The 262926-nt window shown below is 41.1% G+C and overlaps 2 protein-coding genes across 5 annotated transcripts; one reads left to right on the forward strand and one right to left on the reverse strand.

Annotated features, from left to right (window-relative positions):
- Positions 1–14566: 14566 nt before the first annotated feature.
- CFAP47 (cilia and flagella associated protein 47) lies at positions 14567–200416 on the reverse strand. 2 transcript variants are annotated; one of them, XM_081197772.1, is made up of 64 exons: positions 199913–200416; positions 199232–199383; positions 196842–196957; positions 194791–194929; positions 194230–194458; positions 190399–190559; positions 189436–189572; positions 187420–187655; positions 185854–186046; positions 184455–184665; positions 182954–183106; positions 181102–181282; positions 180321–180417; positions 179722–179938; positions 178159–178403; positions 176604–176734; positions 175885–176007; positions 175386–175517; positions 174268–174345; positions 172896–173040; positions 168633–168721; positions 167511–167676; positions 163134–163234; positions 162002–162161; positions 159934–160129; positions 156647–156859; positions 154224–154324; positions 152787–152912; positions 151785–151995; positions 149994–150200; positions 147840–147933; positions 147206–147313; positions 146401–146596; positions 141270–141367; positions 139662–139778; positions 137631–137765; positions 136620–136732; positions 134429–134579; positions 132164–132252; positions 131021–131107; positions 125433–125515; positions 122092–122294; positions 120197–120305; positions 118279–118505; positions 117395–117572; positions 109355–109548; positions 108052–108195; positions 105757–105930; positions 99467–99578; positions 97711–97824; positions 92701–92798; positions 82200–82378; positions 81083–81190; positions 77832–77943; positions 70951–71055; positions 68174–68330; positions 61095–61187; positions 52972–53131; positions 51156–51253; positions 46071–46223; positions 32974–33145; positions 31181–31342; positions 15612–15780; positions 14567–14898 (listed from the first exon to the last, which is right to left on the reverse strand). In XM_081197772.1, the coding sequence occupies exons 1-64, from the start codon at positions 200135–200137 to the stop codon at positions 14689–14691; spliced, it is 9573 nt and encodes a 3190-aa protein (XP_081053898.1). In that variant the 5' UTR covers positions 200138–200416; the 3' UTR covers positions 14567–14688. The 2 variants fall into 2 exon arrangements, with proteins under 2 accessions (XP_081053898.1, XP_081053899.1); XM_081197773.1 differs by lacking the exons at positions 194791–194929; positions 196842–196957; positions 199232–199383; positions 199913–200416 and adding an exon at positions 196423–196463.
- A 23026-nt stretch (positions 200417–223442) lies between these two features.
- On the forward strand, positions 223443–238492 carry PRRG1 (proline rich and Gla domain 1). Of its 3 annotated transcripts, XM_081197597.1 has the most exons (5): positions 223463–223608; positions 224424–224494; positions 231515–231552; positions 232393–232553; positions 234042–238492. In XM_081197597.1, the coding sequence occupies exons 3-5, from the start codon at positions 231534–231536 to the stop codon at positions 234540–234542; spliced, it is 681 nt and encodes a 226-aa protein (XP_081053723.1). In that variant the 5' UTR covers positions 223463–223608; positions 224424–224494; positions 231515–231533; the 3' UTR covers positions 234543–238492. The 3 variants fall into 3 exon arrangements, with proteins under 3 accessions (XP_081053722.1, XP_081053723.1, XP_081053724.1); XM_081197596.1 differs by lacking the exon at positions 224424–224494 and having other exon boundaries at positions 223443–223604; XM_081197598.1 differs by lacking the exons at positions 223463–223608; positions 224424–224494 and adding an exon at positions 223767–223790.
- The last annotated feature ends 24434 nt before the right edge of the window (positions 238493–262926 follow it).

Raw genomic sequence — 262926 nt, forward strand, 5'->3', positions numbered from 1 at the left:
TGGCTGGGGAGACCCAGTAGGGGGGAGATAATGGATGCCAGCAGAAGACTCCAATGCTAATTTCTGGTAGCGATTCTGCAGGTAGGTGTGGAACCACCACAACACTGTGCCCCCAACCCATAACTTATAAAGTCACTCCAGGAGTGTACTGCTTCCTGAACAGAGGTTGGGTATTGTATGTCTGAATACTCTCCAGTGTCAAAACCTTGGAAAATGGATATTGAAAATGAATTTAAGTGTTTTATTCTATATTTTTGAAAACGGCTGGGAGGGTTGTTTGTTTTTTAGCAATCAAGTGGTATATAAATGTCGTTAAATAAGTAAGTGGAATTAATAAACTGTATTACCTCCAGAAGAGTGGTAGGTGTCTACTTAGGCTACAGTGCTAAGTGCAGTTAACCCTCTTGAATACAGTGGTACCTCTACTTACAGACGCAATCCATTCTGGGTTGCTGTTTGCACCCCAAAAAGTCCATAAGTGGAGTGCTGCTTCTGCGCATGCGCGTGACGTGATAGAGCACTCCTACAAATGCGCGAAGCGGCGAACCCGGAACTAAACAGTTCCGGGTTTGCCACATTCATAACCAGCAAACGCAACTCGAGGTATGACTGTATAGCAGGACTTTCTTCTGAGTAAAATACACATAGCATTGCAATATTAAGCTTTCAATACAGTCCTACGTACCTGAGAATGTCCTAAGCATGCGTAGGATTGAGTCATAAGAAGGCTTGAAAGATGGACTTTTGACCCTTCTTGACAGCCCTAGAAGCAAGAATAATTTGGACAGGCAACAATCATATCCATCACCTGGATGTGGGAGAGGATATTCTAGAAGCCAGTGACACCTAGCAATGATTTTTAGCAAGTGCACTGCTTGAAACAAAGAGTTTCTACTGAAATCACAAAATACATTTTTCCCGGCCCAAGAGGATGCTGTTAATTCTGTTTTTTATTGTAAACCACCATGACCAATAGTTGTAACCTTGCTGATTCCTCCAGGGCCTAATTGTTGCTTGTTGCTGTCAACCTACTGCTGAGGGGGGGAAATGTTTCCCCTACTTCCCCACGCATTTCTAAATCTGCAAACAATAAACAGCTCTAAGGAGGCAAGCTGATGTTTTTCACTGCCAAGCCACAGTGATGGTGCCATTTTTGCCAAGTTGCTTTTTAAAAGGAGAGGGTGCTTAGAAGCGGCAGCTTCCTTGTTCTGCTTCACCATTAATTGCCATCTAATGGAAGTGGGGGGAGGGAACCTACAGTTTCAAGTACCTTTTTGCACGGAGCCTCCCAGCTCCTAGCCCTCAACAGCCTCACCAGTTTAATATACCTTGCCTTGGTTATTATTTTTAAGTGTGGACAAGCCCTGAAACTTCCCTGCTAGGGGAAAAAATGACAATCAAATCCAGCACTAAACTGCCATTCAAGCCCATCCTGGCAAGCTGCCCGGAAGGATACAATGGTATCAAAAGCCACTTAAAGTCACAGAAACCACATGGTTAAACCCTTTAAGTTTTTTAATATATGTTTTGTTGCAGATCATCAAAGAACAGTAAAACAGGAAAAAAACTCACCACTCCATCTTCCCCAGGAGGTGAGAATACAGTTTACTGTAGGTCTGCAAACTCTTAGAACAACACAGTTCCACTCATGTGTCCAAATGAATAAACAAAGTATAGTTTACAGTTACATTATAAAATTTTGTAGTGAGAGGAAGGTTCTTCTGCATCTTCTTTTGCTGTATACATAATAAAGGCATACCAATTTGTCACAGCCTGGCTGAAAATAGAATCAGAATCAAGAATTTTAATATTTGCAGCTCACATTCTCAAATTTATGTTAAAGCATTTAATATTGCCACATACTACTAAAGCAGAATAGCAGATTTATGTCTTACTGCTTTGCTCCATTGGTAGCTTTGAATTTTAATGAAAGTGCAGCTGTCTTCTTGCCAAATTTGGTCTTTTGCTTCTCACCGAGAAAATGGGTTTTCTGTCATTCTGACTGACTTTGACTGGTTTTCCTTGTGCTCCTCCACATTCTGTACCCAACTTTACCACAACAGTTTAAAAAGCAGAACGAAGACCAGAACTGCTGCTACCTTCCCCTGGGTTTCATGTGCTACACTGATGTGGCTCACCATAAATAGGGGAAGGCCGAGAGAACATACTGGGCTGATAAACTATAAACTCTCCAAGTCAGGGAGTGGGCTGCGTGAACTTTGGAGGGGAAAGTAGACACAAAGGAAGTCAAACCATTGGGATAGGTGTGTGTACAAACATGTGCACACCTTTTCTTTCTTTTTGCCTAAAGTTCTAAATGGCCTAAGGCTGTTCCTGCCTCCTTTATTTGGGAACGTCATTCAGATTCCAGTTATAGTATTCTGCAAGTAACCAGGACTCCATGTATCAGCATTGGTGATCACACACTTGCGGTGGTAGGCAATTTTGACCGCCTGGGTTCTGCCATATCTAGCAACCTCTCCATCGATGCTGAACCAGACAAGCAAGCATATAAGAATGTGGTGCTACTGTCCAGTACCAAGATGAAGGTCTTCCAGGTTTGCATGTTGAGCACACTGCTTTATGGAAGTGAGTCGTGGACAACTTACAGCCGCCATGAGCAATGCCTGAGCACCTTCCACATGCGCTGCATCAGGAAGATTTTGGGTACCACGTGGAAGGACAGAATTTCAAGCAAAGATGTGCTTTTCCAAGTCCATATTCCGAGCATGTTTGCACTCCCATCTCAGTGACATCTACGCTGCCCTGTTCATGTCCACTGAATGGAAGATGGCAGGATCCCCAAGGAAGTGCTCCACTGAGAGGTGGCTTCAGGCTCAAGGCCCATTGGCAGACCAACTTTGTTTCAAGGGTGTCTCCAAACATGACATGAAGTCTAAGAACATCAAACCCTGCTGTGTGAGAATCCCTTGCAGATTACTGTGGGGCCTGGACACAGGCAGTCAGTCCGTGTATCCACAGCAGTGCCAAGAGGAGGAATGACTGCTGAGAGGAGAAACACCATGGTATATCTGCAGCAGCACAATTGGAGGCCTTCATCTGCCCCAGCTGCAACAAACCATGTTTTGGTCTCTATAGCCACAGTAGGCTCTGTAACTCTGCAACTCCTCCATCGCCTCCCAAGACAGACTGATGCCAACAAACAAAAACTCTCACTTTCCCAACATCCCTTCCACTTCTTGGTATTTACTGTTTCAGATCCTTTTGCACTTAAACCACCAGCATTACTGAATATGTAAGCTACTACTTCAAGATAAGCATTGTTTATTTTGAGTTCTTTGTTTAACAAGCTGGTTAACTTTTCCACTGTGATTTCATCCTCTCCTTTCAGTTCCTCTGCAATTTCTGTCTTATCCTGTGCTATCAGAGACAGAGATCTCTTTGTATTGCTGACATCCCAGCAGATGTCTGCGTCTGACCTTAGTGTTCTTAGTACCTGCCAGCATTTCCTTCTCGCTTGATTAATCCCCCATAACCTTGACAATTATCTAAGCCAGTTGCTGCACCAAATAGAAAAAGACAGTGGACACAATCCACCTGCACTCTTTCCATTCGGTGCCTGGAGGCAGAGGATTCTAGGACTTGTGCACAAAGAACTGCCATCCATATCCTTTAATTTTAAGTTGTGGAACTCCTCCCCTGCAAAAGAAATCTGCAACTGTTAAGTCAATTCAATTCAGTCTCCTTTATTGACATAGAAACTATTAAGACTACTGTCAGGGGTTCAGGAGCAGAGGCAAGGGCAAGGGAGGAAACAGAGAGCGAGGGGGAGGAGGCAGAAGAAAAGATGAGTGATGACGACGACCCGAGATCTCCGAGTCTTTCCAGTGAATCAGAAGATTCACAGAAAGGAGCACCAGTGGCCAGGGCAAGGGGGGAGCCTAGGGGGACACCCCAGGAAGATAGAGCCAGAGGGGACTCAGAGGAGAGCAGTTGGAAATCGGGACCAGCGTCACCGCCAGAGAGCAGGGAAGAGGAAGGGCGCCAGGGATCTAGCGCTGGCAGCTCACAACAGGGGGGAGGGCACGAGTCAGGAGTGGCCACACCTCCATCGGGGAGCGAAGAAACGGTCAGACGGAAAGTGGAAGGTTGGGCGCGCGCACCAAGTTCAAATGCACAGGAAAGTGACGCAGTAGGCAGCCCGGAAAGGGAGCCAGGTCCTAAAGCCCGGCGCAAGGAGACAGGAGGTTCCGGGGGGTCGGCGTCAGAAGAATCCCGGAAGGAAGAGACCCCGGGGGGCAGAGGGACCCAGAGGAGAACAGTCAGGCGGAAAAGGTGGAGCAGGGCTAGGATATTAAGTTGGTGCACAAGGGGCGGAGACTCAGACGGAGCTTCGCCGATCTAACCACTAGACGTAGAGTTGCACGCAGCAGCTTGAGAATGGAAACTGTAACTCAATAAAGACTTTTACTTAATGATCGCTGGCTAGCGTGATCCTCTGTGAGCTAGGATCTGGAAGCAGCTCTGACAGTAAGCTCCGTCCCAGAATTGTGGGCATCTACGGCCTCAAGGAGAGGAGAGAAAGCGGGTGCCTACTAGCGAGCTCACGAACGGCAGACAACATGACGGCTGAGCAGCAGATAGCGGAACTCAGAGAAGCAGTGTCACAACTGAATGCCGAGGCTCTCGCATCCAGGAAGAGAGAGGAGGAGGCAGCTGCCGCCTACAGGGATCTCCAGGTCAGGTTGGACATGCTTACGAAGCAAGGGCAACTGACCCCCAAACAGGAGGGAATTGGGTTGGGGAGACGAACAGGCGGTCTGGTCTCTCACTTCGATGGGAACCTGCAACAGTACCCCAACTTTAGAGCAGATGTAATGTGTGCACTGCAACTGCTGAACAAAGACTTTAGAGATGAACAAGAGAAAGTGGGATTCATCATGTCCCATTTGCATGGAGATGCTAAAGCATGGCTGCGCAATTTGTGGAGGGATAAGGATCCGGCGCTCCAAAATGCGGATGCCTTTATTAAAGCGATGGATGGGTGCTTTTTATCAAGCATTGACGTGGATCTTGCTCGGCAGCAGATACATGGACTGAAGCAAGGGAGAGCTAGCGTAAGGCAGTACCATGCCCGCTTTTTCGCTTTGGTCAGTGCCCTGGAATGGGACAGAGATTCGGCTCCGGTAAGAGACCTGTTTTGGGAGGGATTGCACGGCTCGGTTAAAGATGACATTGCGAGGGGGGAGAGACCCCGGACCACGCAGGAGATCGTTCAGAGGGCGCTGGCGGTGGGGGTGCGGCTGGAAGAACGTCCGTGGAGCAGGGACGAAGGGCGTGGAGGGCGCGAACCAGCCAGGGGCTCCTCCTTCCTTCCCAGAGAAGCAGCGTGTGCGCAATCCACGCCTCCGCCTGGAGGAGGGACCGAACCTATGGAGGTTGGAAGTGCAAGGGCTCAGTCAGCAGCCAGAGCCCTAGCACCGGCAGCAGTGAAAGCGAAGCCTCCTAGAGGGAACAGGAAGTGTTACATCTGCGATGATCCACAGCATATGGCGAAAGAGTGTCCCCGGAGGCTCCACCAGCACACTGCAGCCTCAGCAATGGTAACTGCAGCAACGCAGCAGGGAAACGACGGAGTCTGGCTGGTGGAAGAGGCACTGGGGCCCAGCCAGACGTGTCAGTGAAGAAGTCCCCAGAGATTTTACAGCCCATGGACCCCCTCCCGCCCAAACCAGTAGTGAGGCTCACCGCATCGCTCCAGCTGCCCAATGGAATCACCATGGACGTGCCAATCACCATTGACTCAGGAAGCAATGCGGACTTTATAGGGCAGGACTTTGTCGACCGGCACGCTATACAGTTGCTGCCTGCCACGCTGCCCCTGCAGGTTGTCACGGTGGATGGCAGGGAGCTGCTAGGGGGGCAAGTGGTGAAGCAGACGCCACCAATGGTGATGCGACTTGGGAATCACAGGGAAATCATCAGCTTCAACGTCACTCAACTATCGGACACACCCATTGTATTGGGCATGAGTTGGCTGGACAAGCACAGCCCAACGCTGGCTTGGTACCAGAGGCAGCTGACCTTCGGCTCTTCCTTTTGTGCTGAACACTGCATCGTGCCCCGGCAGGAAGGAGAGGAAGAGGAGTCACAGCTGCAGCTAGGCACGCTGCAAGCGGTTCCCCACAAGTACGCAGAATTTTTGGAGGTTTTCTGTGAGAAGGAGGCAGACAGGCTACCCCCCCACAGACCATATGACTGCAAAATTGACCTGCTGCCGGGGGCGGCGCTGCCCAAAGGGAAGCTGTATTCCATGTCTGAGGACGAACTGCAGGAACTCAAAGAGTTCATAGATCATAATTTGGAGCGCGGTTTCATCCGAGAGTCCAAGGCAGCGGGGGGCAGTCCTGTATTCTTTGTTAAGAAGCGGGACACGCCCCAAAAAAGGCTTGTGGTGGACTATCGCATCTTAAACAGTGTGACCAAGCCATCGGACTTCCCCATGCCTCGAATCGACGACCTCCTCGCACAGGTACGGAAGGGCAGCGTGTTCACCAAGTTGGACCTGCGAGGGGCGTACAACCTCATTCGCATGCGGGAAGGAGATGAGTGGAAGACAGCCATGTTCACGCCCCTGGGCACCTACGAATATAGAGTTATGCCTTTTGGATTGCAAAATGGCTCCCACGTTTTTCAAGCGTTCATGCATCACGTGTTGGCCGGGCTCCTCTACAAGACGTGCGTCTGTTTCTTGGATGACATCCTGATCTTTTCGGAATCGCAGCAGGAACATGACAGACACGTCAAGGAAGTGCTGAGCAGACTACAGCAGCATAGGCTTTACGCCAAGCTGGAGAAGTGCCAATTCGACGTGACGGAGGTGGATTTCCTGGGCTACAAGTTGTCTGACAAGGGGCTCACCATGGACAGCGCCAAGGTTCGAGCAGTGTTGGATTGGAAAAGCCCATGCAACCGGAAGGAGGTCCAACGGTTTGTCGGCTTCGCGAACTTCTATCGCAAGTTTATCAAAGGCTTTGCCATGCAGACAGCGGCCATCACGGACACGCTCAGCTCCAAGAAAAAGAAGTTCATCTGGACAGAGCAGGCGGAGCAGTCCTTTCAGGCACTCAAGCGTCTCTTCGCGTCGGAAGAGCAGCTGCTTCATGTCAACCCCAGCAGGCCGATGAGGGTGGAGACAGACGCTTCGGACAGAGCCGTGGGAGCAGTCCTGCTGCAGAAAGACCCGCAGGGGGTTTGGAGGCCGGGAGCGTTTTACTCCAGGAAGCTCAGCAAGTCCGAACAGAACTACACCATCTGGGACAGGGAGTTGCTGGCCATTCATGCAGCGTTCAAAGCGTGGAGGCACTTCCTGATCGGCGCCAAGCACACGGTGCAGGTCTGCACGGACCACAAGAATCTGGAGCACTGGCGCACGGCACAGTTCCTGAACCAGAGGCAGATACGTTGGGCTGAGTTCTTTGCGAACTTCGACTTCCGAATAGAGTATGTCCCGGGGGACACCAACATCATGGCGGATGCTCTCTCCCGTAAGCCACAGTATCTGGAGGAGGTAACGCCAGCGGCCGCCATGCACATCTTCGCACCAACAGTGTGGGCGTGCGCTGCGGCAACAGTTGACCTGGAGGCGGTGCGACGAGCGTTGCAGGATGACTCCTTCGCGCAAGCAAAGATGGCAGAGGTGCACAGGGGCACGGCAGCGACCGACGAGTTCCAGCTGCGAGATGGATTGCTCATCCGTAAAGGGGCCATCTACGTGCCGGGAGACGAACTTCGCGCCAAGGCACGACACGCCAGTGCACGACGCGCCCACTGCCGGGCACTTTGGCAAGGAAAAGACGGTGGAATTAGTCGCCAGAGACTTCTGGTGGCCCGGAATGAGAGGGGAAGTCGCGGACTACGTAGCGAGGTGTGACACCTGCCAGAGGGCCAAACCAGTGCACAGACCGCCGGCCGGACTCTTGGAACCGCTGCAAACTCCGGTCGAACCATGGGAGAGAGTGGCCCTGGACTTTGTCACGGATCTGCCCAGCTCGAGGGGCAAGACGGCCGTGCTGGTGGTGGTGGACTTGTTCTCCAAGATGGCACATTTCATTCCGTGTGCTAAGGTGGCCACGGCGGAACAAACCGCCAAACTGTTCATAGACCACGTGTTCAAGGTTCACGGTCTGCCGCGGTCTATTCTGTCCGACCGAGGGCGACAGTTCATCTCGAATTTCTGGCAGAAGCTGATGGGCTTCCTGAACGTCAAGATCAACCTGGCGTCGGCTAGACACCCGCAGACCAACCGGCAAGCGGAGCGGGTCAATGCCATCATGCAGCAGTACCTGAGATGTTATGCGAATCAACAGCCTGCGACGTGGGTGGATTACCTGCCTCTCGCCGAGTTCGCCTACAACAACACGAAGCACGTGTCCACGGGGGTCACGCCGTTCTTCGCCAACAACGGGAGGCACCCCAGAACCTTCCCGGGACTGGAAAGAATGGGGGAGGGGGAGCCGCAGACAGCAGATGCGTTCGCGTCGGAGTTGCAGGAGGTCCACGATCAGCTGCGGCGGCACCTGGAGCTGGCCAAACACGCATACAAGGTACAAGCGGACAAACACAGAAGGGTTGGCGAAGAGATCCATGTGGGAGACTGGGTCTGGTTAGCAGCCCACGCAGTGCCGGCCAGGTCGTTGGCGAAGAAGAAACTAGGGCATAAGCAACTGGGGCCCTACCAAGTCGAAGAGCAGGTCAACCCGGTGGCTTTCAGGCTGGCGCTTCCGGAGGGTTCCAGGATGCATCCGGTGTTCCACAGATCGGTGCTCACTCCCTACAAGGCACCGCGCAGGTTTCAGGAACCAGGAACGGCACCGAGTCCACTCAGAGAAAGAACCGGGCACGCGGGAGTGGCACAGGAGGAGCGCATCAACGAAGTCACGGAGATTTTGGACTCCAGATGGGGGGAAGAGGGGGTAGAATACCTTCTCGCCAAGGAGGGCACTCCGGCCAGTGCGAACAGCTGGGTGCCGGGCTACGCTTTGGACGAACCTCTGCTCAAAGAAGAGTTTCATGCCCTCTTCCCACATAGGCCAATGCCAGAAGACTTTTTCGACGACTGGCTTTTCACGCCCACGCTTTCTGCCAGCACGTTCCGGGGGTTCGACTCGGAGGAGGAACCGATACGAGACGCCCGTTCCCCGGAGGGGTCACCCTCGGGATCTGCCTCAGAACCCTCGTATTGGTGGGACGATAGACCAGAGGAGCAGTGGCGCAGAAAGTGGCTGGAGGGTCCAGGACGAGCAACGCCGCCAGAAGGAAGCGAGGGAGAGACGGACATGGACGTTTTCGGGGACGACCCAGGTTTCGAGCACGGCGGCACAGAGATGGAAGCGGAGGTGACCGTCGTCGACGAGAGCAGGGAGGAAGAACCGGAAGACTTCAGATGGAGGCCCGCCACGGGAAGCGAACTGTATCCGACATTCGTCCCCCTGACACAGCAGCACCCAGCTCCCGCACCGGAAGGAGGGGAGGGGGGAAGAGGGGGCTTCGAGGGGGGATGGATGTCAGGGGTTCAGGAGCAGAGGCAAGGGCAAGGGAGGAAACAGAGAGCGAGGGGGAGGAGGCAGAAGAAAAGATGAGTGATGACGACGACCCGAGATCTCCGAGTCTTTCCAGTGAATCAGAAGATTCACAGAAAGGAGCACCAGTGGCCAGGGCAAGGGGGGAGCCTAGGGGGACACCCCAGGAAGATAGAGCCAGAGGGGACTCAGAGGAGAGCAGTTGGAAATCGGGACCAGCGTCACCGCCAGAGAGCAGGGAAGAGGAAGGGCGCCAGGGATCTAGCGCTGGCAGCTCACAACAGGGGGGAGGGCACGAGTCAGGAGTGGCCACACCTCCATCGGGGAGCGAAGAAACGGTCAGACGGAAAGTGGAAGGTTGGGCGCGCGCGCCAAGTTCAAATGCACAGGAAAGTGACGCAGTAGGCAGCCCGGAAAGGGAGCCAGGTCCTAAAGCCCGGCGCAAGGAGACAGGAGGTTCCGGGGGGTCGGCGTCAGAAGAATCCCAGAAGGAAGAGACCCCGGGGGGCAGAGGGACCCAGAGGAGAACAGTCAGGCGGAAAAGGTGGAGCAGGGCTAGGATATTAAGTTGGTGCACAAGGGGCGGAGACTCAGACGGAGCTTCGCCGATCTAACCACTAGACGTAGAGTTGCACGCAGCAGCTTGAGAATGGAAACTGTAACTCAATAAAGACTTTTACTTAATGATCGCTGGCTAGCGTGATCCTCTGTGAGCTAGGATCTGGAAGCAGCTCTGACAACTACAAAGAGGTGAGAAGCTATTTCAGGCTGCCTTGCCATTAGATCTTGCCAAACTTCAGATGAGAAGTGAGATCGGTCCTTTTCATGCACAAACTCACCATCAGTATACTTGGAATAAGATTTAGGGCAGGGATGGGAAACTTACGCCCTTTCAGATGTTGCTGGACTCCCATTCCCAACATCCCTTATCATTGACTGATGAGAGTTCAGCAACGTCTGGAGGACCACAACTTTCCCATCCTGTTTTAGAACAATAAAGGTTGTGTGAAAACCATACATTTAAAGCATACAACTTGCCCATAGAATCCTGGAAACTCTAGTTTACCCCCTCAGAGAACTACAGTTCCCAGCACTCTTAGAAGACTGCAATTCCCAGGATTCTTTGGGGAAAGTTGTAAGCTTTAAATGTTGGGTGTCCAAACAGCCTAAAATTGATCAGAGGAGGAAGGCACATGTGATCTTGAGTGTTGCCAAGTGGGACAAATTTGCCTTTGCTCTGCACTTCAGAACTACCTTTGTGGCAGGTCTGGATGTCCTTTACAACATGGGTATAGTATTTCAGGCAGAATTTAATACCTAATATCTGATTTGACTTCTAAGATTGATGGCCAATTAATTGTATTGAATACCTGAATTTAGTTGCTAGTCTGCTCCATACTACTTTGTGTTTCATATATTTTACTGTTTTATCATTTGTATTTGATATGTGATATATTTCATATTTCTTGCTCATACTGAAGTAGATATCCAAGATATCCATTATTTATTTGCAGTATCTTGAGCAAACTTACTTTTGGCTTGCTTGTCTAGAATGATTTGTTAAGATACTATACCTTATTTTGTTGTCTTGGAACATACCATTCTTAGTGCTCTTCCATATTTCAGCTAATATTACAACGCTTGACATTTGTAAAGAAAAAAACTCATAAAAAACAGAAGCGTCCATTTTTCAATTCCAAATGCATGTCACCAAGAGGAGGAAATGCAGCATGTTTGAATGACGTTAGAATGCACAACATAGCTGGGTCATTGTTCATTTTTGTGTTTCCTTAATATTTGATATTTTGATTGCCCTATCTTCTTCCTTTACCTTATCGTCATTTCTTTTCTTCATGGGTTGCTGTTTTTTTAATGTTAGATTGCTGGGAGTCCAATAAGCTGCCACTTCTCTCCTGATATCTTGAGAACATGTTCAGAAGAATCGAAGTTAGCAATGTCTACTATAGAACACTAGAAATATCTGCAAAAAAACTGGACTATTAATATTCATTCATATGGAGATGTGCTACCATTGCAGGCTTCTGGTGAGCATGCGGTTACAGTTCCTTTCACTCCAAGAAGCCTCCATTGGCTGCCACGTTCTTTGATTCATCATCATCGTACAGGCAAGTCATACATCCTGCAGCCCATTGCTTGCAAGTGATGCAATCCTCTTCCCATCAGTGGGTCTTCAAATTATTGTAAGGAAAGGAGGAAAAATTGTTTCAACTGCAGTCAACTCACAGTAGGTCATTGGTGGCAGAACGTGATTCTCCCATCATCCATTAGCACCTACATTGCTATTGCTAGAATGTATGACTATGCAACTGCCACAGGAACATTTTTAATGCAACTTGTGATAAGTTATTAGTGTGTTTGTACTGTGATGCAATTGGTTGTATGCTGCCCTGAAATTCTAAATAGGTTATAGGGCAGTATATGTTTTAAATGAGATACAGTGGTGCCTCGCAAGACGAAATTAATCCGTTCCGCGAGTCTCTTCGTCTTGCGGTTTTTTTGTCTTGCGAAGCACGGCTATTAGCGGCTTAGCGGCTATTAATGGCTTAGCGGCTATTAACGGCTTAGCGGCTTTAAGAAAAAGGAAACAAACTCGCAAGAACTCACAAGACGTTTCGTCTTGCGAAGCAAGCCCATAGGGAAATTCATCTTGCGGAACGACTCAAAAAACGGAAAACTCTTTCGTCTAGCGAGTTTTTCGTCTTGCGAGGCATTCGTCTTGCGGGGCACCACTGTACAAGAAGAAAGATTTGTTGTGTAATTTTGACCTCTCAACTTTAAAACCTTTTTAAAGATGCAAACTCCTCTATATGATTGCTTTTCATAGGACCATTATATATTTTCTCTGTGTTTGTTTTTAGTTTGCAGAAGGCTCTGAGTCTGCATATATAGGAGTAGAGAAAATGTTTTTGAGGCCCTCACCTCCTTTTAGATATCATCTCCATTTCACATTATATTATTAATGTGTCACAGTCCTTCTGTTAAACTGTCCTGTTGCAAACCGGGTGCTGATAGTGGCATTATGAGTCCAGAGTGAAGTAAACTATGGAAGAATATGTTTAATGTCAGCGCAGGCAACAGAGCCAAGAGATGAATTGAATTTCTTTCTGATGAATCTTATGGATCAGCAGATTTATTCAGAGTTATTTAAAAAGCAGTTAACATTCCATTAGCAACAAACTGTGATCTGTGTCAGCAATAAGACACTGTTCAGTCATTTATTTTAGAGCAAGAAGTCACTGCAGGGAGAAATACCATTATTAAATATCTAGCAGGCAGATAAACACCCTGGAAGTGCCTTGATATTTATCTTTTTTATTATAAATATTAGATTTACCTGTTAAGAGTCCTATTGAAATATTTTGATTTTAACTATTTTTCTTGCTCATTTCAGACCAAGGAAGCCAGCAAATGCCATTCTTATTTTTTACCCTTCAGATTTGCAATTAAAATATACTGCTTAAACTGTGGGTAAAATAGCATTTTCAGAGTTCTTTTAATGTGGTTTTATGGTTCTAGTCAAGCTAACCCAGCACCACCTTTCTTCCCATCTATACTGGATGATCCAAAAGACCACACTTAGAATAACCCCTTCTTCCCCAAAATAGAAGTTAAGGGAAGAGATCTGGGTAGTTATGCCCATGGTAGGGTCTTCAGTGTTAATTATGGCAGGGTGAGTCTTGGGATAGCCACATAATTGCACCAGTGGAGTAGGTGCAAGTGTGATAGTTATAGAGGGTTGTGTAGCAACAGTGGAAGCAGAAAGTGCTAGGGCACAGATGAAAACTCCTGGGGAGGTCTGTGTGAAACAAATCCATCCTTGGCAGAGCATCAGTAAAATTTATAGGGATGTGCTAGAATATCTGGGTGGTGAAAGAGGAAGGGTGTGGTCTAAATTAAATGGTTCAATCTCCTTGTACAATCCAGGTTTCTCCATTGAGAACTTGTTCTTTTAGGGCCAATCATGAAATACAGCCACAATGTTGTGAGGATTTTGGCACAATACTCCCCCCCCCCCGACACATGCACACTCTGAAGCCTTCCCTCACGCTACCAATTCTTCCTGGAATGACAGGGTTTAGCACTGCTGTTGTCCTGCTTCCTGCGGAGGACATATGCAAAGAATGAGTGCATCTAAGTCCTAGACAAAACCCCAATGTCAACATATCCTAAAGCTTCAGATCACAGCATTGCTGATCTAGGCTATTAGGATTGCTAGGTAGTGACATAATCCATACATCACTGCACCCACATAATGCCCATTCATTTTATCTCACTGTAAGAAAGTGCCACTTGTTGAATGCTCTAATGTATGTTGCAGGCTGACCCAGATCCCTGCGGTCTTCACGACCGAATGAAATTAAGTGTGTCTTACAGCATCTTCCCCCACTTCTCTGCCAAGGATAGCTCAGCCAGAATTCCACAGTTCTTGTGCTACTGGTATAATTTCACTGTACTCTTGCCAACGAAGCTGACACAGCAGAGACAGTAAATCAGTAGCTCCTATCAGTTCCACACCATCAATATTATAAATGCATCCTGCGGGGCAGGCATTACCAAGCGCCCTTGCTGTTTGCAATGCTCGAAACAACTTTTAAAATTTGTAGTTCTTAGTTTACAGAAAGTCAAAAAGGATACAAGTAGGAAGCAACAAAAAGTATTTTTAAAAACCACCTGTATTGAACTAGTATTAATAAAATTGTATTAGTATTCAATGCGGCACATGCATTGGTTAATTAAATGACTTTGATTCTGGGAAGCCCCTAACCAAGTGCTTAATTAACTTCAGTAATACCAATAGTAGATTGCAATAGTACCCTATACTTGGGGGGCCTTGGTTTTTCTATTATGGCTATCCTAAAAATGACGCAGTGGTATTCCAATGTTAGGACATTGCAGATCCTGCAGTATTTTTATGCTAATATGCTATTACCACTTGATCAGGGAAACTCAGCAAAAATTCCCAACACATTCTCCCAAGTAGGTAAAACAAACACTACACTGAGTTGCTCACTAGAATTGTTACAAAATTTATTGTTTTACAATTCACTATGTATAAAGTATTTAGTCTGAGTAAATACAACTCTTCTAAAAAATAAAAAAATATATAAAATGAGGGCATTATGCTTTATTTTGCTCTTAAAACGAGAGGTGCTCCTTTAATGGTGGAGGACACGCCGGTGGATAACAGCTTCATATTTTCCCGTACAAAGTTGCGTTGTTGCACCGTAGCTGATCTGACATAGGTATTCCTGCAGTCAACTTTTGCTGATGAACTTGGTGGTACAGTTTGTGGGGGCAGGCCGTTGATCTCATACATCCATTGCATTGCTGTGGTCTGAAAGCACCAAAGAGAAATTTCACTAGAAATGAGTTCATAGTCTATTACTGTGAAGCAGACAACAGCTATCTGCCACAATGTGTGTAATTTAGGTCATTTATTGTTCCCAGCATAGGGGGTGCCTCAAAAAGCCACATTACCGGAACTGCACCATGGTGCAAAAAAACATTACCATGCAATAATAAAGCAAGGCAGAACATTTCGTTTTATGAACTAAGAGCAGACTGTTAGAAATATGTATACTGTCTAGCGCCCTAGGTAATCAAAACTCTTGTTAATGCTCAACAGTTTGAGATGCAGCTTCTGAGGGAATTAGTTCACAGCAGGAAGTAAGCAGAAATAATAAATGGGCTGCTGGCTTTATTTGTACCCCAGGGATTAATGGGGTGCTTGAAATAAACAGCATCAACTTCTAGCATCTTTGTTTGGGTCAAGTGAGTCATCTCACACTATGGGTAGGAAAGGCAACTCAGAATTCCGCACTGTAAATTCTGTACATGGACGGAGTGTGATATGGATACTACAGCAACCAAGAACAAAAGTCATTTTCAGGTACCTTCTTTATAGCAGAGCTGACCTATTTCACTAGAAGGAGATATCTAGCCGCAGAAAGGATATTTTATAAGCATTTATTTTAGAGAAAAAATCCTTAAGTCCATGAGCTTACTACAGTAAAGTCCCCTATCAGGAATCCCATTGTCAGGGCTCACCTGTATTACTAATGTTGCTGTGTGTTTCTTGCTGTACATATTAGGCTTGAATCCAACAGTGATCCAGGTTCCTGTTGAGTCAAGTGGAAGAAGTTCCCCAGCTTGAGGCGATACAGTAAATTCTGGATCGCTGCCTGTTAGGAAGTATGCCGTGTAAGGCTCTGGGTACCTAAGTGAAGAGCATTCAAAATATATCATACAACATTTATTACCATGCAACGGTAGTCCTAAATAATTGGTATTCTGCTACAGGAGATCAGCAATGAAACATTAATGGTGCCTTATAGCTGTGCTTCCTGCTGTTCAACTTCTTACATATACTGCTTTTCTTAGCCTGCCTATTGGAGAGACTTTCTGAAATGCTTGCAGTAATACTTGCGCATATATATATAAAAAACTAACATGGTTTTTTAATGTAAGTTTATCCTCCTTACTGCAGGCATTCATCTAACTAGTGGTTTCCTCCTTACTTGGACAGAAGGAGGCAAATGTGTTCCATTCAATCTACCACACTTCTTTCAAGGAATCTGAGAATCTTCCAAAGTAAGGAGAAGCTGCAAGAAAGCTGCACACACACACACTTTCCGTAGTAACAGCAGCTTCCAGAATCTAAAACACAATAGGTTAGGAAAATCATTGACCTAATAAGTCCTAACTTAAAAAACAAACAAGCCCTACTGGAAAGGTTATTTGGCCAGCATATAAGAGGCCAGTCAGTAAGAGTTCAGAACCTTGCATTCCAGGAAATGTTGCTGACATCCTTCCTGTAGGATAGGGCAGAGTTGTGCCTGGGAATCAGCTGGAGAAATGAGAAAATGCAATTCTCCATTCACCACCTCTCTCTGCAGGTTCCAGGGCAGTAACGGATCAAACCAAAACATCAAAAAGGAAATGAAGGCCAACGTCACCCAGATTAGTGTTGTAGCACATCATGAGCCTAAGGGTACTTCTAGTGATAGTAATAAAATAGTAATAAAATACTGGATTGCTCAGTAACCAGAGAAAAATTTGCCCAACTTGCCTTTAGGGAATAAATAAAAACACTGACCCTAAAAGAGTGGGTAGACACGCTAGAACAGGCTCCCTCAACCTCAACCCTCCAGATGTTTTGAGACTACAATTCCCATCATCCCTGACCACTGGTCCTGCTAGCTAGGGATCATGGGAGTTGTAGGCCAAAAACCTCTGGAGGGCTGAGGTTGAGGAAGCCGGTGCTAGAACATGTTGTTGCTGCTTTCAGTTCCTGTTACTGCAGACCAGACTTACTATATAAAAAACATCCCCACATGGATTAGGGAATGGTCTATTACTACCCTGCAAATAGTTTTTGCTTCCAGAATTTGTAAATCCAGCACAAGCCCACTATTTCATGGCACTGATAGTACACAGCTAAAGACAGCCCTCATCCTAAAGACCCATATGTATTCTTAATTGAGCCAGTGCTTATTTTGTAACAGTTTTTGATTATTACAACTAAAGTAATCTTGGTTCTTGAAGCAATTTATGATTGCAAAGTAATTCTCTGCAAAATAATAATAATAATCCTTAAATATTATTTTTAGGCCCTCTACATTAATCATACATCCGTGGATGTGTTCTCACGTTTATTAGATTATACCCAATCATATTAATAAGTTTCTAAAGAACATGTCGCAAAGGTAAACTGGGTCACTTGGTATTTCAAAGCGAATATTGCACTGATTACCGTATTTTCCTTCTGTACACAGCGATTTTTTATATAAACAATGCAATCTCTAACTCAAAATGTGGTTCCCAACAAAAGCAAGGTTTCTTCAGGTGTTCTGTGTTTAATTAACACATAAGGGGGACCACAGGAGGGGGGGGAGCATCCTAACTCTGCTTTCTCATTCCCACCCCCCTCCATAAATCGGAGGGATAACTTCAACAGGGAGTCTTCTTTACTAGTGGAGGCTCCCTGTGTGATTTAAAATCCTGGAAAATCAAGATGTGGGAATCTTTCTATGAGCTGAAAAGGCTCCCTGCTGCAGAAGTTATCCATGCAACTCATGGCGGGCAAGGGGGGAGGAGTGAGTGTGCTTGTCTTCCCCCTCCCCCTTGCATGTTGATTAAACATAGAAGTAGGACGGCTGAACAGGACAATTTGATCCAGGTCCACAGAAATAAAAAAATAAGTACATTATATGGGCAAAGCCATTTAATTTGTCAGATAAATAATAAATTACTTTTTCAATTCCACTATTCCCTTCTTTTTATGTATATAAAAAGCTTTTTGAGGAGCAAAAATTATTAAAGGTTAAGAATGGACTTTTTGAAAAAAGCAATTTGGTATTGTTTGAAATGCACATTTCAAGGTAGTCTTATTATCATGAGATAATTTACAGTGGTAAAGTTTAATATGACAAGCGCAAGATAGTTGATAGACACTTTTCAAGAAAATGATGACATAACTACAGGAGTATAAAGGGCCCATCATTTATCATCATTGATTGCATTATGTACCTGTCCAAGAGAAACTTTGCTTTAATCAATCACTCTGGGGCATGAAGTTTAGACAATGAAAGATATTTCAGCTCTATGGATGACCCACTGCACTTTTGGAGAGAAAGCTCAAAACCCCTTAATGAAATAAAGGTTGGTTACACTGTTAGGTAACCCAGCCAGGGGCCAATATTACCTTGGTGCCTCCATAGCGCCATTTTCCAATAAGAGATTTTAAGTATTTTTCAGTATCAAGGAAATCTTGCTACGCATATGAGTAACATTTTGCTCACAGCAGGTTTATATTACCCACTGCACTTATATACCCCACACACCATACTCTACTAGGGACTTGATTCTTTTCTTACTTTGCCTACTTCTTCATAAAATCTGGCAGAGACCTGATATGTATGTATGTATGTATGTATGTATGTATGTATGTATACCCACTGAACAGCTGCTAAGGATTGGGGTGTCTATTTCTGTCAATGTTCTCATTAGGCAGTGAAAACATATACAGTGGTACCTCAGGTTACAGACGCTTCAGGTTAAGGACGCTTCAGGTTACAGACTCCGCTAACCCAGAATAGTACCTTGGGTTGAGAACTTTGCCCCAGGATAAGAACAGTAATCACATTCTGGCAGTGCAGTGGCAGTGGGAGCCTATTAGCAAAAGGTTAGGTTAAGAACAGTTTCGGGTTAAGAACGGACCTCCAGAATGAATTAAGAACTTAACCTGAGGTACCACTGTATGTGTCTTTTTGTATACAGTGGTACCTTGGGTTCCAGACCCTTCAGGTTACAGACTCTGCTAACCCAGAAATATTACCTCGGGTTAAGAACTCTGCTTCAGGATGAGAACAGAAATCGTGCTCCGGTGGCGTGGCAGCAGCAGGAGGCCCCATTAGCTAAAGTAGTATTTCAGGTTAAGAACAGTTTCAGGTTAAGAACAGACCTCCGGAACGAATTAAGTACTTAACCCGAGGTACCACTATATAGTTTTCAACATGATACAAGCTTACTATATTTATCATTAGTATGATCCCATGATTCATTTCTTTCTGACTTTTGAAATAAATGGCCAACCAGCAATCATGGCACACCTAGTTATGGTTGGGGTAGGAAATAAGTGCTTCTTTTCCCAGTGAGACTTGCCACACTTCAATTACATTGTCTTGTGCTTATAGTACAGCACCATGGCGCTTCAACTATTACTTTCTGGTGAGTGGGTATAAATATTACAATCATCAGACCTAGTGCTAATTTTCTGGGGGGGGGGGAGGTGCAGAAACTCACCATGAACACCTCCCTCATTCTCTTAGAATGGCAATGGTGCCTACCTGAGAGGTGCCAGAAGTGAGTTCTGGTGAGTTCTGGCTGAAAAAAAGCCCTAATCACATCTAAGAAAAACAGGGAAACCTGAGCTTCCCTGAGACTTTCAGGATTTAGAAAGTATAGGGAACTCCACATTCTGGCAATTCTTCGTCTGATAGCAAGCCTAAGGAAGTAAGCTTCTCCTAGCAGCACTATAGAAATACTTGTTCAGCAAAACCAGGAGGGATGACAACCAGAGTAATGAATAATATGACGTATTAGTTTCCTGGGACAAATGCAGTATGTGTCCTATTTGATAAATGACATTTTACCACAGTCACCCTTATCTGCCCCATGCATGCTGTCATGTTTGTTTGTTTGTTTGTTTTGTTTATTAAATACAGTATATCCCACCTTTTCCCCAGAAGACCCTAGGGCAGCATATGATGTCTAGTAAAGCCACGGGTGCAAAGGAAAAGGTAAGGGGTTTGATGCACACTCTTGACTGTTCCTTGGCAAGTGGGGCTTGCATTCCACGCCTTTTAAATTGGGCAGAAACTGGAAGACCTGCTGGGATTGTTTTCACTCAGTCTAAGCTCTTGAGTGCAGTTGATCCCTACCAAGAGTGGGCCTTGCAGTTGGTGCTGAATTTAAGCCCCACTTTTGGCAATAATCTTTGCAGCCATAACTTGAATACAAGTGGGGCTGAGAGAAAAAAATCAGTAGCATGCTTTGAGTGCACTACTGATTCTTCCTCTGAAGTCTCAATCACCTGACATCTAATAATAATAATAATAATTTATTATTTCTACCCCACTGATCTGGCTGGGTTTCCCATGATGTTCTATGATGGATGGCTGCACACATCTGCCAAAAGTGGGATGCAGAGGGTAGACCAGATATGGGCAGATCCAGTTCTTTATCCCTGTCCTATATAAAAGCATTCAAAGTAGTGCCACTATCTTGAAAGTAATGTACCCCACAATTTAGATCTGTGATGTGTAAAATATGTGTATTTGGCCTGCAGATTAAAAACACCTCCAAGGATATTTCAACGTTTAGTGAAAGATAAAACATTTAAAAACATACTAACAGAACTATATTAAACATTTTTTACTCAAAGTATGATTTGCTGAGTTCAGTTACAATATGCTTAGGACTGTGCATGCTGCTATTGATGTTCTGGCATCAATATTTTTTTCTACATTCTTTTCCTAACGAATAGAAGTCTAACAGTACGATTCATTTTCATAGCACTCTCCTACTGTAGTCCGGCAAGTGAGGCCTTCTAGCTCATAAGGCCCACACCTGAATGAGAGTCATTTTCAAAGAAAGGCATGCCAGGTTGCTGTTATTTTAAACAGTGGCTTCAAATATTCATCCAATCCTTCATTACTAAGCTAGAAACCTTATGACCTTCCTGTACTTTAAAGTTCTAGATATGAGGTCAACAGGGCCAGAATACTTTCCCTATGTAACAAATGCAGGTTTTTCCTATTCCTCAGAAGATGATGAAGAAACATATGAAGAAGGGCGCTCATCAAGGGAATTGTCAGCATAACAAACTACATTCTTTGCTGGAGAATAGAAAGAATGGGGAAAACAGGGGCGGAGAAGAATATTTTCCAAGTGTAATAAAGGCTGTTCTATGGTTTCTCTGACATGAATAGGCTGCATCAAGCTTGCATCATGGATCCTCTTTCTATATAACTATAATGATTCAGACTTTATTATACCTTTTCCTGGAACATTAGATCTCTTCACTGCTATCAAACACCTACCAGCAGATTACAGCATTGCCAATGCAATTACTTCAACTTTTGTGCGCAGAAACAGCCTGTTCTATTGAACCTGATAGCTTCACCATTGTGACAGAAAGCACTGCCATATTTTGAAGGGTCCTCTCCGCTGACAGCCATGAGCGATAGCTATAGCAACTGTCCATCTCAGGTACACAGATGCAAGAAGTGGGCTCTTTGCAGAAAATCAATAATGGCCAAGGACATCCTTTGAAAGTGGGGAAGTTAAGATTTCAACTCACACTCTCGCCTCTCATCCAAACACTTAGCTGAACAGGCAATAAAAGCTAGATTTAGAAATCATGAAAACTTCCTTGTTCCCACTATTTAGAGATAGGCAAGCTTCCCAAAGCTTTCCTTAGATTACTTCAGAAATTACCTGAGTTCTTAAAAAAGAAAAAGAAAAACAGAATTTAGGCTCAATCCAAGGGCTGATAAGAAATACTGTCCTTTTCCCCACCTCCATTCCCTTCTGTGGAGGTGTATTTGGCCTGCAGATCATGGTGTAATTTGGCCCTTTCCCCATGTTTTCATTCCCATAGTGTTTTTTCTTCATTCACAGAGGCAGGCCCACTGAGAGATGGGTATAGGTGGTACCGGGCCCAATGTCAGAATGGGTCTACCATATGGAGCAGCAACTGTGTTACTTGCAAGCAGATCCACAAGGAAGACCATTTGCAGTGCTTCAGCCGCTGGAAAGCACATGAGCAGAAGAAAGTAGCAAGAGAGGGTGGAGCAAGGAGGCAGAGGAGCACCAAAACTGGCCACTTTCACCTCCCGGTAAGAGCTGCTCAAGCAGGAGCCAGCCAGCAGAGGGAAGCAAGAAGGCCTGCCCTGTGGCAGCAGGAAGCAGCAATTACATCGTGCTTGCAGGCATCTGTGGCTATACTTTCCATACACTGTATGTGTATGGAAGGACTCCCCAGGGCTACTGTCTGAGGGTGTGGTTGTGGCACACACTGGCACTGCCGCCTCCTCCTCCTCACCATTTCTCTGCTTTTAAGGTGTTTGCTGCCACTGGGAGCAAGCAGGAAAAGCAAAAGCAGCATTGACTCACCAGGAAAACAGTTTGAGGAGGGCAGGGCTACCATGAGATATTTTCCTCTTGTGTGTTCTCTTTTGTTTGTTTCAATCAGGGTTGGCAAATTGTTTATTGTTCTAAAATGCCTGGGCTGTGTGATCTTGCAGTTATAGCATGGAGCAGTGTGCGTGCACTTTCCAGATGTTTTACTGGCTTATTTATTGTTATTCATGCTTTCATACTGTATTTTATGCTGCTTCTATGTTGTATTACAATTAAGAGTTTTAAATTTGTTGTTAGCCTCCCGGAACCCAGTTTTCTGAACTGGGAAGGGCGGTGTATAAATAAAAATTTATTTATTTATTTATTTTTTATTATTATTATTTCTCAACGTGGTGAGCAAATGTTATACTGTAGCTTCCTTTTCCTCTACTAAGAAAGGCTCAAAGCTGTGTACGTGGCCTTCCCCTTCACCCCTTTTTATCTTCACAACAATACTGTGAGGTAGATGATTCAGCTGCCAAAGTTGTGAAAGTGCACACGTTTTTTATTTTTTTTAATGTCATTCTTGACCTGAGTTGGCAAGCTTTTTTTTCTGTTTTTCTCGTTTTGCTTTAAAGTATCAGCACTGTGGAATGTAGCAGTTAAAGGAATGTGGGGGGCTGTTTTCTTTGTTCATGTTTACTCCTCCTAAGAGCTCAAGGCTTTGTGCATTGTCCCTCCCCCCTCCTTTTTATCTTCAGAACAACCCTGAGACATAGAATTAGACTCAGATAATATATGTATGTAAGCAGCAGTGCTTGCCAATAGATTGCAAGGGGTAAGAATGCAGGAAGACCCAAATCCATTTACAATGTTCTGGACCCAGGAAAGCACGTTGACAATCCTGGCCATAGAAACGAATGGAACCATCAAATCTTATGGGCAGAGAAGGAAAACTACTCCATTAGTTCCTATTAGAGTAGGAAAAAAGATACGTGGGGCAAAACATGATGCAAGAGGGAGGAGATATTGCTACAGTTCCAAACCCATCCCAGATTTTGCTCCGTGCACTTCTTAAAATCAAGCCCTGTGCAATGTTAATGGAGTGGCATAGCTCCACTATATTACATAGACCTAATTTTAAGAAGCTGGTTTTGGGTTTCAAAGCTCTCATGATCCCTGGCTGACAAGGATCCCTTCCAGTCGGGATTCAGGCCTCATCATGGGACTGAAACTGCCTTGGTCGCACTGGTTGATGATCTCCGGCGGGCTAGGGACAAAGGTGAGAGCTGTTTCCTAGTTCTGCTGGATCTCTCAGCGGCGTTTGATACCATCGACCATAGCATCCTTCTGGACCGTCTTGAGGGGCTGGGAGCTGGGGGCACTGTTATACAGTGGTTCCGCTCCTTCCTCCTGGGCCGTGTTCAGAAAGTGGTGGTGGGGGATGAGTGTTCAGACCCTTGGGCCCTCACTTGTGGGGTGCCTCAGGGTTCTGTCCTCTCCCCCATGCTTTTTAACATCTATATGAAGCCGCTGGGAGAGATCATCAGGAGGTTTGGGCTGGGTGTTCATCAGTATGCGGATGACACCCAGCTCTACCTCTCTTTTAAATCAGAACCAGTGAAGGCGGTGAAGGTCCTGTGTGAGTGTCTGGAGGCGGTTGGAGGATGGATGGCGGCTAACAGATTGAGGTTGAATCCTGACAAGACAGAAGTACTGTTTTTGGGGGACAGGAGGCGGGCAGGTGTGGAGGATTCCCTGGTCCTGAATGGGGTAACTGTGCCCCTGAAGGACCAGGTGCGCAGCCTGGGAGTCATTTTGGACTCACAGCTGTCCATGGAGGCACAGGTCAAATCTGTGTCCAGGGCAGCTGTTTACCAGCTCCATCTGGTACGTAGGCTGAGACCCTATCTGCCTGCGGACTGTCTCGCCAGAGTGGTGCATGCTCTGGTTATCTCCCGCTTGGACTACTGCAATGCGCTCTACGTGGGGCTACCTTTGAAGGTGACGCGGAAACTACAACTAATCCAGAATGCGGCAGCTAGACTGGTGACTGGGAGCGGCCGCCGAGACCATATAACACCGGTCTTGAAAGACCTGCATTGGCTCCCAGTACGTTTCCGAGCACAATTCAAAGTGTTGGTGCTGACCTTTAAAGCCCTAAACGGCCTCGGTCCAGTATACCTGAAGGAGCGTCTCCACCCCCATCAGTCTGCCCGGACGCTGAGGTCCAGCGCTGAGGGCCTTCTGGCGGTTCCCTCACTGCGAGAAGCAAAGCTACAGGGAACCAGGCAGAGGGCCTTCTCGGTAGTGGCGCCCGCCCTGTGGAACGCCCTTCCAGCAGATGTCAAAGCGATAAACAACTACCTGACATTCAGGAGACATCTTAAGGCAGCCCTGTTCAGGGAAGTTTTTAACGTGTGACATTTTACTGTATTTTTGGTTTTTATGGAAGCCGCCCAGAGTGGCTGGGGAGGCCCAGCCAGATGGGCGGGGTATAAATAATAAATTATTATTATTATTATAAGGACTTTGCCGAGTCAGTGGAAAGAATTGGACAGCCAAGGCATTGCTTTGTTTGGGCTTCAAATCCTAGTCGGAGAAGAATCTGGGAGTTTTAAAACATCACCATGTTTTTGAGGCAGGATTTTATAGGCTTTTGAAATTCTCCCTCTCCAGAATCCGTATAAATGTATTATGCTGCAAACTTAGTTATCTTCTGTTTATTGAATTAAATCCCACTCTTCCATTGGAAGACAATGTGGTCTCTCATGTATATACTGTTATGAGTCTGGGGCGTTAAGATGGTGTCAGACCCCTCTAATACCTGGATCGAGCAAGTGTTAATATCCAATCAAGCCAAACTAGCTTCCTGTGAAGTGACAGCCTGGGTGATGAGTCATTAAGGGGAATTAAGGGGCAACTGACAGATAGGGAGTTGAACTGGGGCGGTTATGTGAATGAGAAGCTGGAGGCAAAAGTAGCAGGTTTGAAAAGGCAGGGAGTGCGCCTGACTGATTTCTGCAGGGATCCAAGGCTTTGGCTGTGGGAGAAGCAAGACCCTCTTGGGGTGCTGATGCTGTGAACCCCTCCATCACAGGCTCAGGTTGTAGATAAATAAACCATATGTCAGAATGACACCAAAGTCTGCACTGTGCCTCATTTATAAAAGGGAACATGAACCCTCAATGAGTACCTGGAACCCTGGAATCTCGTGCTACTCAGAGGTGGAGGTGGCCTGCAACAATACTACCTTTCCCAGCTTTGCCTTGTACTTTTACATATAACATAATCCTGTGCATTTACCACTAATTATTAACATTCTAAGATCATAGAATCATAGAATCATAGAATCATAGAGTTGGAAGAGACCACAAGGGCCATTGAGTCCAACCCCCTGCCAAGCAGGAAACATCATCAGAGCACTCCTGACATATGGTTGTCAAGCCTCTGCTTAAAGACCTCCAAAGAAGGAGACTCCACCACACTCCCTGGCAGCAAATTCCACTGTCGAACAGCTCTTACTGTGAGGAAGTTCTTCCTAATGTTTAGGTGGAATCTTCTTTCTTGTAGTTTGGATCCATTGCTCCGTGTCCGCTTCTCTGGAGCAGCAGAAAACAACCTTTCTCCCTCCTCTATGTGACATCCTTTTATATATTTGAACATGGCTATCATATCACCCCTTAACCTCCTCTTCTCCAGGCTAAACATGCCCAGCTCCCTTAGCCGTTCCTCATAAGGCATCGTTTCCAGGCCTTTGACCATTTTGGTTGCCCTCCTCTGGACACGTTCCAGTTTGTCAGTGTCCTTCTTGAATTGTGGTGCCCAGAACTGGACACAGTACTCTAGGTGAGGTCTGACCAGAGCAGAATACAGTGGCACTATTACTTCCCTTGATCTAGATGCTATAGTCCTGTTGATGCAGCCCAGAATTGCACTGGCTTTTTTAGCTGCCGCGTCACACTGTTGGCTCATGTCAAGTTTGTGGTCAACCAAGACTCCTAGATCCTTTTCACATGTACTGCTCTCAAGGCAGGTGTCCCCCATCTTGTATTTGTGCCTCTCATTTTTTTTGCCCAAGTGCAATACTTTACATTTCTCCCTGTTAAAATTCATCTTGTTTGTTTTTGCCCAGTTCTCTAATCTGTCAAGGTCGTTTTGAAGTGTGATCCTGTCCTCTGGGGTGTTAGCCACCCCTCCCAGTTTGGTGTCATCTGCAAATTTGATCAGGATGCCCTTGAGTCCATCATCCAAGTCGTTGATAAAGATGTTGAATAAGACCGGGCCCAAGACAGAACCCTGTGGCACCCCACTAGTCACTCTTCTCCAGGATGAAGAGGAACCATTGATGAGCACCCTTTGGGTTCGGTCAGTCAGCCAGTTACAAATCCACTGAGTGGTAGCATAGTCAAGACCGCATTTTACCAGCTTCTTTACAAGAATATCATGGGGCACCTTGTCAAATGCCTTGCTGAAATCAAGGTAGGCTACATCCACTGCGTTCCCTTCATCTACCAGGCTTGTAATTCTGTCAAAAAACGAGATCAGGTTAGTCTGACATGACTTATTTTTCAGAAATCCATGCTGACTATTGGTGATCACAGCATTCCTTTCTAGGTGCTCACAGACTGTTTGCTTAATGATCTGCTCCAGAATCTTCCCTGGTATTGATGTCAGACTGACTGGGCGATAATTATTTGGGTCCTCTCTTTTCCCCTTTTTGAAAATAGGGACAACATATGCCCTCCTCCAGTCTGCCGGGACTTCGCCTGTTCTCCAGGAATTCTCAAAGATGACTGCCAGTGGTTCTGAGATCACATCTGCCAGTTCTTTTAATACTCTTGGATGCAGTTCATCTGGCCCTGGAGACTTGAATACATCTAAACTAGCCAAGTATTATTGTACTATCTCCTTAGTTATTCTGGGCTGTGTTTCCTTTGCTGAATCATTTGCTCCAAATTCTTCAGGTCGGGCATTGTTTTCTTTATCGGAGAAGACTGAGGCAAAGAAGGCATTGAGGAGTTCAACCCTTTCTGTGTCCCCTGTTTGCATTTCACCATCTTCTCCTCTAAGTGACCCCAATGTTTCTTTGTTCTTCCTTTTGCTACGAACATACCCATAAAAGCCTTTTTTGTTGCTTTTAACCTCTCTAGCCAGCCTGAGTTCATTCTGTGCTTTAGCTTTTCTGACTTTGTGTCTACACGTGCTGGCTATTTGTTTGAATTCCTCTTTGGTGGTTTCCCCCCTTTTCCATTTTTTGTACACATCCTTTTTTAATCTTAACTCAGTTAAAAGTTCTTTAGATAGCCACCCTGGCTTCTTTAAGCACCTTCCATGTTTCCGTCTCATTGGTATTGCCTGACGTTGTGCTTTTAGTATCTCCCTCTTAACAAACTCCCAGCCATCATGAACTCCCTTTCCTTTTAGTATTACTGTCCATGGGATCTCACCCAGCACTTCCCTAAGTTTTATGAAGTCGGCTTTCTTAAAGTCAAGAAATTGAGTCCTAGTATGCTTGGCTGCTCCTTTCCACTGTATAGTAAACTTCAGAAGAGCATGATCACTCGCGCCTAATGATACTTCCACTTCTACCCCACTAACCAGGTCATCAACATTGGTTAGGACCAGATCTAAAATGGCTGTTCCTCTTGTTGCTTCTCCCACTTTCTGGACAATGAAGTTGTCTGCAAGGCCAGTGAGGAATCTGTTTGACCTTATGCTCTTGGCTGAGTTTGACGTCCAACAAATATCCGGGTAATTGAAGTCCCCCATCCTAAAATGGCTGATATATGAAATTAGGTAACACCAATGGAAGGATTAAATGTTTGAATGTCTAAAATGATATTATACTTGTTATTAAAGTAAATGGATAATAAGTAATTTAAACTTAAAATGCAATGATTTGAAAGTATAAAAGAAACACATGAAACAAGGTTACAATTTGCTGATAATTTTATTGTTGGGAATGCATTGTGCGGGAGATGTGGGGAGGTCCGATAGATGACTGAAGTGGGCTTTGAAACGATTCATTTTTTTTCTTTTTTTTTCTTGCTGTTCTTGTTTCTTTGTATATCTGACTGGTTTCTTTATCTGGAAAAAATGCAATAAAAATTTTATTAAAAAATAAAATAAAATGGCTGTTCCTCTTGTTGCTTCTCCCACTTTCTGGACAATGAAGTTGTCTGCAAGGCCAGTGAGGAATCTGTTTGACCTTATGCTCTTGGCTGAGTTTGACGTCCAACAAATATCCGGGTAATTGAAGTCCCCCATTACTACTATCTCCCTTCCTTTTGCATGCTTGGCCATCTGTTCCAGGAAGGCATCATCTATGTCCTCCGTTTGGCTTGGGGATCTATAGTAAACTCCCACAATGAGATCTCTGTTATTCTTCTCTCCCTTAATTTTGACCCAAATGCTCTCACTTTGGCTTTGAGGTTCTAAATCTTGGATCTCTTCACAGGTGTACACATCCCTGACATATAACGCCACTCCTCCTCCTTTCTTGTCTGGTCTGTTTCTCCGAAATAGATTGTATCCCCCCATTATTACATTCCAATCGTGGGACTTATCCCACCAGGTTTCAGTGATGCCTATTATGTCATATTTAGTTTGCTGTACCAAGAGCTCAAGCTCATCTTGTTTATTTCCCATGCTTTGCGCATTAGTGTACAGACATTGAAGTCCATTAATCATTCCCCCGTGTCTCTTATTTAAGGATTTTTTCCTCCCACCACTAGGTCTGCGTGCTGTTTGCTCCATTTGGTCTATGACATTTGGATGATCATCTTCATCAATTGATAGACTCCTACCTTCCGGAGCACTGTCTCCCTCCCCCACATTAGTCAGTTTAAAGCCCTCCTGATGAGGTTTCTGAGATTTTTGGCAAAAACATTTCTCCCAACCGTTGTGAGGTGCAGCCCATCGCTTGCCAGAAGTCCATCTTCAAGAAACTGCAGTCCGTGATCTAAGAATCCAAACCGTTCCTGTTTACACCATTTGCGAAGCCAGCTGTTCACTTCCACTATTTTTTCCTCTCTCCCTGGGCCACGTCGTTCAACTGGGAGGACAGATGAGATGACAATTTGTGCATTTAGTTGCTTCAATTTCCTGCCGAGAGCCTCGTAGTCTCTTTTGATCTTCTGGAGGCTATTGCTTGCAGCGTCATTGGTTCCCACATGAACCAAGAGGAAGGGGTATTCGTCAGTGGGTTTTATGATTCCTTGCAGTCGTTCAGTTACATCTTGGATCTTAGCCCCGGGGAGACAGCACACTTCCCGAGACATCTTGTCAGGCCCACAGATCACTGCTTCTGTTCCCCTCAGTAGGGAATCCCCTATCACCACTACACGCCTCCTCTTAGGTTTGGTCGGGGTTCTTCCGTGAGCTGTCCGTTCCAAGGTCGCCTGCACATTCCCTGAGGACTGACTTTGCTGCTCGTCTTCATATACCTGATCAACTGTAATGAGGGAGAGATCCTCAAATGGAGTCTGCTCTTCGTCTTCCATGCTAGGGGAGAGGACCTCAAAGCGATTGTGTATTTCTAAACAATCAGAGCGAACCCTGGGCCTCCTACTTCTTTGAGTCACGTTTCTCCATATATCTGGCTCCTGTGTTGGTGAACTAGCCTCCTTCTCAGGGGAGTCCCCTGTCTCCTCCTTCGTGGAGACGGTGTGCTCTGTTGCTTCCAAGAAGAGCTCCAGCTCTCTAATTCTTTGAAGCGTAGCTACACGTTCCTCCAGTTGCTGGACTTTGTCTTTTAAGAGGGCAATCAACATGCAATTGCTGCAGGTAAAGCTGCCTGCAACCTTTGGCAAGATGGCAAACATTGCGCAGGAACTGCAGGCGACTGCAGCTGTTCCCTCCTCCTCCATCCTGAGAACGTGTCGTTGGGGGTGGCTAGAGCGGTCCTCCATCATAAAAAGCGTGAAGACAGGACAAATAACTCCTCCCACAAGAAAAAAACCTAGGTCTCCCCCAACAAACTTTTGAGACTAGCCTCTAAATCTAAAAGATGGATCAAACCTTTTTTGCTCCTTCTTCAACTGCTGCCCTGCTAGGTCTGATAAGCTCCTCCCACAGCTAATCCCCTGCCTCAACAGAAACCCTGCCCCCTCTGACCTTTGCACAGGGAGAACAGCCACAAAGAAACACACAAGAAAACCTTTTTTGCTCCTTCTTCAACTGCTGCCCTGCTAGGTCTGATACCATTGGAAATGCTGTAAGAACAGTCTGCTATCGAGTCCTTGCTTAATGACTAGATTTCATCTTTGTTTCCATTATTTCCTAGTTAATACAACATACACACGTTGATACAAAATGAGCCCGGGGAGAGAGGCCTTAATTTACTCTCAGTAATTTGCCCTGATTCACTTCCTGGTAGATGATATCATTATCTTACTATGTAACATTTTCAATTAACCAGAATTTTTGTTTGGTACGTTTTGTTTAGTAATTGTTTTTTTGATTCATACATTCATTCATTCATTTTTGTTAGGGCAGGGCAGAGCTAGGGCAGTGCCTGAAACTTGCTGCAAGAAACAAATGCAAACCCCAAAATGCTCTAGGTACAAGGAACACCATCATTGTAGACAGAACATCTTTGGACAATATATTTTTTATGCCACATGATTACACAGGAATAATAATAGCCTGATGATGATGATGATAGTTATATCCCCATCCAGGAAAGTTATTCACCTGAAACAATTTCTATTGGTGTGTTTGTGTATGGGATTCCTCAGTTATTTTTATGGTCCCACAGCCTCAATAAACGTTAACCTGTTTAGGCACCACATTCTTAGTATAGCATTATTTCCAAATATACCCTGATCTACTTGCTCATTGGGATTTATTAATTTTTTTGTGGGGGGGAGGAATCTGGTATCAGTCTTATTGACTAGTTGCATATTGTCCTTAAATAAGCTGAATCCTATTGGACGCTACATTTCATCCTTGAAAAAGACCTTTAGGTTTTCCCCCTTAGATATTCTTACCTTGTTTGGCTTGTAAGCTTAAATTTAACTACCGATTCCTTGTTTAAGCCAGCTGCCTCAATATTGATGACATCATCCACTTCTGGTTCAGTGGCAACAAACAGTATTGGAAACTTCCAAATGCCTCCTGTGACACACTGTACCACCAACGTTGCCGGATGCCTTCAAAATTAAGTTTAAAATATTCATTATAATAGAAGGCATAATGCAACGTAAGTGAAATAAATCAATGTCCAAGGTGCACTTATATTCTTGCAGACCTGTAATGCATTACACAGCTGGTCATAAATTGGATTGCAGATATTATTTTTATGCAGGATAGTATATCCATTCTTACTTTGGAAAGGGCTGTCAGCTAAATATCACATTATTTCCCCCATCTGTTTCTGTAAAGAATGAAGAACCAAACTAATTGGCGCAGTCTAATTCACCTTACGCTTACATTTCAGTAGCAGTCTTGATTTCTGCAAGGTGACACCTTGATTTATCATGTTGCTGAAAAGGAGAACTGTTTACAGTATGGCAACAGTATGACAGCTCAGTAATTGAGATGTAATTTAAGTTCTAGTTTCCAAAGAAATGTAAAATTCTGTCATTAAAGTCAATGACAACTCCCACAGACTTCACTGGAGATGGAATATTATTCCTAAAGAAGCTGCAGCTTAAAAAGAATTATTATTCTCTCCACCCACCCCTGAACTGCTGTAACTATTTAACGTGTTCTTCCGATATAGTTAATCTTGACAACAATAAAATATGCTGTGGGACAAAGGATGAGTGACAATGAGCTGTCCAACACCATCCAATAAATTCCACAGAGAAGTAGAATCTGATTCCATATATCTCAATCAAACATTCTCCAAAAGCCCCTAGATTTATTTTCTGCACTATTCTTCACTCTCCCATCATGATGAAGGATGAGACACCATTTGGTCTTTCACATAATGAGAAGTGGTGCATTTTCAGAACAATTCAACTCTTCTTAGATTGACACTCATTGCCCAGCTAGAGCCAATGATATAAAAATGGCCAGAATTGGTCATTTTCAAAAGAAAAGCAGGAAGGAAATTTGGAAGGAACAGAATGTATTTACTCCTTGCTGTTGATACAGTGCTCTGTATGAACCCCAGGGCATATGACACTTATGCAAGCAAGCGTCTGTGGTCACTTTAAGAGATGGCACAGTTCCAACATGTTTTTGCATCACATGAATGCGGACGTTTTTATGAATCTCCATGTAGAAATTCAGATTCCTGCATCAGAATGAATTGTTGAACTAGAAACACAGCTTCAGAAATCAGGATAGCAACTGTTGTTTTTTATAAGGTTCTATGACATCACTCCACAGAAAAAAACCTGATTGTAAATTGTACATCATATTTCAGTATGCATGTTGGTCTCCAAGGTGCTACTTGACAATTTTAAATTTTATTTATTTATTTCGAGAATGTGGGGGTTTGGCTAGCATATTCTGTCTCTCCATGTGACCACAGTTGCATGAAAGGAAGCACCTGAAAAGATCTATTGAATGCACAGGAATAGTGGTAGCCAGTATTTACAGGCCCCTTGGGTGTCTGTGATGCATAAGAGAATTATCACCATCCCCTAGGCACACAGGAAAAAGCATTTCTAGTCCTATGTAATTAACAGACATACATACCATATTTGGCTATAGATATGAATCAAACATCCAGACCTAAATAAGCCTGAAGAAACAACAACAGAAAGGGGTTTCAAGGGAAAGAAAGGAGGCCTTGTATCAGACCTAGAGAAATCACAATTGGGCACTGTACCTCATTGGTTTGCTAGGTGCAAATATGATATTGAAGATCAAGGTCACAATTCCAGTTTTCAGATCCCGAAATTTCTTCAGCAAGTTTATAGCTACTGCAGACTTCAGCTGAGATGCCACTCTATCAGATTCAAACTCAATATCATACACAAATTCTTCTTGGGTAGAGATTCCTAAAAAGAGAGAGAGAAAATAAGAACATAGCATTGTACATGTAGTATAAATAAAATTGGGTTTCAAAGAGGAGAGGCTTGCTGTTTTGGAAAAGGTTTGATACCAAAAATGAATGCTTTTTACAGTCCGTCTGTCCCCCAGCCACAATATCATCCTTTGCCCTCTTAGAAAGTAAACTGTGCATAGGCGCCGACTCCATGGGGCTTGAGGGGGCCCGAGCCCCCTCAAAAATTCGTTTGGGGGGGCTCCGCCCCCCAATAATCTCCGGCGCCCCTCCAGCAGAGCGCCATCGCCGCCCCTCCCCCAGCCCAAAATGCACAGGATCGGGCTGCATGCCTCCTGCCCTCCCTCCCGAGCAAAAGCTCCCCCCAATTTCCGCTCCGGAGCTGATTAATAGGCGCTATTCGCTCACGAGGAGGCGGCGCCACTTTATTTGCATATTCATGAGCTTATTTATTATTCATGAGCTTTCCCGGGCCCCCCCAATATTTTTTATAAGTCCGCGTCCGTGAAACTGTGTGTATATATATTGTCTGCAAATTGCTTCCTCCGCAGTCTGGCCGCTGGATACATTATATACAAGGTGATAAAATAGCAACTATTAATCATGTACTAATACCATAATGTAAACAATATACATCCTCATTAACGGTCAGGGCACAGCACAGCACCTAGCTTCTTGTCTGTGATGTATTGAAAGGCAGACACCAGTACTGTGAAAACATAGTTGGCCATATTAGAACCTTTCAGCTCTATGTGCTATCTAATTTAATGGGCTATGGTCAATTACAGATGACTGTAAACCCGAGTTTCTGAATAATAAGCAATTTAAGAAGTTACCTATGTATACCTGAGGATACAGGAGGGAATGGATAAAAGCACCTCGAGTGCAGCAATGTGCTCTGAGGCACCACAACTTTATATGCTGATGTGAGTTCAAAAGTTACCTAGGCCTTGTCCAGTTTGAATAGCTAGTGCCAGAGAAATGGTGCGGTGCAGTGATTTTAATCAATTTCTCACCGCTGCAGGTGTCTATCTCCTGAAAAGCTGGAGGGACTCTATGGAACAGCAAGGGAAGTGATGTGTGAGTCTGCAAGGGGAATGAGGAACTGGCAAAACTGCTGCCCAGTCCTCTTCCTCTTGTGAGGCGTTCCCACTGGATCATGGTTCTCTGCATGAATGAAAGGAGTTTTTCCACTTGTGGAAGAGCATGTCTGGATCCAAACAGCAAGTGCTTCACTATTGTACTATGGTTAACATGGCACTAAAGTACAATGAATTATACAGTGCACATGCTGAAAATGACAACTCAGGAAAAAAGACATAATTCTGTGGGTAGGCATATAGGATCTGCTGATTTGATCATGGTCTCCTCCTCTTGGGGATATATGCATGCTATGACATTAAGGTATGAAAACCATTTCTTGCCTTTGTTAAATTGATCCACTGCTAATTGTGATACTAAAGTGGGACATTCACAGTAGGACACAACTGGAGGCTCATAATTATTCCTCAGCAGAAAATGTCACCACACAGAGGCTCTAACATAAAAATGAACTTGGTGGGGGAGAGGAGGGATGACATCATTTGAAACCTACCACAGAGACAAAATTGCTACTGCTGAACAGATGTTTCCTTCAGCAATCAAATCACTGGATACTGCATAGTGAATGTTTATTGTATTGTTCACACCGTTCAGATATGAAGAAGATGGAGCTGCAGTTGGTAATTGTGTTGTACATTCTGTCAATGCATTTCTAAAAGGACTGTATTAGCTTTGCTTCCTCCATATGTATGTGGCACCTGCCGTCATTCACTAATAATACATATTTATTTATTTTTGCTGAGGGCTTTCTGTTTTATGAACTCTGCTGTGTCTCTGTTAAGCACTCTGAAAGTATTTTACAGCACCTGAGGAAAAATGTGTTTTGTAAGTACCAGTTGAAGGTATATAAAACTATTTCTCTTTGCCAGTCCCATTGCTGGTTGTGAATCTCCACTGCAAATCTAATTTAGGGCTGCTCAAAACAGAATAATGTAATTAGTTTTTCAGTGAGAGCTGCAAACTCTAAAGACGACCACATCATCATGCCATAAAAACCCCTCTGTGAATATGTTAATATTTTAGTTTTAGTATCTAGACAGCTCCCAGACACACATGCTGCCTAAATACAGTGACAACTGCTAGAAGCAGAAAAGAAAAAAGACTATGCATCATCATCACAAAACTGTCTAAAGTTGTGCGATTAAAATCAAACGGCGAAATTTCCAGATGCTCCTAAAAAGCTCACAGACTTGATGAAAATGATAACGCAACTTAGAAAATATTGGAGTCTTAAAAACACAATGTTACAAAATAGAAGATGAAGCAAGAATGAAGCTTCTAGTGTTTCTACCTACACACATTGAACAATAGGCAGTATTCAGCACACTCATTCAATAGGGCAAGGGTTTACAACTGCACAATGGAACTCCCACCTCCCCACTCCTGCCTTTGTGATCTGTTCTGGAAAGTTCAAGGAATATGGCGGCGGAGGAGAGAGGGGAAAGAAAGTTCCATTGCACAAGTATATGTAAGCTGATCCTGGAATTTTTACGGCTGAAAGGTGGGATTTAAATACTCTAAATAAATAAAGTGGTACCACCCAAAGGCGGGTTTACTGCCTCTACCAGCAGATGCTAACTCTGAGTCAATGACAGCTTACTCTGACTGCTTTTTTAGAGAAGGTATAATTTCACAATATTATTGTTCAAAAAGTTATATTAATAGGAATTATTGATGCAACATCATGTGTGAAAGTGATATGCTATAGGACATGGTAAATCCTGTACTTTTGTTAAAAGTATTTTAAAAAAGCAGTGTAAGATCTGTTAATTTAGGAAAAAATTCAGAGAATCACATAAAGTGAGGTAAAGTAAAATCACAATAATAGAAGAATGAGAGAGGCAAGTCTCCTTCAGTGCACATAACCAGCCATGAGGTGTAGAGATCATTTTTCTATGTAATGAGCTGGATATTCATCAAGGGTTTCATACTTAGGGCTTCTCTTTGGCTGTCTTTGGAGAAATGATGGGAATAATTTATGGCTGTACTTTTGTCATATCTGCCTCACCAAGACAGATTCTAATTGTTTGCAAGGGCAACTTAAGTCTTTGTTGTCATGCTGCTGCTTCTTTCAGACAATGGATCATTCTTATGTGAATCATATTCTCATGAGGAGGAATGCACATCTGTCTCCTAAGCAGCACTGATAAGGGCAGAGCTCTAGCTAGAGGAGTGAATCTTTCCATCAAAGGAGGGAGTCCTTCCATCATGGGATGCTAGCCTTTGGGTACAAAATAATGTTTTTAGGCTACTTCAAATGTGAATGTAGGGGTGATTCATGGAAATCCTACAGTTTTGGAAAAGATAATGTGGCGATCAATCCCAAAAGGGCTTAGGAGAAATGAAGTTGAAATTCCAACTGAGCACTTGTACAGAAATAAAAACTATTGGATAAAATGTCTACAATTTGCTCATGATTTGCCTGACTCAATTATTATATGACTATAGTGTTTTAGACTGATTGCAGAGAGGGTTGAACAGCTAACAAAAATGTTACTTCTCTTTGGATGCAGCAGGATTTGGAAGAAGGAAGTGCTGCCAATATCTCTATTGAAGTTTCCAGGGTTTGTTTCAATAGGAGGCGTCAAGAGACGGACAAACCTGAAAAAAGTTCAATTTGCAACTAATTCAGTATAATCCATTGAATTAATTTAGCCTGAAAGGTAATCCTGAGCACTGGTGTGCATCAGGGCAGAGACGCCACTTACTGTACTGAAGAATTCATGCTAAAAATGATAGCTGAAAAGACCCAGTTCCCAAAACGAATGCCACAGACATTAGAAAGACTTTTTTATACTCCTGAACAAACATTACGTATCCATGGCAAGCTGGGTATCATTGGCTATGCAGTTCCATTGAAGCCAAACTGCCTAGATGTGCCTTGCATCTGCTAAAGCATCAAAGGCACCATCTGTAGATACCTCAAAAAAAACTGTGCTATGAAGCACTCCTAAAATCTAGCATTTGCTATAGTAGCGTTCCCTGTGAAAGGATGCTCTGTTTTGGCCTGGAGATGCCTGGAGAGAAAGCCTCTATTACAGCATGTTTCAAACAAGCTGACTTGCAACACTTCCTGGTATATCCATTCATTACTGTCTCTTTGACTGTAAAACCCGGCCTCCCTCTCTTCTCATTTGTAAATTTAAAGTAAACAAAAGAGCATCAGGTTCCTTCTGTCAAGCCAATATGATTAGCTAAAATGTCCCTGCCCACCTCCCCAACAACAGCTAACAAAGAAGTTTAAATCACGGAGGCTCCAGGGAGAAAAGCACAAAAGGCACGTCAATCCCTTTACCCCTACTTGCAGGGGAAGCAGAATGAAGATGCAATTTTGGAAGTCAATTCTCAGACATCTAGGATAAGTGCTTCCTGACTGGCACTGTTTAATTTCCCCCCAACCTGGTAACTGCCAGGAGCACAGGATTGCTAGTCTTTGTTTATATCTATTAAAGCTCAACCTGAGTATAAACAGTGATGTTTTCACCACAGCAGCTAGGAATCTCTCCAACAGAAAGAGTTCTCATCTCTCTGCATAGTGAAAAGGAACCCTCAACTCCAACACATCAAGCCACTTTCTTGCATATATAAGGACAGTTATTAACCCCCCATGCTTGCAAACCCAGACAGCTGGCCAAGCTCTGACTCTCTCCTCTTCCTCTATCTTTTGCATTTAAGCCTGACCAAGTGCCTTTTTCTTGAGGAGACCTGTTCCCTTTATGCTCATTTGCTACTTAAGCCCATCCTCTGCTATTGCCCCAAAAGCCTTCCATGCTGCTTCCTTCAGATTCTTGCCTTGAAACTTCCCCAACCCCACTGCAATTCTGCGTAAAGTTCTTAATGAATGTGCTAATGCCTTTTTTGACTCAATAAAATTAACCTTTTATCTTTCTTTCTTGCCCTTCTTAACCTTTGGGGTGCCAAATTCTGGAGTGCACCCAAGGTCTCAATGACAAAAGACACCCACCCACCCCCCAAAAAATGGGATGTCAGGGTTGCATGTGAGAAATGCAGGCTTCTGTGCAAACTGCACGTTTCATAACAACGGTCAAACCCAGATAATGCAAGAAAAGCGGAAATGTAAGATTAATGTAGGGTGAAGAAAGAACATAATGTTTATCCTAAATAAATCAATCAATAAATAAATACAAACACCAAAAGCATTAATTACCCTAGCCTTAAAAACGTACCAAAGATACAATACGACTATCTCGATCAACAAATACTTTTGTAGGATTTAGGACTACCAGTGTAACATCTGTTTGGTATAAGCTACCTTGCATGTCTATAGGCAGTAGAGGGCAGGGTTGCGACTAATAGATAGGGGGAAAGACACTTCCCACTAAACCCCAAGCTCTGCCTCCCCTCTGTCTTTTGCATGAGGCAACCAGGAAACTAGTTTCCACCATGAAGTATGTAAATATGAAGCAACTGTAAGTAAAAAAAAACTTTTTCCCCCTTTAGCAAGGCAACCTTTTTGTGTTTTATCTCCTCTTTTAAGCAATGCTAGTGATGTGTGAATGAGACAGAACAGGTGGCAGCGGCACTGTGCAGCTCCAGGTAATTCCAGCTTCCAAGCACTTTTAACTCTGCAATAAACCACTTTTATTTTTCCAAACCCCAAAACATCATCACTGTGATCCCTGGTGTGAATTCATACCAAGATAATATGCAAATGCAGGCAGCATGATGAAAGTATAAGGTTAAAACAGCCTGAGCTTCCCCTGCCACAGAAATGGTCTATGGTGTGTAAAATGAACTATTATGGTATGCCACTCATAAATGATTAAAAATATTCTAGTATTTTAAAACAAAAGAGAAAAAATGTTTTACATAAATAGATATGATTTGTAAGCAAGGATGTTTAAAAATGGTCAATTCACACCGTCAAGTCACATAAATAGGAATTAAACATTCCTGTCATTGCATACATTTTATAAACTTTAAAAATGCATAGTCCTCAGGAATACCGATGGGGGATGGGGCAAGGGCATACAAATTGCCATTTTTAACCTCATGGGCCAAGTAACCCTCTCCTCGTTGGGCAGTGGGAGCCTTTTTTTGTGGAACTTGCTTCAGCTGCACCATATGGCCCCTGGTAAATCCAGCAATGGAAAATTTCTGTGGGGTCCCCATTCCCTTGATGCCCTAAGCACATGCTTATTTTGCTTAATGGTTAATCCAGCCCTGAGTGTTGGGGACCAAGGAGCCAACTCCTGACATGTTCTAGAAATACTTTATACCTAGAAATACCTATTGCTAGCTGAACATCACTGGTGGGCCATTTATGTCAATGAAACATTCTACAGGCCTACTGGGCTGGAGAGAATGTGGCGTCCTGCTCATGGGCTTATGACACTTACAACATTTATGTCACTTCCTAAGGCCCCTCTGTTGGTTTTTAACTAATTGCAGAAATACAGCCTCAGTGGTTTTAGAAAGGTGGACAAAGTCTTGTCTTTTTCAAATTGATTCCAAATGATTCTAAAGTCTGTCAGCAATGTAAAAAGGATCTATAACTCTAGATCTGACAATTTAATATTACAGAATGAATAATTTACTGTCTTTTAAAAAAATTTCTTGCATAATTAATTTTAAATGTTCATTTTTAATATGCACATGATTTTACTTCAGATTCTCATACTTCTTCTATTTAACTCTCTCAGTTTAGGTAAGCCACATATTTTAAGCACTCAACTCTCACCTTTTTTTCAAAATGGAGTTTTGAGATACAGAAAGATCAATAGTTTTTATTCGGATATACACTTTATCTGCCAAATTGGAAGTCTGATGAAACACAGGAATGAATAAAGTTTCTTTGTTCTCCAGCTAATATTGAATATTGCTACAAGTCTGAGCAACAGGGTAGACTGAGCTACACTTTTAAATAGAAAAATTGTGTCCTCCCTAAAAGAGGACACGTGTTGCGGTGAGACCTGGAGACCAATCCCCTGTGTTGTGGGTGGGTAAGATTGGTCAGCCACAACACCTGATTGGTAGGTCCCTCGATGTTGGGTTCAATCTGGCCAATGGGGCGCAGTCCAAACAGATCAAGGAACCTATATATACCCATGCACGTGACCCAGAGCTTCCACTTTCGGCGCGTGCATTCGGAACACCCACCCACCTTTCCCTATTTTTAAGGCTTGTGCACTTGACCTTTCTATGCCATCCTGTGTCGTCCGCTGTTGGGACAGGGGCACGGCAGGAATTTTCCCCACTTGGCTGATTGGCTGTTGCCATTTGGGTTTTGCCTGCCGTGTAGCGAATTGTCACTACTTGTAAGGTTGCGGATAGGCTCTGATTCAGGTGATAGGGATGAGGGAACGCATTAAAGGAATCCAGGGACTCAAATGGTTTGGTCAACCCCAGTGAGGGGGTTGTGCCAGTGCCTGAGTCCAGGGGGACATCTGGGTGGCAGACATAGTCTGTTCCCGACTTTTTGCCCATCCAGGTGTTCACCCTTGGTTGACCTGTGCTAGAACCCTGGGTCAGCGCTACCTGCATGGCAGGGAGCTAGTCGAACCAGAGCCTATGCAACCACTCACTTTCTGCAATCAATAAAGTTGTGGCCTAAATTCTGCCAAAAAACAAACTAAAATTTGAGCCAAGTGTGAATTTATTTGGGGGGAGGTCTCTGGGTCTGAACACGCAACTGATTTCAAATGCATTGCACTCCAGCATTTGAAGAGAAACCATTTTTCCTTTTTTTAAAAAAAAAAAGCGCAAAACCTTCTGCCAAAATGGATGTCAATGTCAAATGTTGTGCTAGTTCCTCTTTCTCTGAATGTCTTCTTGATTTGTGCCTTGTCAATATGCTAGGAGATGAGAATTTGACAGGCCCAACTAATAACCAATGATGAGTTGCAAAGGTGGAGGCTGGCAAAGGGACTAAATAAATCTTCACTCAGCTGTTGTTTTTGGAGACAAACGTTATACTACTGGGAGGAACATGCTTATTCTCACTTGCTTTAAATAAAGTTATGGGAGTAACTGTTTTTGCCAAATTGATATTCCACTGTTTGTTTTTCAAAAATAGCTTAAATATGAATATACTGCAGTATAGCAATTTCATTCCATGCCTGTGGTGTTTCTATAAAACTCTTAGCCAGCTGCTTATCTTAAAATTTAATTATTAGCCCCATCTGCAAAGCTTCAAATCATCTTCCTGTCACGGGGTATCAAAACTGCAGATACGCTGCAGCTTTCATTTATAGAAATGTAATTTTTATGTATATTTCCTAAAATGTTCTAGGTTTATTTTGTATTTTTTGTCATTTGCATTCATAAGGGAATCTCAGACCAATACAAAAATTCTAAAGAGCTTTATTAAGAAAAAAGGAACCTCACCTTAACTAACTTCAAATCCATTTTAAAGTTTATTTACAGCCTTGCCTTTTTTATGTTATTAATTAATTAAAATATACCGCCCACTCATAAAATACCAAGGTGATGCACAACAACATATATGCATACAATTAAACACACAGTACCATAGAATGTGTGGCTCATCGGGGGGGGGGGGGGCATTTAAACAACTGAATAACCTTTTGGTTCATAAGAAATTACACAGAAAGGGATAACAGATTATTGCAAACGAAAGTGAAGAGGGGCCAAGATGCTACAAGGAAGAAACAAGAAGTATACTTCACAGACATGGCTGCATGGTACCATAGCAAAAGGTGAGATGGACTCATCTACCTACGTTAACATGCAAACATACCACACTCCACAACCATACACTAAATATGCCACAACACAGATGCCACCCAGCCACACCCACCACACAATGCAGGTAGCAATTGGTTTGTGTTTTTGTTTTGTATGAGTGAAGGTCCAGGGTGGTGATGGGGAGTTTGCCGACAGAGGGGAAATAAGTGGATTGAGAGATAAACTGGAATTTATTTGGGGAAATTGGGAGGTGTTGCCTATAACAATTTCTATTTTCCAAATTTACCTCGGGCCCCAAAGCTTGGTTTCTGCCAGGCCCTAGGGATAAGGAGAGAGAAATTAGGGGGCTGGGAATGGCTGAATAAACCAGATTTCCTCAATAGCAAGTGAACAGGCTAAATACCATTGAGATTAGCTTTGTGAGTTAATATTTGTAAAGCAGGTGTTAAATTACCCAGCCCATTCAAGTCAATGGGCTCATCATATTACATAAGTCAAGCAGAGCAGTTCTCATGTCAGCATTCTGACAGTTGGTGAGGGAGCAGTCTTAATCAGAAATAAGCATTTCTGAACACAGAGACACATATATATCTATGTATCTAAAGACTTGCATGTGCTTTGTTTCTCAGAATAATTCCGTAAGATGGAAATACTGCAGAGCTATTATAGCAGCACTGTGCCAGACTACCAACTAATGTCATGGGAAACTGTCTAAATGTGAAGGCAGGGGGAATCTCGCTTTATAGCCAACAAAGGATGTTCATGTGTGATGATTCAAGTGGAGGCAGAGAAAAATATTGGGGGGGGGGGGAGAGAGAGAGAGATTGCAAAGAGGAAATAAGACTCTCATGCTAGTTCAAGCTCCAAAAAGCCAGAAAATTGGAAGTTATGGCTGATGACTTAACAGAAGTGCCCCATGATCAGAAATGATGCTGTACTTACTTACAAATAGTCCTTGATGTACCCAAAGGTAAAGGTTTGTACAAAAATTTAATAGTTTTTTTTTAAATAATAAAAGAACCAGATGAGGGAGGAAAGGGGTCCCTGGCACCAGCAAAGATGGCTCATGTTGCCCAGGTCCTGTATTGGCAGCATGCCCCAGTCACCTTTGCGCCATTTGCATCACGTGTAGCAAGTGAATGCCAAAAGAGAGCATCTGTTATCTTAGCACTGTGACCTAATTAACACCTGTAGTGGAGCAGCAAAGCACAATGCCTGTTCACCCCCAAATGAACATCAAGCAATGGGAAAGTCTTGCTTTATTGCACTGAACCGCCTCAGTGGAATGCACCCTGGCCACTAAGTCAATGATAAGGGAGCTGAAACTGCCTATAGAAGTTATGATGTCTCCTGTGTTTTCAAACCGTATTCTTCTTTTCTCTTTTTAGAACAATGTTCCTGTTATTTCCATAATCACCAACATCTTTCTTTCAAGAAATGAGAGAAAGCAGAAGAGAAAACCACCTTATTCCAACAGGCTTTGGGGAACTGGCTGCTTTTAATGAAATGGCTGGTGCCGTGTTGATTTTATTGTAATTATTTCTATGTTTTTAACAGATCTTTATATATATCATATAGTTTTAATTCTATTGATGTTTAATAGTTTTTTTTCATGATTCCTCTATGTTTTCAGCAGTTCCTATTTTACCTGCCTTGAGTACCCTGTCAGGGGAAAAGGCAGGGTATAAATAAATATATTATAAGAATAATAATTCTTTCTAAGCTTTTTTGAGACTCAAATGAAGTGAAACGTGGGGTGTAATTTTAACTAAACAACTTGAATAAATAGATGTTTGGCTGCCCTAGTGAAGACTGGCAAGGTGTCCCTGCGTCACCACTTCTCTTTTCATTTGCCATCTGCAGAAACAAGGCAGGGATTACAAATGCTCTCCGTCTTGGAGATTTCCAGCTGCTCTCAGTGTAGCGGGTGGTGGATTCAGTCCTAAAGCTTCCTTCCATTCTCCCATTCTTCTCCACAAAAGCTTGACATCCCTTTTTGTTAACGCCTTCCTTCCAACCTGCACTAACAAAAGTTCTTCCCACTGAGGTCACAAGGCTTTTCTCAGTTCAAAAACTTTACTGGTGAGCAGACAAAACAGCAGATGCTGGAATAAACTTGGGTCCTTAAGATATAAAACAGAGTCCAGAGTCAATGGTGACTGGGGGACACTTTTATCTCAACCTGCCCAGTTGCATCTCTTGATCTGCTGGTATAGCTTGCTAAGAGCAAAGGTGTGCATTGAAAATATATCACTCATTAGAATGTCCATTGCAGGAAGAGTTTGCCAACATTAAGCTTGTTTGCGCTGTAAGTCTTTTGTGGCGTTGTATTGTAAAGTTTGCAGAACCCTCAAATATTCTTGATTTCTGAACATTAGAATAGCTGGTGCTGTAATTCACTCCTTAACAAAACCGTTAAATGATCATTCCTACCTAAGCCTTTAATTTTGAGATATTGCTTTCATTGAATCTGGCCTTTTAAGGCATAGGCATGCCTTTTCCCAATGAATTTTAATATAACTGTCAGTAGAATTTCAAATCACAATGACAGGCCATAGGAAGGCCTGGAAAAGTTTCATAACTTAAGAATTTATTCACATCTAAATAATTCAAATCCTGAACTACAGTTGTGACTATTTAAATGTGAAATTCCTATAATTATCATCATAGATCTTTGGGTATAAAAACTGCTTGCCACACTCTGACTGATGCAGAATTTTTCAGTTTGTGTGTGTCAGAGAGAGAGAGAGAGAGAGAGAGAGAAAACTTGCCAAGCTGCTATCCTAGAGCTTTTAATGTGCATGTATGTTTTCAGTGGTTGCTTGAAGAATACTAAAAGCACCATTAAATCTGACTTACTGAAAGGCATCACATTCTACCACATTCATTTAGGAATAATGACATTATAATGCTATTGAGAGAAGTCAGAAAAAAATAATTGATCCTGCTATTTTTTTCTGTCAAAGTATTTTTTACCTCATTACTTGCCTTAAAAGTTATATTATTCCAAACCAGTGTCTTGCAATACGTAAGAGAATCTACTGTTAATCATGAAATATTGTTATCTTCATGTAGGACACACACATCAACACTTGAAACATTTCAAACTGTGGTCAATGTGTTGCGGCAAGCACATTTCACTAAATTCCATTTAAACACTACGGTATTTAGGAAACTAAATGAAACAGCGTTTAACTCACCTATAGGGCACATTTCTAAACACCAAGCATGTGCTACCTTGTTATTATGAAAGAACGGTAACCACAGTCTTTGATATGAAACCAACAGCATCATATTAACTCACATGACAATATTGACAATTCTAAATACAAAGGATTACATAACTCAAATGGAGAGCATATTGTACTTGACTAGACACTGTACTGTGAAAAACACATTTGTCACAAAGACACCCTGAGGTCTCAAGGGCCCTCCTCAGGAGAGCTAGGTTTGTATCCCCTCCTTCTGACATGTCAAAGGTGGTCATGCATAGTCTGGGTTAATAAAAAGGTTAAACTGTTGAGTTTCTCTTTGAATAAAGTTTAGTGGATGACTTTTATTTCAGGTTCAAACTCTATGCATAATTTAAATCCTCCCTTCATCAGATTGGCTAACAATTGTGGCATTTATGTATGGGTAACTCACATGTTATGTGAGGCTTCAGTTCTTGGGGGACCATGCATAAACACAAAAATGCAAAAAGCTAAGAACCCCTGTTACTGCCCCTACCCCCCACAAGGTAGAAGGCTGGTTGCCTAGCTTTGAGAAGGAGGTACATGGGCTCTGGGCAGGGTCCCAGAACCCTCCTGCCTCCTTCCCAAAGTTGGATAAGCCCGCGATCGCAGCTGTGTGTAGGTGGGGTAATAAATTAATGAACAGTGGGTTTCCTCCATTCTCCATTTATTCCCACCTGTGCAAAGCTGTGATTGCATAAGTAAAATAAGTGTTAGATGTGAGTTACCTGTCTTCATTTTGCCTTTCTATGTCTTACACTGATTGAATCATTTTTGTCCCACGAGGTACATTCTTTTCTGCCAGTGTATTTTAGCCCAGAAATTCTACAAATGATTTTAAGTTTATCTTGATTTGAGACAGCTGTAGGAGTGCTAATTCATTTGGGATAAATAATTTCTGTGCTCTATTTCTCTTACCTTCATCATTAATAGTGATGGACTTGCTTTTGGAAGGAGCTATAATTATACTGTCTGAGACTATAGGTGTACCAGATGTTGCAGGTGTTACACCAGTTAACAGCACTTCTACTCTTTCATCCAGTCTACTGCGGGCTCTGCAGCATACAACAGCTAGGAAAAATATTTTGTATAATTAGTTCTCTGAAATAAAAGGAGCTCATATTGAGAGCACATTACACCTGACTACATTATGCAGAAGACACATGTCCCAAAGATCATGAGAGGTTTCAGTTACAATCATAAGATGTTTGGTGAGTGAGCATGAGAGATGGGGTCTTTTTAATGGCATCTGCACAACTTTGCAGCACCCTTCCAGCTGAGATATGTTCCCCACTTTAACAACTACCTGTCAGAAGTTAGAGATTTCTGTTTCAATAGGCTTATAACATTTGATTATCTAATTCTCGCTGCTGCTGTATCAGTTTTAGACGAAAAAAGTCTTTGTTTTTTAACTGCTATTATATATTTTTTTTAAATGAGTTTTCAGCTATGACAGTATTTTGTTAGTTTATGATCAAGTTGGTGAGTCAAATCATGATAGTGGGGCTGGGAAAAAATCGCATCTGGCAACCAATGCGCCCCTTTGGTTTCAGATAGTGCATGGGTAGATGAGTCTAAAAAACATGGGGCAAAATTTTCACTATAGCTAACTGCTATAGTGGCTCATTTACCAGTAATGTATTTAGCATTAACTCTAGAAGTGTATGGGGACGTGGGTGGCGCTGTGGGTTAAACCACAGAGCCTAGGACTTGCCGATCAGAAGGTCGGCGGTTCGAATCCCTGTGATGGGGTGAGCTCCCGTTGCTCGGTCCCTGCTCCTGCCAACCTAGCAGTTCTAAAGCACGTCAAAGTGCAAGTAGATAAATAGGTACCGCTACGGTGGGAAGATAAACGGCGTTTCCGTGCGCTGCTCTGGTTCGCCAGAAGCGGCTTAGTCATGCTGGCCACATGACCCAGAAGCTGTACGCCGGCTCCCTCGGCCAATAAAGCGAGATGAGCATGCAACCCCAGAGTCGGTCATGACTGAACCTAATGGTCAGGGGTCCCTTTACCATTTACCTTACCTAGAAGTGTATACAGTGGTATGCTGGGTTACAAACTTTATTCATTCCAGAGGTCCTTTCTTAACCCGAAACCATTGTTAACCTGAGGTGTGCTTTTGCTAATGGGGCTTCCCGCTGCCGTCAGCACGCAATTTCTGTTCTCATCCTGGGGCAAAGTTTGCAATCCAAGGTACTACTTCTGGGTTAGCAGTTTGTAACCCAAAGTGTTTGTAACCCGAAGCGTTTGTAACCCAAGGTACCACTGTACTCAATTCTGACCAAACTAAACCTCTTAGACCAAAATATACCCCACTATGAATGCATATGTAGAAGAGGATGCAAATAAAAATTATTTGTTGTTGTTGTTGTTGTTGTTGTTGTTGTTGTTGTTGTTGTTGTTGTTATCACCACCATCGGAACTACTACTATAAAGTCTTGTCCATTTTGAAATAACCTAAGTACAGCAATTTTAAAGAAAACACCAGGCTCTACCTGGTATATCTTCAGCTGCATACAATAAGAAAGCTTTGACCACTTTAAAACCATTAACTGTCTCATTGTAATTATTGATTTCCTTTCCCACCCCACTTCTGAAACCTGGGCACAAAACTGACTGCACATGAAGTCAATGGTGAGTGAACAATAAATACTGCATGTGTTTTGTGAAGCTTTCAGCTTAAAATATTAAAATATGGTGGCTTGTGATTATAAAATGCAGCATGTCTTATAAGCAATTCATGATTGCTAAACAACAGCTTAAGGGCACATCCCACATTCTTAGTTCAGCTCTTTAGCATTGAGCTAGCAATCCCTGACTAGAGCTGGCACTGCAAATGTGGTCATGCTGAGTGCAGTCACAATCCAAAGGACAGTTCATTTGTTTAAATTGGCTTAAAAAGTGTACTGTTGAATTAAGGCCTTCATGAAAAACACAAATCCCTCCACTGCTTCTTTATTGTAGTGCAAAGCAAGGGTCCTCAATCTTTTTGGACCTAGGGGTACATTTCAAAATTTAAGGAATTTTTGCGGGTATCACAAAAATAGATATTTCACAAAAGATAAACTGGTGATGCTCAGACAAGCCCCCCACCCCCAGCCACCCATAGGCAAAACACCTACAATCACAAAAACAGACAAAAATAAGCAGGCAGCCATTGCCACCCTGCAAACAGGCAGCCTTCTTCAGGCAAAAAAAAGCAATTTAAATGTAATTTAAAATAGAGAAGGGCAGAAGGCCTTGGTGGTTGACTGTTATGTTGGGGACCCCAGGTGCAAAGTGTGAAGAGCAGACATTGGACTACTGAATATCTGGACCAAAACACATGCTTATTCTGGGGTAACATGGTATGTACATTCATTGTCTATCTTTACTTTCTCAAAACATCCATGTGAATGGATTTTCTTCCATGCACTATACAACTAACTTAAAGAATACCAATATACACATTTGTCATTATAGTACTTTATGAGGGTGCCATGCTGTGCAAAGAAAGAACGAAAGAAAAGATTTGGTGGTAATATTCAGCATTCCATCCTTAATTAATTAAACTGCAAATTAATGAGATGAAATCTGTAATTAAGATTATACTGGCATTTTTCTTCAAGTTAAAGGTCTTTAACAAATTAGAACAATGGCAGTACAAATAATATCTATCCCATTAAGTTCAATAATTTCATTCCTCAATAAGTCTCTCAATTACCTTCAAACACCAAGACAGACTATTGTTTTCATTCCTTTACAAAAGCTTTTGTATATAATTGACTCACACATTTTGAAGTGCCCTTATCAGCCCACGTGGTGTCTTTTTATAAAGGCTATTAGCTTCATCATTAAACTGATTTCCAATGTTCTTAATAGGTACCCAAGGAACAAATTAATTCTGTAATTGTGCTTTAGCTAAGAAATTAATGTATATACTTTTGGCATACTATCCCCAATTTGAAATAAACTAGGAATCCAACTGATACGGTTAACGTTTTGTTACACAGAAACTTATTTTCCCAGAACTGCTTTTAAGAATATATTTGTTGTTGCAATATTCCACATAGCGCTCTATGATAATACATATACCTGAATTCAGTGCATTTTGCCTATGTATAACTGGTTGTACCTACTTAAATGGTAGACCCATTGAAATTAATGTACCCAAATTAGTTATGCTCAGCAACGTCAAAAGGGTTTAATCTGACTAGGATTAACGCAGAATACCACCCTTTCTAGAAGTTCTGGGGAAGGCTAGAGTACTTTTTTATGCAGAACATTCTAGGTTGAATCCCTGATGCCCAACAGAGGGCTGGAAAAGATTCCGATCTAGAATCCTGAAGAGCCGCATAATTTAGACAATATTAAACTAGCTGGAGAAACAGTGTGATTGCATAAAGCAACTTCCTGTATTCCCAACATCTGCTGTCACCTAAGTAGCAAACTGGTTTTCACTGGTCTCACATAAGAACAGCCCTGCTGGATCAGACCCGAGGCCCACCTGGCCAGGCATTCTGCTCCCACAAGCAGGACATGATTATAATAGCATTCTCCACTCATGTTCCCTACTAAACAATATTCAGAGAGGAACTGCTATCTGTTAGCCTTACTGAATGATAACGCTGTAGTACACAGCTAGCTGGAGCCACAAAAGATTTAGTCTCTCATTCTGAACAAGAGGAACCCATTGCTACATAGAGAGATCAGTACTGCTGAATTACAGCTCATGCATTGCTTTATGTGGGTCTGCCTTTGGAAATGGTTCAGAAACTGCAGCTAGTGCAGAATGTTGGAATCAGACTGCTGACAGGGAATAAGCAATCTGACTGTATAACATCAGTCTTGGCAGGACTCATTGGCTGCTTAGACATTTCCAATCCAAATTTAAAGTGCTGGTTTTAACCTATAAAGCTCCATATGGCTTGGAAGCCTAATATCTGACCCAACACCTGTCCCGACATAAGCCTACTGAGACTCATTAGTCCTTAGGAGGATAGTGACAAGGGAAAGGGCCTTTTCTGTTATGACCTCTCATTTATGGACTGCTCTCCCCAATGAGGTCCACCTGGTGCTGACTTAACATCTTTTTGCCAACAGGTTAAGACCTTCCTCTTTTTTCAAGCATTTGATAGGGCAAGCTGAGTGGGCTGTTAACTGGAGCTACTGTTGGCTTCCCTGCTGGTTCTGTTTGGATCTGCTATGTAATTTTTTCCTGCTGCTTTTTGAAGTATTTGTTGCTTTGGTGTTCTATAATTATTTATTACTGAGGGCTGTTTATGTTTCAACATTTTTTTGTATTTATTCTATGCTTCCTAGAGACTGCTGTGTATTAAGCAACTAACAACTGAAATAATAATATGAATAAAAGTAAAAGATGTATATGGAAAAATACTTTGTAAAGGTAAAGCAATTTCTCCCATATAAATTGGGCTTATATAGCCATATAAATATAAAACATATCCATATAGATTGATCGAAGTGGGGTAAGTAACCCCCAAGGAAAGGGACTTTTTGGTAGTGGCACCTTGTAATGAAACAGTCTTCCCAAAGAGGTCTCTCCAGTGCTATCTTAGTGGTCCTTTTTGGTGACAGAACCATTTTGCTCATCCAAGACTTTGAAATATGTCTTGGCCCTCTCCATTTTAAAATCTGTGTTTCATATTGTATTTTAATTGCTTCATTTGTCTTCTGAGCTTAGCAGACAATTTATGTTACAGCCATGCTAGAAACATTCAGGTAATAAACAGAAATAAAAAGTCCTCCTAACACGTTTCAATTGGGATGCAAGTTACAAATAAGCCTTTTGACATCCAGCTTCTTGAGTGTAGGCTACAGCAACATTCAAAAGAATTTAGAGGTCAGAAAGAGACATTTAGGAAGAGCCGGTTTGTTTATTTATTTAGTCACCTAAATGTTAGGGACCATGGCTCCAACTATTTCCAGACTGAATTATAGCTTGGGGGGGGTACTATTTTCATTTATATAAGAAAAGTTTGCAGTTATTGGCTCATATGTACCTGGTGCAGATTTATAGGGTGGTGATTCAGGAATTCCATGAATTGGATAGATCCAACAAATTCCCCGGATGACTTCATCCTTCATTATTACAGTGTTGCTGAGAAACAGAAGTAATATATACATATGAATATGATTACTCTAGAACATTGATACACGTGATATTGACAATACAATGAACCAAGATTTCCAGCAATGCTTTGTGACCATTTTGAAATTTGTTCAATGGGACCAGCTTCCAGAAGGTGCTGTCTTTTTTGGAACAGTGGTACACTCAAGTAAAAGGCTTTTGGTTGTTTTTAAATCCACTTCTTAGGACGATCATAAATAGACTTCTTATTAACACTTGTCATTAAAACAAAACAAAGATAATTAAATGAATCATGTCGGAAGTTAATCTGCGCAGTAAAATTTGTTTTCAGTTGGAGTTGGACACAAATATATTCTAAGATAGTGGCTATTGCGTTTTGCTACCATCCTATCCCCAACTATTTACTATTCTTTTCTATAGAGAACTATATTCAAAGGAGATAACAAACTGGAAGCATAACACATCAAAATAATTACTACAATCAAATAATTTAAAATACAGATTACAAAATTCATTGCTCAAAGCATATCAGTTAAACAGTTTGGTACAACCACCACCATCAATCAAGGGCAACAGGCTGAGTACATATGTGGCTCTGAGTATCCTGTCCATACCCCCTGGGTGAACAAGTGGAGAGGTATCCATATCAGCCTGACCAGACAGAGCCATAGCTACATCACAGACCATTACTATTGTAACTGCAACTTCCAAATCAGAATTGTATGCAGTGGCCTTAATCCTTAAAGTGTTTAGCAAATCAGTGGCAGCAGACTACTGAAGGTTCCACTAACTTCCTTGGTAGGAGTCTCTCACCATTCAGAAGATCTATGCTGGATGACCCTGCACAGATTCAGTCATACTGAAGAAAGAAAGCTTTCATCACTGCCAAAGAGCAGATACTAACATGAGGTCTAACATGCATTCAGTTGTATTCAACTCTAATTCCCCATCATTTGTGCTGTAGCTGCCATCACAATAGTGCCATTGTCCTCAAAAGCTCAGAAAACGGTGGAGTCTATATGCTGCTTTCTAGAAAAAGAACACCTAGAACCAGGTGTCAGGTTCCAGAGCCACCACTTCAGTTTCAGATATCCAGGGGGCATCATTGCTATGATTTGTATTTTGAATAATGGGGGGGGGGAGTTCTTAAAAAACAAAAACTCTGAGAAGATTTTCTGGGATAGCCAGCTAAGATTTGTTCTGCAAGATGGCTGTTTCAGAGGACTGAGTTTCTAAGGCTGGCAGAGAGGATACTTGGAACATAACCCAAGTGCATTGCTCTCCACCACTTTTCTCCAGGGGCAAGGTACTATCATATCAACTAGCATCTTCACACCTCTAAAATTCAATAATATCCATCTAATAAGCCCTAGATAGCTCAGTTGACTAGAGTGTGGCGCTGATAACTCAAAGGTTGCAGGTTCGATCCCCGTATGGGACAGCTGCATAGCCCTGCATTGCAGGGGGGTTCGGCTAGATGATCCTCAGGGTCCCTTCCAACTCTACAATTCTGTGATTCGATGTATAGTAATACTTGAAAGGTTTGCAAAGTGTGAAAAATCATTCTAGACTTAGTAAATTCTAACCATTTCTAACCATTGCAACATTTATAGCAATATATAAATACTACAATAAACAGTCTTCTAAAGTGATAGAGCTCACAATTATTTTTCACTTCAAATAATAGCAGATATCAATTTTATCTCCTCTGTGACTAAAATGTTTACCTTGTTAGTGCTCTGCTTAATTCGAAGGTGTCATCGTAAGACCATTTATCAGCATCCAACTTTTCAACTTTAATAACCAGCACAACTTCATACAGTTTCATTGATTGAGGTGCAAAGAATACTGGAATATCCAACTTGTTTTTTGGAGCCAAAACGATTCCTAAAAATACAATAAGTAATTTAAACACATATTGTGAAAGGAGTGGTTTGTCAACTACTCACCATCATGCCAGAAATTTATCTCCTATATATTCAGAGTCAGTTTCATGGAAATAACACTTTGGTATAGTATTTCTCAAACTGTGGGCCATAATGTGGGCTGACCTCCCCTTCTTGGCTGACATTTTGCAACTGCTGAGTTCAGTAAAATTTTCAACATTTTCAAGAAGACTCTGTGGACATAAAGTTTGAGAATCCATGCTTCTGGTATATAAAGAAGCACATTTAAATCAGTTAATAAGTGACACAGTTTTCCACTGGAAAATTCCATGTGTGTGTGTTTGTCTCAAAAGAAACGGCAAATTGTCTTTTAATTGGAGTTTTGTGGTATGGTGGTTTTTACAATTTACACAGCAGTGCTTGGCTTCTAAAAATCGAAACAGTGGTGCTATGTAGAGTTGTGCCAGTCTTATCTAAATATTTTAACTCTGTTACAAATTATATTTGTTACCTTATAAATATGCAAAATAGATGGAAACAGAAATTCAAGCGTTTGATTAGAAGAGTAAAAGCATCTTGTGTTTCAGGTACAGTGTGTCAAAGGAAAGTTTTCCTTACATAGTTTATTGGTGGTTCCTCCATGGGAAGCCAGCAGGGTTTTCACTCCAAAACTAAAGAGATGCATATACCATTCCCCACTTGTCTTGCAGGTACTGATTTCCCCAATACACTCTAAAAGGTAAAGTACATTTAGTGCCTACGGAAGTTGTCTGCCTACCACTTAGCATGTACAGTGGTACCTCGGGTTAAGTACTTAATTCGTTCCGGAGGTCTGTTCTTAACCTGAAACTGTTCTTAACCTGAAGCACCACTTTAGCTAATGGGGCCTCCTGCTGCTGCCGCACCACCGGAGCACAATTTCTGTTCTCATCCTGAAGCAAAGTTCTTAACCTGAAGCACTATTTCTGGGTTAGTGGAGTCTGTAACCTGAAGCGTATGTAACCTGAAGCGTATGTAACCCGAGGTACCACTGTAATTTATCAAAACCTGGAACGATCTAGGTTTGGGTGCAGGAGTAGTCATTGGAGAAATCATGTCTGAGATTCCTGCTTGGCAGGGGGTTGGACTCGATGGCCCTTGTGGTCTCTTCCAACTCTATGATTCTATGATTCTATGATTCCATCAAAATACAAAAACACACTTCGGAAAAAGCAGCTACCAGAAGCACCACTTCATGATGTTTCAACAACAGCTTGTTTTATCTGATATTGACACCAACAGTTTAAAAGCCTGTCAATGGGCTGAACCCTAAGAACAGTAAGCAGAGGGAAGCTTGGCAGATTTTATTATGTCCTCCTCCCACAGTATCCTCTTGCTTAGCCCCAGAAAAACCTGTGTGGGTGGTTGGTAGAGCCCTCCTGAACAGTGTGGGTAGGGGGAATCTCCTAAAATAGGGCAGGGCACCTTTCACATTCCAAGTAAATACGGGTAACTCGCAACGCATGCTTGAGAGTGTTTGGGTGAAGAAGAGGCAGTTAGAGAGGGTGATCTAAAGAGGCCAGAGAGACATGCAGAGAGGTTTGGAGGGCCAACGAAAGAGATTGGAGTGTGGAAGAGGTGGTTGGGAGAGCTTCGGATTGCAGAATGGGCCTCAAACACAAGGTGGTGTTGGCAGCATCAGCTGTTGAGAAACCAAGGAATGCAATTCTGCTTATACGCGCAAGAGCCAGGAACCCACCTAAGTTGCGAGTTACCTGTGCTAAAAGTCTACTTTGTTTAAAAGCATTTCTTTTTAATGTTATAATAATCTGGCCACTGGCTCTGATTCATACAGAACCATAACAAAATTCAGGGACAACTGAATCCATTGGGGTTTTCAACTTGACCTGTATTGCACCAGGTCATGATAAAAAAATCCCTGAATCAGCTAGCTGCTAGCATGCAAAGGACATCACAGGTGCATGCCAGGGGCTCAGTGGGCCAAATCAAAAGTACAGCTGCCATTCAGAATAGCCTAGCCACAATGATCCACACACTGGCAACCTCAGCCACAGTAATGCACTCTATGTGGTGCTATCTCTATGCTTTGTTATTGTATTCATCTTCAAAATACATGGAAATAAATGAATATTCACATAAGCAATCCACTTGCATGAACAACTTAACATACAAAGATTTTTGTGTTATCACGGCTCCTCAATTTAACAGAAATCCCTTCTGCCAATGTTACATTGCTGATGTGAACATACTAAAAATGTACTCAAGAGGGGGGGAAAGCTGCCTTGTTTCAGTTTGACATGGGAAGCCCACCCTGTCTTGGTTCAGTGCAGGGGCTTGGTTTTTCTTTAGGAGATACACACAAATCCTTAAAAACTGCAATTAGTTATTTGGAGTTTTAAAATATGCCCCTCTGTCTTCTCTTGGTAGTTTTAGAAAAGTAATTACAGCCACCAACAAACTGCCAGCTAACACATGAGTTCCTGTCATTGCATGCATTGAAAATAATTTAGTAGCAGGAAGTTCCCCTGGGGGCAACAAGACTTGATGCTATGACTATGCTCTCAAAGGGAATTGTACAGAAAAAAGCATGGCTGACCTCATGATATGCCATCAAGTACAATCATTCCCAACAGCCATTGCTACAATCAAGCAATATGCATCACGGCATGAGCTAGCTGCATGTATAGGCAGGTGGGAAAAGTGCCTATTTTGGGATGCAAATGGAGCTTGATGGAAAGGGCATCTTTGGAATTTGATGTGAATGGAGAGAGGCAGCCTTTATAAGTGAATCTACGTGACCTGATGGAAACCAGCAATTTGCAGATTCCACAGCAGACAACAGTTCTCACATTGGTCAGGATGGGGAGGATCAGGTGAGCTCACATTACGCCCACCCCACCCCACCCCGATCTTAAAGTGCTTAATATCGTTAGGCAACTAATACAAGGAATATTTTTAAATTACTTTTTGAAAACAAAAACACAAGAAACAAGAAACAGTACCAAAACAAGTGGGACTATGAAAAGAGTGACTGTGGAAACCCACCCAGATGGGTGGGGTACAAATTATTATTATTATTATTATTATTATTATTATTATTATTATTATTATTATCATTATCCTCCCCTGTCCCAAGCCCATCTCACATTTTTTTTTAAAAAAAGATGGTGTTAAATGTGAAATTAAAGCAGTAAAAATGTCTTTGCTGCTGATCATTTTCACCACAATATCAAACACTGTTGTTCTTCTTCAAACAAACAAAAGACCTGCAAGCGGTTGGATGTGAAAATATCTAGAAGCAGATCACCACCTGGTGTGCATGAATGGCTTGCAGGAGGCCACCAAGATGCTGTTTGTCTACTGCTATAGAGAAAACCTGAAGCAAAAAGCCTCTCTGCTAGAAATTTTTAGATAGTGTTTGTAACTGGGGAGTTGCATCCATACCACTTGAAAAGGCAGCCAAGAAGAAACAGTGCCGTATGTATCCTACCTCCCCCTTGGAAAACTTGCCTGCCTTGTGCTGTGCTGGGAGCATAAAGAGGCAGGAGCAGTTCAAGCATTAAAAGGATGCCACTGACTCCGTCATGTTCTGACCCTCAATGACCTCACAGGCAAGTCCACAAGAGGGACTATGAAAAGACTTTTAAAGAAAACACAATGAACATTTCATCTATTTGATAATACGACTGTCATAACTCAGGCAAGAATATTTACCAGAGACAGAGTATTTACAAGCTCTGGTTGCCGTTTCATGAGGCTTATCTTTCATAAAGATCTTGGCACTTCCAACAGAAGCTCTATACACTTTCACTGATTGAAAGCTTGAATTTAAAAGCTGTTCTTCTGGTATTAAAGAAAAGCAAGTTAACCAGTTGCTGTTTAGATGAGAACAAATGGATTGAGCGCTGATATCAGTAATGAAATATGCAGTGACAATGCAATTTACTTTGTTTTGAAATGAAGCCTGCTTAAAGATTGGCCATTAATAACTGCTGCTAAAAAACCCCGAAAGAAAACAAACAACCAGTCACATATTCTGGCAATTAATATTAACTTATCATAAAAAGTGCACCTACAACAAACACTATAATATACAAGATTAATGCCATGATTCTCTGCACATTTAGCAAAGTTCTGCTGGAATCAAGTGGGCTTACATCCAGGAAAATATGTCTATGAATGAGGTGTTTAAAGAACACATTGCCAAACAGTATAGGAATAAACATAAAGAATGTTACAACTTTAATACAATTTGTTAGCCACACATATTTTGAAAGTATGTAGCATAAAGGTTTCTGCTAGAGAAAGATACAAACACCCTCTAAATTTACAGTAGTACCTCGGGTTACAGGCGCTTCAGGTTACAGACGCTTCAGGTCACAGACTCCACTAACCCAGAAATAGTACCTTGGGTTAAGAACTTTGCTTCAGAATGAGAACAGAAATCGCGTGGCGGCAGCAGGAGGCCCCATTAGCTAAAGTGGTGCTTCAGGTTAAGAACAGACCTCCAGAATGAATTAAGTTCTTAACCCGAGGTACCACTGTATTATGTTTGCGTCTTTGCACCCAATTATTCTAAATCTTTAGAGTTCCATTTATGTCATTAAGGTATTGCAGGTCAATATATAAGTAAAAGGATTAACTGTTATATCAATTCCAGTAGACCAATATTTTGTCTATGTTCATATTACAGAGTAAAATGTTCATAAAATTGCAGGATGTAAATAATTAGTTCGAATTCAAATATTTGAATTTTATAAGAAATGTCTTATCTTGATAACTGGCAAGAGAGGAAGTTCCAAGAGTGATTAGATCAGGAAAAAATATTGCTGACTTCTTGAAAGGAGAAAAATATATAATTATCTGTATTTGCTTTTAAATGTTGTGTCTCTTTGTACTGAATTTTATTGGTCTGTGACGTTAATAAACTATTTGCTTGCTTGCTAATAAGAGTGACAGGTCCCAACTAGAGGTTATGATAAACATGTTTCTACTTATGAAGATGGCAGCCGTGTGTCTAATTCCCTCCTCCTACACTGTAACACCTAGTACGGGTTACTCACTTCCTGACTTTACAATCTTCTCAATTTCCTGAACACATCAATAGTTGCAGTCAGGCTTGCTTGATAAGTCCCTATGAACTCAATGGAGGTTACTTCTATTTAAAATGTAAACAGGATGATGCAGGGAATGAAAATATTGACCTTTTACTATAGTACACAGGTACGTATGAAGGAATGGACATTCAGAAAAAGCAGCAACACATTGTGTGAGTCAATAAATCTAATTCTTATAGACTGAAGAGTGAATCCTAATAGTAGTAGTAGTAGTACCCCACCCATCTAACAGCATTTAATTGTAAACCTAAAGTTTGGTCCTCATTTTTCTAATTTGTTTTCTATACGATATTTAAAAACTGACAGCTTCTGTAATCCAGAAGCAGAGCGGTACAAAGACTGTGTTTTTATTAGCATCTGTGCATTTGAAACATGGCAGGGTCCCTGTTAAAGGTAAAGGGACTCCTGACCATTAGGTCCAGTCGTGATCGACTCTGGAGTTGTGGCGCTCATTTCGCTTTATTGGCCGAGGGAGCCGGCATACAGCTTCCAGGTCATGTGGCCAGCATGACTAAGCTGCTTCTGGCGAACCAGAGCAGCGCACGGAAACGCCGTTTACCTTCCCGCCAGCGCGGTACCTATTTATCTACTTGCACTTTGACACGCTTTCGAACTGCTAGGTTGGTAGGAGCAGGGACCGAGCAACGGGAGCTCACCCCGTCGTGGAGATTCGAACCGCCGACCTTCTGATCAGCAAGTCCTAGGCTTTGTGGTTTAACCCACAGCGCCACCCGCGTCCCTGTTACTACCATATAAAATAACATTTCTAATAATCAACTTCCTTTCAAAGTTCTAAAAATTACATTGCTTTCAAAAAGAAATAACACTAAACCAGTAGCAAATCAGAGTATCAATCTATTTTAATTTTTAATTTTTTTAAATTTACATTCTGTCCTTTGTAGACACCAGGGCATGTTTATTCCAAAATCAATTAGAATAAAACTCCATCTGTTTCGTTATCAAAGTATATTAAAAGCATGTAATATTTTATTATATTTTCAACCTTAAGTCACATACTGTACTCATTTTGTAGCAGTAAAAGGTAAAGGTAAAGGTAAAGGACTCCTGTATGGTTAAGTCCAGTCAAAGGTGACTATGGGGTTGCGGCGCTCATCTCACTTTCAGGCTGAGGGAGACAGTGTTTGTCCACAGACGGCTTTCCGGGTCATGTGGCCAGCATGACTAAACCACTTCTGGTGCAATGGAACACCGTGATGGAAACCAGAGCACACAGAAATGCTGTTTACCTTCCTGCCACAGCAGTCCCTATTTATTTACTTGCGCTGGTGCATTTTCGAACTGCTAGGTTGGCAGAAGCTAGGACAGAGCAATGGGAGCTCACCCCATTGCGGGGATTCAAACCGCCAGCCTTCCAATCAGCAAGCCCAAGAGACACAGGGTAGAAATAATATGTTCTAAACTGAATAGCTAAATACAAACTGAAGTATAGTAGTAATAAGAATATTCCTTTTATATTAACTCAGACAGGTTTAACAGCACAAGTTTTATCTAATCCAAATACCACTATTCAGAACAGTAAATTGGGAAATCTAAATTCCCTTTAATCATGGCAAGGGATAGGTTTGTATATGTGATCTGAATGATTTATTATCTCTTCTATAATAATGTTTAGAAAAGTTTGTTAATCCTAGTGAATATGTGATGGAGTATCAAAAAGAAGAGAATGACAGTGTTGAAATAGGGTATATATATTCATTTTAATTAAATTAATCTTTCGCTACAGTGAACAATTTAAATAACTCCATTTGTCGAGAACTAGAGTTATGATATTACTAGATTATAAGAGTTATGGAGAAGGTAACCAATATATTCAAAGCAGTGGGACCCAGAAAACAGAACAGTGAGCTAACATTGGCTCTTTCTATAATCTGGAGTTATGGGACAGCTGGAAGATATATTCAACAAGTACTACACCTATGCCAGCAATGTTTGTACTATCAGGATGGGATTTCCTGGACAAGATGGCATTTTTTTTTCCTCTGGACCTTCCTACTCCAGAGAAAAGGAAGGCACTAAGATCATGGGAACCTTTGGCACCAACCTTTGGCAATAAACAACCTAATTCTCTGTTTAGTGGCTTTTGATAGGTAAGGTGAGCCAGCAGCAGACTGCCTACCAGTACATTCTTCTCCAGCAAAACTCAAATGACTACTGCATCTATCAAACCCATAACCTGCTCATCTGCACTAGTCTCAGCTACCAGAAGATTGCTAAATGTTTTAGCTACTACAGGTGGAAGGGCTGGGAAAGTGGATGGAATAGTTTTTTTCCACATTCACTGTCCGTCATCCAGTGGGTGCCAGTGGCTGCAACCAAGCTATGCAGATGTCACTTAGTGGGGTGGCAAGTGGGGAGAGTCATCTACTGGAGCCATATATATACACTGCATATGTACATGTTAGATATGTTTACTGAACCACATCAATGAAGACTTAATTGGGAAGCTGGGAGGAATATTTCCTTCTTAACATTTTCTGCGTGGGCCACACTTCCTCTAACTCAGGCATAGGCAAACTCGGCCCTCCAGATGTTTTGGGACTACAACTACCATCATCCCTGACCACTGGTCCTGTTAGCTAGGGGTGATGGGAGTTGTAGTCCCAAAACATCTGGAGGGCCGAGTTTGCCTATGCCTGCTAACTTGAGGACAGCTCCCAACCCATGTTCAACAAATACGAGTCCCACCGCTACAATATATAATAGAGCAAAACAGTTGTGCTTTTATTGTTTCGTTAAATGGGAATTAAGCTACATAAATGAAAATATATTTTCAATCGTTATGCAGATCACTTTGGAAAAACATACATAAACCATACAATCGTGTACCTTGTTTTTGCTTGAGGGAAAGCCAGAAAATGCTGTCCTTATTGGAATGGTGGGATACAGATGCATGGGGATTATGCATGACATGCTCCTGATCTAATAAAAAGAAGGGAAAGAAAAAGAAAATTCTGTTATGCTTCAATGTCACATTCAAGGAAAGGAATTCACTGGAGGTTGAAATGTGATCAAAGGCTGTTCTAATGTAAGAACTGATGAATGCTCTTCAAAGTATACTTTGAAATAGGAGATGACAGTTTTTTAAGGTCTCTCTGCATTTTAATCGTTCTCCTATGCATGCCAAAAATGACTATAGCTGCTCATGGAATCCTATTAAAATTATTTGGAATAATATACCCCCTAAAACCAAAGTTTTGGAAAAGGGATGTGAAAAATGTTTGTTCTATAAAAATATATAGCAAAGAAGGACTCTCCTTCCTCAGAGGTTTTTAAGCAGAAAGTTGAGATTTGTGTTTGCACAGAGTTGGATGAGATGACGCTCAGAGTCTCTTCCAACTTTCCAATTCTATGAAATTATATTCCAAACTGAAATTTTAACTAAATTCATAAAGGCCTATTTGCAGCACCTCAGCATGTTACTTCTTGCTGTATTCTGCATAGAAGTTTCTGAAGACAAGTGATTTAATCTATCCCAGACAGATCAAATTTAATTATGACTGTACTACATGGCGAGATGACCAACAAAATAAAAAATTAAGCTCAATCTCACACAATACATAGCTATGGAAAAATATGATACCAGAAAGAAACAATTGGTGTTGCAGCAGTGAGAAAATCGTCAGTATTAATTTGATCTGATAATCAGCAAACATAAAGTTATACAAACTCTGATGAATTACTACTGGGCAATCCAAACTCCAATCTGCCAGCCTGGCGGCAGTTAGGATACAGTGCAACCAGGGAGCCCTCCAGCCAAAATGCAAAACCAACTCACTGCTGGCTGAATGCCATTTGCCCAGTTGCAGGCATCCTAGCAAGAGGAAGCTGCCCAGAGTGGCTGGGTAGTGTATAAATAAAATTATTATTATTATTATTAAGTCAGACTCACCATTGATTAACAGTGTAATGGCCCCCCAAAAAGGCCAAATCTTGAGAGTAGGATTGAGAGAAACACAATCCTCAGTACCTGCCATGCTACTATGGAATATTACAGATTATGGGGAAGAGAAACATTTCACCCTACTGTAGACACTGCAGCTGTTAGATAAGTGGGTTGGGACTTCTTCTCTTTAAAATTCAAGGTAGAGAAGAACTGAGATGCCATAATACTTGCCTTTGAGCTGAAAGCAGTCACTCATTGCTGAAATTTATATTCCAAGCCAAGGAATAATGAATTTATATTCCAAGCCAAGCAACATCACTAATTTTAATATCACCTATTTTCATACAGAATATATAGGAATCATAGAAACATAGAATTGGAAGGGACACTGAGGATCATCTAGTCCAAGCATGGGCAAACTCGGCCCTCCAGATGTTTTGGGACTACAACTCCCATCATCCTTGACCACTGGTCCTGTTAGCTAGAGGTGATGGGAGTTGTAGTCCCAAAACATCTGGAGGGCCGAGTTTGCCTATGCCTGATCTAGTCCAACCCCCTACAATGCAGGAGGAATATGCAGCTGTCCCATATGGAGATCGAACCTGCAACCTTGGTGTTATTAGCTAATAAAACCATGCTAATAAATATGGGGTTTTCATTAGAATGCCCGTGGCGTGGAGGGAAATATATGGTAACAGGCCAAGCTGACTAGCTTTTGAGGGAGTGAACGGCAAATAACAGGAGAACTATGTCTACCTTATATTTAACAGTCTGTATGGTAGCCATAGGTGACCAGGAATTCCATGCAGGTGAGTGAATGGGATGGTGGAGAAGGGATGGCTCATTGTGTTCTTTTTCCAGCAGCCTGCTCAGGGATGGCCCACATATAAGGCCAGGTGAGGCGGCTGCCTCAGACAGCAGGATCCACAGGGGCAGCAGATTCCAACGTAGATCTTCACTCACCCCTTATTCCCTGGCAAGGAGGGAGGCACCCTTTGCTGGTTCACCTCAGGTGCCAAAATGTATTGGGCGGTCCTGAGCCTGCTTGGTTTCTGTGCTAACCACAAGGGGGAGCTATATTTCCTCCATGGTTACCATGGAAATGCACTGGGCTAGAATGAAAGGATGGCTCCGTCCCTCTCCCCACTCCCGAGCCCCACCAGTCTGCTTGATCAAAAGCAACTTAATAATGAGCTGGAAGCCTGCACTTTCAGGTTTCTCATTCCCAGTGGCCAGAATGGTAACACAGCCTACTAGCCTCTTAATAGATTAGTTAAAAATTCAGGGTAGCAACTTTGGAGGCTTATTTACAAGGCTGAATTATGCAAAGACCCAACTCATCCTTCCCTCCTAACATCCCATAGTTAGAAAGATTTATAACTTGTACACAAATTTGCTTTGCATGATTTAACGCGACAATTTAACTGTCATACCATCCATTAATTCATCTCAACCTTCTTCTTCCGAAAACTTACAATACTGGTCTTTACTACAACTCTTATCTCAAACTTGGGAATGTGAAGGTGATCACAGCAGCAACAGATAGGTACCTAATTAGTTGAGTTGACATTTACAGTGATTGCCAAAAAGACTATAATGGAAAACCAATTTCAGCAACATTGTACCGGGTACGGTGAATGACACATGTGAAAAAAATTACAGTGAGAGTGGAAAAATAGGCTGTCAAGAATCAAATGATGTTACATCTGCACTGTCAAACTGTCTAGCAGATTGTTATACAGAGCAAAACTGGTAAGAGTTGAATATATGCTTTCTCCAACTCTACTGGAAATGAGACTCTAAATGACCTAACGCACGTTACAATATTAGTCCACGTGCACTTGGCTGACACTGTACAAAGACAAAGAAGCAGTCTTGCTCTCTTAGATTACAAAAGCAGTGTATTGCTCTTAAACAAACAGTGTGTTTCAGAATGTGTTGTCCCAGATAATTGATTAGTGAGATTATAAGAAATTACTTCTTCTGGGTATTTGTTCATGTATTTGACAGTTTGCTAGTGCCTGAAAATATTTATGCTCTGCCAAACTTAGTTTTTGCAATATAATTTTGATAAATTGTATTTGTACAATTATTGAATACTTTGGGTGGGGTTCACCTAAGAAGCCTTATCAGCAAAAGTCCTGTAGAAGGTCTCCCACTACTACAACAAGATTTTTCCCCTCCACTCGCTGCCAAAACTGGCTCAAGGGGGTGGTAAAAAACAATAACCACAAGACAGCACACAGGGGAAGGAGAGGGATCATTCTGTCTGACAAACTGAAAATATTCTACAGATAACACTGAATTCCAACCTATATCTTGCCTACCTGCAGAATCCTATGTACGTTTTACTCTGAACTAAATACGGTTGTGTTCACTCACAGGTAAGTGTACAAAAAATTGCTGCCTAAAACAAGGACCGTGCTATTTTATAAGAGTGTGCTGGTATATACTGAGTAAATAAATATAATGCAATGGTTAAAAACAGACCTATAGTTATGCTCAAAATAAATGTTTTAGTTAACGTTTTCAAATTTTGTGATGTTTATTTGCTCTTAATTATGTATATTAAATTAAATGGTCTTTGAAGGTTCTAATACCAGCTACCCAGAGGGAAAAACTGCAACAAAAAGAAGTTTAGACTAGACTGCTACAAATCCAGCATTTAGTTCTGCTGAATACTTCACAGAAATTAAAAGAGTTCCCAGAGAAGCATAAGAGCAGTCAGAAAATATTTCCACACCAATTTAAGCAAAACAGCTATTTCACCAAGAAAATGGGTTGACCAAGCTACACTGTATACAATTATGTTTTGTAAATAGTTTTAGCTTTAGAAATGCAAAGGATGAGGCAGCTGCTATACTGTGGCAGTGAACAACCCCAAATATTGCTACAGAGATCTGTTTTAAGCTTAAAATGCTTACACAAGTAGATAAAGTCAGATCCCAAAGATGGAGCAATTACTCTCCTAAACTGATTAGTAATTGCAGAGACATTAATCTTTTAGTTCAGCACTTATTAGCATAAATGCCAGTTGCACTTTTAATGTATTTTCCCCCTGTGAGGAGATACCAATATGTAAATCCCGATTTATGCAGATAAACATGTTTAAATATTACTGTATGAATGAATTTACAAGTCCAGAATTTTATTTGCCCAGAACAATGATAGAGCTATTCGGTAAGTGTTGCAGAGGAAAAATCTAGGTCTTGGTGCCTTTAGCAATTGGAGGTCAGATGTTGATGTGGATTGATATGTTGGGGAATTCCAACAACCAAACCATGCAGTCTTGTGAACCTAATGTAGATAGTACAAAAATATAAACAACAATGAATAGTCTATTTGCAAAATAATGTTCACTGAACCCTGAAGCCAAAGATTCAAGTAGTTACTTGTGAATCATTATGTAAACCTAAATGCATTTAGCTTCTTGATCTATTTAGGAGAAAGGCCATGCATAGTTTAGTGGTTAGAGCATTTGCTTTCGGAAGGTACCAGATTCAATCCCTGCCATAAACAAGCAGGGCTGAGAGAAACCCTGTCTGAAAACCTGGAGAACTGCTGGCAGTCAGTGTAGACAATACTGAGCAAGATGGACCAATGGTCCTTCTCTGTATAAGATACGTCCTAGTTCCTATTTGCTTCCTCTTCTTACTGTGCCTTTCTCCCCCAAGTTTGCTTGGTGTCTGCCACAATAGTATTCATCTGTGCACAAGATTTCTGCAGGGATTATATTGAAGGTCGCTTCTTATATCATTTCTGTGGAAACTGTTTTAAGAAAGCACATTACAAATAGCAGCCCAATACAATGATACTTCTAAATATGCCATTTGGCACAGTGTTTAGACTCAGTTTGCTTCTTATAATAGTTCTGTTGCTGTGCAAATCAGAAGAGATACTGACTTGAATGATAAATCAGGACAAAACATGCTGTTTTCTAAATGGTGCAGAATGAAATGGTGTAATAGTAACACATCTCTTCTTTCCAAAAATGTGGTCATCAATATGTGTGCAGCATAAAACTGTTGATAGCCATTTCCTAACTATGTGCATTACACTTCTCCGGGTCAGATTTTAAAAATATCCGGGGTCAACTAAAAGGCTGATTCAAGTCCCAAATGCATGGGGTTCATGCAATTTCTCACGGCAGAGCAATCCTAGTGTTCCAATGGGGAACATCAACCATTAGTGCTTGCTTTTCAGTGCAGAATTGTGTTAATCCCATGTACAGACAGGTGTACAGTTCCTTTGTATAAGTGATATTCAGAAGGAAGGAATTTCTTGAAGGAGGAGGCAGCCTGGCAGTTTGTTTTAATGCTCTTTTTTCATCTTGCTCCCCAGAGTACACAGAAGGAAAGCCCCAAACGTATTCCAGGCTTTACCCAGGCACACTAAATAGAGTCTTAAACACACACACACACAAGTACAATATAGAAAGGGTCATGTAAGCTTGGAGCCAATTTAAAGCAGGTGGAAGAAGCAGAGATTAAATATTTCAGATTTACTGAATAATTTTTAGGAGTGTCTTTGTTCACTTCAGTTGCATTTCAGAGCCATATGAAAGGTGTATTTTTAAAGCTACTTGGCACCATTCCTGTAGCTCAAGAAGTGTCTTCCTCACTGTCCCATCGGAGAAAGCAGACTTGTACCAAGTCAGATCACTGGCCCATCTGACAGTGACTCTCCAGGGTTATAGACAAGGTTCTTTCTCAATCCCACTTGCAGAATTCAGGGATTGAATATGGGTCCTTCTGCATGAAAAGCAGTTGCTCTACCACTCAACAACAGATAATAGATTAGAACGACAGAATTTTATCCAAAAATTCACTAACGCCATACAGGCAGCAACCAATTGGTGCACAGGTTATGTTCTGGATCTCTGTGCACATCGGGAGGGCCTGTATAAGTTCATCCTACCTTGTTCCACCCCATCCCCTCCCCTCCCTGCCCCTTTTGTGACATGGTCACTTCCAGGTTTGGCGTGATGAGAGCAGTCGTAGACATACACATCAGTTGCACCTAAAACGGTCACTGCCTGTATGATAAGGAATAATCCCTAGACCAGTGTTTCCCAATCTTGGGTCTCCAGCTGTTTTTGGACTACAATTCCCATCATCCCTGACCGCTGGTCTTGCTAGCTAGGGATGATGGAAGTTGTAGTCCAAAAACAGCTGGAGAACCAAGGTTGGAAAACACTGCCCTAGACTCATTAAATTTAACTTCAGAGCATTAAGTCCCACGCATTGTTTGAGGTGAGGGAAGTACTGTCTAACCTCACCCTGTTTTTAGACTTGCCTAGGGCTTTCTTTGTCTTCTTTGGGGGGCTAGGTGAAAACCTGTTTATTTGTCTAGGGTCTTGTTCTTTAAAAAACCTGTCTATGGATGCTTTGCAGTGTAATTTTATTTGTTCTGAAGCTGTGCTTTATTGCTGCCATGGTGCCAGGTATATGTAGAAACAGCTGAACATACAATAGTAGTTTCAAGCATTTGATCCAGTAGAGACCAACATGCTGTCAGACAAAAAGAAAGGCAAAAGTGGTCCATCGCCAAAAGCAATCCAAGTTATAGATGGAAGACTAACTTGAAACCGGTTTAGGGAGCCCTGGTCTACTACCCGACCTGCTCTGACCTGTTAGCAAAAGATGCACCCTTGCTGGTAAACTGCTTCCTTGTAGTTTCCTACTTTGGCTAGAGCTGGGGGGTGGTGAACACGGTAAACCCTTCTTGATGTCGTTCAGGTTGCCAACTAAAAAGCAGATTTGAGATCCAGCAATGATACCCCCCCCCCGAGAACTTAGTTCACCAACTGTAAATACAGATAAATCCTTCTGTGCCCAAGAAGAAAACACACTTCTTTGTCTGTGGGCTGGCAAAGATTTCCACTCAAACTTAAAGTATGTGCTGAATGCTCAACCCCCTATTGTTTGAGCAAAGCAACATGTCTGGATACTGAATTCAACTGAACAATAAGGACTTAAGCATTCAACATATATTGCATAATGATAAAAGGAATCTACTGTACCTGTCAAAAAGACATCCAACACTATGTCTTCAAATGTAGGATTCCTGAAGCTTATGATGATAGAAGAATGGTGACCAAGGCAAGAACTCACACAAGATGGCTCCAATGGCTGAGGAATCAGACCAACCCCAGACAATAAAAATACCCATTCCTCAAGCTGTGGTAAGAATAACAATGTTCACATTTTAATCAGAAACCACTTCTTTGTTGTTGTTGTTTTCATTTTCCTGTAAATGTTAAGCTTCAGGTAAAAATATGGTGGCCCCAGTCAAGGGGTTTTTATATACATAAGCAACTCCAATGCAAACTCAGAGCTCAATGCAAGGAAGACCATTCACTTGCAGCACTAGATAGATAGCAAGCCAATTCTAGCACAATTTATTTGGCTTCCTTCTTTAAAAAAGTTTCATACATTCCACCTGTTACCCTTAATTGGTAATAAGCTAATTAAGCATTAGAGGAAAGCTGTTTCAGCCACTTCACTGCTTGCATTTTTTGAAGTGAATTTGAGATGATGCATTATTCTTAGCAGCATATTAAATAGAAGAAGCTGAAAAGAATGTAATCAAAGAATACTTGACACTCTAATAATAGATCCTGCTCCTCTCTAACACTGCTCAGTATTATTAGTCTCACTCCATTACATACAGATATTGCTGGTTTACTGGGAAAACTAGGTGCTATAAGTATATTAGTATCTTGACTAACTGTTCTACTCATCCTGGCATTTCAGTTGTGCTGTTCCAACAAAGTTAATTTCAGTGATCAAAAACAAGAACAAAGTGATTGCAGTCAGAGTTCAAATTCGTATTGCAGAGTGTTCGCACAGCTGCAAACCAGAAACAAACGAAGCAGATAATAACCCATAGTGGTTTCTCTCAATTCAGCAATGAGGCACAATCAGAAACAGTTAAGCCTTGTCCTATAAGTCCTGTCATTAGCTGATTTTATATTAGTCAGTTACTCAGCTATGAGACAGCTTAAAGTGTCAGTTCAGAAGCATTTAATCAGTGAAATCAAGGGAAGAAAATCAATGCCAATTTTTAAGGTTAAAGTTTTGCCAGGCTTCCTATATATACAGTGAAAAGGACCCCTGAAAGCCTTTCTCAAATAAGCTTGGCACTGGAATGGTAGAAACGTAATGCTGATGTATATTCAATCTGCTACCATCATGCAATAGTTAATACCTTTCTCTTATGAAGTTCAGTCGATAATTCAAAAGTTTCAGCTGATTTAAGGATGAAAAGAGCAAAGTGAGTCACAAAGGTTAGAGCAAAACACTGAAAAGGTTGAGAGGGCTGGACACAGCAAGTGAAAGGATGAGATATTGATTAAAGGTTTGGCTGAGATAAAACTTGAAGATTTGCCACTATTTGACAGGAGAGGCATGTTGACAAAAATTGAGTGTCAGTCCTCAATTTGAACCTGAAAGGTTTCAGTGACTTATTTGCTTATTTTATGGCTTTGGTATTTGATAAATAACAAGACTTTTTAATTTATTGATCAAAGTTCTGTGAGCTATCATGGTTTCAGACAGAATAATAGCACTTCATCTTCTTGAACTGTCCTTGTATATACACCATATATACCAGAACTGCTAGCACTTAGTTTATCTTGCTGTTTTTCTTCCAAATCCATGTTAAAGGAGAGAAAAGAATCCAAACAGTATACATTGTCAAGCAAACTAAACTTACCTGCTTTGATTTTCAGATGAATGTGGTTTTTAAAGTGAAATCAGTGGAATTAAAATATAGCAATAGTGCAATCCTATAGCTGTCTACTGTGAAGTAAGTCCCATTGTGTTTTGCAAGACTTGTTTGCAGGTAAATGTGTCTTTCCAAGGCTAAAGTATAAGGACTCTGATGTGAATCCAGCAATTTGGCTTAATTTGGTTATGGATTAGTCTGTAAATCACTTAAAACTTTCAGAAAAAATATTGGTTTTGCTACATTATAAGGAGTCATACATTTTAGCTAGCTGAAGTGCTAATCACATTAGATTAGAGAATCAAATAACCCAACAAGGGAATAATATGCATTTCAGAAACCAAACATTTTACTCAAGCACAAATAATATGCAAACATTACAGCATGTGTCATAATATTAGCTCATTTATTTTGTCTCTGACTGCAGCTTTCAGCAAGGTAGAATTGGTGAAGGAGATGAATCTTGTTAACTTACGGTAGTTATTTCCCTTTCAAAATTCAACACAGTAAAGAGGCAGGAAATGCTAATATTTTGAAGAAACCTTTAAGTAAAATTAGAGCTAGTGTTTTCAAGCACTTCTTTGTAATAAATAGGACATTAGCATATGAGACTTGTATTTTTAAAAGTCATTAATAGGTTTTTCAAAAGAACAGTGGCATTTGTAATTGTATACATTTTAGATTACGGTACTTTCCTGAATGTTAACCAAGCCATAACTGTTAGTAACCTCAGTCAAATCTCAAGTACCTAATTGAAAATCAAGAATATGTCCATTTTCAAATGGACTACCCATGAAGGATCCAATATCAACATTCCAATAACCTCTGAGCAGGATTTTAAAATCACAAGGCCCTGAGCTATATCAGGCCCAGTAGCACTTTTCTTCAGCCTCTGCAACCCCGTGTTGTTTCTGATCTATAGGCTAGTCATTCAGGAAGAATGGCAGGATAGAAGCTTTGGCAAGTGAAATACTGTACACTAGCCTAACTTTTCCTGCCGCTGGACCATATCTTAATATTTTACAATGCTAGATAATATTTAATTCATCAAATCTAATTGAGCATCCATACCTGTGGGCACATGAAAGTGATTTTTGCTGTGTGGTTGGCCCTTCCTAGGGCAGAAGGAAAAAACTGAACTGGTACTTCAGTGGTGGAATGAGGAGCTACAACCAACTGCACAAACATTGTGGGGGAGAGAGAAGAGAGAGGGGGGAGGAAATGAAAAATAAAAATCAATTTTATTTTGGAGCCAGTTCTTTTATTGTGCCTTGTATCAACACTGTTGATGTTTACGTAATTAATGTGTTCCACTGTATGCCTTCTTCACTCTCAGCATGCAGGATCTGCTAAGACTGATAAAGTGTGCTGCAGTAAACAGTGCTTAGCGGCAGTTGCAGCACATGTATTCCCCAGAAACGAAAAAGATTGTGTTACTAGCCACAAAGAAAGAAGTGGAGGCTATTTTTAAAGTATGGATGAAAGAAAGAGCGCTTCAGTTTTTCAGGTCTTATACTGCCACTATATCTTCTTTTTTCACATTACAGAGATGCTTAGAAGTCTCATATTGCTGCACAATTAAAAAGCCAGATACCATTTTTAAAGGGCAATGTGCAGTATATATTTACAGTATGTGCTGTTGTCTCTGTTTTCCATCTACAGTTATGCACTTTTATATGGGCTCAAAGAAACTACCATGCTGTGATGTGCTTACTCCAAATTAAAAGAGTTGGATTCACAATTCCATAGGGATAGGCAAAGTGGCCAACTATTTGGTGATAAGATAAAATTGTTTGACACTTCTAAGCAAGGAACTAACATCTAAATCCAAGAATAAAATTACTTGGTACACGTGCAGCCTAGTGCCAGACATTCAGCAGCATATCTGCCTGAAACATACATATTTTTGCTGCAACTTCTAATTGGTTTTTCTAGTACACCATCCAAACAACCTTCAACTTTGCTAATATAAAGGCTGCCATGTTTTCCTTTTTGTCTGATTTCTCCTTAACCAGGAGAAATCACTTACGGCCCGAGTCAGATCTAAATATTGCATAGAAATATTTCACTTACAGCACGAGTCAGATCTAAATAGCAGTTAGGGTTACAAGATAAACATGGTCGATGTTGTGTTGTTTTTTGTTTTTGCATTTTAATATGAAAATATCCAATTAATGTTTCCCAAACCATTTTTTACATGGGATATAAAGCAAATGCATGATCTCATTTTTATGTTAATAATAAATATAATATTCATGCATGTTAAGAATATTAAGATCCCAATGACTGATATCAATAATATAAGCATCCACACGAGTATTGCTAAACTAATCATACAGTTTAAATGTGAAACTTGTCTGTGTGGCACAACACAATGTGTAACACGCAACACCTTTGTTGTATTCACAGTGCTCACTTACAAAATCATACAAATGCAACTGAGCATAATAAGATGAGACTGCACTGCGGTACTGTCAAAGCGCAGAAGGGAATATCTGTATGCTTGGTTCAGGGTTCAAGTTCACAAGCCGTTATTCAGAACTGTGCATGCATTGAACATGAAATATAAATTTTGCTGAGAATCACATAAAACATATGCAAGACAGTTAGACCCTGGGCCCCCTCCGGGTAAGCTGAGATGAAAGCTTTTATAGAAATCAGTCCTTATCCCAAAAGCTGGTCCACTTTATTGTTATTCTAGAAGCTTCTTTGCTATTAAGCTGATTACAAGGAAATTTGCTCTATTGGTCAGGACTTGGTGATATCTATCTGGCATCCCTCAGGCTGCTGCTAAAGGCATGGCTTCCTACACTGACTCCCTCCCCAAAAGCTTGTTTCCTGTGATGAGTTTCTTTTTTATTTATTTATTTATTTATTTAGTTTATTTAGGCAACTTATATCAAACCCTTCACTCAAGGGTTTCCAGGAGGGCTTCAGTCCAAAGAGAGAAAATACAAAACCACACAAAATGCATATACAATTAAATCACAGTTAGTGTTCCTTGATTATACTTGGGCATCACCCAGCAAAACTAGATTTTTGTAATGAAGATATATGACTATTAGAAGCTCTGCCTCAGTCTAGCTCCAGAAATACCATGCTACAGTTAACTATACACAGGCAACTATGTTTAGCATTCTGTGGAGCAGAAAATTCATCTTTAAAAAGTTGTTCTTCTATGCAATATTAAGAACTTTTAAAGAAAATAATCAAGTGTTAAGCTCAAAAGGTGAGAGATCAGTACTTGATAAAAAAAATATTTTCTAAAAGAATTCATATACTATAGCACAAATACACACAAAAATCTCCAAGAGATGCTAAAGGTATGGGTCTCCCACAATTTCAATTAGAATCTGAGATCCTGTGCACTTTGAAGGTTCTCTTGAAGCAAAAAGGTGGCAGCTGGCTGATTACTAAAAATGCTCAAAGCCACCATATTTTAAGGAAGAGGCAGAAGTGGAAGTGTTTGAAATTCACATGCCCAGTGCTGAAGACTAATGCATTTGGGATTGAACACTTTCATGAAGTAAATTTAGGTAATTTATTTTTAATGTGCCTTTACAGATAATGTGCCATGAATAGTGGTGGCATTTAAGCATCTGGTAATGAATTAGAAAAGCTGAAAGCAGGAAGGGTATATTAAACTGCCTGGACAGTTTGTATGCAGGCTACAGGAGTCAAAATTCATTATCATTAAGTTTAATCAATTTCTCTGCTAATGATCTGACTGTAATATGTATGAACCCGTTAGAGCTCTTCCAAAAATCTATCAGCAGCAAGCTAATAATATAATGAATCAAGATCATAGTGCTATGCATGCAAATACTGATTTGTGAAATTGTAAGTAACAGAACACTTCCAGCTTTTACTTATTTTATAATGAAGTGTTTAATATATTTTACATTAAACAAACTGAATGAGAAAATGTCCGCTCCAGCATATTTATTCAGTTTGATGAAACAGAACAGTAAAATATTCAATACATAGAAAGGTCATTTTATTGAATTCAGAAAAATCTGAATTTTGACTTAATATTACGCTACATTACAACAAAACAGAAATTTGTTATCATAAGCCAAGAAAAAGCAAACAGCTTAATGGACAAGATTAATTTGTTTTGCTTTAGAACATGAATGTCTATCTTAAATGCCACAAAGGCATTTTATAGGTTTATCTGATAGGTACATGTTTCGCTTGTTCTACCTTTCAGAAACTTGTAACAATTTACAAAGGACCTTGCATTTTAAGAACCAGCACAACATGAATACATAAACAACACATAGAAAAGATGCTTCTCAGTGACTCAGCTTCAATAAAACATTAATGGAAAGGGCACAACATTCTAAAATCACAGTACTGTTTCTATCTTTGGAGGCAGAAAATGTTGCTGACAATAGATTTTGTTCTGTCTGACAATGAACAGAACTACTAATGTCCAAATAAAAAATAACTGTCTGACAGTTAATGAGACTCTCAGGTCCATGGTTCAAATTTCCCAGTCTGGAGCCTGATGTGTGTAGAATCTACAGGACAGACTATTTCTAGAAGGGACTCAGCTGCCCATCTCAACATCCTATGGCTTGGAAATACCAAGGTTGTGGATTCAATCCCTGTACAGGCCAGCTGCATATTCCTGCATTGCAGGGAGTTGGAATAGATTATCTCTGGGGTCCCTTCCAACTCTACAGTTCTATGATTCTGTGACCTAACAGTCTAGATCACATAGTTTAAAAGTTCCTGAACACCTGAACCTGCCTTATACTGAATCTGACAAGCTGCTCCATCTAATCCAGCATTGTCTACCATGTCTGGCAGCAACATATCAAGTCGAGAAGGTTTCTGAAGCACTCTGACCAAAGAACTTTTGCTAACCAAGGTATTTTCTACAGGCAAATCATGTCTTTTATCACTGAGCCAAGATTTTCATCCAGTTGGGAAAGGAAATGCATCCCAGAAGCAGCATTTCTACCACAAGGAAACAAGCTATAGGGAGTAGCACAGAGTGGATGAGATTACTTATATTGCCACACTACAGCTTCTTGCAAATCTCCTCTTTGCCATCTAGAGCCTCCATCTGCCATGCGGACCATAGAAGGAGACAAATGTTACCTTGAAATTCAAAGGTGTCCCAAAACTTTGAGTGGAATTAGACATTGCAAAAGGCAATGAGCTGCTACTAAAAGGACATCCCGTAACCAGTTACCCATCTATCTCCAAATGTCTAGTGAAATTTATTGTTTCACTATAAGACCTCCAGGTGTAGGGCGGTATATAATTTCAATTAAATAAATAAATAAATTTGTGTGATAACAATAGAGAGATTTGTGGCACTTAAAGCTAGGCAATTTATTGTGGTATAAATTTGTTGAGTAGAACTGACTGCAGTAAATGTAAAATCAGCTGCCTCTGATGGAATGGGCTCTAGTCCAAGTTATGCCACAATCAGTTTTGTTAGTCTTCATAGTACCACTAGGCTCTATGTTGATTCTAATGCAGAAAAATGAACACAGCAAGCCTGCTGTGGATGGCAATGGCTGCCACCATCAGGAATGGGGCAACTCAAAGAATGTCTTCAGGGTGGAATCTACACACATGTTAAAAATATTGTGGGAATTTTTTTTTTAATCGTTTTAAAAAATGCATTGCATTGGCTATAGCTCACAGCCACCATCTAGTGTCACAATTGTATATTGCACTTTACAACACATTCAAAATGTTTTATTTGCAGCCGTATAAGCGAGTCCCAGGTCACATAGTAAGTTTCGCCAGATATTTTCAGCAGACGTAGATGCTGAGATACAATTGGCAGCCATTTTGCATAATATCCGGTTGCTCTTAAGGCAATAGATTGGATCCAGAGTGTCCCTTCCACAAACAGAAGGACTTACAAAGAAAACAGACCCAGTGGAGGAGGAAGGTGACTGCCACTGAGATGTCCTTCCTCCTGCAGCCGCCTGTGCCACCTCTCACACTATTCTGCTGATTTTCCCACCCCAAGATTGCACAGCTTTTCATGGGACAAAGGGAGCTGCAAGGGTTAGAATTGGCAAAAAAGTGCCTCCCCTGCTTCCTCCAACCACAGTATCTTGCTGTTGCACATCCTGAGAGTGGAGGTAAAGCATTTCTGCTCATGGGAATTCTGGATCCAAACCTATGCTTTGAACATCCTCTGTTCCCCTTTTGCCTCTCTAACAGTTTTATTGTCACCTTTGAAAAATGAAAAGAAACAGACTCCCATTTTCTCCTTTAAGCACTTAACATTTCCCAATCATATGATATCAAACTGAGAAAATAAGACCAAGTATCAATTTATTGTATTCAGTATATCCAATCTAAAGTATATTAAACACCTCATTATAAAATAAGCAAAAGCTGGCTGCTCTCTGTTACTAATCATTTCACAAACCAGCATTTGTGCAAGTAGCCAAACTCTATAATCTTGATTCATTATATTATTTACTGTAGAAAGATTCTGCAAGAGCTCTAACAGGTTCATCCATATTATGGTCAGATCATTAACCCAGAGATGGATTGGAGTTAATGATAATGAATTTTGACTTCTATAGATCACAAACTGTTGAGGACGTTTAGCAATTGTTTCCCTCCATTCAGCTTATCCAATTCATTATCAGATGTTTATATGTCATCATTATTCATAAGGATGTTGTAAAAACAAACAGGCAAAAATAATCTATATTTAGTATGAAAGGTTTTGAACTCACTTGTTTCTAAAAGCTGTTGGATTCTTATCTTTTAAGTAGGTTGGGTCCTATTGCTATGGCAACAAGAGTCCCAAAATAGTGTTCAATTCATGACAGAAAAATGGATAAGATCTTCAGTGACAAAATCTATTCAGCTGTCATAATTGGTGTTTTCATTCTCCAGGAATGCTACTATGCTCTTCCTAGTAGTGGCCATCTTTCAATGGAGTTACCTTTAAATATAACCCTGAACACTTTTAAAAAGGAATATTCTTAACTTTCCAAAAGTAAAAACAATTCTGTGTTTCTACCCATTATGAAGTTTGGCTTAATCTTTCCTTAAATGGCTGGCAATCCCTTGTCTCCAAGATTAAAGCTTCTTCATTTCTAGCATCTTTGGGGTTCATCCTTCCTGTACTCTGATACTTTATTATTAAGATAGTTGTACAGTCCTGCTCTTTGAGATTCATGTTACATCCTCTCTTTTCACATCTCTCTCGGGGATCTTAGTTCCCAATATCTATGCTCCACTAAGGTATATTTGTTTCTTTCCAGCGTCTATGTTGTTCTTGGGCCTCTGTCTTGACTTTTAAAAATAACTAGCTACTGCATGCTTTCTCAACATCAGATTATTAAGTTCTGTCTAGAGACTACTCCTTGTTGCTCAAAAAGCTTCAGAATACAATCTGAATATACAAATCAAACCAAATCTTTATTACGGTCATAGACCAGCATAGGGGGGTGGGGTACAGTCATTTAAAATCTGAAAAACGATTTGAAAAACTAAAAAGAATTAAAAGTCTATAAAAATATAAAGGGAGCAAGGAAAGTCTAAAAGAAGGGTTAGGAACATTAGACGGGAGTGGCAGAGCATAAGAGGTTAGCATACATAAGACTATAGCTATCAGTCTACAGAGCATTCTGATATGAGTGCTCATTAAATCTAGTTTGTGACACAGGTCATCGTCCAATGAATTTTGAGCACTGCTGTGCAGAATCTGCCAACACTGTATGTTGTAGCAGGGTTGGTATCTGAAAGTAGCAAGAAGGTGCACCCTTACACAGTAATGGCTAGATGAAGCTAGTATGGATGTCTCTGTAATACAGGCACATGCTCTGTTGTTTCTATTTGTCCAGAGTTTTCTTGCCTTTAACATATAAAGCCACCACACCACATGTTTTCCATAATTGTTACATTCCTGCATGGTACTCTCTCATATGATTATAAAATAATTTTGTTCTTCAACTTACAGGGATTTCAGGGTCTGTCTCCATAATAAAATGGGCTGTATTGCTATTCATATAGTTCAGCTCCAGAATTTCATATGTAGGATTAACCAGATGGATATATTGACGGACCCATCTGCAACAAGCATAAAAAGTCATGTTATTACATCATTATTAAGTACTGGGATTGATTCAGGTTCTACTGAATATTCTGATAAGATTATTCTTGTGTATTTAGAAAGTAAAGTAATGATCAATACAGAACAAAACTTTTTACTATTACTAGCAGCTGCCCTCTTGGATCTTAAGCAAATATTTCCTATACCTGCTATCTAAAATCTTTTAATTGTCAGCCTAGGTCAACAGGGGCCTTAACCAAACTAAACATTCACTCTACTATTGAATCTCCTCTTCTCGAGCTATAGCTGTACCAATATTTAAATACCTGTAATAGGCACTGAATGGAATTCATAAATCAATTTTAACATTTTGAACAATGTGAAGTATCACATTATCAGTGATCACTGTTCCTCTATTATTAAATTGACACCTAACAGATTTATAATCAATGTAGCTCTCTTTTCAAGACTAATAGTAATATATTGTGGCCTGACACATAGATTATACCTTTGATCCAGTTTTCACCATAGGGTGAGTTAAGAGTATTTCATTTACTGGTGTGACGGCCTGTTCTAGATGGGGTGGCATTCTCCCAAAAGAAGTAGGCACATGGCTTGGGGGTATTCCTTAACCCACTGTCATTAGAGGCCAATGAAACCTCAATGACAAGGAGTGCCTTTTTCCAGCTATGGCAATTCTTGGACCAATATAGTGTGGTATCAGTAACTTTTGTTCTGGTGACCTTGCATTTGAATTACTGCAGTGTATTAATGTAGGGCTACCTTTGAAAATGGTCTGGCAGTTGCAGTTAGTGCAGAATGCAGCTACCAGGGTATCAACGGGGTCAGCAAGATGTTAGAATGCAACATTGCTCCTTAAATCACAGAACTAGCTGTCAGTAAGCTACTGGGCCCAATTCAAGATGTTGGTAATGGTCTAAAAAAAAAAGGTAAAGGACCCCTAACAGTTAAGTCCAGTCGCAGCTGACTCTGGGGTTACAGCGCTCATCTCGCTTTACAGGCTGAAGAAGCTGGCGTTTGTCCGCAGTCAGTTTTCCGGGTCATGTGCTTCTGGTGCAATGGAACACCGAAACCAGAGCAGCACATGGAAACACCATTTACCTTCCCACCGTAGCAGTACCTATTTATCTACTTGCACTTTTTGGTGTGCTTTTGAACTGCTAGGTTGGCAGGAGCTGGGACCGAGCAACGGGAGCTCACCCCATCGCAGCGATTCGAACCATCGACCTTCTGATCGGGAAGCCAAGAGGCTCAGTGGTTTACAACTGCCCTAAATGGCTCAGTGGTTTACAAAACCCTAACTGGCTCAGGGCCCAAGTAGCTAAAGAAGTGCCTCCTCTAAGCCAACCGACTCAATGTATGGATTGGGTTATTATAGACTGCTACTTTGTGAATATTTTAGTTTTGTATTTATTTTTTCATCACGAATATAATTTTGTGCTTTATCTTTGGTTGTACATTGCCCTGGACTCTGTTCAAGGAAGGGAGATAAATACAATAAATATAAATAAATAAAGCTATGTATCAATTATAGAACTGTTAGATCAGAAATATAACAAGAAAAGATCACAAATAGCCATATAACAGAGTCCATAAAAGCTACAGCGTCTACCCTCAGTAAAACTGTACAAAAATTAATGATACCCAAACTATAAATGATGATACCTGTATTTCCCTTCAATGAAAAAGCGCAAGGGAAACTTGTAATTAACTGACTCCTCCAATAGCATTTGATTTAATGCCATAAACCTGCAATTCCTCTTGATCATCGTGTAACCTTGAGGACTCAAACAAGATGACCGCTCTATGCCTTCCACTTAAAAGACGATTCATCCACCCCTTTTCACTCCCAGCTTTTTCTCCACATGTGTTAACTACCAATTGCTCTTTGGGCAGCCTTTGTATTTATGACTGAGGCAGAATTATCAACCTTTAAGCTTACATATAAATTAGATACTCTGCTCTATGTTGTGATTGTGGTCTTTTTTTAAAAAACAAAAACTTTAAAACCTTTAGTAATTTATGAAACCAAAACCATATTTTTAAAATCAGCATATGCACTACCCAACAATATGTACTTCTTCCTCAATGCTCTTGCAATTCTTGAAAATGCACGTACAAAAGATGTAGAGGTTTTGTTTTTTTAAAAAAAACTGTTTTCCAAGGTAAAGGTCACCTGGTATTACGACATTGGTTTTATCTGGATTGTGCTATAATTTCAGAATGATTTCAATTAATAAAAATGTCACTATAAATCATAGGACAAGAGCAAAGAAAAAAGCCAATGCTGGATGGGACAAGCTAAAGGTCTATGATGGAAAACTGTGATTGCAAGCACGTTGCTGTACCTGATTGCATCCTCACAGCTCCCACTAAGACCCCATTCTGAGAAACAATATGATTGAATTATACCTGAGAGATAGAGAAAGGGTGCAGTGACCTTACTGCAGACTCCTTATCTCCACCGATTTTTCATAATAGTAAAGATTTAGTCGGAAATTTTTTTACAGGCCATGTGTTTTCTGCTGCTCTCTCCCCCTGCTGTGATTGAAGCATTCATAAGAAGTTGCAGCTCGCAACATGATGGCAATCTTCATCATGTGAGCAGGACCTCTCAGAGCAAAAGTTATTGAAGCACAAAGTACTATTTGTCCTTATGGAGGAATAACAGAAAATACCTGAGACCTATTCTCCCAACCTGTGTAACTTCAGTGATTTTCTTTTATATGGTATATTTGCAGAACCTGGCTACGAGGCAATATTCAAAGGGTCTTTGTCAAGTAAATGGAGAGATAGAGTAGTAGCAACTCTGAACTAGGATGTCCAAAGCATCCTTCACATTTAAAGTCTGTACAGAGTTTTAACAGAGTCAAATGATTAAGGGAATCAGTCCAGTTCCATTACAATGCTTTATACTGATCTACACATTGCTCCTCAGGCATCAACCAAGCTAAGCTGATGATCTTTCTGGCTGCAATCATTCAACTCCCTTGCAGTCACCTCCAAAACAATCTCTTCTAAAACACCAAGGTAGTCAGATGAGGAAGATAATAACATATTATATAATAAGATATTGCACTACTATTTCATATTTCAGCATATTTGAACTAAAGTAAGGAACAATCCTACACTTACTTTCCAAGTTCACATTCTGCTATAGGCAATTTTGTGGACCGAGGTCTCTGTGCCTTCAGTTTCAGTGCATACCAAAACTCTCCATGCTTCTCTGACTGGAATACAACACTGAAATGAGAGATATAAGTAGTTGTGACTAAAATGACTTTGCTGTGCACAACAGTTCTAAAGGTTGTGGTGTTCTGTGAGGGCTGGGGCCATTTGTAAAGGTGGTGGAAAAGCCCATCACAGAAGTGTTATTCTTATTACCTCCCTCAACTAAAGATCACAGCAAAAAGAATTGGGGATCAGTAATAGTAGTAGTAGTAGTAGAAAGCAAACATTGAAACAGCTGCCCCTTTATTGGCCAGTGGATGAGGCCAGGGTGGATGTTATTCTGCCATGATGTTCTGGGAGAGCAGCCTCCCAGTGGCCTTTGAGTAGAGTATGCATTCCTTCAACTTTGAAGATGGAGCCAAATGCCCATTGTGGCAGGGTGGGGTGGGAGAAAGAAAGCTCCTTGCAGCTGACTGATAGATGGAGCCAATCTGGTCTTCCCCTTGCCATGATGCTCTATTAGACATGACTTCATATTAGAAGTTTAGTTAAGCATCCGATAAATAAGTGACTTAAGAGTTTGGCAGAGTTCAGTAGTCTGGTTCAGCTGAAGACTATGAAAACATGCTATAAGGCAGGAACCAAGATCAAAAGGTCAACAATCTTATTGTTTCTAATTATTATACCGCAGCCTCACTGAGGTTTCCGTCGTGATTAGACGTCTTTAATTTAAATGCCCTTCATATTCATTAAGCTGTAAATTATTTTTAGTTCACAGGAATCTCGAAACAAAAGTCTTGGATCACATCATTTATAGTAAATAACATATGGAAAATAATTTAACTATCAATCTGAAGTTAACATTAATATTGAAAAGGCAGCATGAGAAAGCAGCTCCAACTGCAGAAAATGACTAAATCCATTTATAAGTCAGTTCTGCTCAGCGAAGTGCAAGCTTTATTAAAATGATGTTTCATGGAAAAAAGTAGAATAAAGGCAATTAAATAATATTGCTAAAGTGACAAGAAGGACGATAGATCTAGTGAAACTCTGTTTTAGCAGCCACAACTGTAGATCTTACCTTCCATCCAACGCTCCAGTAACAGCTGGAGAGTACTTTACTTCATAGTGAAATGTTTCTTTTGGCTGGAGAACAAGGCTTCTTTCACCACTAAGGGTAACAGGATCTATTAGTTCCACTTCTAATTCCAGAATATCAGCTGTGGGATTGGTTACAGGAATTCCAATGCAAACAGTATCCTAGAAAAGAAAAAAAGACCATGTGCCCTTAGCCTTTACCAAACATGTCAAGAAAAGAATGCTTATTTGAAACAGTTGGCTTTACATCCACTTTGCCAGATCTATTTGCTGAATGCATCACCACAGTGGTGCAAGCGTATCCTCAGAGGCCACAAGAGAATGAAAGAAATTGCCACAAAATGGTACAAGCATACAGCAAGAGGTGTTCAAGCCTGAGGCCATCTACCTGTCAGGAATATTTGTGGGTACTGAAGAAATAACAACCCATGCTAAAAAAGCAACTCCTGCCTTTTGTGCTCATGAGATATTCCATGGGGACCTCACATAAACAGGCATTATTTCAACCAGGAGAGATGCCAAATAAGTGCTTCTATAGTTGCTTCATCACAACAAGTGCTAGGAAGCTCAGTACCATTCCAAACTCAGAAAATCAGAGGATGGAGGAAATCACTTCATCCCAATATTAAACCCAGTTACAGAATTCCCTTTTGACTCATTGCTAGGCCAAACATCAAGTGAAAATATGCAAAATTTCACAAGCCTTGATACAATTCAGATGTTTGATATGATTTTACAAGATGAAAAAAGGTTTGTAATAGGTGGAAAGTAGCCTCAAGTTCAGTTCTAGGGTTGATTAATGCATGCATTTTAATCAGTTGATGTCTTATACCAAGATAGATGGGTATATAAAATCACCTCAATACAGAACAGCTCCAGTCTTCCTGAGCTTTATAAGAAAATCTGGGCAGGGCAGGAGGTTGGGGCGGGGGGCTCAGGGTTTTTCAGAGACCTCTCAGAAAGACCAGGCTCAGTCCAAATGCTGGTGCCTGCTTTTCCCAGCAATGCCTGCCATCGGCTTCCCTCCTTCGGCTTCTGGGATTTCTGGAATCTTTAATTCCTCCTAGTTTAATGGGCTGGGCACAGAGGAATTAAAACTACAAATCCCAACACCCTTGGTGGTGATGAAGGAGTCTGAGATTATCGGAAAGTTCCGTTGCATCATGAGAACACAGGGAAGTTTAGAAGGGTTCTAAACATTTAAAGAGGGACACGGGTGGCGCTGTGGTCTAAACCACTGAGCCTAGGGCTTGCCGATTGGAAGGCTGGGAGTTCGAATCCCCACGATTGGGTGAGCTCCTGTTGCTCGGTCCCTGCTCCTGCCAACCTAGCAGTTCAAAAGCAAGTCAAAGTGCAAGTAGATAAATAGGTACCACTCCGGCGGGAAGGTAAACTGCGTTTCCATGCACTGCTCTGGTTTTGCCAGAAGTGGCCTGCGGACAAACGTCAGCTCCCTCGGCCAGTAAAGTGAGATGAGCGCCGCAACCCCAGATTCGTTCGCAACTGGACTTAACTGTCAGGGGTCCTTTACCTTTACCTTTTAATGTTTCAAGGGTTATTTATATAACAGGATTACTCCTGACCTTTGAGGTGGCTCATATGTAAAACTGACAGTATGGGATGGCCATAGAAAGGGAGGGGGAGTTTCCATTCTCACTTTTCTGTATTAGTAGGTGGGAGGAGGACTGCAGATAGCACTGTGCAAAGGCAAGTCTGATCAGCTGTTCACTCTGTTGATATCAACAGCCATTCCTCATGGAAGCTGCCCTAACACTGCTTTAGTCATTCCAGCTTCTGAATATATATATTGTATTTACTTTTGTATTTACTTTTACTGATATAATAGCATGTTAATATTTGTAGACTGCTTTGGAAGCCTATATAATGAAAAGCAGAACAGAAGTGCAAATAATAAATTAATAAATTACACACATAATTTATTATATATTGTGGAAAGGATACACACCCACACCCACACACTTTAGAATTTATATCCTGCTTTTTCCTTAAGCTCAAAGCAGCTAACAAATCATATAACAATAACAGCAACAGTATAAACTGGCCACAGATCCTTGCCACTGCATAACAAGATACAGTTACCACTAACTCCTCTCTGACAATCAAAACTAGGAAGCAAATAGGTTTTATCTCACACAGTATAGCAAAATAACCTTCAGTTTTTGTTATCAGCCCTCATTACTTAGCAAAAGAAATAAATAAATGATCACAACCCCATAATATTTGTTTTAGAAATATGCTGCAAAGGGAAGATCCAGTCCTTTCATTGAGATGCCCCTATAAACAAATAAAACGCTACACCAACAGTGCTAAAGATATTTCTGTGGAAAATATGGATCATTCTATTTATGCATAGTATAATAAAACAGGATGGGGTGGGGTATGTGTGTAAATAAATGAGAAAGATAACAATAATAAAGCTTAGGCAGGAAATTTACTGCCTTACAAGGAGTGTGGTATATCTTTGCCTGCTGCCCTTCATAAGACCCCTTGCATTTACAGAAAACGGCAATTTAGACTAAATATGCATTTAAAGCATTTAATGTTTTACAGATGGCAGAGTTATATCCACCTAAATCATTCGATAGCCTTGCATCAATAATACACATTTTAAGGTTGCAATGAAATACTTTAAGGCTCAGATGAATCATTTTACTGCTGTAAACAAATTTTCCCATTAACTTTTTACCACTAAGGGCTCCATAGCAAAACCTTGTAAAAGGAGCTTAAGCTGAGAGTTAAGAAACAATTCATTATTTTTAAAGAAATCCTGTTTGATGAACCTGGCAAGAGTCTAAACGCTTGCTAACATCTATGAGCAAAGCAATGCTACTCTCCAGATCCATTAACAGGAGGAAGATAAGATGGAGCAGAGGTGCCTTTTCCCTTACAGAAGAGGACCTGCCCTACCCACAGATAGTCCCACAGGTGCTGAGCTGGTGCTGGTGGTTATTTCACAGGTAGGAGCCAGTGTTATGTCCCTAAAATGAGCATTCTGATGGGGAGAATAGAGACAGCATTGGATTCACTGAACTCGAAGGCCCTTTCAGTTGCTGAGGAGAAGCCAAGAGTTCTATGCCTACCTGGATCTGGCGCACGCAATCTCACCACATTGGCCACACTGTAGCCAATGAAATGAAACCCATGAAAAACAAGGTTTTCAGTTGCACTTATTCAACGAAACGGTGTAATAATCATAAACGAAGCAGAGCAGACAAATTTCAACTGTGCTACAAGGATTGTTGAGTGAAGCTTGAAAATATCATACTTGTCAGGGGTTTTAGCTAATGTGCCTGAAAGCTCTTGATGAGTACTAGGTGCTGGAGAAGAGTGGAAATATTGGGGAAAGGTTGTTACCTTTGTATCCTACTTGTGGGTTTCCAAACAGGATGCACACTTGATGGGTCTCTGGCTAGATCCAGAGGAGCTCTTAGATAGGGTTGCCATATTTCAAACAGTGAAAATCCAGACAGAACAGTTGAGCTTTTTTTAGTTTTGCTCAAAAATTCACAAAATGCTTGGCAAATTCTCAAAAAAATAAGTTTTTGAGCTATTTTTAAGGGAAGCTGCCAAAAATGACGCTGCTGACATGGGTTGCCATATGTTAGGATTTTCCCAGCCATTTTTGCGATTTCCACCTGACTCCAGTATTCTGGACATGTCTGGGAAATTCTGGACATTTTTTCACACTGCTCTATACCCTTTGGGGTTTTAAGCTGCATGCTTATAGCTTTAATATTTTCCAGCTATCAATAAATAAACCAAGTGATAAGATAATTGGCTCAGGAACATGTGTGTCAGGAAAGCAGCAAAGCTGTCTCACATTTTCTTCCACTTTTGAAGTAATTATAGAATTTCGGAATGCTCCAGTTTTCTGCATATATTAATTAAAGAACTGCTTCACAAAGAAAGTGTGGTCTACACAAATTGTTAATATCTCTGCATCTGCCAACATTCAGCTCCTTCGTAAGTGGTCCTCATTTAGCATGTTTAATTGAACTCCTATTAAATTTTATATGGAATATTTTCCCAGCATTTGGAAAGCAGAGACCTTTTCCTATGCATTCATGCCCCTTAGGGTTTAATTGCAAAGATTCCATGTGAAGTTGTTACAGTGTTAATATTGTAGTTTAAATTCCACTGGTTGTTATCTAAACTACAGAAGTTTGTGTGAGGAAGCATTAGAAAGCACTCAACATATTACTCTTTGCCACTGAAAACATAATACACTGCAAACTTATTCACAAGTGTGTTTTTAAATAACAGATGGAGTGAAATATAGAGTTTTTAGAAATATCATTGAATTGAATTGCTAAACATATCTTCAAATGCGTACGTTGCAAAGGACTCTTGAACTGTCTCTTTACCCCCTGGTCATTGTCCTAAAAGAAAGCCTGTAAAATGGGGTACAACAAAATTATATTTGAAATAACTTAGGAATCTAGGTTATATATATATATATATATCTAATAAAATAAATACATATTTTGATTTGAGGCCTTGTTGCAATAAGGTATCATTCAATTACCAAGAAGTAGTGAAGGCCATAGAATTACAGGGGTGACAAGGAGCGAAAGTTCATCTAAGCCAGATCAACTCTCTGCCTCAGAGTTTTTCCTTCCTTAGTCAGCAGTTTCAATGCATGGCTTTCCATGGCACCTGCACAATGCTGCAACAACATTTTACATTGCTATAGTAATTAACTTTGTACTAATGTAAAGAAATGTGGTAAAATTCAAGCAACTTTTTGAAAAATAGTATGTCAAAATCTGCTTCCAACAACAGGAAATTTGCTGAATAACCAAACTGTTGATGTTTGCCTCATATTAAGAACTCCTGCTGAGCAAACACAATGATGAGGATTTTTTTCCCTTCAAAAAACAAACTGTTATTTCCCTAGCATTATCTCCCACCCAGCCCTAGTTGTTTTAAACCTTATGATGCATTTAATTTAGCTCTCAGAATAAATGCATAAGCCCAGAGCAGTTCCAGACACTGAAAGAGAGTTACTGCACATTTATGTCAGTGAAACAAAACTTGTCTCCATCTTATTCAGCAAATTAGTTGTTGAATTTCAGATAGCATTTCAACACACACCAGGCTTTATGGAATTGTCTCTACTACTGCTTTAAATCAACTTTCAACTGCATTAATTTATGCAGTATTCAATGGGATGATTTTATGTTTAAAGCTTACAAAAAGGACTGAGCTAATGACAAATTAATAAAAAATGTTCTGCTATTTGACATGTTAGGCAACTCATTTTCATGAACATTAACACACGTCTAACCATTCAATGAATAGCCCTCTGCTGACCATTTTTCAGTCTTCCCAAGTTTATTTGAAGACAGTAGATATTTTATGATCTACACTAGCCACCTAGTGATGCACCAGAGAATTGATTAATGTAGTATTTTGCAGTGACTGTGTACATATCAAATATTTTCACACTAGACATAGTTGTTCTATGATCTGCACAAATTTATTTTCTATACAGAGCTTTTAGTTAGAATGATTAACAGCAGCCTTCTCAAAGTTGAGATATTTGCTCATCAGCCACCCTACCATTGTTGTTTCACAGAACACTCCCAGGTGTTGTGAAGTGCACAATTTCTACAAATGAAAATCCACCTTTGAGATGTGGCTCTCAACTCCAAGAAATGTTATTATTATAAATATGCCAACTCAATTTGAAGTTTATGAGAAAATGTCCTCTCATTTAAAATGACAAAAATAAACATTTATTACTTTCTCTACATCCATAACGATATGCTCTGTAACTATACTGAGTAGGTGTACATTTATAAAGTTATCAGTAGGACTGTGACTTAGTTTAATGTGAAACCAATTTATTAAGTAACAATTAGCCCAACCCAGCAAGAAAAAAATCCTTAAGCATATGGTTTAACATGTCCATCCCTTAGAAAGGTTCAGTGCTGCATGTACTGTGGTACCTTGGGTTAAGTACCGTATTTTTCGCCCTATAGGACGCACTTTTTCCCCTCCAAAAATGAAGGGGAAATGTGTGTGCATCCTATGGGGCGAATACAGGCTTTCGCTGAAGCCTGGAGAGCGAGAGGCTCTCGCTCTCCAGGCTTCAGGAAGCTCTGCGCAACCCTCTGCGAAGCCGCGCCGGCCTCCGGAAGGTCGCGCAGAGCTGCCTGCCCTCCTGGGCTCCGCGTAGCTCTGCGCGACCCTCGGGAGCCCGACGCCAAGCCGCGCCGGGCTCCCGAGGGTTGCGCAGAGCTGCTTGCATTCCGAAGCCTGGGGCGCACTGAAGAGCGCGCCCGGGCTTCGCACAGCTGTCCGCAAGTCTGGGGAGACCGGCGTGGCTCCCTAGGCTTGCGGATAGCAGGCTGTTCTGGGGGCTGGGGTCGGGGGAAGCTCGGGCTTCCCCCACGCCAGCCCCGTGCCTGGGGGGGGAAATAATTTTTCCCCTTTATTTCCCCCCCCCAAAAAAAACTAGGTGCATCCTATAGGGCGGTGCGTCCTATGAGGCGAAAAATACGGCACTTAATTTGTTCTGGAGGTCCGTTCTTAACCTGAAACTGTTCTTAACCTGAAGCACCACTTTAGCTAATGGGGCCTCCAGCTGCCACAGTGCCACCGCCACATGATTTCTGTTCTCATCCTGAAGCAAAGTTCTTAACCCGAGGTAGTATTTCTGGGTTAGTGGAGTCTGTAACCTGAAGCGTATGTAACCCGAGGTACCACTGTACATCCCCTTGTAAGGCTCAGCGGGGGGGGGGGGGGAGAGACACCAGACCTAGAGGGAGGAGTAGAGAAAACTAATAATATTATTAATACCGCACCAAAAGAATTCAACACAATAAAATCGCAGATAGCCTAGAGCAGTAGAGCAGAGGATAAAACTTTGAACCAGCAGACTAAAAGAAAGAAACAACTGGAAATGAATAAAAAGCATTAAAAACAAACAAAGAGTGGAGGGGGGAGGGGGGATTCTCCTTAAGAACCTTGTATAGTCTAAAGGAAAAAGAAGAGAAAGCAAATGAAATGATGGACAAATAAATCAAGTGTCTGTTGTTTGCTGAAAACAGAAATAAATGAAGAAATAGATAAATATATCACACCAAAAGCTTTACCAATGAACCAAGGGAAAGGGAAATGGTCCTGTACTGAACTCTCCTCAAAGTTTGCAAACTAATACAAAATGGGGAAAAAAGAAGAGGGGGGAAAGCACAAATTGATACAAGTGCTGTTTTTTAATTGTTAAGAAACAGGAAATGATTGGGAAGGATGCAGATAGTTCACTGCTCTTATAAATGCCTTTATTTCCAAGGCAGAATTTGCAGATGGATAACCACGTGAAAAATATGGGCTGACCCTCAGGCAGCAGGCCCACCCATCTTCCCCAGGACGACAGGAGCTGAGGTGATAGTGAGCCAGGCAGGAACTTCAGAACTATTACTTAAGTCCCCGGCTAGTGGCATGCAAAGCAGAGCTTTCCTAGAGCAGAGCTTTCCAAACTCTTCCATGTTGGTGACACACTTTTTAGACATGGGTCATTTCATGACACAGTAATTCAGTTTTACTAGCAAACTGGAGGTTAAACTAACCCCTTTCCAGCCCCAGGAGGAACATGAAGAATGTTTTCACAACACACCTACACACTGCAGTCAACATGTTGCATGCTGCAACACACAGTTTGGAAAGCTCTGCCCCAGAGGCTGTAGGGGGAAGGAGAGAAGTCAAGATAAGCCACTGTTCCTGCCTCTTCCACCAGAGGGAGCTTCCAATGGATCAGAGTCACTTTAATAAACAGCAGGAACTCTTAAATTCTCAAAACGTACACCAGATCCAATCTAGTATATACTGAATTATTTTGGAGGCAAGAAGGATTTAATAAAGCAAGTAGACTTTGAGACCCTCAGGGCTGTTGGCTACCCTGCCAAGGCTGCTAAACTACAAAATGATTTATATAACCATTTAAATTTCATGTTGTTTTTACAACCTATGGTCACACAATAAAATTCTGCTACAGAGCAGAGTATATGGAGCTAAATCATCATTCAAGGGGGGCTAAGGTGAGAAAATGAGAAAGATGAATCCAGGATCTAGTGTCTAGGATCCAGAATGGTCCAAACAGGAAATGAATTCAGGGGGAAATAGAGTGAGGGGAGAGTTCAAAATTGAAATAGTGCATTCTGAACCTCACAAGGAAATAAAGAGAAAAGAAAGAGCAGAAGTGGGGGTGAGACCATATAAATAATACATCTAAACTGTTCAGGCCCAAGAAGGCTGGTTCAGAGAAAGTGGCCAAGAGCAGCCTAAAAAACAGAAAATGGGAACTACCCAAAGCAAGAAATTAATCCCCTTAAAAAGATGGCAAAAAGGTAAGCAGGCCTTCAGAAGCCTCAGAACATACAAAAATCTATTAGCTAAACTTGAAACTAAGCAAAAATAATATTAAGCAAAGAAGTGAGTGACCTCTAGCACTGACTACAGGCTCCTTTGAAACCCGCATTAATTATCTCTACTTTTCTGCATTCTACTTTTCCTCATTACAATTCAATTATGTATTGGTAAATGATAGTCATGGAGCAAACACCTGCAAAAGCAGTTTTCCATTGTTTTAGAGGATGACACGATCCCAACTCTTACTGGGGCACAGGGAGACTCATGAAGATCATCCAGTGCTGCTAGCCACATCCAATAACAGATCTTGTACTTTATCCACACTGGGGTCTTAGCTCAACTACAGCATGGTCATGATTCTGCTTCTCAAACTCCAGACAGATATTTCTTCCCTCAAGACAGACATTCAAGCCTACTTCAGGCATGAGGAGAATTTCTTGTCCAAACTTTCCTTACATTCCTTCTGGGGTAATCATATTTACAAGCACATAGATTTGCTTCCCAAAATTTAGCTCAGTAACAGAGATGGTTTTGTTGGATTTCGATTGTTGTTTTGTGCATGCCATTCCCATGCTTATTTACTAGAGTGGTCTTTTTTGTAACTGGAATTAACCAACCCATTGTCTCAGTACACACATCAGAAAGCAGAAGCAAACATGGTGTTGAGAAAATATATTGGCGTGGCTATCCCTATACAATATTTTACCATGCAAAATGCAGCCCTCCCCACAATGTGAGCTTGTACGCAGAGAAATTAAATGGAAATTGGCCCTTACTGAAATTTGCACTCCTCATTTTCAAAAGTTAAGCACATCTGAACATCCTCTCAACAAACACATTTTGTTTGCTTTTTCACGCACAGCATGATCACTTATTATTAATATTTTAACAGCACATTTCAAGAACGACATACATTCTTAGAGAATGTTTTCAAAATTGCACATAGGAAGTAGGTATTTTTGTTTTGTTTTTTCCATTTCTGAATAGCTGTACTATTTTCTCTTACTGTCAAAGAGAGTGCAATGGTTTGCATATTAAAACAAACACCTTTCTGTTTCAGCTGCAGATGTGGGCTGCTGGGCAGCTTATATAAACAGATACTAAATTTCCATAATGCATTAATGAATTAAACCTGCCGAAATAAAGCCATAATTGGAAAATACCTGTAAAACAGCAAACTGTCAAACTATCTGTCAGCTATTTTTATGCTGTCTGATAAAAATCTGGCTCCTGTTGAAGGCACAGACACACCAACACAGATCTTTAAAAGCATGCCATCACTGGAGTTCTGCAGAACACCATGATCTCATTTAGCAGGATTATTGGGTTTATGACCTGTGGTTTCCCAATTCTGAACACTGTACGCTCCACTGTGAGTTTTGATTTCAGATAAACACCAAGTCACATTTAATATTATTCTCATTAACACTTGTTCTCCTCTACTCTTTTCATACAGAAACTACCTCCTTAATTTTGAGCATTTTTCCTGGGTCTGATATCTTTTAGGAAGGCATTCACTCTATGTTGACTTCAGCTCCTAAACCTCCATCTATCTGTATGGTGATAATTTTCTCCCTCGTTTCTAAAAGTGGAGCAAATCAATCTGTACTGAAAATCAGGACTAGGTCATGTACTCTGCAAGAAGAGCTTTTAAAAGGGGAGCAACACAGAAAGAGAAACAATGGTGTTGTTCAAAATGTATATACATTATGTAAAGTTTTTTGTTCTTACAAAGTAATACTCATACCTTAAACCAGTGTACTCTGGAGAAGAAAGCACAATTTTGTATAAAAACACCCCAAGCATAAGCTCTGACAAGCTTCAGATTACACCAAACTGACCTCAGCTATAGTCTCCAATGCATGGCTTCTACAATACATTTTACAACCACCTCCTTCAGTGTGGCGAGCATCAACTCCTCCTACAAGAAGGCATTAACTATCCCCTGGACCCACCCAGTCAGTCCCTTCTTGCAAGATCTTTAACAGCCAGGGAAGACAAGAGCCGAGAGAGCATGTAAATTATCACATGAACCTATTCAAATACACAGCTAAGAAATCTCTTTGGGCCATAAGTGAAAGTAATCTTACCAGAACAGCGCATTCAACATGTATAGTTTTTTCTGGTGCAGCTGGTATACAATTTATTTCCAGGGAAAACCAGACTTTGCTGTACGGTGGACTTTGTCCTAAACAGGTCAAGAAATAAGGAGGGCAGGGGGAAAACACAATGAATCTTGGGTATTAACTGAAGACTTAATGCAGACATGAAATCATTTCCTGTATGGAAAGCACTTGTGCCCCTTAATATCTAAATTCTATAGCCTTGGATCCTAATTGCAACTTAGGGGCATGCAAAGCCTTGCACTAGCTCTGTACAATTGTTGTATTTTTAAAAATGAAACCCACACTCACCCTGAAATATTAAGTTTGCAAGGTGACAGAGAGGGTCAAGAGACTACAGTTCAAGACAAACAAATCTGAGGTACCCCTGGTCTCACTGAAGTAATTTCCTGATTATTTGGATACTGGCTAATATAGCCTGACATGTAAAATATTTGAACCAAAACAATTTAATGATGGAAATGTTCAAGAACCTAATGTCATTTATTTACATAGCCATGTATTTGAGATACATTTTTCACTTACATTTAGAGTACAATACAACAAGCCAAGAGTTTTGTCCACCTCCTTTAAACAAAGTCATTTGCCATGGAGCATCCATTAATACTTCTCTCACCATCTAAAATCACTATCTAGAGAGAGTTGCTCAAGGTACAGGACCATGTGTCTACGGGTTTGCTGTTGCCAGGAGCAGAGCAGCTGAGGGTCAGAGAAAGCCCCAAGACAACCTTTTATTAACCACTTCCACTTCCCCAGCAACAGGGAGAAGAGCAACATCAGGTAAGACCAGTGGCTGACACTGCCCATGGCTCAGGCTCCACCTGTCTCATGGAAGTTCTAGGATGGATGAGGTACTTGCTGGGGTTACAGAAAGTGAGTTAAAAGCCCAGCAGGCGAGGCCAATTAAGACTCCTTGTCCCCACTACTCTACCAGAAACAGAGAGAAGTTACAACCTTCTTCCCTCTGGGTCAGGCATGGTATAAGACTACGTATGGGAACTGGACCCATTTCTTGCCACATTTATAACTCTAGTAATTCTCCCCATCACCCCATTAACTGGATATTAGTCATCTAAAATTCTGTTCGTGACATGCAGTTGCAGTCCTTGGGAAACAAACCTTAAAAGGCTGAATTTTTCAGAAGCTTTTAACAAAATCTTCTAAACATGTACTCCTTAGAAAATTGAGATCGTTGTGTTGTTGTGGGTTTTCTTTCTTTTTAATCTGCCTTAAAGCATCATGCCATCACTTTAAGTTTGGAGGTTCCAGTTCCCTAACTTCTATAAATTATTTTGCATCAGATAATTTTACATAGTTTCAGTATTGTTGCTTAAGTATGTTGAGAAGTCAGGTTTGAAGTCACACAAATTTTTAGGCAACAACCTCTGCAAATTATGCTATTCATATATCAATGTTTCTATTCATATATCAATGTTTCTATAGGGACGCAGGTGGCGCTGTGGGTTAAACCACAGAGCCTAGGACTTGCCGATCAGAAGGTCGTCAGTTCGAATCCCCGTGACGGGTGAGCTCCCGTTGCTCGGTCCCTGCTCCTGCCAACCTAGCAGTTCAAAAGCACATCAAAGTGCAAGTAGATAAATGGGTACCGCTCGGGCGGGAGGGTAAACGACATTTCCGTGCGCTGCTCTGGTTCACCAGAAGCGGCTTTGTCATGCTGGCCACATGACCGGAAGCTGTACACCGCCGCAAGTTGGTCACCCCAGAGTTGGTCACGACTGGACCTAATGGTCAGGGGTCCCTTTACCTTTATATCAATGTTTCTTGATTGAAAACGCAATAATCCCCTTATGTTTGTGGCTTGGAGCTACACCAAAAGTAACATTCTCTTGTTTAATCCAAAAGAAAAACATTTTTAATGGTAATTATATCTAACATATTTATTTTAGAATGTGACACTGACACACACACATACAAACTTTGTATGACATTTATATTTAACTGGAAAAGGAGAGGTGCCTTACAGGATCAGACCACAGTCTGCCTATCTACTGTTTTGTTTCCCACAGTAGTCAGCCAAACTCTACATGTTTATCAAGTAGACTGGTGAGAATGCAACAACAAAACATCTTCCACAGCAGGGAGCAAAACAGCTTTTGAATATAAATGGAATAAGCTTCTGTTTCTCACCCAGTGTGATCTATCATCCTAGATTCTACCATTTCACACCCACCTACGTGAAAATACATTGGCAATAGGAATTAGTAATTTTTTCGGGTCAGTATGTGTGTCATATAAGTTACAGGAAATGTATTGTTGGCTGAAGTACTGAAAATGAGCCAGAGGAAAGCTGTACAAACTATAGAAGAATGCAAGCTAAGTTGGAGAAAATATGTATTTGATGAAAAATAAATCATGCCTTCTTTAACAGAGAGTTGGTTAAATGGGTGAAGGAAACTAAGTGGAAATAACACCACTTGATTTTAGGTAAGAGGTCTTTTTAAAAAAATCATAGGCCAATTAAAAAATAAATTGGAAAAATGTGGACTTGCAAGTGTGCACCTTATGTGATTTTCCTCTGGTTTGGCAAGTTGTATCCAAAAATAGCAATTAATGGATTTTTAATAATAGGTGAGAAAGTTATGTTTTATTTATGATTTAGCAAAGGGTTTAGGGCACTGGTTGTGGTAAATACATAAAATGCCTTTATTGATTATTCATCTGTTTATTGGCCTGTCTATAGTCTTAGGACTTGTGTCAATCAACCTCAAAATACTAGTCTGTTTGGATGTTTAGCTTGTTTTAGACTGAACACATCATTATATAAAAGAAGCTAATTCTGCCTGCCTAATATAAGATTCAACTGGGTTGTTGTTGTTTTTTAACAATTTCAGTGTGATTATCTCAGGGAGATAATGCAATGCCACTCCAGTTTAAAATCTGAATCACCTACATGAAATAACCCCTTAAAACAAGTATTAATTTAAGTCCATTAATATTAACAATAAGACAGCCCTAATTACATAAGCATCCCTGCAATTATAGAGAACAAAAAGCTGCAATTAGGCAAATCATACTCACCCACATACTACATGTACATTTGATATTAATGGATTTTCATTAGACTATTCTTTTCGAAAATACAATCTCAAACATTTCCCAGAAACTGCTAATAATGAAATAAGGCTCTGAGGGAATATATCACATGACACTAAATAGAAGTAAATATAATGTCCAACAAATTGACCAACATAATTATTTTAAAATTTGATAGACCACAATAAAGCAGCAGGTAGTAAAGAAATTTAAAATGTACAAATTTCAACTTAGTCTTCAAAAGAAAACCTGAATTAAATATTCCAGTGAATAAAACCTAGGACTAGATAAGTCTATGATCCAAGTTTCTTTTTTGGTCCTTAAACTAGAAACATGTACAAGGAGATTCCAAGTTCCAAATGATCTAATTTGTTAAAAGTTATCAGCCATTCTTGATTATTTTCTTTACAAAAGGTTTGTTTTAAGAAAATATATCATGTCGCCTTCATTATATTATCTTCAGAAAAAATTACATGTTGTTATGTGGTATCATAGCAACTCAGAAGGACTACAAATATTTGTCAGTCGTGATTGCTAAAAATATTCTCTAAGAAATAATATTCCTATGTGGAATGCCTGATGCCTGGCATGCAACATCAGTAAATGTGGACTGTGGTCAGAAAGTTGAAAAAGTTTGACATTTTCCATTAGCCATTATATCATTTTTTTTTTCCTTTGCAAACCATAGGATCCTCGTTTATCACAGCAGTACATAATGCATTTTTGCCTTTGTCTTATGAAATCTTTCACCAATTTGTTGGGGTTGTGTGTTTTTTTGTAAAGGTTCTGGTATAGGCCTCTAGTTTAAATAAGATCCTTCTCTTTTCCCCAGTCACTCATGCTCAGTTTGCATTAACTACTATGCCAGTTTCACCTCAATGCTATTGCATAATTTTTATCCCCAATTATGTATTTCAACCTTATGCTCTTTCTTTCACCCCTTCTCTCCATGCACTGTATAACAGTCTGCACTTCGAGTTTTTCATTTTCTCAGGGTCACTAGAAATATAGGATTATAGGCCAAGAAATAGGAATCATACTTTTCTCTCTACTGCAAAAGTAAAAGGAACAAAACACAGTTGTAGTAAATATGTGACTAGTTGCATCAGTAACATATTCAAAACTAAGATGCACTGTAAACTCAAATAACAACATGTGCTGCAATAACATATAGTAAAGAGCTTTGCTTAAAATATTTTGTAAAAATATGAGAACAAATTACTGATGACAAATATACAGTGTGAAAAACTACATGGTAAATGTTATGAAATATGCATTGAAAACAAACTATCACTCTGTGTTGCAAAAAGAATTTGGATTTAGAACAAACATTTGAATGATTCAATGAAGTTTGCACCAACACAATATGAACTGAAGACTCATACATATGGTTGCTAAAACAACTAAGGGTCATGTAGCACCTTAAAGAGCAACATATTTATTGTGTCATAAGTTGTCATGAGCCACACCCCACTTTATCAGATGCATGATTGTGACTTGCAAAAAAATGACACAAAGCAATTTATTTTCAACTGAACAGTCACAAACATTACCAGGTTTCCGCTCGTAGCATAGTAATGATTTATAGTTCCAAACTGGTTGTGAGGACAATTTAAACTGCTCCCTGAATGAAGTATAATTTCAATGGAAAGGTTTCTATACTACTCTGATATATTATTTGGTCTAAAAAGCCTCAAGTTTGATTACTGGCAATAGTGTTTTAAATACAAACAAGCAGTTTGTATTTAACCTAAATAAGTATGTTTCTCAAAACAACAAAAGACTAGTCAGCTTACATCCAGGCAATATGCATTATTTAAAAAGGCACATGGTTTAGTGTATAAAATATGCATTTCACTGAAAAATGAATGATAGAACATCCATACAGACTGATAATGAAATTACCCATAATAAAAAACCTACCAGTGTTTGCTGCATTGGCTTTTTTCGGTAGTGCTCCTGATAATTTCTGAGGGATCTGTACACCATCTGTCTTCTGTTGCTGTTCTCCATCTTCAGCAGCAAATACAATTACACCTGAAACAAATAGTTACCAGATGTTCTATTAATCAAGGCATTCATTTCATAAGATGGCCTGAAACCCTCATGCCAGTGTACACGCAACCCTGCTTATCAGACAAAATCCATGTTTTTAGCTTAAATGAATTTTTGTATTAGATATTTCATTTTGGAGAAATACCTGGAATTGGGGCCTTCAAATACGGAGCATGGCTTAATAAGCTTTCAGTAAATGACATCCCTTTTCCAGTTCAAATTTTAAGGCCTGACCCCCAAAGCAAACATAATGTTGTAAACCTGTTAGACATAGTTAGATATTGGGGGGCTGTGCTCCTTTCAGCACCACGCCAGTGTGAATTCTGCCCCACCTTTCTATTATCAATTGTGGTTAAGCAAAGTTAATACCTTCTATTTTTCCCTATTGTAAAATTTAGGAATTTTATGGAAATCAATCTCATTTACCCTTTGCAACAGAAAAGTCCCTAGTGAATATGTCAACTTTTGGAAATCTCATTCTGAAATCTAAAGAAGATGAAGTGAGCACCTAGGCTCCAGTTTGAAGGTGGGAGACTCTTACAGGTAAGCTATATAGTCTAATTTTTACATGAAAGCAGGACTGCAATGAAAAATCAATTACAAAAGAATTTGGAATTTTAAAAGGGGATTTTAAAGCAAACAAATAAAACTGAATATTGTATTGCTTCCCTTTTCAGCAGTAAAGTAAAAACTCAAAAAAGAGGGGGATATAACTTAATGTCATGTAAAACAGAGTAAAAGACACAACACAATATGCAAAAGAAACCATATTCATATTTCTTTGCCCAGCCACATTTAGCCAGAATATTAAAAATCTTCGTATTGCCTAATTATTAGATTGGATCCAGATGTCTATGCTCAGCACAGACAACTGAAATCAGTATAAAGTTGTCAGGTAGAAAAATGGGGGTAAACCTCTGTTTGAAACTCCTGCTAATGGAAGGAGACAGTTCTGGACTAGATAAGAGATGAGCAGAAGGCAGATCAGGATCTACTGGTAGACCTCTTGATACCTTGCAGTAGGTTGACAAGGATTTCTGACTCCCAAGTTTCATAACAGAATGAACAAATTAAGACTTCCTCACTAAATTAGACTGCTCAAGTAAGGAAATCTTGGGGCTACCAGGAATAGGATTTTTGTGTGGAAGGACGGTGAGCTTAGCTCAGTTATGATACTCAAAACAAATCCCTGTGCTCAGCTGCTGAAGGAGCAGCCCGTTAATAGGTTATTGTGTTGTTTAATCAGTGAAATGCCTCTTTGGCTACGATAACTGGATCCAAAATAGCAGAGAAAGCCTTGACTCTGAGCATGCTCTCTGCCGTCTTTGGCTTGTAGTCAAAGACAAATTGGCATAAATGGCAAAATCCTAGACTAGTTCAACATTCCTTCAGGAAAGCGAAAATTCAAATTGCCTTTGAATTAGGATAAATCTAGGATGAGCGTAGATTTTGAATTGCAGTGTTATTAAAAGTGGCTTTTTGAGGAGGGAGAAAAACTTTTCTAATTGATACTTTGAAAAAACAGAGGTCAGCGATGCATAATTTCATTAGCAGTTAGCTGTGTCTTGTGGAATCATGCAGTAATTATCTCATACTTACAATGTAGCACTAGGTTAAAACCTACCTTGAAATTTTCCGCGTTTCCATGGGAATACAGTCAGAGTATATGCAGCTGTGTCACCAGGCTCTACGGTGAGAACTGGGTCACCACTGACAATTGGAAGATCTGAAGATACCTAGTATGACAAAAAAGCAGCAGCAAAACCAACAATGGCAAAGGCAGCACGGTCAAGATAATGTCGAAAACGTAGCTCTTAGCAGTGAGTTCAAGTACAAATATTACTACATTTCTCTTAATCTTTCCTACAGTGCTTAATTGACTATAGAATGAAGGGAACACTTTCTGCTGTGCTCTTTCAAATGTATCAGAGTTAAAATTTGGTACTATTAATCAAGTGAAGGTACATTAACTCCTTGAAAGATTCCTTCTGACCAGCTACTGAAAATCAGGACCTTTGTTTTGTGCTACGTTCACTGAAGACTTAAGCAGGGGTGAATATGTGTAAAATGGCAGGCTATCTCCTAGCTGTTCTGGCCAGGGAGGGAGGTGGGGATGAGCAAAAAATTCATTTCACCCCAGCATTCTTTGAGTGTGGGGATGGAGGGAATCCTGTCCATTGAAACAAATGTTACAGGCAATTACCCACACCAGCTCCTGGTTGGCATAGGTAACAAGCCCAATCCTCGGGCCTCTCACAGCAATAAAGATACTTTGGATCCAGCAGATCCAAAGCTGTTTCTGCCCCATCATCATCTTGTCTCTAGAATACCCCTTCTGAGGCCTACCACTGGCAATGGAGTTACATCTATGGAGCTTTATGCCTTGACAACAGATGCCACCGTCAGCACAGAGGCATCTCTGCCCCATCCTAACCCCCTGTGGATATGGGGAAGGGGAGTAATGGTTACCTCTTCATCTAAGGAGCTATGTTAACAAGGCAGTACTGCCTAAGAAGGAAACATGAGATGAAATGCAGGGGAAATGTGCTGGAGTGAGATTGAGTAAAGTAAAGTAAAGTAAAGTAACGTAACGTAACGTAACGTAACGTAACGTAACGTAACGTAACGTAACGTAAAGTAAAAATAAACCAATCAGATACTACCTGGGAATAGGAACAATGCTCAACCATTAATCTCAGATTTCATTAAGGCTCTAGTGTGGTTAAATATCAGCAATACATTTAACTACATTTAAAGCCTTAAGGGGATTGAATATTTGTGCATATCTCCTCTGCTTTTCACACAGCTACTGACAGGAAGAGAAACCAGAGCCTGCTTCTTTTAGCAGACAGCAATAAGGAAAGCAGCCAAATTCTCCCAGGCTCAGCTGAAAGCAGCTGTTGACAACAGGGGGCCTTCACCTCACCACTGGCATCAGCTGTGCACAGACAAGGAAAAATTAAATATAAAAATAGTTTCAGGGATTTTTTTAAAGTATATATATATATTGCTTCACAATATTTTCTAGAATTTTTAAACCAACTAAAACATTGTGTATACTGATTAAATTTCTTTCAGGGTGTGTATAATATCACCAGCTCTGAACAGATTAGAGGAAAAAAGAGAGATTTAACAATTGACTATTGCTAAATGAGCAATCTAAAACAGGGAGGAGAAAATTGGGCTAGTCCTGGCCTGTGGAGTCTTTCAATCCAGCCAACAGCCTCCACCTCTGCCCTACCAATAATCACCTCTGCACTCCACAAGGCTGGTTCAAATTCCCTCCTCTCCAGCAGGGAATAGAGATGGAAGAGAAATTTTATTTGGTTCACATGTATAGGGGAAACTACATACTTTGTGCTTCCTGAAGCAACAGAAGAACTGAAGCAGAACCATCCTTCGAAATTCACACTTGTCTGAATTTTGCAGTGTTTCTCTAACCAAGTAATATGCACAAAAATGCATGTACTAGGATGTGCATAAAAGTGTGTATCTTAATGAAAATAACATGTAAAAATGCATTACAGTGGAATTGCATTTTATGCAGGAGTTAGCAAGGGAAGCAAAAAAACTCTTAATCAAGAAAATCTGAATAAGTGATCTATATATATATATTCTACATAAATAAGTAATAACGGAATAAGGATTCTATTTCACAACCTGTTTTTAATGGCTCTGGAATCACACACAAACTTAATTTCAGAGGGCACACATTCTGTCTAGCAAAAGTGCTGAGGCAGGCTCTTAAAGACTCCTTCACATACATACAAAGTTGTGTGGAAGCCATTTAACCCTGGCACTATACCACAAGGGTCTAATATTATAATTTGTACAAGAGCCAGTGTGGTGTCTTCTCAGCCTAACCTCTCTCAGGGTTACTGTGAGGATACATTGGAAGGGTGGTGGAATCATTACACCACGCTGAGCTTCTTGAATGAAAGGTGGGATATAAATGTATTTTTTAAAATAATAATAATAATAATAATAATAATAAATAATTTTTATCCTTCTCCAAGCACTTAGAGCAGCTTGTGTCAAAGAAAGCACAATATAATTATCACAAAACTGCACATTAAGACAACGCAACAAAAGAAAACAACAAAAAGAGCAAACAACATCAGTAGAAAATGCTTGGTGAATATGTGAATGCATAGCACAGATACTGTTCATATTAACCTGCTGGAGATCTGGGAATGAGAGTGCATGAAATATATTTTAAGGGGGTGAGGCACATATTTTAACCTTGCACGAGGATGCTTTGATCTCTGGTGAGTTCTTCAGAGTTCTGTAGAGAAGATTGGGGACCTTAGTTGAGGACTATGCCAGCATCTCAAATGTCAACAGGCCAAAAGGCATGGTTTCCAGGCAGGATGAAATGTATATATCAGTTGTTTTTATTAATTTACCACAGAAATAAAAGAGTGATGAGAACAGGAAGAAGTAGGGAAACAGATGTGCCAGATCTTTAAAAGTTCGCTTTATGGTGAAGTACAGGTAAGAAAATGAAAGAATAACAACAGAATGATAATGGTATATGGAAAAAGCAAGGGTGCGAGGTAGGGACAATTTTCTTTCATTCCATTCCAGTAGTTTTTGCTTTATTTGTTAAATAATTTCAAAGGGGGCAGATTATAATAAATAAATATATTATTATTATTATTATTATTATTATTATTATTATTATTATTATTATTGGCCAGCCAAACAAGAGCAGAACCAAACAAGTGCCACCGCCCCCCCCATGCCAACTCAGAGAACCTATCCAGAAGGCTGCCATGATCAATGAGATCAAAAGGCACTGAGAGGATCCAGGAGAATCAAGAGGGCTTCTCTCTTGGTCACTGAAGAGGGTGACCGAAGCAATTTCAGTCCCAAAGCAAAGTTAAAACCTAACCAGAACAGATCTAGAAAATCAGTATCCAAGAATGTCTGGAGCTGAATAACCACCATTCTCTTGAGCACCTTGCCCAAGAAGGGAAAGCTAGTTGCCAGCCTATTGTTATTAACATCTTCTGAGTCAAGGTTACATTTCTGCAGGAGCAGTCAATTTGTCACTTCTTTTAAATAATCTGCAACCACTTCCTCTTTCAAGTGGGCATTTACAACCTTCTGGACCCAGCTGGATATTTCTTCCCTGCTAGATTTAATAAGCCATGAAGATCAAGGGTTCAACATACAAGTGGTTAGTCCTCCAGGCTAAACTGTTGTCACAACAGAATCTCACTGAAGCTTTCCATTGTTGCTGGCTATCCACTAATTAATTATTTTCACTGCAAGTGTGTACATATATGTGAGTTGCAAACCTGTGAACCAGAGGTCCAATCATTTTTTACCTTCATTTATCAAATGTTTTTCATAACTATTTTTCATTACAATGAAGACTTCAAATCTTCAATCATCTCTATTTTCCCTGAATATCATACTTTATATCACAAACTATGTAAAGGTTTAAAAGTATATAATTCACAGAATTTAATTTTATAAACTACTGCTGGAAATAGCCACCCTGCAAAGAGTTCGTTGTACCATATGAGAATTACATCATCTTATTCCATACAGATCAGGTGCACTGTACTTTGTTTGTAACCTGAGGAACATATGCATGGCATAATTAACTTTTTAATGAAATGGCAGTAGTATTAAATTAATGGCTTCAAATATCTCATAAAAAAGAGCACGAATGCCAATATAAAATCCAAAATATTAAGACGGCTATAAATTGTTACAGCTTGCTAGCTATACAAAGTGTGCATCTAACATGCTATTACCACAAAGTTTTAAAATGTCAAAATAAAAGGGGGAATTTTCATTGTGTGCTCTATTTGCATTTCTAGCATGCCAAATTTGATGAATCTGGATAAGGAGCACATGTTATATTTCAACAGATGTCATCACATATTATATACCTAATAAAAATATAAAAATGAAACTTCTGTGTTGAGGAACATTTTGAAAAGAAGAAAACAGGAGTGAAGGGGAAATTATTTAAAGTATTTTGTTGGAAGAGGCACTCTTGGATTAAACTGATTTTCTAGATCCATTTGAATCAGGGTTTAGGCCTGGTTTTGGTCGCCCTGTATGATGACCTGTGTTGGGAGAGAGAGAGGGAAATGTGTCCCTGTTAATTCTCCTTGACCTCACTGCAGTTTTCAATACCATCAACCATGGTATCCTTCTGGAGTGGCTGCCCCAATTTAGGGCTGAGTGGCACCACATTGTGGGAGGAAGACCTTTCATTGCCTACAGACAGCCACCCAATCTTAAACAACTCCTAACCCACAATAATACTACAACCAGACTTAACACAGACACTGGCACCAGAGCCTGCAATAAACCCAGATGCCAACTTTGCTGCCACATACACCCGGACAACACCATTACTGGCCCCAACAACATCACACATACCATCTCGGGGCTATTTAATTGCTCATCGTCTAACATTGTGTATGCCATCAAATGCCAACAGTGTCCTTCAGCTCTCTATATTGGACAAACAGGCCAAACCTTACGCCAAAGAATAAACGGACATAAATCTGACATCAAGAATCACAGAACAGAGAAACCAGTAGGAGAACACTTCAATCTCCCAGGACATTCTATACAAGATCTCAAAGTAGCTGTTTTACTACAAAGGAATTTCAGAAATAGACTGGAAAGAGAAGCTGCTGAATTACAACTCATTACCAAACTTAAAACCATGAAAAGACCTGGGCTGAACAAAGACATTGGATTCTTATCTCACTATACATGACTAAACCATTTCTCACCTTCCCACCCCTTGCCTTTTCCTGTAAGACCTATTACAGTCGTTAAGAGTCGTCAAGAGGCTCTCTCAGCTATCTGCCTATCTCCCATTCCCACCACCCTTCTGAGTAACACCCCTCCCCACCTTCTCACTATATAGAAGGATCTGGCAACTTCTGTTTCAGTGTATCTGAAGAAGTGTGCATGCACACGAAAGCTCATACCAAGAACTAACTTAGTTGGTCTTTAAGGTGCTACTGGAAGGAATTTTTTTATTTTGACTATGGCAGACCAACACGGCTACCTATGTACACATTGTGATGGTTCTTGTCCTAATTGGATAGTCATTTCCAAAGGGTGATGCTTGGGGAGTGCTCTTTAGCCCCATGGAGGCTTCAATGCAGGGTTCCCCGGGGTATGATTTCATCCCCCATACTGTTTAGCATGGTTCACAGAACAAAATCAGAATAGAAAACCACAAAATATATAACATACCTGGATCCCGGGATCATCTTCCGAGGCCTTTCTATGTGTGCCTCCTCCTTGAGAAGTGTGGAGGGTGGCAACACAAGAACAGGCCTTCTCTGCAGTGGCTCCCTATCTGTGGAATGTTCTCCCCAGGGAAGCTTGCCTGGCACCTTCATTATACACCTTTAGGAGCCAGGCAAAAGCGTTCCTTTTCAACCAGGCCTTTGGCTGATTTGATTGACATCCTATGCCCTTTTAAAATGTGGATGAACCGCCTTGAGACCTCTGGGTATACAGTGGTATATTAATTAATTAATTAATTAATTAATTAATTAATTAATTAAACAAACAAACAAATAACCTGCTACTATGGAGAATGGAGGACCAGACCATGTGGCAAAAGAGCAGGATCTGAACTCCAAAAAAAAAAAAAAAAACCCACTGGGCAGTGGGAAGCCATCAAGAACAATTAAAACATCACTCATTTTTAGTAATTTTGCAGTGGCAAATCTTTCCAATATGAATATGACATTTTCAAATGAAGGGAGGACAAGGTGACTCTAGTATCATCTGCCACTCAGATAGCCTTCATAATGATGAGTGGGATAACAAATGCTCCAGTAAATCATAACAATACATGCATTAGGCAGAGAACTGCTGTTACTTTCACTCAAACCTGTATTCAAACCTGCACAATTTTACCTTGTAGTGCAATTCCTCATTGGTAAAATTGGGTACCATTATGAGCTTCTGAGTAATCTTTCTAACTCGGCACTCTATCGCAAGATAATCCAGCGCCAAAGGTTTTGTTGCAATCCCCTTCAGGACAAAGACATGATCTGTGCCATCTGCTTCATTTTGCAAAATGAGTTTCCCCTATGATAGTGAAAGAAATGAACATTCAGCAGGGTGCAAATATTTCTGCAAAACTTCAGTGTCCACTCAAAATGAGACCTGAATGTCCTAGTGGGATGAAGAATTACACAGAGCTGCCTTGAAGACTATTCAGAAACTTCAATGAGGGCAGGATACAGTTGCATGGATGTTTGATGCAAGTTGTAAAGTCAGACCATGTGATACCAATGTTGCACCATTTCAATTTGCTACAAGTGCCATTTCAGGCCCAATTCAAAATGCTAGTGCTGACCATTAAAACTCTTAACACCTTGGGTACAAGTTATCTAAAGGACCAGTCTGTTCAATACATCCAGCTTTGGGGGCCCTGCTCGTGTGCCTACCGGTAAAATCAGTTCCTTTGTTAAGCACAGGGGTTACTTGGTGGTGGCCCCATCATTTAATTATTACTGAATGACTTATGCTTAGTTCCTTCAGTGCAGGAATTCAAGTGAGCCTTAAACATCTATTTCAAACTATATATTTCCTTAATCTCTTTCCTCAATGTGTTTTCAGCTATATGATTTGGAGCAATTTTGTTTTATATATGGGGGAGGGTATTACGTCACACTTACAAAATTTAGGTGCTTCTTCATGATGATTTATACCACATGATGTGTCTACCTTTTTGTGTATCATCTCTACTGCGTACACTACTTTCTCAGGCCATAGCCCTAGTGGTCTAGAAATTCATTAAATAAGCAAATGAACATATCATGTACAACCCCCAGAGTGACTTGCAGAAAGAACAACATTAAAATGTAAAAAGTAAGCATACAAATACAGAAGCAGTAGGGCATCTGAGCCAAATGTACACTCTTCACAATCTATATATCCATTTGGCAATTACCGCCACTGCACAAGACAAACCATACACTATCATACAATGTAATAACCTGGCTGCTTATTCTAAATAAATCAGCCACACGGAGGCCAAATTATTTCTTAACAAAACACTTCATTGGTCTGGCATAAATTAGAAAAGTTATGAATAGCTAGGCAGCTATCATCTACAAGTATCAGAGAGATGCATTGTGGGTGTCAAGTTGCCCGGCCAGATGCAATCTGTGGCCCTGTAAAAGTGGTGAAATAACCTTGACAAGATACGGGTGTTGGGTGAGATCAGGCCAAATCTTTACTGATTACAGCAGGAAGTGGGGTTGGCATGGCAGGAGGGCAAGAGTCAGTTCCTCATTCCACTCAGACCCTTCTGATGGAATGCCATTCTGTCAGGATTCGGAAATACTCAAACACCCTCCATGGCTATGTACATTATGTGTCAAACCCTGTCACGGCAAGTCAAGCATCCAGGGTTTCACTGGATGACTAGGCTGAATCCAGCCAGTCAGAGGCTCTAACCTGAGCTTAGGCTGTGCCTTAGCCAATCCTTCCCTCAAAACCCTTATGAAGGCCTCTTTTACTATGCCGATCCTGCCCAATGCCATTTTTGCTCCCAAGTAGTAACAAATGTTCTCCTATGACTAACACAACACCTTAGTTCAATGAGGGAAAGCTGGGGAAGAAACACATCCAAGGGCCAACTGAGGTTGGGAAGAAAACATTACTTTCTAGCCCCATCAGTCAGTGACCCAAGCAGTCTAGTGAGGTACTAACACGGACAGGTGGGTGAGTGGGAAGCTCATGGGGCAAAATGGCCCCAACTCTTGTGTGTGTGGCCTTTTAAAGGCCTCCACTCCTCCTTCCTTCAAGATATTATGAGAGAACAATGGGGAGACATGACTCCACCATACCCATTGACTTCTAGGCCACACACTGCCAGGCACAGTCACTCCATGCACAGATCATGCTCAGGACGCTTACAGTAGCAATAATAATCACACATAGATATAACTATAGAGGGCATTATTTAAAGTCTTCAGCTCTTTACATGCTTAGTTCATTTTTGCTTATGGGTACATTCTCACATTACCTTGGAATGTTTTGAAGTCACCACATTTACAATGTCATTTCTATGCTGTTAGTATTATGTTTATAGATACCCTTGCATTATAAGAACTTATAAATTCCACAGCTATACCAGTTCTCATTAAATGTAGAAAAGCTAATCAAACAAGAAGGAAAAAATGTGTTTTGTTCTCCTACCGTAATTACACATTCGGAAGTTGGCTTAAACATGAGGGTGTATGGAATTGTTTCACCTGGGGCAACGTATATAAGCGGGGGACCATAAAAACAGCATCCTTTTAAATGAGCTTTAAGTTTCCAATCTTGTTGACTCATGTTAGTCTGAAACAGAAGGGAATCCAAATGAAATATCTAAAGGTACAATGAATATCAGTGATTAAGGATGAAGGGGTGAAGCAGAAGTCCTTGTGGGAAATATAGGTTTTGAATAAAGGCGCATGATCTATACAGTTATCTAGTACTGTCTCCTAAGAAATGTTAACTGGTGGGAGTTCTCAGAAGAAAGCTTTCTCCTCCTTCTCCCCAGTGTATCCACCAGTGTCTTCTTCAAGCCTCTTGAGAGTGGGAGTTATAGGAACCCTCTTAAACAATGTGGGATATTGGAAGCTGCTGGAGGAAGGATAAATTTATTTATCTATTTTATTAAATTTATATACCACCCTTCACTGAAGATCTTAGGGTGGCTCTCAACATAAAGTTAAAGGTAAAGGGACCCCTGACCATTAGGTCCAGTCGTGACCGACTCTGGGATTGCGGCACTCATCTCGCTTTACTGGCCGAGGGGGCTGGCGTACAGCTTCCGGGTCATGTGGCCAGCATGACTAAGCCGCTTATGGCAAACCAGAGCAGCCCACGGAAACACCATTTACCTTCCCGCCGGAGCGGTACCTATTTATCTATTTTGACTTTGACATGCTTTCGAACTGCTAGTATGGCAGGAGCAGGGACCAAGCAACGGGAGCTCACCCCATCGCAGGGATTCAAACCGCCGACCTTCTGATCAGCAAGTCCTAGGCTCTGTGGTTTAACCCACAGCGCCACCCACATCCCTTTTGGTTCTCAACATAAATGACCCCAAATCAATCAGAGGTTTGCCCAGTTTGGAGGCATTCTCTATCAGCAGCTCAACTCTCCCCATTTCTCAGGAGGACTCATCCCAACTTTCCAGAGAGGCTTGAAGAGTGCACAGGTGGCAGGGAAGGGGAGAGAAAGGGATGGAAAACTTCCCTTCTATAACTTCCTTGAGCTAACTTATTTTAAGATAAGCCTATGTCTTTTTATACCATTTTTAGTAGAATAATACATTTGTGGCCAAGAGTTATAGAAGGTAATCTCTGTAAAGATTAACTTAATGCAGGAAGAACTCTCATCCCTGCTTTCCACCTCTATATACACATATTTATGTGTTTGCTCAGTCAGCAGTTTTAACCCAGTAGCGACTAGCCTTATTTAAATCTTGGATGAAGCTAAATGGACATACTATTGGAATGTCTTGAGTCACTGCTTGATATGCTGGAGTGACAAACTCTAGCTCAGCCTCGGCAGTATTTGTATTCACCACACATTCTATATGAAAGAGTCGGACATCATACTTCGACTGAAGAAGAATCTTACAAGGATATCGGCCAGGATACTTAGGCAAAAAAGTTATAGGAAGCTCAACTTCTGCAACTTCTGTGGGGAGAAAATAAACATTGTTAGTTTAAATATTGTAGAAAGCTCAACTGCAGCATCTTCTGCCAGGAGGGAAGAGGGATAAGTAGTTTTAATATAAGTACGATAGATAGATAGATAGATAGATAGATAGATAGATAGATGATAGATAGACAGATAGACAGACAGACAGACAGACAAATGATAGAGAGAGAGAGAGAGAGAGAGAGAGAGAGAGAGAGAGAGAGATAGATGATAGATAGATAGATAGATAGATAGATAGATAGATAGATAGATAGATAGATGGATGTACTGGTGATGCCTAAAGCCTAAAATTGTCAATGTAATTTTATTAATCTGATTAGACACTTGCATCTATATGGAAAATGGACCAGAATTTGAGGGCAACCTGAGTTTGTTAATTTCACAACTATCACATAAAAAGCACCTCAACTGCAATTAGGAATTAGAAGAAAAATTAATTGGCTTCTGCTAATAGCCTCCCTGTCCCTGCTCTTTATATTTATGTAGCTATCAACCTACCAACTATAGATTGGGGTTTATACCATGGGCTTTATTCTTTCTATTTAGAAATAATCATCAGAACACAGTTAAGACCATTAAAATGTGATCCTAACATACATAATGCAAGACAATGTACAGTGGTGCCCCGCAAGACAAATGCCTCGCAAGACGGAAAACTCGCTAGACGAAAGAGTTTTCCATTTTGGAGGTGCTTCGCAAAACGAATTTCCTATGGGCTTGCTTCGCAAGACGACAATGTCTTGCGAGTTCCTGCTGGTATTTTTTCCTCCCCCCCCTTTTTCTAAGCCGCTAAGCCGCTTATCAGCTGATCCGATCAGCAGATAAGCCGCTAAAAGCCGCTAATAGCGCTAATCCGCTAATCTGTCAATGGGCTTGCCTCGCAAGACGAAAAAACCGCTAGACGAAGAGAATCACAGAACGGATTCTTTTCGTCTTGCGAGGCACCACTGTACTATCACTGAACAGCGACAAAAGAAAAATTCAAGTACTAATTTAAGAGCCTCACGTACCAAAAATACTGGCTTAACACACCACCTGCAACGGTATCTTTAAATTTGCTGCAAATGAGTTGTCAGGACAGGGAGGCAGCACCTTTGAATACTGTGTGTGTGTGTGTGTGTGTGTGTGTGTGTGTGTGTGTGTGTGTATCCTTTTAGAGAACAAAAATCATTTTAGAGAATAATTCTTACATGGAAACTTTGAGAGAAAATTGGAAAAGGTGTAAGGATTTGTAGCTGTGCATATCTGGTTGCCGTAAAGGTAAAGGGACCCCTGACCATTAGGTCCAGTAGCAGACGACTCTGGGATTGCGTGCTCATCTCGCTTTATTGGCCAAGGGAGCTGGCGTACAGCTTCCGGGTCATGTGGCCAGCATGACTAAGCCGCTTCTGGCGAACCAGAGCAGCGCACAGAAACGCCGTTTACCTTCCCGCCGGAGCGGTACCTATTTATCTACTTACACTTTGACGTGCTTTCGAACTGCTATGTTGGCAGGAGCAGGGGACGAGCAACGGGAGCTCACCCCATCGCAGGAATTCAAACCGCCAACCTTCTGATTGGCAAGCCCTAGGCTCAGTGGTTTAACCTACAGCACCACCCACATCCGGTTGTCATAGTATACTTCAAAAAGCTTCTGGCAAAGCAGCTCACCAAAGACTCCTGAGGAAGCTTAGTAGTCAAGGAATAAGAGGAGAGGTCTGCTTGTGGACCATGAATTCATTAAGCTGCAGGAAGCAAAAAGGAGTAGCCAATTCACCTTTCAGGCTTTAGGATTTACTCTGAGAATAAACCCACTCAGGTGCTATACAAGTTCCTTTTTATTTTCTCCCATGAAGCAAGAAGTGGTTTTGTGCCCTGCAAAAGGGGGGGGGGACACCTCCTCTGCATCACAGCCCCGGTATGATTTGGCTTCCTCTGCAGCTGTTTTTTTTTTTAAAAAAGTGGGAGATCCATATCATCATTATCAATCTCATCTAAATATCCTCAGCTCCTGAAGCTATGGCAGAGCCACTTCCAGCTGGACCTCTCCACCCCAGCTCCAGTTACTACAAGCTGCCCTGTGGGGAAAAGCTCAGGAGAGCAAGGGAAGCAAGCAAAAGAGACCGCCAACCCAACTCTTGCTGGATTAACCTCTTCCCACCACAACCATCTACCACCAACTGCCCTGTAAGAAGGATTCCAGGAGAGGTAAGCGGGCAGGCAAAGAAGTCATCAAGAGCCTTCTCTTGTCTGTCCCAGCTGGACTCTGCTCTCCCCACACAAGGCCATTCCAACACTGTCAAGTGGGAAGGAACCTGATGGCTTTATATTGTTTATTGCTTTTTTAAAAAAGTTGATGCTGTCAGTTGCCTTGGAAGGATTTGTATCCTGAATAGCAGGCTATAAATAACTGTAATGCACAAATAGTATATTCATTGGTAATTTTATTTTCCTGTTATAAAATGGTGTTCAGTAGCAATTCAAACCTTTACCAACTGGAAACTAATTGATGCTACCATTGCCATGTCAATACTTTCCTTGAACTCTTTGTTACTGCTTAAAAAAAAACCTCAAGTTCACAACAGGAATAGCACAGCATTGTATTATGTGCCTCCAACATTAGCAGACTATCAAACAGATTATAGCACCTCAGCTTCAAACTTCTCTGAAATAAATTAGCTTGTTCTCTCATAAAGACAAGATTAATGACCTGCTAATTTATGAATTATTACCTCTTTTCTGTTTTGTCACCAAGTTATTATCCCCATCGGCTATCTTCCACAAAAACGTCCCACGTTTGTCAGTTATACTAGTAATAAAACTTGCTCACTTATTCCTGGCTCATAAATATTTTTCCCCCAAATTAGATTGTAACTATCTCGTATCATTCACGCAGTACATGGGAGCACAGAAAATATCCACATTAGATGATTTTTCAATTTTTTGGTATATAGTTTAAGTATATTCAGTACCACAAGACAAAACTCACAATTCTTTTACACAAAAATATTAGCAATACATTTTAGATAACATGCCTTTATTATCAGTATAGGTCTAATTTTCCTATGTGCTATTCTTTCTCCTGGGATTTGCATTTTGCAGAAATTACTGCACACCAGAAAACATCTTGGGCCAAGCTAAAGGCTGCTTTTCATGGTATGCTTGTATTCTGGTTTTGATACCCAAGTACAATTAAACACATATTTCCTATCAGTTTGTTAAGCATGACTTCCTGCATAGTATAAACATTCATCATCAAAATAAATAGCAAAGGTCTTATCCTGGATTGGTTCACTACTTCCAAATCTTTTGAAGAAGCACTGGAAGACAGCAAGTTGGTCCACCTTGTAGGGTTAGTTTTTAAACATACTGCAGAAAGCGCTGTCCAAAAGACTGCCACACCAAATTAGGATGTCAAAGCAGATAATTTTGTGAATATCTGGCTCAATTGCAGGGGAGGTATTCACAAATCACACAAAGATCATTCTAGATCTAGAGGGACTTACATACCGGTAGCTGGATATTGTATAAGCTTAATTTCTAGCAGAACTAAGAAGTTGAAGATGTTATTCATTGAATTCGAGTTGATGTTTGTTGCTTTGTTACAAACCCAAGGATTGGGTCCACTTGTGTTTTCTCCTGGTATATTACAACTGCCAAAATTATACTTAACAGAACAGCAGTCAAGAGGTAAAATTTAATTAACCCAAGAACTGCATGCCCTCATTGCAAGCAATTTGTGGCCCATCCTGCACCCAGTGTGCACAAGGAGAAGTAGCAGTAATTTTTTTGTAAAGATGCCTGTCCCAATCTGGTAAGGAAGATTTGCACATGCAAGTGGCCTTCTATGTGTACTTCCATTGTTGATACACATCTGAATGCACATCTCCTTTTGCATATGGTTCACAATGCCCATTTATCCTACTGAACTGGTTGTACATGTCTTTTGATGCAATGCTGAGATGTATATCTGCTTCTAAAGACACCAGTTCTGGCACATAACTAGCCATCCATAACTACGATTAGAACACTGGTAGGCATCTCAAAAAGTCATATCTTAGTATGTATGTAAAACAAAATAGGCCACCCACAGAACACAACCAGAAGAGAAAGAGGATCACTGATAACATTGTGCTGGGGAGCAGGTTTAAAGCTCCAGGAAATTTCTGTGAAATAAAAGATTGCTCCGATTACACCAGACACTGAACCGAGGCAGAATTCATAAGGCATATAGTGAAAACGATAACCTGTTCTTGAGTATAATATGAAGGCATATCTTTAACATACACATATGGAGAAGTTTTCAGAAAATTATGCTTTTTAGATAGTGTTATTAAATATGTAAATATTTATGTCTTCTGAATTGAGTAGTGGAAATAAATGTTAGTTCTAGCAACCATAGAAGTCAACATATTGTAAATGATTTGCTAGCCTAAGTAATGTGATGTGACATGATATTCTATCTTATTTGTAAGGATTAGTGGAGGATGTTTGGCTGTGTGGTCTGCTTTATTTTCTACAAACTTTAGTGATGTGACAATCAACGGTGTAGCCCATGTCAAGGACTGGCTGGACAATGATGAATGTGGGGGGCACCAGTCAGGGAACCCCCAAGGGAAACCCCAGAGGAGGAAGGCTCGGGACCAGGAGATTGGTGGTGGGACACCAAGGAGAGTTCAGGCGGAGAAGAGTTCAGACGCTGCTGAAGAATCCAGGGAGTCTCCCTCTCCCGATGCAACAGGCTCCCCTCCCCTCCTCCCTGGTCCCCAAGAACCTGCATAGTAATGCGAAGAGCAGAACAGAGGTCAGAAGTGTGAAGACTGCAATTTGAGACTGCTTGGGAAATGGCCGGGAGAGGAGGAGCCTTAGAGCAGTGTGGAAGGCAGGGACCTTCAGTCCTGTCAACTGCTCCATAGGGGCAGCAAAAACCTGCTGGGAAGTGTTGCTGAGACCACTAGGCTGAATGTATGTTCATTTCTTTGAATAGAGAGTTAACTTTAATGAAAACGGAGAAGTGCTTCTTTTAGCGCTGCCCTGCGTCTGCCCTTGCTTTCTAATGAATGGGCCATTAGAGATGAAAAACCATGGAGAGACAGAATTAAAAAGAAGATAGAATTAGCCAATAGCTAATATCCACCCTTATTTTAGTTTCAGAGTATTGAACAGCTATTGATTAAGCATGAAAGCACAGCACACCCAAAGACGGCCTCGGTCCAGTATACCTGAAGGAGCGTCTCCACCCCCATCATTCTGCCCGGACGCTGAGGTCCAGCGCCGAGGGCCTTCTGGCGGTTCCCTCATTGCGAGAAGCAAAGCTACAGGGAACCAGGCAGAGGGCCTTCTCGGTAGTGGCGCCCGCCCTGTGGAACGCCCTTCCAGCAGATGTCAAAGCGATAAACAACTACCTGACATTCAGAAGACATCTTAAGGCAGCCCTGTTCAGGGAAGTTTTTAACATGTGATATTTTACTGTATTTTTGGTTTTTATGGAAGCCGCCCAGAGTGGCTGGGGAGGCCCAGCCAGATGGGCGGGGTATAAATAATAAATTATTATTATTATTATTATTATTATTATTATTAAAGACAGAATGTAATTATTAAAAAATTCATTTGAATTAATCAGGCACAAAATTAAAAAAATAAAGCATATTAAAATGATTAGTGCCTTAACAGTTCAATAGCACTTCGCAAGCATCAAGTACAAAGCAAAGTATTTAATCAGGCATGGGAATTGTAAGTTGTAGAATTATTCATGTATATTTATAACTCCAAAGTCTAGCTGTCACTGTTGCCTATTGACCTGAAAGGTGGTCTGGTCTGCATCTGTACCTTTAACAGCAGTTTGACATGTATACATCAGCAGATAAAACTCTTCACATGGTACGAAGGTACCATAAGATGTCTGCATTTTAGAGTCATAGGAACAAGGTGCAGATTATTATTATTTTTAATGCCAACCATAATAGTTGTTCAAAGCTTCAGGAATTAGAACTCTATTCTCCTTACTATATCTCATCAACATGCAGTTGTGGTTAACATAATGGCCAATTCTTCATTTTTGTGCTTATTATAAAAAAGGGTGTTTCGCTTCTTTGCTAAAAAGATCCAGCTCAGTCTTGTAAGATGGAATTTTAATTTGGACTATATAGGCTAATATTTGTTTTCTGAAGCATTACATATAAGTAATTGAAGATAGCTTGGTATGTCACATCCAGCTGGCAGTCTTTTACTTAATACGCACACAACTCAAACTCTATGAAGCCTAAACAGCAATAGCACCGATCCAAGCTACAAACTATTTAATTAATGTATGAATACAAATGTGTGAGAAAATTGGTAAGAGTTACTTTTAAAAGAAAAGAAACAAGTATTTTAACACGTTAAAGATAAACCAATATTGTATTCTCTTCATAAAGGTTAAAAAAAAAAGGTAAAGGACTCCTGGACAGTTAAGTCCAGTCAAAGGTGACTATGGGGTCGCGGCGCTCATCTCGCTTTCAGGCTGAGGGAGCTGGCGTTTGTCCACAGACAGCTTTCCGGGTCATGTGGCTAACATGACTATGCTGCTTCTGGTGCAATGGAACACCATGAAGGAAACCAGAGCGCACAGAAACACTGTTTACCTTCCCGCCACAGCAGTCCCTATTTATCTACTTGCACTGGTGTGCTTTCAAACTTCTAGGTACTACAATGGAGCACTTACGCAACAAAATCCAGTGAATTCCAAATCCTGAATATTTAAGCAACCAGGCAAACTTGAAATTACCTGCTTTCATTGTCACAGCTATGGTTCAATGATCTTTAATTTGACTCCTAAGACACAAAGATGGCACAGACTGACAATATGAAATATGCAGACAAATATGTAACAATATTTCCCTCAGGTACATGAAGAAAATCATGTTGATGTCAAAATGAATCAAGGGCTCTTTTGAGATTCAAAATGAACCAAGGGCTCTTTTGAGATTCAGCAAGTGTGATAGCATCTTGTTGAAATACTGGTAAGCAATTCTGATACATTTTATTTTTATGTTAGCTTATTCAAAATATTTCCTAACAGATGGATACCAACAACAACATCGGTAAGATTTCCAGTAAACGTGTTGATAATTAAAAGGTTTGGATACCAAAATCAGTCACTGGCCTTTTTTGTATGATTATTCCACTACATATCCTGTATAATCAAAGCTGTTTGTCCCACATGCTCTGTTTGCTTCACTGGCACAAGCTTTTACTTACAAAGCTCCAGTCCTTAAATTTCCAACCGTAAATTATTTTTTTCAGGCACAAATTCTTTTTGAAGAGCCTGAAAACCATCAACTAGAAAAAAATTACTTGAAGCCCAAGGAAAGGCTATAATCATGTAATAAAAGCATTTTAAGTTGCATTATGCCATGAGTCCCCATGGAGATGTCATGGAGTGGGTGATCAGACCCCGAGGTCCTCCTTGGAAGACCTGGAGAGGGTTCCAACAGGGGTGGGGGATAGAGGATTCTGAACCTCAAAAGATGGATTGTGAACCCCAAGGTCCAAGTGGGTTAGAGGGTGGAAACCGGCCCTCTGAAGAAGATTCAGAAAACTATCAAAGTGTCTCCCATTACTGCCTTCCAGATACACACTTTCTGGGTTAGCCAAGTCTGTAACCTGAAGCGTATGTAACCTGAAGTGTATGTAACCTGAGGTACCACTGTACAGATATTGTTCCACTCACTGGGCATCCCTTCCCAGTGAAGAACATCTGCAGTAAACAGGATGGTAAGATATATGAAGAATTTCAGAATTAGTATCAAGAGTTTTGTTATTGACAGTGGTAGTAGTAATTTACTAATCAGATGCTTGTCACCTCTTTCTTCTGCAGACCAAATATGTCCTTTCCCCTGGTGTGTAGGATGAATTCTGCTTGATGCCAACACAGGTATTTCTATATTTCCAGGGCTTTCAAAATATTCAGGCATGCTCACTTCAACACTGTACTCAATATATTTTGTAAAAAATTTAGGAAAGTTGTGCAGCGCATCTTTCTGTAAATAAAAGAACAGTGTAGTTGAGTCTTAACACTGTTTTCATGCTAACTGCAAGTCAACGAGGAAGCGTGTAAAAGGTTCTGTGTACTCACCTAGATTTTTATTTCCTTGTTTTTGCAGAATTACTTTCTTAATTATATTACACAATTATCAAAATATTCTTCAAAATCTCCTATGTTTAAAAAGCCATTTGGAGGATTTGGTGGTGCAAATATAGTTTACTTTTTAGCTTCTGCCTGTAGGAATGCTGTATTTCCCACGGCACACACCAATTTTTCTTTTCAAGTGAAATGGATGATACTGTTCTTACTAAATTAGGTTGGTTGGAACAATTAAGGATGGGGGCTGGGCACAGACATGTCAAAAGAAACTGGATTATCTCATGCATATGAATTGTGTTTCGGCTGGAACAGGGTCTGCTAGCCCAGGAACCGCCCTAGTTCTGATCCAACCCTGCTACTATGTGCTGAGATGCTTACTCCCAGGTTGGAGGTTACCTCTCACAATCAAACTTTGGGGGTTTGGGCAGCTTTATAACATAATGGAGAAAACTGCATTACAAGATTGGTGCTCAGATAATCAGCTTGACAAAGGGGGCCTTTTCCAATCGTGCAGTATGTGGTCAAAGTGTTGCTTCCCTGTCAGCTTCAAAATGTAATGAACAAAGTACAATTATAAGATCTGCAGTCAATAATGTTCTTACCTCAACTTGTGACAGACCTAAAGCTGCAACTGCAACTCGAACGCTGCTGCTCTCAAGTGTCCCAGTGACCTTTCTTCGCTCATACTCCAAAGCAGACATCTGCTGTTGTGCTGCAAGAGCCAGAGCCTTTTCCCGAGCTTCATTCACGAGAGGGATCTTCAGCTTTTCTCGAAGCGTATTACCAACACAACATTTCAGGCAAAGCACTGGTTGTATTTCTCTGTCACCTGTAATAAACAAGAGCAAGAGGTAACATCAACAACGGCCAACTAAGATTTTTGCTTCTACAGCACACCTGCACCAGGCAGATGCTAAATTTGGTACCATAGCACCAATTGCTATGGCTTCCCAGAGTAAGAGCCAAAAGCCTAGGGTTAGAAAAAGCTGACAAGGACAACACAACACAAAAACTAGTGTTGCTAACTTTATTTCTCAGCAGGGCTCCTGTGTTTGTAACCCCTATGGTTCAACAAAATGCACCTGATAAATAAAGTGAAGGAATAAACTTCATTTCTCATGTCAAGCAACTACAAAGATACAGAAGTCCTGCCAGAAAAAAGTTAGCAATCTGAATTCCCATTTCTATTATGCACTGGAAACATGGAAAAAACCAGCTTGAATCCACTTGTTTTCAAACTTGTTTTCAATTTATCAACTAAAACAGTTGAACTACAATGCTACTAAAACATTTTCTTCCCCTTTTAGCTGTCATGGTGGAAATAAGTCTTCATCTTATAACTCTTGATTTTCATTCCTTCAAAGTAAGCAAAAATAAGTGACTAGGCAAAAAGTCATTGCTAGCATTACAGTTCAAGCTGCTGGTTTCATTCAAAAGCACAGCACGGAACAAATCTTGAGTATGTAAAAACTGAGTACAATTAAACAAAGATGGGTTTAGAGACTTTATATGCCCTATTGCCAAAGCTGTGTATATCTATGGCCCAGTGGTGCTAAAGAAATGTAGCTATATTTCTCGTTGATACTACTGTCAGTATATACTCCATTTTGGAGAAGCCTAGGGGCACACTGTCTCCGCAAGCATCAATCCCTTGCTGACAGGGCTGTTTGGCCCTCATTAAATGGACATGCAGGAGTATGTCTGAATCACAGGCCATGAAAGAAAGGTCACTTGTGCAGTAACTGTAGCTCTTCCAAGGTAATTTGCTGTTTGGATCCATGCAAAGTGAAGGAAGGCTATACAAGCTATTATCTTCAAGAATTACAATTACAGATAAGTAACCTTTTCTTCTCCTTTAACTATTGCCTGTTTGGGTTGCCAGGTCATTATCAACCAGTAATAAATCCAGATGGCAGAAAGGCTAGAGGATACTAATTGAACAAAAACCGCAAATTTGATTTTTGCAAGCTGAAGTAAGTCTAAATATAAAGAGACCTGATAAAAAAAGCTAAACAGGTTCCCAGGCCTGAAATACTGTGAAGAATTACAGCATGAAGCTTTTTTATACCTTTAAGGGTACTTCATGTGGCTTTGATAAATGGTCAGAACAGAACTCTATACATCAAATTTCAATCCTTTGGAGTCTAGGAACATTCACCTGGCATAGTGCTCATATAAGCAGAGTCATAACCATATGATACCAATATACAATGCTGAGACAACCAGGAAAGAAGCTGTAACTGATAATGATGTATGGAGAACACTGAAAATAATCCTTTGTTATTTGCACCAGTAGAGAGCAGGCATATTCAAGGATAAGAAATACATGTGAGCAAGAAGTAATTTGTAATCCAAATAAAAATGTTTGACTACCATTTGAGGTACCAGAAAAGAAACAATTATATATTCCAATGGCAGTTTTCTGATGCCTCCGCATTGCAAAATATTTCACTGCTTGTGAAATTTATTGTATCTAAAAGTTTAACGTGAGGGGGAGATATTTTTATACCCCCACTCTACCTTCTAGCATGCTGCTAATGCACAGAACATTTGGGCTATTCATTGGAAGTAAGCCTGAAGGCAATGGTAAATCACATGTTCCTTCCACCAGGTACACAAATTCCCCAATCTGAAACACAAGAACATATGCATTTCAATTTCGACAACAATCCATGCAGAACAAATTAGAAGCCTCTCAGACTATAAACAAACACAAATCCATTGCAGCAACATTGAAGCTTGACTTACAAGAATATTTCATACATTTGAGAGTCTTCGTTTTAAAGCCTCTTTATAAACTAAACTGGAAATACTACAAGGTATAATAAAATAAATCTAGTAATTCAACGTTGGGTAGGAAAGAATTAGGACCAGAAGTATTTGTCATTATTTAACTCGGGTGCCCTATCAATGCCATGAAAGCCATTTCCCCCATTGATTGCATCCATTATTTGCATGTAAGATGTGGTGTAATTGGCTTAACCCATTTGGACCTTTAAATGTTCGTCAGTCCTTCAGTAGAGGACTTCAAGGATAGGTTTATCAACCTATTAGACTGATCTCATCGTACATTCTTTACTTGCTGGAGTCACAAAAAGAGAACTCGGTATTATTCCAACATATATAGTGGCATCCTATTCTAGAGCTCTAATCCTTGTAAAGTTAAGGCAATATTTCTGGCTTTATTAGGACAGTCTGGTCCCACTCATTAACTTTGAAATGCAGCTACAATTTAACAGACACCCAGAATTTATGGTTATACCTGTAGGCAATCTTGACACCTATAAATGAAGGTCAAATTAACAGTACTGCTCTTTTCTATTTCACAGCATGCTGAGTCTTGCATTTAAAAATAAAGGTTGAAAAATTTTGAGCTCTCCCATTAAGACACTTACGCAACTGTAACTTTTTAATGGCCACGTGGTTCAAAACTGCTAAATATAGAAAACAATCCTTTAAAAGAAATTGTGTTTTAGTCTAAAACATTTCTTCCATGGACACACACAAACTCACACACAGCAATTCTGCAGAGATTGCTAAGAACACCACAGCGATGGTGACTGTATGTATATTGGAATTGTTGCGGAGCACAGGTTTTTACAACTCCGCCCCCAGCAGTCTGGATAGATCTTAAATTGCTTGATAGTGTCATTTTCCCCATCACCTAGCTGATGGCTGATGAGCTCAGCAAAAGGGTAAAGTTGGTGGATTTTTTTTTGGGGGGGGGAGAGCTGTACAGAGAGTGGTGGAGAGCCACATGCACCTCATAGACTGTGGCGTGCCTACATGTGTTCTAGTGACAGTTTTATCTCTTACAGCCTGCTTATCACAGAACTGTAGAGCTGGAAGAGAGGTGTGTGGGGGGTGCTATTTCCCCCAGTTCACCTGAGGTTTCATAAAAATAGCAGCAACAGCTATAGAAATATCAAAGACACTGGGAATGCTTTTAACATCAACTCTCCCCAACATATTTCTTGAGTTCCCCATCAGCAGGAAAATTTCCTTTTACTGTATTATATTGTTATAATCAGCTATAAGATGCTGGATATCATTTGAGTGAAAAGCAGGCAATAATTTCACTGAATAGATGAATGAATGCCTTTTTTTGAAGTGCTTTGGTTTGTTTGCTTGTTTTAAAAGGTATGTGTTGGCATGCAGATATGGATATGGAACATCTTCCATACTTTCTTCAGGATTGCTTAATATTGACCTATGAGTCCAGGGACCCACAGAGGATTGGAGAAGATAGAAGGACTTTGCAGGAATGTTTTAGGATACCAGGATTTGAAGTTGGTGCATTTTATTTTATTTTTATTTTTTGCATTTTCAATGAACTGTTATAACAATAAGATTTAGTGTCCCAATTTTTCTCATGTCATTCACAAGGGCAATGTATGAAAAATATACCTATTTACCTGTTCATTGAACAAAATTATGGCACAATAACGTTTTCCCATAATAAAAGGAAGATAGTGAAGCCTGAGGACTGAACTGCTTTCTCCCGTCAGGAAAAGTACATCCATTGGGCTGAAGAACTCTTGTAAATAGTTTGATTCCTTAGTTGCCAATGCATCATCTGGAGGTTCAGCTACAGCATCAGAGCTAGTAAATGCTTCTGCTATAATATAGAAACATTGTAAGAATGCAATTACAGTACATAACAATACGTAATATTTTAAATTCTTAAGGAATACAATGAAACCTGACAGATAATAGAGAAATGCTAATTCATGCTTTCCATTTTTATCAGCTTTAACTATGCTGCTCAAAGAGCAGGAGAATTTTGAATAAGGCACTTTTTTAAAGGGTCAGAAGCACACATTGCCTGGTAAATCTGTTCCTGGATTTTGTGGGGTAGGGGAGAAATTAGGATCATGGCTGCAGTGTGGGAGAAGGGGCATTAATCCTTCCTTTTAACACCATTCTCTGTTGCAAATCACCCCAGCTGCTATGAGCCATTCTATGACTAGACATAATACAGGCATTGGGAAATTTGAATCAGGAATCAGCAAAGAGGTCCATTTCAAACAATCATGCAGTTAATTTCATATACGCATTCAGTTGTAACTGTATTCAACTAACTTTTAATCAGAGTAGACCCACTGAAATTAGTAGTCATTAGTAGTTATTAATTACTCTGATTAAAAGTACAACCCAATGTCATAGTCTGGGGCGTAAGAAAGCAGTGATTTCCCTTCTAATTTGTATTCATTGCAAGGACCGCTTATCTCTTCCCCCAGTGAGCAGTGAATGTGGCCTGACGCTAGGGATTGGGGGCAGGGGCCTGTTTCTCACATGACTGGGAAGGACATCATTTCCTCCTCCAATGGTCACAGGGGATTCTGGTGGCTCGCTTGTGGTGCTGATCAATTCCTCACAGCAACTGCATGCTGATGCTCTGTGCTCCCCACCTCCCTGACAGCATATAATAATGGACACCGCACACTTATGTTTGGATCAAATAAGGCCACAGATTTATTGAATGCAGATGAAAAGATTTGGAATAGGCACTGGGCAACCATTAACTTGCCAGAAGTGATGTCAAGGGTCAATTTGGCAGCAGAGGATTCCTAAGACTTGCATCAAATTAGTGGACCTCCGCAGGAATTGCCGCTTTGAGGAGTGCTATAGGCCCCAGCCCCTGCCTGAGCCTCTGATATAATCAGCTCCCCCCGAATCCCTTTAATGGGATACCCTGGCACTGGAGGGGCAGGAAGAGACTACAACCCCCCTTCATCCAAGACTAAGGTTTGCCCAATGCCTACTCAGTAATCAACCAACAGTCAGATTGGGTGATTCTGGCTACGCACCCAATGCCTATGCCAAGACTTACTTACATCTGTAATCAATAAAGTTGTGGCCCATTTTATCCCAAAGCAATAGTCCTGTGATTATTTCATCTCCACATATTAGCCCTTAACTGCTCGCAGCCACACATCAGTGCTATTTCTGTTCTGCTGCAGTTTGATTTCTGCCAAATACTATCCCAATGTCTGCTTTTTAATGTAAGCTACATAGATTATGTATGCGGGTGGCGCTGTGGTCTAAACCACTGAACCTAGGGCTTGCCGATCAGAAGGTTGGCAGTTCGAATCCCCGCAACGGGGTGACCTCCTGTTGCTCGGTCCCTGCTCCTGCCAACCTAGCAGTTTGAAAGCATTTCAAAGTGCAAGTAGATAAATAGGTACCGCTCTGGCAGGAAGGTAAACAGCGTTTCTGTGTGTTGCTCTGCTTTCGCCAGAAGTGGCTTAGTCATCCTGGCCACATGACCCGGAAAACCTGTCTGCAGACAAATGTCGGCTCCCTCAGCCAATAAAGATGAGCGCCGCAACCCCAGAGACGTTCATGACTGGACTTAACTGTCAGGGGTCCTTTACCTTTACCTTTACATAGATTATGTAACTAATTATGTAACTTAAATTAAATGATTTTTTTGTATCATTTGCTGATTATATTCACTTGACTGATTTATTTTCCTGCAGCAATTTCTGCTTCCTTTTTCATCAGAATTCTCTGACATCTACCTCTACTTAAAGTTAGTTCAAAAGAAGAGGCAGGGATGGTGACTACTCTTCCAGAGTTAAAGCTTTTTTTTTCTTTAACATCCCACTGAATGCACACAAAACCCTGAATATAAGAGGTTCTCTCCATTGTGATCTATGTTATATACTATACATTGTAAAAAACCATTTTACATACTATGCATTATAGTAGAATATGTTATACTGTTATACGCACTTAAAAACAAATACATACGAATTCAAAACAGAGCAACTTTTTTTGTTAAATAAGTAGCTTTTTTTTTAACCTGGACAACAATCTTTCCTTCATAAAGATAACAGCAGGCAGAGCAATTCTATCTAGAGGGAAGCTGAGTGGCAAATTCACTGCTGCTTCCTGAGTCCTCTTGTTTTATACCAGTAAGGGCAGAAAGGGAGAGGGCAGTTCTTTCTTAATCATCAACGTTGGGAGCAAGGCTATGTTTTCACTCTGAATCTGTATATATTTTAGGAAATATTGTTTTTCCTTTTTGAAATAAAGTCGTAAGTCAAAACATACGGTATATCTAATATATGTCAAAACAAAACAGTAAAACAAATGAAATATTCCCTCTTTCAAAAGCTGCAAGGAACTAACAGTTATTTAACTAAGATAATTTAATCACTGATCTTTCAGGAGCTCAGCTGCCCAATACATCACTGAGAAATAGAGCCAACAATAATGAACCCATAACCTGATAGGCAAAGGCAGGTCCTCAGAATTATTTGTAAAATGATTGTTTCAGTGCTCAGCCTGAAACCCCATCAAAAAGATACACAAAGAAAAGGCTCCATTAGAAAATATTTTAAGTGGATCTAAGACCTGGCAGATAGATTTAATAGGATCAAAGGATGCACTTGCAGGACTTTTAAACCCACCTCTCCTTTCCTTTTCCTGCTCCCCCACCCCACACCTGCTCTCCACACCAGCGCACTGCAACTTCAAGCCAGAAGTGCCTTAGGGTGCAATCTCACTTACCTGGGGTAAAACTCATTTAATTCTGTGAGTCTTACTTCTCAAAAGACTTATACAGAATTACACTGTTACTCTTTGGGGAAGGTAAAATACATTTGAGCACTATAAGCCTCCCCCCGAAAAAATCAATATTTATAAATATAGTAGGGGTTTTTTTCCAAGTAATCGGAAAAATGTTATATGTAGTTTAACAAATTAAACTGTGAAACCAATAAGAAACATGATTAAAAATAGAGCTTACCAGCATTTGATTTGTCCTCTTGACTGCAGAATTTTTGTACACCTATCACATCATGTCTTTTATTCAGTATGTCAGTTTCGGAGCTAAAAAAATGAAAAACAAACTGTTTCTTGACATAAAGAATAGAGGCCAAATTCCTGGATCTTGGTGTGCCTCGGTTATCACAGTTATACCCAAACCTTAACAAGCTGAATCATATAGACCTATTTCATTGATTAATATGAATGCTAATTTACAGGGATACTGACCAACTGTCTTTTAAAGAAATTTACCCAGCCATTTCCACCAAGACCAAGTCAGATTCATAGCCTATTAGAAAGATTCTCACTACATTTTTAAAGGGTCAATCACCTCCAGAACCTCTTGTTCTTGGGATGCTGGATGAAGTCAAGGCATTTGATTGTTTAAACTGACAGTCTCTCTTTACAATTTGAGGTTCCTTTGGTATTTGTGCATCCTGGGTTGATAAGCTCTCAGATGTATGCTATGGATTACTGGCCCAAGTTTTGGTGAATGGGGAAAACTCTTAGATATTTCCCATTGGCCGGGGCATGAAGCAGGACAGCACACTACCTTGCCCTGGCCACAGAACCCTTAGCTTTGGCACTGAAAGCAGATGAGGATCTAAAAAGTTTTGAATTATCTGGAAAAATCCATCTTATCAATATGTTCACATATGATGTTGCACTATTCCTTTCTGATCCTAAGTTTACCTGCTATTATGCACCTACTTGCTATATGTGGCAAGATTCACTGTTCACTGTTAACTTCACCAAATCCGAGTTGATGTGTATACACCCCCCGCCAAACCTACAACTGAACTTACACAAAACAACTGGCCAGAAATACCTGGGAGTGAATATACCTAAGACTCTATCTGAACTTTACTCCCTTGATAAAACATTTAACAACTAAGCTCAAAAACTGGTCAAAGCTAACCATCTTTACATATTCCGAGTCTTACCAATAAGCACACCCATCTCTCATTTAATAATCAGCCAAAATTATATTAAATTTTGTTCATGAAAACAAGAGACCTCAGCTACCTCAATGAACCCTTTATAGGGACAAGAAAGAAGAGGTATAGCAATACCTAATCTAAAATGGTATGAAGACTCCACTCACTTACACAATACTCTTTTGATTTTACAGTACTCAGACCAGATCCAATGCTTCACCTGGATCACTGTATTTTAATGCCACTGCCATGTTACATTCAGTGAATATGTGCAACCAATCTTCTACCTAGTTCATTAAGATTCTTTAATCTCGCCCCTTTATGTTTCCTTCACTGAAATAACTTTCTAAATAGTTACACTAAATGTTCTTGCAAAAAATATAGCATCACATGTGTATAACAAATATGAGGTAATTGATCTTGATAGCTGATCTTTAATTCCTCCAGCAAACTGTCTTAATCCCAGTAATTTACCTGAATGTCTAATTTAGGCCACAAAATCTAAGAATTTCTATTCCATTAACTATTATAATGGAGTAACCTTGAATTTGAAAAGGTGTCCTCATCTGCAATTCCTAAATCTATTTGGAGTCTCAAAGGAATCCCCTAAGCCAACAATCTATTCAGTTACTCTAAGCTCTTTCAATTACAATTCTATATAGTTAACTGGCTTATTTTAATTTGTAATTGTAAATTCAAATTGTTCCCCTGAGATTATGACTTACTACCTCATGGTTAGCCATGTGTCACTGAAGGATCTTACTTGGTTCAATCCTAAACACAGCTGAAAATGTCTAATTGGTCAGCAAGTGGCTTAGGACTGAAGCCTTAGGGCAGTTTTATATTCCTTTATGGCAGCTATTTTCATTTTCAGTATACTTTCTCTGCATGTGAAAAGGTATACTGTCTCTTTATGACTGGCTTGCCTCCTAATATCCATGTAAACAAAAGAATATAACACAAATGTCATAGTGAAACCTTGAAACTCCTGTGTTTGATATCCTGTATCTTGTTCATAGTCCATTGCCCTTTTTATTTGTTATGCTGTGTGTCAGGGAACTGCCATCGGAAGGAAGGGAGGTGAAAGGGCTCACACAGGTTGGGAGAGACTCAGCAGCTGAAGAGGGAACCAGTAGGGGGAGAGGAGGTGAGCTGAGGGAAAGTCAGCTGGAGGGATGGCTCAGAGACACTTCCAGCGAAAACAGTGGGGAGGTTTCAGGACCTCCTGTAGGGACACCCACTCCTCGCCGGAAACTGTCACGCAGAGAGTCCAGAAGACGTGTTTCCGTTAAGGAGCTTTTATGTTGGAAGCGATTCCGAAAGCAACCACTGTCGGAATCTGCTAGCGACTGACGGAGCCATGTTTAAGGGGGCTCCGTTACAGACAGAGGTTTGCAAACTTGACCAAACTCTGAGGGACTTGGATTTTACGCACAAGCAGCTCATCGTCCCATCACACTGTGGATTCTGATCTTTTGATAACTGAGTAAAATCTCCTAGTTTTATCTTATATAGTATTAAAACCCATATTATTCCACACTGATCACAGGTAAGGTAATATTATGAGTATCTAAAGCAGCAGTCTTCAACTGGTGGACCAGGAACCAGCTTGCGGTCTAACAGCAGTACTGCCACCATACAGGCATATGGTAAAATATAATAAAGTGGATCCCCAAATGCATTTAGGGGCTAAAGATAGGTTCCAGAACTGAAAAAGGGTATCTAAAGTATGCTTTTGACTTTCTGCCATAACAAAGGTTGAGTAGTGATACAAAATGACAGTACTGCATTTATGTTTCCGTATCATACCTAATCAATCATGCATAAAAGTAAAAAAAGAAAAGTATGGGTAATGGCTGCTCACAAAAAAAATGGCTCCAAAGGCCTATTGGCTTCACAAAACTTATTTCATGATACTGTACTTTGGTTCCTGGCTATAGTTGATCACAGTAGGATTGAGAGACAAATATTCACTGTCTGAATCAGTCTAGATTCAGTCTAGATTCTGAATCAGAATCTAGAAGCCATCACAACTGATAAGGCAATTATACAGCAAAGAGAAAACAAACTTAGGGTTGTATATTCTACTCAGAATAGGCCCATTGAAATTGTGGACCTAAGTTATTTATGCCTATTAATGTCATTTTGTAAGTATGTTATTCAAGACAGTAATCAGATGCAGAACATACATGTCACACTAATTTCTTGCTATCGTCTAACTCTGTGGAACAGGATTACATTTTCCATAATTAAACCTTGCAGCCAAATAATGAAATTAGCAATGTTAGGGTTAATGTGAGCTTCATCAGTTATAAAGGCTATAAAGAAGCAGCAGCTTATATTTTAATGAATTGCCTTCAAAGAGAAGACTTTCATATATGGGTAAACCACACCAAGGAACTTAGGTTACAGCAGGGATTCTCAATTTGCATTTCCTTCTGCCCCCAATTCTAGGAGGATCTTAAAAGCAGTCACGCTTGTGGTGCTCTTTCAATGGACTAGAATTTCTTAGCTTCCACCTATTTCAAACAGTTTTCAGAAACCTCCTATAGGAATACAGTGAGGTAAATAAATTTACTGAGTACAATGTGATAGTTTCTTTTTACCTCACACATGGAAAGTTACCATTGTGGAAAAGATGGCTATACCACATATAACAGGAGTTAATAATACTGAAATATTCCATCCGTAATCAGGTACAAAGTGAATGTTCGGTGCATATATAAGATTTTTTGAACCGCAGAATTTCAGTAAATATAGATGAGATGTCAATGTAAACCCCATTCACAGAAACCGCTGGTGCACAGCTATCAATGGAGAGCATTTCTGTGATTGGTTGAGAAAGAGCAAGAACACATGCACTGCCTCCCTTTGATTTCTGGCAGCCAGCTGGCCCAACCTAGGCTGCAAGATTGATCTTGGTGCCAGTCACTGCAGAGCTGAGTAGGATTTTTCCCCATGTCCACTCCTGCAGGCTAGTTTCATCACCTACTCTGTTCTACAGGGCATGGTGGGTAAGGGCACAGGTGGTGGGTGTGGCTTAGTAGGTTAATTTGCTCACATTTTGGCAGGTATGTGCAGGAGATGGAAAGGCGGCAAGATCAACAGCTGAGCACCCTTAGACATCTTTGGAGGTGGTGGGCGTGTTCTGAAGGCAGCCCCTCTAGTCTGTGGATTCTGTAGGGCTGGATATTGATGCCTAGTCTCACCCAATAGGCGCTGTTGGGTTAGAAACGGGAAGTCTTCCTAGATACCTTCAGGGCAGGGCTCAGGTAAGGGCCTATGATCAGGTCATGCTTTTGTCCTCAGCAAGGTAGCTCACACAGGATCTTCACACAGGAGCTGTTGAGTTATAGTTACCTCGACTTTCTAAGCATATGGATAGAGTTCACGTTGTGCTAGCAGAAAAGTTCCGCCTGTGCAAGCAAATCAACCTGCTAGACAGAATGATCCCCTTCTTCTTTGCCTACATGCTGTTCTGTGGGGTCTCCTGATCCCCCAGGCCAATTAACCGGGTGGGGGGAGGGGGAAGAGAGGAGGGAAACAACACTGTGCAAGTGGAACCCCTTACAAAGGGCTTCTGCTGATGGGCAGGCAGTGGCGTAGCGCCCCCTAACCCGTGGATTTTAGCACTCGAGTCTCTTCCGCGCCCCCCCCCAGATGTTGCGCCAGGTGCGGCAGGCCCCCCCTGCACCCCCCACGCTACGCCACTGCTCCCACCACAAGTCTTCAGGACAGCCATCCGATGGCTGGCGCGGGGAGAAGGTCTCTCCGCCCCACCGCCAGGCTTCGGAGCAGCCTTCCGAAGGCTAGCGGTGGGGCGGAAAGCCCTCCTCCCGCCGCCAGGCTTTGGAGCAGCCTTCCGAAGGCTGGCGGTGGGGCGGAGAGCCCTCCTCCCGCCGCCAGGCTTTGGAGCAGCCTTCCGAAGGCTGGCGGTGGGGCGGAGAGCCCTCCTCCCGCCGCCAGGCTTTGGAGCAGCCTTCCGAAGGCTGGCGGTGGGGCGGAGAGCCCCCCTCCCACCGCCAGCCTTCGAAGCAGCCTTCCGAAGCCTGGTGGTGGGGCGGAGAGCCCCCCTCCCGCCGCCAGCCTTCGGAGCATCCTTCCGAAGCCTGGCGGTGGAAGGAGGTCTCTCTGCCCCACCGCCAGGCTTTGGAGGAGGTCCGAGGACAGTGGGGAAGACGCGCTGCGCTTCCCCGCTGTCCCGGAGATTTCCCTATGGACTTTTGTCTTGCAAAGGGCCGGCCAAACGCGCCCCCCCCCAATGTTGCGGCCGGTGCGGCCGGCACCCCTGGCACCCCCCACGCTGTGGGCAGGATTCACCTAGCAAGCTTCATTATTTCTATAATGACCAATATACACAAGGAACGTCTGCTGCTTTAAAAAGACAAGAGTGAGGTTGGTCCTTCCTCTCACTCATTAAACCGGAATGGGGGTGTAAGAAACACAGTGCATATGCATGCACACCTGTACCATTCCTCTGTATAATTACACTCTTGCAGAATTCCTTCATTTAAACTGCTACTATAACTACCATAGTGCAATAACCAACTAAGGAAGTATAAAAAGATATGACAGAATTATACTGTATTATCTCTCACTGAGCTGCAAGTTAATAAGTTTGAAAACTTACCTTTTCGTTTTACCTTGTTTAATATGGCTGAGTTGGTCTAAGTTCTCAGGCTCAGTGATGCAACTGGTTGATTCAACTAAAATGACACTAAAAAATATTTCCAGTTTAGCAAAAAGCCTACAATATTTAAAGGTAATAAAACAAACAACTTGCAAAAATAGGAATACAGCAATACTTAGATTTTAAGAACTCTGACCTACCCATCCCAAAGTCTCTGTACTAGCAAAAATACTTTAATAACCAAACCTAAGCTTTTTTTTCATGTACTTTTTACCTAGACAACAGAATCCTTGGAGAGATGAGGCCTACCCAAGGTGTTCTTGACCCATGCCCCTCCCAGCTTATAAAAGCAGCTGTTGGGGGACTGGTGGAGTGGGTAATGGGAGTGAGGAATGCTTCTTTACATCAAGGCAGAGTCCCACCATATCTAAAAGAAGCAGTGATGAAATGTCTTCTTTATAAAAACAAAAACTTCCAGGTATCCCAAAGTTCTGGATAACTTTCAGCCTTTTCTGTGGCTGCTCCCATATTGTGGAATTCCCTCCTAAGAGAAGTTGGAGTAGCTCCCTCTATACTATCTTTCCACTGGCAAGCTAAGACTTCTGTATTCAGACAGGCTGTGGAATGCTAGGTGCAGATGATGTTGACCAATCAGCATTTTAATGCTGGTTTTAAATGCTTTATTGTATTTTAACTATTGTTTTTAACTAGTTTGTTTTTATTAATTTGTAATTTATAACGCTGTTTTAAAACTCTTAAATCTGAAAATGTCTTTTCCAGGGTGAGTAGAGCCTCTAGCCAACCTTTTAAAGACAAATAAAATGGCATAAAACTCTGTAGCCAGAAAAGTTGAATGCCTATGGCCAAAGCATCATTTTGGGGAGAAAAAGTCAAAGCTAATGTGTCATCAGATTATTGCATATTTCAGATACAAAATCCTTTAAAACTACAAAATTTAACACAGATAAATTTAATAATACATGCCTGAAAACCAATCATTTCTTTATAATTCAGAGCATTTTATATGGGTCCTGGTAAATGGTGACATTTACTGGTTTTTCATGTTTAAAGCAAGAACAGAAAATTATGGAAAGAATATACAGAACTGCCTAGAAACCAAACCATTTCAATCTAATGTGATACCTGAATGGCCCATCCATTTTGAAAGGACTAATAACCTGCAGATTTAATTCGTTTAGCTCATAACATGGAGATTTGCATTTTAATACACCCTGTAAGTAAATGAAAAAAGCATTAGTCTTATAGCTCACAATTCAGAGTTAATTATATTTTTAAATAATCAGATCCTTTTGTTTTCTCTCTCTCTCTCTCTCTCTCTCACACACACACACACACACAGGTTAATGGCAGTGCAATGTACACTTCGAAAAGTGTAAAGTTCTGTCAATAAAATATTCATAGAAACAGCCCCTTTCCAACAAATACTGAGGGGGGCAAAGAAACGCCGGCTCCCTAGAGTTGGCACACCCAGTGGGAGTTGACCCTTCTCTTCTCTTTTTACTTTTAGCCTTACATCTAACTTCCCTCATTCCCTCTGGACTAGCTAGGAGCTCTCTGCAGGAGGGCATCTGCTGCTGTCTTCCAAAGAATGACTCTATTTTTCATAGAAAATGGTGGATTTACAAGGAACACATGAGCCAGTGGTTGTGGAGAGGCAGTTTCATCTTGTGTTTCCGATAACCAACTATTTCAGCTATTGTGCACAGACCGTTTACTAAATAACCCCTTCTCTCTGATGGCACTGCCTGCCAATTCCTGGAAGCACACCTCTAGGTTACAGCAAAGAAGCCAAGCATTTTCCATCTTCGATTTCTGTCTACCACAAGAAAGGTGAACATTAGAGTCTCAATTCTCTTACCTCTTCCTATTTTCCTGAATTCCATTTCCTTGCCTGCCTCTGATTCTCACAAGATGGGGGAAAGGATGACTTTGTATATAACCTTTCACCCTTCGTGATTCTTTCACTCTTCCCATAGCAAAGCTAAATCTCTATGTCTCTTAACTCCAAACTCCATATAAAGCAACTTTCTACCCTCTGGTCTCTCCTTTCTTCGCAACAGTAACTAAATGTGTGCTCCAGGCAACTTGTGGCTGGGTTATCCTGTGCAATGGATTCTTAGCCCTTTCTCTTCTGTATGTTTCTCTGGAGGCATTTCAGTGCCAGTTTGTTGCTTCTAAAGCATTTTATACTTGCATTTCTTACATTTCAACCATATTTCTTTTATAAATAAATAGTATTACAACTGCAACAACAGTTCAGTTATTGCTACCTCTCCAGAGCAACCATGCTAATATGGTCTCCTTACTGGTCAGTCCGAAATCCCTCAAAGAAAGGTATTCAAAGCTAATGCAATTTACTTTGTGCACAACTGTCTCCATCAAGAATCAAAAGAAGAGCATTGCTAATTCCCCAAATCAACACTTCCTGTGAATACCCATGTTAAATACATGTTCACACATGAGCAGAACTGGCAGGGCCATCTTAAGCATATCCGGCACCGTGGTGCAAAGATCCCTCTGTGCTCTCCACCCCCCACCCCCATTTCTCAGAGTTCCCGGTGGCGCACCCAGCTTTGCAGGGCTGGAGGAGGCGGGCAGCAGGTGGAGGGCAGCTCCTCCAGCGGGGAAGAGGCAGAGGCTGGACATGGCGGCTCCTGGCTCAGCTCGCCATTTCGTGCCGCGGTGGCCACGGCAGACGGTGGCTCTGGGTGCGGCGTGGCGCTGCTTCGGCGCAGCATGGCGGAGGCAGGCAAGGGCGGCAAGCTGATACCGGGAGGCACCACGTCCAGCCTCCGCCTCTTCCCTGGCGCCCTCCAGAACTTGGCACCCTGCACCACTAGCTTCTACAGATAAGACGCCCCTGGGAACTGGCAACAGGGAGGAAACTTTTTTCAGCCTGAGGGACACATTCCCTCGTGGTTAATATTCTGGGGGCTGCAAGGCAGTAGTGAGCAGGACCAAAGCAGGCAGGGCCAAAATTGGGACACACACACACACTCACTTGCTGCTCTCCAGCCTCCAGCAATTAGGCTTCAAACAAGAATGTTAACATTTTGTGGTGTGGGGCACCTCTCACAGCAACTGGGCTTTTTTCAAGCCTGTTAAATGGGAGGCTGGGCAAAAAGGTGATGGCACATGGTGCACTGAGATGCTCCACTGAAACATCTGAACCATGGACCACTGGTTCCTCAGCCCTGTTTTAATAATGCAAGAGATATTTCAGCATCTTCAATAATAGAGAGATCTTTAAACATGGACTCACTATATATTATCTTAGGGTGTTTGCTATCTGGAACAAACAATAAATATGACCCATTATTCTATAATACACATGAAAACTTGATTCTAACGGACTACAGATTTTATCATTAAGCGCATGGTACCTACAGCAAGTTTAATATGACTGATCTTTGTCTTCAAGGAGAAAGCCATAGTAGCCCCAACCACTCCAGTTAAAGCTTTTGTAATAAGTAACAGCACAGCTTCAGCAGGATGCAGGAAGCGACTAGTAAACTCCACATTTATGGTTGTTTGGCTCCTAAGTCAGGAGATACAGCAATATATTTTGCAATGGCATTATGGCAAAGTCTTTCCCAGAATAAATCACAAAATGGTAAAAATAGATATTTCAAATCTAGTAAAAGTATGCATTGAATAAATATTTGACAACAGAAGAACATGTGAGGAAATAAGCCTTACAAGCCCTAGAACAAGAATCCTGAATAGTTAAAAAAAAAATGAATAGAACACCACTGACTAAAACTGGCACAGAAAGATTTGTGTACGCCATTAAAATTAAACCCAAAGTAATTTTTAAATTATTTATAAATTTCTGAATAAAATATATACCAAATTCATTGCATTCTGTTCAAATTAGTATTTAATTTATTTTCACCAGATGTTCTAGAGTTCTTTTTCTGGATCTCGTATTACATGGGTCCCAGAGACATGTTGGGAAAATTAAGACACAAAGCAATGGGAGCCCCACTGTCACATCGCTTTGCAGTGTGCTCAGCCACCCACAATATATAAAATGTGGTGGGACTATGTGGGGGTCCAAGGGATGTGTCCCTAGTTGCCATGGCACCTATGCGAGCTGAGCTGTAGGAGACAAGTGTAGGATACAATCAGTCGATCTACAAAGCTCAGTTTCTATTATTTTCTTCATCCTTTTAAAGTACTTGTTTTAAATATTTTATACAGTTCATCCAGACCTTAGCTGATAATCATAAACAGCTGATTTTAGAAAACAAACATCTTTTCAAGTACGTTATTGTTCTAACTTCATGCTGTATTAACTCTGGAGAAAACAGCTAAATGTATTGACAAAGTGCTGTTTAGGAGGTTATGTCGACGACTCCTTAAACTCTCAATTTTGCCAACATTTAAAAACGAGAGATTTAAGCAAGTAGCTTACATGGAATTATTTTTATTGACTAAAAATAACCTACTGTGTTAAAATGTCAAAAAGCAGGATGCACTAGAGTTGGCAAAATTCCATACAGTTAGAAAATAAAGCTTTTTATTATTTTTATAGAATTTTACAAAGCAGACAGGGAAAGGAAAACAAAATACAGCTTACTTATCTGTAAGCTTACTTACACAACATCTTATATTCTTATTTCTCCCGACTTGGAAGATTACCTCAGATTGATTAAATTAATGAGAAGGAGTTGTAGGAGTTGTAGATTTCATGTAGCTCAACATGAAATCTTCAACTTCATGTTGAAGACAACCCATGGTACCAGATATCAAATACATTGTTTGAAGGTACTACAGAACATTTGAGGGCTACTCATCCTTTGTTTCTATTATGGGATGTACTAAGGAATATAAGAAGATTAAGAAGGGAGGAACACTAACATATACCCCTTAATTTCTCCCCATGCCCCCTCTTGCTCCTCCACAACACTGCAAATGCCCCCTTTAGCTGGATCTACTTCCATCTGCACCCTCTCCAATCCCTCTCCTCTCCAGCTTTATTTTCCCCATCACCAGAGCCCTAAAATTGTCTCACACATATACACCTAACAACTTAAAAATAAAATAAAGATAGCTATAAGTTAATAAAGAGCAACAGGAGCTGAATTATAGAAATCTTAACGTTTCAGACATTTTTCTCCATTGCAAGTTAATTTTGTACCATCACTTTGTTTTGAAGCAATTCTGATTAATACGAAGTGCAGCAGGGGATGATCTGTGTTGCTCAACCTATTGAACTATTTGCAAGAAACGTAAAATGGCAATTTGCAAAGGAAGAGCTCCTTATTTGAATTCATTTAGAGATCAAGCATCAAGGAATAGCTTTTACATAGTATTTGCTGCTTTACCCCTGATCCGATTCAGACATAATACATCATGGGCTCACACACTCCCTCCTCTCATACTTGAGAGGGAAAGCCAGAAAGTGAAAAGGGAGTATACAAGCCCATAGTATCCTTCTAATATACACTGTGATTTGAAGACTGGGAACATTATGTCTCATTCAGACACCTGCTGTTCTGCAAAATATCCTACAAAAGATAAAGAAGGAATAGAGACTATCTCGTTCAGTAAAACAAAATGGAAGGCTACTTACTTTGGGGAAATGGTGACCATATTTCCTTTAGGTAATGAAAAATCAGCACATTCTCTTCCTAAAATTGTAGCAGTGTAAACCAAAGGCTTGATACTTGGGTTTTTTAACTGTATCTGTTGCAAATAAATAAACAAATAACATTTTATTTTATTTCCATCCCACCTTTTCTGAAAGCTCTCACCAGACAGTTTATTCTAGAATGTTCTTAAACACAACACCACAAAGAGTGGTATTGTGAACCAATAGTGTAATAAAATAAAGCCAGGTAGGGATGTTTTATTCATGTAGCAATAAAATCAGTAAAAAGCTTGAGAGTGTGAAGAAAAAGTATTTAGATTCTGTTTAAAGGCCACAAGGCTTGCTCCTGGTAAACACCGTCTTGATTGACTTTTCGTGCCAGCCCAGAGCAGGACCTCTGAAACTGATCTTAAGAGCCCAGGAAGGTTCAAGCAAAAACCATGCAAGATCTCTGTTTATTTTGCACAATATTCTGTTGTCAGTACAATGTAGCACATACACTGGGAAGTACAGTGCTCCTTATTCCCAGTGATAACACTAACGGATGTCTGTGATGTCTGAGCTGCCGTGTTCCAGAAAGCCACTCCAAGTAGCAATTGTCCTGCTACATGGGGAAAATATTGCCTTTCCCCAGCACTGAAATATATGCAACACATAATCAGTAGCATTTACATAGTGCATCTATTAAGGTCTTGTTCACATATCATGGTAAACCATAGCTAATGGTTTGCCATGATCATGCCCTTCGCATCTGTTTTGCTCTTCTCTGCTCATGCACAGAGGAAGAAACAACAATCCCAGAGATTGATCAGTAAACCAAGAACAAACCATGTATACAGAGCCTGAATTTTGGGGAGCGAAACAAACCACAATCCCTAGTTCAAACATCATACTAAGCCAGGGATTAAAGTTTTGTTTCCTCCCAGCGCAAGGAACCCACAATGTAATTTCCTTAAGGAGTCACTTAAAAGTAGGAAAAAAAACAGTTAGTACCTTTCTAACAACAGTAGCATGAAGCGGGCCAGCAAACTCGACAGATTTCTTAGGTAAATACTGGGGAAGCCACTCATATAAATAGACACAAAGCATAAGCATTGTGATTGGATTTGGATCACAAATGTCTGTAGCCTAATTTAAAAAAGATGCAGAGTAAGTTCAGGCTGTGGATAAAGATCCCCCCACCAAAGCTTATAAATGAAGGAGTTTCAATATCAAGTTATCATCTTGACTACCGATTTTTCATACATAAAGGAACAACAAAAGCAAAGGGTAAATCCTAGACACAAGAATTTAAACTTTCAGACCCCACTACATACAAAGTATATTTCAATGAGGAACAGGGAATAAATTTTACTTTCATTGTGTTGTAATAAATTGCATGGCTGCTGAAAATGAGGGTTGTAGAACTACTTTAACTAATAGAGATTACATTTTCACCAAGTTTCAACATAAAAACATATTTCCATTGTCACAGAGATCTATCATTTACATTTTAATACATTATTGAAACTGCAAGGTATACTACAAAACAAGCCTTCTGAAATTCAGCGGATGCAGTTATTCACAGATACTGACTTATGACTAAATGTATCCACCCTGCCATTACTGCATCCCACATCATTTAGAGTACCTCAGTAAAAAAAAAAATAGGATTAACCAGTTCACATAATTGGTTCATTAATAATCTCATAAAATATGGCATCATTCATGGCACTAAAAGTACAATGCAGCTTTCTGCAATTAGAGTAAAGCAGATGAATATCACAACTGTTAAGATATTTTTTATTTGCAGGGCAGAAATACACTCTAACCCAATGGATTTTATGGTAATTTGGGTTTAAAATGCAAGTAAATGACTGAATCCAGCAAGCACTGGTCTGTAGTAAAGCCCATTTGTTTAATATTCAGATTCTGTATGAAGGTAACCATTATTTTTCTATGCATAAACCAAAATATATACTATACGCTGAGTGAAAAATGCAACATTTCCAGCCCCTTTGTTCAACTGTGTTGATTCACCTCAAGTCTGAGCTACAATTCAGTGACAAGCTTTCTGATTTGCTTTGCTAATTTAACAGCTGCAGTGAGGTAAAAGGTTGATGCTCAATAGTAAGAGCCCATGTTTTGCATGTTGAAGTTGCAGGTTCAATCCCTGACATGTTCAGGTAAGGGGATGTGACAGGCCCATGCGGGGGGGGGGCAGCCAGCTAACCTTGCCCCAGGCCTCGGAGGGCTAAGCTGGCTAGGGAGCTATACCAGGGACCATCTGCATTTTTGTTTGAGTTTGTAACTTTATTCTAACAAGACTCCCAGCCCCAGGCTTCAGACCAGCTCTGCACAGGCCTTCCCACTCAAGCAGATGTCCTCTGCTTCACTTCTTAGCTCTGCTATAAGAGGCACTATACCTCTGAATACCAGTTGGTAGAGAAGACAAGAGAGACTGCTGTTATGCTCAGACCCTGTTTGTTAGCTTCCTATAGGCATCTGGTTGGCCACTGTGAGAACACAACCATCATGACTAGGAGCCACTGAGAGCTTTTATCCCCCATGAATTTTTCTAATCCACTTTAAAGCACAATCTTTGGTTGGTGTTACTACATCTTGTGTGAATAAGTTCAGTAGTTTAACTACAAACTGTGTCCAGAGGCACTTCCATTTCTCTGCCCTGGGTCTTCCAAAATTCAGCTTCACTGTCCCCATGTTCTACTGTTATGACAGAGGAAGAAAAAGAAAAACCTCTGTCTACTTTCTCCATACCATACATAATTTTAAACACCTCTGTTGGGTCCCCCCTTACTCACATTTTTGCTCAACATTTTTGCCCCTCTGCTGTGGCAGCCAAAAAGGAAAAAGGCTCTTCAACCTGCCCAGTAGGCACCCACAGTGCCCTTTTAAGATTGCCCTATTCAAATAGTTTTACTCAGTACCTTTTAGCAAGGCCATTATGAAAAGTTAACTTATCCCAATATACAAGAATAAAGAACAAAACCGTTCACAGACCATTCATAACTTAGTTCCACTTACCAGTACATGTATGTCAAGGCTTATTGCATGAAAAGCATTTACAAGAATCAGGCAGTTGTGAAGACATTGTTCAGAAGTTTGTGGATTAGTGTACATATTCACAAAGTGTGTTGAAATCTGCAGATAAGATTAAAAAACAACAACTGAACTCCTTCTAAATCATCTTAGTAATTAGGTTCTAGTTCAGGATTTGGAATAAACATTCCTATTTGATACTTTCTGATTTCCTTACACATCGGGCTCTCTACTGCATCGTCTTCAAGAGCTCACATGCTTCCATTCAAAATAACAGTTAGTCTTTTTCTTTGTTCCTTTGAACATTGTGGCACTAGCACACCTTGATGACACCTTATGCAGAAAGGTGCAGCTTTATGTTGCTGCACTTCCTCACCTCAGTTCTTCACTTATTGTTGCTGCCACTCCAAGAAGCACACCAAAGCTGGCTAACTGCATGTCAGAACAGTGGCTCATCAAGACCACTACTGTCTGCTCTGACAGTCGCTCGCCAATGTCTCAAAGGTGATTCCTAGCATGGCCACCTGGGATTCTTTCAGCTGGAGATTCTGGGGGCCGAAATGGCAATGTCCAGCAACACAAAGCAGGTGCTACCCTACACCCCATTTTCTTCATCAGGAACCTCCAAACCAAAGTGATTCTGTCAGTAGAAAACCACTTAGTCAGTTTACTTGTTCTCTAGCTTCCTGCTTGACACCTAATTGACAAGCGTTTCCAGCAGGAAAAAAAGGTCTCTGCCTTAGGTGTTCATTGTGTTCATTTGTGTTGCTTTTAAATCTGTCTTCTGGGGTGGGGGTTACAGCTTTTTAAACTATATAAATATGTTTTTATGGTTTGCTTGTAAATGACCTTGAGACATATGTGAAAGGCAATTAATTAATTACCAACTCCAACCACTCCTGTGTTTTCAAGTCTACTTAATGGCTTCCATTCACACTTTCCCTAAAATGTAGCGAGCTAAATTTAGAACCAGCATTGTGGGACAAGAATCTGGAGATCATGCACTGGTTCCACTGTGCATTTGTTTAGCTGCAGCCATAAGCGAAGACAAAACAAATGACACTTTACCCAACAGAGAGATATATGTCACAATAATACAATTTGGATTGGAAGTGGAGGATGTTAGGAACAGACAATGGAACAGAGTAAGAGCACAAAATAGCAATGAGGGAAAACATAGAATGCATTTAGGGTAGTTAAGAAAAGTGGATCTTGATGATGGGCATGAAGCAGAAATACAGCCTTAAATGAAGGGAGACGTGAGAGCCTAGGGAGAAGCATGTTACAAGGCAGAGACTAGAATGAAAGACTCAGATAACAGAAGCTATTAAGTTATGAGTCTGAGCACAGTGAAGGAAGAAAAGGAAAGATTAGAGAGAAGATAAAATAGGTAGTTGGCACAACAGCAAAATGAGAGACGGATAACTTGTTATTTCCTTCCTGTTCAAGCTCAAGTTGATCATGGCATTTTTTTATTTTTTATTTTCAATCAATTGTCTAACAATACATTGAACACTGATTTCTTTTATGCAATACAAGTATTTTAAAACTAACTAATAATATTTCCATCAAAATAGTGAAAAACTTTCTTACCAAATAAGGGCAATATTTGGCTACTTGTGCAGCTAGGACAAGGCCATCAAGCAGATCTTTATCAAAGTTTACTATCCATCTTGTAGGTGGTATATCACCTGTTTGAAATGAGAATTTAGTGTTTTCCCCTGAAGAATCTGTGAGCCTATTCTGACAAAATTCCTCCATTTTTTCCTAGTGGAAAATCATATTATAAACATAGTACAATATTTCAAGTTTGTCTACCCAATCTTCCTAGATAAATTGTGGTTTAATTCCCTCCTGCAATGTCCCCTCACCAAATTACGTTGGTAGGCTTTCGGTTCTCAGACATCTTCATCATCCTTTAGGATGAAGATCACATGAAGCCCAACCACAATAGATCCTGCAAATAGATCTATAGACTGATCTATAGACAGGCTATTCAGCACATGGAAGTATTTATAGATAAGCATTCATTGGAATTATCTATTGGCAAAGGATGCATGTATGCTACCTTAAAATGGCTCTTTTTTAGGGGAAATCTCCTAAGATAATAGCTGGAATGGAGGTCAACAAAAATTCCTTACTCTTATATATAAAAAGGTAAAGGTAAAGGACCCCTGACAGTTAAGTCTAGTCGCAGACGATTCTGGGGTTGCGGCGCTCATCTCGCTTTACAGGCCGAGGGAGCCGGCGTTTGTCCGCAGACAGTTTTTCCGGGTCATGTGGCCAGCATGACTAAGTCGCTTCTGGTGCAACGGAACACCAAAACCAGAGCAGCGCACGGAAACGCTGTTTACCTTCTTGCCGGAGTGGTACCTATTTATCTACTTGCACTTTTTGGCATGCTTTCGAACTTCTAGGTTAGAAGGAGCTGGAACAGAGTAACAGGAGCTCACCCCACTGTGGGGATTCGAACCACCAACCTTCTGATTGGCAAGCCCAAGAGGCTCAGTGGTTTAGACCACAGCACCACCCCCGTCCCACTCTTATATATACACCATACATAAAGCTCAAAATTACTAGACACAGATTGTACATTAGCACTCAAGCTCAAGAAGCACTCTTAAAGTTTATTTGGAGCTAGTTCTCTAACAAATGAAATATTTTATTATGCAAATAAAACAACAGATTCCATTTACTGATGCCCAGCTAAGCTGACTAGCTTTACCTCTGCTTCATTTTTTTTGCTATCTCAGTCCTAACAATTATTTGCTTTTCTTGTGCACTGTTGAAAAGCAAATGCATTAATTAGAACTCCCATATGTCTTAATCGACAATTATGTTACTCAGCTTTAATAATTAATACATCAGCACTTAGAATATTTACCAGCCAAAATTGCATTAGCACTAGAGTCATAGGTAAACACCATAATGAATTAAAATGTAACCCAGTTCCAAAACCCAGTCCTGGAAATTTTTAATATTTAAAAGTAATTAGAAGGTTTCAGCTGCACTAAAAGGTTAAGCAAAGCCATTGCAACATTAATAAAGGAACATGGGGTTTATGTCACTCTATGCAAGACTTGTCATTAAATAGTCACCTGGTAGCCATGGTGACCTGAAATTGCCCCCAAGTCAGCACCTCTTATTCACAGCATTGTACTCAGCAGTCCAGCCCTTTAAAAATAAAATTGTATGTATGATTCCCACAATGTACTAACTGTTTTATAAATGTGTGTGGTATTTTATATGTATGATAGTTTATTGATTTACTCTTAAACTATGTATTGTGGTCTATGTTGTAACTTTAGAGTTGTTTAGACAGACAACTGCAAAATTATGTATAAATAATTTTTTAAAAAATTAAATCAGGTATATGCAGTTCAGTGTTGAGTGAATTCATATGAGAAAGAACCTTCATTGACCAAAATCAGACAGGGGCAGCGATGGCTTGTTGCCTTGCTATCAAAAGTGCCTTCTCACCAACATTACAATTACTGGTGGACAATAGCAGTGAAGAGGAGAAACTGTAACTGCAGCCTACTTGCCCATTCACCACCTTCCTCTGGAAAGCAATAGAGAACTGGGCCCAATCTTCATGCTGGATGAGGATCTGAAAGCAGCCACTTCTGTTTCTTGTCTCTGTTCTTGATGCTCACCTGAACAAGTGGGCAACTGAGCACATGCTGGCACTGAGGACAAGGAGGAGACTCCAGTCCCCTGTTGTGCTGGATCTTTGCAGCTACTTAAGGGTCCCAATCCCTGATGCTGACTTAGTTCCCATCTATCATAAATATTCTGCTGACTATCCTGTTTGGACTGTTGTCAACATTCATTGCTACACACCCGAGATTTTGGACATTACACTGAATACCCAAAATTTTACGGATTCTGAAGTTTAAATAAGGATACTGACAGTCCCAGGTAAATACTGTAAATATCTGAATACAGCTTCTTGTTTTTCAGAAATAAAAATCATCTGGGATCGTCAGCAAATTTTAGGCAGATATTCATGTTAATATGCATATAACACCTGTACGCCCTAACCATATTTTAGGTTCTGAGATCAGATGCACCCACTCTTCCAAAAAGATTTAATAAAAATATTTTAGTACTAAATTCACACCACAAAGAGGTACATGATTCATAGCAAGAATGTCACTTAGCATTTAAGATTATCGCCTTCTGACTTTTGAAGTAAAAGTCTGGGAAGGCATAAACAAACCTTCCATTATTGGTCCCAAACTGCAGTTGAAGCATGGGTAAAAAAAAATCATTTAAACAAGTTTCTAAAGGCTTCTAAAGTTTATGATGGCTTGGATGAGTGTCAGAGCTTAAGAGATTATCACTGTGGGGGGAAATCTATATAAAATAGAATTTTGTTTAGTGCCCTTGTAGCAACAAAGAGCCTGAGAACATAACTTAAGGCAACATCAAGAAAAGAAGGTACAGCACATGCAAGATCAAACTTATAACCTGTCATTTTACCTGACATCTCAATAGCATCCAATTCAAAGATTTTATTTCAATGCATGGAACTAAAGGCGCTCTTTGCTCCAACTTACTAAAAAGCAACACTATTATGTAGTGCTAGACTTTCAAGTAGAATTGCTATCTGACTGGTTTTAACGGGTTCTTTAAAACAAGCAAACAAAAGCAGTTCTCAGACAGCTGAACCATAGAAGCCCTCAAGCGTTCTGCATGTTCAGGCTGCAGAATCAGAATCAGAGGAATCCATGCAGGCAATCTGCTCATGCAGGGTTTTCAGTGATACAGGACATTACTAACGGGGGCGCAGGGCATGGATATATTTAAAATTCTGGCTTGCTCTTGACCAGAGGCGGAGCTAGCTGCTCCGGCACCCAGAGTGGCGCACATGCTGTGCACCTGAAGGCAGAGCAATGGGGTCAGGGCAAGCATCCAAGGAGGGTGTGACCATGGTGAGCATCCCAGGGGGTGGAGCGAACCACCCATGGGGGGTGGAGCGAACTGCCCATGGCGGGCTGCTTCCTGGGCGGGGGAGGGGGGAGGCGCGCCACTTTGCCAGCAGCCTTCCTCCCTTCCCTCTTCCTTTTGACAGCTCGGGAGAGGCTTCCCGCCCCGCCCCCCCAGGAAGCAACCAAGTAGCGGGGAGCAATGGCGCGCTGTGTGCCCACAACTCCCAATCCTCCTATGAGCTGTCAAAACAAAGGGGGAAGGGGGGAAGGCCACCAGCAAGGCGGCACGGTTCCACCCCTTCCCCTGACGGCTCAGGGTAGGCTTGGGAGTCGTGGGCAGACGGCGTGCCAAATGTCACCTCCTTCAGTGATGACACCCAGGCCGGACCGACCCCACCACAACCCCTTCGTCCGCCCCTGCTCTTGACATCCACTGAATACAGCAACAAAGCACACCTGTAAGCCCAAATAGTTGGAACTGAAATAAATGGAAGGGTAGAACTGCACTGTAAAAGAAGGGAGTGGTGGAGAAGAAAAAAGGAACATATGAGCCTGAGTGGCACTGTCAATCTCTTAACCATGGAGACAGATTCATTTAACAGCAGGTATAGTATGACCCTCAGTATCCCTGTTTATTATAGCACTTGTCTGTCCTTTCTGCTGCCAGTCTTCTATCACACCTGGCTGGCTTCATGTTCATATTTCCTGTGCTCTAAATAGTTCACTATTTGGACTATGTCTGAATCCGTTCTAACGCTGCGTTTGTTTCACTCTGGCTGCTGTACACACCATATGGATATAGGGAAACAGGTCTGCATAAACATTCTTAAACATGTAATATAATTGAGCCTTGTGTGGGCTTCACGAAGCTCCAGTCCTAGTTAAAATGTCTTTTTCCTTTCGACACAGGCTGAGGACCTGTCAAGAGAACTAGTTGGTTTGGGTCTCAAGAGTGGCACAACATGTGTTATGGCACCACATGACACTAATCCTAACCCTGTTTTGATGGCACAGCATGGAACAGGATGAGATCATTAGTGAATAAGATCAGGTCATTAATGAGGGGGAATGTCATAGGCATAGGGCAGTAATTTAGAGAAGATACATTATAAAATTATGTTGAGGCTTGGTTAAATAAAATAGCTTAAAGGAAGTATTTAAAGGATTCATATCACAAGCCTTGCAGTAATTCCGCATCATATACACCAAACTGAAGTTATATTCTTAAGTATTAATTTCATATCAGAAGAATATTTTGCACATTATTTTAAATGTTAATGCTTTTCTAACTTAGACTGCTTTAATCTAACTACTTAAAGATCAAACTCAGCACTGCAGTCACAGTCGGTGTCGAAAGAAGAATTATACTGACATTCATCACTTTTACATTTTCACTGGTATAATAAAACAACAACTAAAATTTGAGCGGTGCATAGTACTGTCAGAGAGGTGAATGTCACACAATTGACTTTTAAAATGCTCTTTTCAAAGGATGCTTTTGTTCTGAGACTTTGAAAAGACTTTGAGAAGTCGTTTTGTTCAAGAAGAAAATAACTGAACTGTCCAATTTAGAAAAAAATGGCCTCAAAAATTACTTTTTCAAGAGGGACTATGTTTCAAGAGGGACAGCTTCATATTTCAATATCTGAATGCATTTAAAATGTTTTGACCAATTCTAAACTTATTTTTAAATCTGTTTTAGAAAAATCTTTACAATAGACTTCCTGTACATAAAAAACCAGGACTACCAGCAGAATACTAGTTAGCAAGTTGGTGTGATTTCCCCCCACCTTTTTTGCTGTCTTTCCACACAATTGTTCGTGTCTTCTCAAAATTTCTGTTCATCCAAATAAGAAGAATTCTTTCAGATGAAGAGTATATATTACTAGACAAAGGATCAGCACTTATACGTGGAACATGTTCGGAGTTTTCTGCACTGCTCTCGGTATCATCTTCAACAACGGAGACACGGTGGAGAACCAAAATCTAAAATGGACAAACTATTTAAAACTTTCTTCTATATAATCGACAAACACAGATTTACTCAGAATAAGCCCTACTGCTCTAAGTGAGATATCTTACACAAACTGTTTACTAAGTGTACTACCTAGTGGTAAGATCCTGCTCTAACACAAAGGCAACTATCTTCTCCCTTTTACTTCTGCTCTATGCTTCAGAAGGGACTCTTGCCTCATGAAGCATATGTACCTATTATCTGTACCTTTAGTCTAATGTGCAGTTCAGAACATAATTATCTTTCGAATTTCACACTTCTCCAAATTTCATGATGTAGTTCTGAGCTCAAATGTACCAAAATGCCAAAAGTGCAAACATCACATATTTTAGGATACAATAGGTTTAGAAATATTAACAGTGAAATTACTGAAAAATAGACTCACCTGCCCATACCTATCATAACACACCATGGCTGAGCAGATGAGAAACAAAAGCCGAAAGCCGTTCTAAACCATGGTTTGCCTGCTGTACACCTGAAAGCTCAAACTACTGAATGGATTCTTAACTTAGGGTTAGCACAAACCACAGTTTCGCATTATGTTTGAACCCTGCCCAAGACATATGCACAAGATTGCTCACCTTGTATATTTGAAGCAACACATCTGTCCAAGCTCGCTTGCTCATGGCTTCAAATAGACAATCATCCAAAACATAAACGTAACTGTCATTAGGATCAAACGACTCAACCTTCGGATAAATATGAGAAACTTGTGATTTATACTTTGATTTCATTCTAAATTGGACAACAGCAAACACTAAACATTAGCTGTTGCTTTCTAATATAATCACCCTGTATAACAAGTAGAAATGCAGAAAATGCTGTGTTATTATACATGAGGATATGCATAGTAGTGCTACAATTGAATTCACATCTACATGGGCTTCACTTCTAAATAAATATGCAAAAGTTTGTCTGTTAATAGGCTGCCATCTAGTAAGAAGCAAATCCCAACCTTCACCCCGATGAGCAACTTGGTGCAAAACTGAACATTCCCTCCATTACATAACGTTATTATAAGGTAGAGAGAATAAATGTACAGTGTAAGTCACAAGCAAACTTTAAAAAATAGTAGCAAGTATAGCACATTTGGAATTAAACACAGCATTATATGTGGCTATGCCAGTGGGGGAAAACTTATTAATCTTTATGCTTAAAATTAAGCCCAAGATCAAGATCGAAGTGCATTGATACATTTACATTATATAAAATTACCTTCGCCATAAGCTGTAAACAGGCCCATTTCTTATAATCTTCAAAGTCAAGGAGAAACTGAGGCAAAATGTGAGGAAGGCTGGCTCCTTGACCTCTAACATCAATATAGAAACAAGAATAAAGGATAAATAATAAATAAACAAAGGTCCATATAGTTAAAGCCATGGTTTTCCCAGTAGTAATGTATGGAAGTCAGAGCTGGACCATAAAGAAGGCTGATCGCCGAAGAATTGATGCTTTTGAATTATGGTGCTGGAGGAGACTCTTGAGAGTCCCATGGACTGCAAGAAGATCAAACGCATCCATTCTTAAGGAAATTAGCCCTGGGTGCTCACTGGAAGGACAGATCGTGAAGCTGAGGCTCCAATACTTTGGCCACCTCATGAGAAGAGAAGACTCCCTGGAAAAGACCCTGATGTTGGGAAAGATGGAGGGCACAAGGAGAAGGGGACGACAGAGGACGAGATGGTTGGACAGTGTTCTTGAAGCGACAAACATGAGTCTGACCAAGCTGCAGGAGGCAGTGGAAGACAGGGGTGCCTGGCGTGCTCTGGTCCATGGGGTCACGAAGAGTCGGACACGACTAAACGACTAAACAACAACAATAAATAAAGTCTTGGAAATTGAAGTTCCTTTCTCACACTCTTCACTGATGCTCTGTGTTCATGCCCCCTTTTCTGTGCCATTTGAAATATATAGCTATGAAATTCTGCACAAAGTAGGCAGGCAAGAAATCTGTCCTAAAAATCAGGTGCACTACTCACCACAATAACCTTATGACAAATATAGAAAATTGCAGTATTAATTTCAGTACATTTCACAATATGTTTATAATGAAAAAGTATTCTCAGTCTGTATGCCTAGATTTCTTTGTTTAATAAGGCAGACACATTTTTCTCCTTTTAAAGGAATTGCATAAGTGTCCTATTCCTTTGTCTTACCCAGTCAGCAATCACAGTCAGAATTAAACATCCTTATCAGCATTTCCAGCCACAGTCATTTTGCAATCAAGTTCATAGTTACTGGAATTTGTATTTGAGTGAAACATGGGGTAATAAGTCAATTTTATTAACTATATTGGGCAATTTCTATATGAAAAGAACTTTAATGTGGCCATGGTGGCCTATTTTTGATGCTAGACATTCATATAAATCTTAGCACACTGCCTTCATTGCAGAAACTTCCACATTTGGTTTTGTTGGACCTGAACAGCTCTTGAACATATGATGCAATTCACAGGCTGTGAAGACCTGAATTTATTTTGAGTTGTCAAGTCCTCTGGTACCACTTTTTTACCTATGTATGTTGAGCTACATCTGTGCCTTTCACCATTTGACCTGCTTTTGCCAGGTCGAATGAGGTCTCCCTTATGGAAAGACTGGTATGAAGAAAGTGTTGAGCAGTTTAGCCATATTTTATAACAACAACATTGCAGCCAGCCAACCTATAGGAGGAGTGCATTCCACAACTAGAGTACTATTACTGAGATGGCCTTTTGATTGGTCCTAGACCTCTTGCAGCTGGAAGTACAAGGAGGTCCTCCCCAGTAGATCTTAGGTCACATAGGGGAAGAATGGAATGGGGAGAAGTGCTCACTCAGATAATAGTGTCTCAATCCATTTAAGGAGAGCCTCAGTCCTCAGATAACCAGGTTCGTAGCTGCTTAGGGCTTATACATCAAAACCTTGAATTGTGCTCGCTAGTTAACTGCCAGCCAGCACAGATCTTTGAGGGCTGCTGTTCAATTGTCCCTGAGGACCAGACCTAGCAGAACTCTGGCAGCTACATTTTGCACTAGCTGCAGCTTCTGAACACTTTTCAAAGGCAGCCTCACGGAGAGCACCTTGTAATAATCTAAAAAGGAACAGCTGTAGCTGGAAATAGGCACTTGGTGCTACACAAGCCACCAGGGCTTCCAGCAGCTGTGAACCTGATCTTTCAGGGGGAAAGCAGCCCCATCCAAAAACAGGCTGCCTACCTAATTCCCAGACGCAGGAACCACAAATCCACAGAACCTCAGTCTTGTTAGGATTCAGCTTCAGTTTATTGGCTCCCATCCAGCACACTACTCCCTCCATACGCTGGTCAAGCATGGCTTAGGAATACTTTTCAACTAGACAAAACATAATGGCAAAATATCTTTAAAACACTCACCTGAGAAAAGTGATCATTGTAGAATGCTGCCAGTGAAGTTGCACCACTCTCTCTATGGGGTCACATGGCAACGACTGGCTTAAACTAATTCCAGGCAGCAACTGCCCACTCAAATGGAGCAGCAGGTCATAAATAGTCTTTATATCTTTACCAAGGTTTTGTCTAAGCTTTTCATCAGATGGAGCCATTTGAATTTTACAGACATCACTGAGCAAAGAAATAAAAACAACTCTATTTCATTATTAAAAGCAAGCTAATATTAAAACACATTAATGTGATAACTCTCTGGTTAGAGATTTAATTATGAAATATGTACTCCACTATAGTGATTCTGGTGCTCATCTAAAGACACCAGTGTACATATAGAGCTCTGGGCCCTAATCTATACACAAACACTATATAAGATGCATCTGTGTTGGACTGTTGGATTGTATTTCTGTCTTCTCTGATAAATTAAGGTATAAAAATAAAAATTCTGTAAGATGCCTTTTACAACCATATCATAATCAATTAGTTTATCTATGTGCTGTTAGATCATTAAAACCCTTCTGACAGGTAACTAGTAATAAATCTTTCAACAAGGAAGCCCTGCTTTACAAGAATTCTATTGCCTTCCATTGCTATTTTTATTCTAGACTTATTTGATCAGCATTATTATTATGCATCCCTCCTAAATTTATTTGTAAAAATATATATATTCAAAAGAACATCTTGAACATCCCTACTAGCAGTCCCTGTTCAGGCAGGAAGGTAGAGCAGAGATGGAATGGCACAGGTGAAATCTGCGCCAAATCATACCATACCACTGGCATTCAGTTTTTGACACACATTTTCTTTCAGCCACCAGGCCCTATGACTTCCCAAGATCTTAAAAAGAGAACTGCCAGCCAAATTTTAAAAAATTAAGGAAGAATGCAAATTAATGTTTGTATAGATAAAACACATATGGTATATATGGTGCGTGAATATTTTCTGTTCCTCCTCAGAATATAAGTAGTGACAGAATACCCAATGGAGCTAGACACAACCTGTGCACATGTATGCGTACAAAATGTCCCAAATTTAACACTTACGGTTATTTAACCAAGTTACTTTTTGTTTAGAAAATGCATCTGTTGGGCTGTAGTGAACCTCCACAAGTGAAGAAAATTAATATACAACTTTAAGCCTTTCTAGCTAATGGAAGACAAAGGCAAATAAGTAAAAATATAATAATATCTGCCTCACTATATGAGTATTTTAAAAAAACAAAATCAAAAAACATCAAGGTATAAAGCTATCAAGCTTTAGTAGTGTTTTTAGGACCCTGGGAATAAGGTGACTCAAGGGAAGCATTTCAGTCAATGGGTGGTATTGAACTAAGTTTTAATCAGAGTAGACCCACTGAAATTAATGAACTCAATTAAGTTAGCTGCAATACTGTCAGTGGATCTACTCTGAGTAACACTTAGTTCAATACCACCTGCTATAACTAGAGGAGAGCAAACATATTATATATACTCATTTTTTATTATTTTAAAGAGATATGGTGATCAGAAAGTTAGCCTGTAACCAAATCAAGGCTAACCAAATCCCCTTTCAGCTGTCCATGCCTCATTACACAGGTCTTCATTATTTTGCTTAAACTAGAGGTGTATATTTGTGGCTTTTCCTCTCCCAGTCTTCAACCTCCTACCAAGATCTCAGTAAAATTCCACTGCAGGTATTTTAGTAAAACAGTTCTTTTAATCAAACGAAAAAGACATTCACTGTTTAAAAGGTAGGAAGTGTGAGAAAATAATGAGCTAGTACCGTCTTAAAGAATGTGGAATGGAAATGGGATTTGGCCCTTTAGACCAACCAAAGAGAGTAAACCAATTCTGAACTGCTGAAATGACTTTCTCATAAAAAGCATACTCCTCTGTGCCTTCATCAGGAAAAATCAATGATTCAAATTTGCTTCTAGCACGTCTAGTTGGATAGGAAGATTCGCTCTTCAGCCTTTCAAGCATCTTTTCCAATTCTGCAGAAAAATATATGAATTTAGTTGTAATTATACCACTTCCTAGAACACAAAGTAGTAGTAGAGCACTTACTTTCTTATACGTTTGATTTCTGCTGGAGCGATGCATGGAGCGATGCTGCAGGTTCAATCCCTGTATGGGACAGTTGCTATTCCTGCATTGCAGGGGATTGAATTATATGATCCTCAGGGTCCTTTCCAACTCTGCAATTCTATGCTTTTCAAGCAAGTGCCAATAGCAGAACTGAATCCCTCAAAGAACTGTGATTGGCCAACCCTGCTAAAATCATTCCCTCTGAAAAGAAGCCAGATTGTCGATTTCAAAACTACTGCTGGATTAGACTAATGGTCCATCTAGTCCAGTATTTATTTATTGTTTAATGTATTTATATTTGGTCTTTTAGGGTGAATCCACACAAGACAGCTAATAAACTAGCTGATATTCTTTTTCTCAGGAGCAGCATCTGTTGAAACTTTCTAATATTGATTCCCAAGAATGTGTTATTTGTTTTGATATCCTGTCCAGGAACATACATAAAATCCTGATTAGCATAGTTAAGTCAGTTTTGTTTGTTGTATTAGTAGGGCCATAGCCACTGCATAGCACATCTCCTAAACAAGGATACCTCTTAAACCTACAGGTTTCTGGAAACCTATATGACTATAGCCATGCTGTAGGATTTGGAATCTAACGCAGAAGCTAGTAACTTCAGACAAACCCTGGAAATCTAAATTGTCATTAACAAACATTTCTAGCCCTCGTGGTTGTAAAGAAATCCTGTATATTATACCTGCAAGAGAATCTTCAGAGTTGGTGATTCTCTCAAAAGTACCAGAAGATATTTGCGAACATGATCCTGGAACATAGCATGGATGCTGCAAAGTTTCTCCGGTGCTGTAAATTATCTCATTACAATCTACAAATTTGATTAAAATGTAACATTACACATTTTACAATACTTTCTGCAATTAATAAGTACAAAAGCATTTGCTTTCCTCCCCCCTGCTAATTGCGTTCTACATACTATAGATGGGCAGCCCATGGGCCATGTTTGGTCCTCATATCTGTTACTGAGTCCCCTAGCATTCATCTGACACATTTTCTCCCCCCTTATTATATTCTGCATTATCTCTTGTCCCAAAGAACCCTCTAAATTACTAGTTAGGAGAGCAGAAGCATTGAACAGCAAGTGGAGGCAGAAAAGGAAGAAGTAATCCTAGATCCGTACATCATTGGAGCTGGAGAAGCTAGGGTTGGCTGGTGAAGAAGCAACAAGGAGGAACAAAAGAAGGAAAGGGTCTCCTCGACAAGCTGGGGGAATCTAAGAGTTTGTGGGTTGAAAGGAGTACCCAAGCTCAAAACTTATTCCTAACAGGTTTGGCTGTTGGGTGCGCAAGCTCCTCCGTCCTTTCAAGTTCTCATATTCCTTCTCCTCCAAATACTAGTTTGTGGTGACAGCTAAGCAGCAACAGGATAGGTAGGGCTGGTGTTGGCTAAGAGTGGAGCAGTGGGAATGAAGAAGGAAGTGGTGGTCCAGGAATCTGAGAGGAGAGCCCTTTCCAACGCTAGAGGTCGCTCATATTGCTGCTTCTCTGGATGCAAAATTTATCCAAATTGTAAAAAGTGAAGAGGTGACTTGCAAAGCAGTCAGCTCCCTTCACCCCACATCTATTTCTCAGCAGCATCAGGAAAGTCCCGACTGGAGGCACGGAAGGAAGGGTGTAGAGGGGAGAAAGCACATGTAAACAGCTGGCTGGGGTATGTGTGTGGATGGATGGATGGAAAGGAAGGGGATGAGGGAGAGAGAGAGAGAGAGAGAGAGAGAGAGAGAGAGAGAGAGAGAGATATTCTGGAGAGTTACCTCACTTTGTATGTGGAGAACCAGCTTCCATTTACCGCTACTGATTTGCATCTTCTGCAAATTTATTCATTCTTGATTTACTCATTGATCCTCCTCTCTCTCTCTCTCTCTCTCTTTCTCTCTCCTCCTGCTTATTATCTGTTTTTCTTCATTAGAATAACACTGGGCATTTTAAGTTTTCACTGCTACTCTTTCCCACCCACAGAAGGTATCAGCTTGTACAGGACATGCAATTGAAATGCTGTTTGGTAGCCAAAGAAAATTAGAAGCCCTTTTTAAGAATAATCTCACTACAATGTGTTAACTATGATAAGCATTTGCGCTATCCTTTAAAGTTTCCAAGCAGATAAAACCTTCTCTGCTCACCACTTCTCAGGGTAATTTGTTGGTTGGTAAGGTGGCATGCCAGGTAGGGATACACAGTAAGGAGGCAATTCTCTGCTGTTGCAGACACCTGAAGCGGAAATCTAGAAATACAACAGGAGATATTTTCAATTAACACTTTCAGTTTCTTCGGTACCAGGGCCCCAAACTGAAGACTGCACACATTGTAATGCAAGCATGAGAAACCCGTGACCCTTCAGTAGCTGTTGGACTACAGCTCCCATCATCCCTGACCAGGGGGCACCCCGGCTGGGGGTGATGGGTGGGGGAGTCCAACAATATATTGATGGCCTTTTTCAATGCATAGATTCATATGCCTGCACATAAACACTTTCATTCATTTTAATAGAAGGGGAAGCAATAAGCACACCAGGCAACACACAAACACAGCAAAACAAATTTTGCCTAAAATGGGAAGCCTGTCATAATACCTCCAGAGGTAATGTATGTATGTAGCTTGAGGAAAGCTGAGCTATGGAACTCCTTGCCACAAGGAAAATCCTTGTACAAACCATTTAGAAATTTTGTAAAACGGATTAGATATTAGTAAAAAAATGCTGTAATTGCTAGCTGATTATGCCAAGCTCTGCCTCAATCTTGTGACTAGTGGCTTTCAGTAATTTTCAGCCCTGAGGATAGAAAGAACGTTTAATGTGCTTAAAGACAGACAACTCCCCAAACAACAGCATCACCTGCTTGTTAAGCTTTTCAGAAATTTATGCATTCATAATCAGGTTTGTTATTTTGCTACACCTTTAAGACCATGGGTTGGGAAAACATCTCTAGAGAGCATTTATGGCATAATTGCTGGTTGTTTTAGTCTTCTGGTCCCTGACATTATTTCATGGGATGGGTTTTTAATGTTTTCTAGAAATGTTTATCCGTTTTGTTAGGCATCTGGGGAAGTTAAAATTCTGTGGGGTAGAAATATAATTTTTATACTGTAATTGTGCATCATGAATATACAAAAGCTTATTTTAAAACAATACTAATTGAGCAACACTCCAAAAACAGGGCATAACTATTAACTCATTCCTGGTCTTCAGGTGAACCTTTATTTACCCAGGCTTTTGCTAGTTAATTTATTTATTATATTTATATCCCATCTTTTCTCCAAGGAGTTCAAGGTGGCATGCACACTTCTTTTCCCTCTAAATGTTCTCTTCTGCCAGGTAGGTTAGTCTGAGAGACTGTGACAGACCCAAGGTCATCCAGTGAGCTTCTTGGCTGAGTGGAGATTCCATCCCTGATCTCCCACGTCCTAGTCAAACACTTTCACCACTTGATGTTGGAAGGCTTAATGTTCAGCAACAATATCTGAATCAGTGTTTACTGAATTATTATTACTTCTTTTTAGCATGCTTTTATTGTTTGTGTTATAATGTTAATATATGTGTTGCACATAGCCTTGAGCTCCTTTGAAGGAAGCACAATTTATAAATATATTAATATAAATAAATAAAACTGGGAAACGCCCAAGAAATTACAATGGTGAGAAGGAGTAGCAATCAGCTACATGCTTGCTCACCTCCCTCTGTTGCTGTTTCTTTTCTAACTTCACTACCAGCCCACAGACCCATCTTCCAGGGCTATTCTTCTAGAAAAAGAGGTGACAGAACTCACCATAAACACCTTCCTCTTTCTCTTAGAATGGCAATGGCAGCCACCTGAGAGCCGCTGGAACTCACCTGAGAGGTTCTGGAACCCACCTCAGAACTGAGTTCTGAGTTCCCCCTGGAAAAAAAGCCCTGCCACTTCTCTCTTTCATGGCAAGGAGAAGGAGAAAGTGTAGCTGGAGGGTCCAAAAGACCAACAGGTCAGTCAGGATGAGCTGAGCCAAGATAGAAAGCAGTCGATATAAAGAGTTTTTGTGCTGAGCATGCCCCATTCCTTGCAACTGTCTTCTTGTTTTTTGTCTCCCCTCTCCCCCTAGTCCTGGCACCTGGTGTAACTCTCCTGAACCTATGTCTATACCAGAATGAACTTGAGCTATGCTGCCATGCCACCTATTAAAAGGGCTACACAGTGTCCTTTTCCTCCTCTTCAGTCCCACTTCTGCAGGTGAGTAGGAAAGCGGAAACCACTAGTGAAAAGGTGGGGAGCTATCCCCTCTTCACTCAGGTGGATGGATTATTTGGCCACTTCATTGGCTCAACGAAGTTAGGTTTTTTTTCCTGCAGGCCACCAAAATCCTGGAACCAGCACTGGGTCACTCGTTCTTTGGATTTCTCTCTATGTAGTAAATCAACCATTTCAAACAGTAGCATTTCAAATGAGATTTGCCCTCAAGACATAATCTGACTACATCTTTCTCCATTTTTTATACACTTCCCCTCAGCTAAGTAACATCTTTTAAGAATTTTCCCAAGTTATTTCTACACATAGAAGTACCTAAATGTGACTACCTGTTCTTTTCTCCATCAACAAATAAGACATTCTTCAAAAAGGAAATTGGCTTTGAAGAACAGAAACTGACATGGCAGGTAAATCCAATATTGTTTCCTTCTGGTGTTACTTGAATTACATTGCCATTTGGAAAATCCACTGTTAAAGAATTAATCTGATGAACATCCTCTCCAGAGTCCAATTCTGAAATTTCAACTTGCAAGACTGTTGAACTATTAAAAAAAGAAGAAGAAGCAAGATATGTAGTCCCAAAGGATCAACGTAACAAAGTTGAAGAATATATTTTCACAGTTGTTTTCAGATAATTACTTTAAGGAAAAAAATACATTTTATAATGAGCTGTCAGATGAGAATCCTTTGAGTAAAGTAACAGCTAATTTGTATTAAACAAGCACTTCTTACTTGGGAGTTCATAAACAAAAGGTGAAGGACTTCAGGTTATATTAAATCTTATTCATAATTTTAAAAGTTTATACTGTTACATTATCCAGCTTCTTGAAGAGTAAAATTTAGAGTAACACCAAGCTGATTTTGCATATTGCTTTGTTGAGTCCGTTTGCAAAGCCACTTCAGCTAGGAACATCATTTAGTGAACAATTTTCAGCAAAGTCAAGGGCTTGAACACTCCTTCTTCAAGTGGAAAGGCACAACCCCAAGCTATATCACAGTGATGTCCAACAGGTTGATCACAATCAACAGGTCTATCCCTGAATCATCGTGGTCAATCGCAGGCTCCCTTTAAATTGCTGGCTGTAATTAGAATTGTGGTGGAAGTCTCCGCCCCCGCCACCCTCGTTCTGTCCGTGAAATGGGCGATTGTTTGTGATACTAAGCTTATCTTTATTACTTTGCCTGCTTATTGTCACGGGTTTTATAAAGCGTCTTATGACCTCCCTCCCTAAAAAAGCTCCACCACTTCCCCTAAAAAAAAGCTCAACAACTTTCTGTTCCGCCTGCAGTGTATCATAAGCTGATACCCTGTTCAAGTTCTAAAAGAGGTTTATCATGTGATGTGATGAGTTATTTAACAAACACACATCCAAAGCCCTCCAGGGCATGCATGAATAATTCCTTAGATCCAATTCATTCTAAATAATAAAGGAATGCGTAGATCAAAAACCTATAAAATCACCAACTTATACAGTGGTGCCCCGCAAGACAAACGCCTCGCAAGACGGAAAACCCGCTAGACGAAAGGGTTTTCCGTTTTGGAGGCGCTTCGCAAAACGAATTTCCCTATGGGCTTGCTTCGCAAGACGAAAGCCCATAGGGAAATCTCCGGGACAGCGGGGAAGCGCAGCGCGTCTTCTCCACTGTCCTCGGACCTCCTCCAAAGGCTGGAGGTGGGGCGGAAAGCCCTTCTCCCCGCGCCAGCCTTCGGAAGGCTCCTCCGAAGGCTGGCGGTGGGGAGAAAAGCCCTTCTCCCTGAGCCAACCTTCGGAAGGCTCCTCCGAAGGCTGGCGGTGGGGCGGAAAGCCCTTCTCCCCGCGCCAGCCTTCGGAAGGCTCCTCCGAAGGCTGGCGGTGGGGAGAAAAGCCCTTCTCCCCGCGCCAGCCTTCGGAAGGCTGCTCCGAAGGCTGGCGGTGGGGCGGAAAGCCCTTCTCCCCGCGCCAGCCTTCGGATGGCTGTCCTGAAGACTTGCGGTGGGAGGAGGGTTTTCCTTCCCACCGCCAACATTCAGAATGCTGTTCTGAATGTTGGCGGTGGGGAGGAAAAACCCTCCTCCCACCGCAAGCCCCGGGAACAGAGGAGAAGCGCTGCGCCCCTTCCCCTCTGTTCCCGTACCTGTCCTGAAGGCTTGCGGTGGGGAGAAAAGCCCTTCTCCGCACCGCCAGCCTGGCAAGCGGTTTCCATAGGAACGCATTAATTGATTTTCAATGCATTCCTATGGGAAACCGTGCTTCGCAAGATGAAAAACTCGCAAGAAGAAAAAACTTGCGGAACGAATTAATTTTGTCTTGCGAGGCACCACTGTATATTTTGGTGAACACAATCCTACAATTAGCACAATCCTACAAGGCTAGTTGAACCTCCACAGCACCAAAAAAAACCACACCCCCAAAAACCTCCCAAATTTTGGGCAGCTGGAGCTTAAGTAATATCATAGGCTAGGTAGTAAATGGTATATAACTAAATGGCAAACAGGTCTAAGATGTTCCTTACTAAATCAAATTCTAGATATGGTGCTGTGCACAAGCAGAGCTGTCCTGGCAGCCCTATGGATGCTACAGAAAGAGCCTTCAGCGGACCAACTTCCCTTTCTGCTCAACTCAATGAATTTCCAGAAAAAAAGCATGTAGCAAGTCGAAACAGTCCAGCATAGGCTAAGATGAGATGATGTCTGGTCCTGAACCAGCACACAACAGGAGCTGATCCTCCATCAAACCAGGATCTTATATGTTGACATCCTTAAGTACAACTTGTTTGCTACAGTGGTTCAAATTATCATTTTATACATGAGCAACTACTCTGCAGTCTTGAGCTTCATTACAGCAGTGGAGGGGAACCTCCAGCCCACAGGCCTAATTAAGCACACGGGGCCTCAAAGGTTGGCCCACCTTTTGGGCGCATACTTACTGTATCTTCTCCATGTCTGGCATCATAAGACATCAGGCACTGGAAAGTTGGAAAACAATTCAAGCGGCAGTTCCAAAAACAAAAGACTCAAGAAAGCATACTCTGTAGGCATGGCTTGAATTTGGCACTTTTTCAAATAGGTAACTTTTTTCCTGATGTCATGCAAAGTGAAAAGAAGGCACCAAATTCAAAAAGCTCTTCTTCAAGCTATGGCTACAACAGAAGAATTTTCATTTGCAATTGTGACTTGAAATTTCTGTCCCCTGATGTCATCATATTACCTGCCCACCTGTCCAAGTGGCCTGCAGAGGATTTTCACTTCTGCATCTGGCCATCTGCTCTGATCCAATGCCATACCCCGTCTCACAACAAATTACTGACGCATAATAAGGCATAATTAATTAACCCAAGATCCCTAATACATATTATTGTAAGAATTAGGAAAAGCGATGTAGGTAAGCCTGTCTCACAGATAAACTATCCTGCAACTTCACAATTTGCTGCAACTGTTTTCCCCTATTCATTTATCAGCAGCACAAGACATTATTTTGAAAAAAAAAGAAGGTATAAATTAATCTCATTTTTTAAAAAAATGCCGCTTCCTCTTACCCTTTAAATTAATGAGAGTTTTACAGAAGAACTCCAATAGGGGAAAGCAGTTTATACTTGACTGCAACTTAAACTGTAATTTAGGTAAATTGTAATTTACCTTAAATAATCCTGAGGAATTATACAGACATCTACCCCTGTTTCCACATTGAGAGGAACTGGAGTCAGTATCACGAGCTGAGGCTCAAAGTTGATCTTGGATGACGTCATGGACCCAGATAAAGTGACTATTCGGTAAACAGACACATCTTCATTCAGAAGAACTGGCACTTGAGCTGTATATGCCCCAGCCCAATCTGGGGGGAGGGGAGGGGAATGTAATGGTTATTCATATTAACATAAATTATGTGTGCTTTTTAAGCAGCAGATTAGACTAGATTCTTGCTAAGCATGCTAAGCTGTAGAAATCTGTAGCATTTCTGTTGGATTCAACTTTATATACTACATTTTCTATGTAATGGGAAATAGGGGTCCAAGAAGGACTCAATAAAGATATAGCATAAAAACAATGAAAATTAACCATAAAATCACATTTTAAATGCTTGCTGAAATCTTTATAAAGTAGTCACCAAACACATGAGGGTCATCAAGGCGGGGTGTGCCTGATCTCAGCTAGGAGGTCCAAAGAACTGGACCTAGAATGCTGAACACACAGCATGTGGCAGATATGAATAATGCATGTGAGTCATGGGAACCAGTAACAGGGACTCCCTCAAAGATCTCAGTGATCGGACAGGGGTATCATGCACCTAAGTTGTTATAAGTCAAGAACACTGATTGATTATTAGAGGCCAGTGCAATTTTTTAAGCAGTGGAGGTATGTGCTAGAGGTAACTAACTAGTCTGGCTGCAGCATTTTATACCAGCTGGAGGTTTTCGTAAAGGGGCCCAGCTTTTATGAAGGGCAATGACTCACTTCAAAGATCTTTACCATTTACTTCATTCTTGCCAAGTTTAAAAGATAACATACTCTGTTTGACAACTTTTGATACAACATCAGTAGTGAGCAAGTTCACAATTAATATCTCCATAGGTTCCTCATTGATATTGCAGCACATCCCTTAATGGCAAGTATCACTTATATTTGACACGGGCTTGTACTACTCTTCATCTGGTCAAGCAAAAACTGCTGCCCAGCAGCTAGGTATGAGAGCCTCAGAGACGGTATCTTTTTCACTTTTAGTTGACATATTACTATCATCAAAATGTATGAATAAGTAGGCAGGACAGGGAAATGTGGAGTAATTATTTTTGCGGACTTACTGAATGGCTGATTTAGCAGTTAACTTGCTTGTACCAATCTTGATAAAACTACAGCTCCCTGCACCTACACCTACACCTCTTTTTTCAAATACACACTTTGTGATGTGCCTATCACTAGCCCTTTTCATTACTGAACTTTCCAACATAAAACAACAGAAAATGTTCTAAGTAAGCAAGGAAAGTGCTAAGACCCTATTTCTCTTTGTAGTATCTCTATCAAACATTCTATAGATGCACAGCAAGCAAAGTTTTCGACAGGCTGGCTTTGAAAAGAGAGAGGTGAGTTCACAGCTGTACTAGTAGGAAGTTGAATTTAACTTTATCCATGACACAGGCCTAGTCTCGGGAGACTTGTAAGCCCTTGACTATGTCAAATCTGTTATACAATAAAGCAGCAATGTCTGAGGCTGCAGCAAAGCAACCTTGACTGACTTCTTAGTATTTCCCAGACTGAAATCCAGTTCCTGCATGGTGGAATGTGGAGCTCAACAACTATCAACTGATTCATTCTGGCTTGCATATTTGTTTCAAGACAGAAACTGATGTTTCCCAAACCCCTATAAACACATTGCAAGTACACTTTTCATAAGACAACAAATAGGAGCAATTAGAATTCTTCTGAGCATCAGCAAATTAAATTTTGTTCAGAATCAAGTCAACCTCCCTAGCTTATGGTTGTTTATGCATACAGAATTTACAACTTGTGTTCTTCCGGTACCAATCAACTACTTTGCAAACATTCAGTGAAAATTGTGTTTGCTTTAAAACAGAATAGGAAATATAAATGGTGGTGCTGCTTTTCAGAGTCTTCAAAACCCTTTCAAAGGCAGAAGCTTAAACATACAGCATTAATTTTAAACACAGAAAGAGACAGCAAACTGAATCAGGTTTGGCGGAATACTTACATGGACAGAAGCATATGGTAACAACTGTAGATTGGCCTGGATAGAGAACTCCAGTATACAAACTAAATTTGAAGATGCCTGAATCTACTGCTTTGCCAGCAGCATCAAGATCAAATCTCCAAGTAATCTGTTTCTTTGAGACATTTTTCAGGTGTAGCTTCTGTAGAAAGATGTGGAGGAATAGAGCTGGGTCATTACTTTCATTACTGCAGCAAGATATACTTATCTGTTTTTAATTAACATTCAGGAGACTGGAGTTCACAAAGTCATGTACCACCACTCAGATTTCAAGCTTATGTTCCCAAAACCTCAGTAGCAGTCCAAATGATAGCATAGTCATGCAGTCGTCCTCCTGATACCAGTGTTGCTATAGCAGTTGCTATTCCTGCTGGCAGACCGGCACTTTGCTGCCAATCTGTGCCACCCTAGACCTGTCCAGGAAAGCTGCAGTAAAATCAGTGTTGGGAGGGCAGCCCCACAGCTCCACAGCACACCATGCTACAGGAAAACTTCAGGAGCAATACTTAAATATATCATGCAAAAATAGTGACATCAGGATGTCATCCAGGTATGGATGGAAACAAAACCCTAGAGTCTGGAAATCACAGAACAAACAAAAGTGTGGATGAGCCCAATGGCTATCAGGTTATTTAACTGGAGCAGAAACATGGGGTCATGTAACAGCAGTCCTAAAAGCTCTGCACTACTTGTCTGTGTGCTACCAGGCTCAATTCCATGTGTTAGTGGGGTTTTACAAAGCCCTGAATGGCCCAGAGTCCAAATAATCTGCAGAAGCACCTCCTCCAATACCAGTCAACTTGATCCTTAAAATCATCAGGAAAGGGATTGTCTGCTTGTGGTCCCCACTGGAATTTCGAGTGAGAAGACGAGTAGAAAGACCTCTATGGTAGCATCAACTCTGGAATGATCTCCACTTAGAGATGCATCTGTTTCCCTCATGGTTGAGTTTCAGACCCAAACTGAAAATATTTTTATTTACCAAGGCTTTTGTCATTTAACAAACAGAAAGCACATTTCTCATGAACAATAAATGTACCTCCGTTTAATGATTCACTACAGAACAAGAGTAAAGCAGAACTGGAAGATCCACTCGTCTCTGTAACATACCTACCTTTATGTTACTGCTGCCACTTATAACACCTAACTTCAAACTTCTCCTACAATACTGAAATATGATTTCTAAAGGAGAAACTTGCAGTGGTGGCTGTAATACTGTAGAAAGAAAAAAATACACAGTTATTTTTAAGCTCTGGACAAATGCTTCTGCAAGTATCCTTTGTTTAAAACCAATAATCACTTAGACGTTCCTGGTACTGACTTACTTTCACTGTTTGATTGAGACGTTGGCTCAAATGTCACAAATCTGACCCTCCACAAGAACATGCCACAGGCTCTCACAGTCTGGACTCTCTTCTTCACTTCCTCCCCGCAACTCAAACATAGTTTGCCCATTTACAGAAGGGCAAAACAAAGAGTACTGTGGCAACTTTGCCACAGAATTGTTGAGTAGTTTGAAGGCTAATACCATTTTTCCGATATAAATTATAATAGAGCACGGTCCATTTCCTCAAGTGTAATCCTGCAGCATACCATGATGGAGAGGAAGAGGGGCACTTCAATAATGGCATGGTTCAGTCACATCAGTTGGGCCAATCTAGTGCTCCTGTTGGCATGTTTGTGCCATGCCAACTTCACCATCATGCTCCTCCCACTCTCTGGTATGCTGCCAACTGCTGCTGGCAATATGCAGGGGTGGTGTGCCCTGTTCACCACCTGGTGTAAAACAAGAACGTGCTGCCACACCGCTCCACTGCCACAGCCTCCCTTCCCTGGGTTGCAAGGCTTCTGGTGAGATCTTGCGAGGACTTTTGCACTCCGTGAGATCTTGCAAGACTTCAGCAAGATCTCATCGGAAACCGGTGCTGTTGCCGGTGCCACTTCTCTGCCAATAGCAGCAGAGCGGGCAGAGTGCCCACAGTGGCCTTCAATTGCCCAAGACAGCTGCCTCACCCTGCCTCAAAGGTGGGCCGGCTCTGGCTATATGAGAGTGAAGTCAAAGAGAAACGTCATGCTGAAAGAACAAAAAGTGACAATTACTGGAAAGCAAAGTACAGTAATGACAGTGACAAATTAACAAAGCAATGTTGCTGTTAACACAAACATCCTGCCATTAGTTAGCTAATTAAAACATGTAATTTAATAAAAATGTATAATCTCAATCCAAAGTGACAAAATTGGATTGCATGCTGAGTTCTAATTCCTTTGTTTGTTTGTTTGTTTGTTTGTTTGTTTGTTTGTTTGTTTGTTTGTTTTGGCCATTTTAATGGTCAGTTGCAGGGTGTTGGTAGGTTGAAATGTTCCCCCCTCCAGGTTTCTGGGAACTATCAGTGCTGAATCAGATTGTGTTAATTTCTTGTTTTGCCTAGAGATTGACCTGTCTGTCCTACATAGAATGCAAAAGGGCATTTCTGACAGATTATGATCCCTCTCATACTAGAAGATGAGCAACTAAACTTTAATTAGTCACTGCCATTTTTTATGATCTGTTCTTTTTGAATATCATTTCACTGTGCCCTCACTCTCCTACATACTGTCCCACCAAAACTTGTCAGTTTTGGATTATACAATGGATCTGATGAAGTTGAGAGTGGTCTACAAAAGCTTATGTCGTAATAAATTTGCAAGTCACAAGACATCTGAATCTTCATAATTTGAAGAATTTGCAAACAGTGACTTGGAAGCAGGCTTAATTGTAGTTTGCTGATCTAGATGTCACAGCAAACTAAGGTTAGAGAAAATCATTATTGGAGGAAATCTGGGCAGGAGAGAGAAGAAAAGAGTAGGATTATGTGAGTCTACGGCATGATTCCAGCCTTGAAACTATGGTATGCAGGACTAGGTTACAAGATCTGAATTGTACCTACATATAACAAGCATTAAAAATTTAAATTTGCATCCAAAATAAAAAGAAGAAAATAACATTAAAGCACACAATAATTAATAAAAGGGATGTCTTTTCATATACCTATCACGACGAAGTCAGTATCTCCTTCTTTTCAAACGAATTTAAAGCAAACAATACAGTATTCTTCAAAGACAATGGGAAGTGCTTTAGAGTTGCTGCTAATTAAGTCAAACTGAACTGAAGTAGCATTTAAATCCATCTATTTTAATCATAGTCAAAAAGTACTTTTCACTAATGATGGAGAGTTCAAGTCATACTATTTTCTCTGAAACCACTGAATGTCATAAACCCATTATTAGCCACTCTATTATTGTAATAGCACTTACATTTTACATAAGTGTATTGATTATGCTTGCTGCTCAAATTTAAGTACAGATAAAGAAATAATAGAAACAGAAAGAAATAATAGCATTACTTTTTATTTCATAGAGTAATTGCTGCATTGAAATAAAGAAATAAAAGTACTATATACAGCCTAGAATTTGATAAAATACTTTTAAGGCTGTGGTGCTATGCACGCTTTGAAATGACTTTCTTCTGAGTTAGTGTGCCACATCTGCATTGTAATTGTTATTAAAGCTAGCTATTACAATGAAAAAGGAAAGCTCGGTGGAAGAGAGGACCAACTGCTACAAGAGCCTATCAGGCATGTCTTATAAGTGATTCACCTTTACATCATATTACGGTATCTTGCACCCAATTCCTAAAAATCTGCAACACTTACAGCATTGTATTTGGTGGCATTATACAGTCGTACCTTGGTTCTCAAACACCGAAAACCTGGAAGTAAGTGTTCTGGTTTTCGAACGTTTTTCGGAAGCCAAACGTCCGATGTGGCTGTCAGCTATTGTTTCCGGGGCACCTGCACCAATCAGAAGCTGCGCCTTGGTTTTTGAACATTTCAGAAGTCAAATGGACTTCTGGAACAGATTAAGTTTGGCTCTTTTGTTTTTGCTATTTATTTTGTGTTTTTGTTTTTGAGGTTTTTTCGGTTAATTTGTTTTTGTGATTGTGTGAAACCCAGTTCAGCTACTGATTGTTTGTGTGACTGCGGAAATGGATAAAAGCCCCCCATCTAAACAATGACTATCATCAGTGCAGGTAAGGGAAAAATAATAATTTTTATTTTTATCATCTACAATACTGTTTTATTTATTTTATAGTACAGTATATTGATTATTGCTTTCATTTGATGGATCAATGGTCTTGTTAGTAAAATTCATGCTAAATTGCTGTTTTAGGGGTTGTTTTTTAAAGTCTGGAACGGATTAGTCCATTTTGCATTACTTTCTATGGGAAAGAGTGCCTTGGTTTTGGAACACTTTGGTTTTGGAATGGACTTCAGGAACAGATTAAGTTTGAGAACCAAGGTACCACTGCACTGGCATAGCACATTGTGCTATAAAGCTTATACCTGACTAAAGAGCTTCAGGGGTTTTCCTGATTGGTCCAAACAACTACAGCACAATCCTATGCACGCATGCTCAGGAATAAGCTCCATTACTTTCATTTGGGCTTACTTCCTGGTAGAGATGCAGAACACAGAGAAGTGGGGTACAATCAGTGCTTGATCACTGAATGTAACACACACTGTGTAATGCTTGTGTAACTTTTGGTAGCCAGTTACATGTAAAACTGCCAGTCTGGGTGCAGCCTTCGAGTGAAATGCTTCTTTATAACACGTGTCCTTCTCTATACCCAGCATTGCACTCAAAACTAAAGAGAGCCAAAGTGGATTGTAAGCTATTTATTCACTTTTTTCCACACTGACCAATTTCCTGTGGTTAATAAAAGGTGATACTGTTTCATACAAGAAAAACTGCTGGGAGAGGCTGCAGAGTTAGGAAGTATAGAATGATGTGTACATAAGGGGGGGAAATAAAGATGCAAAGTTTATTATATTTTAAATGTATCCAAGATTACTAGCATCATTTCCTTGCCACTGAAAATTACATCAGCCCCTATTTTTCTGTGCATGATAATTGCTTGTTGAATGTTTGAGTGGACTGAGTGATGTGGTCGTTGCAAGGAGAGCGGGCCTGTTGAGTGTAGGGATGTATGTTTATATTAGTTTTGTGCAGTGTGTATGTAAATTATTTTGGTAATTGTATGATTATATGTAAGAGCTTTTTGAATTATTTATGAGATTTTTCTAGATATATACTGTAATTATGTTGCATTTTGATTTTTTGTATAGAATTTGCTTCCATGGTTTTTGTTTATTTTACTTATGTACATTTATTTATGTACTCAGATATATTGCTGTTTAATTATGTTACTTAAAATGTGTAACATTATTGTCATCATCAGCACAATGTTGACTGCGGCTCTTAAAACAGGACAGACACCCAAGTTATCACTCGACTGCAATAACTGCTATGTCAAGGCACAGATATAGCCCCTCTGTTCTGTCAGCTGGTTTCCCCACTTCTATCAAGAAAAAGCTCAAGGGTGGAGGTGGGAGGCAAGAGAGCTATATTACAATATGCACACCAATTTATGTTGTTTCTAAGGTTTACCTACCAGTTCCCTGAACTTTGCACACTTTAGTAGGTATAGTCAACAATTGAGGCCGTGGGACAATGATATGCTTTGCTGAATCAGAAAGACTTGTTTTTTTGGTGTTCAGTGAAGGTTCATCCTCATCAGCGTTAATGTTTATTGGAAGACTGAAGTCATATGCTGCCACCTAGAGGGAAAAAGTCATCACTTTCTCACTGATAACAAAAAGGAATACAGAAAACACACACACACACAGTGTGTGGGAATGCCTGAATGGAACAAAGATTTTGCCTATGGACTGGAGCACTTGACATACCCAAAACACATTTAATAAAAGCTACTTCAAGCCTTTATAATGAGATATTTTGCATTCTTCACTGAACAGCGCTATTCCCAGATCATTGGTTATAGAGAAATTTAATATTTTTACCTACCTTCCTTTTAAAATCCACAAATTATGCTTACTTGCAAATCAGTACATCATGCACAGTTTTTTGGCTGATTTACAGATGTGTAAATCTTTAAAGACCAAACAATCACATGACATAAAAAAAAATCTTGCCTGACTAATTCCAGGACCTTGATTACAAATATTATTATTGGCAGTAAGGGATACCCAATTAGGCTATTTACCTAGGAAGACTGGTTTTCCAAAGGTAAATACCTGAACTCTCAGGCAACAGAAGCAGGGAATCGGCTAACCATTCCTACCAGGCACAGTGGGAATATTGCTAACAGCTTCCTCAGAGCAGCAAAGAAACAGAAATAAGAAGTGCCATGAAAAACCCCTTACTATCCCATACTATTTATGTACAGTCGTACCTTGGATCCCAAACGCCTTAGTACTCAGACGTTCTGGCTCCCGAATGATGCAAACCCAAAAGTTATTGTTCTGGTTTGTGAACTGTTTTTGGAAGCCGAACGTCCAATGGGGCTTCCAAACATTTTGGATTCCGGATTCCGTTCAAATTCCAAGGTACAACAACAAGGTACATGCTTCACTGCTATACAGGCTATACAGGCTGCTATGTAGTAATTTGGTGACTAAGATGACTTCAGCAGGGGGTTTTTAAGTATTACATAGAGTTAACCCTTTTTCACATGATAAAAAATTGGTTGCTTATTATTATCTCATATACTTACTTCTTTTGGTGTGAAACTCAGTGAACAGTCCAAAGCTGAATTTTCTTCTATAATTGCAGTATAGAAACGGGGAGTACCTGGTGTCACAGCTATCAGAAAACAGAGTGTGTTTTATATGCTGTTACCATTTGTACTGATTAGCTTTATAGTTCTAAGCTATTATTATTAGAATTATTATTATTAGAATTTATATACCACCCTATACCCGCAGGTCTCAGGGCAGATCAAGAAAAAGGGGGAAAGGAATGAGTTAGGGAAGTGGTTCCAGTCATTTCCGGAATTGCTGGTTTTACCTTTTTGCAAGAAAAAAAGAATTGGATTTCACCTCAAGATCGCTGTTCACTGAAGAATTCACCCATAAATTGAACTAACATAGCTCTCCTTATTTACTGTCACATGCACAGTAGTAAACAATGTTCCCAAATTCCAGCCACTTAGGATAAATGAAAAGAATTTGCATAGGGTAGAAAACTAACTCCAAAATTGGCTATGTCCAATTTTTAGTTTCTTGGAAGACTGTATATATGCATCATTTAAGCAGTGATGAGCAGAACATATATGCAGGGAAATACTAGTTTATGAATCTTACACTTGAAAACCTGGACTCTCATGTCCTAAACATACCTATAAGGAAGTTTAAAGTCTATTGAACTAAGTGAGGTGTACATTTGAGATGTTTTAGAGAGTGCTAAAGCCTCTCGCAGAACACAGGGGGCATTATTCAAAACCTTTTTGTAAATAGCTACAATTGCTACAGTATTTGTATGTATTTGCAATCATCTTCTTCAACTATCACAATTCTATCTCAGCCATCAACAGCAGAACAAGCATATTCCCTGTGGTGTATAAACAGCAGTGATGCTTATAGGCAAAGACAGAAGTAAACAACCTTAAGTGATCTTGACTGAATCTAAAATGCTTAAAGTCCACAGAAAATATCAAAAACATGAACAACAGCATATGACTTTCTGTAACAGCAGTGGTCTTTCTGAAAGCTATTAATGGTTAGCTATGTCAGCCATGGTTTCTGGCTAATATAATTTAACAGGCAAAAATGAGGGCGGCTTGATACAAGGGCAGTTGACTCATCTCCGACATAGCAAAAACAATCCAAGTAAATTTTGCCACATTGTGAATTGATGGTATAATAAGTTCATGAAGTTTCCATATCATAAGTATCCTGGTTCCATTATGCCATGGGGCATGTGCTGACTCCCAGTTTAGAAAAGTACTGAAGGGGAGATCAAACCAAACAATTCACCATATTGTCCTGGCTCTCACCGGATGAAGAACTCAAATTCAGAATATGATTTCTGCAAGAACCCAAAGGTCAAAGGCACAGAAGGTACATGGAATGGCTAGGCAAGCTTGCACTCCCATTGTAAAGGAGTGGGGCAGGCATGACAAATGTAGCAAACAGGGTGCAACTTTGGACTGGGCAAGCAAATGGGGACTCCTCCTAGTGGGTTGGGCCAGAGCCACGGTGTCCTGGGTAACAGAGGTGGAGATAGTGCTGGCTCAGAGCCAGATGAAACCGAGCACCTCTTCCATAGCAGAAACTAGCAGAAGTGGAGGATTCAGTGGTGAGGGAGGCAGATCCAGGACTTTGGGCTGGATGGATGAGAACTGACTCAGCGATAGCATGCTGGGTCCCTCCCTAGGATCCATCTTCCATATCCTCCACAGACGACTCTCACAGGGCCCAAATGGAGCCCATTCCAGCCTGTTAAATTCCTTCCAAGACTCCATCAGCCTCCCTTTAGCTCTTTCCATCCCTTGATTTCATCCAGCAAGCCTGAGGTGTCTCCATGCGACTCATGGCATCAATAATGGAATAAATGGTTTGACTTCCATAACAGAAACAAAAATGGCTGCAGAAGTCAACTTTATCGGTGAAACCAGCATTAAGCACTGGTAAAGGAGCTGGTGGAAGTGCCCCTTGCACACACACCACCCATATTGCTGCCTCCCCCCTATTCTGCAGCCCTCTGGGGTGATATATGTTACTGTACCTTTAAGGTGAATAGACTTAAGAGCAAACCTGTCAGTTCACTTGTTCAATTAGAGAAGGCCCAGTTCAGTTTGTGGATGGGGGCTTGCTTTTTAATAAAATGTTCTAAATTGTTAAAGGGACGCGAGTGGCGCTGTGGGTAAAACCTCAGCACCTAGGACTTGCCGATCGCATGGTCGGCGGTTCGAATCCCCGTGGCGGGGTGCGCTCCCGTCGTTCGGTCCCAGCGCCTGCCAACCTAGCAGTTCGAAAGCACCTCCGGTTGCAAGTAGATAAATAGGGACCGCTTACCAGCAGGAAGGTAAACGGCGTTCCGTGTGCTGTGCTGGCTCGCCAGATGCAGCTTGTCACGCTGGCCACGTGACCCGGAAGTGTCTGCGGACAGCGCTGGCTCCCGGCTTATAGAGTGAGATGAGCGCACAACCCTAGAGTCTGGCAAGATTGGCCCGAACGGGCAGGGGTACCTTTACCTTTACCTTTTCTAAATTGTTAAACTGAATCTGGAACTTCATACTGAAGACAACACAGAGTACTAAGGAAGGAAATACATTGTGTGAAACTACTATGGAATATCTGAGAGCTCTGCGTCCTTTTTCTCTCTCTCAAAGGCAGCTGAGGAAAGGAAGAGGGAGACATATGATTATAAGTGAGGGATAGAGAGAGGAAAATAGTGGATTTAAACAACCTCACAGGTTTGAGTAAAGCCAGCAGGGATGAATAGGCACTGCAGTTTTAAACAACAGCAGATTGTTGAGCAGAGCAAACAGAGGCTGACAGTGAGAGGAAAATTGTAGTTTTAAACAATAGCAGAGGTCTGAGTAGAGCAAGCAGAGACAGAAAAAAGGGAGAAGACACTGAGGAAAAAAGTGGCAGTTTAAAACAATGTTTCAGTACAGCAAGAAGGCAGTTGGGAACAGCTCTTCTGTGTTAGCTTCCATCTCTGCTATTTCTCACTGTTAAAAAGAAAAAACAACCACCCTCCCTTCCCAATCTATTGAGACCTCTCCCACCACTTTCCTCTCTCAGCGTCCTCTTCTAGCTAAGGCCACTGATGCTGTGCAACCGGCCTTCTTTTATGCTCCTCTGCCCCACCATGATTTCATGCAAAGCCAGGACTCTGATACAGCACTACAAACCCTTCAGTGATAGGCTGAATGATAACAGCATTACATTTTTCTAATTTTAGTAAGAAACACTCCAGTAGATTCAGGACTGGATAACAATCCCTAACAATTCCTAGGGGAATGTGCACCCATCTCTTAAACCTGTCCATTGTGCTTTAACACACCGCTCCATTTTCTCCCATGTATTGCACAAATCTAATGACTGCAGCTAGAATTTTTAAGGCATATTTTTTACAACTAACTCATTGGAAAATCCTGCATTCTTTTCCTGGTGCTCAGAAGTGCATGGGGAGGACTACTGGCATGGATTCTCATGTGAAAAGCTTTAAGAAGAACTTTACTAACTCACTGGATTTATGTTTATATACATTTCTATACAAACCTGAGCCTAGGGCTTGCTGATCAGAAGGTTGACGGTTCAAATCCCAGCAACGGGGTGAGCTCCCATTGCTCGATCCCTGCACCTCCCAAACCTAGCAGTTCAAAAGCACATCAAAGTGCAAGTAGATAAATAGGTACCGCTCCGGCGGGAAGGTAAATGGCGTTTCCGTGCGCTGCTTGGTTCGCCAGAAGCAGATTAGTCATGCTGGCCACATGATCTGGAAGCTGTACACCGGCTCCCTCAGCCAGTAAAGCGAGATGAGCACTGTAACCCCAGAGTCATCTGTGACTGGACCTAACGGTCAGGGGTCCCTTTACCCTTTACCTTTTTATACAGTAATACCTCTGGTTACATACCGTCCTCCTTGAGAATGCTTCGGGTAACGAGCTCCGCTAACCCGGAGGTAGGTGCTCCTGGAAGCAAACTTTGCCCCAGGATGTGAGTGGAAGTCGCGCGCCAGAGGTGCACACATGCAGCAGGAAACCCCATTAGCAAAACGCGCCTCAGGTTAAGAATGGTTTCAGCTTAAGAACAGACCTCTGGAACAAATTAAGTTCATAACCTGAGGTACCACTATAGAGCATTAGAGAAGCGTTTTTCCCCTTTTTTTTATTCATGCAGCAACTACACAATATTTCCTTGCTTTAAAAGGGAGATTTTTAGTGTAAAAGTGCTTAAGCCTTTTCTTCTTTTACCCAGACAACTTTCCCCAACTTATTATAGTTCTAAAACAAACAAATAAATACCTCTCTGCAAAGAAAAATGTAGCTCAAAGTCTTCATGTTTGGATAAATCCACAGTCACCTTGGCCCTTGTTTTTCCTTTGTTCTCAATAAGGAATGGAATTTCTTGGGTAGAGCCAACATAAACCCCGGGAAAGCAAAATGAGTCCTTTAAAAAGAAGAAATAACAAGCACTAGAAAGACCTAGGATGAAGGTAAGTGGCTAAATCTGCTAAAAGCCATATTGAAGAAGCAACATCAAGCTGAGTAGCCCACTGTTTAATACAGAACCCATGACAGTAGTTTATTATTCCACTCATTGCCTCACATTCCCAGCAATTTTAAACCAAGTGGAAATATCAGCATCAAGACATATACATGGACCATTTAAGATATTTAAGCCAATGTTACTGCTAAAATACGTTCTGCTTTATTTAAAACAGCTTTATGTCATCAAAAGGGAATATTGGGGAACAGCCTTACTTAACTGGTTTACAAACTAAGGTAGCCGTCCCTTATATTTTCATAATGTAGCAAGCTCACTGACACCAAGCAGGTCTGAGTTAGCGCCTAGATGGCAGACCACCTGAGAACGCTGTATCAAGTTTCACTGTGGAACAAAGGCTGGACAGAAATGAAACATTTAGTTTACTTAAATTAATTTTGTCTTGTCAGAGTAAAAACTAGATTACACGGCCTCTGGACCGATGCCATGGCACTTTGCCCCCAAGGAAGAGCCCAATCCTTGGAGGGATGAGCACTAATGCTCTCATGTCGAGGATACGCCTCCGGGAGGTGGGAGGGGAGGAGGGGGTTGGCTTCGTTAAGTGCTGGGGAACATTTTGGGAGAGAGGAGAAGCCTCCAAATTATTCTCTGGTTTAAATTTTGATCTGAATTGTAGAAGAATTTGGGGGCTTAAAAGGTTTCCATCTCCTTTGGAGAAGGTTTTCACCACCGGTTTGGAAAAGTTTGCCAGCATCTGTAGATATTTCTGTAAGTAGTACAGTGTTTTAGCATAAACACACAACTAAACTATTCTTTGTTTTCAGCTTCCAAACACCTACATGAAAGCATAATCCAGCCTATGTTAAACACATTTAAGGCCATGCTTAAATCCCCCTATAAAATGAGGACAGAAAAAAGTGCCTTTTTCACTGATGATGCCCTAGTTTACTTATTAGCTTACCTACTTAGTTTATTTAGTTTAGCTAGTTTACTGCGGACAAACACTGGCTCCCTTGGCCTATAGAGCAAGATGAGCGAGCAACCCCAGAGTCTGGACCTAATGGTCAGGGGTACCTTTACCTTTTTAGTTTACTTATACAAAACGGATACACAAAATCCAATTCTATGTATCTAATAAAGTAAGTTCAATGAAGAATGTCACATATTTACCATACTGATATATATGTCAGGAACATCTACAGATCCACCAATCCTAAGTTCCAAATATTTTGCATGCCGGACAGCTATCTAATTAATAGGAAAAAAGATAAGACAGTAATATATTTTGCCAGTATATCACCCTTGCAAAGCAATCTTTCTAATGTGAAACTTCCATGCTCAATTGTATTAAGACAAAGCATTTCAAAAACTGTTTTCTAAAATGCAACTGATGATATTGTGATGTAGGTGTACAAACAATTGCAAGCTAAGATATCAAATAGTGCAGCCATTGCTGAAGCTAAATTTGTCAGAATGGGTTTTTTATGTTTACAAATTGATGTTTACAAATTGAGAATATGGAAGACAGAATAGTGGGAAAGAGTGATGTATTTGGTCTGGAATAAGCAAACAAATCACTAGTACTTGGCCATAACATCTAGTTATGCAAAGGCCATTATCCCAACAAACAGTGCTGTCAGGGCTAAGCTTGTCTTTACAACTGGAGTTCAGGAGCGACTCTAGAAACCTATTTAGCCCAACCCCAATCTCATTCCATTCTGGTTTTGAGTTAGAAAAGCATAGTATCGGTAGTTTTTAAAAGCCATCCCCTTAGAGAACAGTGCAAATAAAACATTCCTGTTCCCTTTAACCATGATTAAAATATGAAGAGAGGGCAGTGGAACCATATGCTCTTACATTGCATCTCCTCTCCCTGGTGTAGGAAGCCTGCCTGGAACAACTGAGCTCAGGTGATGCTTCCTCTCCCTCCCTAGAGGATTAGACTGCTTGATTCAAGTCAAGTCATGGAACATAACATAATTCCTATCTCTGGGGTCTCATTGTCCAAGAAGGATTTCACTAGCTGGGGTCTCCCAGCATGGTTTCATGATATCCCCCATTTTAATTTTCAGTTCAGTTCCTACTTTGCCACCTTTCTTTAGTCACCCTCTGGACTGGTTGCCTTTTGAGACCTTCTCCCACTCAACTTTCTAATCTTCAGTCAATCCATGCTTTTCCTGATCCTATTTTGAGATTATTATCCCCCCCAAAAGTATTTGCATATCAAAATACGAGTATTTTTTAGAAGCCAAGCAAATGTTTTAGATAGTTATTCAATATGTTAATACCTCCACTCTGCTATCGAATTTCATTAATGCATTTGGTCTGAAATAGATGTTGATTTCAGTGTGGCCTCCAACAGGTACTACACCCTGAAAGGGAGATATAATCATTCCAGGAAGAGGATTGGCATCAATGACCTGCCAAGAAAAACATGAATCTTGAATTTTAGGTTTCTCTGCAAATATATTCTCACACCTATTTCCAGCCTCCCTGATAAAAATTTCAAAGCAGATTACCAAAAATAAAATATACTACCAATAAATTTATCTCACATCCAAAACACAGAAGAATTAAAATAAGCACAAACCAAATGATTCAGTTAAACAAGAGGAATAATTATTAAATGACTTCTGGAATAAAAGGGTTCTGAATGCCTGTCTCATACAATGTGGGAGAGTGGCCTGAAATACCATTTGTGAGCACTCCAGCAGCTGAAGCTTTGGGGTATGAAGGCAAGAACACACAACAATATGCACAATGCTATCCACTTTGGGTATGCCTCACCTGAAAGTATGCATGGTTATGTCCTACATTTTGGAGAATGGCTGTCTTGCAGGTAGTCAAATGCAGAGGAGCATGATTAAAGGTGATCCTTTGTTCCTTAAACTGAACACTGGTGGTGCCAAGCTAATATCGAGAAAGAAAACCAAATAATAATAATAATAATAATTAATAATAATAATAATAATAATAATAATGCATTACCATCAGTGCACTTGTTCCAGCACACATTCAGATTTCCATTACTTCATAGAAGCTAGAATGGAAGCATTATTAAAAATAGACAATAGTTTTTAAGGGAAAGGATGTTAGATTTTTTTAAAATCAAGAAAAAAATCCACTGTTTCTCTCATTGAGAATGGTACCTTGGCACACCTGCAGCATGGTTTTATTTTAACATTCCGTAGTTAATTCTGCAGCAGTACAGATTTCATTTTACTTATTTAAAGTTGTCATTTTGAACCAGAGTTAGGAAGCTGCCTTACACCAAGTCAAAGCATTAGCTCCATCTAACTCAGAATTGTCAATGCTGACAGGCAGGACTGTTCAAAGTTTCAGGCAGGGAGGGGTCTTTCCCAGCCCATCTGGAGACATCAGAGTTCTCACCTGGGACCTCCAACTTGCAAAGTATGGGGTCTACCACTGAGCTACAGCCCTTCTCCAGAATCATAAGGAGTCACAGGCCACATGGGAAAAGTACTAGTAAAAGATTACAATGTTACCTTTGCCAAGCATTTTAGTTTAAGGGTTTTCCCCTGATGCACACACAAATCAAATTCTCCTCTTGTTGGAGCAGAGAAACTTGGGTGCCAAGCCACTTCACACTCTAGATCTTGACAGGCATCTACGACACCTAAATTAATAAAGAAAATGAATATATTACAGCTGCTAAAAATGTAAAGATTATGGAGGGTGACAAGTAATTGGAAAACTTAGCTTAAATCCTGCTCAATATGAATACACATTGTTAAGAAATACTATTATAGAGTCTGGGCTTCAAAACCACAAAAACTGGCATAGTGTACGAGAGTAAAATCTTAACTTGTCAAACTATTCCACATTGATTAAAAATAGGATCTGAATTAAACAGGCAATGCTCCAAAGCCAACCTGTTGTATTTCAAAGACTTAGTCAACTCTGCTAGGTTAGGTAAATGAAGAACAAAAAAAAAAAAACCCTCCGCCATTTTTATTAGGTGATTGCTGGCCATAGACAGAGGGTAACAAGACTTTTTGTTTCATTGACTGCTTTTTGTGGAATGCAGTTCTCACCTTTCCTGATACAGTGGTACCTTGGGTTACATACACTTCAGGTTACATACGCTTCAGGTTACAGGCTCCGCTAACCCAGAAATAGTACCTCGGGTTAAGAACTTTGCTTCAGGATGAGAACAGAAATTGTGTTCCGATGGCGCGGCAGCAGCGGGAGGCCCCATTAGCTAAAGTGGTGCTTCAGGTTAAGAACAGTTTCAGGTTAAGAACAGACCTCCGGAACGAATTAAGTATGTAACCAGAGGTACCACTGTACTTAAAAGCCTTTGATTACCTTGGAGGGGGTGGAGACAATAAAAAGGTTGGTTATTCATATTATTCTGCTTAGCAACACAAGCTATATGATGCTGGACCACAATCTTAGCTGTGTGGTCATGGCTCAAAAAATATACTGAAAGGCAGCACAGTAATTATGACTGGTTAGTCAACTAAGATGTCATTAAGCAAGCGGCAGCCCTAATTTCGAACAGTTCGTCAGTTTAGTAACTGACCCATGTAGTTAGTGTCAGACCACAATATGAAAGACGTGGGTAGACTTAGTTGGTAGAGCACAAGACTCTTAATCGTAGGGTTGTGGGTTCAAGCCCCACGTTGCGCAAAAGATTCCTGCATTGCAGGGGGTTGGACTAGATGACTCTTGTGGTCCCATCCAACTCTACAGCTCTATTAGGACCACCTCTCAGTCTAGCCTATTTCACTGGGTTGCTGCAAGAATAAAATGGGCAGTGGGAGAACCATGTATGCGGCCCTTTTCGGAGAAAGAAAATGTGGTAAGAGAAATAAATGAAAGAGTACCTTAAATACCTGCAAACATATCTGCCCCCAAATTCTGAACAATAGACCTATTCACTTCCATATAGACTTTCCTTTTGCGGAACAGTGGCCAATGTGACAGAGGGCTTCCACTTGCCCTCCTTCAACACTTTAAATATCAGATTGCAGCATATGCCCATCACATGTTACTTTATTTTATCACTGCTTGAAATAGTCCCATAATATACTCTACCTTGCTCTGGGCATATGGAAAATGCCATTCCTTCATCTGTAATTACAGGCTTCCACGTGAATTTTGCAGGGCAGTTTCTATGATTGTATAGTGTCACTGTTGCTCTAAATCCAGTTTCTGCTAAGTAGCTAAAGGCAGGATTTAAAGTCAGTTCCCTTGTGGACATTTCCAAAGCAGCAGGTACTACTAATGCTACCACTAACACATGTCCAGTGTGATGCTGGTTTACTGAATACACGAAAGACCTGTAATGCAGAAGAAATTGCATGTATGATATTAAAATGAAACATGTGAAGAAGAGGATCATAAAAACATGTTAATTCAAATATATTTTAAAATACTTTGCAAAGGTATATGCTAGGTAAAGGTAAAGGTACCCCTGCCCGTACGGGCCAGTCTTGATAGACTCTAGGGTTGTGCGCTCATCTCACTGTATAGGCCGGGAGCCAGCGCTGTCCGCAGACATTTCCGGGTCACATGGCCAGTGTGACAAGCTGCATCTGGCGAGCCAGCGCAGCACACGGAAACGCTGTTTACCTTCCCGCTAGTAAGCGGTCCCTATTTATCTACTTGCACCCGGGGGTGCTTTCAAACTGCTAGGTTGGCAGGCGCTGGGACCGAGCAACGCGAGCGCACCCCACCGCGGGGATTTGAACCGCCAACCTGACGATCGGCAAGTCCTAGGCACTGAGGTTTTACCCACAGTGCCACCCGCGTCCCAAAGTATATGCTAGTTGTGACCAAATACTGGAGCATCTTAAAAAACTGGGCTTTGTAAATTATAAGACCACTTTTCAGGGGGGTGAAATCAGAAATAGTAATCTATTTTAGTAACTTGCATTACTTAAAAGGTGTTTGGATCAAGGGGAATTTTTAAAAAATAAAATCCAATGCAAATGCTTTTAAGTGTGCATAGGATTGACACCTAAATGTTATATACACATATACATATATATATACATATACGTGTGTGTGTGTGTGTGTGTGTGCAGGTACGTATCTAAAATGTGTGTGTATATGTGCATGCGTACCAGTGCCATATAGTGACCAGGGCCATAGCTTGGGGATAGCGAGGTGGGCCCCTGCCAGGGGCGCAGGCAATTGAGGAGTGCAAAATCAGCTAAAAATATGTCCATAAATATAAATATCAATTATTGCCTCATAAGAAATTATTTTAAATAGAAGGTGAATTGAATAGGTGGAGGAGAGGCGGAAAGAAGAGCTCATTTATCCATAGCTAGAGGGCACAATCTGGATGGTTCTGTCAGGGGCGCAAAATCACCTAGTAACGGCTCTGATAATGACATCAACACAGAACTTTATTTGGTTCCTGCCTTTAAAAACAAGTCATGCCATTTTGTCAAGGCAACATGTATAAAATAATTGTGCAAATATCAGCTTGCTTTTCAATTCACAGTTTCAATTCCTTTTCTTTGTTAAATTTAAAAATAATAAAATATTATTTATAAAAAAGACAAAATGCATAAGAACCCTTTCTTCCCTCAGAGTGCTTTACTCAAAAAGTTATTCCCCCCCCCAAAAAAAAAAGTCAAAAAGTTTTACTTTCGGAAGTTTCCCAATTTCTTGTTCTCAAACACAACTGGAATATAAGTCTTCGTAAAAGGTGGAATGACGTGAGACAAAGGGCTGGTCTGTTGCAGTTCCTCACTTTCAATTCCTACTTGTACCCAGATGTAGACTGGGAGATTATTCACCAGATGCATTTTTCTGGTAGATGTAGAACACACGCAAACCTCTCCAAAGTCAATGGTAGAGGGGCCTGAAAAGAATGGAAAGGAGATGTGGCTGCAGAATTTTTAAAAATGGCTTTTTTTCTATTGTGAAGAATTAGGATCAGAATTTATAATTAATTAATTAATTAATACTATTACCATATATTTATTTATACCCCAACTTTTTCCTTGACAGGGACTCATGGCAGCCTACAGATAAAAATAAGAACAGCTAAAAATATAGGGGGGAAACAATCCTTAAAAAAGCAATTCAACACTGTTATAGTTGTAATTCTATCTCTCTATCTATACACACAAACATAAAATATATTAAAATGGCATGGTATGTCCCTTTCTTTACAGTCACTATTTTTAAACCAATACATGATTTTTGTCCCTTGTTGTGTTTAAAGGAAGGAGAAATCTTACCAATGAATATTTGATGAAGCTGCTTCGGCGTCAGAATTAAACTACAGTCTTCAATCTCTTGTGGCGAAGTTGGTACAGGGTTAAGCCCGTCACCCACCTGTAAAAATAATGTGTTAGGCTTTTGTTCAAATGTATTGAACACAGTCCATAGAATCTGGGTAAGCAAATAAACAGGAGGGCAAGTTTATGAGAGGAAACATATTCTGTAGGCTGACAGCTCATTTCCAGGCAAACAGGAACGCAGAAGGCAACACTCACATGCATGAGATGTTGGGCACTGTTTATCGACCAACATTTCAAAAAGAAGTTTACAATACGCACCCAAGGGAGCATGGAAAAGCAGCATGTTTCGTGGTTCAACATTCATTATCACAGACCCTACACAAATTGTACATACTTGTACAACTAGTACACACTATACAAATGCACAGTGTATCTGGGGAGGATGGACAACATGTTCACCAGAGGTATTATTAATAGTATTAAAAGCTGGAAAAATTAGATTCTCCTGCAAAGGAAACACTACCAGAAGAAGAAAGATACCCAGAACCACAACTAGAAGGCAACACGGGAATATTTAATACACAAAATCTTAATCTTCAGAATTCCTTAGGGGGGAAAAGAGGCTGCAGCCCTGAGTGTGGAATCCTAGGCACACTTTTCTGGTAGCAATCACACTGAAATTAGCAGGACTGTTGAGGAAACATGGATGGGATGAGGCTACATAATATTTTGAGAAGCTGTAAGCAAGCAAGATCATCTTCAAACATATTTAGCTTACCTCTCTGGCTGAAGTTTTAGATTCCATTTCTGCTAACTGTTGACTAGTTAATAAGCTACTCCTTACACAAGCAACCTCTTCCTCCAATTTCTCCTCCTGTAAAATTTTAACCCTTGGAGATTTCAAGCCCGATGCTGGTTTTAACCCAATATCCACAGGATTATTAAGTGATTTAAAGATCCTATGAGTTGGAAGTATGAAGAAGTGACATTCAGCTATGAAGTAAACATACTGCGAAAAGTTACAACATTTTGAGTACATATTTTGATTAACTGAATTCACTAGAGAGAGAAATTTCCCAATGCAAGCCCTGATATTAAATACTAACCTACACCAAGTTACCTTTTAATTATAAAGACTGTCACAGTGCATATATTTCAAACGTGTCTTCCTCAAATTACTTGGGAAAGATAGATAGATCTCAGAGTCCAATGCAGTTTGTGGAGGAAAGGAGGGAGGAAAAGTAACCACACATGACAAGACAATTAGCTGACACTGGAGGAAGCAGCTGATCACCAGGGACTGCAATTTGAATTTCTAAATGTCACTCACGTGGGATTCATTGTTCTCAAACCCATTCAGGTACGTAGAATTAATCATAGAATCATAGAATCATAGAGTTGAAAGAGACCACAAGGGCCATCGAGTCCAACCCCCTGCCAAGCAGGAAACACCATCAGAGCACTCCTGACATATGGTTGTCAAGCCTCTGCTTAAAGACCTCCAAAGTAGGAGACTCCACCACACTCCTTGGCAGCAAATTCCACTGTCGAACAGCTCTTACTGTCAGGAAGTTCTTCCTAATGTTTAGGTGGAATCTTCTTTCTTGTAGTTTGGATCCATTGCTCCATGTCCGCTTCTCTGGAGCAGCAGAAAACAACCTTTCTCCCTCCTCTATGTGACATCCTTTTATATATTTGAACATGGCTATCATATCACCCCTTAACCTCCTCTTCTCCAGGCTAAACATGCCCAGCTCCCTTAGCCGTTCCTCATAAGGCATCGTTTCCAGGCCTTTGACCATTTTGGTTGCCCTCCTCTGGACACGTTCCAGTTTGTCAGTGTCCTTCTTGAATTGTGGTGCCCAGAACTGGACACAGTACTCCAGGTGAGGTCTGACCAGAGCAGAATACAGTGGCACTATTACTTCCCTTGATCTAGATGCTATACTCCTATTGATGCAGCCCAGAATTGCATTGGCTTTTTTAGCTGCCGCATCACACTGTTGGCTCATGTCAAGTTTATGGTCAACCAAGACTCCTAGATCCTTTTCACATGTACTGCTCTCAAGCCAGGTGTCCCCCATCTTGTATTTGTGCCTCTCATTTTTTTTGCCCAAGTGCAATACTTTACATTTCTCCCTGTTAAAATTCATCTTGTTTGTTTTTGCCCAGTTCTCTAATCTGTCAAGGTCGTTTTGAAGTGTGATCCTGTCCTCTGGGGTGTTAGCCACCCCTCCCAGTTTGGTGTCATCTGCAAATTTGATCAGGATGCCCTTGAGTCCATCATCCAAGTCGTTGATAAAGATGTTGAATAAGACCGGGCCCAAGACAGAACCCTGTGGCACCCCACTAGTCACTCTTCTCCAGGATGAAGAGGAACCATTGATGAGAACCCTTTGGGTTCGGTCAGTCAGCCAGTTACAAATCCACTGAGTGGTAGCATAGTCAAGACCGCATTTTACCAGCTTCTTTACAAGAATATCATTATTCTCAACCTTTAAGTCACATTTCCTATACATTATTCATACTAGGATTTGTAGCTTTTTATAAAAACGAAGAATAAAACTATAGCGTTATAAATCTGGAAAGTGATTGAGCATTTTGGCAGTTTATTTGGAAACAATGTTTACCGAGCAGCTTTTTTATGCAAACGATGCTGTCTTAAACTCTGAAGATAGCTTGCATAGTAATCCTTATTCACTTGCTTTTCCATTTCTTCAAATAACGTGTAAGAAAACTCTGGATCCACATAACTGTATCTGGCAACCTTTGTGAAAATAGTCCTAAATGTGTGAAAAGAAATGCAGCCTCATTAGAGCAGGAGCCATTTAAATGTGCGCTGGATTCTGAAAACAATTCTACTTTTGCTATATAAATGTGCTATTCATACGTCCATTATTCCATTGCATTTGACCTTGCCAAGACAATCCTAACATAGGACTGTTGCAATTTGATATGAAAAAAGGGAAATTGTGGGTTGAGCCCAGAGTTCCACTCTGCATTGGAGGTGGGAGGCAAGTAAGCTATCTTTGCAGATTCCCCCTTCTACTGGGCCTCTTCAAAAGCTGCTCCCAAGAATTGGGAGCCCTTCTGGAGCAGCATGCAGTAGCACCAGTGGGATGGGTTGCAGAGAGAATATGGCCCCTTTCTCCCCTGAACAGAAGCCCTTTTGTTTGCACAGCCATCACTCTGGAGCCAATCCAATATTAGCAAAATATATTTCAACACAAACAGTAATCACTTGCACTTGAATTCGGGTTCACTATATATTTAATTCACAGGGACAAACATTAAAGGCTACAAAATAAAATATTTAAAATAGCACCCAATGTCACAAGAGATTTCCATTCATGCAATGAATCTTCCCCCTTCCCACTGATTAAAATAATCTGGCCTGGGCAGTTAGGGCGGCTATTTGGAACAGATCTGAGGGCACTTGGAGAGTGACATGTGGGAAGAGAGGAAAGGGATGTCCTGTTGCACAAGCAAAAACCTGTTGTGCTATATGATGGGCAGTCTTTGACTGGGCAGTCTTTATCAAGGTGATATTTTAATTATTGTTATTGTTAGGGACTGGCTAGATGATGAGGAGGGGTGGGAGGTACCAGCTGGGGAACCCCCAAGGGGAGCCCCAAAGGAGGAAGGCTTGGAGCCCAGAGGTTGGTGGTGGTGACAGTGGGACACTGAGGAGAGGTCAGAGGGAGACTGGGGAGAGGAATGGTTGAATGTTGAAGAGGCAACAGGCTTTAGTGAGCAAAGGGAGCCTGTGACAGGGAGCAGCTCAGACTCAGAGGCTGAAGAAGATGGGGGGGGGGTCCCTCTGTTGACTCCACAAACACGCAGGGCAATGCGTAGGGTGGGGCAGGGCAGAGATTACAGGTTCCCCAAGATAGTCTGAAGCTGCTTGGGAAACATTCGGCAGAAAATGAGACCTAGAGGAAGTAAAAGGCAGGGACCATCAGTCCTGGCAACTGCCCTATAGTGGCAAGTCCTGTTGGGAGGTATTGCTAAGCTGTATGCCATTTTCTTAAATAAAGAATTAACTACACTGCCTAATTCTGCGTCTTTTTACTGACCTGCATCTGAACCAGCTCTGACAGTTATAAATCATTATCGCTTTTTCAATATTACCTGTAATCCTTATGCAGTTCAGGAGGTCTTATGCTGGCTTGACGATCATTAGGAAAAGCTACCAATGCATTGCTCAATTTTTTTTTTATCCGGTGGGCATGAATTTGTGTCCGATCTGATTTAAGAAGTGCCACTGGAGCAACATCAGTGGTTTGTTCCACCTTCCTAGCTACAAATACTCCCACTTCATTGGAAATCTGTGGTGTTATACCTTAGTCAGAATTTAAATAAAAATAAATTATATGTGTATCAGATATCATTTTTATTCCTTGAATTGCAGAAAACTAAATTGCTAATACTACATTTCCCCCCCCCTAAAAATAAAGGACTACATTCCTAGGCTAGTATTATAAGTGCGCTTATACGAGTTATTATATAGGGACAGCTCAGGACATTTTGCTGCCTGAAGCAAAGAACATGACAACAGCCCTCCCATTCCACACAGAGAAGCTGACTGGACTGTGACAAGTGGATTTTACTTCAACACTGCTATCCAGATAATGTCCTCTGCACCTCAGGTTAGGAAGCTAGCTTAGGAGTACAGGGCAGGGCAGAAACGATACACAGCTCTATCACCCAGCAAAGAAAAATTGGAGGAACAGACAAGCTGCATCCCAGCATGTGCCACCTGAGACAATCGCACAGCACACCAGCAAAATGACCAGGGAGGAGCAAAGTGATCTCTCCCAAAGTGTGCACATTTGCTCATTATCCAAAGTCAGCGTGGGGAACTTTTGGGCCTCCAGAGACTCCTGAAGTACAACTCCCTTCAGCCCCAGCCGATGGCCAGGAAGGATTTGAGTTGTAGCTTGGCAGTGTCTAGAGAACCCCAGTTTCCTCATACCTGTGTTAATCCATGGTTTGGCTTAGCATTACATGTGAAAGAGGGAAATGGCAGGGATCAAAGAAGACCATGCACATTCTGAATACAACAGGTATGAGTTACCTGACAGAACTCTCAAATTGCTCTTTAAAAGCCTCCATTCAAGCTCAAGAAAAGGGTTTATCAGTTAGGCCTGGTCCTGACCTTCAAGGTCACTTCTCCTCTGGGGCAGGTGTAATGTGCTGGTGGGCAGGCAGATGGTTGAAGAGTTAGATCCACAGGTGGAGACTAATCAAACATCAGCTCCTCTCAAGAAGCTTTGAGTTTCAACTGGAATTCATTTTCAGGGCGTGCAGGAGGCTGCTCACCCAGCCATGGGATGAAATGTGACTAACTTGCTACTTCACCAATAAATTATCAGAGCATTTGAACAAATTGCCATGCCAAAGTCACCAAAAACTAGTTCTAACATTTCAGCCTCTGTCTACCATTTGTCTGAATTATCCCACAAAAGAACTGACAGAAATGTAATTTCAAACATGTTAAAATTGTAACCCCTTTTTCTTACTAACTTACCAAGGTTGGGTTTCAGAACCACTTTATTGGTTACAGAGTTACAAACGCCAGAAAAAATTAAGTATAACTGATGGAAAGGTTTGATCTTCAGTGCTGGTAAGCCATCTTTTTTTGCCACTGGACCAATGATATCTATCACCTGCTTCGCTGTGAAGGTTCCTACGTGACGTGGAATAAATGAAAATAAAATATCCTAAAGATAAAAATAAATAAATACAGACGTTTAGGCATTTTAAAATGTTACATCATGCTCACTCATTGTTTCTTTTAAAAAACAACAACAACCAGGATGTTAAATTCCCAGCATTCAAATAAATAGTTTTCATTTCTTGAACTTTAAGTAGTAAAATTCTCTTAAACATCCCTATCCAACTACTTAGGCTTCACAGTCTGTTGACTGCTTCATACACTATACAGCAAGCATGGTTCCTTACAATGTACTTGAAGACTACAATTCTGTAACCTTTTACCCAGGAATAAGCCCACTGAACTTGACAGGATTTGCATCTGAGTAGATGTGTAGAGGCCTGGGAGAGAGAAGTTGAGGAAACAGAGGTCAATGGTTGCCAATGAGCAGAAGGACAAGAGAGGCTCAGGTGGCAGTGAGAAAGTTTGTGTGTGTCACTAAGATGGCTCAGTAAAAGGATTCAGCAAAGGCAGGTTCTCACAAAAGGCCAAGAACGTGATATTTTGAAGAGAAAGAACTACAAAGAAGAAGGCATCAAGATAGGAGTGGAGTTTGGCAGCAGATTAGGTAGACAAAATAGAAGAGAAAGAGGAAATAAGGGGAGATATATGTGGCTTTAGAAATAAGGAAGAGAAGCTTGAAATTGATGTAGAATTTGACAGGTAAACAATGTAAAGAAGAAGGGTAATGACTGCTAATAGAATAGAGTAAAATGTTGTAACAGGTGCATTCTCATTATATACTCATGGAGGGTTGTGGATGAATGGATAGGTTGAAAGAAGGTGGTTATGATAGTTAGCTTTAAGCAGAGAGAGGAGAATGTTTCTCATCTATGTACGTAAGAGTAAAAGGTGCTTCTTGTGGATAAGAGATGGATAAAGCAACAATTCTGTAACTGCTTTAAAGCAGGAAGACAAGAGAAGCAAAAAGGAGTAAAATTTCATGCATCTCAGAAACAGTCTCTCAATGACAAGGGAGTGTCATCTTTAGGCACCAGGCAAAAATGTTCTGCTTCAACTGGCCTTTGGCTAATTAATATTCTACAGCTTTTTTAATCTGCTTGTGGGGGGGAGGGTTCTTTTGTTTTTGTTCTATTTATTTGCCTTTTGTCTTGTATTTTTATCCTGTGAACTGCCCTGAGCTCTTTGGATGAAGGGTGGTATATAAATTTAGTAAATAAATACTTTAAAAGCAAGCTCTGGGTTTTTTGTTTTATTTTAAGTAACAATCATTCATGCATGCCATCATTACAGTAATACTGCTTTAGCAGCAACTTAAATTTATGTTATTGTACAATGCAACACTTCACAATATAAAGCACTTTTAAAGTTAACTACATATATGCCGCGTAAGATGAAAGAAAAATACAAAGATAGTACCTGTGTAGACTTTGCTTTTACTTTTCCCTTTTCAGGACAAATATTATAATGTGCAATCTTACGAAAAGCAAATGATACTGGAAGAATATCGCATTCATTTTTGAGCGTGCAAACAATATCTGTTTGTTCACCCATGTAACACTCCACAAAATTAACAACTGGTCCTGGTTTGAATGTCAGAATGACCGGAAGCCCTGAGCCTATCAAACCCAACTCAACCTGATGACGATTCTTCTCTGTAAAAAGCATTGAGATAAAAGGATATGCTATTATTTACAGCCGAAAGACAGATAATATAGCAACCAATTTACTTATAGATCATGAAAGACTGTCTTCATATAATTTGCCCCCATTTTATACAGTGGTGCCCCGCAAGACGAACGCCTCACGAGACGAAAAACTCGCAAGACGAAAGGTTTTTTCGTTTTCGAGTTGCTTTGCAAGACGAATTTCCCTATGGGCTTGCTTCGCAAAACAAAGCTTGCCCCCGCACCTCTTTTGAAGCAAGGGGCGGCGGGGAGAAGATCGCTTCTCCCCGTTGCCAGCCCCGCAATCTCCGGGGACAGAGGGGAAGGCGCGCGCGCGCCTTCCCCTCTGTCCCCGGACCCCTTTTGAACCAAGGGGCGGCAACGGAGAGAAGCTGCCCCTTCCCTTGCTTTAAAACAGGTCCGCTGCCCCTTCCCTTGCTTTAAAACAGGTCCGGGGACAGAGGGGAAGGCCCGCGGCGCTTCCCCTCTGTCCCTGGACGGTCTCCATAGGAACGCATTGATTGATTTTCAATGCATTCCTATGGGAAACTGTGCTTCGCAAGATGAAAAACTCGCAAGAAGAAAAAACTTGCGGAACGAATTAATTTCCTCTTGCGAGGCACCACTGTATGATCAAGTCATACATGTATCAATGTACAGTCTACCTCCTGAAATTTCAGGCAAGACACATTGTATGATAAATGTACATAAAATGCCCTATTGTAATCAGATTTTTTTTTAAAAAAAGATGGCGCAAAATCATCATAAAACCCCAGCCTAGCTTCCAAAAGTCATTGTTTCTGAACATACATGGGCTCAAAATTTGACTAGTATCCAGGATAGAAAAGTGTATTTGTTGTGGGCAGCCACCAAGCATGAGAAACTGGTGAAAACACCTGGGGAAATTCCACATACTATTACAGACCCCAAATATATGAGTCAGATTCCTGGAGGATAACCAGGCCTTCAGCCAGAAATCAGTGGCACTGAAGTAAGGAAGTGGAAAACCTATCAGGTTCTGGAGGTCTGCCTTGTCATGCTAAACCTAACCAGAAATCCTTACATGGTAAGAATAATGTATGATGTCATTACTGCATGCTGGTACCTAGCAGCCACTACACCTTCTGCAGCCAGCCCAGAATTAATTGGGATCTCTCAGTCATCCCTAAGAAGTCATCAAAGGAGGAGAGATAGCAAGGAATGCCTGATCCCTGACATGCAGGCCACAGAAGGTGCCGAGATCCTGAATGATTCAACCTGTGAACAGAGATTCCGCCTCACCCCTACCCAAGCCTTACTCTCAGAAAATGCCAAGGGGATCCTTTCTTGGAGTGAAACATTTTTGGTGAGCTGGCCTTCATCACAGCAAAACATGGAAGACAGAGGCACGCTCTTTTGGCCATTTTGCCCAAAATGTCTTGCTCTGAAGAAGGATGTCCTTGGCCCTTTCTCCGAGTGAGGCTCAGGCAGGGAAGAGGTAGAGGTGGAAAGCCCTGCCTCTTCAGGGAGCCAGCCAGCCCAAGAATGGAGTGAGTGGGGCACCAGGGCACTAATTTGCTGTTGCCTCACTCTTGCCACCTAAAACAAGCCTCAAGGTATGTAATTCACACCTTCTTGTTACATGCAGAGGTGGGAGTTTTCCAATTAATTTAGGTATTCAGATTATAGATTATTTTATGCAAAGCCCATTACTCTTCTTGGAAATTTACAGAGAGAAAAGTACAGTTCTAATCCCATTCCATTTAGTCAATATTTATAAATGCCATACCATCTGTAGGTCTGTCACCACCAGCCACTGCTTCCAAGAAGTCGTTTTTGCTTCCTATAGCTTCAAATTTCAGAAAGAGAGCATAATCTTGCCTTGGTGGAGTTTTGCCAAGGTCCCCCCTGTCTCTTTTCACCATTCTGAAAAATTCACAATTACATTTATGTTTCTAAGCGGGGAGGGAGAATATATGCTGTTAATGCCTTAACAAGTTTAAACAGAAAAATTAGAGCAATTAAGGTTTCTTATGCAACATCAATATAGCAACACTAATTAACGGGGTGTTTCTGCAGGGTCATTACCTCACTCACTGTGCAGGATAATAAATACTTGGTTCTTGACTTCTCACTTGTCACTATGCTAAGAATGTTCCCTATGTACCAACTTCCAAATCATCTAAATATACAACTCTTTTCATAATGCTCCATGTGAATTGATACCACCCCCCTGCCCATTCAGCCTAGTTGCTGCTGTCACAACCCTTGAGCCTGCATAGCTTCCAATAATTCCAACTGCACCTCTTGTATTACACTCCCCCCCCCCAATTTTTCCTACACTTTTTTGCCATTTTTTCCTCTGGCCTCAGCTAGGCAACTGAGACAAGAAATGATTGGTCTCCAGACAGGGTATACCCTTTCCTGTCATCCACTGCAGCTAAAAGAGGGCATTCATACCCCATATTTTCTTTGAAAACAGAAACCTTTCCCATAACTAGGAGAGCAGCTAGTCAAAATAAGTTAATTACAAAAGTTAGAGGAGTGCTTTTTCAGCTATGAATGAATCCTATATCAAAAAGAGGGGAGTGTATCATATTTGGGGTCAATTTCTAGTAATTTTAATCATATATACATACATATGTATCATATATATTTTTATATATTGTTGTGTACTGCCCTAAGATCTAAAGGTATGGGGTGGTATACAAATTTAATAAATAATATCATTAAGTTCACATTCCATGCTTACTTTGGGCTAAAACAAATAGAGATCATCATTTTCTGATCAGGCTGTAGTGTTCCTTCATTGGGAATGCAGGCAATCAGAGCGGAAACATCTTGTTCTGCTTTTCCATCAGTGTAATGTAAATCTCTTAAAACAGCATTGGTACTCTTCTGAATATCTGTGCCCTGTAAGACAAAGTGAGGTATAAAATATATTAAAAGCCACTCAGTTTTCTCAGTTGTTAATGCTGGTCTTTTCAGACAAAAAAAAAAAAAAAAGGCAGAAAAACATTATGCATCTTGAATAAGCCTAGATTGTATTATATAGAAAAGCAATAAAAATAAAATATCACAGTCTAATACTGAAAGAGTAGCAAGGAAAAACTGCCATTATTTGAAAGAAACTTGTCCCTAGCACTAGATGCCTCCTAGTTTGTATTTATTAGACATAACTGGTATAATATAGCTTTTATTAAAAAAAAAAGTAAGAACTTTCTACAGAATTATTATGCCCTAGCAAATATGCATCTTTCGGACAGGTGGAGTATGTGGGGTTGGAAGGCCCTTACACTGCAGGAACCCTGAGAGGATGCAGTTTGGGCTTACACAAAAAGATGCATTAGAATTTCCCCATGGAGTCCTTTGGTGTATTCACAATGCTGCCTTCTTGTTGTCATTTAGTCATGTCCGACTCTTCATGACCCCATGGACCAGAGCACGCCAGGCACTCCTGTCTTCCACTGCCTCCCGCAGTTTGGTCAAACTCATGCTGGTAGCTTCGACAACACTGTCCAACCATCCCGTCCTCTGTCGTCCCCTTCTCCTTGTGCCCTCAATCTTTCCCAACACCAGGGTCTTTTCTAGGGAGTCTTCTCTTCTCATGAGGTAGCCAAAGTATTGGAGCCTCAGCTTCAGGATCTGTCCTTCCAGTGAGCACTCAGGGCTGATTTCCTTAGAGTGCAGTAAAATTGTTTTTTCTCTGGTATCTTTCATAGCTCTTTCCCCCTTAGCTGTTCACAACAGCAGACTTCATTTTATTTCACCAGGGGGTGTTGACAGGCAGGGATGCCTTTATCCTATGCAAAGGTGTTCACACTTTGGTTGGAGATAAATTAGGAGTGACTTAAGGACCCCAATTGGTGTGAAGCTGGTTTATTTATTTATTACTTATTTGTTGCATTTCTATCCCACCTTTTTCTCCAGAGAGCTCAAGGTGGCATACAAGGTTCTCCCTGTCCTCATTTAATCCTGAAATATACTCAGAGTCGCAAAGTGATTTCATGCTCTTTATTCAGCTCATAGTGGTGCAGAGGAATTATTTACACAATGGGCTGCACATGATTGGCTAATTCCGGAATTCTACTGTAAGCCAATCAGGTTGTGGATTCACTTCTATCTGGAGCAGGATTGGGTGGTTCCTGCCAACCAATCATACTGCTGCATTGTTCTAGGACCAATCAGACTGCTGCATTCTGAATCCTATTGTTCTAGGACCAATCAGACTGCTGCAGTTTGGATCCTATTCAACTCAGTACATAACACCCCTCCCCTCTAAGTTCCAGTCCTGCCCGGGAGGTCGCATTCATAGTCCTCAAGGTATGCCGGCGGCCTACGTGTGCGTTGCGGCCTGGGATGTTCCCTGGTCCGGGCTCCAGGTTCTGGCTCGTGTTCCAAGGATGCTGGCTGTGATGGGGCTGTTTGGTCTGGTGCAACCGGCTCGCTCAGTCGTGGTTCTGGTTCTGGTGTACTTTTGGCCTCGCAGGTCCTCTCTGTATTTACTGATTCTGCCTCTCCTGCTGGCCCCTCCTGCTCTATGGGCCACACTGCCCTGCTGTTCCCTTGGGACTCCTCTGACCTCAAGCTGCTTTTGGCTGCCATTCGGAGTTCCTTGTGTCCCGGAGCTGAAGCCTGGATACACGGTGCAAGGCAGCGGTGCAGCAGGTGGCGGTGCTGCGGTGCTGTGTGTGGCAGTCAGCTCAGCGGGATCCCACCTTCGTCGCCAGTGAAATATACTCAGAGTCGCAAAGTGATTTCATGCTCTTTATTCAGCTCATAGTGGTGAGGAGGAATGAATGGAAGTCCCCTCACAGTATCTGCTTTATATACATTATTTACACAATGGGCTGCACATGATTGGCTAATTCCGGAATTCTACTGTAAGCCAATCAAGTTGTGGATTCACTTCTATCTGGAGCAGGATTGGGTGGTTCCTGCCAACCAATCATACTGCTGCATTGTTCTAGGACCAATCAGACTGCTGCATTTTGGATCCTATTGTTCTAGGACCAATCAGACTGCTGCAGTTTGGATCCTATTGTTCTAGGACCAATCAGACTGCTGCAGTTTAGATCCTATTCAACTCAGTACATAACAAATCCCCAGAAAACTTTGATCTCCCAGGTTCTAGTCCAACACTAACCACTACACCACACTGGCTCTCCTACACACTTGTTGAGAAACAACACATCAAATAGTAATAACAAAGTACAGAATATATGTCCATTTTAGATGACATCACGTGAACATCAATGAAAAGTCCAACACAGGAAACACAGTAAGCACACAGTATACAGGAGTGTGAACACAGGCCTTGTTGACAGAGGCCAAGCCACACAGCGTAACGGTAATGGAAAGGGTTTGGTTTTATCACAACATTAGGCCCAAATACAGCAGTGTTTTTTCCACACACAAGTGTTTTATTTATTCTTTCTTCCTTTCAGCTTAATGACCACTTCCCATAAAACACCCTGAAGCTATTTAACAATAAACACACATATTAGAAACCATGTCAAGTCTAATACAGATAATAAAAATGTCCACTTAAAAGGCTTTAGAAGGAAAGTAGGTCTTCAAGAGACACCAAAAAGATAACAGAAATAGTAACTGGTAGGAGTTCCAAAGGGTAGGTGCCACCACACCCAATACCAACATTGTATAGAATTGATGAGATTTTATCTTCAAGAGGCCCTCTCCTGCACAGCACAGTCAACAGTTGGGCACATAAGGGTGAGATGGTATACTACTACTACTATTTACCCACCTTTCAGAGATGGCACACATTTGCAGTGCACATTCTTCTTGTTGTTCATACTACAGTGTGACACAATGCTGTGAGAGCTGGTGTCAGTTCTATCCCTGCCCTTGGTATTAGGTGTCTGCAGAACCCCAGGTGGTCTCTTGTCCCTAGTGGGCAAGTTACTCAAATAATTCCATTGACATCTTGCATCCCAGAACTCCACTCTCTTTTTGCTATACAGTATACTATATCTGCCTTTTCTCTCTTCTTTGTCAGTCTCTTATATTGTATATTCCACCTGACCCCATCTTTCCTTATACTGTTGTTCTGTTGATGCCCCTTGTACAGTTTCCTTTCCTGCTAGCTTTTTCACCCTTCTCTTTCTGGCAAGCCACTAGGGATGGCAGCCCCAGACCCTTCTGTCCTATTCCTCTTTCTCCTTCTTGTGAGAAACTGAGCCACATCTTTTCCCTCTACCTAATTCTTCTTGTTCCCTCATAAATTTCTCCTCGTCCTCCAGAGCGCCCTGGTTTCTCTGCTTCTATGTTTCTCCTCTGTCACTTCCATCCCCTTCCATCTTCTTCCCTGTGAGACCTGGCTCAAACACTCCCACATGCTGACCTCAATGCTCTTTGTATCCTTCCACCCGCACAGTTGGAAGAGATACATATAGATAAGAAAAACACACAACATTGACCAAAAGAAAAACTCTCTTCTACAAGACTACAACTATGGAAGGGAATCCCTGCTGAAAAACAGACAGAAAAGCAGGAGTAAATTTATCAGGTTTCCTTACATTTGAAAAGATTTTTTAAAATAATTCAAAAAAGGTTTCCTTACCATCTCTCCACCAACAGCATTATCTTGCAGGATTGCCACCCAATCCATGGGCTCTGGGCTTTTATTATGAAGAAGAACTTCTTCAGTCTTGGTGGTTCCAAAATAGACACATCCAAAATTGACACATTTTATTTTGTTTGATGGAGGCACACCCAAAAGCTCAAGAACTTGCTCCACTATATTGGCTTTGATGATTATCTGAGCTTTGGGCCGTCCCTGCAATTTCACACTTTTGAGTAAACAACAGGTAAGAAGGAACAAAAGGGGGAAATATGAACAGATAAGAACTGTGTTACAATAGTGTATTAATCTTATGGACTCAGTATTTTACTAGAGCATTTCTACAACATACATATTTACAGCTGAAACTTATAGAAGCTGCCTATTTCTACCATTCCAAGCTGGGTTGAAAGACAGATTATTTTACTGGGAGACTAATGGTGGAACCTGCCTATGTCACTAATATATTAAACATATTTACAGCTTCAGTGCTTCCTGTCAGAGTAGACAGTGGTATCAGTGTCACACAACATTCTGAGCAGAAGGAAGACTGCAACTTACATGGCTGTCTCATTAATTGTTCTGGGTACATCTGTACAAATCTCCATATTAATCAACTGTTCTGATCGGGGTTCCACCACTCCACTGGTTGGTGCTATCAAAATGGAGACATTTCCTTTGTATTTTATAGCAAACGTACCTACAAAATATATAAGCATATTGTGCATTGCATGTAAAATGAACTATTTTCACTCTGATACATGGTAGCACAAAATGTGGGCGGAGATGCACTTTACTTCCACACCTATCTTCACATAGCAGTGGGCATTATCCTTCTACTTGTGTAAACAATGACAGAAGAGAAAGAATTCTTGCCAGAGGAGATAGAGTTCTAAACCTAAGCTCATACAGAACTTGATTACCATTGAACCTACTAACTCAGCATCAGGATTTTATCTCATTTTTTTAGCAGCTCTTTTTTTCTGTTGCACAATTTTTTTAAAAAAAAGTAGTACTGCCAGCTCTTGAAAGATAAAATCCTGATGCTGAGCCAAGGCCCACAGAAAATACTCTGTCTAAGCCAGCCTTTCTCAATGTTGTTTCCTTTCCAGATGTTATTGGGCTACAACTAGTCCTAGCTAGCAGGACTAGTGATGAAGGATGATGGGAGTCGTAGTCCAACAACATCTGGGGACCCAATGTTGAGAAATGCTGGTCTAAGTTATACAGCTACAGCATAGGCTAACAAAACTTCTGGTCCCAAGCATGTCCTCAGGTACATGACTTCCGGGCAACACAAACAAACCTAACACAATCCAAACTCTAACTGTGCCGCACCCTGTGGATGACATCCAATGTATTGCAAGCAGATGTCCATTTGTGCAACCGGGCTTCTCTTTCCACACTGCCTGTCCACACTCCCAAAATCTGCTCTCTTCTCTTCCAGGTTGTAAAAACCTCGGGAGAAGGTCTTACAGTCATTCAACAGGCTGGAAGAGAAGAGATACTAGAATTCTCATTGTGCAATGATATTGGATGTCACCCAATATCACAAAAGTGTGACAAACCTATGTCATAAGAACTAAAAACACATAACTCAAGTGAGCACAGCTTTAAACACTTCAAATCACAAATACTTCACATAATTAAGAACCCTTAGAAAGCAGAAAACTCCAGAGCAATCCCAACCCTCCAGCATAACTCCATCAGCAACAGCATTTACATTCCATCTGCCTAACATGGTGAAAGTAAGTCCATTGGTGGGATCCCGACCAGCTGACCCCAGCAGAAACCCCCAAAAACAGGGAATTCAGAGAATCCTAAGTCAGTTTTACAGCTGTTGCCAGAAGACATAGATCTCAAACCAGACCTGATCACTGTGCTTGCCTAGAGCTGGTGCAAAGATCAGGCCCAGTCATATTGCCCTTCACTTTCTGCACTGTGAATAGCAGGGCTGTGAAGGTGGCAAGAGCTCCACAGAACCACCACAGTAGGTTTGGATTGCACCCTTAGCCACAGACTGCAAGTCAAATCACAAGCATGGCATGTGGAAGCAGCAACTTGAATTCTGCCCAGTGATGTATGCACACATACCTATTTCTCTGTCTTCGCTATCCCAAAATACAATGACATGCTCCCAAAATTTTAAAAATTAATGGAAAATGAGGAAGGAGAGAAAAACCGTTTTGCTACCTTTGTCTACCAAAATGTGACACCATCTAGGGCAGTAGCTTTCCCAGAAGTTGATAACCCTAGTTTGACGTGTCTAAGAACTGTGAGACAAAAATGAATATTTCATTATACAGTGGTACCTCTGGTTACGTCCTTAATTCGTTCCGGAGGTCCGTTCTTAGCCTGAAACTGTTCTTAACCTGAAGCACCACTTTAGCTAATGGGACCTCCCGCTGCTGCCATGCCACCGCTATGCGATTTCTGTTCTCATCCTGAAGCAAAGTTCTTATCCCGGGGTACTATTTCTGGGTTAGCGGAGTCTGTAACCTGAAGCGTATGTAACCCGAGCTACCACTGTATACTGTAGTTAGGAAACCCATCAATATACCATGTTAACAGAAAAGGAATCCGGTATAATTTGCTACACAGAAAATATTTACCTGGAGATGATCCATAGTTAGTAATTTTTAGATTTTTATTAATTACGTTACTGTTTGCAATCGCTGTGCCAAAATCTATCTCAGGTTCAATTTCTAGGCAGCAGCATGGGATTAATCTGGAAAACAATTGCACTTTTAATTGGCTTTCTGACATTACTTTGTTGGCTGCATTTTTTAAAGATGCTTTAGGAAAGAAAGCTTTCCTCCCATTTTCAACACACAGAGAATTTAATTATGTAATCTAATTTAGCAGCAACATCAGCAAACATAAGAGGTTTATTAAAATGTCATTTTGCTTTCTTAATTATTGGAACTTAAAGACAATTTAATCACATTGAGTTGCAACTATATTTTTAATTAGCTTGAACATCTTTGTTTCATCAAATTATAAATTCTTAAAATGGATCTGGTCTACTTACACTTAAGAAAAAAACACTGATCACAATTTAATATACAATGAGTACACTGGAATACCCCAACAATTTTATAACATTATAAAAGTTTCAATATTGTATGAGCTCATGATGACTGCTGTAACAGACATTCAGTACAAGAAAGTTAGAGAAAAAGATAAAATCACAGTAAGAACAATATAATTTGGGCTGAAAATCCCATATGCACTTGCCTGAAAACAAGCACTGCTGACTCAGTAGAACTTACTTCTAAGTAAACATGGATTGGTTCACATTACAAATCATGACTAATTTTGCATAGAATGTGCCCATTATATAACCTAGCAGCAAAACATCACTGAGTCCTAAATCTCACTGTTTTAATACATTTTGGTAAAGAGCTAACAAAACAAAATGGAAAGATTAAAAATCTAGCGGCACCTACGAATAAGGATAGCAAACTGGCCAGAGTTAAACCTTGAGGGTGCTGCATGAACCATTTCTTCTGGAGGTGAAGGTTTCCTTTATAGCCCAAAGCACTTTATACTATAGGATGGTTTAACTACCTGGTCAACTTTAGTGACTTCATTTACACTACTGTGATGCATTATACATGAAGCTGTCTTCAGACAGTTCAAAACTGCAGTTAGTTCAGAATATAGCTGCTAGTCTGATAATTAGAACTGAAAATTAGGAACATATTATGGTGGTGCTTTGCTAACAGCACTGGTTCCCTACTTCATTTCTAGGCCCAATTTAAAATGCTAGTTTTGACCTTTAGAGCTTGGTAGATCTTCACAGCTTGGTAGATCCAGCATGGAAGAAAAGCAGGACACAAATGAAATAGTACAAATACAAAATACAAAAAATTATACAGATATAAATAAAAAAGCAGCACAGTAAAGGGTTGACAGTACTGCAGCCTGGGTCAAAACTCATCACTGAACTGGTAGGGCCACTCCCGCAACAGTAGCATAATTCCTAAGGATGTCAGTATCATACCTGATAGACTCCCTGCACGCAGACCAGAACAACATCACTAGCTTCTGCTCATAGAGTGATACTAGCATCACTCCACCAGTGCAGAGCTCCTTGTTCCACTGAGAGGGCAGGTGAATTGTAGACCCAAAATATAGTACTATGGGGCAGGGAGGGGCTGAGGCAAAACAGGGCCTACTGGATCCTAAGACAGCTCCACTAACACCCCTTGACAACAGCAGACCCAATCACTAAGTCAGCTCCAAGGTGGCATAGAGCATAATTTTGCTTGCCCCCTCCCACTTTCTGGTTCTAACCAAGTGAGCAATGCAAATGTGTTGGTGGCTCTTACAATGCAAACCTGTGTTGGTGGACACTGGTTTGGATTGTGCTATTAATTAATGCATTTAATAATAATAATTTATTATTTATACCCGGCCCATCTGGCTGGGCTTCCCCAGCCACTCTGGGCAGCTTCCAACCAAATATTAAAATACAGTAATACATAAAACATTAAAAGCGTCCCTAAACAGGGCTGCCTTCAGATGTCTTCTAAAAGTTTGGTAGTTGTTGTTCTCTTTGACATCTGTAACATCATTTAAAAAGTTAAAAAGCACTAATCTAGTAATAAACATCAGTCAAGTGGCAACCCTATGCCACAAAGAGTAAAATTGGAGCATTGTCATTTTAATAAAATTAATAGCCCATGCAAGCTGTTATTAGGGCTAAGAGAGAAATGTCTATAGGCATCAGTTTAAGTTTTCCTCTCAGAGCACAGGGGGCAGTGTTGGATTTTTTGTCAGAATCATGATCTTCATCCTGTTTACACACCCACACCTACAGCTATTTGTTGTTGTTTTCAACCTATGGACATTAATTGATTACAAGCAATTAGCACGTAGATCGGCCCTTAAGGCCACTTCACACATAACAATTTTAAGTCACAATAATCATATGGAGGAAATTTCACCTTGTTTTAACAAAAGTTAACTAGTGGAGCAATACATTGAAATGGCATACCCTATTAGAGGAATCTCAACTATCTTTTTTCCTACGTGAAGGAGTAGCCTGTCCTGAAGGTCTATCTCTTTATCAGGATGATATTCCACAATGGCTGTTATGTGAAGCCCAGAAGCAACAGAGTTCTTTTGATTTTCCACAATTAGTTTGAACTGCAAAAGAAGAAGAAGAAATAAACCATTTGATTTCCAATTCAACTGTCATTAGATTTCAGCAGGATCATACAGTATATTCATTGCACCTATATGAAATATATTTTGCTGGAACCGCCAGAGAGGCTGGAGCAACCCAGTCAGATTGGGGTGGGGCATATAAATAATAAAATTATGGTTATTATGATTGACAAGTGATGGGCTTTGATTCAAAACACTATTCAGTAACTCTCCAGTGGCAAACGCTCTGCCTCTGGGTTTGTTTGGTTTTATTTAATGCCTATTTGATCAGATCTGCCAAGATTTACATTGTTACGAACTTGGGGAGGGGTGTTTTGCAATTTTTTTGGCAACAAGTGCAGCAGCAAAGGGGAATGGAGGAAGAAGAAGGTGCAGGCTGGGGACGTGGGCACTACTAACAGTAGTCTCAGAAGGAGGAGCAGCGTTGCGAAGGGTGCAAAGGAGCCTTTTTAAAGGGAAAGGCCAGTTCTCAGCTTGCCCCCGCTCCCACGGATTCCTGCCTCCCCACCTGAGGTTGTTCCGGAGGCATTAAGCGAAGAAGGCAGCTGTGAGACTGCAGGTTCTGGATGCTCAGCAGCGCCCGGTAGCGCCCTCCGGGCACCGCGTCCACGAAGCGCACCTCGGAGGGCGTAATGCACACCCCGGCTACGTGCCACGAGGCTGCGGGGGCTTCCATGATCCTTCCGCAGCCGCCGCCGCAGCCGCCCTCCTGCTCGCTGCCCCGGGAACTCATGGCAGCCGTCTGGCCAAACCAGCGCCCAGCCTGGAGCGTCCCTGTCTCCAAGGCGACTCGAGCTTCCTTTCGCACGCCGCAGCTTGGCAACGGTCACCTAGCAACGGGACTGGCGCTGTTGATTGGAGGCAAGGCTTCGAGCGAACGTTCCGAAGCCTGCGGCGGAAGTTTCCTGGCTTACCATAGAGAGATGGGGGTATAGAGTGGAGTTGTGCTGAGGTTTACCCGGCAAAGGATTGTATCAAGTCAGAAATGCAAAAATGACTTTATTAGGGCAGTGGCCACTGCGGCTGAATGCGTAACAAAAAGGCTTTGCTGCGTTGTTGTTGTTGTTATTCTTCTTCTTCTTCATCATCATCATCATTTTTTATTTGTATACCGCCTTTCTATCTTACAATACTCAAAGCGGTTTGCAAGCTGAAGAAACAAAAAATGTACGTTATAACAATCTAATGCAATGTGATAATAAAACATAACTTTCAAATAGGCAACCTCCATCAAAAAAGTAACATTCAACAATCATTAAAATAGTATAAATTAATAATATCAACATATAAAAGTTAAACAGAAATCCACTCAACAGTTACAATAATATCTAAACTATAATCAATAAAACAATGGCAAGCCACAGTACATAAAACAATACAATACACATTGAGAAGCAGAGAGTAGGGCAAGACAGGTGGAAGGAGGCCTTGCCTGATGGAGTCTCTCCGCTCAGTTCTTCCTCCAGGCACAGTTCTTCTTCTATTGAAATCCTGTTGTTTTCCCCGCTTCCTAGCAATTGATATGATAGTCCAAGGGCCAAAAAAAAGGGCATTGCTGGGTCTTGTAACAGCGAGCAAGGGAAAGCAGTCTGATTTGTAGCCACTGTTCGGTGAGAAAAATGTTGAGGCAGGGAGACCCAGGCTGCAATCATCACTGGGCTCACTACTGGTGGCGGGATCCTGGCTGAAGCCAAGGTTAGGGGTGTTAAGCCGGCGTAGCCTCGCGATGCTGAGAACCTCTTGGCTCAGCAGGAGAACTGCTGGATCCCAACCCCACGCATGCAGGTGGATTTCTCACTCAGCCTACTCCGCAATTAATGAGGTGGTTGCAATGATACAACCAGGAGAAGAACTGTTTTTCTATACCTCCTTGAGGGAACGGATGGGGAAAATAAAATAAAAAGAATAATCGTTCATTACCTGTGGTGACTGACCGAAGCTCGGTATCGGAATGCATATTTGGTATGTGAAGGGTTCCATTAAGTTATGGTCAGATACGCCTGGGAAAGAATCCTGTCTGAAAAACTGCTGACAATCAGTGTTCACAAATCGCAATATTAAGCTAAATTGATCAATGCTCTGACTTGATATAAGGCAGCTTCCTTTGTTTCTATAAACATTATGTTGATTTGAAATTAAGCACCACTGAATTAAATTATTCTTCCTGATAAATGTACATCCCAAACTTGCTCTTCTAGGAGTAGGCACCACTGTAAAAAATAGGAATTGCATTGGACTAAACATGCATAGGTTTGGATTATAGTTTTACTATGAGCTATGCAGTTTTCCCAGTTCAAACTGTTTCATCAGTTGCTGAGACCCAAGTTCAAACACACTCAGTATAGGAATGCTTTATTTCTTACCTTACGAACTGGGAAGGAATGTAAGTGTGCAGCATATGGTAGATGCACAATGATTTTTAGTATCAGAAATATGCATAAAAACTATACTGAAAAAAGAATGAGTTTGATAAAGAAAAATATGCAGAATATGTGTATAATAGTGCCACCTGCTGACTTCCTCTTAGTATGCAGTAGTGTTTGGCAGATGGGAGAGTTGTAAATCAGCAGTTTGCTAGATACGTTAGTGAATACACCTTTGGTTTTGCTCTTATTTTGAAAAGCTCGTTTATGTTCACTAATGTATAAATCCATAGTGTGTACTAAAGTTGAAATCTTGCACAGTTTTTTGGCCATAAGCTTCTTTTAGCTCTGTGGGACTTGTGCATGCTTACAAATTAAGAAAAAGCTGTAACTATAGAAGGGTGTGGGATTTGTTTTATTCCCATTGGCTTCACCAGCAGCTTAGAGGTGTAACTGGCCTGAGAACCTCGTCAGTGATACTTTACAAAGAAAGGGCAAAATGCTTTCTACTCATTTATAAAATGCTTTAAGTAGAAGCAGAAAGAAGAATACTAGACTAAGTATCTAGATATGCTAGCCCTTGGTTGGCTTGATGGTGTGGCAACATAAGCAAACCATCTGTCTTTTAGCCTGCCTCCTTTAAAGATTTGTTTGTTCATTTTCATAAGAAATTCTGAAAGTGTTTGCTGTCATCTATGAACCAAGTATTTATTTATTTATTTATTTATTTATTGTTACCCATAACATTCTCTGGATATTGTATGTGATTAGTTACATTATTTTGAATGTCTATACGGTCTTTGTTTGGTTTTCTTGCATTTTAGCAATATTTGATTACACAACTTGGGTAGATGGTTTAAACACTAAAATGCACTAAAACAAGAAAAGCAAACAAAGATTATATTGCCACAATAGCATATCTAATCACACACAGCACTTAAAAACAGCCTTTCAGACCTGGAACATATCTCATTCTGTCTATGTAGACAACTGAATTGACAAGATACAGAAGATAACAATTAACTGCTTTTCGCCTGTGATGGTCTTCAATGTGGCTCTCTGAAAAGTATTTCAGGTACAGTTCACCTGTATGTGACAGAGAAATTCCAACTTTAGATCTGCCCTTAAATGAACTACTTTAGCTTTCTGCATTCTTTTTTCTTATTAAGTTGTTCTATACAGTATCCTTTTCATTGATACACTTTGTCTCTCAGCTTTATCATTTGCCCAACTTTAATCATTGGCGCAACCTGACCTCCTCCTCAGGGCACAAGTGGGGTTTCTGATAAATCCATGCAATGTCTGACTTTTGAATTCATCTTTTTTTTATCTGGGTTAGGACCAAATGACACATGTTTAATGTGTAATATGCAGCTACCTCTCCTTTTTATTTTATGAATTATGGTTAGGTGGGATCTTTAACAGGAATGTGGTGCATGACAAGATATCATTTCCTCTTTCCTTCCACTCCCAGCCGCTAAAATACCTTCCCGTACAGTTAGAACACTTAGAACAAGCTTTTTAATCATGTGAGGAGGTGGTTTTAGTTCTGATTGCACCAAGGAGGAAATTAACAAGTCTCCTCTCCCTGAGCACTGCATTTCCAGTAAGAATTGCACACACTGCACTCATAATTAATAAAAGTTAAAAGGGCAAAGTAGATGCCCACTACCCACTAAGCTTAATGCATAGTTGGCTCTCAGATGTGCAGCAAATAAAGTTTTTCACATGTCACACAGGTTACCTGTGGATTCTTACTTTCATTGTTTACATAATATATATACTAATTTTCAATCTGTTTATAAACGCTACAGCTGCTTTTTTAGTTCCAGCATTGCATCTCCCACAAGTGGTACAATTGGCTCCCTTCTGGTTTTTTTTTATATATAGGCTTCTGAATATGATTCAATTCCAATCCAGTTTTAATTAGAATTGTTCTTTTACTATGTGTTTCTGTTGGCTGTGAGCCAGAGTGTGCCAGCTTGAGATCAGATGGTTCTAGTGCTCTTTCTGTTTTCCTATCTAAATTGTGAACTTTAAAAAAAGGTTTTGTTACATTTTATGGTGCTTTGGGAATATATTTTATTTTGAAAAGCAGCTAAGAAGTATCTAACAGACAACTCTTTTTAAAAAGCAATTTCATCTAGAATGAGCATTTCCCCAGCCTACCACTCTGAGTCCTCTACGATCATTAACTCTAGATTGAGTTTAAGTTCCTTCACTCTGATCCAATCCATTATTGAATCTAGACCTGTTCAGAGACCCTATATGATAAAAAGGAGAAATAGACACGTCAAACTATATATATACTGCTTCACGTGGCCTGTGCCGCTTACAATGCATTTTCATTTAGTTGTAAGTTACTTGAAAATATGGTGACCATCCTGACTACATTTATAAAACAAAAAATAACTTTCTTCTATCAGATATTATTTATTGTATCTCTTAAATGCATGGTGGTTAAAAGAGAATGCAAATGGTGAAGTGAAAGGTGGTGGGTGTTTAGCCTACTTTTCCATATGTGCATAGTGGTTGGTATAAAAGGGTGTGTGGTCTAAATGGAACCATGTTAAAAGACAGCACATGTCTCTCTTCCAGCCCTCCTTTGTTTTATTTTATCTCAAACATTCCTTTTTATAGTTTTTATGGTCTTAAAGTTTATTGTTTAAAGATTTAAAGTTTATATTTCAGCAGAGGCAGTATCAAAGTTTTAACTAGTAGAACTGGGTTTGCCTCTCTTAAGAGATAAAGACCATGAGAGAAATAATGAGCAGCATGGTTTGTGCAACAAAGGAAGAAACCATTTAAGTTGGAAGATAAGTAACACCAGTAACTTTGAATTGTTAACAAGATGAATCTCTTTATATTTCTTGTCAAGTGTTCTTTGAGACTGGTTTATTCTTATGTTACATTGTAATAGAAATATACACATAGGCGCCGACTCCATGGGGCTTGAGGGGGCTCGAGCCCCCTCAAAAAAATTTTGGGGGGGGCTCAGCCCCCCCCAATAATCTCGGGCGGGCGCCCTTTCAGCAGAGCGCCGTCGCCCGCCTCCTCCTCACCAGCTCCTTCGCCAGCCAGCCAGCCGCGCGCCCTAATCGGAGGCACTGCCGGAAATCCCGCGAGAACAGGGGAATCCCGACTGGCCACACCTCCCAGCCAGCCAATCGGCTGGCTGGGGGGCGTGGCTTGCCCTATTTAGGGCCGGAGCCACTTTATTTGCATATTCATGAGCTTATTTATTATTCATGAGCTTTCCCGGGCCCCCCCAATATTTTTTCTAAGTCCGCGTCCCTGAATATACACTTTTGCAATTCATAGTATGTATATAACAAAGTTTTGTTCTGGTTTACTTGGCCTAAAATATACACCAATAACTTATCTCTAACTCAGATTTGTTTTAAAAACAATAACAGATGGTGACTGGCTGTTTTCCCTTTATCAACATAAAATGAAAAGTGCTCCCTTATCACCCAATTTGCTGCAGTTAATAGTACAGCATTTTGCACAGTTGGAAGCATCTGAGATCATAACCACATCCATCTTGAGTTATTTAATTGCACAAAGTATAAAAGAGAGCATTTGCAAAACTTTTTGTACATCTAATGAAAAGTTAAATGTTGCATTTCAGCTCTGTTGTTAAAGTTCAACAAGTTCAACCTATGCATTCAGAAGTAAGCACCACTGGGTTTCATGGTGTTTACCCCCATGGAGCTATGCATAGGATTACAATAATGCCACATCAGGGATGTAACTTAGATCCAGCCAGCCAAATTCCAACATGATGCTCATTATACCACCCTTTGGCAGCTCACTATTCTACAACTTTAAGTTGCTCCTAATAAATCGGGTATCATGTTCTGTATTGCTGCTTTTTAGTGGGCAAGGGTGTATGAGCAAATCGATCAACAAAGCTACCCTCATCATTTTGACTCTTTGTTTTTCAAAATATTTTCTAGTGCATTTTCAAAACTTTACAATAAAATACGAGCAACGAAAGCAGCTAACAAATGTTTCTCCACAAAGAGCAGCCAAACACAAAGCAGACCTAGGAGAAAATTGACCAACATTTTAGTCTAATAAATCTCTCCATATTGCCATGTTTCTGGGCAACTGTTTTATATGGTCCTCATGCCACATAATATGAAATAAATGGTTGCTAAGTAACATAAAAAAGGTAATGGGTTCATTTGACTTTTTGTGATATGGATTCTCATGAAGAGCTCCTGCACTTTAAAATTTACCACTACACTGCTGATGTACTTATAATATTAAAGCAATATAGTCAGGGGAAGTATTAAGCCTTATATAAGGGAATGGCTTGTGGGTTAACTGTGGATTCGCCCAAGCAGTTTAACCACTATGAAAACAAACTGGCCCAACTGAAATGCTATTAAGGGCATGTGTAACTCTTCCAGCTGAGCTTGGTATATGTTGTTTCTCTGTCCATCTTTTTAAATTATAATTATCACAGCAACAAATACGGTGATATTTGTGACAAATGAAGCAAGAAGCACAGATTGCTCAGTGATGGTAGTTCATGATCCACAATTGCAAGCATTACTGATCATTGTGATTGTGCCATGTGTTGTGGCTATATACTGCAAAGCTTTTTCTCAGGGCTACTTCCCACGAAAAGGGTAAAAAGTACCAACCATCCAGGAATAGTCTGGAGCATTCATTCAACAAATATGAAATATATTTGTTCATTTCACAGTCCTTCCTTTGAATTTCATGGTAAGAGAGTTGAGAACAGTTGGATCAGAGAGATCAAAGTCTGAAAAATTAAATTTGTAAAAGACAAGACTCAGCTGTAACAGAGCAGGCACATTCAAGTGAGATGGTTCACTAGACACTGTTGTTAATGATAGGGATATTTCAACTCTACAATGAGTTTTTCCCATGGGAGAGCCAGTGTGGTGTAGTGGTTAAGAGCGGTAGTCTTGCAATCTGGGGAACCGGGTTCGCGTCTCTGCTCCTCCACATGCAGCTGCTGGGTGACCTTGGGCCAGTCACACTTCTTTGAAGTCTCTCAGCCCCACTCACCTCACAGAGTGTTTGTTGTGGGGGAGGAAGGGAAAGGAGGAATGTTAGCCGCTTTGAGACTCCTTAAAGGGAGTGAAAGGCGGGATATCAAATCCAAACTCTTCTTCTTCTTCATCAAAATCGATTTTGCTAAGTAGAGGAAATGTTGGCGTTTTTTTCCACTCCAGTAAATAAAAATCACTTTGACTTTGGTGCTTTGTATTAAAAGAAATATTTTCTCTGAGGTTTCACAGTATTATATTATGAACATAGTGTCTGTGGTGTATGCATTATGCTAACTGGCAAATTGCAAAAATTAGCTCTTACGTAGTTTCTAAAGATTTTGGTTTCTCACTATTCTGAATATGACCATAGCTAAAATCAGGGCTTTTTTTCAACTGGAACACACTGGAACTCAGTTCCAGCACCTCTCAGGTGAATGAGGAAGGTGTTCATGGTGAGTTCGGGCCCCTCTTTTTCTAGAAAAAGAGCACTGGCTAAAATGCATTGCTTTAGAGCAGGGACAGGAATGGTTTGCCCTCCTGATACTGTTGGACTTCCATCATACCTGGCCATGGCCATGCTGGCTGGGCCTGATGACAGTCAGATTCCAACAATATCAGGACTACTGGCATATTATTTTTCCTTGAATTTTTTGTGATCAAGGCTGGAGTGACAGCCACTATCCCTTTTTCATGTAATAGGCAATTGATGAATGCATTTCATTTTTGGCTTGAAATAAGTATGCATGTTTCCAAAATAGCACATGAAAAATGTCAGTTACTTACAGGCTGCAGACTGATGTCCTTGCAGGTTTTCAATTGTCTCTGTACCTGGAGCCTTACACAGTAAAGCACATTCACACACAGCCACTGGTTAGCTATCTGTAATGGAGAGAGAGAGAGAGAGAGAGAGAGAGAGAGAGAGAGAGAGAGAGAGAGAGAGAAATAGGGGCATGTCACTCGGGTCCACTAACACGGATGAGCCATCCCCAGCTTTAAGTATTTTGACCACAGACCCTGAGCTCACTGTGGTGCAGCATATTTCAGGAGCAGGCTGTATGAACTATGAATCCTTGGCATTCCAACAGAAGTAAAGATACAGAAGAATTATAGATGTACTGTATCCCACTTTGTTTTGTAACTTTGCCATTTGCCAGTTGCATGGATGATATCTCCCTAGAATGTATATCTTTGAATTTTGTTGGAACAAGAACTCTGGTCCTAGTCCTAGCTTGGAGCCTTCTTTTAGGCAGAAATTACAGTTCTGGTACTGTGATACAAGCTCGGCTTGGGAAATAGAAGATGAACCAAGAACCTCCTGTTTTGAAGTTGGGATTTGGTCTAAGCCACGCATGGCCAAACTTGGCCCTCCAGCTGTTTTGGGACTACAGTTCCCATCATCCCTGACCACTGGTCCTGTTAGCTAGGGATGATGGGAGTTGTAGTCCCAAAACAGCTGGAGAGCCAAGTTTGGCCATGCCTGGTCTAAGCTATCAGCATCAACCACTGTAGGTATCAGTGGGGGAAAACAATAAACCATGGTTAGCAGAGTTGGAAGCGTGAACCCAGACTTGCTGCTGATTGTTGGTGACTGGGTAGCAATGTAACTACTGCCCCATGTAGTAAGCGAAGCAACATGCATCTATAAGTTCAAGGAGGAAATAACTTGATGTATAAAGAACTTCTTTGTTTACTGCTATATATCATTGAAATGATGGTTGCCTATTATTGGACACAGAATTCTATACCAAGACCCAAATAACAAGCTTGCTTGCTTGCATAGTACAATCACTTTTTCTTACTGTTGCACCCCAAACTCCAAGCAGCGTGAGAGTCCAGGGGTTCCAGGCACTTACCCAGCGTTTGTGTTTCCTTTTGGCAATGAGGCACAGTGGAAACTGTGGTGTCTTTATGATATGTGGTTTATTAGCATGTATATACAACCTGCACCTGCAATGGAGGAGTTCACAGCATCAACACCCCAAAAGGGTATTGTTTTTCCCAAAGCTACCGTCTTGGATTCAGACAGAAACATTGCGCTCTGCCCCTCCAGCTTGCTGCTTTTACCCAGGCTGCAACCTTTTTTCTCTGCCCTAAATTCTGGCTTATGTCCTGCTAGCTATCTAAGAGCTGGGGGAGGGGCCCCATCCATTGGCTGTCTGGCAGAGAGTCCTCTCCCTTTTGCTTTCTTAATGGCCCATCACCTTTCCTTTGTTCCCCATCCTCATGAGGAAGCTAGCCTGGTTTATATTTTAAAACCACACTGAATCCAGGGGTTCAAAAGGCTTATTTAAATTCTTACTGGGTCCAGGAATTTAGGGGAGTCTGGCTGGCATCCCTGAACTCATACATATTATCCAAATACTTTTAAGTAGTTAACCATCTAATGTGTGGGGCAGGATCTATTAGATGCCCAATTTCAGCTAGATTAAACTGTTCTTCATCTCTGTTCAGTCTGTTACAGGCCACAGCTCAGGGCAGTGCTGTCTGAATACTAAATATGCACAGTTAGCTTCACCTTCTCTTATCGGTTTCTAACACTTGTGGCCTATAAGTTATACACCATAATTAAACATAACTCCCATGAGAGAGAACTTAATCCCTGGTTGTCTATAATAGGGCACTGATAATATTATTTTTTTCTTGTAATAATGATTCACACTCTCTAGGGGAGATGCTGTTTTGGTGTGCTAATTGCACTGTGATTGGAAGATTAAACAGCAATAGGGAGCATGTGAGTAATACAAAATGCAGAGCCAAAGCACATTGCAATGGATGGAACCTGCTGCAATTAATTTGTGAGGTTGGGCACTGTGAAATGAGGTGATAAAAACTGTGTTGCTGCTGAAAAGGATATAAATGTTATTTCAGTAAACAACAAAGATATAAATATAATTGACCAGGTATGTTGCAATCCAGTATGGTAATTTATTATCTATAAACACATAAGCAAACATAATTTGGATCAATGTACTCAATACAATGTGACTATCTCAGATCTTCCTTGTCACAAATAGCTATACAGCTCACGCAAATATTTGCACAAAAAATGACAAAAGGGCACAGCACAAAGATAATACAATTAAATATTGTGACATAACGGTATTAATGAAGTTGATCAGAAGACCAAGCTGTACAGATCTCATCTATAAATCAGAATGGAAAATCAAAATAATTATTAAGTTTATCACTGCAAATTGACTAGTAGCCCAGTTCTGTGCCTGTATACTAGGAAATGTTTCATTGCATTCAGTAGGACTTGGTCCATAGTCAGTGTGCTGGTATTGCAGTGTTGGCTGCTTGGGAATTAGTGGTTTAAAGAACAAACGCACAGTTCAGAGCTGAATTGACAAAGTTCAGGAGAGCGTACAAATTGTGTCATCGTACCTACTTTGCCTTTTAAAATTATTTCTCAGAAAACAACCATTTATGTACCGTACTGAATGCTGCTGTGCTGTCAAATATCCCACTGCATCTGTGCACTCGCTTCCCAAGGGATCAGGATTAATAATAGAATCATGTTGATGTCTAGCATATGCATTCCTTCCACAAAAGATTACCTTATAGTGATAGCAAATAAATATTAGTCCCAATATAATTCCCCCAGTGACAGAAATGGGGAACCACCAAGACCAAAACATATATCCCGAGGATCCCCAATGAGTAATATCTCTGATAATTGTTCCACAAGGGGGGGGCAGTCAATCAATTGTGGGGCAGTCAATCAATTGTATAAGAGAATCTTTCCTTTCACAATCGCTGGTTCAGATGCTCCTCAAGCTTCAGGCGTGCGCAGGTCAGCCAGCTTCCAGGTTGTGGCTGCAGCAGGCCGGTCGTCTAATGTTGCCCGTGACCTAGCCCGTTCCCGGTAGGGCTAGATACAGGGGTTTTTGGAGAGAGTCAGTTTAAGAGGATTAGAGGGGTCACCTTTGCACGTCCAACTGCCTTCGGACTTCTTCAAACGGGAGTGATGAATCCAGGGGGTCACCTCAGCTACCTTCACCGCTGTTGGAGTAGAGAGCAAGACGGTGTAAGGTCCACGCCACTTAGGTGCAAGTGGATCACGTTTCCACTCTTTCACCCATATGCTATGCCAGCCTGGAGCTGATGAATCGGCACGGCAATGCTGCACGGCGTGCGCTCGAGGACCCACCTGTTAAGAGAAACAAACAAACACGGGAGAGAGACAAAAACACGGGAGAGAGATTGCACTTGTCCCTGTATCGCATGGTCTCCTATTTGTTTGAGGTCAGTTGGAATATCCTGAACAAAGGAGGGCGGTCTCCCATACAGGAGCTCAAAAGGTGACAACTTAAGTCTTTTTGTGGGTGTGCACCGAACACGAAACAGTGTGTTATGGGTAACACATCACTGCTGTGGCTAGCATCACCATCTTTTCCTTCTGCCACTTCTTCTTCTCTTGTTTCTCAGCCTCATCCCTATTCCGATAAACTCGGCGTGCAATGGCCATAATTTGGCTCATCAGCATCCCTTCCCATCCTTCTGATTTCTGAATTTTCTTACGAATGTCAGAAGCGCACTGGGCCACAAATGTAGCAGTAATCATTCTGCTGTTTTCAGGGGCTTCAGGGTCAAAAGGAGTCCATATACGATAGGCTTCTTGCAGCCTCTCTAAAAAGTCTCCTGGACTCTCATTTGGTTTCTGTTCTACTTCTGAGACTTTAGACATATTAGTGGGCTTCTGGCATGCCCTGCGGATACCTTGCACAAGCGTCTGGCGGTAGGTGGTAAGTCTGGCCAGGTGAATTACATTGTTTGGATCCCAATTAGGATCTTCCAAGGGAAAGTTGTCTTGGAGATGACGGTCAATATTATAAATATTTCCCACTCTGGCCTGCTCACGCAAATATATCTGTGCCTTTTCAATTATGTCTCTCCTTTCCTCAGTGGTGAACAGAGTATTCAGGAGCTGGCGGCAATCTGTCCAAGTAGGACTATGAGTATTTATTATTGAAGTCACCAAGTCCATCATAGCCTGAGGTTTTTCTGCAAAAGATGGGGTGTGTGTTTTCCAATTCATCAGATCTGTAGTCGTGAATGGAATATATTGCAGGGTCGAAGTTCGAGGTGGCCGTGGTCCGAGTTGCCCGTTAACCAGCACAGGCTCCTCAAGTGCATCAAATACTCTTCTGAGAGGGGCTACTACGTGATCTTTCTCTTCGCCTTGCTCTAGGGGCCTCAAATCATAGGGGATGGTATTTGTCCCAAGGCGTTCTTTTAGCAGCTTTATACGCCTGGCTGTATTGCTTGCTGACCGATTAAGGTCTCCCTGTAACTTCTGTAATAATTCTCTAGGACTTGGATGTACAGGAGTTTGGGGTAGGCAATCAGTTGTTTCACTAAAAGAGACTGTAGATGGAGTTCTACTGGGACTCACAGATGGAATAACCACTTCTGCTTGGGCTTTATTATAGGCCTCCAATGCCTCCTGAAAATATTTATCATAATCTATCAAGGAATCAAGTTCTGTGACTCCAGCCCCATTATTCATTCCACTTTCTTGCCTTGGGGTTACAACTGGTGGAGGGTTTGGATTAGGCTCCCTTCGATGTGGAGCATAAGGTGGAGGTGGAAGCAGCTCTTCCTCTGGTCCCTCAAAAATGGGTTTGAGTTTATTTGGCAAGATTCCTTTCCTAGCTTCGGCTTTTACAGCCAATAATTTGCATCGTTGGACTTTGCATTCCCTTATCCATGGAGGATTTTTATTTAATGTGCTCAGCCAGGAATCTATATATGAAAATTGTTCTGGGCACCCTCCAATTTCTTTGGCGATGTTAGACCAAAGTTTGCTTACTAAATTTATATCAAAGGTTCCTTGAGATGGCCATTCAGTATTTTGCTTCGGCCACTCTAATTCACATAACGTTCTCAGGCGCTCTGGCGTCATTTTGACTCCATACGCCCCTGAGAAGGCTTTCTTAAAATTATTTAACATACATTCAAGAGGTGTATTTTCCCCTTTTGAACCCCCAACTCCCATTGTATGGCCCTGTGAAGTATCCACTCAGTCACTCACACACACGCTTCGTGGGTTTCCTTGCCCAGATGGAGTCGCCTCACTGGGAACCGAAGTACTACCCACTCCACACTCAGGTCAGCTACAGATTGCTCTGTACTTTCTCACACATACAATGCGTTAGATACTTCACCACACACTACCTCCCATTCTTCCCTTTTCCCCCACCAGATCACCATCTGATGTATCCAACCACCTAGCGTACTCAGTTCCCACTTACTGAGACGCAGAAGTTTGATCAAGACTTCTCTTCCTCCCAGTTAATTGGAGGGCCAAAAATCCCTTTGTGCACTTACCCTTGGTTGGTTCCGTTTCCCCCCGGTCCGTCGCCGCCAGTGAGCAGGGTATCAGACAGACGAGACTGCTGCGTTCCCCTGGAAAAAATTTTTCCAGTGCGCGCTGGGTAGGCACAGTTGTCCTCTCTCTTGTACCCCGTCCAGTGAGGCGAAGGCGCTGCGTTCCAGCAGACCACTTATCCGAGTCGCAGGCACCATAAAATGTAGCACCCTGCTTGTGGTTAACGCTTAGCTGGAATGAAATATTCAACGCAGCAATAGAGAAATTAAAATAATTATTTATTTGTCAGACAAATAAATGAGAGGCACAGTGGTATATGGTTACCAAGCTCTGGCCTGGCTCCTGCCATTATGGCCAGCCCTTATATTCCCTTAATCCAGCCCCCTTTGCTCCTCCTGTGGCTGCCTCTGTCCAATCAGCCTGGTTGGATTTCCTATTGGCTGATTGCTATATCCAATCCTAAAAGATACACCCACATCCTCCTGTCCTTATAAGGAACACAAAGAGCTATATATTGTTACATCTATAAATGACAAATAAGTAGTAATATATCTTACATGTGTCTCAACAAGGAATCTTAATTACCAGCTCACCTCTTGCCCTCCCTGCCCTATTGCCTTCTAAAACAAATGGTTAATCTTAAATTTTTATCTTAAACATATGTCAAGGATCTTGAGTTTCACATCAACATTGAAAGATATCCTTCATTTGAAGGTTTCTAAACAAATGTCTGACAGCCATATATCAGGACAGCATTTGATGGCGTCTTCTTGTCTGGCAAGAGGCTGGGCTCAATGGCCCCTGTAGTCTATTCCAACTCTAGGACTCTATGATTCTATGAAATAAGAATCTAACATCTAAATTTGTTACTTTCTAAATCCTTTGCATAGTTACATTTAAGCCAATATATTTAAGCTAATATATTTCATACATTATCATAGGTAACCTTTTAAAAGGAATAAGGCCTTTTTAAAGTAGAGAGAGAAAGAGAAAAAAAGAAGAACTCAGTTTAAAACAGTTTCAGAAGAAGGCTCTTCAGTTTACATCCCCCCCCTTCAGCAAGCTGCTTTTCCCATTATCTGTTTAAGGAAGAAACAGCTTTAAAAAGACTTCCCAGCTAGATGCTTTAAAAAGACTTCCCAAAAAGCCTCTCTTTCTGCCAGCTAGATGTTTTTTCTCCCATTTGCCTCTGGCCTTAGAAAATACAGCTCAAGGTTTTAAGAGAGGCCCATGGTATCATTTTACTATTTGCCCATTCCTAATTATATTTATCTCTGCCTTTGTTATCTTCTGTAACATGTAGGGTCAATGTCCTGCTCTTAGTCTGTATTTTCAGCTTTTACGACTTTGAGAATTGTTTTCTGCTATCAATCAAAAGGGGCCCCTTGTCTTAGGAGAATGGCCAAGGTTTTCTCTGCCTGGCATGAAACGTTTGAAAATTAAGCCCTCTTTAATATACAAGTCCTGATCAAACATTAATAAAATGCAGGCTTATGCCTGATGCCTCATTAGCTTTTGAAACTTGTTGGGTGAATTACAAAACAGTTTGCGAATGGTGGAGAGGCTGCTCTGTGAAAAGATATGCAAGTCCACAGGGTGTGTGTGATGAGGCGTTTCTGCACGGCAACCAAATTTAAATTATTGCTTTATCATTTTATAGCAGGTATATGGCAATTTAAAGCCAGGATGTAGAAACTGTGGCATTCCAGATGTTCCTGGACTACAGTTCCCATCCTTGCCTGCTAGCCACACTGGCTGGGGCTGATGGAAGTTGGAGTCCAACATGTGGAGCGTCACAGGTTCCCACCCCTGGCTTAAAGACAATATTATAACTCATGGCATTATCTCCAAATATATATGCAAAAATTGCATACACACTTACTCATTAGTTTCAAAAGGAATCACAAAAAATACCTTGCATGTACACAACTTGTATTCTTGGGACAAAATTGTTTACTTTGCCTGCAGTCTTTCTACTTGTACAACAGCCAAATGCCTATTGACTGCTGCTCTAGCATTTGCAATTGGACCCGAAGAAAATTCCAGTGACAGTTGGTGGCTAAATGCATTTATTTCACTGCTTTATTGATCTTGCAGATCTCGCTTGGAATCTTATATCAGGGGAAAAGTCAGTCCAGAGGTGACCTGCTGGGATAAGGTGTGCATCCTTTGTATTTTGAAACAATTGTGGAGAGGAGGAGGAGGAGGAGGAGGAGGAGGAGGAGGAGGAGGAGGAGGATGATAATAATAATAATAATAATAATAATAATAATAATAATAATAGGAGCGTCACTTTGATTTAGCAACATGCACTTTGTTGTTGTTGTTTAGTCATTTAGTTGTGTCCAACTCTTCGTGACCCCATGGACCAGAGCACGCCAGGCACTCCTGTCTTCCACTGCCTCCCGCAGTTTGGTCAAACTCATGCTGGTAGCTTCAAGAACACTGTCCAACCATCTCGTCCTCTGTTGTCCCCTTCTCCTTGTGCCCTCCATCTTTCCCAACATCAGGGTCTTTTCCAGGGAGTCTTCTGTTCTCATGAGGTGGCCAAAGTATTGGAGCCTCAGCTTCACGATCTGTCCTTCCAATGAGCACTCAGGGCTGATTTCCTTAAGAATGGAGAAGCATCAACTCTTTGGTGATCAGCCTTCTTTATGGTCCAGCTCTCACTTCCATACATCACTACTGGGAAAACCATAGCTTTAACTATACGGACCTTTGTTGGCAAGGTGATGTCTCTGCTTTTTAAGATACTGTCTAGGTTTGCCATCGCCTTTCTCCCAAGGAGCAGGCGTCTTTTAATTTCATGACTGCTGTCACCATCTGCAGTGATCATGGAGCCCAAGAAAGTAAAATCTCTCACTGCCTCCATTTCTTCCCCTTCTATTTGCCAGGAGGTGATGGGCCCAGTGGCCATGATCTTCGTTTTTTTGATGTTGAGCTTCAGACCATATTTTGCGCTCTCCTCTTTCACCCTCATTAAAAGGTTCTTTAATTCCTCCTCACTTTCTGTCATCAAGGTTGTGTCATCTGCATATCTGAGGTTGTTGATATTTCTTCCAGCAATCTTAATTCCGGCTAGGGATTCATCCAGCCCAGCCTTTCACATGATGAATTCTGCATATACGGGTAAGTTAAATAAGCAAGGAGACAATATACAGCCTTGTTGTACTCCTTTCCCAATTTTGAACCAATCAGTTGTTCCATATCCAGTTCTAACTGTAGCTTCTTGTCCCACATAGAGATTTCTCAGGAGACAGATGAGGTGATCAGGCACTCCCATTTCTTTAAGTACTTGCCATAATTTGCGGTGGGTGACACAGTCAAAGGCTTTTGCATAGTCAATGAAGCAGAAGTAGATGTCTTTCTGGAACTCTCTAGCTTTCTCCATAATCCAGTGCATGTTTGCAATTTGTATTAAGATGGGAGATGTGCATATTTTTAAATCATTAGGCAATGCTATTCCAACACAAGTCACCTTATCATCAATTTTGTGCCACAACAAATATCATAGCTGGTGAATCAGCAGCCTGTGGGTCTGATGTGGCCAACCAGTCCCCCAACTTAATTTTCCAGTAGCAGTGCCACCACTGGAAACCACCCTCTCTCTGCTTTAGCATTATAGCAGGCTTGGAATGATAGCGAGCAAAACTGTTCCCTCTTCATAGTTTTAACCAAACTACTTAACTTGCGGATTTATGAGTTTGCTCAAACTCTAACCCTTTTGCTGAATCTAGAGGTGATTGGGAGTTGGCCTCTACCCCAAACCTATAACAATACAAAGCTGCCTCCTGCCAAGTTAATCTGTTCAGCATTGCCTACATACTAATGGACAGCAGCTCTTCAGAAAGAAGTGTTGTCTCCCCCAGTCCTACCCAGAGAGTCAAGAGATCAATGCTGGGGCATTTTCTCCTCTGCTGCAAACAGAAGAGGCTTTCAGACTGGTTTATTGAGCATTTACTCAATAAATGTTTGCAAGTTTGTTTGCAAGGAGGCTAAACAATGATGTATCAAAACAAGTGTGATCTCATCATTTTCCTTATCACTGATAGTCCTTTTTTTATAGAACCAGGTTTGTAGCACGGTAACTCCAAACTAGTTTAATTGTGCAACCTGAACTTACCAGTGTGTGATGAAATCCCACCTGACTTACAGTAACTGTCTGGAAGCACCAGAAATACCAGTCCTTTCACACAGCTCCCCCAGGCTGTTAACTTTGGCCAGCTCAGCTCACTTTTAGTCACAGCGCCATGAAATGAAACTGTTGCATGAGCTGCCACTGTGAAAAATCAGGGCAGAAATCATTCTTTATAGATTTCTGGGACTCGAGGCTATATTTTAAAAAGTGTTTGTGTACATATATTGAACTAATAATTGAATTAATTTCATTAAAATTGAACAATTTTGTTTTTGAAACAAGCCACATAGCTTGATTTATAAAGCAGCTGAAGCAAGCTGAACTAAACTTAAATCTAACCTAACGCTAAATTACTGGTGCTGCCCTTGGAGTGAGGTCAAATATATGTCAACATATATACCTGGTAAGGCATGTAGGCTCCTGTACAAGGTAACAGGGATCAGAGGAAGAAATACAATTTGCTCCAGAGCCAAATGCCAATCAGTGCATGTTCTCTCTGGCTTATGTAGGGTAGAAAGAATACAAGAGCTCTGAATGTGTGTATGTTTAATGAGTCCTACTAGTTCAGTCAGGCAAATGATTCTATGCACAATTCTATGCACATGGAAGTTAACCCTTTGAACCACAGGAATTACTCCTGAGCAAACATGTGTAGGATTGGACTGTACATCTTTCTTACTGTGTGAATTTAAGTGCAAATAATGTCCTCCTTGAACCTCTACATTGTCAATCTACATATTTGTTTAAAACAGCTGTTGATGACTAGCCTGAAATAAATCAGGTCAGGTTAAATAATCCTTAAATAAGAGACACGGGGGAATGATTAATGGACTTCAATGTCTGTACACTAATGCGCAAAGCATGGGAAATAAACAAGATGAGCTTGAGCTCTTGGTACAGCAAACTAAATATGACATAATAGGCATCACTGAAACCTGGTGGGATAAGTCCTACGATTGGAATGTAATAATGGGGGGATACAATCTATTTCAGAGAAACAGACCAGACAAGAAAGGAGGAGGAGTGGCGTTATATGTCAGGGATGTGTATACCTGTGAAGAGATCCAAGATTTAGAACCTCAAAGCCAAAGTGAGAGCATTTGGGTCAAAATTAAGGGAGAGAAGAATAACAGGGACCTCATTGTGGGAGTTTACTATAGATCCCCAAGCCAAACGGAGGACATAGATGATGCCTTCCTGGAACAGATGGCCAAGCATGCAAAAGGAAGGGAGATAGTAGTAATGGGGGACTTCAATTACCCGGATATTTGTTGGATGTCAAACTCAGCCAAGAGCATAAGGTCAAACAGATTCCTCACTGGCCTTGCAGACAACTTCATTGTCCAGAAAGTGGGAGAAGCAACAAGAGGAACAGCCATTTTAGATCTGGTCCTAACCAATGTTGATGACCTGGTTAGTGGGGTAGAAGTGGAAGGATCATTAGGCGTGAGTGATCATGCTCTTCTGAAGTTTACTATACAGCGGAAAGGAGCAGCCAAGCATACTAGGACTCAATTTCTTGACTTTAAGAAAGCCGACTTCATAAAACTTAGGGAAGTGCTGGGTGAGATCCCATGGACAGTAATACTAAAAGGAAAGGGAGTTCATGATGGCTGGGAGTTTGTTAAGAGGGAGATACTAAAAGCACAACGTCAGGCAATACCAATGAGACGGAAACATGGAAGGTGCCTAAAGAAGCCAGGGTGGCTATCTAAAGAACTTTTAACTGAGTTAAGATTAAAAAAGGATGTGTACAAAAAATGGAAAAGGGGGGGAACCACCAAAGAGGAATTCAAACAAATAGCCAGCACGTGTAGACACAAAGTCAGAAAAGCTAAAGCACAGAATGAACTCAGGCTTGCTAGAGAGGTTAAAAGCAACAAAAAAGGCTTCTATGGGTATGTTCGTAGCAAAAGGAAGAACAAAGAAACAGTAGGGTCACTCAGAGGAGAAGATGGTGAAATGCAAACAGGGGACACAGAAAGGGCTGAACTCCTCAATGCCTTCTTTGCCTCAGTCTTCTCCGATAAGGAAAACAATGCCCGACCTGAAGAATTTGGAGCAAATGATTCAGCAAAGGAAACACAGCCCAAAATAACTAAGGAGATAGTACAAGAATACTTGGCCAGTTTAGATGTATTCAAGTCTCCAGGGCCAGATGAACTGCATCCAAGAGTATTAAAAGAACTGGCAGATGTGATCTCAGAACCACTGGCAGTCATCTTTGAGAATTCCTGGAGAACAGGCGAAGTCCCGGCAGACTGGAGGAGGGCAAATGTTGTCCCTATTTTCAAAAAGGGGAAAAGAGAGGACCCAAATAATTACCGCCCAGTCAGTCTGACATCAATACCAGGGAAGATTCTGGAGCAGATCATTAAGCAAACAGTCTGTGAGCACCTAGAAAGGAATGCTGTGATCACCAATAGTCAGCATGGATTTCTGAAAAATAAGTCATGTCAGACTAACCTGATCTCGTTTTTTTACAGAATTACAAGCCTGGTAGATGAAGGGAACGCAGTGGATGTAGTCTACCTTGATTTCAGCAAGGCATTTGACAAGGTGCCCCATGATATTCTTGTAAAGAAGCTGGTAAAATGTGGTCTTGACTATGCTACCACTCAGTGGATTTGTAACTGGCTGACTGACCAAACCCAAAGGGTTCTCATCAATGGTTCCTCTTCATCCTGGAGAAGAGTGACTAGTGGGGTGCCACAGGGTTCTGTCTTGGGCCCGGTCTTATTCAACATCTTTATCAACGACTTGGATGATGGACTCAAGGGCATCCTGATCAAATTTGCAGATGACACCAAACTGGGAGGGGTGGCTAACACCCCAGAGGACAGGATCACACTTCAAAACGACCTTGACAGATTAGAGAACTGGGCCAAAACAAACAAGATGAATTTTAACAGGGAGAAATGTAAAGTATTGCACTTGGGCAAAAAAAATGAGAGGCACAAATACAAGATGGGTGACACCTGGCTTGAGAGCAGTACATGTGAAAAGGCTCTAGGAGTCTTGGTTGACCACAAACTTGACATGAGCCAACAGTGTGACGCGGCAGCTAAAAAAGCCAATGCAATTCTGGGCTGCATCAATAGGAGTATAGCATCTAGATCAAGGGAAGTAATAGTGCCACTGTATTCTGCTCTGGTCAGACCTCACCTGGAATACTGTGTCCAGTTCTGGGCACCACAATTCAAGAAGGACACTGACAAACTGGAACGTGTCCAGAGGAGGGCAACCAAAATGGTCAAAGGCCTGGAAACGATGCCTTATGAGGAACGGTTAAGGGAGCTGGGCATGTTTAGCCTGGAGAAGAGGAGGTTAAGAGGTGATATGATAGCCATGTTCAAATATATAAAAGGATGTCACATAGAGGAGGGAGAAAGGTTGTTTTCTGCTGCTCCAGAGAAGCGGACACGGAGCAATGGATCCAAACTACAAGAAAGAAGATTCCACCAAAACATTAGGAAGAACTTCCTGACAGTAAGAGCTGTTCGACAGTGGAATTTGCTGCCAAGGCGTGTGGTGGAGTCTCCTACTTTGGAGGTCTTTAAGCAGAGGCTTGACAACCATATGTCAGGAGTGCTCTGATGGCGTTTCCTGCTTGGCAGGGGGTTGGACTCGATGGCCCTTATGGTCTCTTCCAACTCTATGATTCTATGATTCTATGATTCTAGGTTAACAGGTATCAGGTAGCCCTGGAAACTGGACTTGTAATGACAACTGTAGCACAGACATCAGCAGGGTAAATATGCAATATACAGCGGCTAGCCAACGTGGCTGAACCTTGTTTAAGAGGGATTATCTGTAAGCAAGATAAAACAGCATGCAGCACCCAACCCCCATCTAGTTTGCTTAGGAAGATACTTACCTGATAAGCTATTTTTGCAATGTTGTAATATGCCTGCAAGTGGTGACATGCTCAATCTCTTAAAGTAATGCAGGCTTTGCAATTGACTGCAAATTGCTTACAGCCAGGACCCTACCTAGGGGTTGATGTTGGCTCCTGCCAAGGGCAGAGGACCAGGGCGCTCAAAATTGCACCTCTCCACCATGCCTCAGAGTGCGATGGCTGATGAAAAGCAAACTTTTTGAATTTCTGGTCTATGGTCTCTCCTGGCTTTGGAGCCACAGATACAACTCATTGCCAAGAGAACCTAGGTATACCTCTGCTTACAGAATAAAGTTGTTAGGCAGATAAAGTAGCCGAAAGTAAAGGTGTTTCACTCCCTCCTGTTGACCAAGCTTTTAAGAAGGTGTTCACTTTATATTATGAATTAGGGATGCATTAATGTAGCCACCTGCCTGGAAGGAAGCCCTGTTGAATTCAATCAGATTTACTATTGGGTAAACAGGCACATGATTGATTGCACTATAACATTACTGCCTCTTGGGCTACATACATATTAACAGCTTAAAAGGCAGCAAGGTTGTTCACACACACTCACTCTCACTCTCTCTTATACACTGCATTTTAAGGTGCATTTTGACGATGCTGTACACACGAGAAAGTGATGGGGATGCTTTCACTCGATGCATGTTGCCCGGCTTGTTTCCCCCACAGTTGCAACTCTGCTCCTCAAACTCCTATGCAATAAAGCCATAATCTGTACAGGTGCAACGAGTACCTGAAATGTTCACATTAGCTTAACTGCAACTTCAGTTTTCAAATCAGATGGAAGCCGGTTTGAATTTTGTGTGTGGGGGTGTGTGATTAACTCCAATGGTTTGCAGTGCCATCAAAACTTCTTATAACAAAGCTTCTTATACCAGTAATTCACATTAATAACAGAAACTTATTCCATGCCCGTGTTATACCCTGTCTAACCATAACTAAAAGGAAAATTACCAAAGGTTTTTAAGCTAGCTCAGCATTAATTTATGACAAAATAGAAGCCAGTTCTGGATCTAATACCAGTGAATGGCCAATAACGATCATAATTTCCTTAAGAAATTGTGCCCAGAAAGTGTGAGCAAACCTACCATGGGTGCCAATATGGAAGCATATATAGACTGCAGATAATGTCAAGTGTACTCAGCATCAAACACCTACAGCGGGACTGCACTGGAGCTGGAGTAAATAGCAATGTGTACATAGGTTTGTACTTGATAAAACCAAACTGGTACATATGTGCGAAAAACCGAACAGCAAAGTTTAATTCTGCTTTTCATAGTTTCTGCTGCTATATTATGGGGAATTTTGACAAGATCTCACTTGCTGCTCTGGTGCTGGAACTGAAGACACACATTTAACGGACCAGAAAAGGGAAGGTGTTGAAATATCTATATTTATTTCAAAAACAAAAGCTAGATGTTAAAGCAATCTGTGTGTGAAGCATTAAAGAGTCTATTCAGCCCCACACAGTCCATTTCCCACCACAGCTATAGACCCTTTGAAGTTAACATAACTTCAATAGATCTGATCTACCGAGTAAAACTTGGTTGAGTTCCACCCATATTGTTTCCCTGGTATGTGACAAACAATAAATGTTTTTGTGTGCTTAAGAATACATTGCCGATAGTATATTTCTTGTTCATCTACGGGGGGGGGGCACGATCATTAACTGTCCACTAATCAATACGCAGCGGGCTATTTTTCTCACGACAAATAAGGTAGAAGGAAACCTTCAATTCTGGTAGAGGTTTTCTGCACAGCCTCCTTGCTTTTCCCAGGTCTGGTGTCTGTGCACCATGGGGCAGTAGAGAAAAAAGCTGCAACAGGCCCCTAGCAAGAAAAGTTTGGGTGAGGATGTCTCAAGTGGGTGGTGAATATTCGTAGCTATAGACGTTCCCGCGGGCTTAACATTTAAAGGCAAAAAAATTATCAAATATGCTGTATGTTCCCTTGCCAGGTCACGCCGCTTACGGAGCTAAGCCATGGGAGCAGACATTTCGGCGCCAAGATCGGAGTGAGCAAGCCGAAGTTAGCAGCATATGGAAGCCAGGCGTTTCTTCGGCATGCCCACGGCTTTCTCCACGGAAGGCCTGCCTCTCTTGGTTGAGAAGGATTGCTCCGGCTAAGTAGCTGGGACGCACATATCCAGCCTTTCGCCTCCAGCGAATTGGCTGTGACCCCACAAAGAAGCAACACCGGATTAGAGAGCCATTGTCGTAGGAGGGGCGAGGGTCTCCCCGCCCCCGCGCGCCGCTTTCCTTTTTTCCCAGCTTCCCTAACGTCGCGGGGGTGTTGTCAGGCGCGCGTTGCGCCTGCGCTGGATGCGCCTTTCTGAACTGGGAGCGCTGCAGCGCCGGGAAGTTCTCCGAGGCTGCCGGAGGGAAGGAGGTGCGGCGCGTCAAGGAGGGAGGCTGCGGCGCGCTCCTGCCGCGGAGAGGTTCGTGGCTCCTGGGCCGCTTCCCGGCGCCTGGCGGGGGGAGGAAGGGCGCTGGCGACGGCGGGGGGGGGGGGAAGATGAGGGAGGAAGTAAGGGAGTTGTTTGGCTCTGGGAACGGCTTTGGGAAGGTGGCGGCGGGAGATGAGCTGGGCAGAGAAGTCCCGGAGCCTGGCTCTTCTTCCTTGGGTAGGGGCCGCGGGGGTGCTGCTGCTGCTGCTGGCAATAACAAAGCGGGGTTTCCTTTGGGCAGCTCTCCGGGCGCCCCCTCTCCTGTATCCGGTGATCCTCGCTGTTGGAAAGGGGAGGTCTCCTTCCTGACTGCCGCAGGAGTTGCTTGGGTGTCAGCCAGCCAGATGTTGATCTGGGCGCAGGGAGTTTGGTTTGTTGTGGGCTGCTGTTTTGTGCCCGGCAGGACTTATTTCAGAGGGTCGCAGCCCAAGTTTTGGAGAGACGCTATTGTCGGATTCGGTTTTTTGTTTTCGGAAGCCGAGATAATGGGAAGTTTTAGGAGCAAGTGATCTAATTTCTAAGACAAAAGTAGTTCTGAGATTTGCGTCCCGAGGAGGGAGCTGGCTCCAAGTACTCCAAAAGAGCGTTTTAAATGAATCGGAAGGGGGAGAGAATGGCCTGTCCTCCTCGCTTTCCGATCACGGGCAGCTGCCTGCTTCCTCCCTGTGAAATGGCTTCTCTGCACGAAGTAACCTTATGTCCCCCACCACCTCCCTGCCTTTCGCAGCATCAAGCACTCGCTTTCCAGACTCACCCGTTTTTAATTTATCAGGAAATTGTTCTGCACTATCTTTGTTTTTCTGCGTTGAGATTTGACCTCCTACAGCCCTTTCTGTGTCATAGGCATCTTTGACCTGCCATGCGGTTTTTACAAAAAGAAGGTATTGTACTTCAAAGTATGCTGCAGAAAGCGTGTGCGCTGCCAAGTGGCTGTGTTTGGTTACTTGGTGTCTAATATATCTCTGCTTGCGCTAGCAGTGCAGAACTAAATGTTCTTTTTAAAGTTTCTTGTCTGAGACTTCGAATTTTGCTGGCTGTGTTGGAAGTGTGTTTGGTGATGGCACAGATTTCACATGTTTTGATTTGGCTATGTGAAGGCCCAAGTACAGACCTGTGCATTAAATATGAAAGGTACATGCATGTATTTAGTCTCCTTCTGTTTTGAAGTACACATAAGTAGGCTGATCCTACTTACGCATATATTTTAGCATGAAATGAGGTTTAAAATGCATAGATAACACATGTTAATATCCTCAGCTGTTTAGATGCTAGCACACAAATATTTGAGAACCTGCATGGTGTAGTGGTTAGTGTGTTGGCCTAGGATCTGGGAGATCAGGGTTCAAATCCTCCATTGGCCTTGAAGTTCACTGGGTGACCTTGAGCTTGGCTTAACCTATCCTGCAGGGTTGCTGTGAAATACAGTTTGAAAGGGGGAGAACTCCTTGTGCAGGGTATTCTACCCTATGCACATGGAGGAGGGCCTCTGGTAAGACATAAAGGAAAGAATGCAATTGTGTTGAACAATTGCTATCTATCAAATGCATCAGCAATCTATCCCAGGAAACACCTGGAGATGCTGTGGAATGAACCTGAGACTTTTTGTATGAAAGACAGATGCTGTACCACCAGCCTTCCCAGACAAAACCCCAGCAATCCTGGGGTTGGCTTCGACAGACAGTAGTTGTTGAACACAAAGCCCAGTGGATGGCTTTTAAACAGGAAACTTCTGCTTCCTGACTATGGCTTTAACGTTTTGCTTAGTAAGCTGTTTTTGCAGTTTGCATTGTTGACCAGAATGACTTTTGTTGCCTGAGGGGTGTATTAGAATTTTGCAGGTTGTTTTTAAGTATTTCAGCAGTTTGATTTTTACTGGAACGAGTTAAGAAAGCATAGACACTTATGAAATAGCACACATATGTAAATTTGGGAAACAGTGAATGAAAGTTCTAAGGGTCATGACTAACTTTAAAATGACATAAAGAGTCATTAATAGAAACAGACCTGGAAAATCAATGGAATGCCAATACAGACTAAAAGAGTAAGTCTCAAGGAAGTACTAGGTGCCTTCCTGTAATTCATGGATCTCAAGGTTCCAGTGGCACTAATGTGTAAAGTTTAAAAGGAACTGAATAATATAGAAAAACTGTAGATGGAAATTAAGTTATCTACAAAGTGGGTCAAATCAATGGACCATCTTGGCAAAGACCAGATAATATGCTTGGACCTAAGAGAAGTAAACATTTTCAAATGCCTGCCATAGAAGAAATCATTAGTAAATTAGCAAGAGCAGCAATATTTGTAATCCTGTGAGCCCGTACTTGACAGTTTCAACAAAAGTTCAAAGCGATTTCTTCAGGTCCAGATGTAGCAAAGGATGACCCATCAGGCATGTGAAGGTCTTGATAGTGTTGCATGTTGTATAGATGATAATGATGATTATGGTGTGGTGAAAGACACAGGAAACAGGAAACGTGCCTTATAGGAGTCAGACATTGGTCCATCTAGCCCAGTATGAGCTACACTGACTGCCAGCAGCTTTCCAGGATTTCAGGCATTTCTCTCCTAGGAAACACCTGGAGATGCTGTGGAATGAACCTGAGACTTTTTGTATGAAAGACAGATGCTGTACCACCAGCCTTCCCAGACAAAACCTAAGAGTGACATGTCACAGAGCTGTGTGGGCAGAGTTGCAGCTCATCAGACATAATTACATCTCAATTGTGGCCACTGCACGCATTAGGAATTTCCCACAACAACAGAGTACAGATGATGCATGCACTTTCCTGCTTTGAAGCAATGCCGTTTTTCCATGATGTAAAGCGACCCTAGGCTTAGAAGCTTCCTAGCCCTGCACTGCTTGAAACTTTTTAGCTCCAGATTTCCAATGATAGTATAATAGCTGTGTATTTTACAGTACAATCCTATACACATATACTCTGAAATAAGATCAGTTGAGTTCAACAGGGCTTACTCTCAGTAAGTAGGTAAAGGATTGACTACTTTTGTAGTCCAAGAGTTCTGGCCATTTTACCTGTCTGACTCAGTGTTCACACCCAGTCAGATACAGGAGATGGGCTTGTATGTGTACATACTGCCTTATGAAGTAGCAACATAATGGGGCATCTAGGCTACAGGACATCCCAAGAACCCCCGTGAATTAGGTTTACTTAGTAATGCATATGATTTTGTGCAGATTTGTGTCGGGACACATGCAATATAAAATCTGTAACTTAGCAAAATCAGACACCCTCAAGCTCCACTTCCAAACGTTATGTTGTCATAAGGTACATACTAAATAACAACATTTTCTAATATAAAATTCAATGCTGACATTGGGGAAAGCCCTACCCCCGCAGTCCAGCAGCCATTATCCATAAAAAGTTCCTTGTTTACCTCAGAAGGCACATTACTAAAAGTCATATTGTGCAGGAAGCGTTTTGCTAACCTCTTACTCTTTACGTATCTATTTAATAAACGAGTAGCATACAGAATTCTATTATCTGACCTACAATCCAGCCCTATTGCTGAGGTCAAAAGAAGTTACTTATGACTATTTCAATCGGACAAATTATCAATGGGATTCAATAGTATGGCTAACTTTGGATTGGGGCCGTTGTATAATATGTTTTAAAATATCCTAGTGCCTTGGTTCAGATATGAGTGATATCATTTCTAGGACAGTTAGCTCAGACAGGGAAAAGTGAGTATGCAGAACGTTGTTAAATTATGGGATTCACTGTCACAGGATGGTCACCAACTTGGGTGGCTTTCAGTGAGGATTAGAAGTATTCATGGAGGATAAGGTTATCAATGGTTATTAGTCATGAATGATGGCTACGTTCTACCTCCACAGTCAGAGGCAGTATGCTTCCAAATACCAGCTGCTGGGAATCACAAGCGGCGAGAGTGTTGCTGTGTTCTGGATCTGCTTGCCAGAGTCCCATAAGCATCTGGTTGGATGCTGGACTAGGTGGGTCTTTGACCTGGTCCTGCAGGGCTCTTAGGTTCTTCGACTTTCATCTGGCACCATAACCTTGTATGGCATGTAACATTGCTATATTGAATTCTATTTTTATTGTTGCTGCTGCTTGGTTATTTTTTATTCTGCTTTATATTCTACACATGTCTGTACCTTTGCATGAAGAGTAGACTAAAAATATGGCCCCCCAAAAAAGACTTGAACCATGTCATACGCACATTGCAGTCACTCCCAAGATTAGATTAGCCATATCTCTCCCTCCTCAGCAGTACTTGCAACACCTTTCAGTGTTGACTCCTAAGAGGAATGTCCGTGTGTGTTTGTGGGATTTGCTCTCTTTCAAACCAGCCGGGAGCAAGCTTTGCAGAATACTCTGCACCCCACAATAATTTCATGCAGTTCTCTAAACACCCACAAGGTGCTTCATAAAACTCACATGTCTTGTATACATGCACAAAACGACTCTGTTGTATTGATTTATTTTTTTTAAAAAAAACACATGTACTTTATCAGATAGGGAAACTTGTCATTGGCATTTGCTGTATAGTTTGGGGAAAAGGCTGGGTTTTGAATTCTAGCTCCCTTGGGGGGGGGAGATGCATTGTAAATACAATGCAATTAGACCTTGGGAGCTGGACTATATTTGGGGGGGGGGGGAGGTGAACGAATTGCTATGCCCCACAAATAACCCAGAGATGCATTTTAAATAAAAGGACACATTCTACTCATGTAAAAACACGCTGATTCCTGGACCGTCTGCGGGCCGGATTGAGAAGGCGATTGGGCCGGATCTGTCCTCCGGGCCTTAGTTTGCCTACCCATGTTGTAGACACTCGATAGTAATGATTTACACAAAGAAGCTTATACACAATGTATGACAATAAATAATGCTCTCCTGCCAGTACCACCATTAACTAAAATTTGCTTAGTGTAATGCAGGACACTACCTTCTCAGTGATGGGATCCCAGTTTTGGAATGCTTTCCTCTCTGAGATACAGCTGGCACCGTGCTGTTGAACTTCTTGTGCCAGTTAAAGATGTGCATTTTTGCTCATGATTTTGCTGGAGTTTAATGTCAGATTGATGGTTGTGATTTTTGTTTAATTGTGATTTATCTAGTTTTATTATGTTGGTGTGCAGTACTGAAATTCCTTGCAGTGATTGTTGCTTCATTCTATTGGGTGGCGTCCAGGTTTTAAAAAGAAGATAGAGGATTTCCATGTTCTAGATGTGCATTACTTAGGACGCTTGCTGCTTTTCAGGCCAAACTCTTAATACTCCTCCAAAAAGGGAGGTATAATAATAATAATAATAATAATTTATACCCCCCCCCCAATCTGGGTGCGTTTCCCCAGCCTCTCTGAGTGGCTTCCAACAAAATATTAAAATACAATAGTCCATCAAACATTAAAAGCTTCCCTAAACAGGGCTGCCTTCAGATGCTTCTAAGCGTCAGATAGTTTTTTATTTGACATCTGATGGAAGGGTGTTCCACAGGGCAGGCGCCACTACCAAGAAGGCCCTCTTCCTGGTTTCCTGTAACCTAATCTCTGGCAGGGAGGGAACTGCCAGAAGGCCCTCGGTGCTGGGCCTCAGTGTCCGGGCAGAACGATGGGGGTGGAGACGCTCCTTCAAGTATACAGTGGTACCTCGCAAGACGAATGCCTCGCAAGACGGAAAACTCGCAAGAAGAAAGGGTTTTTTGAGGTGCTTCGCAAGACGATTTTCCCTATGGGCTTGCTTCGCAAGACGGAAACGTCTTGCAAGTTTGTTTCCTTTTTCTTAACACCGTTAATACAGTTGTGACTTGACTTCGAGGAGCAACTCATAGCACACGGTGTGGTAGCCTTTTTTGAGGTTTTTGAAGACTTTGGTGATTTTTGAAGCTTTTCCAAAACTTTTCCGACACCGTGCTTCACAAGACGAAAAAAATCGCAAGACGACAAAACTCGCAGAACAAATTAATTTCGTCTTGCGAGGCACCACTGTACTAGGCCAAGGCCATTTAGGGCTTTAAAGGTCAGCACCAACACTTTGAATTGTGCTCAGAAACGTACTGGGAGCAATGTAGGTCTTTCAAGGTATCCTTTTAAGGTATCCTTAAATTCCAATTAAAATGCATTGTTTCAATAAAAAGGGCAGACAGGGTCTTTTTGTTGTCATCAAATAGTTTTCTAATGCTTTCTAAATGTAGATTCATTTAAATCTAGCTTCAAACCTGGGTTTGTCATTAGAAATTGCTTTTATTGCTGTTTCAGAAGGCCTATGTACAACCCTGTTAATTCTCCTAGACCCTTCAGGGAGTGGCTTTTGATGTCATTGACTACAATATCCTTTTGGATAGACTCTTCACGTTTACCATATGATGTTCAGGTGGTTCTGCTCCTACCTGCGTGCCTGATTTCTAAAAGGGAGCACTGAGGGACAACTTTGGCCCTGAGGCATGTCTGCCACGAGATGCCACAGGCTCCGATTCTGTGTCCCATTCTTTTTAACTTCTGTGTGAAACTGCTGAGTGAGGTCATCTGAGGAGTTGGGTGTTGTCTGTATGCTTGATGACGCTGAACTTTTTAAAAGCTGGTTTAAGCAAGGCAGAGAGTTCTCTAGGATGAGTAATGAGAATAAGAGCCAGTAAACAAATGTAGTCCTGACAAAATGGGGTGTACTTTTGATGGGTGGTTTATTTGGATGGGATTTAACAATTAATTAAAGTGGGGATTTGAACCCTGATCTCCCAGGTCCTAGTCTAAAACTCTAACCCAGCCTTTCTTAACCTTAGGGTCCCCAGATGTTGTTGGACTACAACTCCCATCATCCCTGACTACTGAGCCTGCTAGCTAGGGATGATGGGAGTTTTGGTCCAACAACATCTAGAGACCCAAGGTTGAGAGAGGCTGCTCTAACCACTAGACCACAGTATGCCATATGCACTCCAGATGCTGTCTAGCCTGTTTCATTACCCACAGATCCCCTAAATTTATGTATCGGCATTGCAATTCATTACCTTCAAGAACACTATTTATTTACTTCTGTTCAAGATATTTGTTTACACTATAGTGAAGGGCATGCTTAGATCTTCTCTGGAGAGCAACATGTGAAAGCGCAACCAGGAAAAACTGAGCTGCATTCCTCAGCTTCTCTCATGGGCTGCTCCCATATCCACAAATCTCATGTGGGAGAAAGGCATGTGTTTCGCACAATGCTGAGCCATGTGCGTTCTTGCCTTCCTTTGAATGGGAACAGCGTTTTGTGAAACTGGTTTTCATTTAAGCCCAAGTCTGCAGTATTTCCAGTGTTCAAACCAGATTGCTGTCCTCCAAGCAGCCATGTGAGATGGATAAGACTGGAAGATTGTATTGTCCAAGGCCATTAATTAGTTCAAGATTTATATCTTTAATGCTCCAGAAAGTAAACACCCACAGTTGCTAATAAGCAAAATTAAAACATTAAGAGAAGCGCTCTTTAAAGCCTCTAAAAAGCTGATGAGCTCTATGGTTGAGCAGAAGTTTGAATTTGAATACCCCAACCCCCATCCAGACCTAGCACTCCTGTTGTCTGCATCCTGCCAATGTGGTTCATGTATTCAAAATCATGAAAACAAAAAGGCTTCCCATGTTTTGAAACGAATGAACGGTCATTACCTAACCTTTGTGTAAAGTTCCTGTGCTTTATGCACCTAGTAGAACTTCTCTACCCGTTCCAGTCTTTGTTAATGATGATCACTATATTAATCTAAATAAAAATATAGTTTTGTGTTTAGTGCTACTAAACGAGATACTGGAGTTGAACAACAAAGCTGCTTCTCTTTTCAAACTTTGCTGGCCATCAACTTGACAACATTTAATCATTTTTATATACGTCTTTGAATAAGAGATGTTCCTCACATTTAACAATGGGTGCCTTCTTTTTTATGTTACAGCTGACCTCTCCAGACAGCAATGCTAAACATGGATGGTGGTAAGTTTGTGTGCATGTTCTAGTAGTTTGTGTTTTCACTTGGAAGAGTGTGTAATGCCCTGCCAGCATCAGTATGTGTGTTGGAGCAAGGGGCATTGTCTCCTTTCCATGCCTATATCTGCTGTTATGTCAGCTATTAGATCCTTCCTTTTCTCCACCCCAATAAAGAATCGTCACTGTCTGACAGGAGTCAAGTATTAACTCTATCACAAAAGGGCTCATGTGAAGTACCTGTAGTGGGGAAATCACAAGAATCCCTCCCTGGATTAAACTGAATATCCATTAGGGGCACTGATTAGGCTTCCACAAATCAGATCATACACAGTAGGTTTGGCCAAACCTAAAAAGCTCAGCAAGGTACATGGTCATCTGGTTCATGCAGAGGACTTATGGCAGCTGAATGAACCTTGAATCTGGGCACTACAAGATGTGTATTTAAAAACTTGGGTTTTGACTTGATCTGTAGAAGCCACAAATCATTTATCATCCCTTCTTCTGCTATTATATTCCAGCCTCGGAAGCTGGATTGTTTCTGTGCTGACAATTCAAACATGTTCAAATCTTACAGGGATGAGATGAGGTTGACACTTAAAATGCATTGAATGTCCTGTTCACCTGGCTTGGTAATGTTTGAAATGTTGTTAACTGCTCCAGGCCCTTGTGCTTGGGACAGTTAAAAATGATAACCATATATAATTACTAGACACACGTGCTTTATTTAGAAATAAGTTTACATATTCTTGCCTTAGAAAAAGAATTGTCCTGAATTAAATAAAATAAATAAAACCTAATGTTTCTGTTTTAAATTGCCACTGACCTCTTTTTTTTTTTTTTTTGCAGTGTTCATCTCAGAGACTAAAGCCAATTCTGTCCTGAAAAGATATCCGCGGGCTAATGGGTTTTTGGAGGAATTAAAGCAAGGAAACATTGAACGCGAATGCTTTGAAGAAATTTGTAACAGAGAAGAGGCAAGAGAAGCTTTTGAAAATGATGAGAAGACGGTAAGTTAGCTATGCAGTTGTAAAGGTATTTTTCCTGGGTTAACTTTCTTTTTAATGATACTGATTGGTTTATATTTCTTTTCGACATAATGAACACAAAACTTTCTTTAATCTCTGAACGAGAAGTTAGTTCAAAACTGCAGCAAATTGAAAGCAAGAAAAAAGAGAACCTGGATTACTAGAAACTCTTGCCTCCATCTCTCTTATCTCAAGCACTTGGGTAATGGAATCATTGAGTGGTGTTCAGCTAAGTTTTACTTGGTTGGGCCCATTAAATTCAGTGAGTAAAAGTGAATCCCACTGAACTCAGGACTAACTTCTGAATAAGCTATAAATTTGTGACATCTCTGTACCCTAGTTTCTCAGATAATTTCACTCACTGTTGGATTTATATTATGGCAATAGAAAGTGGAGCCATTTGAGCCATAAATTGAAATTTGAATGTTACAAGTAGCTGTCCAAGCTGAAAGGGGGAACTGCTATACTGTGCCAAACTGCCCAGTATTCACAAACATTTAGTGGTGGCTGGTGCTCATTGGGCCAGGTAGGGTAGAAACTCAAGAGGCCAACAGTAGGTAGAATCAGAGCCAGTGACGGACAAATTGATTACAGTTTTGTCCCCATCCTCCCTGCTGAATCGTACCAGAGAAACAAACCAAGGAGGAGGAAACTGACAGCCAATGTCCCGCCTACCCACTGCACGCTGTCCCTTGTATTGGTTGTTAGTAAGAAGGCATGTAGGACAGGCAGTTTGAGGCAGACTGGGGCTGGTAGGGGAGTGCCCATTTGCTGACATGGACCAGCCTCCACAGAACATTTTGTGTCTGAAGGAGACAATGGCTACTCGTTACAATGTCTGTGCTCTATCTCCACAGTTGGAGGCAGCAGTGCTGGAAACCATGGGAGGAGATGGTGCTCTTGTCTTCATGTTCTGCTCCCTGATTTCCCACAGGCCTCTGGTTGGCCACTGGGAGAACAGGATGCTGGGCTCAATATTGTCCTTATGCTCTTATGAGCCGTGCTATGCCACAGAGTAATGTAATAATCCTGTATTGTTTTTAAGATTTGATTAGAAGCCGCCCAGAGTGGCTGGGGAAACTCAGCCAGATGGGCAGGGTATAAATAATAAATTATTATTATTATTATTATTATTATTATTATTATTATTATTATTATTATTATTTATTATGAAGATATTTTGCTGTTTTATATCAATATGATAAACTGTCTTTTTTCTACCTCTTCTCCCTGCAATTATGAGAAAGGAAAATAATTACTCTTAAATGTGTGCACAAGTGTTAAAAGAGCGTCTAATGGAACTGAAATGAAAATTGGTTGATAAGAGGTCATATACTGGAAACCTGCCAGAATACTTGTGTGCTGACTCCTGAAGCAGTATTTTTGTGCAGCCATAAAACCTCTCATTTCTCCAATCATAAATAGGGGAAAGACCTCTCAGAAAACCTATTTTCTCTGTCATATTTTCAGATGGAGTTCTGGAAGGACTACACGAAGAGGCTCAATGGGGAAATCAATGGAGGACATAACTGGTATCCATTTTACCTTGTGATTCCATTAATCATTGGCGTTTTCGTTATTCTTATCATATTTATCACATGGAGGTGCCTGTTCAGAAAGAAAATGCATAGACGTTCCATGTATGCCCATAGCAGAACCAGAGAAGTCGCAGGTGACAGAACTGTTGCAGATGGAAGCAGTCCACTTCCTCAGCCACTCAGCATTCTTCATTCCCCCCAGGAAGAAATGTTTGAAGGCAATGGACACTCTCCAGGATATCTGAGCTACACAGACGGACGTTCAGACTCAATATCAATCAGGTTGTCAAATTACGACCCACCGCCATCGTATGAGGAAGTGGCTGGTGCAAATGGCCCGAGGAGAAAGGAAGCGGCAAATCACTCGGATCCACCGCCTCAATATGAAGACATTGTGAATAGCATTTCAGTAACTCCTGTTACCACTAAATGAAGCAGCGAGAATTCTGGGCCCATTCTTTTAAAGGGGATGAGGAGGGAAGCGTAATACTTTTTTAGCACTTTATTGCAGCTTAATTATACATTTTAAAGATTGGTAATGCTAACACCACTTCCTCTTCCCTGTCCCATATTAGTTTTGTTCCACATATTCCCCCAGCCCTGGAAACAATGCAGTCTTTGAATGGGTTGTGCATACTTCCAGAGGTGCAATTTCTGTCTTTCTATATTGCTGGAAGTGATCTTGCAGCAGACCTAAAGGGCTCCCTAACCACAAAGGTACACACACACACACACACACACACACACACACACAGGAATCTAAAACCAAAAAAGGCCAATAATTTTTGTCCTTTTGCTTGTTGTGCTTTATAAGCCACACCCAACAGAAACCAGTTAATCCAGCTGGCATAAATGGTGATAGCTTCCTCTGCCAAAGAAAGCACATTGCCCTAAGTAAGGTTGAAACATTTTGACAAATAACACTTAGTACAGTTGTGAGAAATGTGGTAAACTACTGATTAATTGTAGGTTCCAGCAAAAAAAACACACAAAAAACAGAGGCCTCTGCTCCCGAGGTGGAGTATAGTACTACATACATTTTTCCGATTATGCAAACTAGAAACACATACTGATAGTAATTAATTTTGCTCCTGTCTTCAGTGCAGCTATAACAACCTATCTGCCAGAGTAAAGGTTAAGAGACGATAGATTACAGGGGAAGGGAGCTTTTTCTGTGATTGACATAAGATGTGATAAGCCCTGTACAGAAGCTCTCTCTTTCCTACTTTCTGTGGGAAGTGTGTTGACTTGAGAGCCCAGTGTACTAATTATCCCATGACCAGTAGGAGTATACCTTATCAGTATTTGGTTGCAGTTCAATGAATTGCTCCACGTTTGTATTCATTTCATATTTTACACACTATGAAATGGCCTTTTTTTTTTTTTTTTTGTTACAATACTCAATTCTGACCTGTCTGTGCTTTTTCACTTCAAAGAGATGCTGTTAAGATCTGACTGGTCTCTTGTTTATGCATGCTGGCTTTTAAAAGCAGATAAGAGGCGATGCTTAAATCACCAGAAATCTATAAACCAGAAACTTTATTCCAAAAGCAGTGCTGAGAAAGTGCTGCTTCTCTTCGCCCACCCCTTTACCAGGGTTTGTTTCCTTTTTAATAGCAGCTCTTATTTGTCATTTGGGGGGGGGGGTAGGAAAATGAGTGAGAAATGTGAAGGTGGGGACCCTTGCCTGTACATATTTATCTCTTAAAACCAATTATTTTGAGCCATTCAGGGCGAACTAGAACAGTGCATGAAGGTAAGAAGAGGGTAATTCCCCCCCCCCCCGTAACCTGGTGTCCTCCAGGTGTTTCATATTACAAGTTCCATCATCACTGACAATTGACCAGGCTGGCTGGGGTTGGTGGGAGTTGTTGTCGAAAACATCTGATGGGCAGAAGATTGTGCAGTGCTGCCCTAAAGCGTTTCAGTCTGGCTAACCAGACAAGAGTGAGTCTGGCAACCTTTCTCATACTTGGCCCCCCGTTTTCCTAAGCTGAAATTGAAGGCATTCTATAGTGGTGATTCGCATAGATTTGCCCAGAAAGTAATCTCTTCTGAAGGCAGGTACCTCTACTGCATTTCTGCATTATGGGTGTTATTTGGATCATTCAGCCACTGTTATTAAATAAATATTACGTAGAGACCCAAGAGCAGTGTGTTTTACACAAGAGCAGCAGAGTGATCAAAACCACACCCCCAACGCAGAACCGTGGGCAAATTACTTGCCTCTCACACAGGGTCGTTGGCAAGAAGAAATGGCCACTGTCTCAAAGGAACGCTTTTAACAACTTATTTCTCTCAGCACACTTGTGATTCTGTCACAGTCACAGTAGTTTGCGCTAACTCATATTTTGGGAATGACTGGTTGATGTATTCTTCAAGTTAAAACAGTATAGGCACACTTTCAGATTTGGATTTAGCATATCGTATGAATGGAAGAAAGCTTAAAATGTTGAACCTGTTAGAAAATAGAATCATGTTGTTTTTTTCCCTCCCACACAACTCTCTTCAGCTTCCATGTTGGCAGGAGGTGTTCTATTGACAATGGGATGGATCCAAGCATAGTTGTGCTTGAAGCAGACCCAGTGGAATCAATGGGACTCAGCTGTGACTGAAGTTCCACTGACTTCAATGAGTCTTTAGTCTAGATCCAACTCGCAAGGTGCATATGGTCTTAAACTTGAGGTCACAGATCATTGTGGTTATACCAAGTGTACTAAGTAGAATAAAAATGGGGTGATTAGCTGTAGGCCCATGTTCACATTCTCCTCCCCACACCCTATTTTCTTTCCTGGCTACTATATCTCCTTTCTTGCTTCCCTGTGTGTTCCCACTTTGTATTTGCACCCATTTCCCCAGTTTTTGGACTCTGGATTCTGAGCCACAGTGGTAATGTGAGTACAGAATCAAGAAGCGGCCCTTTGTGTCTGTGTGTATTTTTCAGAAGCGTTGTTCCAAAGCAAGAAGGGGCCCGTGTCTATCCCTTTTTGGGTTCCAGCAAGGTGCATTGCTTTTTGGCAGCAGTAACCACCATGGTGGAGGGATAATTTTACCTTTCTGCTTCGGGTATGAAAATACATCAAGTCAGTCCTGCCTTTTTCTGCTGGAAAACCATCCCATATCTCTGTTAACAAGGCATTTATTAGTATAATCTTGGTCAGATGTCACACACACACCCCGGTTACCCCAAAAAGCTTGTGAAATCATAGCAAGCAGTTAAACTTGTAGAGCAGCAAAGTCAGCTTTGTGAACTGGGTGGCAAATGGAACATGCTTGTATTCTCCAGCAAGACATTTAGCTTTGCTTCCCTTGACTTTAAATTAGTGCATTGTGATGGGAAAATCTCCAGTGTCTGCTGCTAAAGGGCTCGCTTTAATATCTGCTAAAGATAAATGCAATGAGACTGCACAGCCTTCAAGGCCAGACTGTTTCCTTCTGTGCACCTTTACAGATGGAAGTTCCTAATAATATGCCTCTCTAGATGCTTCTGTTTTTACTTTACCTCAAAACACCTTGATGCACAGCCAGAGTGAATCATTCCTGTGATAAAGTGCCTCATATCTGACTTACAGAAATCACTTGGGATGGGGCAAATCTATTGTTAAGATTACTTCTATTGTTGGCCTTTCTGTTGCTGCTGATCAAGGAACGCACGCATGATACATACTAAGAGAAGCTCCCCAGTTTCTGTTGAATCTCAGATTTTCCTCATCTCGTGTATAAATTTAGTCCTGTCTTGCGGTGGTTCCAATTATATAACCTACAAAAGTTATATAGCTTGATTTTTGTGTGTTGCTGTTCCTGAATTGATCACGTATTAATCCAGCTAACATAATGATTTATACAGAATGTTTATTTTTTCAAAATATGGTTAACTATTTTTAAACGGTTGTTGCCTTGCAGTAGATAATATAACAAATAACCTCGCCTATAAATGTTTTGGATGTGTGTATTTTACGTTAATAATAGGCAATGTGATATATTTTGCACCTGGAGTATAACAATGCCATTATCTTGAGAAGTTCTTAATACTTCTATGTTATAAAAGAAGTAAGGATGCAGCAGCCATGTGTTGTCCATAACAGTTATCCTGACTCTGGTGACAACTTGTTCAGTGCATGTAAATAACCCCAATTTTATTGCAGTATTAAATATTTTTTTAATATGGTTTACATTTAAATTAATGCTATTTTAAAAACATTTGGGGGGTGGGATCCTGGTATGCAATAAAGCTATTTTTAAATTCTTGGTGCCTTGGTATTTTACTCAGAGCAGAATGGTTCTGTCACAGCCTTGCTTTTTTATTGTCTGGAACAAAAGGTTATGAACAAGTTTTGATATATTGGCACTGTAAGACTAATAAAAGTCCAAAAGATTATCAAAGCTTGCTGCAGTATGTAATCTTAAGTTACTTTGTTTTTAAGTGTTGTTCAAAATGAAATACCACTGCTAATTTTCCCCTGGAGTATACATTCATCTTTGCCTAACTTAAGAATTCCACAGGACGATCACTGAGTCATTGCCAAGACCAGAGTAATAGGATAACATTACTTGTTATCACCTTCCCAGAGGCCAAAGAGCTTATTTGAAGGAAATGGATGTACGTAGTGGAAAATAACCGTCAGTTAATTCCAAATTACTTCAGGACCTTGAGCCAGTCATAATAAGTCCATTTTCATTGAATTGGTTATCAGTTTCAGTTGTGTACATCTTATAAGGCCGGAATAAAATGTAAAACAAATTTGGAATATATTTCTTAGCATTGGGGGACAAGAAATGTTTTGACGAAGCATAGGGCACGTTGAGGTTACAATTATTCCTGCCCCTTCCTTTAGGGAGTTTGGAGTAGGTGGTTTTCTCATGCTCTCTCTTCCTACCCTGGCCTTTCTAGCAGGGATTTCAGTGCCAGTCTTCAGGTTTCACATCAGATGCAATACCACATTGTAGTTCCCTAGCATCCTTATACACAATTATTTTAAATGAATGGGATCATCACACACACTGCCCTGCATGTAGAAACTATCCCCCTGCCCCAAATTGCTTCCATAAAGGTGAGTGTTGAATGTGTGTGCTAATATCCTTGACTGTGGAATGATGTGGAAACAATTGCTTTCTGTGGGCTGTCTTGAACTCTTGTGTTTACAGCTTTCAAGACTCAGGAAGTGTATTCTGTAAGCAATGTAATTGGTCAACACTCCCACAAAAATCTCACTGGTGGTCTTTGGAGTTGTGGGTTGCATCAGTACCCCAAGGAGATTTAAAACAACAAAATTCATGTTTGGTATATTTTAGTTTAAAATGCACCATCTCCTTTTAAGTATTTCACTGTTTCCCTCAAATAGGAAGGCTTAGGTTCACTTTACACTTGACCAACTTTTTAAATGTTCTGTTGCTATAAAAGCTCATACTACAATCAGCCTACTTGGTCTTGCCTTTAAAATAAGCACCCTAAAACAGAAAAATACAGTCTTGCAGGATATGCTTGAAGACTGTTAAGACTGTTGGTTCCAGATTATTGTCGTTTAGTCGTGTCCGACTCTTCGTGACCCCATGGACCAGAGCATGCCAGGCACTTCTGTCTTCCACTGCCTCCCGCAGTTTGGTCAAACTCATGCTGGTAGCTTCGAGAACACTGTCCAACCATCTTGTCCTCTGTCGTCCCCTTCTCCTTGTGCCCTCCATCTTTCCCAACATCAGGGTCTTTTCCAGGGAGTCTTCTCTTCTCATGAGGTGGCCAAAGTATTGGAGCCTCGGCTTCATAATCTGCCCTACCAGTGAGCACTCAGGGCTGATTTCCTTAAGAATGGATAGGTTTGTTCTTCTTGCAGTCCATGGGACTCTCAAGAGTCTTGTCTGGTTCCAGATTACACTAAAGCAAAGTATAGGGATCAGAAGGTCGGCGGTTCGAATCCCCATGAAGGGGTGAGCACTCATTGTTCAATCCCAGCTCCTGCCCACCTAGCAGTTCGAAAGCACATCAAAGTGCAAGTAGATAAATAGGTACCGCTCTGGCGGGAAGGTAAATGGCGTTTCTGTGCACTGCTCTGGTTCACCAGAAGTGGCTTAGTCATGCTGGCCACATGACCCGGAAGCTGTCTGCGGACAAACGCTGGCTCCCTCGGCCTATAGAGCGAGATGAGCGCCGCAACCCCAGAGTTGTCCGTGACTGAACCTAACAGTCAGCGGTACCTTTAGCTTTTTTACTAGGTACAAAATATATCTATCTAGCACAATCTCTGTTATATTTACTATGAATGCCCTATGTTTTCCTAAATCTAAAATCAATCTCTTGTTCTCTCTATGGATTGAACAGGAAAACAACAGCTAGTAGCTTGTTCTTCATTGAGGCCCCTCCCATGTCTGTTATTTTGAAAGAAAAATGCACACAGTGGCAAAATGCACCTTTTCATGTAGTGTGTAGTTTCACCCACCAATAATAAACTGGGCCAAGAGGATTTATAGTGATGAAGTTTCCTCATCTGGGGCAGTCAGCATCTGAGGGTTGGGCTATGGTGCATATGTACTTTTCCCGCCTCCAGTGCTTGTGGAGCTGCCTGTTTGGAGGCTGGGAGCTTCTAGAGAAAGTGTTCTCTCCTTGAGAATTCCTTCTCCTACTAGGAAAGCTGTAAGCAACCCTTCCTGGCTTGGACCCAGCATAAGGCTCCTCGGTCCCAGGCAATGCAGTGGTAATCTGCTACAATACTTCTAGTGCTATTCATAAATACCCTGAGAAGGCACATGTGGTGCACGAGAAAGTATATTTTATAAGTGAGCTTGTTACTGATAGCAGTATAGACTTTCCATCCATTTCTGCTGAAACAGCATGTTTCATCTATTCGTAAACATTTAGCACTGACAATGTGCAGAGGCTGAAATGAATATAAAGGTATTGCAATTAGCATAGATTCACCCAACTAATGAGATCCTGGTTTAGAGAAATAATCTTATTTTGTTTACTTAAAAGTAACATGTTTGCTGCAGGACCCAATTATTCTCCACTCATTCAAATTACAAACTCGTTCGTGATTGGTGTGGAAGAGAGTAACTGGCCGTATGGAGAGTCACCAATATGCCCTTGTCTGAAATAACTATCATTAACCTGAATCTTTGAGCTACAGAAACCCAGCTCAAAGACTTGCGTTTCTGAAGAGTGCCTGTAAAACTAACGGTTGAGTTGCAGCTTCAGCGACAATCTCTTGAAATTACTGTCATTGCATGCCATACAGAGGGAGCTGATCTGCAAGAGGGAGAACTAGCTGCAGGCTGAAGATGGAAATGCTGTGAAAAGAAGGTTGACTTTTAAAGCTTTTGTCATTGTTTGCATTAGCCTAATTCCTTAATGTTTTTCTTGTCAGTTTGTTTCTTTTTCTGCTAAACACAGAACATTTGTCCTGCATGTGTCCTCAGTCCATCTGAGGTGGGGTATTTTAATAGAGGCTGGATGGGATGCAGAAGGTGTCACCTTTTTTTTTGTTCACTTAGAAAGTATATTCTAGATGCTGTACACAAATTAAAAAGCAAGTCCCTGTCCACAGGTTTGCTGGCTGAAAGGCATGATATAAAAGGGAAGATGAAGACGCTGTCCCACCTCTTCCTTTTATGTAACTAGGTTGGAAGGCTGCTAATAGATGACAATTCAGGGAGACAGAAGGAATCAACCTAGGCCCCATGTGGACTAAACTTTTAAAGCAGCAATGTACCATGTTAAACAGAAGGAGTGCCAGCATGGCCCCACGACTCCGGGTGCCATGCAGTGTGCATGGCCCTGGCATCAAAATTTGTGGGTGCCTGGGCCCTTCATGGGGAATTTTGTGAGTGCTCAGGGCCCCCATGGAATTGGTACCTATGTTAAACAGTCATGGTTTCCCCCAATGAATCCTGGGAACTGTTAGGAAACGCTTGGGAAGAAGGATTGGTTGTTAAATTAGTCTGGGAATTATAGCTCTGTGAGGGGAATAGAGACCTTCTAACCAACACTCAGTCCCTTTACAGTTCCCAGGATTCTTTGGGAGAAGCTGTGATTCCTTAAATAGGTATGGTACTGCTTTAAATGTCACCCTATTAAGTGTCACAGTTGTCATCCTATTCATTCTTGGAAAGGAACATCAATTCAATCAAGACATCTTACCACAGAAAATTATACAATGGTAACTCGGTTTAAGAACAGTCCTGTTTAAGAACGATTCGGTTTACGAACTCCGCAAAACCAGAAATAGTGTCCCGGTTTGTGAACTTTACCTCGGTCTAAGAATGGAAGCCAAACAGTGGAAGGGCGCCAGCGGTGGGAGGCCTCATTAGGGAAAGTGCGCCTCAGTTTAAGAACAGTTACGGTTTAAGAACGGACTTCAGGAACAGATTAAGTTTGTAAACTGAGGTGCCACTGTACTTTATAGCAAAATGCATAGGTAGGGTCTTGTTGCCTCCAATTCAGTGATTTGGAATTTTATTTATTTTAATACATAAATTACCTCCTCAGCTAAGATACAGAGGGGAAATGCTTTTCCATGAATAGCTGGCCAATGCAGCGTAATTTGAATGTTCGGGTGGGTGTCTGTAGTGAAAACAAATAACCAGGGTCTTAATTTTAAAAATAATAATAATGGCATGTCACAATTCTCACACAGGAATCATAGCACTTAGTTTTAGATGGAGAGCTGTTTATGAAACAGGCAAGCCAGGAAAACAAGAGCTCACTGTGTCAGAGAGAACTTTTCAGAACTAGCTTTTGTCTACTGTAGTAGGTTTTTTAATTTATTTATTTTTATGTGCTAGCTGTTTGTTTCCAACAGCTGCTGCATCAGCATAATGCCACAATACAAGGCATTGTAGGGGTGCCATGCTGGACATTATTCTGGCACAGAAATGATGTTCCAACTTAGCTGACCAACATCAAGGTAGCAAAGCCATGTGATTCCTGAGTGAAATGACCAAATAGTATGCAGCTTTTACTAGAACATCTAGGTTTGAAAGTAAAGAGTTGTGAGCTGGATTCCACTTGTGAGCAGATACAGTATGGGCCACTACTAAAAATAGTATCTTTTTGAATGAGACAAGCGCATGGGAGATGAGTCATGGCTTTTAATTCATCAGGACTATTGAATCCGTACACGCAGAGGAGTTGTGTCTTCAATTATTATTATTGCAGCCCATTGTTTTTTCACATAAAGAATCCCATGGAACAATTCCCACATTGCAGTTCTATTTGCAGATTTATTACATAGCAGCAATGATGTATATGATGTACAGACAATGTGGACTTTCTAGAGGAGGAGTCGTCCAGCTGTTGTTGGTCTCAAAGTCCCATCAGCAAGGGCCAGCATTGTAAATGATCAGTGATGATGGAATTGAGCCCAGTAACATCTGGAAGGCCATAGCTTATTCCAGTTTGGGATGGGGGGGGAGCATAAGTTAGTAAAAATTTGGGAAGAGCTTGAAACAGTTTGCCTCCCAAGTGTTGGCAGCTGGAAACTCACCCTTTTCTATGATTCTATGATTCTGTTATTCTATTTTGCAGCACTTACCGTAAGTTATTTTGATCTCACTGAATTATTCATGCTGTGGTTTTTTTCTCATACCTTTGCCAAACTACATGCAGAGTATAGCTTTCTTTTTTCTTGGGCAGTGAAGTAATAAATACAGTTACAGATTGATAGATATATTACTTCAATGCTGCCTCATAAGAAATTCTAAAATCCATTGTAGAGTAATACCTTGGTACAGGTGTAACCAATGTTGTGCCCATCAGATGCTACTGGACTACAACTCACATGACCCCTGACCATTGACTGTGCTGGAACTGATGAGAGTTGTAGTTCAACAACTTTGAGTGTTCACATTGGCTATGTCTGCCTTAGGTCAACCAACATTTTACAAAGTTATGAGCAAGCTTTCAAGTTCCCCAGAACTCTTCATAAGGCTGGAGATTAAGCAAAGTAGAGAAAGGGTATGTGATCTTTGTATTTTATGTTAGCCAGCAGGTATATCATATATGCAAGTTATTTCACCCTTCTCGGCAGCTTGTAAAAATTATGATGAATTCAGCAAACACTAAACAAGAAATTCAGTTGTCGCAAAAGCCGCTGTAGCTGTCTAGTCTACAAGTACAGTGGTACCTTGGGTTACATACACTTCAGGTTACATACGCTTCAGGTTACAGACTCTGCTAACCCAGAAATAGTACCTCAGGTTAAGAACTTTGCTTCAGGATGAGAACAGAAATCGTGCTCCAGCAGCGCAGCAGCAGCAGGAGACCCCATTAGCTAAAGTGGTGCTTCAGGTTAAGAACAGTTTCAGGTTAAGTACGGACCTCCGGAATGAATTAAGTACTTAACCTGAGGTACCACTGTACGGTATACTTTTCCTAATCATTGATACTGTAACAATTAACCCCAAAGCTTTATGCAATCACATTTATTTTTGAAGCTGTAACTGTGTGCTTTGTAATTAGAATTGATCAATAAGATTTCTTTAGCAGTTGCTGTTAAAGAGTTAATCTTAAGTTTTTAAGCTAGATCACAACTCCCGAAAGACCTGGGAAGCCAACCATCCTCAAAGAAGGCAGTCCATTATTACATGCATTCCTATCATCTCATTATCCATTCAAAGAAGATTGCCATCTTTCCTCTGCTGTAAGTTAATATGAAATAACATTAATTTGGATCATAAATCCAAGACACATTATAGATCTCAATTGCTTCTATGACTGTAACCAATTTAGAGTTACCATTTTATTATGGAAAGGAAAAGAGAGAGAGATCACAGCCAAAACAGCAGGCTTAGCTCTACAGGAACAAATTAAAGAATGCACTGGGAAGTCCATTGCTTCCTGGAACATGTGACAGGGTTGCTTGTGCATCTCTCCTGTGTTGAAATGTGCATGCTCCAGATTAAAGAAGAGGTCATGGCCCTTCTGAGGGAAGCAAGTGATGCACAGAGTTTTCTCCTCTGTTTGTTGTACCTAAGTTTCCTTGTAGTATATAAATGCAGGATAGCCAGCGAGGGAAAATGTGGATGTCATGGAAACAAACTGCAGTGAGGCAAAACACAAGGCAACAGGCAGAAGTGTGTGGTTCCCTGTCACACAATGAGAGATCCTCCACATAACACACTGGATATAACTTATCCCATATCTTTGTTGCAAACTAAATCTAAAAGAAACTTCACACTGACTACATAAACCAGTTTCAGCTCACCAGAACTATTTAAATCTGTTTTGAGAGCTTGTCACCATCCATCTTTCTGTGCATTTGTTCACTATTTCCTCTCTGTTGACTGCATTTTTAAAATCTGAATGAAAGTAGGCCAGAGTACTTTTAAAAGAGAAGTTCTCAAGTGTATTTTGTACTCCTGAAACGACTGGTGAAAGCAAATGCTTGTTGTAGGCAGATTTTTGATTAAATGGCTGGAAAGTACAGAACATGTTTTCATAGAAGGAAACGGCAAGCAAGAGTTTTAGCTTATCTGTTTCTTACCAGCTTGTATTACCTTGCAATATGCAGATAGATTGAAAACTAGAACAGTATAATACCAGCATTAAGAAGGATTTGAGCCCCATTTCTATCCAGTATGAAATCATCTTTGGATCACTGGTTACCTAGGCAACCTGTTTTCTACCTTCATTTATTCCAGTTTCGAGCCAGAATGTAATGTGACTACCCTGCCCCACCCCTCCCCATTTCACCCTTGAAACCAAAAGGTGGGCAGGAATCCATGGAGGGCTTATGCTTTTCTGTTCTTGCCAGATGGGCTCAGTCAACCAAAGAACTTGCTTTGCTTTTAAACCAATGCATGTAAGTCTCCAGGGTGCCTTTAAGTGGGCTCAGATCTCTTACTGCCTATGCCACTAGCACAGCTTGTAAGCAGAGTGAAACATTGGCTAGACACAGTACCACTACTGCAGATTAACACCTCCTCAAAATTAGGGGACCTAGAGAGCCAGTGGACTTCTACCTGTCCCCTCCCCCATGTGTGGTGTTTGTACAGGGCCCCAGTCACTGTTGACCCTGCACCACCACGGCTTCCCTTTTCCACTGCCACCAACCACGTTTCCCCAGTAATATATTCAGACTCAGGTCATAACGTATTAACAAAGATTCCAGTTTATTGTGAACGCAAACAAGTTTTAAATACTTTGAAACACTGTAATCCGATTCACTCTCTCTGCCTCCCCTCTGTCTCTAACTCACTCTGACTCTTATGCCTCCCACCCACAAGAAACCAACCAAACTAACTGCCAAAACCCCTGTGTTGAGCCTTAAACACAATTCGGCTCTGCCCCTAGGCTTTCTTATTGGTCAGCCTATTAACCCTTTCTCTCTCTCCCCCAGTACGACATCTCCACAATGACGGTCTACATCTGAAATTCCTTCTTCTACAAAACCATTGAAATATTTCCTAGAATATTCCAATGTATAAATTTCCTAAATTTTTTTTTTGAATAAATAGTTAATCTGAGGCTAGGATTCTGTTGCTTTCAGCTAGATGTGAGTGCATGGAGAGTTAGATAGGAATGAAATGGGGAAGAATGAGGCAGTGGACATCTTTTATATATACTTCAATTTAAATATGTACATAGGTGAATCCGCATAAGATGTAGATTATGGTTATCCATATTCTAACTAGGGGAAAGTGCAACTGGGACTGCTGCTTTTTGGCAGTTCTTTACTCAGGTCACCTTGACATATTGCAGCATTTTCTCCAATAATGCTATGAGTCAACATTTGCTGGGCCACTGTTGTCACTCTTTTGCATTTTATTACCTATGGTGCTTTCTTTAATGTTACCATCTGGTTCTTATCAACAAGATGCAAATGATGGAGATGGGATCCTTCAGGAGGAGGGGTGGGAAATAAATTGAATGAATGAATGCATAAAGGTTTCACTTCACTGGCGCTGTGATGCAGCAAAGTTCCACTCAGCTTGCACAAAGTGGCAGAGAGCTATACAAATCCATCAGCAGGGCCAGCCAACAGGGTGCTCCCCAGAAGTTGCTGAACTACAGTTCCCATCATCCCTGATTCAGTCAACATCTGAGGGCACCATCTTGCCTATCCTTGTATTATTATCATCATTTTTGGCCCAACATGGCTGCTTTGGTGTTGGCTGCAGTCAGTGGCTCCTTCAGCCCAGTAGGGCCTAGGATAACAATACAGAGTGTCATATGGTAACTCAAAGACTAACGGATTTATTGTGACATAGTTCTCAGTTTTTCTCATTCAGTTACATGCTGCAGTTTGAATCATTCTTCTTGTTCTTCTTGGCGGCGTTACTTCATTCTATCACCAGGTGTCCCCCTTGCATTTAGTAGAAAAATACACATTTCATGAATTCAGATTTATTCACTAATTGAGACAAATCACTGCATCCCTCCTCATCCTGGTTCCCAGTTACAACATTTGCATGTGACTCTTGAAACGCTACTGCACAGTCATTCTTTGATTACGGATGTTGTTTTTGGAGCAGTTTTCCTATTTTAATTTCTAATGTAGTCATTACAGGGAACTTGTTTTCTATTACTGTTACTAAGCATATCAGTTTCCCTAATAGCAGGGCTACATCTTAAAAAGGTGATTGCATTCAGTCTAATCACATTCCTTCTGTTTTCAGCAACGTAGGTCTCTTGGTTCAAAATGCATTCATGAATTTTTTAATAGAGATTTTTGATAAATGTACTGGGGAGGTTGGTATTCTTATTCCTGTTGAGGTATGGCAGCGGTTGAGCTAGGGTGGAGTAACGGGTGTCATTCAGACATTAGGGTGGGGGAGAAAGGGTTAATATTCCCTCCACTCATGCCATGATTCTGATCCATATCAGGGGGTTTTCCCCTCTTTGCACAGACAAACAAATGTAAATATGCTTTTAAAGTAATTGCAACATGTAATTTTGCCCTCATTGTTTAGCTGCAAATTTAAAACCATAACCTCCTATTTATTTGGAGAGAGAGAGAGAGAGAGCGCACGCGCAAACATTCAGAGAGCAGCATAATTTGCTCAGGAAAATAGCCAAGAAAGTAGGGCTGAGGGAATCACACAAACCAGATTCCACAGCTGAGAGTTTCAATAAAGTAAATAAAGAATGAATAACATCCTGGAACCTTAGAGCATAACATATTTATTTTCATTTTGACAGAAGCTTTGGTGGAGTACAATCCACATCATCAGATGCATTAAGTGTTATCACAAGTTACAGGTGATACACATGATTTGGGGGTAAAGAGTGAGGTCAGCCCAAGGGTTGTGTTTCCTTCCAGGCAACTTTTAGAGGCCACAGTTCGGTGATGAGTGATGACAGAAGCAAAAGTGGGCGGAGCAACACATGTTAATTTACTCACACACCCAGCCAGTGTGGTGTAGTGGTTAAGAGCAGTGGACTCGTAATCTGGTGAACAGGGTTTGATTCCCTGCTCCTCCACATGTAGCTGCTGGGTGACCTTGGGCTAGTCACACTTCTCTGAAGTCTCTCAGCCCCACTCACCTCACAGAGTGTTTGTTGTGGGGGAGGAAGGGAAAGGAGAATGTAAGCCGCTTTGAGACTCCTTGTTGTTGTTTAGTCATTTAGTCGTGTCCGACTCTTCGTGACCCCATGGACCAGAGCATGCCAGGCCCTCCTGTTTTCCACTGCCTCCTGCAGTTTGGTCAGACTCATGTTTGTAGCTTCGAGAACACTGTCTCTGCTTTTTAAGATGCTGTCTAGGTTTGCCATCACCTTTCTCCCAAGGAGCAGGCGTCTTTTAATTTCATGACTGCTGCCACCATCTGCAGTGATCATGGAGCCCAAGAAAGTAAAATCTCTCACTGCCTCCATTTCTTCCCCTTCTATTTGCCAGGAGGTGATGGGACCAGTGGCCATGATCTTCGTTTTTTTGATGTTGAGCTTCAGACCATATTTTGCGCTCTCCTCTTTCACCCTCATTAAAAGGTTCTTTAATTCCTCCTCACTTTCTGCCATCAAGGTGGTGTCATCTGCATATCTGAGGTTGTTGATATTTCTTCCGGCGATCTTAATTCCAGCTTGGGATTCATCCAGCCCAGCCTTTCGCATGATGAATTCTGCATATAAGTTAAATAAGCAGGGAGACAATACACAGCCCTGCCATACTCCTTTCCCAATTTTGAACCAATCAGTTGTTCCATATCCAGTTCTAACTGTAGATTCTTGTCCCACATAGAGATTTCTCAGGAGACAGATGAGGTGATCAGGCACTCCCATTTCTTTAAGAACTTGCCATAGTTTGCTGTGGTCGACACAGTCAAAGGCTTTTGCATAGTCAATGAAGCAGAAGTAGATGTCTTTCTGGAACTCTCTAGCTTTCTCCATAATCCAGCGCATGTTTGCAATTTGGTCTCTGGTTCCTCTGCCTCTTGAGACTCCTTAGGGTAGTGATAAAGCGGGATATCAAATCCAAACTCCTCCTCTTCTTCTTCGTCTTTGTCTTTGTCTTCTTCTTCTCTCAATCCTCTAGCCAGGCAAGCAAGAATTATCCAAGTTCAAGGACACATTCAAGCCAGGCAGAAATACTTAATGCTTAAGGAGGCTGCAAAGCATGACAGGTGTGGCTGGGATGGTGTGTGGCTTTGAGAACTTAGCCCACCTTACCAAATCCAGCCAAACTCTTGCCCAACCTTAATCAGAAATAAAGATGAAGATTCCACCACACGCCTGAGCAGTTTCCTCTTCTACTACTTCAGCTGCAGTCCTAAGGCCAGGCTCAGTCTTTTTGACTGCAGCTCGAACCCATTATCTGCATTTTGTCCATGAGCAAAACAACTGCTCCCAGCTTTCCTGTGGTGGTGGGGGGAATTATGTGTTGCTCCGTGACATAATGGATTACCTTCTTGCATATGGACATATAAATCTATTCATGTTTTAAGATCTTCCTTAGAGGCAGTGGTGTGTGTGAGAGAGAAAGAGTATGTGTGTGTGTGTGTGCACACAGGGAAGGCCTTTTCAACAGTAGCACCAAAGCTCTGGGACTACCTCCTCTATCATTCTTTATTTATTATGGTCATTCTTGAATTTATATCTGACATTCCCTTCAAGGTGTTCAAGAAGGTGTCCATGCCCCCACTTTTATGTTTGTAGGTTTGTCTGAGAGATGGCCACTCGGTGACCATCATAGTTGTGTGGGTATCTAAGCCTGTGTCTTCCCAGGCCTAGACTGCCACCCTAACCACTACATTCACCCACTTTTACACTGTTTACTGAACTGGCTGGTTCAGTCATGATAGTGGTCAGGTGTTTTCTACACATGAGCAGAGAAGAAAGCAGGATTGAACTCCCTGCCCTGGTTGCCCTGCATCATCATCATCACCATCACCATCATTATCATCATCAGTGGTTTCCCCTTCCACTCTAGGCAGCTCACAGCATATATTATTTCCCCATGCAAAGGATCTGCATGCCACTGGCATGGTCCCCTGAATGTTTGTGTATTGATCATTGCCCACTGTGAGAACAGAATGCTGGATTATTGACCATTAGCCTGCTCCAGCAGGCTTTTCTTATGTTCTTATGTAGGCATCTGCAAAGGGGAACCTACGTTTGAGCAACTGCTCCTGTGTAGGGTTCCACCCAATGCCAGCAGCATCATGGATTCCAAAGTTACAGAGGTCCTTGCTTCCCCCTGTGCAAATGTTTGCACCAAGACACGAGTAACCCGAAGGCAGGGGCAAGGCCATGTAGGATGCTGGGAATCGTGCCAGCAGTTCAACCTCACTGTCCCTCTTCCCCATGCAAAGGTTCTGCATGCAGAGAATGCCTGAATGGGGCTAAAATTACACAGACACCTCGTCTGAAAAACCCACCGCAAAAACCCTTTAAACAAAACAGGTAATAGCTTCCAATGTAATGGTTACCTTCATATCTGTTAGCAGACGAACATAGTGTTGCTTTTTCAGGAAAGTATCCTGTCAACAGCAAAAGGAACACACACCAAGCGCTGCCTTTGCTTTTCCCTCTTCAACCTAATGCTCGCACAACACAGTCAACATCCTACCACTGCATAATACTGTGATATTAAAAGATAAAAATGGATGTCTATGTATAACCTGCAAAGTAATGTATAGTGCATTTTCCCACTACAGGAAACAATCAGCTCATGCTGATTTTAGTAAGTGTCTTGAGTGCTGCTAAGGGAAAATGGGTACTGAAGTGCGTGTCAATCATATACGTATTGCACCCTTCCATATTCTGTCATATCCACAGCAGAAACAATACTCAAGAGAGTAAATTAAGCAAACCTTTGCACTGCAGGAGCTTTTCCATTTCTGATTGACATGATTCCTGGGGCATTTTTCTGGCCAGATACTCACACAATTTATCATGTACTAACCCATGTTTTGCTGAAATGGCAACAAAGCATAGAATCACAGGCAGAGGTGTCAATAATTTGGCCATCACTGACCAGCATGTACACACTATGTATGAATGGAATGAAATGTATACGTATGATTGTGACACACACATCAGAAAAGATAATCCTGCCTTGGTACATGTTGACAGCCTGATGCAAGACGGAGAGTTGATAGTGGATGGTAGCCTTATACAGGACACAATATAGCTGGATAAAAAAAGAAATACAACAAGGAAAAGAGAAGGTGATGGGCTCAATTTTTTGGTACGTTAGATCAGCATATCTGAATCTGAACTGAGTAGAGTGAACCAAATTAGTGAGTCAATGTGGTGCAATAATTATACTAGTGTTAGAGTGGGGTGACCCAGATTCAAATCCCCAATCAGTCATGAAGCTCACTGGGTGACCTTGAACCAGTTACCGTCTCTGAGTGTCCTGGCCCATTTTACAGAGTGACTGTGAGGATATAATGCTGGGCAGAGGGGGAGCTGTCCTGAGCTTCTTGAAGATATGGTGGAATATAAATCTTTAAAATACACAAAACATTGCAAGGCCAGTGTCATAAGCAAGACAGCCTTTATCCTAAAGCAGTCAGAGCCAATGCAGAGGTCATGCTTTGTCATTTTTTAAATCTGATTTAATGTTTATATTCTGCTTCTTCAACAATAAATTTTGAGCTCAAAGCAGCTCACAATAATAGCATTTAAAAACAACAAAATTGCAATCACTATAAAGTAGCACATACTGTAAATAAAACACAAAAAACCCCTCTCAAATTCATCAAAACAATGCAATTTGATACAAACTGTGTGGGGGAATGATACTTCATTTGCTGTCCTTCAGGCATTTAAATATGTTTCTACAACAATACATTTCCATATTAGATTTTTTTTTAAGGCAATTCACTTGACACAACATTAGCAATCTGACAGAATACATCTCCATGTGGAAAAATGTGTGACAAGAGCATGCAGCACAGCTCAGGCGTTGCCCACAAGGGCCCTTCAGCATGGCAGAAATGGAGTCATGTCTTTATTATGCAGCTGGCTGGCAGTAGTTAAAAACATTAGAAGAGTCTCTTGTTTCCAGCAACAGCCAGTCAAATACTACTGGGAAGCCCACAAGCAAGAAAATCAAGGACTGAAAGCAGCAAACCCTTTCCCCCCAAGGTCTGGTATTCAGAAACATATTGCTTCTGAAGTGGGAGTGTCTGCTTAGCAATTATATGGCAGAGTCACACTACAGATCACTCTCATCTCACACAGGGATTACGTTCTGGGGATGGTGTGTAATATTGAAATCAAGTATAGTCAAAACTGCCCCCAGAACCACACACACACAAGCAATCTTACCTTCCAGAGCTGGCACACCAAAGAGGTCTTAACACACACACACACACACACCCCAGCAAGGCATGCAGCTTTCTTGTGGGGCCATCTGAGATCTTGCAAGAGCCTGCCAGAACCTGGTAAGCAAGGCAGAGAGCTTAAGAGCTCTTTCTGCATTGCAGTAGGCTACTGTGATTTCATTCCCCTGACCAATGACCCACATCCAGCAGTCTTTCTGTTTGTGTAGTGTAGTGGTTAAGAGCGGTAGACTCGTAATCTGGTGAACCAGGTTCACTTCCCTGCTCCTCCACATGCAGCTGCTGGGTGACCTTGGGCTAGTCACACTTCTTTGAAGTCTCTCAGCCCCACTCACCTCACAAAGTGTTTGTTGTGGGGGAGGAAGGGAAAGGAGATTGTTAGCCACTTTGAGACTCCCTAGGGTAGTGATAAAGTGGGATATCAAATCCAAACTCTTCTTCTTCTTCTACTGTGCCTTCCTGACAGTGGGTGCCCAGAACAGAATTGTCATAACCCTGGTGTCAAATTCCCCTTCTTCAGAGGTTGAGGTTTGGAATTCAGAACTGGGAGAGGGAATTGCTATTGTGGTCAGGCTGAGAAGCTCCTAATCTACTGGAAGCACTTCTGCAAGAAGAAACCACAGAGCCAGTTCCTCTCCAGCCCAATTACGTCCTCTGACTCCAGCTTCATCCCTGAACACCACTGCAACCTAAATCTCCCCTGCTCCATCTGAGAAAACATCTGGCTGAGAAGGCTGGAGCCCTTTAAATGAAGAGGCACCTCTCAGCGGAGCTGGAGCTGGCTACTGAGGCAGAGCTCAAGCTCCTATAGAGGTCGGAGAGCAACTGCTGTTGTAACATCTGAGCTCTGTTCTTATGCAGTACCCTGTGTAGTACAGTATTTATCCTAAGCCCTGCAGGGAGCTGTCCAAGGTAGCCATATCTATGCTGAGGTCAGCATTTGCATCAGAACAAGAATAGGGAGCCTGTTGGTGTACAGTGGTACCTCTACTTATGGATGCGATCCGTTCCAGGGTGCCGTTCGCACCCCGAAAAGTCCGTAAGTAGAGCGCCACTTCTGCACGTGCGTGTGACGCAATACAGCGCGCATGTGCAAAGTGCGCAGAACACTTCTGCACGTGCATGTGCTCTGAAACCCAGAAGTATATACTTCTGGGTTTGCCGCGTTTGCAACCCGAAAGTCCGCAACCAGAACCTAACGCAACTATAGGTATGGCTGTATGTACTGTCCATCATGCTGCCTAGCAGTTTTCATTCCTGAGCTATCCGGGGTGGCCTTGGTGGTGTTCCCCAGGATTTTAACACACATGTGCAAACTGCCCTTTCAGGAATGTCTCAGGATTTCGTGGTTTATATGGCAACCATGGATATGCCCCAAGTAGTTTCTGACCCCACTCACTCAGCGGGGCACACTCTTGATCTGCTTTAGTTTGGTTTGTGTTGGATGGAATGATGATGATCTCAATGCAGCAGAGCTTTTGGATGATCCCCCTCAAGAGACTGGTGGATTCAAGTGGTTTCCTGATAGGTCTTGAAGATTTTCCTATTGCCTCAATAGGCAATCCTATTGTTATCAATCAATCAATCAATCAATCAATTAATTAATTAATTAGTGGACTGCCCTTCATCTGAAGATCCCAGGTTGGCTGACAATAGAAAAATACTAAATGTGAACACAAAATACATAATAAAACAAAAACAAACCAAGATCCCCTCACCCACAAACGCATTTTAAAGCCATAGAATGTTAATCAGCCAAATGTCTGGTTGAAGAGAAATGTTTTCACCTGGTGCCTAACTATATGTAATGCAGGTGCCAGGTGAGCCTCCCTGGGGAGAGCATTCCACAAACGGAGGGAGCCACTGCAGAAAAGGCTTGTTCCTATATTGCCACCCACCAAACCGCTGTGGAGGAGGCACACAAAAAGGGGCTTCAGATGATTATTGCAGATGCCAGCTTGGCTCATACAGAGACAATCATTGAGGTATTGTGGTCCTGAGCTGTTTAAGGCTTTATAGGTCTTTGCGTTGGGCCAGAAACAAATTGGAAACCTGTGCAGTCATGCCAAGATTGATGTTATATGTCCTGGTGAACAATTCAAGCAAGAGCCTTCTTAGTGGTTGCAACCAGATTTTGGAACTCCCTACTAAACTTTGTGATGCGGGTGGCGCTGTGGGTTAAATAGGTGTTTGGTCAGTGAAGTGATTTGTTTTTCTCTGGTGTAAAAGTGGAGTTTGTTGCCAATTTCAATCCAGAAAAAAGTGTAACAACACAATCTTATGCATGTCTACTCAGGAACTGAGCTCAATGAGAGTTACTGCAAGATAAGTGTGTATGAGGTTCACAGTCAGGTATCAAAAGCTGGGAAAACATGGAGCTACATCATGAGTCAGACTGATTGACTTAAGTGCTTTCTTGGACAAAAGCCTATCTGTATAAAGATTCCTTTTAGCACCATAGTCAGAGCTTGGTCACAGTTTGTGAACACTTTGCCATAGTAATGAAGAACAGGATGTTTTCTTACATAATTCATGATGCTGGGTGGGTTATTTTTATTTTACTTTCTGACTTTGAAGGTACTACAAATCAGGGCAGAGTACTTAGAAAATGAAAAGTTGCTATATTTATTTTTATGCCATTGGATGCCCAGATTCTGCCAACTCCATCAAGCTGGTATATTTTACTGAAATGCAGCTCATTCGAGATTCTTGCATTGCCAGGGATTGAACTAGATGACCCTTGGTGTCCCTTCCAACTATGATTCTGTGATTCATTTTTGTATATATACATATGCAGTGACTGAGTCAAAAGTAAAGAACCCCAGAAGGCAATTTGTTTCAAACAGAATAAAAAACATACCTGACAGAATCTGCTAGAAGTCTATTGCACCACCAATTTTAGATGCTTGCATATTTTACAAAAATGAAAAGCCAAGCAAGCAGAAGCTTCCACTGGCATCACAAAATGCACCCCAGAGTAAGGGGTGCGTTTGTAGTTTATTTGAATTCTGAACAAAAGTATTGACACAAGCTGTAATCATTACAAATTAAACTTTCCCCAGACCTCGACACTTTCTGCACACTGTGGCTGCTTCCAGGCAGCCTATTTAATGAGTATTCTGCCTGATTTGCTGGCGGTGAGATTTAGACAATGTCACATCAAGCAAGTGTTATCCCACAGTTTCCAGTGCATTTCGCTTTTATTATTGCAAGAAGCCCAGTCTTTTGTTTCAATAGAGCTCCAAATCAGCTTTAATTGTGCAGCCTGAATTGCCAGAATGTGATTGAATCCCCCCCCAAAAAAATTCCAGCAGCCCAGAAGGGTCCTGTAGTTGACTTGTAGCAATAACATGGGGACAACAAGTGCTTAGCAGAAGAGCAGTAAATACATGCGAACAAAAATTCATTTGGAAATGTTCTTGGCAGCCATCCAGACAAGACCTTCAGGTAACCTAAGGCAAACTATATTCACAGACCTTATTTCAGGATATTTATAATTTGGGGAGACAAATTATGTGGTTGAGAGACACTACTGCTACTTCTACAGATGTTCTGTTTAGCCTGCTGTCAGCTGCGGAAAGGGTAAAAAGCCCCAGGTGCTTCCTTACCTTTCCCAACATATCAGGCACTGGGATTCTGGATCACAGACTGTGTGTGGTTATGATTATGGTTGTGTACATTGAGGATCAATATATTTGATCCTCCAGGGTTTCCCAAACTGTGGTCCATGAATCACGAGTGGTCCACAAGCTTAATTCAGGTGCTCTGCAGCATCTTTGTAAAAATACAAGTGGTAAGGTGACAGAAGATAGAGCTGTGTGTGCCCTGCTTGCATTCCCTAACCAGGACACTATCCTAACACCTTAGTGTTGATACTGAATGCCCAATATCCCTTGCCTCAGGCTGTAAAATCTCTTAAGGATGGCACAGCTGAAATGGAAAATGGGACAGGTGGTGACCAGGGAAAGCAGTTCAAATGATGGCACTATATAGTAGAGTTTCTTCACTTAAACAGCTATACATAGCTTCCTCTCAGTTCTTCAGTACATCTTGTACCTAGTGCCCCCCCTTCCTGACCCCAGCCAGTTCCAAAAACCAAGCAAAATTATGTTAGCTTTGCTGCTTCTTTCAGCACAGGAGTATTAACTTGTCAATTTTCTCTAGTATGAAAAAGCCTCCACATTTAGAAAGCTTTACAGAAGGTCTGAATGCCAAACATGTCTAGCACCTGCTGAGAGAGAGCACAGGGACTGACTTGAGGCTGAGGAGAATGCCCAATAGGGAACCCATCTGAAGTTAAACACCGATGTCAGGTTTAGCCGTTGGATTGCAAATTAGGTTTAGGAGAAATGAATCCATACAAATTGAGCCTTATGAATCAGTGTTTTAAACAGAATTTGTTTCACTGCCAGAAAAGGGAGAAAAATAATTTAATCACCTCTGTTTTAATGTGTTTACTTATTACTGGAGATAGGGGAAATATCACAGTGGAACATAAACAATTTGGCCACCTTCTGCTCCCTCTAATTTTGAGTGACACATTATAAAAGGCATAGTTCTGGATCAGCTTGTTTCAGATGATCATACCAGTTTAGTATCACGGTATCCATTTTGTAAAGCAGCACTTTAAAAGACAGTTTCCTAAGACAATAGCCAAGGACACCATGTAGAAATGTGCTTTGTTTTTAAAAGGCTGTGCCAGGGACTGCTTATCTGTGATGCCAACAGACAAAGGCAGAAAGTATGGAGAAGAATATCCAGGTAGATATTTGAGATAAAAAAGCACTTCTCAATGCTGAGTAATTTGAAATACTTCCAAATATGATGAAAAATAACACTAAACACACACACACAGCACTCAAGTATTTTGTAGTGAAACAAGCTCTCATGGTATGTACTACAAATATATTTATCATTGTACAGCATTTGAAATAAAATACATTACAAAGTCCGAAAATAGCTATAGATGTTATTCACATTTTATATGAACATAGATGTTGTCTAAATTTAATCTTTATTGAGAAGTACAGTACATGTATCAAGAGAATAAATGTACAGTGTAAGAAAAACAAAAATAAATTCAAGTGGGAATACAGGAAAAGATTCTGCTGAAAGATAACTGACTATTTTGACCTTCTGTTAGAGAACCACCACAGGGAATTGATACTCATTTATGCACCACAGATGATAGATAGATGATAGATAGATAGATGATAGATAGATAGATAGATAGATAGATAGATAGATGATAGATAGATATAGATGTTCTACCTTGTATGCAACACTGATACTTAAAAGATCTGGAAAAAAGGAATAAAAAATGAAATAATTACCAAAAAGTATTATTGCAAACATAAGCACACCTTCTGAAATATTTAAGTGAGAAATTCTCAGTCTAGGTCAGGCATTCTCAGGCTGTTCCCTCCCTGCCTGATCAAATGTGTTCTGTTACATTGCTGCCCAATTGGAAGATTTTGCCTTTTCCAGATTCACAGTCCAGACCTCTACTTCCTTCAGGAAAAACAAGCTGTGTGTTGGTGTTTGTGGGTGTACTGTACCTGCCTTCCCTGAACCCTTGCCCCACTATAGCAACACTAGCCTACAACACACCTTTTTGTAACAAGTGTTTTATTTTTGTCTTGCTAAGTTGGTACAAATTCACCATACTGCCAATGCAACGTATTATTGTCAACTCTTCTAGTCTGAAGGTGCGTATTCCCAAGGTCTTTCTTGCTGAAGTCAGTTTAAAGTGGCTTTAAATTATTCAGCTGTGCCCCTGCAATCATGTTTTGCCATCATAATCTGTCACTGCGTTGTCTGAATCTGTGTATCAGTCTGAATGCACACCCACCAAATGCAAAGTACATTGATTTAAAACAGGAATTCCCAAATTGTGGTCCATGAACCACCTGTGGTCCACCGGTGGCTCATGGCATGTCAGTGGAGAACACTTACAGTATGAATTTTATAGACTTCTATGCAATTCAAATTGTAGTACAATAAAATAAGCAATAAAGGCAGTAAAAGTGGTTGGCCAAGACCCTCAAGCAATTTTCAAGTGGCCTGTGGCGCAAGAGGGGAGTTTGGGAACCACTGATTTAAAACCACTTTGAATTGTTGTTCTCGGAAAAGGCACAAGTCCATAACCTGATTTTTTTAATTTTTTTCTCATTCTGCTGTCTTTATCATCAAAATGTAACTAAGGCAAAATATAAACAGTGGTGTGCCTGTAGGCTCTCACTGCTATCTAGCCCCTGGGACAAGTTTTTTTTGTGAGTCTATGTCAGGAAAAAGACAGTGCTATGAAAAATAGATGACTGTTTTATTGTATCTGCTAGCAATATCCGTTAACACATGATCCACATAACTGATGGAAGTAGAATTCACACAACCATTTTGACAGGGCAATGATATGATGAAGCCAAGAGAAGTTAACTTTTTTTTTTGCTGTGCTGTGCACTTTGGTGCATCGTCTGGTACTTTGTAAAATCATGGCTCACTCTGTCCTACATTTAAACCTCTGAGATCTGAACCAGACAGTTCTTCATCCATGACACTTCTTCACTCCTGGCTTTTCTTTTCTTTTTTGCCGCAGCACAACTACTAGAATGTATGAATTTGCCCTAATGGGAGCAGGTGGGCAATCCTTGTCTTTATCAAGGAACATGCAAACTATGCTAGGAGCTATCCAGAAGAAGACTAGATAATTATTTGGGGAGGTGGGGGAGCAGAATGATGAGTCTAGAAAAGACAGCACATAATATCAATGAAATGGAAAGGATCTGCAAACAACAGACCAACTAGAGGTGAGTTTTAATAAACAGGCCGTCTGGACTGAGACTGTTGGAAGAAGAGATATTTATGAATCCCAGAGTTAACAGCAGTAGAGGATGCAAAACTTTCCAGGTAGTTCTCTTGGCTTTGTGCTTTACAGGCAGTCTGTGTACACTTGCCCACTTTATTGCTTAAGGGTGATATCCAGTGCACCTATTCCTAAGAGGCATACACTAGCAAAACAGATTTTCCCCACCTCGCCTCTCCCTTTCAGCCCCCACAAGCCCTCAAAGTCAGTTCTAGCCTCTAGGGGATTGGGGGAGAAGATCTCTCTGTGTGTATGTGTGCAGTGGGAGGAAATGAAATGAAAGTGTCATTGCATAAACAGAGCTCCTCTGGTGCTGCTTTAGATACAATCCTCAGTGTGGCCATATTGGTTTTCCCAGTTCTGAATTGTAGCTCCCCCCACCCCCTGCAACTATCTACATGTAACTTTTAAATAAGCAGCATCCAACATAATCTGGATCAGTTCCCTTACATAACTATCTTAAAATAATTAAAATCATGCTTTTTAAATGAGAGATTAGCATTCCATGTGTTTACAGGATTTCCTTCAGCATATTCACAGAAATCACAGCAAAAGGGTTAATTGCAAGGCTTTAGACTTCATTTTCACTAATTTGAATTTGTATTCCAATTAATATATTCCAAAAATATAGCACCATGGTAAATATATTTTGTAATGTATTGTCACATCTGGCTTAGCCTAAGGTTAGAATGCTAATGTTGATCCCATAAAGCACTTGGACACACAATTAACATTCACAATGAATTATTCATGTTCTTAAGAGTGTTTAAAAGCACTGTATGAGCCAAAACTGAATTAAATTAAAAACAGTTTTAGCTAAAGAAACATGACATTAAATACATCCCTGTTCTGACCATAGTTGTCATTAATGCACAGAAGGACCTCAGAGATACGTGTTGCTGTCTATGTCAGTTAGTCAAGAGAGAGTCTCTGCTAAGGACTACTAGACAGATGAGTTGGCCACAAATCACTCAGTCAATCAAATAAATGGCCCTTAATTACTTATTTAAACTGATATACTTTTGCATCAACAAGATCGCTCCTTGTGGTTCTTTAGCTGCTAATCAACTTGCCTGTTAAGATTCTAATCAGAATAGTGGTGAAAAGAATAAATATTCTGTAAGGAGCAAATGCATGGAAATACCCGGTAAGTACAAATATATGAAGTTGCAATCCTTAAAAAGTTACAAGGGAATAAGACCCACTGGACATAGTGTGGTTTACTTGTGAGTAAACAGACACATGCACAAAAGAATTTGAGGAGCACATTGCTTTATCAATACTAATGATAAATAAATAATATTTTTTTACCCTGGGATTAAAGAACAGGAAGCAGATAGTAGGAATAAATGGATTGTTCTCACAATCATCAGTACTGGGACCTGGAGTTAGGGGTAACTTTACATATACATTTACAAGGTTTGAACTGGTGGGGATTGACCAGGAACGAGACCTCAGGATCATGTTAGATACCTTGATAAAAATGTTAATGCTGCATGCAGCAGCTATGAAAAGGTCGAATTCCATGTTAATAATCATTTAAAAAAGGATTGAAAATAAAGCTGGCAATATTTTAATGCAATTATACAAATCTGTGGTGTGACTGCACTTGGAACACAGTGTCAATTCTTATTGTCACACCTCAAAAAGTATATTGTAGAACTAGAAAAATGCAAGCAAAATGATTATGAGGCTAGAGTAACTCCCTTATGACGAAAAGTTAAATTTAGGGTTTTTTTAGTTTAGAAAAAAAGTCATGAAAGAGAGATATGATAGACGAGAGGTGTATAAAATTATACAAGGTCTTGAGAAAATAGTTAGAGAGAAATCTTCCTGCCTCAGCTCAATGCTGGAAGATTCAGAACAGATACAAGGAAGCACTTCATAAAGCAGAATATTTAAGAAATGCAAACAACCTTGATAGCCAAGGTGTCTGTAACAGTAACTGTCGTAGCACACATGGTGCAGGAAGAGAAAGGAGTTGACAGCATAGGAAGCTGCTCCCTCTGCAAGGTAATGTGGTTTAGGAAGTAAGAAAAACTCCAGCTGCATGAAGATTGTTCCTGAAATTTTCAAATATGCAAAAGTTGATTGTGCATCTTGCAATTGCATGCATGGAGTTTTATAGATGCAAGTGCATTTTCAAGTTTGAAGAGGTGTAAAGCAGGGTTTTCAGTTCAACCATGCATTGATGTTCTTTGCATTCTTCTGCTGGGTGCTGTTTTTGCTCGAAGCGAATAAAGGAAGACCTTCATTTTGTAAAGCAAATTTTGTTTCTTAAAAGTCTAGGGAGAAGATTAAAAGTGAAAACTAAGGGATGCTACTAAAAATTAAACATATGCCTCTGGGAAACAGCTGTGTGTGTATGTGATGGTATGCGTCTCTCTGGGTTAGGAAGAGTCATTATGTATGGGTCTCTCCCTGCGCACCATTGGAATGCAGCACTATTGGAATTATCCCAGCTTTCCACTGGGATAATGTGGCCCATGCCTCCAATAAAGTTCCCCACCACTCTTGTAAGTAGAGGTGAATGACATTTGGCACAAACCATCATGCATTTTAAAGGAGATACATTGTCCGTTAAGTCCTATATCTGCACTTCATTGTGAACCTTGGCAAATGAACAAGCTTAGCAGAGCCGAGTCAGATAACTTGTGAAGTATTTATAGACAAATTGCCTTCAGGGAATAAATGCTGGTAAGCTCATGCTTTTATCGAGATTTGCAACTTAAAGAAAATGTAATTGGGGAAAGGACACAAAACCAGGGAATAGGAACATAGTATGTGTTTGTGGCACTACCTAATACAGTTTTCTAAAATGAATGTTTCATAGCAAGCACTGCCAGACACTGTTGGCTGCAGTCAGTGAAAATCTGCTTCGACTTTACAGTTTCCTCTAATAACAGCAAGGTCATTGCCACTGTGGGTTCGGAAAGAGCTGCCTAGTGTAGCAATTTGCAGAGGACGTGCACCTGTGCTAGCAGTAGATCTTCTCTTTTCTAGTACTTCATCTCCTCCGTTTGTTCTGTTCAAGATGAAATTCCTTGCCCTGTTCAAGTATTGTAATGTATTGCTGAGGATGAAAAGAAGCACAAAGGTATACTGACATGGAAATTAAACTGGCTGTGTGCGTGCTTAGGTTATTATTACTAACCTCTTTTTGTATTGAAAACACATTTTCAAACATCTTAACACATTCTACATTAAAAACCACGGCCATCAAAAGTTACTTCTGAGT

Source organism: Podarcis bocagei, assembly GCF_964188305.1.
Source record: "Podarcis bocagei genome assembly, chromosome: 6".
Lineage (NCBI taxonomy): Eukaryota > Metazoa > Chordata > Lepidosauria > Squamata > Lacertidae > Podarcis > Podarcis bocagei.

What these genes read in the sequence shown, in the direction of transcription:
- CFAP47 (XM_081197772.1), bottom strand. Translation starts at nt 200,137, where the DNA reads ATGAGTTCCCGGGGCAGCGAGCAGGAGGGCGGCTGCGGCGGCGGCTGC. An exon ending in TGCCTCCGGAACAACCTCAG is followed by an intron (nt 199,384 to 199,912) that starts GTGGGGAGGCAG and finishes CTTCTTTTGCAG; the next exon opens with TTCAAACTAATTGTGGAAAA. An exon ending in AACTAAAATGCTTGGCAAAG is followed by an intron (nt 176,008 to 176,603) that starts GTAACATTGTAA and finishes TCTCGATATTAG; the next exon opens with CTTGGCACCACCAGTGTTCA.
- PRRG1 (XM_081197596.1), top strand. An exon ending in TTGAAAATGATGAGAAGACG is followed by an intron (nt 232,554 to 234,041) that starts GTAAGTTAGCTA and finishes TCATATTTTCAG; the next exon opens with ATGGAGTTCTGGAAGGACTA.